Source organism: Macaca mulatta, chromosome 18, assembly GCF_049350105.2.
Source record: "Macaca mulatta isolate MMU2019108-1 chromosome 18, T2T-MMU8v2.0, whole genome shotgun sequence".
NCBI lineage: Eukaryota > Metazoa > Chordata > Mammalia > Primates > Cercopithecidae > Macaca > Macaca mulatta.
Genome location: NC_133423.1, coordinates 10175490 through 10463382, shown reverse-complemented (window position 1 = coordinate 10463382; position 287893 = coordinate 10175490). Strand labels below are relative to the sequence as shown.

General features: G+C 41.5%; 3 protein-coding genes, 2 long non-coding RNA genes and 1 pseudogene across 9 annotated transcripts; 5 read left to right on the top strand and 1 right to left on the bottom strand.

Annotated features, from left to right (window-relative positions):
* The first annotated feature begins 62186 nt into the window (after positions 1 to 62186).
* On the top strand, positions 62187 to 64519 carry LOC144336454 (uncharacterized). Its single transcript, XM_077975093.1, has 2 exons — positions 62187 to 63640; positions 64408 to 64519. Exon 1 carries the CDS (start codon positions 62187 to 62189, stop codon positions 63552 to 63554), a length of 1368 nt encoding a protein of 455 aa, XP_077831219.1. The 3' UTR covers positions 63555 to 63640; positions 64408 to 64519.
* On the top strand, positions 62808 to 103185 carry SOCS6 (suppressor of cytokine signaling 6). 3 transcript variants are annotated; one of them, XM_001095656.5, is made up of 2 exons: positions 62808 to 62853; positions 97573 to 103185. In XM_001095656.5, the coding sequence occupies exon 2, from the start codon at positions 97699 to 97701 to the stop codon at positions 99304 to 99306; it is 1608 nt and encodes a 535-aa protein (XP_001095656.3). In that variant the 5' UTR covers positions 62808 to 62853; positions 97573 to 97698; the 3' UTR covers positions 99307 to 103185. The 3 variants fall into 3 exon arrangements, with proteins under 3 accessions (XP_001095656.3, XP_014977675.2, XP_028693763.2); XM_015122189.3 differs by lacking the exon at positions 62808 to 62853 and adding an exon at positions 64411 to 64519; XM_028837930.2 differs by lacking the exon at positions 62808 to 62853 and adding an exon at positions 96901 to 97039.
* Positions 103186 to 106289: 3104 nt separating this feature from the next.
* Positions 106290 to 111458, bottom strand: LOC114673738 (uncharacterized). The gene is made up of 2 exons (XR_003724551.2): positions 110495 to 111458; positions 106290 to 109495 (listed from the first exon to the last, which is right to left on the bottom strand). It is a non-coding gene; the product is annotated as an uncharacterized LOC114673738 (long non-coding RNA).
* Positions 108552 to 184160, top strand: LOC106994566 (uncharacterized). 2 transcript variants are annotated; one of them, XR_013408157.1, is made up of 5 exons: positions 108552 to 108803; positions 109341 to 109423; positions 113070 to 113151; positions 182358 to 182447; positions 184025 to 184160. It is a non-coding gene; the product is annotated as an uncharacterized LOC106994566 (long non-coding RNA). The 2 variants fall into 2 exon arrangements; XR_001441175.3 differs by lacking the exons at positions 182358 to 182447; positions 184025 to 184160 and adding an exon at positions 168770 to 168839.
* A 13238-nt stretch (positions 184161 to 197398) lies between these two features.
* Positions 197399 to 198294, top strand: LOC106994567 (small ribosomal subunit protein uS5 pseudogene; annotated as a pseudogene).
* A 2933-nt stretch (positions 198295 to 201227) lies between these two features.
* On the top strand, positions 201228 to 222142 carry LOC114673724 (uncharacterized). Of its 2 annotated transcripts, none has more exons than XM_077974810.1 (6): positions 201228 to 201353; positions 201611 to 201732; positions 204942 to 205034; positions 214930 to 215084; positions 219671 to 219747; positions 220390 to 222142. In XM_077974810.1, exons 4-6 carry the CDS (start codon positions 215048 to 215050, stop codon positions 220846 to 220848), a joined length of 573 nt encoding a protein of 190 aa, XP_077830936.1. In that variant the 5' UTR covers positions 201228 to 201353; positions 201611 to 201732; positions 204942 to 205034; positions 214930 to 215047; the 3' UTR covers positions 220849 to 222142. The 2 variants fall into 2 exon arrangements, with proteins under 2 accessions (XP_077830936.1, XP_077830937.1); XM_077974811.1 differs by adding an exon at positions 202267 to 202330 and having other exon boundaries at positions 201229 to 201732.
* The last annotated feature ends 65751 nt before the right edge of the window (positions 222143 to 287893 follow it).

The window sequence follows — 287893 nt, the reverse complement described above, 5'->3', positions numbered from 1 at the left end:
TGAAGGCAGGTGTCTCAATCAATTGAGGTTTATTGAACCATCTTGAGGGTGTGCCCAGGAAAAGCATGAGTCACAGATGTCCTCTGTGGCTGTTTTTTCCAAAGAGCTTCTTAGAACGTTTAGTATATATGCATTTTCCTTAACGGGGAAATGAGACAAATGGTTACATACTAGTGAGACTTTAGTTAGTCCCCAATAAATCTGTATTTTATATAGATGAACATTTGAAGAAAAAGAGAATAGAAGAAGCAGGTGTCTCAGCTGAGGGTGAAGGAGCAATTAATCTCACCTTGTCTTTGTTCTGTGCCTGGGAAGATAAGCTGGTAATTGACGTTATCAATGTGAAATCTTTTGAAAAGTCTGACTTCTGTTTTGCCTTAGGGAAGAGATCCTAATGGCAATTTTTGAGGGAATGGGTATAACAAGGCGTGTCTGACCTCCATCCTGTCATGGCTGGAAATGCAGCTTCTAAGGCATTTCTGGGGTCCCTGTGGCCAAGACGGGGTCCCATCAGTCATTTAGGGGCTGTGAATTTTATTATTTCTCAAAAATCTAGAAACTGGATAAGCTTTAGATGTATCCTCAGTGTCAACCACTGGCACCTGAGACAAAGCAGAATGTGTTAATGAATAAATAAATGAATAAAAGAAAGTGTTACGATGACAGAGGAGATGTTGATATTTGTAAATTTACTCTAAGTTTGCCCTGGCAATCAAGACTAGAAAAATATTTAAAGTGTGTGTGTGTGTGTGTGTGTGTGTGTGTGTAAATATATATATGTTAAATGACAGGGAGGGATGGGCACAGTGGCTCACTCCTGTAATCACAACACTTTAGGATGTGAAGGTGGGAGGATTGCTTGAGCCCAGGAGTTTGAGACCAGCCATAAGGAGACCCCCATCTCTACCAAAAATAATAATAATAATAATAATAACCATGCTGCAGGCCTGTGGTCCCAGCTACTTGGGAGGCAAAGGTGAGAGGATCACTTGAGCCCAGGAGGTTGCTGCTGCAGGGACCCATGATCCCGCCCCTGCAGTCCAGCCTGGGCAACAGAGAAAGATCCTGTCTCAAAACAAACAAACAAGTCAGAGAGAAGGGAAACACCATTTCTATTGCATTGTTGTAACTGCCCAATGGGTTCACCTTACTTGCTGCCTAGACGGAGCTGAGTTCTCAAGACAGGAGAACTGCAATAGAGAAAGAGTAATTCACGCAGAACTGGCTGCGTGGGAGACTGGAGTTTTATTATTACTGAAATCAGTCTCCCTGAGCATTTGGGGATCAGAGTTTTTAAAGACAATCTGGTGGGAAGTGAGGGGCAGTGAGTCGGGGAGTGCCCATTGGTTGGGTCGGAGAAATCATGGGGCATCCCTGTCTTCTTGCGCTGTCAGTTCCTGGGTGCAGGTCACAAGTCAGATGTGCCAGTTTCTCCATCTGGATGGTGCCGGTTGATCCATCAAGTGCAGGGTCTGCAAAGCATCTCAAGCACTGATCTTAGGAGCAGTTTAGGGAGGGTCAGAATCTTGTAACCTCCAGCTTCGTGACTCCTAAACCATAATATCTAAACTTGTGGCCAATGTTAGTACTCTAGTCCCTAGGCAAGAAGGAGGTTTGTCTTGGGAAAAGGCTGTTATCATCTTTGTTTTAAACTATAAACTATAAAGTTAGCTCAGTCTATGCCCAGGAATGAACAAGGACAGCTTGGAGGTTAGAGGCAAGATGGAGTCGTTTAAGTTGGACCTCTTTCACTGTCTCAGTCATACTTTTGCAAAGGTGGTTTCACTATTACTATTCGCCTCCTTTTGGTCATCTGCTCAGTGTTCTGCTGGGGGCCCTAAGACAAAGAAATCATCTCCAACTCTCTCTTTTTTGCCCACCTATCCCCACAGACATATGCTTCTAGTATTTAGGGAGTGTCTTAGTTTGATCTGGCTGACATAACAAAATACCATAGGCTGGGTGGCCTAAACAACAGGAATTCATTTCTCAAATTCTGGAGGCTAGAAGTCCAAGATCAAAGTGCCAGCCAATTTGGCTTCTGATGGGAGCTGTTTAATGGATGGCCACCTTTTCACTGTGTCCTCACACAGCAGAGAGAGTGAGCTCTGTAGGGTCTCTTCCTACGAAGACACTGATCCAATCAAATCACTGCTCCAGCCTTGTAACCTCATTTAACTTTAATTACGTCCTTATCCCATATACAGCCACACTGGGGGGTTAGGGTTTCAACATAGGAATTTTGTGGAGGACACGACAAAGTCCATAGCAGGGAGTTAGTACAAAAACTCAGCAAATCACTTCTAACCAGTGATGGCTAGAAAATGCTTAACAACTGGCAGGGGATAGTAAGGGCATAGTGAGGGCTGGTGCAGACTGAGGAAGACTCCTGCAGGAATAGAAGAGCCTAAAATTTCAGAACTAAATACCTTTGGAAATTACTTATCCAGTACTTTCTGTGTCTTACAAGAAGACCCTGAGATCCAGCAAGAAGTGACTCCTTTAGGTCATAGAGTTAGTGGCAGAGCTAGGACTAGAAACTAGATCTCCTCATGCCTTCTCTTTATTGGTGGTTCCCAAAGGTTGGTCTGTGGGTATTTTACATAGGAGTTATCTTTCGACATTGATATGGTTTGGCTGTGTCCCCACTCAAATATCATCTTGAATTATAACTCCCACGATTTTCACAGGTTGTGGGAGGGACCCAGTTGGAAGTGATTGAATTACGGGGGTGAGTCTTTCCCGGACTTTTCTCATGATAGTGAATGAGTTTCATGAGATCTGATCATTTTAAAAATGGGAGTTTCTCTGCACAAGCTCTCTTTGCCTGCTGCCATCCATGTAAGACGTGACTTGTTACTCTTCGCCTTCCACCATGATTGTGAGGCTTCCCCAGCCATGTGGAACTGTAAATCCACTAAACCTTTCCCCTTGGAAATTGCCCAGTCTTGGGTCTGTCTTTATCAACAGCATGAAAACAGACTAACGCATACAGCATACTATAAAAGAAGTAAGTGTGTTTACTTATTTTAACTTATTTAGGACTTCTTCCCCTTGTGAATAACATAAAATTAAAATGTCCCATTCCTTTCACATTGGAGAACAGTCTAATCCACACCATCATGTACTATGCCTGTCATTATTCTTCTAATTAAAGCCAATACAATGGCTGAGAGGAAAATCAACTGCCAAGGTACAAAAAGAATAAAAATATTCTTTTCCTGATAACCATAACTTTCTTTGACTTTAACTCATCTAAAAGTAGGCCCACACCTGGTACTTTGTTGCCATTGTTGTTGTAGAGATAGTGACTCCCTGTGTTGCCCAGGCTGGTCTCAACCTCCTGGCCTCAGTAAATTTTTCCTTCCACCTTGGCCTCAAAGAGTGTTGGGATTAAAGGCATGAGTCACAGTCCCCAGCAGGTATGATAGTTTTTAAAACTCTAAGATAGTTTTTAGGCCTTCACCAGAGAAGATAAAGATCTGCAGGGGAGACAAAATTTTACCTCTACCATTGTAGGGCTTTTGGCTAAGTCTAAGAATTAAACTGACATAAAACTGATTAACAGAAGAAAAGCATACACATTTATTTAGTAAAAGGTTTGTGTGACACAGGGACAAAGGAAATGAAGACTCAACAAAGCAGTATTAAACAAAAATTTCATACTGAGTTGGACAAAGGGTAGTAGATTGTAAAAACATGACAAGGCAAAGGGGCTTTGGGCAAGGTAATTAACTGGGTGGTGAAGTCACTAGGAAGATAAGGGTTAGTTACTTGAACAAGGTTTGTTCGCGTGGATTTCTCTTGGCTTTGCCTTCCCATCCTTGATAATAAGAACCTTACTTTCCTCCTGGTGTAGGGATTTCCTCCTGGTATAGGGAAACATCTTCCATATGAGAATTTTGTCTCCTGCTCACAGGAAGAAAAAGGGGGGTCACAGTGACCCTCTTGCACCTGCTGCTTTTTCAAGTATCTTTAGCTCAAAATAATTCTTATGCCAAAGAGGCATATTTTTGGGTGGTATGTCCTGAACTCCTTTGGACCAGCAAAGGTAGGTATCTAAGTTCCAGAAGTTCTCTCATTGCCTTACCTGCCAATTATTTACAGATTAAGAAAGAAACCCATATACTCACTGTGGTTCTCTTTGTTGACATTCCTTCTTGTCAGAAGCACAGCTGCTTATTTAAAAAGACCAGAATCCAGGCTTGGTGGCTCATGCCTGTAATCCCAGCCCTGTGGGAGGCCAAGGAAGGTAGATCAGAAGGTCTGCAGTTCAAGACCAGCCTGGCCAACATGGTGCTACCTGTCTCTACTGAAAATACAAAAATTAGCCAGGCATGGCGATAGGCACCTGTAATCCCAGCTACTCGGGAGGCTGAGGCAGGAGAATCATTTGAATCCGGGAGGCAGAGGTTGCAGTGAGCCGAGATCACACCTCAGCACTCCAACTGCTGAAGCCAGGAGATCTGAATTCAAGATTCCACCTTTGAGCTGGGAAACAGCACATCTCTGCACCTCCATATCCATCTGTAGAGTGAAAATGATATGAAAACAAACTCCCCTTGCTTTCCAGTACTCAAAAGGGCTGATGTATGAGAATAGGCCTGGTAAACATAGTGCTTCAGTATTTATCAATATATCTTCCAGAGAGGAAGAGTAATATGTTTAAAATAGACCAGTAGAAAGAATAAGTCAAGACAGTTTTGTTGATAATCTGCTTGCGAAGTATACTAATTTCCAGTTTTGAGAATTCATCGTCACAGAAAAGATGAGCAAAATATGATCTATGTGTCTGAGTCTACGATCAACATTAGACCGATTCATTCTGATTTTGTCATATATAGGCAAATGGTTGTAACCTTCTTACATGCTTCTGGACTTCCCAAAGATCTTAAGAAAATAAGTTTATGAAAAATTGCATTGTTTTGACAATGTGATTAATTTACTGCTTTCTCCACAATATTATAGTTTTAGATTTTTTTTAAATCACAGAAAATATCTCAAGAAAGAAAAATTGACTTTAACATTTTTTAAACTCTGAGTAAATATGTACTGAATAATGCATAAATTTCTTCATGGCAACATCTATAGTTTGCTCAGCGTCATTTTACATTAAAGAACTGAAACCCATGCATTTTCTACTCACAGTCACTAAAATCCTGTGGCTATTTTCAGATAAGCATTTCCTGGCTTATTCACATTTCTGCACACAGAGTCATAAGGTAATGAACAAGTGTTATTCTTAATTGAAAAGTCTCTCAAAACAGTATTGAATTCAATTGCAATTAAGTATTTGTTGATGGGTAATGATCTTCTTTTTTAAGTTTCAGTGATTCTATTTGTTTCACTAAAGCAGATTTTCCACTTGGAAATATTTATCAGTTTGGGCGGGGAAACTTTTGTGGTAGTGTGTTTATTTTACTGCAGGAAAACACATTTTTCACTTGGAAATTGTTAACCTTTTTGCAGTAGTAAGCTAAATTTGGGAACACATGGTAAAAATAAAGTAAGTCCATTGTGTGGAGCTGATCGTAGACTCAGACACATATATCATATTTTGCTCATCTTTTCTGTGACGATTAATTCTCAAAACTGGAAATTAGTATACTTCGCAAGCAGATATGCATGCTGTATAAGACTTAATAACTGTATATTTTAATGACCTGGTATATTTTGTCTACTGTGGGACCTTAGCACTACAGTGTTTACCTAAAAGGACATATCCCATATACATTTGTTGAATGAATATCAACGCTGATTAGTCTCTGTTAAAAATGTTGATATATTCTTTTTACTGGATAGAAGAATTGCATAAACCACTGTGGCAAATGGTGTTCAGGCTGCCCCCTCCCCCATTCACATCTTGCTGCCCGTCCTGGGGTTATGTTTGGTTCTCAGTGAGATGAGTCCTCCACGGTCCTAGGTGAGTGGGGCTTGAACCTTGGTAGTCATTCTACTGGCCGGAGACTGGTGGGATGTGCATGCAGCTCCAGCCCATGAGACAGGAGGAGGAAGGAATCCATAGGGCACTGATTCTAAAACTGGGGCATGAGCAGGAATGTGCTCCTCACTGTCCATCCTGCCTCTGGATATTTTCGTGTGAGCACATGATGTCTGAAGCTGCCACAGTCAACTTGTGACCATAGGGAGGAGGAAGGAGGTGGCTCACATGCTCTGAGAGAGGTGGAGCAGAAAGAATGGGAAATCTTTTCCCCTGATAATGTCTTGAGCCTCTGACTTAATGACCCACAGAATCAACCTCCCTTCCGGACTGGTTGTTGTAGAAGAGTTTCCCCCGAACTTTCAAGCTGCGTGTTCTGTTATTTTCAAGCTAAAGTATCATCGCTGATAACTGACACAGACCACAATTAGTTGATGGATTTTTAGAGTTGACTGCCATGATTTTTGGAGTTGACTGCTAGAATGCTCAGAGTCAAATTTAATGATAAATCATTACCTTATGCCAGTCTGAGTTCTAACAACATCAAACTGACATTATGCATGTTATCTTCTTCTTTCCGGAACCTAGTCTAGACAGACAGACCAGGAACCTTTACCACGCAGTGGAAGTAGAAATGGATGTTTCTCTTCCGTAGCCTGCCAGGTATCCCCTCCAAACCACGTCAGTCCTTCATGCAGGTAATTGGGCAACTGATGTGCTACTGATAGCCCCAGTCCTAGAGAAGGGGAACTGCAGGCCTCTGTCCCCTGAGCGAGGCCTCCTGCTGGGTGTGGACTCCCCAGGCACACACCTCACAGCGCTAGTCCTGACGTTTTGATTCACCTTTGTCTGTTTCCAGTGGGAATCCTGGCTCGCCTAGCATCTGGTGGACACACAGTTTTCACTCTCCAGTTTCACCTCCTTTATCTGGATTGGCTTTCCGTTCTGACCCTGATAACTGGACCTACCGATGTAGGTGAAGGAGTTTGGGTTTAATCTTAATGGAGTGAAAAGCCACTGGTGGTTTTCAACAGGAGACCCAGCCCAGAGGAGCCGTTGATTTCCAGGGCTCTGCATTCCCCAGCCAGCTGCTTCCATCCTTTACCTGACCAGGGCCTCCGTGCCTTGGAGTTTCTGACTCCCCGTGGCAACAAGGCCTGGGCAATCACACCAGGGTCAAATCAAATGCTCACGCTAGAGCACACCAGCAGTAGTAACCTGGGCAAAATTACTGAATGCCTTTCACTCACAGTCCCCATTTAGGCCACATGGGGATGAAAAGGAAGTGTAGGCAGAGGAAGGAAACCAAATCACAGAATTCCCAATAAAAAGTGAGTGGGAAAATTAGTTGAAAGGAAAAAACATACCAGCAGTGATCAAAAAAGGCATGACTTCCTGATGAAGAGTACAGTTTAATTCAGAAGCAAATCCTAGAGAAACTCCTGATCCCAGCTGGGTCATCCAGTTAGTAGTTGTCTCATTAATTTTTCCCAATTGTGGAAACTGTCTTCGAGGGTAGCTTTGTCTTTCTTCTGCTGTGTGTTTGTGTGTAAGTGACAATGGCCTTTGGGTGGAATTCATAAAATGATGAAGGAGAACTAGGGGGTGGCTCTCTCTGCCTGAATCTTAGGTGAGTGGGTATTTTGCTGGTGCGAGGGAACCACCTGAATCCTGAGATGTCTCCCAATGGGCAACAGCATGTATCTTGCCTGCCCTCTCCAGGTTAAAGGAACGACAGTGTAGCACATTTCTCAAAATCTAAAAGAGGGTAAAACTTTGCAAGTTTAATTTTAAACCATTCAACTTGGCCATCTTAAATAACCCCAACTTGTTAGTTCATGAGAAACAAAATTGAATCTGAGATTTAAAAAATATATCTCAGGATTCCTGGGCAAGATGGCTGAATAGGAACAGCTCCAATCTGCAGCCCCCAGCGAGATCAATGCAGAAGACATGTGATTTCTGCATTTCCAACTGAGGTACCTGGCTCGTCTCGTTGGGACTGGTTAGACAGTGGGTGCAGTCCACAGGGCATGAGCAGAAGCAAGGCGGGCCGCCACCTCATCCTGGAAGTGCAGGGGACAGGGAACTCCCTCCCCTAGCCAAGGGAAGCCACAAGGGACTGAGCCATGAGAGACGGTGCGTTCCAGCCCAGATACTGTGCTTTTCCCATGGTCTTCGCAACTCGAAGACCAGGAGATTCCCTTGGGTGCCTACACCAACAGGGCCCTGGGTTTCAAGTACAAAGCTGGGCGGCCGTTTGGGTAGACACCCAGCTAGTTGCAGGAGTTTTTTTTCGTACCCCAGTGGCACCTGGAATGCCAGAGAGACAGAACCGTTGGCTCCCCTGAAAAGGGGGCTGAAGCCAGGGAGCCAAGTGGTCTTGCTCAGTGGATCCCACCCCTATGGAGCTCAACAAGCTAAGATCCACTGGCTCAAAATTCTCGCTGCCAGCACAGCAGTCTGAAGTTGTCCTGGGACACTCTAGCTCGGTGCGGGGAGGGGTGTCCACCATTACTGAGGCTTGAGTAGGCAGTTTTCCCCTCACAGTGTAAACAAAGCCTCCTGGAAGTTCAGATTGGGCAGAGCCCACTGCAGGGCCACAAAACCGCTGTAGCCAGACTGCTTCTCTAGATTCCTTCTCTCTGGGCAGGGCATCACTGAAATAAAGGCAGTAGCTCCAGTTAGGGGCTTATAGATAGAAGTCCCATCTCTCTAGGACAGAACACTTGGGGGAAGGGGCAGCTGTGGGCACAGCTTCAGCAGACTTAAACGTTTCCTCCTGCTGGCTCTGAAGACAGCAGCAGATCTCCCAGCACAGTGCCTGAGCTCTGCTAAGGGACAGACTGCCTCCTCAAGTGGGTCCCTGACCCCTGTGCCTCCTGATGGGGAGACACCTCCCAGCAGGGGTTGACAGACACACCCTACAGGAGCACTCCAGCTGGCATCTGGCAGGTGCCTCTCTGTGATGAAGCTTTCAGAGGAAGGAGCAGGCAGCAATCTTTGCTGTTATGCAGGCTCTGCTGGTGATACCCAGGCAAACAGGGTCTGGAGTGGACCACCTGCAAACTCCAGCAGACCTGAAGAAGAGGGGCCTGACTGTTAGAAGGCAAACTAACAAACAGGAAGCAATAGCATCGATATCAACAAAAAGGATTACCACTCAAAAACTCCATCTGAAAGTCACCAACATCAAAGACCAAAGGTAGACAAATCCATGAAGATGAGGAAAAACTAGCAGAAAAAGGCTGAAAATTCCAAAAAGCAGAACAACTCTTCTCCTCCAAAGGCTCACAGCTCCTTGCCAGCAAGGGAGCAAAACTGGATGGAGAATGAGTTTGATGAAGTGACAGAAATAGGCTTCAGAAGATGGGTAATAAACTCCTCCAAGCTAAAGAAGCATGTTCTAACCCAATGCAAGGAAGCTAAGAACCTTGATAAAAGGTTACAGGAAATGCTAACTACAATAATCAGTTTAAACAAGAACATAAATGACCTGATGGAGCTGAAAAACACAGCACAAGAACTTTGTGAAGCATAAACAAGTACCAATAGCCAAATTGATCAAGCAGAAGAAAGGATATCAGAGACTGAAAATCAACTTAATAAAATAAAGCATGAAGACAAGATTATAGAAAAAGGAATGAAAAGGAACAAACAAAGCCTCCAAGAAATATGGGACAATGTGAAGAGACCAAACCTATGTTTGATTGGTGTACCAGCAAGTCATGGGGAGAATGGAATCAAGCTGGAAAACACTCTTCAGGACATTATCCAGGAGAACTTCCCCAACCTAGGAAGACAGGCCAACATTCCAATTCAGGAAATGCAGAGACCACCACAAAGATGCTCCTCGACAAGAGCAACCCCAGGACACATAATCATCAAATTTACCAAGGTTAAAATGAAGGGAAAACTGTTAAGGGCAGCCAGAGAGAAAAGGTTGGGTTACCCACAAAGTGACGCCCATCAGACTAACAATGGATCTCTCTGCAGAAACCCTGCAAGCCAGAAGAGAGTGGGGACCAACATCCAACATTCTTAAAGGAAAGAATTTTCAGCCCAGAATTTCATATCCAGTCAAACTAAGCTTCATAAGTGAAGGAAAAATAAAATCTATTACAGACAAGCAAATACTGAGGGATTTTGTCAACACCAGGCCTGCCATACAAGAGCTCCTGAAGGAAGCACTAAACATGGAAAGGAAAAACTGGTACCAGCCACTGCAAAAACATACCAAAATGTAAAGACCATTGACACTATGAAGAAACTGCATCAACTAATGGGCAAAATAACCAGCTAGCATCATAATGACAGGCTCAAATTCATACATAACAATATTAGCCTTAAATGTAAATGGGTTAAATGCCCCCATTAAAAGACACAGACTGACAAATAAGATAAAGAGTCAAGACCTATTGGTGTGCTGTATTCAGGAGACACATCTCACGTGCAAAGACACACATAGGCTCAAAACAAATAGCTGGAGGAAGATTTACCAAGCAAATGGAAAGCAAAAAAAGGCAGGGGTTGCAATCTTAGTCTCTGATAAAACAGACTTTAAACCAACAAAGATCAAAAAAGACAAAGAAAAGCATTACATAATGGTAAAGGGATCAATTCAACAAGAAGAGCTAACAATCCTAAATATATATGCACCCAATACAGGAGCACCCAGATTCATAAAGCAAGTTCTTAGAGACCTACAAAGAGACTTAGACTTCCACACAGTAATAGTGGAAACTTTAGCGCCCCACTGTCAATATCAGACAGAACAATGAGACAGAAAATTGACAAGGATATTCAGGACTTGAACTCAGCTCTGGACCAAGCAGTCCTAATAGGCATCTACAGAACTCTCCACCCCAAATCAACAGCATATACATTCTTCTCAGCACCATATTGCACTTATTCTAAAATTGACCACATAATTGGAAGTAAAACACTCCTCAGCAAATGCAAAAGAATGGAAATCATAAAAACAGTCTCTCAGACCACAGTGCAATCAAATTAGAACTCAGGATTAAGAAACTCAGTTAAAACCACACAACTACATGGAAACTGAATAACCTGCTCCTGCATGACTACTGGGTAAATAATGAAATTAAGGCAGAAATAAATAAGTTCTTTGAAACCAATGAGAACAAAGACACATCATACCAGAATCTCTGGGACACAACTAAAGCAGCGTTTGGAGGGAAATTTATCTCACTAAATGCCCACAGGAGAAAGCAAGAAAGATCTAAAATTGACATCATAACATCACAATTAAAAGAACTGGAGAAGCAAGAGCAAACAAATTCAAAAACTAGCAGAAGACAAGAAATAACTAAGATCAGAGCAGAACTGAAGGAGATAGAGACACCAAAACTCCTTCAAAAAAATCATGAATCCAGGAGCTGGTTTCTTTGGAAATATTAACAAAATAGATAGATTGCTAGCCAGACTAATGAAGAAAACAGAGAAGAATCAAATAGACACAATAAAAAATGATAATCACTGAGATCATCACTGATCCCACAGAAATATAAACTACCATCAGAGAATACTATAAACACCTCTACAAAAATCTAGAAGAAACGGATACATTCCTGGACACATACACCCTCCCAAGACTAAACCAGGAAGACGTTGAATCCCTGAAGAATCTAATAACAAGTTCTGAAATTGAGGCAGTAATTAATAGCCTACCAACTAATAAAAGCCCAGGACCAGACGAGTTCACAGCTGAATTCTACCAGAGGTACAAAGGGGAGTTGGTATCACTCCTGCAGAAACTATTCCAAACACTGGAAAAAGAGGAACTCCTCCCTAACTCATTTTATGAGGCCAGCATCATCCTGATACCAAAACCTGGCCGAGACACAACAAAGAAAAGAAAATTTCAGGCCAGTATCCCCAATGAACGTCGATGCAAAAATCCTCAGTAAAATACTGGCAAGCCAAATCCAGCAGCACAGTAAAAAGCTTATCCACCATGATCAAGTTGGCTTCGTCCCTGAAATACAAGGCTGGTTCAACATACACAAATCAATAAATGTAATCCATCACATAAACAGAACCAATGACAAAAACCAGATGATTAGCTCAACAGATGCAGAAAAGGCCTTCAATAAAATTCAACACATCTTCATTCTACAAACTTTCAGTAAACCAGGTATTGATGGAACATATCTCAAAATTATAAGAGCTACTTATGACAAATCCACAGACAATATCATACCGAATGGGCAAAAGCTGGAAGCATTCCCTTTGAAAACCGGCCGAAGACAAAGCTGGCCCTCTGTCATCACTCCTGTTCATCATAGTGTTGGAAGTTCTGGCAGGGCAATCAGGCAAGATAAAAAAAAAAAGCACGTTCAAATAGGAAGAGAGGAAGTCAAATTATCTCTCTTCGCAGATGATATGATTGTGTATTTAGAAAACCCCATCGTCTCAGCCCCAAAACTCCTTAAGCTGATAAAGCACCCTTAGCAAAGTCTCAGGATACAAAATTAATGTGCAGAAATCACAAGCATTCCCATACACCAATAATAGACAAACAGAGAGACAAATCACGAGTGAACTCCCGTTCACAATTACTACGAAGAGAATAAAATACCTAGGAATACAACTTACAAGGGAAGTGAAGGACCTCTTCAAGGAGAACTACAAACCACCACTCAAGGAAATAAGAGAGGACACAAGCAAATGGAAAAACATTCCATGCTCATGGATAGGAAGAATCAATATCGCAAAAATGGCCATATTGCCCAAAGTAATTTTTAGATTCAATGCTATTCCCATAAAGCTACCACTGACTTTCTTCACAGAATTAGAAAAAACTACTTTAAATTTCCTATGGAAGCAAAAAAGAGCCCGTATAGCCAAGACAATCCTAAGCAAAAAGATTGAAGTTGGAGGCATCATGTTACCTGACTTCAAACTATACTACAAGGCTATAGTATCCAAAACAGCTTGGTACTGATACCAAAACAGTTATATACACCAATGGAACAGAACAGAGGCCTCACAAATGACACCACACATCTGCAACCATCTGATCTTTGAAAAACCTGACAAAAACAAGCAATGGGGAAATGATTCCCTATTTAATAAATGGTGTTGGGCCAGTTAGAATGGTGATCATTAAAAAGTCAGGAAACAACAGGTGCTGGAGAGGATGTGGAGAAATAGGAAAGCTTTTACACTGTTGGTGGGACTGTAAACTAGTTCAACCATTGTGGAAGACAGCGATTCCTCAAGGGTCTAGAACTAGAAATACCATTTGACCCAGCGATCCCATTACTGGGTATATACCCAAAGGATTATAAATCATGCTACTATAAAGACACATGCACACCTCTGTTTATTGCGGCAGTATTCACAATAGCAAAGACGTGGAACCAACCCAAATGTCCATCAATGATAGACTGGATTAAGAAAATGTGGCACATATACACCATGGAATACTATGCAGCCATAAAAAAGGATGAGTTCATGTACTTTGTAGCGACATGGATGAAGCTGGAAACCATCATTCTGAGAGAACTATCGCAAGGACAGAAAACCAAACACCACATGTTCTCACTCATAGGTGGGAACTGAACAGTGAGAACACTTGGAAACAGGGCAGGGTACGTAACACACCGGGGCCTGTCATGGGGTGGGGAGGAGGGGGGAGGGATAGCATTAGGAGAAATACCTAACGTAAATGACGAGTTAATGGGTGCAGCACACCAACATGGCACATGTATCCATATGTAACAAACCTGCACACTGTGCACATGTACCCTAGAGCTTAAAGTATAATCATAAAAAAAAGAAAAAGAAAATTTAAAAATTAAATAAATAAATAAATGGTGTTGGGAAAACTGACTGACCATATGCAGAAAATTAAAACTGGACACCTTCCTTACACCTTATACAAAAATTAAGTCAAGATGAATTTAAGATTTAAATGTAAGATCTAAAACCATCAAAACCCTAGAAGAAAACCTAGGCTATAATACCATTCAGGACATAGGCATGGGCAAAGACTTCATGACTGAAACACCAAAAGCAATGGCAACAAAAGCAAAAATTGACAAATGGGATCTAACTAAACTAAAGAGCTTCTGCACAGCAAAAGAAACTATCATCAGAGTGAACAGGCAACCTACAGAATGGGAGAAAATTTTTGCAATCTGTCCATCTGACAAAGGGCTAATATCCAGAATCTACAAGGAACTTAAACAAATTTGCAAGGAAAAAACAACCCCATCAAAAAGTGGGCAAAGGATATGAACAGACACTTTTCAAAGAAAGACTTTTATGTGGACAACAAACATATGAAAAAAAAGTTCATCATCACTGGTCACTAGAGAAATGCAAATCAAAACCACAATGAGATACCATCTCACCCCAGTTAGAATGGCGATCTTTAAAAAGTCAGAATACAGGCCGGGCGCTTGAGCCCAAGAGTTCAAGACAAGCCTGGGAAACATAGGGAGACCCTATCTCTATTAAAAGTCAGCTAAGTGCGGTGGTATGCATCTGTAGTCCAAGCTACTTGGAAGGCTGAGGCAAAATGATTGGTTGAGCTCAGGAGGTCGAGACTGCAGTGAGCTGTGATCATGCCATTGCATTCCAGCCTGGTGACAGAGTGAGATCCTGTCACAAAAAAGCAGCCAGGTACGATGGCTTATGTCCGTAATCCCAGTACTTTGGGAGGCCCAGGCGGGTGGATCACGAGGTCAGGAGTTTGAGACCAGCCTGGCCAACATGGTGAAACCCTGTCTCTACTAAAAATACAAAAATTAGCCAGATGTGGTGGCAGACACCTGTAATTCCAGCTACTTGGGAGGCTGAGGTAGGAGAATCACTTGAAACCAGAAGGCGGAGGTTGCAGTGAGCTGAGATCACGCCATTGCACTCCAGCAACGCTTTTACACTGTTGGTGGGAGTTCAACCATTGTGGAAGACAGTGTGGCGATTCCTCAAGGATCTAGAACTAAAATTACCATTTGACCCAGCCATCCCATTACTGAGTATATATCCAAAGGATTATAAATCATTCCACTATAAAGACACATGCACATGTATGTTTATTGCAGCACTATTCACAATAGCAAAGTCTTGGAACCAATGCAAATGCCTATCAAGGATAGACTGAATAAAGAAAATGTGGCACATGTAAACCGTGGAATACTATGCAGCCATAAAAAAGAATGAGTTCATGTCCTTTGCAGGGACATGGATGAAGCTGGAAACCATCATTCTCAGCAAACTAACACAGGAACAGAAAACCAAACACCGCATGTTCTCACTCATAAGTGGGAGCTGAACAGTGAGAACATATGGGCACAGGGAGGGGAACATCACACACTGGGGCCTGTCGGGGGGTGGGGGACAAAGGGAGGGAGAGCATCAGGAGAAATACCTAATGTAGATGATGGGCTAATGGGTGCAGCAAACCACCGTAGCACATGTATACCTATGTAAGAAACCTGCAGGTTCTGCACATGTATCCCAGAACTTAAGTATAATAAAAAGAAGAAGAAGAAAAAAATCTGTTTGAAGGGCATATTCGGTAAATAAATGAAGGTATTTGGCTACGTACAACTCCTATTTGAATATTCTAGCATTTTCAACACTACTCTTTCATTAGAATAAACAAGAAATTATTGTTTACTCACCATTGCTTTATATAATTGCTTAAACAACAAGTACATCATTTGCTCAACGATAAGATAATGGTAAGATTGTACAAGGAGGAAAAAGTGACAGAGCGTGCCGCATACTTTTCAGAGGCGTGCCTTTGTTGTTGAAATGTGGCTAGGGCATGGCAGGACCCACAGTTGGAGTGAAAGCAAAGGCTTAGAAAAACTCAAGCATCCGAGGGCACCTCATTCAAAGACAATGGAAAACTCACAAATCAGTGTGATGCTTACACTGATATTCAGAATGGAGCCAGGCACACACAACAAAAAATAGTCTTATTAAAAGTTTCGAGATAATTCTTTCTGAAAGGTCTTTTTTTCCTCTCTCTATTTAACAATGATACATTGCTTTACACAGATTTGCAGAGCACTACAATACAAGACAAAACATTGCGGGGGCTGAAAGGAGTATGGAATTCCAAATAATACAATTGCTTGAATTTGTAGAAAGACTGATAATTAGCAGTGAACAGCAACAAATGACATCGTTCGCTAATTTGGGCAAGCAGGAAAACGTAATGGAATCTGGCTCATGATTGTAAGAGGAACTGCCCTATTTACCTTTCCCATAGCCAGAAACAAAAGATCCACACACGATTTAAAACTGTGGTTACAAATAAAATATTTGGTGCTTTAGTTCTTTGTTTACTCAAAACTATTTTTTCTCAAAATTTAACTCTAAGGGTACATAAGGCCATGAGCTACAACATAAAATTACTTCCCCTTTGCCCTAGCAAAGAATTAAAAAATAAATAAATAAATAAAATAAAATAAAAAGAAAAGAAAACACTATCACATGAATTTCTGACAATGTTTTGCGGGGAAAAAGTGACATTTTTTTCAGTAGCAATGGAATGTTTTTTTAGTGGGTGGAAACAGTAACAGCAGACACTTCGAAACATAATACTACTTTTCTATTTAATGGAAAAAATACTTTCAAACACATTGCAGTTTATAGAAATATCTGTGTACAGAAAAATGAAATGTATTGCTCGTTTTCAGAATTATAAAAATCAGAAACTCAAGAAAATTTATTTACATGAACAATAGAAGATTTTTTTTGAAATCTAATGTAAAGAAATATTTTTAATAGTCATCGTGTTAAGGTGGTTAGGTAATTAGTGCTTTCCTTTTACAAACAAATTCTGTAATGTATGTGTGTGTATGAAAAGGAAACAATATAAATCAGTATTTTTAATATGGATATTTTAAGTATGGGAGTGCATTTAAGACAATATCATTCATTTAACTTAAAGCCATATTGCACCATATGTAGTCCTACTCGTTTAGAATCACAGGTAAAGTATTGATATAATTATCAATATCTATTAGATGTCCATAGTACTCTATAAAGCAAATACTCAAATTGGGCACAGTGGCTCATGCCTGTAATCCCAGTACTTTGGGAGGCTGAAGCAGAAGGATCACTTGAGCCCAAGAATTCAAGACCAGCCTGTGTCTACTGATAATTTAAAAAATAAACTGGGTGTGGTAGCATGCACTTGTACTCCCAGCTACTATGGAAGCTGAGGCTGGAGGATCGCTTGGGCCAAGGTGTTCAAGGGTGCAGTCAGCTGTGATCCTGCCACTGTCCTTGAACCTGGGTGACAGAGGGAGACCCTATGTCAAACAAACAAACAACAACAACAAAAGCTGAGACATTTTTATACCAAAAATGCATTAAATGAAAAAAAAAAAAATCCAAGCTGACCATTTTCTTTGTGTACCACCCACATTCCCACAAACCTCATACAGGAAGACCTCTGTAGAATTCCTATCATTTGGCCATTCAGTCTTTGCTATCATTTTAATTCCAATATTCTGCTGGGAGGGGAACACAGAAATAGATAGTAACCAGTGATTGCAAGTCTAGCTGAGCATCAGAATTACATCGGGAGCTGTTTGTGAAAAACATTATAAAGTTATATACGGTCATTCAGGGGAAGAGTAGAGAATTGTAAAAATTAAAAATGAGAAGTTCTTTGTTTCTTTCTTCTACCCCACAACCATTTCCTAGAGTTAAATCCTGTTAACAGTTGAATGTACAGTTACGCATTACATCACCACATTTCGGTGAGCAATGGATGTAGCACGGGGTGTCCCATAAGATTATAATGGGGCTGAAAAATTCCTGTAGCCTAATGATGTCATAGCTGTCCTAATGTCATAGTGCAATGCATTACTCATGTTTACGGTGATGCTGGTGTAAACCTACTGTGCTGCCGGTTGTACAAAAGTATAACATGTGCAATTATGAATGGTACATAATACTTGATAATGACAATAAATGACCGTTACTGGTTTATGTATTTACTATACTGTATTTTTTATTATTGTTTTAGAGTGTACTCCTTCAGATAGGGACAGGCAGCAGAGAAATTCTAGGCAGAAAAAGGTGAGTCCCTGGCAAAGCCCCACACTCAAGCCAAAAAGCCTAAGACCGCAGCCCAAAGTGAAAACTTGCATCCCTGTTTTCCTGCTCAAATGTTGCCTTTTCCTGAACTACGCATGGCCCACCCCACCTCCCACCCCACACTCAACCGACAGAGAGAGGAGAAGCAGCTGGACATCAGACTGGGCCCCTTTGGATTGGTTGCTGTTATTCTCCTGATTTTTCAGAAACGCCCATTTCTAAGTTTAGTTTGATTACATGGCACTTGGCACGAGTGACCCATTCTGGTTTGGTCTGGTCTGTTGGGGTCTAGTGCATAAGCTCAGTCCAAAACAATGACGTCCCATAAACTTTATTTCACAAAGCATACAGGAGGCGTGTGGAAGTGGAGTGCATGCACACTATTTTAAATTCCGTGAATCATATTATGCATATACTGTTCTGCAACTTTTTTTGGAACATTTGTTTTCTCATTTAATCTGTGGCAAAGACTTGGTGATTTACTCGTTGAATACACTGAACCAGAGGCGCTCTGGACAAGAGATTTCTGGCATAGCCAAAAGCTTATCAGGCAGGTTCTTGGCAGGAAACAGATGGCACACTTTCCTCAAACTGCAACGAGGGAGAAAACTGGAAGTCTTCATGATGACAAATGTGTCCCAGTTTCACTCCCGAGTACACAGACAGCCATGTATTCACTCCTTTCTGAGGAAACTGACCACCCAAAAAAGAAAAAGCAAATGTAAAGATAGACCCTGTCACAATATCCCCGCATGATACTCACAATACACCAAGCGCTGCCTGAACACACAGAGCTTCCAAATTAGTCTTTCAGAGCCTCATTTTAAAATAGGAACAGACCACGCGGGATCACTGAACATTTGAAGAAACCCAGACATGAAAGAACAAAACAAAGAAACTCACAGGGACAGAGAAAGCTCAGGAAGCAGAAGGAAATATACATATATAGATAGATATTCTCAACGTTATCAAAAAGAATTTCCTCCATGAAACAACTGATCTTAAAAAAAATAGGAGCATTCAGACAACTAAAACTACTCTGGGAAATTAATGTTATGATAGCAAAAATAAAACATGCAATAGAAGGATTGGAAGATAAAGTTGGGGACATCTCTCAAAGAATAAGGTTAAAAAGCAAAGAGATGCAAAATAGGAAAAAAAGGATACAAAAATAAAGTCAGAAAAGAGATAAGAATTTCCTGGTAGGAGTTCCAGAAACAAGGAACAGAGAAAACAGAGAGAAATATCAAAGACATAATGTAAGAATATCTCTCCAAACTGAAAGGTAAGAATTTTCAGAGCAAAAATTTCCTGTTGAGGGCACAGCACAATGAATAGGAAAAGGCAAATATCAAAGAATATCTTTATAACGTTTCAAAATAACAGGGATAAAAAAGAAGACTCTAAATGTTTCTACAAGGAAAAAATAGGTCATATGTTTCCAGAAGGAGAATTCAAATACCTTGAAGACAATGGGGCAAAGCTTTCATGCTTTTGAGGGCAAATTATTTCCAGTCTAGAAATATAAACCTAGTCTGAAATTCAATTAGGAATGAAAAGAAGCTGAATGCACTCTTCCCCTGGAGTTCTCTAGGCTTTCACTGCAACCTCACCTGGAATTGCAAAACCCTGTGTGATTTAGGCTCTGCTTGATGTGCTGAGAAGGATGGCAGAAATCTTATCTCAGAAGGCCCTGTGAGCTATCTAGAGATCAACACCAACTTTGCAAGTCTGAAGTTCATAGATGTTACCTTACATTTTTGAGATGAGAATATTTATACATGCCCAGCTTTCTATTTCTCTGTTCTCCTGATGCCTCAATAGTAACTCAACATTGCTGCTTAAATATAAACTCATTACAACTAGACCAAGCCCCAGAGGAGACGGGAAGATGTGGCAAGGGGAGAGTGCTCCACAGGAACCCAGGACGGAGTCTCACCCACTCAAAAAACGCCTTTTGGGCCAGGTGTGGTGGCTCACGCCTGTAATCTCAGCACTTTGGGAGACCGAGGCAGGTGGATCGCTTGAGGCCAGGAGGTGGAGACCAGGCTGGCCAACGTGGTGAAACGCTGTCTCTACTAAAAATACAAAAATTAGCCAGGCATGGTGGTGCATGCCTGTAATCCCAGCTACTTGGGAGGCTGAAGCACAAGAATCACTCGAACCTGGGAGGCAGAGGTTGCAGTGAGCCGAGATCGCGCCACTGCACTCCAGTCCGGGTGACAGAGCGAGATCCTGTCTCAAAAGGAAATAAGGAAAGAAAGAGAGAAAGAGAGAGAGAGAGAAAGAAAGAAAGAAAGAAAACAGGAAAAAAAAAAAGTCTATTGACCGGCCAAGTTAATAACATATTCAAAAGACTTCTACTCAGGAGGCTGAGGCAGGAGAATTGCTTGAACCCAGGAGGCGCAGGTTGCGGGGAGCTGAGATCGTGCCACTGCACTCCAGCCTGGCGACAGAGCGGGACTCCTTCTCAAAAAAGAAATTTAAAAAGACTTCAGCTTGGTAAGGGCTGTGAAGTGAGCACAAGCTAGATTCTCTAAATTTGCTCTAAAATTCTGATTTAATAAGGTATATTTGTCTCATCTTTTCTAGTCTGAGAATCATTCTAAATGATAGGGAAAACATACAAACTTCAGTGGATTTTTTTAAAGGAGGGTTTCCTGATATCTTGGCCTATGCTATTTAAAATCCTTCCTCCTTGTATCTCTCTCTTTTCTCTCTCTTTTTTTTTTTTTTTTTTTTTTTTGCGGGGAGTGGGCTTTTGTTTGTTTGCGACAGAGTCTCTCTCTGTCGCCCATGCTGGAATGCAGTGGCGTGATCTTGGCTCACTGTAACCTCCACGGGGGCCACCGGCATGTGCCAACGCGACGGCTAATTTTTGTATTCTTTTGTAGAGATGAGATTTTGCCATGTTGCCCAGGCTGGTCTCGAACTCCTGGGCTGAGGCGATACATCTGCTTCAGCCTCCCAAAGTGCTGGGATTACAGGCATGAGCCTCATGCCTGGCCTTGCTTCTCATCTCTCTAAAAATGTTTTTGTTTTTTTGTTCTGTTTTGTTTTCAGACTTACTGCAATTTAGCACATTCTGAATATTGGCCTTTCTAACAATATTTTTACAGGCCTGGGCTATCCTTCTAAATCTATTTTTGATTAGGTTTCCTTTTTTTTAATTTGTTTTATATTCATGCTTTTAAAATGTGAGCTCACTGAAAGCACATTCACAGTTTGGGGTACTTCTGGCTATTCTTTTATCAGAATCACTAATGATTACATTGATGTAATTCTGGCTTCTGAGAGGTTCCCATTCACTGTATTTGTCAGCAGAAGTAGGAACAAAGAAATGGTTAATAGCTCTCTGCAGGCTCTCTGTCACCTCATGCAGGCTGTAGGATGCAGCAAACCTCCTGAAGGCTGGTGACAAGGGCACGTAATTGACCTCCAGAACAAGTTTTTTTAAAAAATTATATTTATTTATTGAGACAGGGTCTCACTCTGTCACCCAGGGGAGAGTGCAGTGGCATGATCTCGGCTCACTGCAACCTTCGCCTCCCCAGGTCAAGCGATTCTCATGCCTCAGCCTCCTGAGTAGCTGGGATTACAGGCATGCACGACCACGCCTGGCTAATTTTTGTATTTTTAGTAGAGACAGGGTTTCAACCATGTTGGCTAGGCTGGTCTTGAACTCCTGAACTCACCTGATCCACTGCCTCAGCCTCCCAAAGTGCTGGGATTACAGGCATGAGCCACCGAGCCCAGCCCAAACAATTTATATTTTTTCTGGTTTTTTTCTATGCATCGTAGCCTGCTGCTTCCTGGAAGCTTAGGATCTACCCTTTGTGCAGTGGGTCACAATGCCGCCTGCACATTTTAATCACCCAGGCAGCTTTTAAAGCATACCAGTGCTTGGGCCTCACCTCAGACTAAGAGAATTGGTATCTCCGAGGGCTGTGGCTGCACTAGAATGCCAGACAGACCACCATCCTGATGGCTTTGTGATTGAAAGAACACCACCCTAGGAAATGGGCATTATTTGTTGTAACTTTAGTTCTGCTGTGTATGAGCCATGCAACGGTAGACAAGCTCAATAGAGTGGACTGGTTAATATGATTCCCAGAATCCAATCAACCCGGTGTGCATCCTGGCTCTGCCACTTACAAGCTGCGTGACCTTGGGCACGTTATTTAACCTCTTCCGAACTGTGAGCATTAATAACATTATCTACTCGTTGAAGTTTTGAAAGGATTTAATGGGAAAATGTACGTAAAGTACTACAGTGCCTGAGTAAACACTAAATGTTAAAAATGTCTTAATAATTGTTGCTCATTTACTTAATCTCTCTATCCTCCATTATTTTCACCTGGAAATGAGAATAATAATAAAACCTACCTCATAGGGTGGTTCCAAAAATTAAAGGAAATGAAAGATTCCCAGCATTATACCTATAGCCCATACTGCAGCATAGTAAACACTCAAAATGTTTCAGTTGTGATTACTAATTAGCATATGAAAAGCAGCAAAACAAGGCCGGCGCGGTGGCTCACGCCTGTAATCCCAGCACTTTGGGAGGCCGAGGCGGGCGGATCACGAGGTCAGGAGATCGAGACCATCCTAGCTAACATGGTGAAACCCCGTCTCTACTAAAAATACAAAAAAATTAACCAGGCGTGGTGGCGGGCGCCTGCAGTCCCAGCTACTCGGGAGGCTGAGGCAGGAGAATGGCGCGAACCCAGGAGGCGGAGGTTGCAGTGAGCCGAGATTCTGCCAGTGCACTCCAGCCTGGGCGAAAGACCAAAACTCCGTCTAAAAAAAAAAAAAATTTAGAAAGAAAAGCAGCAAAACAATACCCGTCTGGTCTACACCACCGTGGTGTTGTGATGTGACAGGCGGCGAATCCATACGGGTCTGCAGCAACCTCAGTCCTTGCCTCCTCGGAAGAAAGAATTCGACGGAGGCGCATAAGGCAGAGAGAGAGACCTCGGCAAGTTTCAGAGCAGGAGTGAAAGTTTATAAACACACTTTAGAGCAGGAACAAAAGGAAGTGAAGTACACTTGGAAGAGGGCCAAGCAGGCAGCTTGAGAAAATGCGTGCAGCTGGACCTTTGACCTGGGGTTGATAGGTTGGAGTACTTCCAGGGGGTTGCATCCCTTCTCCCCTGATTCTTCCTTTGGGGTAGGCTGTCCACATGCGCTGTGATCTGCCAACCCTTGGGAGGGGCCACAGGCGCAGTGTGTTTGCGCAGCTTTGCACATGCTCTCTTGAGGCGTTCTTCTCTTACCGAATGTTCCTAGAGGAAGATTATATACAAATTAAACTCTGCCATTTTTCTGGTACTATGTGTGCTTGAGCCCACTCGCCCAAGATCTGATCGAGAAGCTGCTGACCACCAGTTTCAGGTTTTTTTCTAGCTATTGGGAGATTGCCTTTCCCTGGCGCTGGCTGTGACCAATTATTATGCTAGAAAGACAGTTTAATAACCTGCTGACCATCTCCTGATGGTTGCCTGACACCCTTGGTGGTGAGGGGCTGTCTCCTGGCCTGTTCATGTCTGCCTTACCATCTACTCTAAGAGTAATACTCAAATTAGTTCTTGGAAGTGAAAAGCACTGCTGTTTAAAAAAACGTAAGGTATGTGTGTACGTATATAATTTATTTCTAATACAGATGTAGACATGTATTATGAGGTTCACTTTGCCAATCCCTTTCTATGGTAGGTTGAATGTTTCCCCAAAGGTTCACATCCTAATTCCCAGAACCTGAGTGTACGTCACTTTATATAGTAAAGGAAACTTTTCAGGTGTGGTAAAGGAGATGGTGAGATTACTCTGGATTATCTGGGTGAATCCAATATAATCACAGGGGTCACTGTAGGAAGGAGACAGTGTGATCAGAGTAAGTAGTAGTAGACGTGATGATGGAGCACAAAGTTGAATTGGAGGCTGGGCGCGGTGGCTCAAGCCTGTAATCCCAGCACTTTGGGAGGCCGAGACGGGCGGATCACGAGGTCAGGAGATCGAGACCATCCTGGCTAACACGGTGAAACCCCGTCTCTACTAAAAAATACAAAAAACTAGCCGGGTGAAGTGGCGGCGCCTGTAGTCCCAGCTACTCGGGAGGCTGAGGCAGGAGAATGGCGTGAACCCGGGAGGCGGAGCTTGCAGTGAGCTGAGATCCGGCCACTGCACTCTAGCCTGGGCGACAGAGCGAGACTCCGTCTCAAAAAAAAAAAAAAAAAAAAAAAAAAAAAAGTTGAATTGGAATGAGGAAGGGGCTTTGAGCCAAGGAATACAAATGGCCTCTACAAGGTGAAAAAGGCCAAGAAATGAATTCTCCCGGAAACCTCCAGAAAGAACCAGCCCTGCCAACACTTTGATTTTAGCGAATCGTTTAAGACTTCTGACATCTAGAACTATAAGAGAATAAATTTGTGTTCTTTTAAGCCACTAAGTTTGTGTACTTTGTTACAAACAGCAATAGGAAACGAATATATTTCCCTTGAAGTCAAGGAAAATGAGAAGTAAAAGTCAAGATGGTTGACCTGCTGACTGCTTTGGGGCACAATATGTTCATGACCTTTATTTACTAGTATTTATTTTTTTTCTGAAGTAGAGACATAAATTGATTGAATGGATTTTTAGTGTTTAATTCTTCCAAGAAAAGAGTTGCAAAATAAATTAAAAAGGAGTTTAAAATAAATTAAAAAGGAGTTTAATTTTAAGTAAATTAAAAATTTATTTAAAAATAAATTAAAAAAGAAAGAAAGGAGTTGCAAAATAAATATTTGTTGAAGACTTAGTCTATGCAAAATTTTGTGTAAAATACTATCTGGTAGAAATAAAATTGGACAGCAAATATTACACATTTTTATACAGTGGGAATTTGAATAGATATAACCTGATTATCTCAACACAAGGTCAAAAATACAAATCAATATTGTTTCCTGGTACCTAACAATATAGTTATTTAAGAGTATCAAAATCATCAAAAACATGTTTTTAAAAATTATTCATGGTAATAAAGGAGACCTATGTTGATAGTAGGGATTTATCCAGCTGTTTTGACTTTGTTACTATGTAGGTATGGTTGCCAGATTTAGTAAATAAAAACACAGAGCACACAGTTACATTTGAATTTCAAAAAAAACCATATAATTTTATATATAAGTATGCATATATTTGCAGAATATTTATACTAAGGAAAAATAGTAGTTTATCTGAAGTTCAAATTTAATGGGGCCTCTTATATTTTATCTGGCAACTCTAGCTGTATAGCTATTGGTAAAACCAGTTAATATACAAGCAATCTCTATTTATTTACTTTAGCACATTTATGAAAATCACATCAGAAGAGAGAACTGTAAAATAAAGATCACTTTAATCCCACTAAACATAAGCTTCTGCTTAACCAGAAATGACCATTTATATTATCAGATACCACTGTACATTTGGTCAATTAAAATGCAAATTGAGGCTATTTTTCCTGATGAACATACTTCAGAGATGGATAAAACTCATGAATAATGGATTAATGGTGAAAAATGATATATGGGTTTTAATGACACTGTTACATAAGTAAATCAGTGAAATCTGAAGCAGGAAAAGGAATTAATGGTTGTATAATTATAAGATGCTCCATGGATTATAAAACAGCAAGGCATCTCCTGAGGGGAATTTGGCACACAGCGTCATTTCTAGGAAGTATTGGGGCACACATAACCACATTATATGCTTCCTTCTCTTCCTAACCATCCATTTTATACAGCTGAAATCTAGTTAAATAAATTTCCAAGGCTCTCTGGGGAAAAAAGAAAGGTCACAAAAAGGCAAAGGAAGAATAGCCTCCTCATTTCCTTTAGAAATTTGGGGAAGAGAGTGTAGAGTGAGGGTATTGCTGTCCAGTGTAGCAATAACCAATAGGGAGAGGAAGAGAAAAAAAATCAAATAAACCTCTTTATTTTCTCTTGCATTTCTCCAACAACAAGCCCCTCTAAGACAAATGACTGATGCCATCTATGGTCTAGAGATGACCTCAAACATGAAATCAGGAAACTGTAAAGTATGACCAGCTGTAATCTTTTACAGATGTCAGGGTTCCGGTAGTTGTAGATTTTAGGGAGCAAGAGACCAGTCAGTTGGTAATTTGCAAATAATAGATGTATCTTGACCATCAACAATGTTCAAAAGAATTATTCCAAGATGTTTCCAAGCATCAGTTCACAAAATGCACTTGTTTTTGTGTGCTTTTTGATGTTCTTTCCTAACCTTCTCCCCCTTCACCCTCAGCACCCTGGACACAGCAAGCACATGTCAGGCCCCAGTCATAGCCCTTTCTCTGGAGAGTGCTTTTTTAAAATCCAACCATGCTTCCTACTACTTCCCAATTCACCATCACCAGTACTGAGAATCTAGAGGTAGTCCTCATTCACATTTTTAAAAATTATTCTTCTCCATAACAATATCATTTTGCTCAGGTCTGTGGCTCTATGAAACACAGGTCAAGTGAATTAAATGAAAGTTTTGCTCTTAATAAATACATTTCAATGTAACAAACTGTCTTATAATTTTGATATATTGATCATCAATTCTCAAGTTTGAGAGATAATCATACTTAAATTATCTCAGATTGATGAAAATAAAATGTGCTTTTCATTCACAGAGGAAACATAAAAGATTAGTGATTTAAAGGAAAGCCAAAGCAGAGAAAAAGCAAAACCCTACAGGTGGTTAAGAGTTTAACAAAACTATGAGCGGCCGCAGTGTGATTACAGTTTATCATACTTGGTTCTAAAGCTAAAACGAATGTAAAATCATAGAATAGATGCCACATTACTGATATTTTTCCTTAATGAGGCCATCTTTTTTACTGTCAAAAATAATGTTGAATTAAAAGCTTGAAATTGTTTTTACTTAAACTTCTATGAGAGTAGTTTCTTTGACATAATCATTTGAGAGGAGGGTGTCTAAGGAGCAAAGAAGTAAGGGTAAGGTTAATATACTATTACTTAAGAAAAGACCAGAAGCCATAAAGACTTCCCAATGCTTCTCTTAGAACTGATATTTTATACAAACATTTATAGATTTTGTGGTTGTTCTACTTTAACAAATTCTATCAAAAAGTATTTGCTCAGCCAAGTGTGGTGGCTCATGCCTGTAATCCTAGCACTTTGGGAGGCCAAGGCAGGTGGATCACGAGGTCAGGAGTTGAAGACCAGCCTGGCCAACATGGTGAAACCCTGTCTCTACCAAAAATACAAAAATTAGCCACGCGTGGTGGTGCACAACTGTAATCCCAAGCTGCTTGGGAGGCTGAGGCAGGAGAATTGCTTGAACCCAGGAGGTGAAGGTTGCAGTGAGCTGAGATCGCACCACTGCACTCAAGCCTGGGCAACAGAGCAAGACTTCATCTCAAAAAAATAATAACATTAAAAAATTTAAAAAGTATTTGCTCGCTTTTTCACAGCAATGCTGTGGTTCCCCAGAATACCCTTCTCACCATTATAAGTCATTTTATTATCTTAGGTTACACATAAATAAATCATTTCTTTGCTTCATTGTCTTCCATTACAATTCCCTGAAGTTCATTATCCAATGAAGCGGTGCTATATTTTTTAATACCAGGCATTTTAATGTTGAGTTGTCAGTAATTAGTCTATTGTTTTTCCAGTGAACAAATCTGGATATATATCTCATACAAAATTTACACAGATATTTCAAGTAGGAGTAGACCACAAAAATTGCATTTAACCTGAAAATGTCATTATTACTAATATCCCTTTCCCAACCCTCTCATTCACTTTTTAATGATATCTTAATTAATTTTTCAACTATTTATTGCTAAATCTTTAAAACTTAATTTTAAAAGAGAACAGTATTGTGAGCACCCCCATTGCACACACTAGGATATTTTACCTTGATTTTAGTAAGCATCTCCTAAGAAAAGGATATTCTTCTGTATAATGATGATACCATTATCATACCTAGGAAAATAAGCAATAATTCCCTATTATCATCTAATGCTCAACCTATTTTCAGATTTCCTTAATTTTCTGCCAAATTTTTTCATCGCCGGTTTTATTTTAGTTCTTTTAAAATTTAATGTTATATTCGTGCTAGGCCGGGCGCGGTGGCTCAAACCTGTAATCCCAGCACTTTGGGAGGCCGAGAAGGGCGGATCACAAGGTCAGGAGATCGAGACCATCCTGGCGAACACGGTGAAACCCCGTCTCTACTAAAAAATACAAAAAACTAGCCGGGCGAGGTGGCGGGCGCCTGTAGTCCCAGCTACCCGGGAGGCTGAGGCAGGAGAATGGCGTAAACCCGGGAGGCGGAGCTTGCAGTGAGCTGAGATCCGGCCACTGCACTCCAGCCCGGGCGACAGAGCCAGACTCCGTCTCAAAAAAAAAAAAAAAAAAAAGAAAAGGAAAAAAAAAAAAATTTAATGTTATATTCGTGCTAAGTGAAAATTCTGAGCCAATCTTTTATGTGAATATAAAAATATATATCCTATTTTGTTTATGTATAAAGGCTTGATTAGATCCAACTAAGACACTGCTGGCCATTTTATAGGTTATGTGTCTACATCATATTGCATCCCGTCAAGAGGCTGTAATGTTAGATTATTGACAATTATTTCATGTAAGACAGAGACTGCAAGATCATTCTATTGTGGGTACTTGTAACCTTTGTGATTAGCAAATATAGTGAGTCAGCTATAATTTAGCAGATGTGGTACTAAAAATCATCAGGTATGAAAAATTGCAAAATAAAAACCACAGGGTTTATGGGGAAAATTAGGTTAAAGATACAACACACAAAAGCTTCATCAATGACACATTTTTTAAAAAAGCAGGAGCCCAGTAAAAATGACAGTACAGTTTTACACATGTAAAATGGTAAAGAAATGCATGTAAACTATATGAATAGGGCACTTTGCCCTGAAAAGACCTGAAGTTTGCATGTAGAAGCAGGTGACAGGATGACTCTTCTGGATTAAATCAGGTATAAGCAAGTGCAAAATCTGCATTGTGTTCAAATTGTTCCCTAATATATTTATATAGAAGTAAACTGTGGTTTTAAAACAAGCTGTAGAAGAACATAATCTGTGGGTTAATACTTTGACACCCTAAGTATATCCTATTTCTCACCACCCTTTCTCTTACTGGTTTTAGCATCCATTGATTATCCCTGTCCGAGTCAATTACTGCAGTAGCAGTTGCAAAATGGTGACTTTCTAATTCCATCAATCCTTCTACATTTATAAGCTGACACTGGTCTGCAGACTGTCTTTCCTCTTCCGTATGGGGGATGATCTCAGTATTACCCTTTGTACCAGGCACAAGTCTAGTCCTTCTTTTGGGGGTTGTCCTTCGAATGTTTTAAAGTCATGATTTTGTACTCCCTCAGTCTTCTTGCCTCCCAATTTCTTTAACTGTTTCTCATAACACATGCTGTAAAATCATTTCACTGTCCTGATCACTTTATTTTGAGTAACCTCCGATAGCACCTAGACAATAAAATTTTTCAGATGGGATTTGATGGAAAGGATGGAGAAAACTGCCTTTCTCACCCTGGACATTACCCTTCTTGTCTTGCAGCTCAAGGGCAGCGTAGCTTTGCTAAGAGTCACGTCTTGCTGTTGACTCATATTTTCACTATGATTGCTGAGCTGCATTTCCTTCAATTTCACTTGTTCATTTTTTTTTAAGACCAAATATCATGAACTTACTGTGTTAAATCTCATCTTAGTAAATTCAACCCAATTGTGCAGATCTTTCTGTTAGTCAGTTTTCTACGCTGGCTATAAATCTACAGAGCTTCATATTGTCATCTAAGTCATTAATAAATTTGATCAGCAAAGGGCCAAGGACAGAGCTTGCCCTTGATTAGGGTCATTTTGATATGTCCTGATTACAATCATTCACCCAGGGCTCAGTCTATCACACTGTTCTTGCCTCCAGCTAACATTTCTTCCTTTAATCCTTAAAGATATCATATGAGAGACTTTGTCAAATGCTTTGCTGAAGTTCAAATACCCTGAGTCTATACTTTGCCTCTTAATTACCCCTTTAGTCACACTGGCTAGTGTGGCGTCACATGGTTTTGGTGAAGCCATCCCATAGCCTTGTGATCCTCGCTTCACTTTCAAGGAGCCCACAAACTGCTGAGTATCAACCAACTCATTCATCAAGGCAACAAAAGCAACTGTTTTCAAGAAGTGAAAATGAAATATGTTCGGGAAGAATTACCTTAAAATTTGAATAAACTATGAATTTATAATGCTTGCTTATTTAAAATTTTTTAAATTTCGACTGTGCTTTGACCATGGATGAATGTTACAGAATTATGAAAATATAATAAATGGCAGTATGCCTACTTGATTCCAAAAGAAGATCTTTCCTTTAAGTTTTTGATGCACTGTCTTAATTTTTTAATATATTTTGAACAAATTCCCATTATTGTAAAGGATTTACAGTTTTTTTCAAAGGATAAAGTGTTGAAGTCAGTTTTATTCTCCAAACCTGCTTTTAAAATTTTTACATCATTAGTTTGTAACACCATCTATGAAGCCTCATTAAATAACATTCCAACATTACTAACTTTATGTGATGTGTGATAGGCCTATAAATATACCTAAACAGAGAAAGGAGAAATCAGTTAACAGAGTTCAACCAAAGGGATCAATCAGTAATTTTATGGCAGACGATCCTGAAAATGGATTGATCTGTGTTAAAATTCTAGCATTGAGGTTATGAGAGAAATTCATGCAGTTGAATCTATGTAGCATTATTTCATAAAACTAAAATACGAGTGAGAAAAAGTGTGATGACTATTTTTGTATAAACGTAGAACTCTAAAGAAGTGTTTTTGGCAATACATTTTACTAGACCTACGACAAGACTATCTTTGCCTTTGAATTTATATAGGAAAATCAGTCTGTAGCACAATTCTCAGTTTTCTCTGGTGAGTTAATGCTGCTGAAAACCAACAGAAGTTTTGTGATTAAAATTTTAGAGACATGTGTATGTCCTCATTCTGATGCAGTTCAGTGTTTGTTCTGTTTATTTTAAGATGTTAAGACAGTTAAAGAGCTAACACCCATGCTTAAGGATCTTGAGACATAATGTGACTATGTAAATCACGTAGTAGTGTAATATATCATATATATAAAATACATAATCCTTTAATAGTAGAATGTCAGGCATCTAATCCAAGAAAAAGAATATGCTTAGTATTATCACAAAATGTAGAAGCATAATTTCAATGTTACAAAGTAGAAAACATTGAAATCAACTTACATCAATTCAAGAACTAATAGCCTCAACCCTATTTAAAAGAGGATAATTTAATTACTTTGTTTCCTCGAGAGGAAATGAGCACTTTACCTTTTATTTATTTCATGGAATTCCATGAGGGATTCAGAATCTAAATATTACTTGGTAATTTTCATCTTATGTTGAAATATCAATCTTTTTTCTAAAATGTCCAATACTGTAATTGTTACATTAATCAAGAAATAAAACTCAGAAGGCAAATGATTTCCTTCTCTTCACATTGAAAACAGAATATAAATTGTCTGCTTCTTTTCAGTGATTTTTAAAAACCTAGATAATCACTATATATTTTTAAATCAAGATAATTTAGTATTATTGTTTATCATGCTAACCTATATTTTAGAGAATTATGGGATATATATTATACAAATGAAACCAATTGGTTAATAGTAAACTACACAAAATCTATTTTATTATGGAGAGTTTAACATTAATTTCAGTTGACTTTCCTATGAATTTATTTATTTCTTCTCCCTTCTTTCACTCCGTCTAAATAAACTCTATGTTAATTACAAACTGAGCTCTGGCTCAGTAAATTACTGATCCTGCTTTTTATCTATTTGTAGTGAGTTACCCAGGACTATAAAATTAGTGGAATAGAACACTGTCCAGTTTCCATGCCAATTACTTTTAAAATAAACCTCTTTTAAAATGAACCTCTTTTAAAATGAACACTGTGCTAATATGTGCATTTGATTTAGAAAATGATTTGTAAAATTAGAAGAAAATCTTGGCTTAGCTTTTATAATGCCCTAACAATCCAAGTCCATTATCTTCCTCAGATTGATGAGTTCCACTGTGGATGGCATTTAATTAAATAAGGTAATGCATGTTCTTATTAATATGAATGTCCTTATTTATCTTATATGAGGGAGTTCACATTGTACAGAAAGTCAGATTGTAATGGTTACGTTAAAATATTTTTCGGGCTGGTGAATACAAAAGGCTTTTGAAATGTAATTGCTCTCTAAATAATTATTTTGTTCTAAATTAATTTCACAAATTAAGATTCTAGTTTTTTTCTAATCTGTTTTTAGATAAACAGAAGGTCTTTGATTCTTAGATGTGCTGGTCATGTTTATTTTACTTACCTTTACAAAAATAAACTTCCCCCCTTTTTAATATAAACATATTTGTGTATAATTCACAATTTTAAATGATCCATAAAAGTAAAGACATTTCTGGAAAAGAAAATCCTGACATAATTTGTTCTGAATGTTAACATCTAACATTATGTCACAATTTCTATCAGAAATAGATATCAAATAATGCATGTACTCCATGAATTACAGTCTCAGCTTTGACAAGTAAATTCCAAAGTAAGAAAGAAAATAGGAATGTAGCCATTTCTGGAATATAAAAACATTTAGATTAATTAGTATCCTTTCACATACACATACACACACACACACATACAATAAATGGCATAATAATGGATTTCAAATTATGGAAAAAATTTATATAAAGACAATACGGAAAAAATTTCTATTTGCAATAAATGTTACAATAAAAAATGGGGTCAGGTGGAGGGGATTTTTATTGGCCCAATGAAAGAAGGTCATTACTTTCCACTGATAAACAACGGAAAGAAAGGAAGTTGCTTACTAGGAGTAGTTTATCAGAAGAATAGATAAGAGAAGAAGTTTTCTGACCAATTTAGACATGCATTTAACTAGAAAGAAAAAAGAAGAAAGAGAAAGGGTAGTTAGAAAAAAAAGGAGAGAAAGAATGGAATTCATGTGGATCAGTGAAATGTACAGTTCATTTAAAATTATAAGTTAAACGATTTTTAAATATTTTCTAAATATTTTCACAGAAACCTAGTAATTATTATACAATAGTTTGAGAAATAACAGAAAAGCCAATTTGATTTTAGTTTAATTTACAAATCATAGCCTCTGTGGGATGCTAATGGCCTCAAAGCAGGCATCCAGATTGATGTTAATTAGTTAATTATGTTCTCAAAGGAATATAATTTCAGAGTGTTATTTCTAAGATATTGTAGAAGGTAATGAGGCTCTGAAATTATAGCTCAAATGGCATTAATAAAGAAGAAAAACCAATGGCAGAAAGTATTAAAACATATGGGAAGATAAAAGAATGATGGTATAAGTAAGTATGTCAGAGTTTGATGGGAGACACAGAACCACTCTACATATTCTTTATTATACAAATATTGTGTGTTACAAGAATTGACTTCATAACACATGGGAAAGGGTTGGGCAGTCGCTGTAGGACTGTAGTCTTTCTGTCTGGTGTTTGACCTTCAGTCTGCGGGGCCACAGGCAGGAAGGGAAAACAGATGGAAAGTGGAAAAGAATAAAGGAAACTGGAACCCATGGGCATAAGCTGGAGCCCACAAAGACAGACTGGAGCCTGGTGAGTCTTGTCTCTGCCAATGCCGATGACGTGGGTGTCCTGCAGGGGAAGCTGGCATTTTGGTTTTGGAGCCGAACACACACGTGGCCCAAGCATCAGAGAACCTATGGGAGGATCTGGGGTTGACACAACAGCTGCATGCCCAGGTACTGCCCACACCAGTGAGGGCAGCCAGCAGGCAAATGCCAATGGGCACGAGTTGCCACAATATCTGGTGCCTCTTCACAGATCCTCGAGCCTAAAAGTTACTCTACTTCCCCTTTTCAAATATCTCCGTGACCCACCCTAGCTAGAAACATACAGGGACAAGAATTTTGGAAAATGTCGTCCAGCCTAGCCAAGTTAGCATATTGCCAGGCCATCAGAGTATGCTTAGGGATTAAGCAGGAAATGAGATGACAGCATGGTTCTAAGATGTAAACTCCAATTAAATGACTCCAAGCTACAGACTTGCATTGCATCCACTTGCGTGCTGTAAGAAGAAAAGGTGCTGTGTCAATCAGAGCGCTGGCAGAAATGGAAGGCAGTCCCAAAGTGTTTAACCAAAGAAAGCTTGGGAAAGCAGCCGACCACAGAGGTGAGCCAAAATAAGGAAACTAACTAGGGATAACAAAACACCCGTGAACTGGCAACAGTGGGAAGCCGTTACCACCCACAGGCTCCAGGCAACAAGAGGAAAGAGCAGCTCCAGTGAGCCATGGAGGGTGACAGAGGGAGATCTCAACGAAGCCTAGAGCGGAGGAAGGCAGTCTCTATCCAACTACACCTAGCAAAGAGGGAGCAAAGGGAATCAAACACCCCAAATTCTTTCTGCTCTGGATCTTCCATCACGTACTGTTTACCATCATTGCTAAACCCACACGGACGCCAGCAGGCAAGGAAGCCCCAGACAATGTCATCCGTAGACAGCAGCCTCCTAGACCACGGAGTAGAGTGGAGATGAGTGAAGGGTGGATTTGAGTGAGAAACTGAGAGTAAGCAGCACAGGCAATCGGTCTCAAGTAAAACGACCTCCTTTCATAAGCACACACAGTTTTTAGTGACATTTGCTGCTTCTACTGAAAAACTTACTAGTCAATAATGCAATTTTGTAAACGTTATTTAGGGTGACAAATTTCTTTCTTTTTTTTTTTTTTTTTTGAGACGGAGTCTCGCGCTGTGTCACCCAGGCTGGAGTGCAGTGGCGCGATCTCGGCTCACTGCAAGCTCCGCCTCCCAGGTTCACGCCATTCTCCTGCCTCAGCCTCCGAGTAGCTGGGACTACAGGCGCCCGCCACCACGCCCGGCTAGGTTTTTTTTTTTTTGTATTTTTAGTAGAGACGGGGTTTCACCATGTTAGCCAGGATGGTCTCGATCTCCTGACCTCGTGATCCACCCGCCTCGGCCTCCCAAAGTGCTGGGATTACAGGCTTGAGCCACCGCGCCTGGCCAGGGTGACAAATTTCTAGGAAATACTAAATCACTCAAAATTAGTGTTGTTCCAAAGTGTCTGCACTCCACCAGTTTCATTGTTTTTTCTTTGCTGTTTAATGTCATTCTCTCTCAGGCACCAGGATAATACTTGTGAGCAAGTGCAGACTCTACAAGTGCACCCTCCCCACTGCTTGATAGGCTTGCAACTCACCAGCTGTAGGGTCCCAGCTCCCTTTCCCACTCTCTGGTCCTCCACCCACCAAACCAATGCCTCTGCCCTAGCTAATGATGTTAAGTTGAGGCAACATCTCCTCTTCCCACGGGCCTGGTGACACAATCCACAGTAGACCAGTGATCCCCGAGGCTATTGCAACTTCCATTCAGGAACAAGCGAGATACCTGGAAAGAGGGTGGGCAGATCTTCCCTCCCCTCCTGTCACCATGAATGAACCATGAGGCTGACAGTCCAACATAGGGGCACGATATGGTTTGGCTGTGTCCCCACCCAAATCTCATCTTGAATTGCAACTCCCATAATTCCCATGTGTCATGGGAGGGACCCAGTGGGAGGTAATTGCATCATAGGGCAGGTCTTTCTCATGCTATTCTCACGATAGTGAATAAATCTCATGACATCTGATGGTTTTATAAAGGGGAGCTCTCCTGTACATGTGCTCTTGCCTGCCACCATGTAGGATATGACTTTGCTCCTCATTTGCCTTTAGCCATGATTGTGAGGCCTCCCAGCCTTGTGGAATTGTGAGTCCATTAAACCTCTTTCATTTATAAATTACCCAGTGTCAGGTATATCTTTATCAGCAGCATGGGAACAGACTCATACAGTAAATTGGTACTAGGTAGTGGGGTATTGCTGTAAAGATACCTAAAAATGCACAAGCAACTTTGGAACTGTGTAACAGACAGAGGGTGGAACAGTTTGGAGTGCTCAGCAGAAGATGGAAAAATGTGAGAAAGTTCGGAACTTCCTAGAGATTTGGAAGGCTCAGGAAACAGGAAGATGTGGAAAAATTTGAAACTTTCTCGAAACTTATTGAATGACTTTGACTAAAATGCTGATAGTAATATGGACAACAAAGTCCCAGCTGAGGTGGTCTCAGGCTGAGGAACTTGTTGGGAACTGGAATAAAAGTCACTCTTGCTGTGCAAAAAGATTAGCAGCATTTTGACTCTGCCCAGAGATATGTGGAACTTTGAACTTGAGAGATTATTCAGGGTATCTGTTGGAAGAAATTTCTAAGCAGCAAAGCATTCAAGAGGTGAGAGAGCATAAAAGTTTGGAAAATTTGCAGCCTGACGATTCAGTAGAAAAGGAAAAACCATTTTCTCGGGAGAAATTCAAGCCAGCTGCAGAAATTTGCATAAGTAAATAGAAACCAAATGCAAATCACCAAGACAATGGGGAAAATGTCTCCAGGACATGTCAGAGACCTTCACAGCAGCCCCTCCCATCACAGGCCTGCAGGCCTAGGAGGGAAAAATGGTTTCATGCAATAGTCCGAGGGTCCCCTGCTCTGTGCAGCCTTGGGACATAGTGCCCTGCATCCCAGCTGTTTCAGCTCCATCCATGGTTAAAAGAGGCCAAAGTATAGCTCAGGCCATGGCTTCAGAGAGTGCAAGTCCCAAGCCTTGGCGGCTTACATGTGGTGTTGGGCCTATGGGCAACTGTGACAGCCCAGGGTAGGGCTTTAGAGTTGTTGTTGTTGTTTTTTTTCCTAAAAATTCTCTCAGGGATTTTAACCATAAGTAAAATGAGGTCAACTTCCTGAAGAGATGCTACCCCTTGTTATTGGAAATTTTTGTGAATATTCATGAAATGGAACATAGTTATTGAATGTCATAGGCCTTGAAATAAGGATTGTTTTTGGTTTGCTTTTATTTTTCTCTAATTTGGTGACAAGATTTTCTATTTGTTGATTAGGCATTAAATGATGTTTTCTTCTGACTATATTTCCAGTAACAAGATACGTCTAATACTGTCATAGGGTGACAAGGATTCTTGTGAACCAAACCTGGTTCTGATAAAAAGTTGGAAGATATTTTATAGAGTTAAAGTTTTAATTCCTGTTCTCTAAAAAAGCCACTATTTCACATGTTTCCAGATGTTAAGGTTTGGAATTTTATTGTGACACTGATAATGTGAATTGATCTTAGACAAATATTAACTCCCCTTGCCTTTTTTGGAGGGATGAGGTCTCGCTCTGTTATCCAGGCTGGAGTGCAGGGGTGCCATCGCAGCTCCCTGCAGCCTCAACTGTCCAGGCTCAAGCAATCCTCCCACTTGAGACTCCTGAGTAGCTGGGACCACAAGTGTGCACTACCATGCCCAGTTAATTTTTTTTATTATTATTTGTAAAGATGAGGTCTTGCCATGTTTCCCAGGCTAGTCTCAAACTACTGGGCTCAAGCCATCTTCTCACCTGTGTCTCCCAAAAAGTGCTGGTATTCTAGGTGTGAGCCACCGTGTGGAGCCAATCTTTAAAAAGAAGAAAAAAAATTGCGGCACTATTCACAATAGCAAAGACTTGGAACCAACCCCAATGTCCATCAATGACAGACTGGATTAAGAAAACGTGGCACATATACACCATGGGATACCATGCAGCCATAAAAAAGGATGAGTTCATGTCCTTTGTAGCGACATGGATGAAGCTGGAAACCATCATTCTCAGCAAACTATTGCAAGAATAGAAAACCAAACACCACATGTTCTCACTAATAGGTGGGAATTGAACAATGAGAACACTTGGACACAGGAAGGGGAACATCTCACACTGGGCCTGTTGTGGGATGGGGGAAGTGGGGAGGGATAGCATTAGGAGATATACCTAATGTAAATGATGAGTTGATGGGTGCAGCACACCAACATGGCACATGTATACATATGTAACAAACCTGTACTTTGTGCACATGTACCCTAGAACATAAAGTATAATAAAAAAAAGAAAAAAAATTAAAAGTAGAAGAACTCATATAAGCATTTTTACAACCTACCTATGTTTCTCATAGCTGAGCTATTGGTACCAATTAATTTAATTAGAACTGAATGTCAATTTGAATGTGTCTATTTCCATTGGTTTGACAAACTGAAAGTCAACAAAATTTTGCCTGGTAATAAAATTTTTAAAAATTTTTGGTTAGTTAAAAATTAACAAGAAAGCTCTGATCTTGGCTTAAAAGTATTAACTAACATAAAATAATTTGAAAATTGTCTTTCTTCCCTTGGAGCAGTTACTTAGGAAATACGTCATTCTTTTAATAGTCCTGATTTACAAGATGGATTTTTTTTTTAATCAGGTAATTGACTTAAAAGGAGAAACTGAAAGATACAAATACGATTTGGGAGGAAAATAATGTTGAGATTCTTCTATTCCCTGATTGGAAAAAAATAAAAACAAAAATTCAGCCAAAATATTTTGAGACAATGTGTCATTCTGATGTAAACCAAAAATAAAATTCTAAGCCTCTCAGTCATCCAAATGGACCCCTCCTTTCAGCCAACAGCATTCCAAAGTTAACCTGAAAAAACTAGGTCAGGTCATGATGGGACGGGAGGAGTTGGGCATGCCTCATCATACCTTTCTCCCTCTTAGAGCTCAGGCCCAGCTTACCAGCATTAACATCAACACAGAACTTAAGACTGATAGAACAGACTCTTTAAATCTGGTAAGAAACATTTATAATCTAGTCTCTCTGAAGCATGTTACCTGGAGGCTTCATATGCATGATGAAACCTTGGTCTCCACAAACCCTTATGGTAACCCAGACATTCCTTTTTATTGATTCTGTGTCTTTAGACAATAACTCAACCAATTGTCAACCAGAAAAATCTTTTTTTTCTTTTTTTTCTTTTTTGAGATGGAGTCTTGCTCTGTTGCCCAGGATGGAGTGCAGTGGTGCTATCTTGGCTCACTACAACCTCTGCCTCCTGAATTCAAATGATTCTCCTGCCTCAGCTACCCAAGCAGCTAGGATTACAGGTGTGCACCACCACACCTGGCTAATTTTTGTATTTTTATTAGAGATGGGGTTTCGCCATGTTGGCCAGGCTGGTCTTGAACTCCTGGCCTCATGTGATCTGTCTGCCTTGGTCTCCCAAAGTGCTGGGATTACAGGTATCAGTCATTGCACCCAGAAGAAAAATCTTTGAATGTGCTTATGACTTGGAAAATCTCCCAACTTTCAGTTGTCCCAGCTTTCTGGACTGAACCAATGTACATCTTACATATATTGATTGATGTGTTATGTCTCCCTAAAATGTATAAAACCAAGTTGTAGCTCAACTGCCTTGGGCACATGTTCTCAGGATCTCCTGAGGACTATGTTACAGGCCATTGGTCACTCGTATGTGGCTCAGAATAAATCTCTTCAAATATTTTACAGAGTTTGACTCTTTTTGTTGAGATTAAATCGGTAGTATTAACATTAAAATGTTTAATACTAGTATTTCTGAAGATTAACTGTAATTTAAACCTGCTTTCTATTTATTAATTTTACTGTATGAATCCTCATCTCTTCTTTCAAAATAACAATAACCAAAGTGTATACTAACTAAGAAGCATTAAGTTCTAGAAAACATAAAGGGAATTGATTTCATCTCACAGAAAACGTCCCTGTTTTATATTACGTCTGCTTTAAAATTTGGAGGGTAAACATTTTTGCACATTCAAGCATGGCTTTGAAATTTGAGACTCGTGTTACTTGTTGGTATGACAGAGCAGAAGTAAAATGTTTGAAGGTATCTTAGCCTTGCTCTCAGAAACACCCTGGGACAAGCTGAGAATCTTCTATTCAGATCTATCCTTGTCTGGTTCCTCAGCATCTACAAACTTGGTGGCCTATCCTTGGCCTGCCTAAAATTTAAACCTATTGCTCTGCATCAGCCAGCAATAAAGACTAAATATTTTATATTCCAGCTATTTGTCAGGAATCAAGGGATTTATCTGGCTGCCACTCAATACTTATCAGCAACTCAGTTGAGAGACAGTATCTTTACAGAGATAACCTGTCTGAAACCCAGTGAGGTAGTCTTCTGAAAAGTTAACTAATTGGACTACAGTTGTTTCCTCCAAGATCCCCCCTGCCCCAACCCTAAAATTGTTTTCACACAAAATTGAATCTGCAAATAGCTAATGACAGAAGGAAATCTGAATCACACTAATGTTTCCTAAATAGCTCCCCAGGTCTCTCTTTGTTGTTTTATCTTTTCGAGTTAAATCCTGGGGTTGCCAGATTTTTCCTGAGTTTATGCAGATGCAGCAATATTTTTAAAGAGGAATCTTCTAGAAGACTATTCCAGAAGGTACTGGTCAAAAATTGCTCATTGGCCATTTTTGATAGATGTTAATTTGCTATTATAATGAACTATATACTATATGCCAATAAAATATAATCTTCCAATAGGTATTTACTTATTCCCTTAGGAAATGAAGACTTGTCTTTTGCCAAGTACTTTTCTTAAGTTGGTGCACAGCCTATTCTGTGTCTGGGTCTTATCTGAAGTCAACTTTTTCATAATGACAATGCAGGGATAATGAAGAGAGAAGAAGGAGGTGCATAGGTGGCTGACTTAGCATTGATCGTTGTGACGATTATTAACAAAAAATTAAAAGTTAATTCTACTCTAAAACTCTCTTGCCTGCCACCATGTAAGACATGCCTCATTCCTCCTTCACCTTCCTCCATGATTGTGAGGCATAAAGTTTAGGGATGAGACAGCAGTAAAAACTGGTTTAGTTCCCCTTTCTCATGTAATTGGTGGGTCACTTCTTCCCTACAAAATATGGACATGGAAAGATGATTATTTTGATGTCAGAAGTAAAGAGAAAACCAAGGAGATAGATTAGAATGTAGGGGCAAAGAGAAAACATCCCCTTTGCTGTGAAGCTGAAACCCCGTCTCTACTAAAAATATAAAAATTAGCTGGGCGTGGTGGCAAGCACCTGTAATCCCAGCTACTTGGGAGGCTGGGGCAGGAGAATCACTTGAATCCAGGAGGCAGAGGTTGCAGTGAGCCGAGATCCCACCACTGCACTCCAGCCTGGGTGACAGAGCAAGACTCCAACTCAAAAAAAAAAAAATTATTATCAGCTTCTGTGTAAATTCAAATATATACAAAGACTTGATGACTAAAAATAATATGGAAATTCTGCCCAATTTTGCTAGGAGCCTAAAACTGCTCTAAAGAATAAACTCTATATAAAATTCTGGAAAACAAAATAATAAAATAAAATTCTGCAAATGAGCATACTTATGTACCTATTGGCCACTTAGAAATCCTCTTCATTCCTCATGCTGAACATCTTGCTCACTCTCTTTAAGCGTCAGAGGCATAGGGTGTGATGGTTCAGGAGGGGAGCCAAACCAGACAATGTGAGTTCAAATCCTGGTTTTGCCACTTTTAGCTGTATGATACTGGGCAAGTTAATTAACCTTTCTGTGACTTATTTTCTTTATCTATAAAATGAAATGTATTGTCTACTACTGCATAACAAATCACCCCAGAACAGTGGTCAAAAACAATATATATGTATTGTCCCACAGTTTCTTTGGGTCATGAATTCAGAAGAGTCTTATCTGGGTAGTTCTGATTTGGATTCTCTTCTGAGGTTGCAGTCAAAATGCGGGCTGGGCTTCAGGCATTTAAAGCCTTGTCTGGGGCCAGGGTTTCCATGATGGCTGCTATCAGCTTGAATTTCTTCCCAGAAAATGGGGTTTTCTTTTCTACTACATTGTCAGGCTGCAAATTTTTCAAACTTTTATGTGGTGAAAACTCATGTGGTGAATCTCTCACTCATGTGGTGAGTTTCTATCCACACGAGCTATTCCATGAGCTGCTTGAGTTTCCTCACAAAATGGTGACCGGCTTCTTCCAGAGCAAGTAATTCAAAAGAACAAGATGGAAACCACAATGTTTCTTATGATCTGGCCTCAGAAGTCAGGACACTCAATCACTTCTGCAGTATCCTATTGGTTACACAAGTCGGCTCTCCTCACTGTGAGAGAGGATGACACAAGAGCACAAATACCAGAAGATGGGGATCATTGAGGATCATCTATCTTAAAGTCAGGCTACCAAATGGGGATAATAGTATTTAGACCTCATAGTGTGATGTGTAACATATTCACTAATTTAGTATGTAAGGCATTTAGGGCTTACCTAATACCTAAAGCACTCAGCAACTATTATATATTATTATAATTTTAACCTTCCTTCATTCTTGCTTTTCCTTTTTCGTAACTAAGCCTGTTCAGTGAGAAAATCAACTATCTTTCCCATTAATTGGTGTTATTAGAACAAAAGAGCATGCTACACCCTTATATATTTTATTCGCATCTAATCAACTGCATATTTAACATTTTACCTAGAAATGGCAAAAGAACTTAAACTCAACCAAACGAAGATCATGATATTATCCCTGATAAGCCAGTTGTCTCCTTTCTCAGCAAAAGGGACCACCATCCATCTACCCAGTTACATGTGTAACCCATCTTCTTCCAAACCCGTAACTCCCTTTGTTCATGTAATAATCATCTCATTTGTACTAATGCAGTAACTTTTAACTTTCTGCTTCTGCTTTTGCCTCCTCTTAATCCATTTTTCAATCTGAAAGCAGCACAATATTTCTTTACTCTAGCTTTCCTTGACTAGGTTAAATCTGCTTATTATGTGCTCTCATAGTACCTACCACCCACATTTATTTGTGTGATTTTTCTACGATAGTGACATTTTATTAGTTAGGATTCTCCAGAGAAATAGAGCCAATAGGATATGTGTACATAGGTGCATATATTTGTGTATATTTGTAAAGAGTATTATAAAGAGTTTACTCACACAAATATGGAGGCTAGAAAATCCCAAGATGCACAATCAGTAGACCCAGGAGAGCTGATGGTGTAAGTTCCAGGATGGCAGGCTCAAGACCCAAAAGGAGTCACTGTTTCAGTTTGAGTCCAACTTTAAAGTCAGAAAGTAAAAAAATAAATAAATAAATAAAAAATAAAAGATATCCTAGCTCCTAGCTCAAGCATTCAGGCATCAATAGTGGTTGTCTTAACTTTTTTGTTTTATGCAGGTCTTCACTTGTGATGGTTATTACTGAGTGTCATCTTGATTGGATCAGGGGATACAAAGTATTAATCCTGGGTGTGTCTGTGAGGGTGTCGCCAAAAGAGGTTAACATTTGAGTCAGTGGGCTGGGGAAGGCAGATTCACCCTTAATCTGGTGGGTACAATCTAATTAGCTTCCAGCGAATATAAAGCAGGCAGAAAAACATGAAAAGGAGAGGTGGGCTTAGTCTCCCAGCCTACATCTTTCTCCCATGCTGGATACCTCCTGCCCTCCAACATCAGACTCCAGGTTCTTCAGTTTTGGGACTCGGACTGGCTGTCCTTACTCCTCAGCAGGCAGATGGCTTATTGTAGGACCTTGTGATCATGCAAGTTCATACCTAATAAACTCACCTTTATATATATATATATATATATATATATATATATATATATATGTTCTGTCCCTCTAAGAGAACCCTGACTAATACATCACTTGGTTGGATGATGCCTACACACATAGAGAGAGCAATCTGCTTTACTCAGCCAACCAAGTCAAAAGTACATCTCACTCAGGAACACCTTCACAGACATAGAATAATGTTTGCACCACTTGTTCCAGTACAAGTTGATACATACAATTAATCATCACAGTCATCTCCCATGAAGTCCAGGAAAACATGGCTGTGTATTCCCAGTGCCTAACACAAAATAGACCATCAATACATATCTGATCAATGGGGGAAAGCTTTATTTTCATCATCTGTAATATATTCATTGTATTAGTCTGTTCTCATGCTGCTAATAAAGACATACCCAAGGCTGGGTAACTTACAAAGGAAAGAGATTTAATGGAGTCCCAGTTCCACATGGCTGGGGAGGCCTTCACAATCATGGTGGAATATGAAGGAAGAGCAAAGTCACATATTACATGGTGACAGGCAAGACAGAGTGTGCAGGGGAACTCCCCTTTATAAAACCATCAGATCTTGTAATACTTATTCACTATCATGAGAACAGCACAGGAAAGACCTGCCCCCATGACTCAATTGCTTCCCATCAGGTCCCTCTCATGGCACGTGGGAATTATGGCAGCTACAATTCAAGATGAGATTTGGGTGGGGACACAGCCAAACCAGATCATTCACTTTTCTTTTTTTCTCATTTTAACCACAAAAAAACATAGTTGACAATGTGTGGTACTAAGGAATTCCTGTATGTAAACTTAGGCATTTGTTAAGAAAGAAGACATTATTCTTTTCCAATGCTGTCTCATCAAAACCATTCAGTGGACATAAATGTTCCCACTCCTGACTCCAGGCATTATCAGATAGTAAAAAATTATCGAATCACTTCTAGATTAAAAAAAAAAAAATCCAGTCCATGGTAATATCAAAACTCAGAACCATTATCCAATGTAAAATGTCTCTCTACTCCTCTAGCACTCAGAGCTTCAGGTTTGGAGGACAGGATTGTGGTCAGCTTCTGGGTCATTTCCTCCCTCCATGTGAACCCACATTTTCTAGCTACTGTCTTGAGACATACTAGTATAAGAAAAAATAACAATTATTATTATTATTGACAGAAAGGTCTTGCCAGAGATAAAGTTGTCACCTGCCATTAGTGAGCTCAATGTAGCAGATCCCCAGTGCTGATTTTTTTCTCATGAGGTACCTTTGTAAAACTGCCTTTGCAAAAATTATGACAATGAGAAAATTATGACCATGAAAGAGATCTGATCGAACTGCCTTCATCTTGCTTCTAACCTCCAAGCCGTCCTTGTTCATTCCTGGGCATAGGCCAAACTATCTTTGAGAGGAACTTAGTTTAAAGTTTAATTTTGAAGCAAAGATGATAATGGCCCTTTCCCTAAATAAATCCCCTACTTGTCTGGGGACCAGACTGCCTTTGTAGGAATAACAAACTAGCCACAAGATTAAACGTTATGGTTTAAAAGTCATGCAGCCAGAGGCCACAAGTTTCTAAATCTCCCCAGTTGCTCCTAGGGATAACATCACTATTGTAAAAATAAGATTGGTGCTTAAGATATTTTTGAGACCCTGCACCTGATGGATCAGCTGGCACCACCCAGATAGATAAACTAGCTCATCTGGTCTTACAGCCCTCACCCAGGAACCAACTCAACACAAGAGGACAGACTTAACTTCCTAAGATCATCTCTGACCTGACCAATCAGCACTCCCCACTCCTTGGTCCCCCTGCCCCCCCAAATTATCCTCAAAAAACTCCAGTCTCCAAATTTTCAACTTTGGGGGAGACTGAGTTGAGTAATAATAAAACTCCAGTCTCCCATTCACCTGGCTCTGCAAGAATTAAACTCTTTCTCTATTGCAATTACTCTGTCATGATAAATTGGCTCTATCTGGGCAGCAAGTTAAATGAACTCATTGGGTGGTTACATTTGTGGTTCTTTAGAGATATTTCTTCCTTCCTCTTCCCTCACTCAATTGGGTTCACTTGTCTACAGTTCTCTTGATTCACTCAGGGCGTGTCTCTACCAACTGACCTTCAGAATTGCAATCAGCTCCTGTCTTTCCAGACATGCACTGAACTGCTCCCCATCTTATACAGCTATTTCAAGTCCTGGCAAACAAAAAAGAGATCCAGACTTAGTGAAGAAAGACTTTATTCAAAAACATTATTGCAAATGTAGGGGTATTACTGGGAAGTGTGGGGATCTTTGATTCTTACCTTCTTGAAGGAAAGAATTCAGCCAAGAGACCAATTAGTAAAGTAAGCAAAAAGGTGTATTAAGGAAAAAAAAGTACACTCCAAGAGAGAAGTGGGCTAACCTTCCCAGGAACAACCCTGAGAGTTCTGTGTTGCAGTTTTCATGAGGTCAGACTTTTCCCTTAAGTTCCTGCCTCTGTCTTCTCTCTGTCTTAAGTCTTTGTCTAGTTTCCTGCTTCTGTGTTAAGTCTCCGCCTTTGACCCCCGCCTAATTCCCTGCTCAGGTTTGTGGGATTCTCTCTTACTGTCAGTTGATGCACATGTGTGGGACCACGCGATCAACACTAATCCTACCTACTGGTGGTATTGCTTATTACCACCACCCCAGGAAGGTCGTATAGTGGTCAGGTCTGTACTTACTGCGCCCACGTATCTCATTAATTTCTCTTTTGCCCTTTTACCCTTCTTATCAACATGTAGCTAGCTAGATTCTGACAATTTTATCTGCAGAATGAGCACTGACTGGACATCCTAAGGGGGTGTTTCAGGGTGTTTCTCTCTTTGTAGATATCTCCCCTCATCTCTGCTCATACTTAGTATGCAGGTTTCAGGTGGTCTCTGGGGCTTGAGATTTTCCAGAGCTTCCTCCCCCACGGGCTTCCTTTCCTGTTCATGTCTAACTATCTGCCTACTCTAATAGGGGAGTGACTACTGCACCATGGGAGACCAACTATTACAATGGATTTGTATGTCTGACATCAGTCTCTGCACCACTCAGACACTATGGGCATAGGTCAAGCTATCAAATTTGTTTCTCTCTAGCCTTCTTGTCACTTGCCTTAAAATGGGGAGGACACAGTTCCACCTCTCCCTCATTACAGAAAGAGACACACAACTTCGGTTTTCTATGGGAAGTTAGGTGGGTGGGCCAATTCAAGCAGAACAGCTTGTGGAGCAAGCCTTCTGCAAATCTGGCAAAGATAGCCAAGCACTTAATATAAAGGTACTTAGCACCTATTACGCCCAACCTCAGCCAAAACTCTGAGCCAACTCTGACAGTAAAATGGGTCCTGGCAGGGGAAAGTCTCACACACTGAAACCACTTGTGCAGTATTTAGTTCAAAGACAGTACCTTTTGATCTTAAGTCATTTGGTCAGCCACTAGTAAAATGTGACTCAGGATGGGAAATTTACACATACCAATTTCTAAGGTATGTTTATTATTGTACAAGACATTGAAATGACCAGCACTTTTGCCTGACCTAGCACAAATGTCATACTTCTTAGATATGTATGCTATTAATTGAAGAGAGTAAGGTTACTTCTACATAAATTATACTATTAATCTAAGTGCCTCAGTAATCATTGATTGGCCTGTGTATCACTACTTACATCTTATATGTTTATTCTGGGTTGCTCACAAAGTGAAATAACATCACATTGTTCCATTTTCAATATCTGCTCCTTTCAATAGTTCTTCTTTAATGAAATAAATCTGACTTTCATCGGATTTAAAGTATTTCATAATCTATGACTGACTAGTTTCATTCTCAAGAATGTGTCTGAGGCTGGGTGCAGTGGCTCATGCCTGTAATCCCAGCACTTTGGGAGGCCAAGGTGGGCAGATCACGAGGTCAGGAGATCGAGACCATCCTGGCTAACACGGTGAAACCCCGTCTTTACTAAAAATACCAAAAAAATTAGCCCGGCATGGTGGCACACACCTATAGTCCCAGCTACTCAGGAGGCTGAGGCAGGAGAATCACTTGAACCCAGGAAGCAGAGGTTGCAGCGAGCCGAGATCATGTCACTGCACTCCAGCCTGGGCAACAGAGAGAGATTCTATCTCAAAAAAAAAGAAAAAAAAAAAAAAAAAAAAAAAAGAATGTGCCTGAATAGCAAATTGTAGGACAACTACTTTAAAATAATTATTAGCAATGTGGGAGAGTGGAATATGACACCCCAAAATATGAAAGATTGTTGATCTAAAGGCCATTAAAAAGAAGCCCATGTAGCAAAGCTCCCTATGCTCCCCGTATTCACCTAAATGCAGGACATAGGCTTCCGAGGACAAAGGTATCCCGCCTTCCTTTCTACCAGGGAGAATGAAGATGAACCACTGAACTCAACCATCTGGAGATGGTATAAGAGGAATCTACATGAATAAGCTTTTCTAACTAGCGTTTATCTATCATTTATTTGCACTCAACCCCATTTGCCACCCCTACAGACTAACAGTGCTTTCCTTTGTCCTGTCACTTCTCTCAAAATTTACTGTGTTTTGGTGAAGATGCTGAAGGAGCTGGAATTCAAAGCCACCTCTTTGAGAAGTACTCACTCCCTGGGTTTCTCCCATGTAGATGTGAAATATGCACGTAAATAAACTTCTGCTTTTTTCTTCCTAACCTGTCTTTTGTTACAGGGGTCCATTCCAACTAAAAACCTATAAGGGTTGAAGAAAAAAGTATTTTTCTTTCCCTACACCATACCAGCAATTTCTAACTTTGGATTAATACCTTCTGAAAAATAACAGTGGAAAAATAAAAGGTTTGTTAGTGATGGAAACTCTCATCTTGACCAAACTTTAGTTGAGCTCCTCTAAATTCTCTTCTCGACAAGGCCCCATCCTTGCCAAACCTGCATATCCCAGTTTTAAAAATCCTGTTAAGTCAATTTAGAGAGAATCCCCACCCTTGATATCTGATCACTTCCCATATCTAATCCACTTCCTCATCCCCACCATCCCGCAAGTGATGTCAATCACCTTGGCCCGTTTTCAGCAAGAATTCTATCAAGTCTGTTTAGCCAGAATCTCCCCTTACCCCTTATGTTTCCTCTTAGCAATTTTCTATCCACTGACCCCACCCTGCTCTTTGCTATAAATCTCCGCTGATCCATGCTGTGCTTGGAATTGAACCTGGCTCTGTACTGAGGTCTCTTGTCCTCTATTGCAATAGCTCCTGAATACAATCTGTTTCATCACTTGCTATGGTCTGAATGTTTGTGTCTTCTCAAAATTCATATATTCAAATCCTAATCCCCAATGTGGGAATTACAAAATTCTTATGTTCAAATCCTCCCACAATGTTGGGAGGTGGAGCCTTTGGCAGGCGATTAGCTCAAGAAGGAGCCTTCATGAATGGGATTTGTGCACCTACAAAAGACACGCTTTTTCTGCCACGTGGGGACAAAGCAAAAAGATGATTGTTCACAAACCAGTAAGTGAGGACCCAACCAGACACTGAATTACACCGACACCACAATAACAACTTTCATCCTTCAGAACTCTAAGAAATACCTTTCCATTGTTTATAAACTATCCAGTTTGTGGTATTTTGTTATAGCAGCCTGAACAAAGACACTACTTGAACTACTGTCACTTTCTAGTTCTCTTTAACAAAAGAAATTAGGCTTTGTAAACATCATTAACCTTAGGCCATGTGTGGTGGCTCATGCCTGTAACGTCGGCACTTTGGAAGGCTGAGGTGGGAAGATCACTTGAGGCCAGGAGTTTGAGGCCAGCCTGGGCAACATTGCAAGACCATGTCTCCACAAAAAATATTGAGCCTGGTGTGGTGGCACAACCTATAGCCCCACTACTTGGGAGGCTGATGCAGGAGGATCACTTGAGCCCAGGAATATGAGACTACAGTGAGCTACGATTGTGCCACTGCATTCCAGCCTGCGTGACAGAGGAAGACCCTCTCTAAATAAATAATAAACAAAAGTAAGTCATTAACCTTGAACATATGATCTTGTTCTAATTAAAACCTTTTTTGTATCTAGAACCTAAAAATCTTTCTAAGTGGGACTTTACATACGGCTTGAGATAAATAAACAAAACTCTGATTTGAAAACATGTGTTATAAAGTTTGTCAAAGAGTGACTAAATTAAAAGCAACTGAAAAGTTTGGCAAACTTAGTGACTCTTATATAATTAGTTCCATGTATGATCTTCAAACAAATTATTCAGATTCTCATTCACAAACTGGCAATAATTTTACTAAGCACATCTGGAAATTTTGTGAACAGAAATAAAAACACTATGAAATTTATCGTCAGTCTTTTTTTCTATCATCCATTTGGTCCCATGTAAAATTAGTGTTTTCACATATATTTTTTAAAAACCAAATATGATGACATCATTAAATCCTTCATTTATTCAACAATGTTTCACTAAACACCTACTGAGTACCAGCACACTATCAGGTGCTGAAGATACAGTGGTGAATGAAGAAACCTCTGTCCTTTCAGATTTTGAAGTCTCCCATGAGAGAAAGACTTTCACAAACAGTCATGTGAAGAATTACATGATTACAGTCATAATAAGGCCCATGAAAGAAAAGTAATAACAGCTGCCATTTATTGAGGATTTACTCTCAGCCCACCTCTGTGCTAAGGGTATTATATAATCATTTAATCGCCTGAGAAACCCTTGGAGGTAAGATCTGTTATGACTGTTGACAAATACTCTCTCCACCTAACTCTAGTCAGACTTCTCTTAGCCCTCTAGCCCTCCACAATCAGTGGACACCCTTGGTTTCTGTCGGTCTGCATCAGTCAGTGGTAGCAAGAATCCTGTTAAGTCAGATTACAAAGGACGTTCATCCTGAATATCTGGTCGAATTCCTTATCCCCACCATCCCCCAGGTGATGTCTGATCACCCTGGCCCGCCTTCAGCAAGAATCCTGTCAAGTTGGTTTAGCCACAATCCCCCCTTACTTCTGACGTTTCCTCTCAGTACTTTTCCAACCACTGACCCTACCCTGCTTTGTGACTATAAATGGCCACTTGTCCATGCTGTATTTAGAATTGAGCCTGGTTCTATACTGAGGTCTCTTTCGCCTATTGCAATAGTTCCTGAATAAAATCTGCACTCACAGCGTTAACTCCTGCCCTGCTCTGGTTTTATTTAACTGTGACTGGCTTCTGGTTTTATTTAACTGTGACTGGCTTCTGGTTTTATTTAACTGTGACTGGCTTCCATTTTTTTTTTTTTTTTTTTGGCTTGCCCTGTGCCACTGCCATCTTTACCTTACGGGAAACCCATTCCCTAGAGTTTAAGTGGGCCGCTTCATGCCTAATTCCACAGATATGTGTAGACACAGGACCCAGCCTGGTCAGCCAGAGAACCGCATTTCCCTGACGACATTTATTATTCAAGTCAGCCAGTTAGAACCTTCCCTGTGGGAAAAGGTTCCCTCTCTCCTCTGGCATCACAAACAGAGACAATCAAATGCAGAAATGGCTTCTGGTCTCTGAATGCAGGTGTGGGTTTGAATCCCAGTTCTGACAGAAATGACTAAAGACAAGTGCAATGCTTCAAAAGGCAAGACAAGAGTGGGCTGGACCTCAAGCTCCCAACACAGCGAAGAATCCCCCCTCCAAGCCTGCTCTTTAGGGACCACTTAAATCTGATTAATAGGATGTCAGGGGAACCACGAGGAGAGGGAGAGGAGAGGGCCCTGGGTCTGCAGGAATCACATTAGCAGATTCACGTGTAAACCTAGAGAAGGAAAACAAACCCTGTTTCCTTTTTTTTTTTTTTTTTTTTTTTTTTTTGAGATGGAGTTTCGCTCTTGTTGCCCAGGCTGGAGTGTGATGGCGGGATCTCAGCTCACTGCAACCTCCGCCTCCCAGGTTCAAGCGATTCTCCTGCCTCAGCCTCCAGAAAGTAGCTGGGATTACAGGCGCCCACCACCACGCCTAGTTAATTTTTGTATTTTTAGTAGAGACGGGGTTTCACCATGTTGGCCAGGCTGCTCTCAAACTCCTGACCTCGTGATCCAACCGCTTCAGCCTCCCAAAGTGCTGGGATTATAGCCATGAGCCACCACGCCTGGCTCAAACCCCATTTTCAATAATGGTAAATGTTGAATGTTTCCGCCAAGCCAGTAAGATAAAAGCTCCGGGCTGTATTTCACCTGATTTAAGGCAAGTAAAGAAAAAGGGCTAGGCATGATGGCTCACGCCTATAATCCTAGCACTTTGGGAAGTCGAGGGGGGCAAATCATTTGAGGTCAGGAGTTTGAAACCAGCCTGGCCAACATGGTGAAACCCCGTCTCTACTAAAATACAAAAATTAGCCGGGCGTGGTGGCACATGCCTGTAATCCCAGCAACTTGGGAGTCAGAGGCAAAAAAAAAATCACTTGAACCTGGGAGGCGGAGGTTGCAATGAGCTGAGATTGCACCACTGCACTCCAGCCTGGGCGACAGAGCAATACTCTTTCTAAAAAAAAAAAAAGAAAGAAAGAAATAGGACTTTTCCCGCTCGCTCACATGTATGTGGTTGCCAATGCGTATCTTCTTTAGCAGTAGAATGGTATTTGAGTACTAGAAGCAGTAGAGAAGGGGTTTGAATTTGGGTTTGACTTCAGAATCCCCACATACATTTCTTTTAAAAAATTTCAAACATGCTGAAAAAACACAGACTAATAGAATGGACAGCCATGTACCCACCACTGAAATTTAACAAATGTTCGCATTTCGCTTTGTTTACTTTTGGGTTTTTCTTGAAGGAAGAATATGTCCTTCCCTTTTTAAGGAAAAATCCCCTTTGTATGTCTCACTGAGGATTCTCCTGTCTCTGTCCCCAAGGATAACACCTACCTTAAAGTGTGTATCTTTCCAATTCATGTTTATATACTTTTGCTTTTTTTAGACAGAGTCTTACTCTGTCACCCAGGCTAGAGTGCAGTGGCGCTATCTGGTTTCACTGCAACCTATGCCTCCCGGGTTCAACAGACTCTCCTGCCTCAGCCTTTCTAGTGACTGGAATTACAGGTACCCGCCACCACACCTAGCTAATTTTGTATTTTTAGTAGAGATGAAGGTTCACCATGTTAGCCAGCCTGGTCTCGAATTCCCCACCCCAGGTGATCCACCTGCCTCAGCCTCCCAAAGTGCTGGGATTACAGGCACGAACCACCACGCTCGGACTTGTGCTTTTTCTATATATGCATGTACCCATAAAAATGTATATTATTAGTTTGAATGCTTCAAACCTTACATATATGGTTTCATGCTGTATGTATTCTTCTAGAACGAGTTTTTTGTTTCACTAAATAATGTCTTTAATATATACACATGTTGATACATGTAATCGAGTTTACTCATGTTTTTGTTTAAATGGAACTCATTTGATTTATCCCATTACTCAGCTGTAGACATTTGCATTATCGCCACTGTGTTGTTTTGAGGTTTTCACTACCACAAACAGTGCTTCGATGAATAGTTCTTGTTTTCTTCATTATCTTTTTTAAAACAGGGTCTCTCTCTTTTGACCAGGCTGGAGTGCAATGGCATGGCCATAGCTTATCGCAGCCTCCAATTCCTCTAATTCCTGGGCTAAAGTAATACTCCTGCCTGAGCCTCCCAAGTAACTGGGACTACAGGTATGCACCACCATGCCTGGCTAATTTTTAAATGTTTTATAGAGATGGGATCTCACTATGTTGCTAAGGAAGGTCTTGGACTCCTGGGCTCAGATGATCCTCCTGCCTTGGAGTGGGATTACAGGTGGGATGACGGGTATGAATCACCATGCCTGACTCATTTCTTGTTTTCAGATCTTGATGGCATACATCTAAAAGTGTCAGTGCTTGGTGAAAGTGTATTTACACCTTCAAATTTACTAATATTTCAAGATTACTCTCTAAAGTGGTTAAATCATTTTGTAATTCCATCAGCATTTTTAAAGTTGTAATCCCACCACTAATTTTAAGATGAGGCCTCATCTTTTCCTTACATCCTCACAAACACTCGGTATTGTCTGACTCTGGGTTGTATAAATTTTATTCCCAGTTCCCTAGTTAGGTTAAGGATATTCTCTTTTTTTTTTTTTTTTTTGGAGACAGTCTTGCTCTGTCTCCCAGGCTGGAGTGCAGTGGTGTGATCTCAGCTCACTGCAAGCTCCGCCTCCCGGGTTCACGCCATTCTCCTGCCTCAGCTTCCAGAGTAGCTAGGACTACAGGCACCCGCCACCATGCCCAGCTAATTTTTTGTATTTTTAGTAGAGACGGGGTTTCACCGTGTTAGCCAGGATGGTCTTGATCTCCTGACCTCGTGATCCACCCACCTCGGCCTCCCAAAGTGCTGGGATTACAGGCGTGAGCCACTGCACCTGACCTCGAGGATAGTCTTATAAGATTTTTATCATGTTGAGTTTCTGTAAGTTGCCACTCAAGTGATTTTCCGGTTTCCTAAATAAGTCTTTTGTCTTTTGTATTTTGTGTATGTGTGTGTGTGTGTGCACATGCACATTTGTCTTTTGATGTACAGTTTGGGTGTCTATGGCAGCCTCAGGCCATGGCAGCCTCAGGCCACTTGGATGCATGGCTTACATGTCAGTTTAGGACTCCAGAAAGAGTGATCAAGCAAAATAGGTAGAGGTCACATCCCCTTTTATGACCTAACCTCACAAGTCATGGAGTATCACTTCTACAGCATTTTATTGGTTAAAAGTGAGTCACAACAGTAATCCTAGATTCAAGGGAAAGGCATATAGGGTGTCAAAGAACTTCTGGGCTGCTTAGCTTCGTCCACCTATTGTTACTTCTTGATGATCATATGTTAAACAAGGGGTGGATTATTCATGAGTTTTCCAGGAAATGGGTGAGCAATTCCTGGAACTAAGGGTTCCTCTCCCTTTTTAGACCATATAGGGTAACTTCCTGACTTTGCCATAGCATTTTTAAATTGTCATGGTGCCGGTGAGAGTGTCTCTTAGCATGCTAATACATTATAATTAGTGCATAATCAGCAGTGACAACGACCAGCAGTCACTTTTGTTGCCATCTTGGTTTTGGTGAGTTTTGGCCTGCTTCTTTACTGCAACCTATTTTATCAGCAAGGCCTTCATAACCTGTATCTAGTGCCAACCTCCTATCTCATCCTGTGACTAAGAACACCTTAACCTCCTGGAATGTAGCCCAGTAGGTCTCAGCCTTATTTCACCTAGCCCCTATTCAACATAGAGTCACACTGGTTTGAATGCCTCTGATAGTCTCACCAGGAGGGAAAGCAGTGGTGGTAGTTCAAGACCCTGAGCTGGTCATAGGAACCCTTGTGTCTGGTTATTGGAGAGAAGAATTCTAACACCTTCCTCCATTGCTGGGTTAATAGGGGGAATTGTAGATGATATTATTCTCTATCATAGGACATACCTCCTACATTTTCTAAAGTGGCAAATACATGCTGTTGACTCATAATAATAATGAGTATTTGCTAGATTTTTGCACTAAATCTATCGGGTTACTGTCTTGGTTTGGCTGTGTCCCCAACCAAATCTCATCTTGAATTGTAGTTCCCGTAATCCCCATGTGTTGAAGGAGGGACCTTGTGAGAGGTGATTAGATCATGGGAGCAGTTCCCCCATGCTGTTCTTGTAGTAGAGAGTCAGTTCTCATGAGACCTGATGGTTTTATAAGGGGCTTTTATCCTCTTCACTCTGTACTTCTCTCTCCTGCTGCCACATGAAGAAGGACATGTTTGCTTCCCCTTCTTCCATAATTGTAAGTTTCCTGAGGCCTCCCCAGCCCTGCGGAACTGTGAGTCAATCAAACCTGTTTCCTTTATAAATTACCCAATCTCCAGTATTTCTTCACAGCAGCATGAGAAGAGACTAATACAGTTACCTGATAGTGAAAGGTTGAGTAAGCAGTCAGAGGGGACCCTGAATCCTAGAAGCAAAGAGGGCAGGCAAGAGTAAAGTAAAGCACTTTGGGAGGCCAGGGTGGGTGGATTGCTTGAAGTCAGGAGTTCAAAACCAGCCTGGCCAACGTGGTAAAACCCTGTCTCTACTAAAAATACAAAAATCAGCTCATTGTGGTGGCAGGTGCCTATAATCCCACCTACTCAGGCAGCCAAGGCAGGGGAATCGCTGGAACCCAGAAGGTGGAGGGTACCGTGAGACGAGATCGTGCCACTGCACTCCAGCTTGGGCTAGAGAGAGAGACTCTGTCTCAAAAAATAATAATAAATAAATAAATTTATCTACAAGTGAGAGTCTTTGATCTGAAATAGAGAATAATGTTAAGCTCAGCTAAATGTACCAGGGACTAAGTGGGAAAAATATTTTGCTAAATATCTTTGTTTACCTTTCTGAGTACACAAACAGGTATCCACACAAACAGCACCACATATTTTCTGCCAGGTCTTAAAAATCCTCAGAGCTCACTGTTGAGGGTGGTAGACATTCGTTTGACTCTAGCTCGTTCCCACCTAGCAGAATCTAGCTAATTGAAACAACAAAGACACTTTCCCTCAATAATTATGCTCTGGAAAGCAGGTATTTGTCACTGCTCGAAGGACACACCAGCCACACCTATATCTTGAAGTGGAGTTTTAAAAGGATTTCAGAGTCCGTTTCTCAGAAGGATGCTCTTAAATAGATGTAGAGAGGAATGGTATACTCATATTTATTCACCAAATATTGCTTGAGTATCTATTGTGTGAAAAATTATCTTTCAAGGTACTAGTACAAATAATATAAAGAGAAATAAGACAAAACATCTGCATTCAAAGGAGGAGAGATGAGAAATATTGCAATTCAGGGTAGAGTGTGAAGTGGACTCTAGAAAGGACTGAACCCAAGTGAGGTTCACAAATGGGATTACATCATTTCTGGTGGGGCAAATCTGAACCTTGACTGATCGTGAGTAAGATTTTCTATTTATAAAAATAATTAGGTGGTAGGGAGTGAGAAGGAAGAAAATTCTAGGCAGACAGAAAAGTATAAATTAAGGTACATGGCTGGATCTGTTTAGAGATTGAGTTACCCATCTTGGCCCGGCAAAGTGAAGCAGAAAGAAGCAGTGAGTTGTGAGGCCGGAGAAGCAGGAGGGGGCCACTTCTCCAAGAGCTTTGGATGTCAGGTCAATGTGTCATGATCTTACCCTTAGGTGGAATTTGTGATATGAACTGGGATGATTTTGATGTTATATGAACTGGGTGGCATGATTAACAGTTGTGCCAGAACAACAGTGACGACCTGGTATTGTCCTGAACAAACTGGGATCTATGGTCACCCAATCATTGAGAAATTCTTCAAAGAAAAGTTTTGATTGGGAAGTGCCATGGCTTGAATATGGTCTCTCTGCACCAAAACTCATGTTGGGACAGCAAGTTCTCGCTCTGGGAGGACTGGACTAGTGATAAAGTGAGGCTTCCCATCGTGTTGGGTCTCTCTGATATGCACTGGCCTCCCCTTCTGCTTCTCCACCATGTTACAATGCAGCATGAAGTCCTTATTAGAAGCTGACCAAATGCAGCTGCGTGATTTTGGACCGTCAGCCTCCAGAATCATGGGCTAAATAGGCCTCTCATTTATGTTTTTATTTTATTTTACTTTTCCCAAGACAGAGTCTTGCTGTGACGCCCAGGCTGGAGTGCAGCAACGCGATCTCGGCTCACTGCACCCTCTTTCTCCCAGGTTCAAGCAATTCTCCTGCCTCAGCCTCCTGAGTAGCTGGGGTTACAGGCACGTGCCACCACACCCGGCTGATTTTTGTATTTTAGTAGAGACAGGGTTTCACCATCTTGGCCAGGCTGGTCTCAAACTCCTGACCTCAGGTGATCTGCCCATCTCAGCCTCCCAAAGTGCTGGGATTACAAGCATGAGCCACTACACCCAGCTGCCTCTCATTTAGGAATTACCCAGTCTCAGGTATTCTGTTATAGCAACAGAAAAGGGACTAAGACCGGAGCAGACTGCAGTGAGTTCATTACAGAGAACAGGCACTGAGGTTAGGCAGGCCTAGGAGCACTGTGGTCATTTCCTAGAGCTACCACAATAAAATACCTTCAGCTGGGAATGGTGGCTCACACTTGTAACCCCAGCACTTTGGGAGGTTCAGACGGGCAGATCGCTTGAGTTCAGGAGTTTGAGAGCAGCCTGGGCAACACAGTGAGACCCCATCTCTTAAAAAAAATTAAAAACAAAACTAGACAGGCATGGTGGTGTGCCTGTAGTCCCAGCTACTTGGGAGGCTGAGGTGCGAGGATCACTTGAGCCCAGGACGCGGAGGTTGCAGTGAGCTGAGATCCTGCCACTGGGCAACAGAGTGAGAGCCTGTCTCTAAAATAAAATAAAATAAAATAACAAAATAATAAAGTACCTCCAACTAGGTGGCTTAACACAGTAGAAATTTATGGTTTCACAGTTCTGGATGTAGGAACTACAAAATCCAGGTGACACTGGGGCCATGCTGCCTCTGAAGGCTCTGATGAAATCCTTCCTTTCCTCTTCCCAGTTTCTGGTGTTGACAGCAATTCTTGGTGTTCCTTGAGTTGCATATGCATCGGTCTAGTCTCTGCCTCCCCAGAGTTCTTTCTGTGTGCCTTTACCTCCTCTCCCCTCCTTGTGTGTCTGTCTCTGTGCCTCTTGTCCTCTTATAAAGACACCAATCACATTGGATTTAAGGGCCCACTCTATCACAGCAGGACCTCATTTCAACTTAACAGTGGCAGAGATCACACTTCCAACGAAGTCACATTCTAAGGTTCTCGAAAGGACATGACTCTTTGTGGGACATTACGTAACCCAGGACAAGTACAATGCAAGGGAAATTTGTGTGAGTGGAGTATGGCGCCTAAACCATCAAGACAGGAAGGCAGGAACAGCAGAAGGGCAATGGGAAGGAGGGAAGGAAGTGGAGGGTGGCAAATTTTGCTTGCTTTGCAGCTTTTCACAGGGCCCCAAGAGTGCTTTCAGCACTGAGAATGTACAGTCATGCACCGAATAGTGTTTTGGTCAACTGCATACATGATTGTGATCCCATGGTAAGATTATAATGCTGTATCTTTACTGAACCTTTTCTATGTTTAAATATGTTTAGATATACAAATACCTTTGGGTTACCATTGCCTTACATAATTCAGTACAGTAACATGCAGTACAGGTTTGAAGCCTAGAAGCAATAGGCTATGCCCTACTATTCTAGGTGTGTAGTAGGCTACCTCTAGGTTTGTGTAAGTACAGTCTATCACGTTAGCACAAGAAATCACCTAGCAACACTTTTCTCAGAACATAGTACTGTCGTTAAGTGAGGTATGACCGTACTTGAATCACCAGGACTAGGATGGAAGGCTGCACACTGTAACCCACCCTGCTTCCATCCAGTTCTCTCAAGTCTAGACTTCTCTTTTTCCCCTTTTAGATGAAGGAAAGAGGTTTAATATTAGAAATCAAACAAGATTCAAAATTGGGAAATGTCACAACTTTGTCACTTGGGGCAAATCATTTGATCTCTCAGTCTGTTTCCTCCTCCTTAAAATGAGGATGTTGGATTGTTTTCATGTCTGAAAAAAGAGGATGTTGAGGATGATCAGTACGGGTGCTTCTGGCTCTATAGGCTATTGCTCTAGGAGGAAGCAGTGGAACTGTGCTCCCCTGTCACTGTTAAGAGGATAGATTTTCAATATGACTGGTGGCTATCCTCATTTTTTAACAAGCATATCTATCGGACAGCATTTGTAATGGTAAACGACAGAAATTGGTTAATTTGAGCAAAACAGGGATTTATTAGAAGGCTTTGGGGACTGGCACCAGGATCAATTTGGTGCAGGTACCTTATTACAGTAGATGTGATCCCATTCTCTTCTAGGAGCTTTCCATGATTATATCACTTGCAGCACAGTAAGCATCTGGACAAGAGTTTTTTGGTTTCTTTTTCTTTTCTTTTCTTTTCTTTTTAGGTTGGTCTTTCTTTCTTTTTCTCTCTCTTTCTCTCATTCTCTTGCTTACTTATTGAGATAGAGTTTTGCGCTGTAGCTCAGAATGGAGTGCAGTGACATGATAGTGGCTCACTGCAACCTCTGCCTCCTGGGCTCAAGCAATCCTCCAGCCTCAGCTTCCTGAACAGCTGGAACTATAGGCATGTGCCATCACACCCAGCTAACTGTTGTATTTTAAGTAGAGACAGGGTTTTGCCATGTTGCCCAGGCTAGTCTCAAATTCCCCGGCTCAAGCTAGCTTTGGCCTCCCAAACTGCTGGGATTACAGGTGTGAGCCACCATGCCCAGCCTGGTTCTTTTTGTAGACAGAGTCTTGCTCTATTGCCCAGGCTGGAGTATAGTGGTACGTTCATAGCTCACTGCAACCTGGAACTCCTGGGCTTAAGCGATCCTCCCACCTCCATACCACCATGCTCTGCTAATATTTTAATTTTTTGTAGAGCTGACATCAGGCCATGTTGCCCAGGCTGGTCTTGAATCCCTGGCCTCAAGTGAACCTCCACACCTTGGCCTCCCAAAGTGCTGCGATTACAGGTGTAAGCCTCTCTGTCTGGCCTGGGCAAGAGTTTAAGTAGGTGAGCCATTGGCATGTATCTTAGCTGTGCTGGTGTTGGTAGGGCAAAGATAAGATTTCCTCCAAAGGGAGAGTGAGGGCTGATGGAAAAAAGGGTTCAGTGGCGGACAGCCAAGAAGATATCACATGTTTATGGCCAAGAAGTGTTTGGAATTCAGCCAAGCGGAGATTTTAATAGTATATCTAGACACTAATATCTCTACACTGAAGTTGTTGCTATATTATTGTTATCACTATTTAGTGGCAAAGGGCTCATATTCTGAAATCACAGAGGCCTAAGCCTGAATTCTAAGCTCTGCCCCATAGTAGCTGTGACTTTGGGAGAGTAAATTACTACTTTCATACTGCAAGTCTCAGTTTCCTCATCGGTAATGTGGGCATGATGTTAATACTGACCTTACAGGATTGATACGAAAATTAAAGGCCATAACATATTCAAAAGAGCTGAATGCAAGGCCTGACTCATAAAATTTTATTACCTAGATTAGGCACCTAGTGGTTTTTGTGCATTATTTCATGTAATCTTACAACTATTTGACATAATAAATATCAAGCTCCCTCACCTCCCTTTACAAAAATAGAAACTGAGGTTACAACTGAGAAACTTGTTTGAGGTCACACAGCTGTGTGACAAAACTGAGCTTCTGGTCCAGCTCTGCCAGACTCAGAACCCCAGGGTCTTAACCATACATTTAAGTGTCTCCTGGAAGAGTCAACTCTTCCCCATCCTGCACAGCCCCATTGCTGTGTGAAAGGCTCACTAATCCCCTGCTGCACAGCTCCTGCCAGTTGTCCTTTTTAGAAAAAATGAGGAGACACTGGCACCCCGAGGCAGTAGGATTTGCTTCCTTTCTTTCTTTCCTTCTTTTTTTTTTTTTTTTGAGATGGCATCTAGCTCTGTCACTCAGGCTGGAGTGCAGTGGTGCGATTTCAGCTCACTGCAACCTCCGCCTCCCGGGTTCAAACGATTCTCCTGCTTCAACCTCCCCAGTAGCTGGGATTACAGGCAGCTGCCACCACGTCCAGCTACTTTTTGTATTTTTAGTAGAGATGGGGTTTCACTGTGTTTGCCAGGCTGGTCTCGAACTCCTGATCTCGTGATCTGCCCGCCTCGGCCTCCCAAAGTGCTGGGATTACAAGCATGAGCCACTGTTAATTACTATTTGTTGTGTTTCCCACTAACCTCTCTGACAATTCTATTTCAACCTACATTCTCCAATCACTGTAATTAGATATTTGAGAATTGTGTTGCATTTCAATCACGGTAACAATAATGGTAGTATTTTACTAATAAATTCAAAGTAAAAACTGAAGATGACAGTGTATGATACATAACAAATGACATCAACTTCGCATCACCTAAAGATACAACTTCACTGTTATTCTTGCGGAAATCTAGATTGTATATTGGACATAGGAATTAAGATTACTGTACTTGAACTTTTTTGTAACTAACAACTTTATTGAGATATAATTTGGGTACAAACTCATACCTGAACAACTTTTTAGATTTTTTTTCTAGCCCTTTTTTCTCTGTACTTTCAGTTTTCTTTTAAAAAGGTCTATACTATTCAAGAAACACAACTTTTAAAGTCCACAATAATTCTTGTTAGATTTTAATAATACTTATCTCCCCCCAAGCTTTATTGAAATACTAATGATATTCATTTTTAAACCACTTTTCATCGTAAGAGAAATACAAATTTTCCTATTGATTCTTATGGACAAAAATCAAGTTTTTGTGGTACCGCTATACATTAGTAGTATGTCCAGCCAGTTTCAAAAGAAATTAGTCATGTTTCCAACATGCAACTTGTGTATCACAGTACCTTGGAATTGGGCGGCACAAACAACTATTACTTGTACAAAATCTCCCTGAAAACGACTAAATGGAAAAGCAGATGGCTTGAAAAAAGGAATAAGTTTGTCTTTTTAAAAAGCGTTTTTCACAATTCAGTCGAGATGTGGGGAGGGTTTCCCCACTTGTGGCTCTGCACAGCGTGCGCGCGCGTCTGTCCTGGGGTCCCCTCTCTGCGGGGACGAGGCCGGGGTCCCTGCGCGAGCCCAGCGGACCCGGGCAGTGCAGGGGTCCGGCCGCCGGCCGCAGGGGCACAGGGACAGCAGCCGCCAAATCCGCGGGGCCGGGGGGTCAAGGAGACTATCCTTTCCGCGTTAGCCGGGGCCACCCCCGCCAGAGGGAAGGCACCAAAGGAAAAACCAGGACAGGGACACTGGGGGCGGGAGGAGCGCCCGCCTGCAGGCACCAGTGGAGGGGCGCGGGGGGTAGGGATCCGGGATCTGCGCCCCGCCCGCCCCACGACCCCGGCCCGGCGCCCCACCCCTTGCAACCCCCACTTAGTGCCCGGCCCCCGCCCCACCCCGCGCGGCCCCCGGCCTCAGTCCCGCGCGCCCCGACACCCCGCCTGCGCCGCCGGCCGGAGTAGTGGGCGCGGGGCGGCCCGCTCGGCTCCTCCGCACCCGCTCCCCGCTCCGGCCGAGGCGCCGCGGCTGCGCGCCCCTCCTGAAGGAGGAGGAGGAGGAAGGAGGCGGGAGGAGGAGTTGCGGAGAGAAGGCGAGCGCGGCAGTCGCGCCGGCGCTGGGCGAGGAAGCGGAGCCGGGCCGCCTCCGGGTGAGCGTCCGGGTAGCCCGGGCGGGAGGCAGGGGCCGAGCTTCGCCGTCCGCCTTCGGCTCGTTCGCGGTGCGGGGCACCGGCCGCGGGGCTGGTTTTCGCCTCGGGGCGCAGGGGGCGGATCTGGCGCGGGCCGGGCCGGGGAGGCCGCCAGGCGCTGGGCTGCAGCGGCGGGTCTGGGGCAGCGCGAGGCCCTGCGCCGTCTCGGCGGGTGCGCGGGCGGGGGCCAGGGCCGGGGAACAGGGAACGGGGACCGGGCCCAGGCCCGGGAGCGGGGACGCGGGAACCGGGGAGCCGGGGCCGGGGCGCGGCGGCCCCTGAAGGGCCGAGGCCTGCGCGGCCGCGGGCGGCTCTTCCCGACCCCTCGGCCTCTTCGGCCGCGGCGCGCCGGCCCGGGCCGCCGCCTTTGTTGCCCGCAGCTCGCCGGGGAGAGGCCGGGGCTCCGCGAGGCCTGGGCGGCGGCGCGGGGCTTCCGCGGCTCTGCGCCCCGGCCGGGTCCCTTCTCGGACCTCCGCGGGCTGGGGCTCGGGGTCGGGGCGCGGCGAGGCCGCAGACGCGAGGGCGGGCCTGGGGCGCGGCGCTGGGACTCGGGGACGCCCCCGCCCCACCGCGAGGTCGCGCCGGCGCTGGTGGAGATGCAGGCCGGGGCTGCTCTGCCGCTGAAGGTGCCGCCGGCCGGCAGCGCACTCACCCGGGTATAGGGAGGAGACGATTGTGGAATTTAAACCGCTCCTGGGACCGACACGGGCCTGAATTTTCAGTTTGCTTCGGGAGTTGGCAACTTCAGGTACACCCCTGTGGCTCACAGAGCAGAATTATGGACGTTTCTCAGGGGCAGGTCCTGGCACAAAACTTGGGATGTATGCGGTAATGTGTGCGCCAACTTGTCGTTCAGTTGGAATGTGAAACTGGGGTTCCCGTCCCCACTGTTTGGAATGAAGGGCCAGGTGGGAATATGTGGCAGAACTCAGTCTTCCGGTAGCAAAAGAAATAATGTTGAATTCATTTCAACAAATGTTTCTACAACGTCTGCCCGGATAAGGCAACATGCACTGTGCTTGAGGACAGAGAACACAGTAATGACAGAAATAACGTGAATTACACACACTGAACGTCTCCCAGAGACGTTTTAAATTTACTGTGTTCCTTGGGATACATTTGGTTACATTTGATACATTTGGAATCAAACAAAAGTAAACGGTCTACTTCAAGATGAAATATCTGACATCTTCTCAGCCACAGAAGGTAGCAATTTATCTTGACTTTTTTTTAACCAACTGCCACAACGTTAAATCCATTTAGCTTACTTGAATGAATGAATTTTAAGTGGAATATTTAATGTTGTGGACAGTCAGCCTTACTTAAAAACACGAGTGGCATTGCTCACCAGGTTTCACAAAAACCGGAAAAAAGTCTGTAATACTTTCCTGTGGGCTTTCTAATTTCTCCTCCTAGTGGATTTTGTGCACGCGTGGATATGGTAAGGTCTAGGATCCTTTCAGCTCTAAACTAAATATGTGGCCTTAACCCTTTGGTTCCATCACCCTCCCTAAGCCTGCCTTGGTGCCTTGGAGGAAGCTGGTTGGTGGACAGTGGATTTGATAAGAATTCCTGGAAGAACTTCTATCTGGAGTTTGACCCGAGCTTGCTTTCCGCTTGTGCCTGGGTAAGGATGAGCCAGGTATTCACCTGAATGTATATTTTTAAAACTCCATTCAGCATCTCTTTTGAAACACTTTTTCTCTCTTACCTTTATCGTTATCTTTTAAATTACCCTCTAAATTGGTAGTCTTGCCCCTTTCTCTTCAGCAGGGCCTCCGACCCAAGGGCACACCCTCAGGTCATCCCATGACCTCCTCTCTTGGTGCCCCCCTACCCCCTGCCCACAGGGAGTGGCAGGGAAGGAATTTGAGAGCCATTGACTGGGCGTAGGGTGGAAAATGGTGCTGTACTGACTGCGTTTCTAGTCATTTTGCCTTCCAATGTTTTTCTTCATTCTTGCATTAGAACTGGAAAAGGTGCTCTTTTTAATGGCCCTTTTTTTTTTAGGAAACAGAAAGCAAGAATCTTGTTTTTTGTTTTATCTCTGTCACCCAGGGTAGAGTGCAGTGGTGCAATCATGGCTCACTGCAGCCTTGAACTCCTGGGCTCAAGTGATCCACCTCCCTCAGCCTCCTGAGTAACTTGGACTATAGACATGTGCCACCGAACTTGGCTGATTGTTTTTTGGAGAGGTGAGGTCTTGCTATGTTGCCAAGGCTGGTCTCAAACTCTAGGCCTCAAGATCCTCTCACCTCAGCCTCCCAAAGCTCTGGGATTACAGGCATGAACCACCACACCCAGCCTGCAAGTGTCCCCTTAAGCCTGTCTTGTGTAATTACACTCCTCAGAAAACTCCTTGCTAGTTTTCTCCATTGTGGCCAGTTTTCAGGAAACTTTTGGGTTATTGATCATATCTTTTATTTTGCTCATAGAGATGTGATCTCATTTAAAAGTCCAAACATATAGATGGTCCCCAATTTTGAACTTTTTGACTTTTTGATGGAGCAAAAACGATACACATTCAGTATGCATCTCGACTTAGATCCAGATAAATCCACTGTGAGTTTTGACTTTAAGATACTTTCAATTTATCGTGGGCTTATTGGGATGCAATTACTGTTATTCTCTTGAAAATATGCACTATGAGAAAGGATAATACACACATAAATGCATATGTATTTGGAAGCGTGAGGTCAAATACTTCATTTATAATCCAGTATAGCTAATGGATGTGTATACATTCTATTTTAATGCTTAATAAAGTTAGATAAACAAATAAACTAAAAAGATCTCCTTTTGCTGTTTTCTGTTTATTTCATCCTTTGTAGGAAGTGAGAATTGTCTATTATAGTTCTCTGGCCTCATCCCTGACCTCTTCCAATTCTGAAAATTATATTTTCATCTGTGGTGCCGAAGTACTTTTGTAAAATTATTCATTTTACAAGGGAGAAATTCCTAATACTAGTATATGTCATAAAAAGGAGAAACTTTCTTATATGGATAGATTGATAGTAATAATTCTTCAGCTGTTAAAAGAGGAATAACATAAGACGTGTTTGATATTGAAGTGAAATTGTCATTAATGTTTTTATGGGTAATTAAGTATGCTGTTTGGCGTGTTGGTTTAGCTAATAAGTCGTGATGGCTTTAGGACTGAGAACACAGTTTACTTAAACTGATTTCAGGTGTTTACCCACCCATACAAACATTAAATTTTACTTAGTTGGGGCAGTTACTTTTAGGTGGCCATTGGTCTTGATGTTTTGAGAACAAACATACTTAGATAAAGTCACGTAAGATTTCAGTTCCCACCTTGCACACTCTGGACATGTTGGGGGCATCCATTTACCAGCTCTGTGACCTTGAACACGTTGTATATGCCCTCTGAGTCTTATTCCTCAACTGGGGCTAAAGTGGGGATAATTTATCTCACAATGTTGTAATGAATATGTATTTATGGTAAAATCCAAACTCTTGTTTTGCTTTGTTTTGAGACGGGGGTCTCGCTCTGGATGCCCAGGCTGGAGTGCGGTGGCACCATCAGGACTCACTACAGCCTCAACCTCCCAGGTTCAAGCTATCTTCCCACCTCAGCACCCCCTCCGCCAGTAACTGGGACCACAAGTGCATGCCTCCCTGCCCAGCGGATTTTTTTATTTTTTGTAGAGAGGGGGTCTCCTTATGTTGCCCAGGTTGGTCCTGAAGTCATGGACTCAGGTGATCCTCCCACCTTTGCCTCCCAAATTGTTGGGATTGCAGACGTGAGCCACTGTGCCCAGCCAAAAATCCAAACTCTTTCTCATCGACTGTAGCATTTCTGCCGAGTTCTGAAATGTGTTTTCATTTCTCCCTAGTTCTCATCTTGAACAACCATCTCTGCCTTAACCAGGGTTCTGCCCTAGCCTTTCTGTTCCTCAGCAATCTGAGCTGCTTCCTGCTTCGCCACCTTTGACACAGGCGTTCTGTTTGCCTCCAGTGTCCTTCGGTGGCTCCTGTGGTGGGTTCATTGTCAGATCTTAATGCCAGTGTCACCGCCTCAGAGCATCACCACCTCAGAGAAGGCTTCTTCGACTACCTTACGGCTCCTTCAGTAATCCCAAGTAATTGATTGTATGGTTCCTTCCTGACCTCTGCTGTTACCTGTAATTACTTGGTTTACTTGTTTCTGCTGTTCCCCCGCCACCCCAAATAAGTTCTATGAGGCCAGAATGTCTACTGCGGTCCCCTTTTCTGTGTGCCTGACACATCCCAGGGGGCCTAGCCGCTGAGTAGGAGGGTTGTGGGTATACAGAAAGTACTTGCAGTTTTCATGTTGTGATCTACACCTTAAAGGCAGAGACACGCTGTGTGCGTGTTGGAAAGTTGTTGGTGTTTCATGTCGTTTGTCCTTTTCTGAGCCGCACTGCTTGCCTAGCTGAGGAAATCGTAGCACTGGTAAAATCAAAGTCCTTATTGTTACATGGCCCCAACAGCCCTGCAGAGAGAACTGTCACTGCCCTTAGAGGCATGATGTGTGTCTGAGTGACTCGAGTACCAGACTGACTCGCAGTGTAGACGCCCAGATCTCCTTCACTTCTGAAAGTATAGTCATGTAGAGTGTGTAGAAAGTCACCATCCCAAAACGCATTTCCCCTGCTTACATAGCTTAGTAAAGTGAAACCTCAGTTATCTGGAACCTCCTGGTATCCTCAGTTTTCTGGTGTAGAATTAAGCCAGAAGGAAAAACTCCTTTGGAATTAGAAAAGCCGGAGACTTAGAAGCCCTCCGTGCTAAGGAATGCAGTCTCTCATGGGGATGCAGATCTAGGTTTGAATTTCAGCACTTCAATTTTATAGGGTAGATTTTTTAAAAAAAAACAAACTTAAAAGTTTTTGTTCCTTTACATATATAATAATGATGATGTTTCTCTCAGAGCTGGTATAATAATGGAATGAGATAGCTGGGCGCGGTGGCTCATGCCTGTAATCCCAGCACTTTGGGGGGCCAAGGCGGGCAGATCAGGAGGTCAGGAGTTTGAGACCAGCCTGGCCAACATAGTGAAACCCCGTGTCTACTAAAAATACAAAAATTAGCCGGGCATGGTGGCACGCGCCTGTAGTCCCAGCTACTCAGGAGGCTGAGGCAGGAGCTTGAACCTGGGAGTTGGAGGTTGCGGTGAGCCGAGATCGCGCCACTGCACTCTAGCCTGGGCAACAGAGTGAGACTCTGTCTAAAAAAAAAAAAAGAAAGAAGAAGAAAATGGAATGAGATAATGCATGTTATTGTATTAATTAAGTGCCTGAAATATAACAAGTGCTAATACTTTAACACTAGTATTCTGCTCCTTAATCTGACTGCTTTTGACTAGTCAGATTATGTTTTAAAATAATAGTAATAATTCCTATTTAAAGTAATTATTACTATTAATATTATTACTATTAATTCTTTTCTGTGTCCCTGACATATCCCAGGGGGACTGGCCACTGAGTCTTTTTCTTGTCAGTTTTTTTTTGTTGTTGTTATTGTTGTTCTTTGGAGGGGAATTCCCTCAATTTTTCTTTTATCGGATATTTTTTTGGCTGTGGGAGTTTTGTTTTCTAACTGTTCTCTTCACCCCCTCTTTTATAATATATAATATTATGATAGTAATAATTCCTAAAGTAATTCTTACTATCAATTTAAAACATAATCTGACTAGTCAAAAGTAGTATTCTGATTAATCAGCCACACCTGTGTTAGACTTGAGTGTTTTTGTTAAGGAAGCCTAATGTGAGAAAAAGGTTTGAGACCAAAGGAGCAAGAGAAATGGAAATGAAAGCAGGGAGTGAATGGGCGTCTTCCGAAGGATTGCTAGTGCAGGCTGCTGGACTGGTAAGGATTACAGGTGGTCACAGTGTTAGCAGCAATTGCCTGGCTTGACTCTGGGGTCACTGCAGTTCATTGGTGGGAGACCGAGAACAAAAAGGATGCCACACTTTGCCTTCTCTGCAGAGCCTTCTGCTCTGATTATGTTTGTTCTGATACTGTTTTATCACTCTTAACAGCCAACACACTAAAATACTTTAAAATTATTAAAAGGGCATCACACTTGGAGACTGGGGAGTGATCATTATCTCACTTTCTATAGCATTGGACTCTTGAATATAGAGAAGAAAAGAAAGAAGACAGGATATATCTGAGGGCCTGGGAGGCAGGCAGTGACCTGAACATCAGTAAGTCCTAATGGTGTCATTATGCCATCCTGAAATTTTCCAGCAGATAAATTTGGTCATCTGGAGAGGCATCCATTTATATACAGCAGTTTGTGACAGTCTGGGATTGTACTTAATATACACACTTGTGCTTAAAATACCTTTTTGAAGTTAGAGGACTGTATGGCTCCTATTAGATAAGATTTCCATCAGAAACAATTTCAATAGTTCAGTGTTAATCTTTAGAATTATCTAGACAAGGTGTTTTTAACTCAGCGATCTGGGTAGCCAATTATTTGGTGCTGTTTACGGTGGCACTTAGTGATTTTTGTGGTACACGTTGTTCTGACTATATCAGTAATATGCTAGATGGTTGAAGCAGCTGGGTTAGCATGCTTTTAAAGTCAGATGAATTCTTACTGGTAGATTTTTACTGTGTCTGTATGTTACTTGTTTAAAGTTTGTTGTGATGTTTATAATGTGTTTGTTTTTAAAGCTTAATTTTGGTTTTAAGTAACATATTACCATCCCTCAGACAATAGTCATTTTTGTTTGTTGACACTGCTTTTGAAGTTAAAAAAAAGTGACATATTTAGGGAATAACATTATTGCCAAATATCACAGACTGGCAGAAAATGTAAGCAAATACCAAAGCAGAGAATTACAGTAGGGTTTTAGTGATTTTATACATTTGCAGCAGAATTACTGCATTTTAGAGCTAGAAGGAACTCCTCTGATTATAGATTATCTTTGTCCTTGCACTGATGAGGAAATTGGGTCTAAGCAGGGTGTCATCTGCCCAGAGTCACACACCACATTAGTAGTCGATTTCAGAATGGACTCTGGTGTGTGCAGCCCTTCTTCCTGTTGATGCTGAAGGTTTTAATTTAATCCTGGGAGCTGGGGAATTTGGATTTGTGTCTTCATGGAGGATATTACAGTTGAGCTGGCTCTTGCAGGGTGACGTGTGTGTGATTGGAGAAAGATACAGAAGGCAGGGACAGTATCTGAAACAGGGCGAATCGCAGGAGACTCTACCATCAACTTAGAAATTCTTCTCTCCTTCCCAAGTGGGGTTCCTTGTTTTCTGTTCCTTAGTTTACCTCCTTGATACGATGAAGCTCATCCTCCTAGTGACTTCTGTGAAAGGTGATGGGGAGGATGATACTGTTTTTCTGAGCCTTGTGTGTCAGAAAATGTCTGTGTTCTAAGTATCGGGTGTATGCCTGGCTGTATAAAATTCCAGGTTAATATTTTAGTTCAGATAGAATAAGTTATTTGGCAGTGACAAATTAACTCTGAAATCTCAGTGCATGAATAGAGGTCTGTGTCTTGCTTTCGCAAAGTCTGCGGTGGGCGCCACCCTGGGCCTCTTCCTTTGGGTCTAGTCTGCTTTCACCTACAGTTCCTGTCTGTTGCCCCCATGGCAGATGTGGGTGTATCTGCAGGTCGCACGCTGGTGACCATAGGCCAGAACCAGGCCTAGTCCCTGCAAGAATGCCAGACACGTGCAGGGGCACAATGAGAGTCATTGAACTGTCAGTGGGGGTCACAGTTGTAAGTGTGTTTCCTCTTGGAATTTTGCAGGCATTGCTCCGTTGTCTTCCGGTTTTCAGTGTTACTGTTAAGTCACGTGCCGCCAGTTTGCCGGGCATTTGTAAGCCATTTCTTTTCTCGCTGGAAGCTTTTGGGGGAGTTTCGTGTTATCGCCTAAATACTAACATTTTACCATGGTGGGTCTGGTGATTGTTCTTTTCTACTTTGGATGTGCCGAGCATTCCACAGAGCTTTTCAGTCTGTAAACTTGTGTTTTTCAGTTCTAGGAAAACTATTAAATGACTTTTATAATGTCTTCCCTTTCCTTTTCTCATTCCTTTTTTTTTTTTTTTTTTTCCCTGTCTTAAGCTCTTCTTCATTGGACATAGGAACTCCTAAATCCATCTATTTATTTTCTTAGCTTTTTTCTCCATTTTTCTTGTCAGTTTTTGTCGTTGTTGTTCTTTGGAGAGGAGTTCCCTCAGTTTTTCTTTTATTGGATATTTACTTTTTGGCTGTGGGAGTTTTGTTTTCTAACCGTTCTCCTCACCCCTTCTTTTTTAAACAAATAGCATCCGCCTCGGGGTTCATATTTGTGAAACCTTTTCTCAGGCTGGTTTTTCATTGTCTTCTTTTCCAGCAGTCTTAGATTTTGGTTTACCCCAGTTTGTTTTAGCCACTTAACACTGTTGTCATCTGCCATAATTCCCTTTGTGATTTTCTTCGTTCCTGTGTTTTTGGGGAATGATGGAGATAAAGAAGTGTATGTTTAATCAGGAGGGTTTTTTTTTTCCTTTTTTTAAACAGTTTTCGTTTGTTTTGCTAGCATCAATGAATAGTAAACTCTTCGTTTTTGTGGAAAAACCACATCTATTTTTTTCTTTAAATAAAGGTAGTGTTTTCATTTAGTGCCGTCATGAAGCCACATCTGTGTCACTGAGTTCAATTAACTTAGTTGATGAAATGCTTGCTGATCTGTAGTGGGTAACATAATTATTTTAATTTGGACTATTTTAAAAGCATCAAGAGATCACATCTTTGGGAACCCATAATAAATGGTTACTTGTGGCAATCAAATTATTGTTTTACAATGGAAGTAATCTTTTCATTTTGTAAGATTTTTATATTATTTGCTTAATAGAGATATATTATTAAATTGAATAATTATTGCTTTCCAAGATTCCCTTCAGCTCTAATGATCAGTGAATGAAGTTTACGTTGGCTCTTAATGTACATTTAATAGCAAATTTCATGTGGATTACTTTTTGTACCCCAAATCTGCTATTTAAAATTCCATTCTTCATTTGGATGTGCTTTAGAAATGAGGAAAAGAGTATTTTAACTGAAAACTCATGTTCTCTACTGCAAATTGAATGACAAAATCTTGTATGTTCTATGTGAAAGCATTTGAATAATGGACAAATTGCTCTTTAAATTAGAGCTTTTGTGTTGCTCTGAAGGCTCTGAGAGCAGTCATAACAGTTGTGTTACTTTTCAGTTATTTTTATATGCATGTTGCCTTTCAGAAGTTAGATATTTTTGCTTTAGTAGTTCATTACATTTAAGATATTGTAATATATAAATTACTTTTAATCTTGAAAAAATAAAAAAGCAATGAAGAAACTTCATTAAAACACTTTGCTACAGTACAGAATAAAAACAAAACATCTTTGTTCATAGTTTGTCAAATTCTGAAAGAATCTTACCTACTTGGTAGTTTATAATTCATGAGGTCATTCTTTTTCATAGGCAATGAATGTGGTGAGATTTTTAGGGAATTTGCTATATTTGTAGTTAAAATAATTTTGTTGACATTAAAATGTTAAATAATTGTTTTTTGATTTGTCATTGTCAGCTATGATCATATATAGGTGAATGGAATTAAAAGAACTATATATGAGATAGTATTTTACATTTATCATTCTGGAGGTCAGGATGTATTACATATATATTATATCAGAATGTATTACAATAGCTGTTTCTAAAACACCAACTGTAATTATACCTTAGCCAATAAGGTTGCAAATGTGGACATTATTAAGGATCTTACTATTAGTAAGTCGGGGTGCTGTATTTTCAGTGTGCAAATGATTTCCATTATCAATGTTGCCCAGGTCTCCACTGATTTTAGAGTTAAGATACCTATATTAATTTGTGGAAAAGTGTCATAGTTATTTTATAGGAGACCCAGGCCTGATACACACAGTGGTAAAGATAAAAGGCCGATTTATTTCTTGTGATGTGTTTCCAACACCAACAACGACTTCTTTCAACATGAAAACCGAGTGTCCTGGCCGGGTATGGTGGCTCATGCCTATAATCCCAACATTTTGGGAGGCCGAGGTGGGTGGATCACTTGAGGTCAGGAGTTCAAGACCAGCCTGACCAATGTGGCAAAACCCTGTCTCTCCTAAAAATACAAAAATTAGACGGGCATGGTGGCACACGCTGTAATCCCACCTACTTGAGAGGCTGAGGCAGGAGAATCGCTTGAACCTGGGAGGCAGAGGTTGCGGCGAGCCGAGATCATGCCATTGCACTCCAGCCTGGACAACAAGAGCAGAACTTGTCTTAAAAAAAAAAAAAAAAAGAAAGAAAGAAAACTGAGTGTCCAATGTTTCAGTTAATTCAGACACTACCCAGAGTAAGTACAGTCCTCACAGGCAACAGGCTGAGTCCCATAAGACTGCCCCGGCCTCAGATACCAGTCGCAAGTCCCAGGCCTCTCACATTTCTGACTGACTGGTTACAAATCAGCAGTTCCCACTACCTCATCAGATTAGATAATTTGCTGGGATAAAACTCAGGAAAACATTATTATAAAGGGCACAGCTCAGCAACAGCCCAGTAGAAGAGGTGCACGGAACAAGCACGGGGGGACGTGGAGCTTCTGTGCCCTCCTAGGGTGGCCTCCTGCCCAGCTCGCCCTTGTGTGCACAAGGTCCCCAAATCTCGTGGTTAGAGTTTCTGTAGAACTCAATCTCTAATCCTTTCCTTTTCTCTTCAGGATAGGGACTGAGGGTCAGGGCTAAAAGTTCCACACTCTAGGCCCTGGGTCTCTGGGTGACCAGCCCCATCCTGAGGCTGTCTAGGAGGGCTCCTTTTAATCACAGCATTAGCATTAACAGTTGTGATTGAAAGGGGCTTGTTTTGAACAACAAAAAACATTTCTATCTCAGGAAATCCCAAAGATTTAGGAACTGTGCCAGGAACTAGGGACAAAGATGCAATATTTCTTATATCACATTTCTTTGAATTGGTTAAGTGCAAATAAGACAATGAAAAATAATATAGTTTAACCATTTATATAACACTTGTGTTAGGTATTATAAATAACCTAGAGATGATTTAGAGGGAGGATGTGCATAGGTTATATGCAAATACTATGACATTTTACATAAAGGACTTGAGCATTCATAGCTTTTGTTATTGGTGGGGGTCCTGGAGCCAATCCCGCATGAATACCGAGGGGTGACTGTATATGTACAAAGACAGTGATGAATTGACGTATAGGTGTACTACTTTTTAAATGTAACCTGTTAAAATCTGAATTAAAAAATTAAGGAGACGGGCGCCTGTACTCCCAGCTACTCGGGAGGCTGAGGCAGGAGAATGGCTTAAACCCAGGAGGCGGAGCTTGCAGTGAGCTGAGATCCGGCCACTGCACTCCAGCCTGGGCGACAGAGCGAGACTGCGTCTCAAAAAAAAAAAAAAAAAAATTAAGGAGAGGTGTGCAGTCATTTAATCAATTCTTTATGTGTTTTTCCTTGAGACGAAGTCTCTCTGTCACCCAAGCTGCAGTGCGGTGGCACCATCTCAGCTCACTGCAACCTCTGCCTCCTGGGTTCAGGCGATTCTCCTGCCTCAGCCTCCCGAGTAGCTGGGATTACAGGCACCCACCACCACACCTGGCTAGTTTTTGTATTTTTTTTAGTAGAGACAAAGTTTCACCATGTTGGCCAGGCTAGTCTCGAACTCCTGACCTCAAGTGATCCACCCACCTCAGCCTCCCAAAGTGCTGGGATTACAGGCGTGAGCCACCATGCCCAGTCTCATTAATCAATTCTTATAAGCCAACACAATTAGCAGTTTTACATGATTGACGTTATGAATATTTGTTTCATACTCAGTTTAATAATTGAAGAAGAATGCACTGAATGCAATTACAATGAAGGATGCTTAGAAATGCTCTTGGGAAAGTTCATTGCTGGTTAGATATCTAAATCTGTACATATTTTTATTATTTTCATTGAGTCAGATGCTGTTAGAACTGGACATGATTTAGAGATTATCACCTATTTTATATGGAGATTCAGTCAGTATCCCCCTGCAAACTTAAGCTAGTGCTACCCCATATTTTTGTGTCAATAGCGTATAAAGTAGGAGTGAATCACTTGAGAATTTATTAGAACTTTTGCTGTAAATATAAGTTTATTCTTAAGTTTAAATTATTTGGCAACTTTAAGTTCATTTTTCTTAATTTGGCTAAATTTAAATTTTTTTAATCTACCTTTGTAGCCATGTAGTGTTCCTATTGCATTTAAATTAGAGCTTATTGTGTGGTAAGAGCTAAGGGCCCTGAAAGAAGTCAAAGCAATTGTATTACATTTATTATGTAAATATAATTGTGTTTTTATGTAGTTGTAAATATTTATTATGTTTGCATGTAGTTGCCAAGAAGTGTGAAATGTCTGAGATTTTTGCCTTCAACACAAGCTCAAAGGCAGGCTCGCCAGCCAGCCTGCTGCAGTTTCATGGATGCTGGCAGAAGACATAAGACTCTTGGGTCAGAGATGAAGGACCTTATTACAGTAGCAGCCAGAGTGTCAGCATCTGTCCCAGTTGGCTGAGACATGTTGAGAACAGAATGGGGCAGGAGAAGGAAAGCACGGAAACGAATTAGGAGGTATTGCCATAATGCAGGAGAAAGAGGATGGTAGCTTGGACTAGTATAGTGGCAAAATGTAGTTGGATTTTGCGTATGTTTTGGAGGTAGCTGAAATTGGGATTTCATGACATACTGGATGAGGTATGAGGGAAAGAAAGGAGCCAAGGGTGATTCTGAATGTTCTGATCTGATCATTGGAAGAATGTGGAGTAGCCGGAAATGGAAGTAGGATAGAGAAGATTTAAACCTGCAGGTGGGGAGGGTGTGGGGGTGGGGTGGGAAAGAGCCAGAGTTCAGTTTTGAACTTGTGAAGTTTCAGGTATCTTCAAGACTTCAAAGTGGCAGTGTCCCGAAGGGAGCTGAATATAACTAATCTGTAAATGAAGAGAGAGAATTTGGGAGTGTAGGGCACATCGATGCTATACAGTGTCACGAGCATGAATGAAATCATGGATGGAGAAGAGGGGACCAAAGTCTGAGTGTTGGGGCACTCCTATTAAGACTTCAGAGGGGAACTAGCAAAGGAGTCAGACTGAGGGACCTTGAGAGTGTGGTGTGCTTAGCAAAGAGGTAAAATTATATGAAAGGAAAAGGAGGGTCAGTGGTCACACAGTGCCTCTAAGATTAGGACTGAGAACTCACGCTAGACAAGAGCTGCTCCGTGCGCTGGTTGGTAGAGAAGCCTTTGGTGTGGGTGTCAGAGAAGGTTGGAGAGGAATAGTAGGCATCGGTAGACACAGTTCTCCTAAGGTGTTTTGCTGCAAAGGGAATGAGAGATGGGGCTGCAGCTGGTAAGGAAAGTGGGGTCCCCACAAGTTTGTTTATATATGAGAAGTAACATTTTCAGGAGTGATCCAGTGGAGTGGGGGAATTGTTGGGAGATTAAGTGTGCCAGCTGACCGTGGGGGCCCTTGAGCAAGGCAGCAGGATAGAGTAGATGGAAGCATGGTGCTGAGTGGGTAGATGGGGGCCGAGGCCAAGGTCTCCTGATGTCGTTCCTTTTCTAGGTGAAATAGGAAGTCGGGCCATCTGCTGAGATATTAAATGAGGGAGTGTTCCAGGGGTGGAGAAAGGAGAGGGCAGGTGTGAAATGGTAGGCAGGGAAGGAGAAGAATGGACCAGGGAAAAGTAGTTTGATTTCCAGACAGTGGTGAGGACCCACCTGAGGGTCCTGGCCTTGACTACAAAATGAGACCCATCAGACCAGCTCTCTTTTCCTCCAGCCTTATTGAGCTCTGTGGGTGCAGGCATGACATAAGCGGAGTTGAATTTGCTGATACGGTTTTACCGAGAGAGTTTTTCAGGAGAGTAGAAGAAGGGGATAGAAGTATACACGAGGAGGCCGGGCGCGGTGGCTCACGCCTGTAATCCCAGCACTTTGGGTGGCTGAGACGGGTGGATCACGAGGTCAGGAGATTGAGACCATCCTGGCTAACACGGTGAAACCCCGTCTCTACTAAAAAAAATACAAAAAATTAGCCGGGCGCGGTGGCGGCGCCTGTAGTCCCAGCTACTCGGGAGGCTGAGGCAGGAGAATGGCGGGAACTCGGGAGGCGGAGCTTGCAGTGAGCCGAGATCCGGCCACTGCACTCCAGCCCGGGCGACAGAGCGAGACTCCGTCTCAAAAAGAAAAAAAAAAAAAAGTGTACACGAGGAAATGATTGTGGAATATAAGCTGAGTAGGAAGGGAAGAGGGTCTTGAAAGCTGGTAGGCGTATCACTCTTGTCATTTAGACTTTGAATATTCAAGGCCAGTTCGTAACTATATATACACCAGTACAAAAAAAATTTAAGTCAGATTTGCAAAAAGTTATTTTGAGCAGGTAAAGAGGAGGAGGCTGTCTAAGTTCTACCAAAGCCAAAGAATAACAGTAAAAACAAAAAGCTACAAAAAAACCCAATAGTCTCATCTTTTGATTTATTTTTTGTTTGGCAGTCATGGTATAACTGAAAGCCAAGAAAAGCCCCTGCATTTTTAATGGATTTACTCAACCATTTCCTTTAAAAAAGTAAGAACAAACAAGCTCACAGGTTTTATTCTTATAAAAACACTGCATGTTCATTATAGGATGTTTTGAAAATAATGTTTACAAAAATTCTGCTATCCAGTTAACAGTTCTGCTGTACTTTGTGGTCCAGTTTTCCTCCCTATTCTTTCTGTGTAATTGAACCACATACATATAATTTTGTTTCCTGTGTTTTTGCACTTAACAAATGAACAATATGAATTTTCCCCTCATGTTATTTATAACTCTGTATAAATATCAATTTCAGTGGTTCTCTAAAGTTCCATTGTGTAAATGTGCCAGGATTTTGTTTACTCATACTGTTGGAAATTAGGATGTTTCCAATTTTTTAAATTTAAATTTACTTTTTGTCATAAATAATGATCCAGGGAATATTTTTATTTCTTATTTTTTTAAGATTGATAAAAACAGCATTATTGGGTCAAGGAGTATGATTGTTTTTCAGTTGCATATTGCCAAATTAATTTTTATGACTGTATTAAGATACTTTCAGCCGGGCACGGTGGCTCACGCTTGTAATCCCAGCCCTTTGGGAGGCTGAAGCAGGTGGATCATCTGAGGTCAGGAGTTTGACACCAGTGTGGCCAACGTGGTGAAACCCATGTCTACTAAAAATACAAAAATTAGCTGGGAGTGGTGGTATGTTCCTGTCCCAGCTACAGCAGGCTGAGGCAGGAGAATCGCTTGAACCTGGGAAGCAGAGGTTGCTGTGAGCTGAGATTGCACTACTGTACTCCAGCCTGGGTGACAGACCGAGACTCTCAAAATAAATAATAATAATAAATTTTAAAAAAAAGATACTTTCAGGCAATCAGTACAACCATTTAGAAAAAATCTTTGCTGATTTGACTTTTGGAAAATCATAGTGTTAATAGTTTAATTTGTATGTCTCTGATTCTTGTAAAGGTTAATATTTTTCCATAAATGTGTTGAGTGAATTGGTTATATGCGTGGAAAAATAAAAATCCCTACCTACCTCACACATAAATCAGTACTAGATTAATCAGGGACTTAAATATGAAAACCAAAACTTGTTTACAGCAAATTCACAAGAACATATGATCTCAGTGTTAGATGAATTTTTTAAAGACAATAGAAGAGGCAAAGGTAAACTGATAAATTTGACTAAAATAAAATGGAGAAACTTCTGATCATCAGGTACTAGAAAAAGACTAAAAAGTCAAGATACAAGATCAATGCAACAGTAAAGAAAAAAGAGAAAAGACACAGGATGATCTGTGTGAACTGATACAGAGTGATTTCTAGGGGTCTGAAGTTTACCTGCCCTGTGATACATTTTTTTGTTCTCTATATTTAGCCACACACTTTAATCATCACTTTGCCGAAATCGGGAGAAAAGAAAGACTTGATTTAAAAGCCAACCCGTCTTACATTTCCACCAGCCATGTGTGAGGTTTCTGGTTGCTCTGCACCCCTGCCTTTGTCATGATATTGTCTTGATAGTGTTTGTGCAGTGGTATCTTTTTGTGGCTTTAATTTACATTTTGAATGATTAATACTATGAAGCACCTTTTCGTGTGCTTATTAGCCATTTGCGTGTTGTCTTTGGTCAAAGGTCTGTTCACATCTTCTGCTCATTTAAAAAATTAGGTTTTATTTGTATCTTGGTATAATCTCTTGTCAGTTATGATACACAGATATTCTAACCTGTGGCTTAGAAGATATGATACAGGTATTGTATAAGCCTGTGGCTTATCTTTCTTTTAGTGGTTTGTTTTGAAACACAAACATTTTAAATTTTAGTTATTAGATTTTAATGATGTCTGACTTAGCAGAGTTTTTCTCTTATATATTGTGCTTTTGGTATTGTGTCCAAGAACTCTGTGTCCAAACTAGGGGCACAAAGCGTTTTTAAAGAAGTTTTATAGTTTCAGGGCTGAGCGCAGTGGCTCACGCCTGTAATCCCAGCACTTTGTGAGGCCGAGGCGGGCGGATCAGAAGGTCGGGAGTTCGAGACCAGTCTGGCCAACATGGTGAAACCCAGTCTGTACTTAAAAAACACAAAAATTCGCTGGGCATGGTGGCATGTGCCTGTAATCCTAGCTACTGGGGAGGCTGAGGCAGGAGAATTGCTTGAACCCGGGAGGCGGAGGTTGCAGTGAGCTGAGATCGCGCCACTGCACTCCAGCCTGGGTAACAGAGCTAGACTCCCGTCTCAAAAAAAAAAAAAAAAAAAAAAGAAGTTTTATAGTTTTGGTTCATACATTTAGGTATATGATCCATTTTAACTTAATTCTTACCTGTGGTGTGAGGGTTTACATTTCTGTTTTTAGTTATTCAGTTGTCCCAGCACCATTTGTCAAGAAGACTTTCCTCATTGACTTGTCTTGGGACTTTTCTTGAAAATCAATCGACTAGAAGTGTAAAGACTTATTTCCAGACTCCTTTATTCTCTGATGTGTATGCCAGTCTCTATGTCAGCAGCACACTGTCTTGATTCCTATAGTTTTATAAGCACTTTCGAAATCGGATAGTATAACTTTGTTCTTTTTCAAAATTGCATTTCAATACAAAGTTCAGGAATGTTGTATCAATTAATATAAAAGAGAGCTTACTAAGCTTTTGATAGGGATTGTTTGAATCTGTAGATCAATTTTAGAAGAATTGCCGTATTAATAATAATGAATCTTCCAGTTCAAAAACATGAAATCTCTAATTACTTAGAATCTCTACATTCTCTTAGCAGTGTTTTGTAGTTTTGACTGTATGAATCTTGTACTACATGTTAAATTTATTCCTCAGCAATTTTATATTTTGTGAACAGAATTGTTTTCTTAATTGACTTTTGGTGTGCCAGTAGTTTTATTGTTGTAGGCTTGTAGGGGGTGTGTGTGTGTGTGTGTGTGTGTGTGTGTGCGCGCGCGTGTGCGTGAGATTTCCTTGGGTTTTTCTACGTATAAGATTTTGTCAGCTAGCCAGACGTAGGGGCTTATGTCTATAATCTCAGCACTTGGGGAGGCCAAGGCTGGAGGATTGCTTGAGCCTAGGAGTTCAAGACCAGCCTGGGAAACATAGGGAGACCCTGTCTCTATTAAAAGTTAGCTAACTGTGGTGGTATGCATCTGTAGTCCAAGCTCCTTGGAAGGCTGAGGCAAGAGGATTGGTTGAGCTCAGGAGGTCGAGGCTGCAGTTAGCTGCGATCGTGCCACTGCACTCCAGCCTGATGACAGACTGAGATCCTGTCACAAAAAAGCAGCTGAGGTGGACGGATCACGAGGTCAGGAGATTGAGACCATCCTGGCCAACATGGTGAAACCCTGTCTCTACTAAAAATGCAAAAGATTAGCTGGGTGTGGTGGCGCGCGCGCTTGTAATCCCAGCTACTGGGGAGGCTGAGGCAGGAGAATCACTTGAACCCGGGAGGCAGAGATTGCAGTGAGCCGAGATCACACCATTGCACTCCAGCCTATTGACAGAGCGAGACGCCATCTCAAAAAAAAAAGGCAAAACTAAGATTGTATCAACTATGAATAAAGGTGGTTTTATTTCTTCCTTTCCAATTTGTATGCATTTTTTTTCTTGTTCCACTGGCTCAGACCTTCAGTACAGTATTGAGTAGAGGGGGTGAGCGTAAATGTCCTTGTCTTTCTCCCAGTCTTAGTGGCAAAGCATTCAGCCCTTCACCATTAAGTGTGATGTTAGCTGTAGGTTTTTCATAGTTGCCTGTAATTAGTTTGCGCAAATTTCCTTCTATTCTTAGCTTATAAAGTTTTTATCTTCAATAGGTGTTGTCAGTGCCTTCCTGCAGCTATTTTTTTTTCTTTTTTTTTTTTTGAGATGGAGTCTCGCACTGTCACCCAGGCTGCAGTGCAGTGGCACTATCTCGGCTCACTGCAGGCTCTGCCTTCCGGGTTCATGCCATTCTCCTGCTTCAGCCTCCCGAGTAGCTGGGACTACAGGTGCCCGCCACCACGCCCAGCTGATTTTTTTTGTATTTTTAGTAGAGACGGGGTTTCACCATGTTAGCCAGGATGGTCTTGATCTCCTGACCTTGTGAGCCACCGCGCCTGGCCACCTTTCTGCAACTATTAAGATGATCGATCATGTGTGTTTTTTTCTTTCTTTGTTAGTATGCTATAGTGCATTAATTGGTTATTGATGTTAAGCCCACCTAGATAAATCTCATTTGGTCGAAGTACATAATGCTTTTTATATGTTGCTGAATTCAGTTTGCTGGTAAGTTTTGGCCAAGCATGGTGGCTCACGCCTGTAATCCCAACACTTTGGGAGGTCTAGGCAGGAGGATTGTTTGAGGCCAGGAATTCTAGACCAGCTTGGGCAACTTAGGGAGACCCTGTCTTTACAAAAAATAAAAAAATTAGCCAGTCGTGCTGGTGCATGCCTATGGTCCCAGCTATTTGGGAGGCCAAGATGGGAGGGTCACTTGAGCCTGGAAATGGAGGCTGCAGCGAGCCATGATTGCACCACTGCACTCCAGCCTGGGCAACAGAGTGAGACCCTGTCTCTAAAAATAATAAAGAATTTTTGTATCAGTGTTCATAATATTGATTTTTAGTTTTCTTGTGATGTCTTTGGATTTGGTATCAGGGTAATACTGGCCTCACAGAATGGCTTGTGAAGTGTTCTTTTCTTCTCTATTAGCAGAAAGAGTTTGTGAAGATTTGTATTAATTGTTTTAATCTTCAGTGGAATTTACCAGTGAAGCCACCCGAGCCTGACCTTTCTTTATAGGAAGGTTTTTAATTATCAATTCATTCTTTACTCATTATGAGTCTATTTAGATTCTCTGTTTCTTTTTGAGTCAGATTTGGTAATTTGTGTCTTTCTAGGATTTTGTCCATTTTCTCTTAAGTTTTCTAATTTGTTGGTAAAAGGTGGTTTATAGTATTCCCATATAATCCTCTAAATTTCCGTAAGTTTGATAGTGATAGCCTCTCTTTCATTTCTGATTTAGCTAATTTATGTCTTCTCTCTTAATTTCTTTGTCAGTCTAGCCTAAAGCTTTGTGTGTTTTGTATCTTTTCAAATGACCCACTTTTGGTTTTGTTTATTCCTTCTTGTTTTTCTGTTTTCTATTTTATTTCTACTCTAACGTTTACTATTTTATTCTGCTTTCGTTGGGTTTAGTTCTTTTCTAATTTCTTAAGGGTGAAAGCTTAGGTTATTGATTCGAGACCTTTTCTGATATAGGCATTGAATGCTGTACATTTTTTTCTAAGCACTGCTTTAGCCACATCCCATAAATTTGTGTATGTTTTGTTTTCATCCTGTTCAAAATATTTTTTAACTTTCTCTTCTGATTTTTAGTCTTTGGCCCACTGGTTGTTTAGAAGTGTTTTGTTTCATTTAGAAATACTTGGTGTTTCTCCAGATTTATTTCTGTTGTAGATATATAATTAATTTGCTTCCATTGTGGTCAGAGAACATACCTGGTGTAATTATAGCGTCAGTCTTTTCACATTTATTGAGGCTTTTTGAGACAGTCTTGCTCTGTCCCCCGGACTGGAGTGCAGTGGCCTAATCCTGGACAAGGCGCAGCCCCAACACTCCTGGGCTCCAGTGATCCTCCTGCGCCAGCTTCCCATGTAGCTGGGGCTACAGGCGTGTGCCACCATACCTGGCTAATGTGTTTTTAAATTTTTTGCAGTAACTAGGTCTCACTGTGCTGCCCAGGCTGGTCTTGAATTCCTGGGCTCATGTGATCCTCCCACCTTTGCCTCCCAAAATTCTGGGATTACAGGTGTGAGCCACCACACCTGGCTATTGGGGCTTATTTTGGTCTATCCTGAAAAATGAAGCCTTGAAAAAATATTAGTTAGGTCAAGTTAGTTGATAATGTTGAAGTATTATATACCTTGCTATTTCATGTTTATTTGTTCCATCATTTATGAAATCGGCTTTTTGAAATCTTCAGGTATTATTGTTGAATTGTCCGTGTCTGCTTTCAATTCTCTCAGGCTTTGCTTGATGTATTTTGGGGTTTTATTAAGTGCATATGTGTTTACAGTTGCTGTGTCTTCATTATGTATTGACCCCTTTATCATTTTGAAATGTCCCTTTTTGCCCCTAGTAATACTTAAAGTCTATTTTGTCTGATATTAATGTAGCTATTCTAGCTCTCATGATTATTATTTACATGGAAACTTTTTCCTGTCCTTTTTAAGTGGTTTGCGTCTTTCTGTGTTAGGGGAGCCTGTTGTAGCCAGCACATAGTTGTTTCTTTTTTAAAAAAGATTTAGTCTGACAATTTCTACTTTTCGAGTAGAGTGACATCAGCAAACTTTTTCTGTAAGGATCAGATTGTAAATATTAGGCTTTGCATGCTTTATGACCCCTTAACAATGCAGCTTTATGACTGCAGTGAGAAAGCAGCCAGAAAAGATATGTAACAAAGTAGGAGTGGCTTTATTCCAAGCTTTTATTTATGAACATTGAAATTCAAATTTCATGCAATTTTTGTGTCACTTTTGTTTTTTTATCATTAAATAATAAAAAAAACCCCACATTTTTTAGCTTTGAAATACACAAAAAGGATGATGTGCTGAATTTTGCCTGTGAACTAAAGTTTACTGACTCCTGGAGTAAGGGTTTATTAGTCCATTCACACTTAATGTGATTATTGATTCCATTAGATTTATGTTCGTCATTTTGCTATTTTTTTAAATTTTGTTTTTGTTTATTTTTTCCTCTGTTACTGCATTATTTTGTGTTAAGTGCATATTTTTTGGTGTGCCAATTTAATTCCTTTGTTGACATTTTATTTTTTAAATCATATTGTCTACGTAATTTTATTCATGGTTTCTCCACAAATCACTCCATGTATCTTTACTTATCACAATGTACTTCAAAATAATGCTACCTTAATACTGATAAAATACAGACACTTGGCTTCATGTCTTCTTTTCCTCCCCTGACTTTATGCCATTATTTTTATTTTTGAGACAGAGTCTCGCTCTGTTGCCGAGGCTGGAGTGCAGTGGCGTGATCTCAGCTCAACGCAACTCCCACCTCCCAGGTTCAAGCGATTCTCCTACCTCAGCCTCCCAAGTAGCTGGGATTACAGGCATGCACTACCACGCCAGGCTAATTGTTTTGTATTTTTAGTAGAGACAGGATTTCACCATGTTGGCCAGGCTGGTCTCGAACTCCTGACCTCAAGTGATCTGCCTGCCTCACCCTCCCAGAATGTTGGGATTACAGGCGTGAGCCACCACGCCCAGCCTGTGCTATTATTTACATAAATTGCTATATGTTGTATGTTATAACCTCAACAGTACTGTTAATAGTTATTAACCTATACAATCTCATGCCCTTTGAACAAGAGAAGAAATGAAAAGAATATAGTTATAGTATTTTAAATTAACCTACACACTTATCATTTCCAGTCATCACCAAATGTGATGAATTCAAAGTACTGAAATGGTTGCTATTGACAGTTTAGTCCAGCTTCATACTTACTTTTAGGGAAGTAGATTTTTTTTTTTTTTTTTTTTTTTTGAGGCAGAGTCTCACTCTTGCCCAGGCTGGAGTGCAGTGGCCAGATCTCAGCTCACTGCAAGCTCCGCCTCCCGAGTTTACGCCATTCTCTTGCCTCAGCCTCCCGAGTAGCTGGGACTACAGGCGCCCGCCACCTCGCCCGGCTGGTTTTTTGTATTTTTTAGTAGAGACGGGGTTTCACCGTGTTAGCCAGGATGGTCTCGATCTCCTGACCTCGTGATCCGCCCGTCTCGGCCTCCCAAAGTGCTGGGATTACAGGCTTGAGCCACCGCGCCCGGCTGGAAAGGAGATTTATTGGCCTCCTCATTCCTTTTTTTAAAATATAGTTTTTATAAATGATTTTTTTTTTTTGAGACAGGGTCTCACTCTGTTGCCCAGGCTGGAGGGCAGTGGCATGATCTTGGCTCACTGCAACCTCTGCCTCCTGGGTTCAAGCAATTCTCCTACCTCAGCCTCCTGAGTAGCTGGGATTACAGGCAAGTGCCACGCACCACCATGCCTGGCTAATTTTTGTATTCTTAGTAGAGACAGGCTTTCACCATGTTGGCCAGACTGGTCTCGAACTCTTGACCTCGTGATCCGCCTGCCTTGGCCTCCCAAAGTGCTGGGATTACAGGCGTGAACCACTGTGCCCGGCCCATGGATTTTTTAATGATGAATGAATTGAGAATATTTTAGGGTATTGATTGGCCACTTGAATTTGTGTTCTCCCTCTTGCTTTCATGATTTCTTTCTTATTCTTGCCTTTCTTCTTCCTTTCCATCATTCTTTTTGTGTGGGTTGTTTCTGTGCTTTGCCTGCTTGCTTTTAGAATTGTTAGACTTTCTCTTACTGATTTCTAACAGCACAGTTTATGTTATAAAATTAATCCTTTGTCATATATGTTTGCAGTTTTTCTCTGTTTTTTGCTTTCTTTTTTATTTATTTATTTATTTATTTATTTATTTATTTATTTATTTGAGACGGAGTCTCGCTCTGTAGCCCAGGCTGGAGTGCAGTGGCCGGATCTCAGCTCACTGCAAGCTCCGCCTCCCGGGTTCACGCCATTCTCCGGCCTCAGCCTCCCGAGTAGTTGGGACTACAGGCGCTGCCACCTCGCCCGGCTATTTTTTGTATTTCTTAGTAGAGACGGGGTTTCACCGTGTTAGCCAGGATGGTCTCGATCTCCTGACCTCGTGATCCGCCCATCTCGGCCTCCCAAAGTGCTGGGATTACAGGCTTGAGCCACCGCGCCCGGCCTGTTTTTTGCTTTCTTTATGTCATTTTTTAGTTATCAAGAAATTTATACATTTTGCACTGTCAGCTTTATTCATCTTTTATGGATTCAAGGTTTTATGTTACGTATTAGAAGGACTTCTGCAGTGCAAGGCTTTTAAAAATATTTTTCTCCAACTTTTATATTTTAAAAATATAAATATTTACATATTCAATCTTACTGGAATTCATTTTGAGATAGGAAATTAAGAGCCCTGCTAGACCCACTAGTCCCAAAAGTTTCTCCCACCTGCTCATCATCATTCATTGATAGTTCACCTTTCCCTGGTGGTCTTCAGATGTCTTCTTAATGACTGACATACTCTTCCCATATGTCTCTTGGTCTATTTCTTGACTTTCTATTCTGTCTTTCCCCTTCTCCAGTGTTAAGCTGTTGTCACGTGTTTTTAATATGTCATATAGCTCATCCTCCTTCAATTATTCTTTTAGAAGTTTTCTCTTTTTGTTGTTTGCATAACAAAGTTAACTTCACTGTCATTTTGTTGACTTTCTTGAAAAAGCATTATTGGTGTTTTCTTGGGATCTTGAGTCAATATTTTGACAGGATTGAATTGTTTTACCTGAGAATAAGATGTGTCTGTGTGTATTTGATCTATTATGATTCTCTAAGGAGTTTTAAAGTGTTTCATGTAGTTTTACATTTCCTATTCACTTTTTTTGAAGCTGTTATAAATAGGATTTAGTGTTTTATTATGTTTTCTTATCTGCTTCTTAAAATTATAGAATCTACAAAAATTAGCCGGTTGTGGTGGCACTTGCCTGTAATCCCAGCTACTCAGGAGGCTGAGGCAGGAGAACCGCTTGGACCCGGGAGGCAGAGGTTGCAGTGGGCCGAGATGGTGCCACTGCACTCCAGCCTGGGCGACAGAGCGAGACCCCATCTCAAAACTAAAAATAAAAAAGTCATAGAATTACTAGTGATTTTTACATATGAATTTTGTAATTGGTCACTTGACTGAGTTCCTTTTTTTCCCCAATACAGTCATGCCCTGCAAAATGACAGTTTAGTCTATGATGAATTGTGTAATGTGGTCCTATAGGATTATAATACCATATTTTTACTCTACCTTTTCTTTCTTTAGATATGTTTAGATACACAAATACTTACCATTGTGTTACATTGCCTACAATATTTAGAACAGTAACGTGCTTTACAGGTTTGTGGCCTAGAAGCAATAGGCTATACCATAAAGCCTAGGTAAGCTATACAATCACGATTTGTGTAAATCCATGCTATGTGTGCACAATGACAAAATCACCTAACGACGTATTTCTCAGAACACACCCCGTTGTTCAGCTGCATCTATTGAATTTTCAGGTGTTTAATCATTTCATAAGGATAATTTTGTCTTCTCCTTTCCAATATTTATTTTTATTTCTTGTCTAATTCACTGGCTAATATGTTGGAAATAATGCTAATTAATAATATTGATAATTGATGTCCTCGTTGCTGGCTTTCAGCATTTCTTCATTACAGCTCTGATATGTTGTGTGTGTGTGTGTGTGTGTGTGTGTGTGTATGTGTGTATATATATATCATTAAATGTCCATCTGTTTCTGTTTTGCAGTGGGTTTCGGGTGTCAAGAATTGATGTTTAATATTTTTTCAGATCCTTTTTGTGACTCGTAGCTATGATCATATTACTTTACTCCTTTTATCTAAAGTAATATATATTAATAAACCTCCATATTAGAGCCACGGTAGCAATCCCTGGATATACCTTATCTAGTTGAATTGCTTTCCCCCCACCACTTCCAATGTTTGCTGGTATTTAAGGTTTGTACTTCAATGTTCCTAAGTGAGATCAGTTTGATTTTTTTTTTTTCCTGTCATCTTTGTCAAATTTTGGTATCAGTATGCTTTTGACCTCAAAAATAAATTTGGGAGCTTTGTGTTTTCTCTGTGCTCTGAAGTGGTGTTTTGAATTTTGGACCTGTCTTGATTGTCCTTCCCTTTCTTCTCCTGAAGGAAAAAGAGCCGTGGTAGCTCCTTGATCACTTTCTCAGTTTCTTTGACAATTGTTAGCTTCTTTTGGATTCCTGTGTCTTCTACTGCAAAGTCTGATGATATATATTTTGCTATAAAATTACCCTTTTCATCTGAGTTTCCAATTCATTTTCATAGAATTTTCAAAGTAGTTTTACACATTTTGGTTCCTCACGAATGTGTGGTTATTGCTCTGTTTCTAATGTATAAGCACATTTCCCTGTCTTGGTTATGCCAGCTAGTTGTTTACCAATTGAGTTTTCTCTTGTATAATCAAAGAATCAAGTCTTGTAATGTTTAATGCTGTTACTTTTTATTTTCTAATTCATTAATTTGTGCTTTTATCATTATTTTTTCTGATTTTTCTTTTGCTGGCTGGGGGTTTATAATTACTGACTTCTTGAATTGAATGCGTAATTTGTTTCTTTTAATTCCTTACCATGTAGTTTTGTAAATGCTTAAATCTTTGAATTTTCTGTGGACCCGGTTTTAGGGTCTTGCAGAATCACATAGATTTTGATATGTAGCTTTTTTTTTTTTTTTTGAGATGGAGTTTCGCTCTTGTTGCCCAGGCACTGCAACCTCCGTCTCCTGGGTTTAAGCTATTCTCTTGCCTCAGCCTCTTGAGTAGCTTGGATTACAGGCACCTGGCACCACGCCCAGCTAATTTTTGTATTTTTAGTAGAGACAGGGTTTCAGCATGTTGGCCAGGCTGCTCTTGAACTCCTAACCTCAAGTGATCCGCCTGCCTCAACCTCCCAAAGTGCTGGAATTACAGGCATGAGCCACCGCGTCGCCCGGCTGATATGTGGCGTTTTCATTATGTTCGTATACCATTTTTGTTCACTTTGAGATTTTGTCTCTGACTTATTTAAAGATGTTCGATTTTAATTTAATTTACTTAATTTTTTTTTTTTGCTTGTCCTATTTACTTTTATTATTGCCTTGTGGTTAATTAAGGAGATCTCTTGGACTTTTAAAATTTATGAAGGTTTTAATTGGGGCCTTTAGTAACTTGCATAAGTTCTTGAAAAGGAGATGTGTTCTCATTTTTTAGGGTATAGAATCCCATATGTCTAAAAGGAAAATTAATTTTGTAATTTAAATTTGCTATATTCTTCATTTTGTTTACTTCATTTTCCTCGGCTGAAAGAGACATTTTAATGCTGTTCCATTTTATGTTCAAAAATTTTTGGCAGATTTTTTCATCATTGTATTATGGCTTATACTTTTCATAATGTGCCCCTTTTCATTTTGTTTGACCAGTTTTTCTTGAAAGCAATGCCATCTTGTTACTCTAGCTTCCCCGTTGCTTGCCTATGCCTTTTTCCATTCTTTTCTGTAAGAGGACTATTTTTTTTCTTCAAAATTTTTCAGAATTGGTGTTTGTCAGTTAATTGAAAAACTTCACTAAACTAGGACTCGTGTACTTTAAACATTTTATTTTAAATTAAAACAAGTAAATGCACTCTTTCATTAATTTCTTTTTTTTTTTTTTTTTTTTTTTTTTGAGACGGAGTCTCAGGCTGTTGCCCAGGCTGGAGTGCAGTGGCGCGATCTCGGCTCACTGCAAGCTCCGCCTCCCGGGTTCCCGCCATTCTCCTGCCTCAGCCTCCTGAGTAGCTGGGACTACAGGCGCCCACCACCGCGCCCGGCTATTTTTTTTGTATTTTTAGTAGAGACGGGGTTTCACTGTGATCTCGATCTCCTGACCTTGTGATCCGCCCGCCTCGGCCTCCCAAAGTGCTGGGATTACAGGCTTGAGCCACCGCGCCCGGCCTTCATTAATTTCTAAATGTAGGACCAATGTGTTTTCTTTAAACATCTATTGACCGAACTCTGTATCAGCCTAAATGATACAATCTATATCCTCACGTAATGTGTCTAGGATTTCTAGTTTAGTACTTCTTTTAAGTATTAGAATTAGAAGTTTAATTGCCTTTGCAAAACAATTTTTGTACAAAGGCCCAGTTATTTTTTTCAAGGTAGCATAATGGAATGTATTTTTTATAATGTATTTTTGGTTGCAGTAAGTTTTGGGGGAACAGGTGGTTTTTAGTTACATGGATAAGTTCTTCAGTGGTGATTTCTGAGATTTGGGTATACCCATCACCTGAGCAGTGTACATTGTACCTAATGCGTAGTCTTTTATCCCTCACCCCCTCCCACCCTTTCCCCTGAGTCTGCAAAGTCCATTGTATCATTCTTATGCCTTTGCATCCTCATAACTTAGCTCGCACTTGTAAGTGAGAACCTACGATGTTTGATTTTCCATTCCGGAGTTAGTTACTTCACTTAGAATAATGGTCTCCAGTTCCATCCGGGTTGCTGTGAATGCCATTCTTTCATTCCTTTTTATAGCTGAGTAGTATTACACACACACACACACACACACACACACCCCCCACATTTTCTTTATCCACTCATTGGTTGATGGACGTTGGGTTGTTTCCATATTTTTGCAGTTGTGAGTTGTGCTGCTATGTGTGTGCAAGTATCTTTTTCATATAATTTTTTTTTCCCTCTGGGTAGATACCTAGCAGTGGGATTGCTGGATCAAATGGGAGATCTACTTTTAGTTCTTTACGGAATTTCCACACTGTTTTCCATAGTGGTTCTAGTTTACATTCCCACTAACAGTGGAGAAGTGTTCCCTTTTTACCACATTCTTTTTGTTTGTTTGTTTGTTTGTTTGTTTTTTGAGACAGGACCCTACTCTGTTGCCCAGGTTGGTGTGTGGGTGTGCATGGTGTGATCTTGGCTCACTGCAACCTCTGCCTCTGGGTTCAAGCAATCCTCCCACCTCAGCCTCCTGAGTAGCTGCGACTGCAAGCACACACCATCACGACCCGCTAAGTTTTGTAATTTTTGGTAGAGACGGAGTTTCACCATGTTGGCCGGACTGGCCCTCGAATGCCTGACCTCAAGTGATCCACCTGCCTCAGCATCCCAAAGTGCTGGGATAACAGGTATGAGCTACTGTACCTGGCCTATTATTTATTATAGATATAGTTTTGTTTTTTTTTTTAAAAAAGGAATGTTTCCCTAGTCTTTTTGCCTGTACCTGATTCTGCAGAAAACATTTTTAGCCACTTGCATTTATTATTTCTAAATCAATTAGCACTATTTTTATATAAATAATTTTCAAAAATGTACTTATTTGTTCATGTGTTTAAATTGCATAATGAATTTAAATACAAAAAAAGTTTGCATCTGAGTATCAGCCATGCCCAGGAACTATCTTTGGTATTGGAGATATAGCAGTGACCACTACTGAAAACATTCCTGATCTCAAGTAGAACACACTTAGTACAACTAGCTGGTAGCATAAGAAAATCACAGGCACAGCGAAGAAGAGAATAGTTGGAAAGAGTGGAAATACTGGAGAGATTTTATGATATTTTGAAACTTTCTGAGATAATTTGTTTTAGTGTGTCCTTTCCATATATAACATATGATTGTTGTTTTTTTTTTTTTCTTAGTCAGATCTTAAAATGTTTTTCTTCTAGGCCGGGCACGGTGGCTCACGCCTGTAATCCCAGCACTTCGGGAGGCCGAGGCGGGTGGATCATGAGGTCAGGAGTTTGAGACCAGCCTGGCCAACATGGTGAAACCCTGTCTCTACTAAAAATACAATAATTAGCCGGGTGTGGTGGTGGGCGCTTATCATCCCAACTACTCATGAGGCTGAGGCAGGAGAATCACTTGAAACCAAGAGACGGAGGTTGCAATGAGCCGAGATCGTGCTATTTCGTGCCATTGCCCTCCAGCCTGGGCGACAAGAGCAAGATTCCATCTCACAAAAAAAAAAAAAAGTCTAATACTTGAATTTACTCCATTTATATATATTGGTATAACAAACATTTTGGAGCCTACATCTTATATTTCATGTTATATTTGTATTGTAATTCTTTTTTATTATATGGTCTGTTCCGTTCTTCCTTTTTCTGTTCTCCCTTTCTGGGAAGACTTTGGTATCTCTTATTTTTCCTTTTTTTCCTAAGTGAATGGCAAGTAGTGTTCCCACAGGTTCAGGAGCAGTGGAGTAGAATCTAAGAAACTGAGATGAAAGTATATGAACCATGCAGGTTCAGAAATTGACAATGCAACTTAGGGTGTAGAGAGATATTTACAACGCTATTAACTTTTTATGTGGATTCTTTGCTTTATGTTAAAGTCTTTATTCTTTTAAATTGCCTTCACAGATAATTTAAGCCTGTGGCTCTGGTCTGTGGATCCTCTTTCATCATAATGCTGAAACATCATTTGCGTTTTTCACTGATGGTACTGAAAGCAATGATGGATAAAACTGATGATGCCTCACCATGAGTCAAGGCAGTGGCACCAAACTGTAATAGTAAATGTAATAATAGTCATATGTTTTTTACTTTAGTAAGAACCAAGCACTTTAGTTAAAAAAAAAAAAAAAGGTTATACTTATGGATGCCATTGATGAAGCTATAAAAACTATTAATTTTATGAAATCTTTACCCTGAGCATACATCTTTCTAAAATCCTTTTTATGAAATGTGAATATTTCAAAGATACTCTACAGTACATACTGAAGAAGGAAGAGTGTCTCCAGGGGAAGTGCTTGTTGTTTGAATTGCTGGCTACACTAGCTAACTAGCTCCTTTTTTTTGTGAAATAACCACTTTTACTAAAAACAACAATCGACAGACACACATGATTATTCCATGTGAGTTTTAATATTTTCCCATAAATGATCAACATGAGTCTGTCACTTCAATAAAAACAAATGACAGTATTGTTGCCAGTGATAAAATTCAAAGTTTCTTTCTTTTTTTTTTTTTTTGAGATGGAGTCACGCTCTGTTGCCCAGGCTGGAGTGCAATGTTGTGATCTCGGCTCACTGCAGCCTCTGCTTCCTGGGCTCAAGTGATTCTCCTTCAGCCTCCCGAGTAGCTGGGATTACAGGCGTGAGCCATAATGCCTGGCTAATTTTTGTATTTTTAGTAGAGACGGGGTTTCACCATGTTGGTCAGGCTGGTCTCGACCTCCTGACCTCAAGTGATCCACCCACCTTGGCCTCCCAGAGTGCTGGCATTATAGGCACGACCAATGGCTTTGAATGTTATAGAGTAAAAAAATTTCATGTTATGGTTTCAGATTTTACAGGGCAATTTAACATTAAGAAACTCATTCATTGAGCTTTGATATAGTATCAAAGAAAGATATCCATAGTTATATGAAAAGGTTATTAAATAAAATATATTTTTCCTTTTTCCAACTACGTATCTGGAGGAGGCTGAATTTTCTTCTTACAGGTAGTCCCCCATGCACAGTTTAATTACCCACGGTCAATAGTCATCTGAAGACAGCTGAGTGCACTACAGTAAGATATTTTGTGAGAGAGAGTCCACATTCTCATAGCTTTCATTACAGTATGTTGCTATAATTGTTCAATTTTATTATTACTTATAGTTGTTAATCTCTTACTGTACCTAACTTAAAAATTAAACTTTATCATAGGTATGTGTGTATAGGAAAAAAGCAAAGTCTACTTTATATAGGGTTCTGTACTATCTGTGGTTTCAGGAATCCACAGGGGATCTTGGGATGCATCCCCTGCAGATAAGAGAGGGCTACTGCTCTGTAACAGATCCAGTGCAGAAGCAGACGTGAGAGCCCAGCTGTCTTCCTTTAAGTCAGGCCGAAGAGATTTACAGTAATGTCATCTGGTGCCACTTTCACTGATTTTTATTATTCATGAAAATGATATTTATGTTAACAAGTAAAGAGTATATTGTCATTTTAAAATACATATAAAATTAGGCTGGGCACAGTGGCTTACACTGTAATCCCAGCACTTTGGGAAGCAGAGGTAGGAGGATTGCTTGAGGCCAGGAGTTCAAGACTAGCCCGGGCAACAGAGACCTCACCTCTACAAAAAGTAGACAAAATTAGACCTCATCTCTTCAAAAAATAGACAAGATTAGCCAGGCGTGGTGGTGCGTGCCTATAGCACCAACTACTCGGAAGGCTGAGGTGGGAGGATCCTCTTGAACCCAGGAGGTTGAGGCTGCAGTGAGCCGAGATCATACCACTGCACTCTAGCCTGGTCAACACAGCAAGACTCTGATTCTGTGTCTTCAGTAAATAAATAACAAATTTTCTCAAGGTTTTCTTTTCTTTTCTTTTTTTTTTTTTGAGACAATTTTCAGTCTTGTTGCCCAGGCTGGAGTGCAGTGGCGCGATATCGGCTCACTGCAACCTCCGCCTCCCAGTCTCAAGCAATTCTCCTGCCTCAGCCTTCTGAGTAGGTGGGATTACAGGCACACGCCACCATGCCTGGCTAATTTTTTTTTGTATTTTTAGTAGAGACGGAGTTCACCATGTTGGCCAGGCTGGTCTCAAACTCCTGACCTCAGGTGATCCGCCTTGGTCTCCCAGAATGGGATTACAGACATGAGCCACCATGCCTGGTCTCTCAGTTTTATTTTCTAGTAGAGTACATTTCAATAGACACAACCCACATAAACAATGCTGCTTCTTGTCTTCCAATAATTTTTAAGAGAATAAAGGGGTTCTGAGACCAGAATGTTTGAGAACCACTGATGTAAGCAGTAGAATGACAGGTAGGACAGTTTGATGTAGAGAAAGAATGTGAGCTTTGCAAATAAATAGCCAGGTTTAGATTCTGGATCTGCTGTTTCTAGTAGCAAATTTTAACTTTTTTGGGCAAATTCCAATCTCTCTAATAACCAGTTTCCTCATTTTATAAAATGGGGTTAATAAAGCTGTTTTATTTATTGAAGGTTAAGTAGTTGTTTGATCTTTTTAATTTTTTCATTATGTGTTATGATGACTGACAGACATGACTACCTCAAGTCATTTCTTTAAGAAGAGGTTGAAATTATTTGAAGAAGTTATCCTTTACCCATATGGATAAAGTATTTAAATGTGTAAAGCTTTTTCCCTTGAAACTTTATATACATTTTCACGTATATGTGTAAACTTAAAATTTTACAATTAGAAAAGCAGTAAAACTAATTCAGAACATTTACTTAGGCATGAGACAGATGGTAATCCTATAAAAAGATGGCATGTATTTTTGGATGTGCAAACAGAAAAACAGATACTCTTAAAAATTTTAGAGTAATCTTTGCCTAGAATATGAAGGGAAGAGAGAAAAGACCATATGGCCTAATAGAACTTTTACAGTTTGTAATGTCTAGGATTGCATTTTGTTTCTTTAATATTAGTATTGATTAATAGCTTACAAATATGGATTGGTAGTTGAAAAAGGAGTAATTTTCAAGTAGGTAATTGCCAGGTACTTTTACCGTGGTTGCTAGTCTCTCGTGTTTTGGGGTATGGGCGTGATCGTGGGAAGCAGGACTATTTGAATCTCACATTTAGTAGGGTTAATCAGTTACTGATTCTAGCAGTTATAATATTTCATTATACTTGGGTAGAAGACATGCTACTAAGACACTGAGTTCACCTAATATACAACTTCATTTACTATTCAAAAGTAACTGGTGCTTCAAATATTTTGGTTTTTATTTTTTACAACTTACTCCGAAACGTAGTACATGACAGTAGACTTTTAAAAATTGGTTCTTCCTTTTGGGGACATGGTATTACTGATCCCCTGATAGGTTCTCTGATCTGAATGGTTTTTAGTAAGAATGATTCCATCTGCAGACCACCCAAATCTTACCTGTAACTAAAAGGAGACAATCGTCAGGTTCTATCTGTCCTGTCAATTCCCACCTTGTATACCATTATATTACAGAAGGATTGATACTACAATTTATCTGTTCATACATCTGTCTCTCCTACTGGGTTGGGCGACCATCAGTTATTTATTAATCTGTGTATTGCCACACAGGGCTAAGCCAAGCTGACCCAGCGGAGGCCAAGTAGGGGCTTAGTAAATGCAGAGTGAATTCATGAATGGGATCAAAGCTAGAGCCCTAGTCTTGTGCCAAGAAACTGAGTGGTGCTAAACTGCTGGTTTGGGAGGCTAGAATCTTGTTCTGGGCTTTATTAGCATTTCGCTCAAGTCAAGCGAGTCATCTTGTCAAGGCATACTCTGATGGTTGCAGAGAAGGCAGAACATGGCCTTGGAGGAAAGAAAACATTCCACACGATTTAAACACAAGGCCTTTGCAAAGCAGTGTTAGGATCACTTAACGTGGTTTATGGAACCAAGAGTTTTTCCTGTGAAATGACTTTCAGAAAGCCTTTACAGAATTGAAATCCTGTCATTGCAGTGTAGAACAATGTACAAAAAAAGTTTAGAAAATATATTTCTGGATATAGAAGTAAAAATTTGCCATGGGAAATTGCAAAAAAAGAAGAGTAAGAAAGAATAATTCTGGAAATATGTTTCATAATCTTCCAAATAGATCAAAGCTAGACACATGGGCGTACTTAAGAGATGAAGCTTTGCAGCCCACATGCGTTGGGCTTCTTCCTCCTCTGTGCATTGGGAACTTGAAGGTGAATGATTCTTGTTCTGAAGGAACTCTCGAGTATAGAAGAACATCTCTAGATAATGAAATTCTTTTTGTTTATTTTGACACATGCTTAAATATTTAAAATATGCATAAGTTGTTGAGTTGACTAGGCTTGTTACTGCAGTTCTAGGGAACGCCTTTACTGTCGTCCTGGGACATGGGCGGGCAGCAGAGAAGCAACCGGGGTCAGTGCTGAAGGAGTGGACTCCGCTAGAGCCCAGCTGGGAAGGACGTGAACACTGGCCCACACGTTAGAGATTATACCAAAAAGCAAGGTGCCAAAAGAAATAAAGGTAGATACAGGCTTGTTCTTTATAAACATCATGAAATATTTGCCAAATGCTCATGTGTAGTAGGCAGTGATCTGCTCTGCTGGGTGCAATAGAAATCCCGGTCCTAACAGAGTTGGCATTAAGAAAAGATTGGGCCAGGCGCAGTGGCTCACACCTGTAATCCCAGCACTTTGGGAGGCCGAGGCGGGCGGATCACAAGGTCAGGAGATTGAGACCATCCTGGCTAACACGGTGAAACCCCGTCTCTACTAAAAATACAAAAATCTAGCCCGGCGAGGTGGCGGCGCCTGTAGTCCCAGCTACTCGGGAGACTGAGGCAGGAGAATGGCGTAAACCCGGCAGGCGGAGCTTGCAGTGAGCTGAGATCTGGCCACTGCACTCCAGCCTGGGTGACAGAGCGAGACTCCGTCTCAAAAAAAAAAAAAAAAAGAAAGACCGGGGTATTGTTGTTCAGAAGCTAAAGGATTAAAACTGACTAAAATAAAACTTTTGTGGAAATATTTTTTAATATGACTCTTCTTTTTATTTTTTAGAAAATGTCTCCAAAGGTTAAATGAAGCAGGAAAAATACATAGATGCAGCCTTGCAGCCTCTCCAGATGTTTGGGGATAATATTCCAGATAGAAATTTTGATCCCTTGGATTAGGTAACTAGTCATAATGAAGAAAATTAGTCTTAAAACCTTACGGAAATCTTTTAACTTGAATAAAAGTAAAGAAGAAACTGATTTCATGGTAGTACAACCACCATCGCTAGCCAGTGACTTTGGAAAAGATGATTCCTTGTTTGGTAGCTGCTATGGTAAAGATATGGCCAGCTGCGATATCAACGGTGAAGAGGAAAAAGGCGGAAAAAACAGATCGAAAAGCGAGAGCCTGATGGGTACGCTCAAAAGGCGGCTTTCTGCAAAACAGAAGCCAAAAGGCAAGGCGGGCACGCCCTCCGGGAACTCTGCCGACGAGGACACCTTCTCCTCCTCCTCAGCACCCATCGTCTTTAAAGACGTGAGAGCCCAGAGGCCGATAAGGTCCACCTCGCTCCGCAGCCATCACTACAGCCCCACGCCGTGGCCTCTGCGGCCCACGAACTCCGAGGAGACCTGCATCAAGATGGAGGTGAGAGTCAAGGCCTTGGTTCACTCTTCCAGCCCGAGTCCAGCCCTGAACGGCGTGCGGAAGGATTTCCACGACCTCCAGAACGAGACCGCGTGCCAAGAGCAAGCCAATTCACTGAAGAGCTCGGCTTCTCATAACGGAGACCTGCATCTCCACCTGGATGAACATGTGCCTGTCGTTATTGGACTTATGCCTCAGGACTACATTCAGTATACTGTGCCTTTAGATGAGGGGATGTATCCTTTGGAAGGATCGCGGAGCTATTGTCTGGACAGCTCTTCTCCCATGGAAGTCTCTGCGGTTCCTCCTCCAGGGGGAGGGCGCGCTTTCCCCGAAGATGAGAGTCAGGTAGACCAGGACCTGGTTGTCGCCCCAGAGATCTTCGTGGATCAGTCCGTGAATGGCTTGTTGATTGGCACCACGGGAGTCATGTTGCAGAGCCCGAGAGCGGGTCACGATGATGTCCCTCCACTCTCACCATTGCTACCTCCAATGCAGAATAATCAAATCCAAAGGAACTTCAGTGGACTCACTGGCACAGAAGCCCACGTGGCTGAAAGTATGCGCTGTCATTTGAATTTTGATCCGAACTCTGCTCCTGGGGTTGCAAGAGTGTACGACTCAGTGCAAAGTAGTGGTCCCATGGTCGTGACAAGCCTTACAGAGGAGCTGAAAAAACTTGCAAAACAAGGATGGTACTGGGGACCCATCACACGTTGGGAGGCAGAAGGGAAGCTAGCAAACGTGCCAGATGGTTCTTTTCTTGTTCGGGACAGTTCTGACGACCGTTATCTTTTAAGCTTGAGCTTTCGCTCTCATGGTAAAACACTTCACACTAGAATTGAGCACTCAAACGGTAGGTTTAGCTTTTATGAACAGCCCGATGTGGAAGGACATACGTCCATAGTTGATCTAATTGAGCATTCAATCAGGGACTCTGAAAATGGAGCTTTTTGTTATTCAAGGTCTCGGCTGCCTGGATCTGCAACTTACCCCGTCAGACTGACCAACCCAGTGTCCCGGTTCATGCAGGTGCGCTCGTTGCAGTACCTGTGTCGTTTTGTTATACGTCAGTACACCAGAATAGACTTAATTCAGAAACTGCCTTTGCCAAACAAAATGAAGGATTATTTACAGGAGAAGCACTACTGAAAGATGAGAACCCTGCATCTTGCACTTTGGGAATAAGAACAAAAGATTGAAATACAGTTTACAGACTTTCATTGCCATCAAAATATTTTGCTGCCATTACTATTTCAGTTTTATGTGTAAAAGAGTCATCAGTTTGTTTAGGGGTCGGGAAATGTCAGCAAGGTGTCTTGGGTTTATTTTGGTTCTTTAAAAAGGGAAGTCTTGAGGTTTTAGAGGTGTGAATTATCTTTCATCAATGTGCAGAATAATCACAATGTGAATTATCAAATTCTCCTAATGCCCCTCCCCCCAGTCCTTTGCTGCTATCCACTGTGATTTTTATGCATTAAAAGCACATTTCATGTGTATTCAACCCTAAGTAAAGCTGAATGAAACTTACAGAATGGAAATTGCTATGTCTTTTTAAATGGCCCATTTTCAAAAGATAGTGTTGAATAAACATACCTGTGTGATAAAACACAGAATTTACTATACACTGAAGATGAGTTTTTAATCTCTTTAAAAAGATTTATTTAGAATCGTGAATTGACATAATCTTGGGTAATGGAACGGAGATCTGCAACTTATCTTTTAACAACACTTTTTTCTAAATTATTTCTAAGGTTGTGCTAATTCTTTTGGTTGTGAAAAGTTGAATTTTTCTGTTGCCTTCATTTTCATCTTATAGTTTGTCTATTTTAATAAATGGCCTTACATTAAAAAATTGTAAAGAAATGTATACCACCGATTTAGAAATTGTTGCCTTTTCTGTAATTGAACTCGGGTACAAATTGGCGCATAACATGAAAACCTATGGAACTAGAATTATTATTAAAGAAATATTAGATGATCATAGCTTCCTGTGATAGCATTTTTTTGTGTGTTACCTATACTTTTGGTAAAATGTTTTATCTGTGATTTCTTTAGCTTAGTCAGCATTTTCTTGGGTGAACTTGATTGTCAACTAATTTTCATAAATGAACTGGATTCTCTTGCAACATTAATGTTTATAAAAAGTTTTAAATTGATTTGAATAGAAAGAAAACATTGTTTTAAAGTTGGACTTATATTTTTCTTCTATGTAGTTACTATAAAAGTGTGCTGGATTTGACCAATCCTTACCCCCACTATAAAGAGAACCCTTGATGACTTTAGTTTAAAAATCGTGGAAATTATTTAAACCATATTAGATAATGATGTGGAAGTCATATTGTCTTTCATGTATACTGCCATTTAAAAATAGGTTTTTAAAATTTAGCTAAGTCTTAAGTAATTTGCCATTGCTAATTTATCTCCTTGAGTCGGTTGTTGGGGAGGGATGTTATATTCAATAATTTTTAGCTATTTTGAAATGCAGAGTGTTTATTCATTTCACAGTTCTGCAATGGATGTAGTATTTTGGGATTACCCTGTCCAGAAAATTTTCAGCTACACACCTTTAAAGGAAAAGGTTTCTATTTCAGATGAAACTGGTAATTTGGGATGGTTCTTCCTTTGTCACTTAAAGGAAGAGATAGGAACAGTCTCTTACCCACTTTAAACATGAGGGTAAAGGTTTAGGTCAAACTTACTGGCTTTGTCATTCAAACATATCTGAATCCTCACTTTTTTCTCTTTATTTTTTAGGGTCAGAACTGAGATATTACCAAGAAAAGGCACAATACCATAATATTATGGTCTTATGGTATTTTGACTTAAAGGGGAAAAGGTACTTAATTTTGGTGGGATGTTGATTGTACCTTGTTACAAAGACTCATTTTCTCATATGTTTTCTCCTAATAAGATGGAATATGGAGTATACTGTAATAATATAATTTAAGTGTTCATTATAAGCTATTTGGATTAAGAACTATTACAGAGTTGTAAGCTTGTTATCAAATTAATGCAAGACATTTAAACTATTTTTTTGCAAAACTATTTATTTTTAAAACAACTTAAAGTATATCTAGGGTGAGTTAAAAGTCCCTGTGCATCTATATTAGATGGCAGGTTTTGTCACAGTGTCACTGTGTATTAATAATAAATGTTGAAATGGCTTCTCCGTGTCTCCAGAAGCATTTACATGTCCTCCTTGTGAGATCATGGTGCACAGAGGTCTTTGGACTGCCCTGAACCCGTCTTATGTGGACATAATCTATTCCCTGCGTTTTCTTATCATGTCATGTGTTTAAGATCTACCCGCTTAGTGTCAAGATTATTCAGATTTTCATCTAAATGTTTTTAAAATTGTATTTTGTGTTTTAGTGGAGGACAGTCTTGATACTGTTCTAATTCAGAAAGCCAAATTTTGATGCGCTTTTATATGTTCATAATACATACTTTAGTATGCCGTATTCTAATCTAGTTTGAAATTGTCAGATTCTGATAGTATAATGATAAAGTCAAACTATTTGCCAAAAAGTTAAATTTACAAGCAGAAAGATGTTTTGCGGTATTTTCTACTTTTGTGTAGAAAAATAACCATTTGGGGTAGGCAGCACAACAATGTGAAAGATTGGCTTTATATGATAGTAACACAGTCCGGTTAAAAGTGGAAACAGGGAAAAGAGAGAGAGAAAACTCATCATTTAGTTTGGTCTAGACACAATTCGGTTAAATTTTAGGATTCTATTGGCAGTTAACATATATGACATGGACACCGCCTATGAGTGCTTTTTAAATATGTGCTTCTAAAAATCTGAGCTCAAGGCAAGAAAAAACAGGAAAGCTGTATCCATTTGCCATAATAGATGAATCAGAGTTGTTTTCTATTAAATATTTCATCACAAAATATGATGGAGGCCAGAAGCTATTTTTAGGCTTACTATAACACTATTATGCATTTTTATAAATAATAAGAAGGCTATAGAAAGTACTTGAAAAATATCTAATTCTTTCTCTTTCTGTCTGAGGAAAACTGTTTCTACTTGGTGCAATAATCTGAAAATTTAGAAGGTCAAAATATGTCACAGGAAATGATCATAGAACTAAAAATAGTTTTTAAGGAAACCAGCTACACGGGGCAACCATCTTGCTGTTGAAGAAAATAAAATTCCAAAAGGCTAAATCATTGGCATAAAGGAAACAAAACCCAAAGTATACGTTGTAATTTTTGAGCCAGTATTATTGAAACAGGATACAAGTTACTAAAATCTAACATAGGTTAATGCAATGTCTCTGCTAGTGCTACAGGTCTAAAATAATCCTTGTAACAGTGCTTTCAGAAATGCCAATTTTAACTACTGTACATTTCACATTGTATATGGGAGATATTGCTTTACGAATGAATCAGAATAATACATTTTCATTTAAATCCTAATTGCTTTTCATCCAATATGAAGTCTTAATTTCAAAATGAACTCACTACCAGCAATAGGCAGTTCTCTTGAATAATAAGGAACAATAGCCAGTTCCGTGAATAACTTTAAAATTCTAAAAGTGTTAGTACACTAGCAATCACAAATTTGGTTTCTTTGAATACTTTTTTAATCCTGTAAAGAAGGTTTTTTATAAACATTCTTTTTATTAATCAGTCATAACATGGCAAAGTGTGTAGTTGCTGTTTCTGAAAAGTGATCCAAACTCTACATCCAGAGATTATGAAAAATTCTTATAGAATTTTGTAATAAGTATATACATGTTGGGTTAAAGAAATTTCATAGTTGTTGGAGTGCCATGAAATTAATACTTGCAATTCAGATTGCGGTAGTTTACACTTTTTCTGTATGTTTCAAATCAGGTGTGTACCATTTGTACTGAGAACACCACAGAATGAATTATCCAAAGTCCATTGATTTTAATACGTGTTTTGGTTTGTAAACAAATTATAGTAATTTCTTGCACATTTTTGGAAATTAATTGTATAAGAATTTATGTATCTGCTTCTAGATACAGTGTGTAAATAAAAAATTTCGTTCACAAGACCTGCCTTGTAGTCTACTTAATACCCTGAGAGGTGCCTGATTTTAATTAGTATGGGGTTAACTGGATAACTTCTGGGTGTCCCAGGAACTGCACAGGGGCTGGAGGGTGAGAACCAGCAAATTTTAGTAAAAATGGGAAAGCAGAATCATGTCCCTAATGGAAGATGTCAGCTAGTGGTGCTAATCTCCGAAAGCCTTCCACGTGAAGGCTGGAGCTAGTGAAGAACTTGTACTAAGCAAGAAGACTAAATTAAAACTGACACAGTAATGAAATCTCACTGAGAGAAGCCTAGGCTAAATGATACAATGTTTGGGTTGTGGCATATTAAAAAGCATGTCACTATTAATATTTCATTGAAATAGAACCAGGTCATTAAAGTTCATATAGGGGTCATTTAGAAATTTTTTCATAGATAAGAGTTCTCCTTATATCCACTGTATTGTATTGTATCAGAGTTCTTAACCATGGGATTAAACACCCACTTTATTTTGTTTGAATACTTCGTAGACAGATTCTTTTTTTAAAAAACCATGGCTAATTCAAAGATGAATTTTCGACTGATCTTGTTTGGAATGTATCACAAATTTTCACTTGAGTGAAACCCAATTTGGATTCAGTGGAATACAAATAGCGCGGTCTCTAACCCCATTTTCCAGAGCTGGTGTCGGTTGACAGCATTGATGTTAACGTTATACTTTGCTGATGATGGTGCTAACGAAAGACTATCGTGGGATCAAGAATTGTGCAAAAGAACAGACTTCACAAATGTACACCGTCACCAGGTAAACAAACTTTGAACTGTTTTAGAAAATGAGTGTTTCATGTTCATCTGCCTCTTCTCTAGGGTTATTCATTTAATAAGATAGAGGAACAGGGAAGTTTGTTGAGGCCAAGCTGCATTCCTTGTAGGTGCTTGTCCTGAAAGGCCACCTGTGAGGAGGGCGAGGGTGAGAGCAGGCGGACGCTCTCAGGAGATGAAAGACCTGCTGCTAGGCTGCCAGACAACACAGAAAATACTGTGTCTGCGTCAGAACTTCCATAATAACATTTTGTTTGTTATAGCCAATTTTTTTTACTACCACCTCTAAATTTTTCCTTTTTTTTTTTTTTTAAGCCTCACAGATTTTACTTATGCTTTTCCTAGGCTTTCAACTTTCTGGATCAAAAATAGTTTAATCTTATTTCTGTTGAATTTAGCTTTCATGTCTGCTGTTTTGGCCTAGTGGCTTTTCTTCTTTCAGATCTTCAGCTTCGTTTACAATTCATTGGTTTTTTTTTTTTTTAAATGGTTGTTTAATTCTTTTAACTTTTGTTGTATTTCAGTTTCTAGTTTTGGGGTTACCTAACCTTTTGAATCCTCTTTTTAGCAAAACGTGACTCTTGTCTTCCTTCATGTATGGCTTGTTTTGTTGATGGATTTACAGCTGCTTTGACCCTTGCGGCTCTAGCCAGGCTCCCCCTCATGTTGGAATTTTCCAGAACAGTTTTCCTAGACCTTCCCCTGTCAGACTTTACAGTTCCATAGGGTCTTTGTGTTCCTTTATGGAAACGGCAGATTGGATGGAGTAGAAGTATCAGTTTATGACATAATTCAGTCCTAGTAGGAAGATCAGTCATAAACCCCAGGAAACAACCAATGGATCTGAGAGTGAAAAGTACCTTTTGCTTGTTAAGATTTGATTACAGGCCGGGCGCGGTGGCTCACGCCTGTCATCCCAGCACTTTGGGAGGCTGAGACGGGCGGATCACGAGGTCAGGAGATCGAGACCATCCTGGCTAACACGGTGAAACCCCGTCTCTACTAAAAATACAAAAACTAGCCGGGCTTGGTGGCGGCGCCTGTAGTCCCAGCCACTCGGGAGGCTGAGGCTGGAACCCGGGAGGCGGAGCTTGCAGTGAGCTGAGATCCGGCCACTGCACTCCAGCCTGGGCGACAGAGCGAGACTCCGTCTCCAAAAAAAAAAAAAAGGTTTGATTACAGAAGTCAAATCCAGAGACCCCAGGAGTGTCCCAGGCCTGACGCTGGCAAAGAACCAATAATAGTGAATATCTGGGCGGGCATTCATCTCGGGGCACAGCTGAGTTTTGTAGCCAGATTCCTAGAACGCTTTCGTACCAGCCTATATTCTTCCCTCCTCAATACCAGGCAGGCAGTCTCACCACCACTTTTGGAGGAGTCATAGGAGGGAAAGGCTCCCTTACATAGAGCCAAGCAGAGCTGGCTAGATCAAGGTTTATAAATAGGGCCAACTGTCTTGCCTAGAGAGAATTGTGGGCTGTCAAATCTTGTCCTTGGTTAACTTTGGCTTACAAACAGGGTAAATATTAAATTGAGCAGGGCATGGTGGCTCACGCCTGTAATCCCAGCACTTTGGGAGGCTGAGGTGGGCAAATCACAAGGTCAGGAGTTCGAGACCAGCCTGAGCAACATGATGAAACCCCATCTCTACTAAAAATACAAAAACTAGCCAGGCATGATGGCATGCACCTGTAATCCCAGCTACTCAGGAGGCTGAGGCAGGAGAATCACTTGAACCCAGGAGGCAGACGTTGCAGTGAGCTGAGACTGCACCACTGCACTCCAACCTGGGCAAAAGAGCAAGACTCCATCTCAAAAAATATATATATATACACATTGAAAAGGAAGAATTCCCTTTGTAATCATAAGCAATGGATTTCCCCACACCAAGAAAGCCCTAGGAGGCACAGATATGGATATAAGGGTTTTTCCGGATCTCTCACTTGGTTTCATGGGTCTAAAATGGTGGCATCCAGGGACAGTAGGATTTAATTACACTAGGTCACAAGGTGAATATACAGGTGTCACTGGGTATCTGCATGGGATTGGTTCTAGGACCACCCTCTACCCTCCCCGCTCTCCTCCACCACCTGTGGATACCAAAATCTACCAATGTTCAAGCCCCTGAAAAGGCCTCTAGCTCTGTGGATTCAAACCAGCAGATACAGAGGGTCAAGAGTAACAAATGCTTTGCCTTCCCCAAAGTAAGAGATAAGTATGAACAGTAATGGCTGCCTGTGGGCATAATAGTGGCTTGAGTAATCCAATGACTTAGCCACCCAAGCAGAGTCAATAAAAATTATTGCATTTATTCATCTGTCTTTATTTCAATCTTTCCCATCCCACCCAACCAGACAATCAATACTCATTCTCCAAAGGTAATTCAAGCCTTATCTCACAATGTCTTCTCTCATTATCCCAAATCAAATTGATTAACCTCTTCTCCTTGAAACTCTCCTAAGCCTTAGAAAGAAAAAAGGAAGGGAGAAGATACAACCTGTTTCACTGTTGAAAATGAAGACGAATATGTTCAATGATCCTTATAAGGGTGTATGTCCTTACATGACATTTTAATTTTAAAGATGACAGAATGGCACATGACACTGTTCAGTTTTTTCTTTTTCACACCCCATCAAAACCTTCAGCTTTTACACAGAATTGTTGCTATGCTTCATTCATACTTCTCCAAATTTTCTAATGGAGACTCTTAAGCTATCACGTAATTCTGAATCAACAAAGCTTATGCAAAAGGGATGAGCTAGCAATGTAACAGCCACTCAGTGCATCAGCTTTTTGGTCATTTTGTTAAATAAGATTTTAGAGTTTCCCTGTGGGTATGAGATTATGAAATCTTCCAGTTGAAGCTATCAGTGTAGTAATAAGAAATACCTTTCTTACATGTTACTCAAAACTGGCAGATTTGTGAGATAATGATTGTCTCAGCTTTAGGTGTCTGCATTTGAAAAACTTGGATGTGGTGCTCTAGGATTCCTGCAGGTAGGGAGCTGGATAAGGTGACTTTTTAAAGTCTTTCCAACTTGAAATTTCTAATAAGGTTTCTAAGACAAAACCTAAATAGAGAAAAAGAATAAAAGATTTGGAGAAAAAAAAAAGCTAAAAGGAAAAAAAAAAAACTTGTAACATAGTTGCAATAGGCTGAGTCCACAATGAGCCCATCAGTTTGGTATGCCCATTTCATTTAAGTTCCTGGGATAAGATCCTTGGAGTCAAGATGTAACCAGGCAGTGCATGGAGCACTTCTCTGTTTAAATGCACCATTGACTTGTTGCCCATGACACCATCAAGAGTGTTCCTACAGACCCAGTCAGACAGCTTGGTCAGGCACAGCCCAAAATGGGCCACCCATTGACTCAGAAGCTGTTTTTCAGCCTTGAGTTCAAATTGTTTCCAGGTTTAGTCAGGGTTGAGGGGCCCTGGTTTTAAAGGGTAAAGCCAAGGTGCTCAAACAGTGTAGCAGGGAAACAGCAGTCCCAAGATGAATCCCAGACCCCTTTGACAATCCAGTGAATTTTGTCCCTTTCAAGCTCACTTTACTATTCAAATGAACTGAATGTTTAGGTCCTTCCAAAATTCAGAAGATGAAATCCTAATCCCCAAAGTGATGGTATTCGGAAATGGGGCCTTTGAGAAGTAATCAGTTCATGAGGGCTTTGCTTTCATGAATGGGATTAGCACCCTTATGAAAGAGGCCCCTGAGAGCTCATTGGCCCCTGGAGAAGGTGCTATCTATGAAGCAAGAAGTGGATCCTCAATGGACACCAGATTTGCTGATGCCTTGATCTTGGACTTCCCAGCCTCCAGAACCATTAGAAAGAAATTTCTGTTGTTTATAAGCTACCCAATGTATGGCATTGGGTTACAGCAGCCCAAACAAGATACAAATCTTTACTTACTCCCACACCCCAAAATAGAAATACATGTAAAATTGTGCCTATAAAATAAACTACACTTCTCAAAGGTGAGTAAGGCTACTATTACTTATTGGAAAAACAAAATAATATGGTAGATCAGTTTTTGATACCATTTTGGCTTATGTTTACTATTTCAATAGATGTTGAAAGTGATAACTAACAAATGAAATCATAGACACTACACTTTGCCTGGCGATGATGGGTGTGGTGTACACTGCTAGTTGCTGAGGCAACATCATGTCTCTATTTCATCCTCATTAAGAAAATTTTAATTTTTACAGGAATGGCAGTGTGCCCAGTGAAAAAACTACAGTTACCAGACTCTCTTGCAGCTAAAGGTGGTTGTGAGACGTAGTTTAGGCAAGATATACATTTATTGGGGTTCTGGAAATGTTCCACTTCCTGCTATAGCCACTTATCCTCCCTTCTTCATCTTTCTTCTTCTTCTCCTGGCTTGCTAATGTAACTCTCAGATGCTCAGCAGTTACACATGCAGGATGGAAAAGCTGAAAGGTCAAATGAGCTGGCCCTGGAGCAGTTGCACTGGGCCCTGAAATGAATACTTTCCTACTGTTTGCAAGACAAATAAACCTCTTATTTGTTTAAGCAGTGTCAAAGTTTCTGTTACTCTCAGTTAAATCAATCCCAACTAGAGAGTGCAGATTGAGAAACATCAAAATTTTCCAAAATTCTATGGGTTTTATTCATATCAAGTTGTCTTCTTTATTTTCAGATGAAGGAGAGCTTTAGAAAGATGTGTTTGTTGTTTGCATGCTTCATTGCAACAGCCCTGCCACACTAGGAGGAAGACAGGTTTGGGTCCTGTCTTGGTGATAAAGGTAAAACTAAAGGACAATCAGACCTCATCAAACTTCTCTTCTGAGGTAAGCTGTTGAATACAATATTTTGTTGAACATAATAAAAACAGAGAAATGTCAACGATAATGATACCAGAATGCATCCTGTATTTCTATTAATGAGGAAACTATTCTGGAATTAATACATAGAATTGATTGTATGGCATATTGCCTATTTGCAATGTCATCCCATGCCATTCTCTATTTACAGAAAAAAAAACTTCTATGTAAAAGCAAGGAAAATGAGAGAAACAATAATTTAAAAGGGGGATCTAATTTCAGATGATGAATGCCAACTATCAATGAACCTATACCGACTGTGTTTTTGACAAAACTAATAGTCCAAGCACCTAGAACTGTTACCCCTTTAATTGTTGATCCCTCATTTTTTAAATCACAAATATGAGTGGCTACGTGCCTTCTTCACAGGGTCATGGTGAGAAGCAAATTGAAGCCAGTGCCATTTTTTCCACCTCATTTCCTTGGGTTGCACAATTTTGTGGGAATTTTCTGGGAAAACTTCAAAGCAGTTTAAATAGATCTGTCCCAACCATGCAATTACAGGAGCTGATGACCTTTCAGAAACAGTGACAAAGTTCAGAATCCCATTCTTCCATCCTAGATGGGTAACATCAACTTTCCTGATGGTGAGTTTGTCAGAGTCCATTCCCAAGAGTGGGGTGGCGGGGTCAGGGGGGACTGTTGACAGGCAATGATTTCTGTGGAGTAGAAGAGAGCAAAAGAGAAAAAGAATGTGTTAGTTGTGACAGACACTTTGGTTAATTGTTCTTCATCCACTTTTCCTTGCCAGCCTCTCAATGTAGATGCTGAAAAAGCAAGATACTCATTTTTCCAGCCACCCGTGCAGAGCCAGAGAGTCCATGACATTCAATAGATGTAAGGTTGAGAAAGACTTTCATTCCTGAATGAAAGGAGACAGGCCTGGGAGAAGAGTTTTCTCTTGCCATCTTTGTGATCTCTCCACTTCTGACGTGAACAGGGTCAAGTAAAGACTTGCTGTCTGGAAGTGTGGCAATGACTGGGTGGCCGTGAGTCATCACACTTAAAGACAAAAACTAAACATGCTGCAGTTGTTGGAGTGGAAGGAAAGAAAGAGCATGGGACCCCATGACCAGTCTGGGAAAATCTATCTCTGAACATCTTATTAAGTACACATTGAATGTCCTTTCTTAGCAAGTAGGTTGTTCCTCCCAGCTCTAGTATCCCTCAGTCTTGAAGAACATACACTGACACAGACGAGTGGGATGCACAAAATCATAGGGGTTCAAGAAAGGTAACCCCAAAGAAACTCAAGAACAATACAACTCTAAAAGTTAAATCATGAATAACCAGTCTCAGACTTAGCATGTTAGTTCTTGGAAATATTTACCTGGCAGAGATAAGAACCCGCTGGGACAATTTCAGGGTTCTTCAGCCACTGAATCGATTTTAAATCAATGCCAGATGCCTCTGGGAGAAATTTGGCATATCTTCTTCATTGAGAAGGGGTACAATAAGCACAGCTATAAAAATCAAGGAAACCATGAGAATGGTTTCTTATATTAATACAGCAAACATATTCCTGAAGGGATTGATAATTTCATTTTGTTTTTAATAATAATCTTTGCAATATCCTGGTGGGGAGATGGAGAGATAAAGGATGATTACTACCACGTTAGAGGGGAAAAGATAGAAAGAACATGACATGAAATGATTACCTGTAAGCCATAGTTAAAATGTAGCCCCATGTAGACAGCCAGTAAGACAGCAGAGGGAAGATTCCAGATAGCTTAAGTTGTACTCTGGCCTCTGTCCCTCAGGCACTCTCTCTAATGACTCAGCAGGTCCCAATGAGTCACTCAGTGCCTTGCACCTCCCAGAAACTAGGCTAGGATATAAAGAGAACGCAGATTAAAAAGGAAAACCAAACTAACTCATTCAAACCATTGTATTTAAGGCCACCTAGTCACTTTTTGACTCTTAAACCTTTAGAATAAAAAGCAGCCAAGGAGAAAAAAAAAATAAGGAAATCACCAGTATAAAGAAATATACAAGAATACTTAAATGTCAGCAATATTGTCAAACAACTTCTACAAAGTAAGCAAAAATGGAGTAACTAGAAGTAACAGAGGTGAGAGAAATATAAATATGTTAAGTGTTGAGAGTTAACTAGGGTTGTCAGCAAATAAAACTTTTTGCTTATTAATAAGGCATGCTATAACTCTTTCAAAATAACATAAGTGGCTTGAAATAAAGTCTATATAAGCCACATGGCCTTTAAAATATAAATAACACAGCCTGAGTGGAAACCCTTGCCTAGCCACATACTAGCAGTGCCATTTAGCTTCTCCCTGCCTTAACTTTACTGATTAAGTTTATTGCGGTAGTAATAACAGCTCCAACCTCAGAGGGCTCTCACTTAAGAGTTACTTTATCTAAAATTTCTGAAACAGCACCTGGCCCAGAGTGAATACTATGCAAGCGTTTATTATTACAAGAATTGAATAATGTAATTAACAGGTATTTTAAAACATATTCATATATATATTTAATATAAACATTTGGAAGATGTAAAGAACTGATCATATCTTAGGACTTTAAGAATATCTCAGGCCGAGTGTGGTGGCTCACGCCTGTAATCCCAGCACTTTGGGAGGCCAAGGCGGGCAGATCACCTGAGGTCGGGAGTTCAAGACCAGCCTGTCTAACATGGAGAAACCCAGTATCTACTAAAAATACAAAAAAATTAGCCGGGCATGGTGGCGCATGCCTGTAATCCCAGCTACTCGGGAGACTGAGGCAGGAGAATTGCTTGAACCTGGGAGGCAGAGGTTGCAGTGAGCCGAGATTGCACCATTGTACTCCAGCCTGGGCAACGAGAGAAATTCTGTCTCAAAAAGAAAGAATATCTCAGCAGATTCTAAAAATTACAAAATATGAAACCCACATTGTCTGACTACATTACAATAAGTAACCAATAATTATTTTGTTAACGGTAACATTTAAACACTCCCTCTTTGCCTCAACCCACCACCACTGAATAAGGCATGTTGTTTTATAGGGGTGAGAAGTTGGTTGTAGGTGGTGGCATTTTTCCTACCATGGAACCATGAGAAATTTCCCCTTTTTCTTTGTTAAACGAGATAGCTGGTCTTGAAGTCCTTGAGTTCTGGATATCCCTGACCTAGAGGAAAGCTCATTTTGTTTTATGAGGCACATTAGGGGAAAAAAGTTTTGTTCTGGGGGTGCGAAAACAAAGTGGCCCTTCCTGGGGAGATAGTTGGATTTTATGAGACCAAGAGTTGGGAGTGTCTTCAGGTACAGGACCTTGGTTGGGGACTGGCTCCTGTCATCCAACACAGAACCAAACACCATGGCTTTTGGAGCTCAGCCAAGATCCCCAAGGCCATATTTGATGTTAAGGGTGTGAAAGCCATGATCAGAACCTGTCTTCTAATAAAATTATATTGTAGGCATCTATTGTTACAAAGTAAACTATCCCAAAACTTTAAATTGTTGACTTAGAACAATTTATTACAGCTCCTGATTTCGTGGGTTTGGAATTTGGGTAGGGATCAGCTGGGTGGTTCTTCTATCCTAAGAAGGGTTGGCAGCACTCAGTGTTTTTCAGCTGACAGATGGGCTGGGCTGGAGGGCTCTAAGATAGTTTCCTACACAGGAAGGCTTTGTGCATGTGTCTGTTCAAAGATGGCTGAAGAATCCGCTTAGCAGGGTTGGTTGATCAGGGCACCTACGTGTGGCTTGTGCAGCATGACGATCTCAGTGCAACCAGACATTGTAGATGGTGGCTCAGGACTCCAAGAGTGAATGAGACAGAGCACCATGGTCTTTTATAACCCACACCAGAAGTCCTCTACTGTCACAGGTACTATTTACTGGTCAACTCAGTCACAGGCCAGCCCAGATAAAAGGGAAGGGTTCATAACCCCCTTAGTAGTAGGGAGGCCAAAAACTTTGCAGCCACAACTTTAAACCACCACAGCTATGTCAGTATAAGCTTAGGGGAACATCAAAATGAACTGGGAATCAGGGTCCTTTCTCCCATTTCGTGGACTTCATAAGCCACCAGAATTCATGTGTAAATGTACCTAATGGAAGAGAAGCCAGAAGGAGGCTGATGGTTTTAATTAAATATTTTTAATCACATCAAGAAAACATCCATAAATTCTTAGTTTACTAAAGTTTTAAAATTGTTACATATTGAAAACAAATGTATTCATGTAAAAAGTACCACAGAATTTAAAATATCTCTTCTTTACTGTACCTCAACAGATTTTTGTTGGCTGCTGTGGCAAATATCACACACTTAGTGGCTTCAAATAACACAGATGTATCATCTGACAGGCTGGAGATGGTAAGTCCAGCATAGGTCTCATTGAGCTTAAATCTACGTGTTCAAGGGGCTGGGTTCCTTCCTAGAGACTCTTGCGGAGAATCTGTTTACTTGCTCATTTAGGTTGCTGGCAGAATTTAGTTACTTGAGGTTGTAGAACTGAGATCCTCATTTCCCCATTCCTAAGTTCCAAAGGCCATCCACATTCTTTGGCTCAGGGCCTCTCCTTCATCTTCAAAGCCAGCAATGGCAGGTCCAACTCTTGTCAGGCTTTGCATCTTTCTCCCTCTTCCTGACTTCAGCCAGAAAAGATAACCTGCTGTGAAAGATTCAGGTGATTAGATTGTCTGCATTTAGATAAATTCAGGATAATCTCCCCATCTCAAGATCCTTAACTTAATCACATCTGCAAAGTTCCTTTTGTTACAAAAGGCAATATACTCACAGTTTCTGGGGATTAAGATGTGGATATCTTTGGGGGCCATTATTCTGTCTATCACACTCAAAGTTCCCCATCTGATTTCTAAAATCTTTTTGCTCTATTACTAGTGTATACTACTGTTTCTGGATTTTCTTGTTTAGGTTAGACCTTAGCATTAGGGCATTAACTGTTGACTTACTTTCATAAATATAATGCTGTAATTCTTTTATATACCCACACACTCACACACATACATATTGTTTCTTTCCTCATTCTCCCAAACGTGTTATATCCCAATTTTTGGAGGTATTCAAATTATTATAAGCCAGTAAATATTTTTATAACTAAAACATATATTGTGCTATGATTATTTTTTCCTGTATAACTTTTCTTGTACAACTGCAGTCTCATTATTCGTCACATTTTTTTCATTCACTTAATTTTCTATGTGTTGGTCATCTTTGAAGTTTTCCTCAGAATTGGAAATTATTTCTCAATACACTGGAACACAACAGATAATCTATCCACTTTTCTTTCTTCTTGAAACATCCCTACTTGCCCTCATGCTTTTTCCCTTGAACTTGGATGGATTGCTCTCTAGTCTACTATAGCTGCTAACCTTAAGATATCCTTAAGCTACGTTTAATGTCACTCCCAGTGATACTACTGAGTTATCTTATTATCACTCCCAGGATTCCCTTCATATTTCTTCTCTGTTGGGGATCACCTGTCTCTGGGTTTACTCCCTCTTTTTGTTGGAGGACATCCTCCAATAGCTCCCTGAGAAAAAGTACATGATTGTTTTTTCTTTTTTAGTTTGAATGCCTTAAAATCTCTTTATTCCACTCATTTGTATGTCTATTTGTTTACTGGTTAGGTTCTGTGTAGTATTCTGGGTTGGAAATCTGTCTCCCTCTGTCTCCAAAACAAAGCTGAGATTTGTGGGGGTATGGTGTGGCCAGTGGCCTACATGGCATCTTATAGCAATGGAATGACAGAGAAGGATACTTGTGAAGAGAGAATTAACCAGAATGATGTCTCCCCAAGCACATTCTCAGGAAGATCACTTTTAGAAGAGAACAGACATGGTACTTGAGGATCTGGGAACTAATTCTTTTAAACTATCCATACCTGCTTACTGAAGAGAAGTTTACATGTACTTAACCTCTAGACTTTCATGTACTTACCCCAGTTTGCATACTGCTATTCTAAAATATCAGATCTTCCTGGAAATGTGGGAACCAACAGGTAGAGAGACATAAATACCAGGCTGCCTCTCTTCTTTACTTATCTCCCAAAACCAGAGACAAAGAGCTTTAGCTATTTCTTTCTTCTGTTTCACATCCTTTTTCCACCCTATAGAACACCAGTAAAAGTGGTTTGGTGGCCTCTTTGTGATTTTAATGTTCAGTAACCTAAATTTCTCTAGATTATAGAATCCGGAATACTCAAATATGGCCATCAGTGATGACAATTGTCCTTTATTATTTTTCATTTTAAAATTTATATTAGAGGTCGGGTGCAGTAGCTCATGCCTATAATCCCAGTACTTTGGGAGGCCGAGGCAGAAGGTTCACTTGAGCCCAGGAGTTCGAGACCAGCCTGGGCAATATGGCCAGACCCCAACTTCATAAAAAAATATAAAAAATAGCCAGGTTTGGTGGTACATGCCTGTAGTCCCAGCTGCTTGGGAGGCTGAGATGGGAGGATTGCTTGAGCCTGGGAGGTTGAGGCTACAGTGAGCCAGATCACACCATTGCATTCCAGCCTGGGTGACAAAGCGAGACCTTGTCTCAAAAAAAAAAAAAAAAAAATTATATTAGAAACTTGCATGGTTCCCTTTGGAAGATATGAATTTAAGATATATATGCATTTTAGATTTTTAAAAAGACATCTTTTTTTTTTTTTTTTTTTTTTGAGACAGTTTTGCTCTTGTCACCCAACCTGGAGTACAATGGCACAATCTCAGTTCACTGCAACCTCTGCCTCCCGGGTTCAAGCAATTCGGCCTCAGCCTCCCAAGTAGCTGGGATTACAGGCATGTGCCACCATGCCTGGCTACTTTTTGTATTTTTAGTAGAGACAGAGTTTCGCCATGTTGGTCAGGCTGGTCTTGAACTCCTGACCTCAGGTGATCCATCCGCCTCGGCCTCCCAAAGTGCTGGGATTACAGGCGTGAACGACCACACCCAGCCAAAAGACATCATTTTTAAGGATTCAAGTTAAGAAGGAAAAGAAAGACTTCAAGAATTTTCTAATCACCTGTATATTGTGAGCAATTTTGGCATATGTGCCTGCTAACATCATACTAAAAATTATGATTAATTTTAGAAACATTTTAAAGGAAGTCATCAAGTCCTAGAGACTAGGTGTTATGGCAGTCTTATAACCTTATGCTCTAAATTTTTATAATCTTCTTGGGAAGGCAAGACAGTTATATAGTGAACAGTTAAGCAGTCTATGATTAATTGCCAAAATGAGTGCTAGAAAGATATAATCTCCGATTCACTATCAGGAAAGACCAGGGCTGTTAGGGAATTTGCCCCAGAACTTTATTTTATAATCTATTTAGATTAAAAAGAAAATCATAAACTATCAGGTAGTAAGAAATGCAATAGAAAATTTCATACTAAAATTCAGAATTACCTTAGTTATATTCTCAACTTCTGGGTCCAGACATATTCATTTCTACCACAAGTTCTGAATAGAAGTAAACATTAAGATATTAAAATTGAATTTTCACCCTAAGGCTAATATGGAAATGAAATTAAAAAAAAAAATACATCTATTGCTTTTACACAGAGCTTCCTAAGAGATTTTAGTTATGTGAACATTTATATGTCTTGCATTTTAACTTCCGCAGGGAACAATAGAAATATATTCCCACCCTGCTAAGGGCTTACCACCCAGTTCCTATAGAGAGGGAAATCCTTTCAACTCAAATAGTTTAACAACAGTGTTACAGTTTACGGCTCTATCAATTAATGATGAAGGATAACAATTTAGTAGTTGATAAATATTACATATTTGATGTCTGTAGATTAACTCTTTCATGCCCTTGAGCTAATAACACATATTAATTAAATGCAGATTTCACACTTAATCTTCCCATTACATGGCAAATGTAGATAGCTTGAAAAGTCACAAATGACTTGAAACAATATAAATGTGTAGGTATTTCAGTATATGTCACAAAGGAAAAAAATATTTGGTTCAAATTGTTCTAAAGCTCAAGTTCAAATTTCCCTTTCTAGTTGACATTTGCTGAATTTCTGGAATCCACCAATTGTCTTTAAATTCTAAACAGGGAAAAACTACTTCCTTAGGAGTAAGGAAAAAAAACTGATGAAAATTAAATCACTTTTTAAGGCAATCACAAACCAACCATCAACTATCATTACTAGGGAAATATGTTTAGGATTGGGAAATAAGAGCTCTTTGAGTGGGATGCTGAAGGCATAAATATAAACTACACACCACACCTTAGCTGTACTTGCCAACTGAGGCTTCAGAAATTAATGGTTTCTAATAAGTAAATTACATTCATATTTTTCCCATAATCAAAAGATATAGATCAAAGTTTGGCTTCACAATCTTGTTGCCTTCTGAAGAGGCATTCTCATGTGAAAAAGAGGCCATTGCCTAGGTCAATTAAGAGACCAGCTTAGACAGTGATCAAAGCCATGAAAAACCCATTTTGTAAATTATTCAGGGACATGCAGACACACTTATTGAGAGCTCCAAGGTCACAGCAAAGCAAAGTATTGGTGTGCATTTCTGCCTTGTGCCCTGGCATATTTTTTTCATTAAAATGGCTTCATTTGGAAACCCATAAGAAAAAGCACTGCTGAACCAGAGGAAGAAAAAGAGCTTGTAGGTTTTAAACTTTAATAGAATTGTTTCAGCAACTTATATGTATTTTTTACTTTTAATCTATTTGAATGTGATGGCTGTAGGCAATACGTTGGAATTGAATCTTTAACAACTGCAAGAGTCTTGTTTATGAAAGAAAATTTTGTTAGATACTGGAACAACCTGAACAAATGCAACACAGAATTGTTAAAAATGCTATTTCTGGAGATAGAAAAATGCTGTGCTAGGTTAAGGTGGCAAGAGCAGAGCAAAAACAAGGTAACTGCAGGAATGTTTTCCATTCCAGAGTAAATCTGCCTGCTCAGATAATAAAAGACAACCAAAACCCTCTTGGTTATGGTTGGGTTTGTGCACATTTTGTTGTTGTTGTTGTTGTTGAGATGGAGTCTCACTCTGTCGCCCAGACTGGAGCACAGTGGTGCGATCTAACTTCCTTTTTTTTTTTTTCCTTTTTTTTTTTTTTTTTATGAGACAGAGTCTTTCTCTGTCCCCCAGGCTGGAGTGCAGTGACACAATCTCAGCTCACTGCAACCTCGGTCTCCCGGGTTCAAGCAATTCTCCTGCCTCAGTCTCCTGAGTAGCTGGGATTACAGGTGCGTGCCAAGGCACCTGACTAATTTTTTGTATTTTTAGTAGAGATAGGATTTCACCATGTTGGTCAGGCTAATCTTGAACTCCTGACCTTAGGTAATCCGCCCACCTTGGCCTCTGAAAGTGTGCACAATTTTTAAACCACTAAAACATCATATACACCATGCAGAAATATTACAACTAAACATATAACTGAATGGGAAGAAAGAGAGGAATCTGGGGCTACACAAATAGGACAAGAGACCTCAGGTTAAAAAGCTGAGGTGGCCCACCCAACCACCAGCTGGGATCTGAGCCACCCTCACTGTTATGAACTGAATGTTTGTGTCCCTCTAAAATTCATGTATTGAAGCTCTAACACATCCATGTGTCTGGTATTTGGGGCTGGGGCCTTTCGGGGGTAATTAGGGTTTGATGAGGTCATGAGGGTAGGGCCCCCCTAATAGGATTAGTGCCCTTACAAGAAGAGGCACGGGCCGGGTGCGGTGGCTCACACTTGTAATCCCAGCCCTTTGGGATCCCAGGCCAAGACAGGAGTATCACTTGAGGCCAGGAGTTCAAGACCAGCCTGGGCAACATAGTGAGACCCCATCTCTATTAAAAATAATAGTAAAAAAAAAAAATAGCCGGGCATAGTAGTGTGTGCCTGTAGTCCCAGCTACTTGGGAGGCTGAGGTGAGAGGATTGCTTGAGCCCAGGAGGTCAAGGCTGCAGTGAGCGATGGTCATGTCACTGTGTTCCAGCCTGGGTTTTAGAGCAAGACCCTATCTTTAAAAATAATAATAATAATTATAATAGTAATAAGAAAAGACACCAGAGTGCACTCATGTTTGTGCATGGGTGTTCTCTCTGTCGCGTGCTTTCTCTCTCTCTCTCTATCTGCATACACTAAGGAAAGGCCATGTGAAGACATGGCGAGAAGACGGTCATCTGGAACCCAGGAGAGAGACTTCACCAGACACCAACCCTGCTGGCAACTGTGAGAAATAAATTCCTGTTATGTAAGGTGCCCGGTCCGTGGTATTTTACTGTAATTGTTGGATGCTTAAAATGTTCATGCAAAGAGTAAAACTTCAAGAACCTTAGAAGGAAAAAAAGCCTAAAAAAAGAATCCTGGAAGAAAACAACAGCAGGGAGGCTGAAGAGCCAAACAAAGATGTTAGCAGCTATGAAATGCTGGGGAGACAGTTGCTGGAGTTCAAGTAGAGTGGGTTTGGTAAGCACTCAAGCTTTAAATCAAGACCTCAGGGTGGCTGTGCCAGAAGAGTAAGGAAAACTTAAATAGGCCAGACTTAACAATGCCTACGACCAAGTTTCAAAGGAATCCGTTACCTAGCCTTTCTTCAACAAGAAAACTTAACCCTCTTTGAAGGAAGGCAATAATAGTTCAGAGCTTCTAAAATTTTTCATCCACAATGTTCAGCATCCAGTCAAAAATTATCAGTCATGCTAAAAAGCTGGAACAAGAGACCCCAGGCCAGACAGTAGGAAAAAAAAAAACCAAAAAAAAAAAAAAAAAAAAACTAGAAATGTGCCCAGATGGGAAATCTCAGCTGAGAAATGGAAACTCCCAAAAAGAATCAAGTGGAAACTCTACAACCAAAAAATACTATATCTGAAATTAAAAAATTGATTGCATAACAGCAAATTGGAGACTTGAAACTGTCAGAGTTGGTCAACTTGAAGCTAGATCAATAGAAATTATATTCTGAAGACCTAGAGAAGAAATGGATGGAAAAAATTAGTAGCCTCAGTAATACTTAGGAAGGTATCAGTCTAACATAACTGAAATTGGAGTCCTACAGGAGGAGGAGAGCAAGAAAAGGATAAAATATTTGAAGAAATGATTTAAAAAATTACCTACAATTGGTGAAATCATAATTTACAAATCCCAGACACCAAACAAACCCCAAGCAGGAGAACTATACCTAGGGACATCGTAATCAGACTATTTAAAATAAGGAGAAAAACCTTATAAGCTTCTGGGAATGAAAGGATGACACATAATTTCCGGAGGAACAACACCACAATGACAGCTAACTTCTCATCAGAAACAATAGAGTCCAAAAGACGATGGACTATTTTTTTTTTTTTTTTTTTTTTTTGGGATGGAGTCTCACTCTTGTCGCCCAGGCTGGAATGCAATGGCATGACATCGGCTCACTGCAACCTGCACCTCCCTGGTTTAAGAGCTTCTCCTGCCTCAGCCTCCCGAGTAGCTGGAATTATAGGTGGGCACCACCAGGCCTGGCTAATTTTTGTATTTTTAGTAGAGATGGGGTTTCGCCATGTTAGCCAGGCTGGTCTCAAACTCCTGACCTCAGGTGATCCTCCTGCCTCGGCCTCCCAAAGTGCTGGGATTACAGGCGTGAGCCACCGTGCCCAGCTGACAATGGACTATCTTTAGTGAGCTTAAAGAGAAAAAGAAAGTCAACCCAGAATTCTATATCCATTAAAAATAACTTTCAAAAAGAGGGTAAAACAGCTAAACAAAAGGCGAGAAAATTTATTTATCCTCAGACTTGCATTATAAGAAACATTAAAAGGTATTTTAAGTAGTAGTTAGATACCTTCAGTTTTCCTTAATTGCCCTAATTCCCTAAAGCTGTCCAGGCCTATCACATGTGCTAGTAAGGGCTTAAGACATCTATTTCAAGGTTCCTAATAAAATGATTTCTTCTGTTTTAATGATGTTGAGCTAGGTATAAAATAAACAGCCATTTTCCAGAATAGAAATGGGGAGGGAAATTTCCTTTAGATTCATTATAACAACTAGCCATATGAATACAGGTGAGCTTTTCTACCCCTTTAGGTGTAGGTAGAGAAGCCAGAACATCCAGTGTATCTAGTGCAGCTAGGCCTGCTTCTAGAAGGACGTTCCTGCTCAGCGTGTGCTTACCACTAAATGAGAGCAAGTGGAAAATAATTGGCTGAGCAGGAAAGTGAGAGGAAAAGGGTAGAGTCTTTCATCTGCTATAAAACATAAAACCTTTGCTCCTCGTGAAACAGAGCACAATGACTGTCCGAGGAATTGACCAAATACATTAGCAAAAAAGCAGAATTGGCACTTTTCCTTCTGTGCCAATCGTGGAGAAGTCGGTCTCCCAAGAGTTATGATTGAACTTTACCAAATCTCATTCCCATATTAGTATATGAAGCAGTTTTCTTTTTAAGTAAATCTTTATAAGGCCATACAAAGGGAAACAGTGTTCGCCTTCCATATCAATAAAAGATGAAGCCCCACAGCCAGGCTACCAGTCAGGCATTCATAAATGGTTACCTTGTCATTGCTTATGTAGGGTATCTTTTTTTTTTTTTTTTTTTTTTAAGCTATAGAATAGTCCCATTGAGGAGAGAGTAGCTGGTAATTTTTTATGCTAATGTTTTTCCCCTGACATTCATAGAAATAAATGCCCTAAATAATATAAAACCCTAAATAGAGGAAATGTAGCATATTGGATAAGAGCATAGATTTTGGAAGCAGACTGTTTGAGTTTGTAACCTGGTTCTGTCACTTGTCTTTGTGACCTTGGGGGAAGTTCACCTTTGTGCCTCTGTTTTCCTATCTATAAAATGAGGAAAATGGTGCCCGCTTTGCATGGGGCTGTTCTGAATGTGTGAGTTATTTTTGTTAGGTGTCAGTGGCATATATTAAGCACAGTTCATGTATTTGCTGTCATTGTTAACCGACAAATGGTGTAAAATCCAGCTCTCTCGTTTCATCTGTTGATCTCACTAACTAGATTCCAGGAGAAACTCAGTTTATTGCAGAACAATTGATTTTATTTTGCTCACAAATATAGGCCCCAACCCATAGATGCGTCAAGTTGAATACTTAGTGGCCCTCAACATTTTTCACCCAGAAAATCACAGTATAGATGACCTTCTTGAACAAGGAGGCACAGTGGGTTATACGCCATTCTAGGCAAGCTACCTGGAACTTGATCCCCTTCTCTCTTAGAAGCAGACTGCAGTACAAAGGAGTGTGGAATTATAGAGAAAACAAATGTAAGCACTGTATTTGTTTTTGAAGAGTTGTCACAACTGATTTCAGTTCAACATGTAGATGACTATAGTTGAGGAATATCAAAAGGACGAAGATGCCTGTTGAGTTCATCAATGGCTACTTAATTCAGAGCTTACTATAGCAAAGAAGTGAGTTACTATTTCAAGGAAGGAATCTGGTAGAGACTCAAAGGGATTTGAAAGGACAGTGGGTTTTGCAGAATAAAAGGAGGAAGTCTTAGGACAATATTGGGTTGGTCAGTGTTCTATTGGGTGGCATGCGGAAGTGATGTGGAGGATATGGGGGTGGGTAGTGGAGCTTTCTGATTGGCTTTCCAATCAGTTGTTCAAAGTCTTTGATTGGAAACAATCTCCACATGACTGGAGACCCTCACCCCCCTAACCCCTAAGCTGGGTAGGCTAAGAGGGGTTTTCCTGTTTCAGCTAAAACAATATGTGGGCTGGGTGCAGTGGCTCACGCCTGTAATCCCAGCACTTTGGAAGGCCGAGGTGGGCGGATCACCTGAGGTTGGGAGTGTGAGACCAGCATGACCAACTTGGAGAAACTCCATCTCTACTAAAAATACAAAATTAGCTAGGTGCGGGGTTGCATGCCTGTAATCCCAGCTACTTGGGAAGCGGAGGCAGGAGAATTGCTTGAACCCGGGAAGCAGAGATTGCAGTGAGCCAAGATCATGCCATTGCACTCCAGCCTGGGCAACAAGAGCAAAACTCCATCTTAAAGAAAAAAAAAAAAAAGAATATCTGGTCCTCAGCTTTGGGTTCCAAGTCCAACATAAGCCAATTCTGCAAGCTTGTTGCCTTAGACTGTAAGCTCCTTTCCCATCATATACCAGTGCCTGGTATATATATAGCAGGAGTTAATAAATATCTGTAGAATATATGATAAATATTTTACAAAGGAGACTTTAAACATTTTACTTTAAAAACGTTCATATTAAAAAAGTTGAAAGAACTGTACAGTGAATATTCATATGCCCATCACTTAGATCTACAATTAAAATATTACTATATGTGCTTTATCAAATATCTGTTCATCCCACAGGAATAATTTTCATATGGCACATTTGATTAAGCTAATAAAAAAAATTAAACTATTTATAGCCTTGCTACCTACATGAGGACAGATTTAGTCCAAAGGAAAAATGAAAATAGTTCCGGAGATTTCTCAATTACCCTATAAACCAGGATTGTTTGGCAAACATAGGTGGGACTCAGATTCTGTCTGAGGCTGTTAGCATCCAAGGACTGTAGGCAGCTGAAGTATGGATATACTAAAGGTTCATTTGTAGATATTGTTATAGAGACTGGATTTACCCATACCTTTAAAAAATACATTATTAAACTTTTAAGGAGAACTGTAGGAAGTTTAAGCTTAACAGAGCTACAATAATCAGTGTTTATAATATGATTTTTTGAAAGATTCAGTGGAAGTCATCTTCATTCACAGATGAAAGTCAATCCTGTAGGTGAAATGAGGCAAGTTAAAGTTGAATGAATATGCCTGCTGCATCAGAAACTATTTAAGAGATTAGTCATCAGAATATCTTTGCTTGGCCGGGTGTGGTGGCACATGCTTGTAATATCAGCACTTTGGGAGGCCGAGGTGGGCGGATCACTTGAGGTCAGGAGTTTGAGACCAGCCTGGCCAACATGGTGAAACCCCATCTCTGTTAAAAATACAAAAATTAGCTGGGTGTGGTGGTGCATGCCTGTAATCCCAGCTACTCGGGAGACTGAGGCAGGAGAATTGCTTGAACCTGGGAGGCAGAGGTTGCAGTGAACTGAGATTGTGCCACTGCACTCCAGCCTAGGGGACAGAGAAAGACTCTGTCTCAAAAAAAAAAAGAAAAAAGAAAAAAAAAGTTGAATGACTATGCCTGCTGCATCAGAAACTATTTACGAGATTAGTCATCAGAATATTTTTGCTTGGCCGGGCGTGGTGGCTCAGGCTTGTAATCCTAGCACTTTGGGAGGCCGAGGTGGGCGGATCACTTAAGGTCAGGAGTTGGAGACCAGCCCAGCCAACATGCTGAAACCCCATCTCTACTAAAAATACAAAAATTAGCTGGGTGTGGTGGAGCACACCTGTAATCCCACCTACTTGGGAGGCTAAGGTCAGAGAATCACTTGAACCTGGCAGGCGGAGGTTGCTGTGAGCAGAGATCGTGCCACTGCACTCCAGCCTGGGTGACAGAGCAAGACTCCTCAAAAAAATAAATAAATGAAAAATCTTGCTTGTTTTTTTCGTTTTTTTCTTGAGTGTTAATATATTTTCACATTATTACTGTTGAGTGTCTTATAATCCTATTCAGCTGAGGTGTTCTAAGATTGAATGAGATGATAAGAATAAAACATAGTACATAATGCTGCAGCATGTAAGTTCCCCATTCCCATTATGGTAGCTACTCTTAATAAGATAGGAAAAGGAGGTGGAGAAGGAGACAGGAAAGGAATTTTAAAGGAAGAATACTTTCCCTAATTTTCATAATAGATCATGAAAAGCTTGAATCCTGAAAAGATCATGGTACTACGTTCAGGTCTAAAATGATGATGAAGTTAGAAAAAAAGAAGAAACAAAATAGAAGAATGGAAGATGGAAAGAAGAGGAGTAGAAAGATAAAATGCTGATGGAAAGAAACTGATGGTCATCAAGATTTCCGTTTACTTCTGGGGTTTATTGGCTTTGGCTAGGTGTAGAAGACCACAAACATGGTGCGACTGGACTCCATGTTGCTCCTCTTGACTGCTCATTGCATGGTGCCATCCTCTGTAACAGCTGTCATCAATACCATGAGTCAATATATGGAGTCTGTAGATGGAAATTCATATATCGAGCCAATATGTGGAATAAGTAAATACACGGAAAAGAGAATCACTATATGGAAAGTACTTAGAGCAGTGCCTGGAAAATATATATAACTTTTAATGGCAAAAATTGCAATCACTTTTAAGTAGCAAAACCCACAATTACTTGTGCACTAACCTAACGTGTGTGTATATATGTATATACACACATATACACAAACACATATATATATAATGTACATGTTGTCAACTGAAGAATCATGAGAGTTATAAATTTGGAAAGGAGACCTTTTTTTCTTTTTTTCTTTTTTTGAGACGGAGTCTCACTCTGTCACCCAGGCTGGGGTGCAGTGGTGTGATCTCAGCTTACAGCAACCTCCGCCTCCTGGGTTCAAGCGATTCTCCTGCCTCAGCCTCTGAGTAGCTGGGATTACAGGCATGTGCCACCATACCTGGCTAATTTTTGTATTTTAGTAGAGACGAGGTTTCACCATGTTTGCCAGGCTGGTCTCAAACTCCTGACCTCAGGTGATCCACCTGCCTTGGCCTCCCAAAGTGCTGGGATTACAGGCATGAGCCACTGCACCCAGCTGAGAGCTTTATTCTTATAAGGTGTTGTAACTTGCAGGCTGACCATCCCACAGTCTGGGAAGTGAAGTCTCCCACAGAAGCCAAAAGCGAGCACTTTAAAGAAGGGAAAAATGAGACAGGACTTTATGCTGAATGGGCTGGCCAAGTGTACATATTCAACGGGTTACTGGGGAAGCTATGAATATTCATGAAGGGGGTATACACATGTGTAGTAAGCAAATATGCATGTTACATGCATCCCATGTTCACTTTGGGGTGGAGACTTAACACTTAAATGTATTATGATTAGGCCCTATGTGTCCAAAGGTGAAGCAGGTACATGAAGGCACTTAGTGCATTCACTGGTCTGTGATCAGGAAAGAATGCTGGTCACTTGCTGTGCCAGAGTTCAGGAAGTCTTTAGAAAGGGCTGGTTTCTGTTTAACCCTTAGGAAAGAAAGGATAATGGCAGTTAGTGAGGGACTGGATATAGCGGCATGTCCTACCTCCTACCCAGTCATAGCTGGGAACTCAGTTTTTTTTGTTTGTTTTGTTTTTGTTTTTTTTTGAGATGGAATCTCGCTCTGTTGCCCAGGCTGGAGTGCAGTGGCGCGATCTCAGCTCACTGCAAGCTCCACCTCCCAGGTTCACGCCATTCTCCTGCCTCAGCCTCCCGAGTAGCTGGGACTACAGGCTCCTGCCACCACGCCCGGCTAATTTTTGTATTTTTAGTAGAGACGGGGTTTCACCTTGTTAGCCAGGATGGTCTTGATCTCCTGACCTTGTGATCCACCCACCTCGGCCTCCCAAAATGGTGGGATTACAGGCATGAGAACTCAGTTTTTAAATTTTTTCTGGAGTCCCATTGTCCAAGACGGGTCTGTTCAGTCATTCGGGGGATTTAGGATTATATTTTTGTTTCTCAATGTATATACATGCTTGCTATTATTATTGCTTTTATGAAGAGTAGCTGGGATTACAGGAGCCCACCACCATGCCCGTCTAATTTTTTAAATATTTTTAATAGAGACAGGGTTTCATCATGTTGACCAGGCTAGTCTCGAACTCCTGACCTCAGGTGATTCACCCGCCTCAGCCTCCCTAAGTGCTGGGATTATAGGCGTGAGCCACCGCGCCTGGCGGGAATTTGGATTTTCTTCTGCCATAGTGTTATCTCTCTTGGTATGTTGTCCTTGGTCCTCAGTTTTTGCATTTGCTGAAGGAGGAAGGTTCTACCTCAGTTCTCAGCTATGTACATTTAGAGTCATGCGGGGGTATTCAATAGCTAATGGCTGCATTTAAAATATTTGGAACACATTTTCTATCAATTGTTATAACAATAGCAACATTTTTTTTTTTTTTGAGATGGAGTCTTACTCTGTCACCCAGGCTGAAGTACAGTGGTGCGATCTCAGCTCACTGCAGCCTTCACCTCCTGGGTTTAAGCAATTCTCCTGCCTCAGCCTCCTGAGTAGCTGAGATTACAGGCATGTGCCACCATGCCTGGCTAATTTTTGTATTTTTAGTAGAGACGGGGTTTCACTATGTTGGCCAAGCTGGAACAAATATTTATTGAATGATTTTTCCAGACACTGGACTAAGTGTGTTACCAGTATTGCTATTTCAGTTGATCTTCATGGGAACCCTTTTAGGAAGATATTGTCACCAGAATTTTTTTTTTTTTTTTTTGAGACAGAGTCTTGCTCTGTTGCCCAGGCTGGAGTGCAGTGGCGCGATCTCGGCTCACTGCAAGCTCCGCATCCCGGGTTCACGCCATTCTCCTGCCTCAGCCTCCTGAGTAGGTGGGATTACAGGCACCTGCCACCACGCCTGGCTAATTTTTTTTTATTTTTAATAGAGACGGGGTTTCACCATGTTAGCCAGGATGGTCTCGATCTCCTGACCTCGTGATCCGCCCGCCTCGGCCTCCCAAAGTGCTGGGATTACACGCATGAGCCACGGTGCCTGGCCCTGTCACCAGCATTTTAAGGGAACAGGACAGAGTTAGGCAGTTAGCTCCAGCCTTATAGCCAATGAGCAGCAAAGACAGGATTGGTTATCTGATTCTGAAGCTTGATGAATGGCCTTCTCTCACAGTATGAGAACATACTTGTTAACTCTCAGCATGTCTGCCACATGCTACAAAAATTTAATAATTGAGAAATCAGTTTTAAACTTGGAACAATTTGGAAACAGGAGGCAAGATAGCTGTTGTAGAATCTGGAGATAGAAAATTTGGGTTGTTAATACTCTCTTTGGTGGTGAAACTCTATTCATTTGGAATTTGCTCTGGACAATTTTCCCTGAGAAAGTCTCTTGCTTTAGGATGTCTTATGCTGTTGCCAACACAAAGAATTTTTCCTGAGAAAATGAACTCCTGATTATCCTGATTTAACAAATAAAGAATTTCTTCTTGACTTGACAGCATTTCAATATATATATTTTTTAAGTTGCTGATCTGTTCATGTAAAAAGTAAAGTGCTTGTGGTGGGGGGGGGGCGGTGAATATATTACTGAATAAATTATTTCAGATAAAACTGGCACATTTTAGCTGGGCACAGTGGCTCACGCCTGTAATCCCAGCATTTTGGGAGGCCGAGTCAGGCAGATCACTTGAGATCAGGAGTTCGAGGCCAGCCTGACCAACATGGTGGAACCCCATCTCTACTAAAAATACAAAAATTAGCTAGGCATGGTGGCGGGTGCCTGTAATCCCAGCTACTCAGGAGGCTGAGGCAGGAGAATGGCTTGAACCCGGGAGGCAGAGGTTGCAGTGAGCAGAGATCATACCACTGCACTCCAGCCTGGGCAACAAAGCTAAACTGTCTCGAAAAAGAGAAGAAGTAGTTTTAAAAAAAAAAAAAAACCTGGCACATTTTATGGTTTTCTTTTGCCAAGAAAACCCTCTGCAAGAGATCTGGGGGTTTTCACAAACTTCTAGTATCTTTAGTACTTGTCTTCCTTTGAACCTGTTGTCAAGATGGTCCTTATTGTCTTACTGTCTTTCTGACCAAATGCTGCAAAGCCCTCACGGAGAGTGCGGTGCACGTGACCACCTCTCCAACAATCACCTCTTCATTCTTTTTTCTCACAGAGAGCCATGATGGTGGGATTGGCCCCACCCAGTACCCAGGGATGGACCCTCACTGGTTTAGAACAATATGTGTTTATCATTGTTAAAAAAGAAAACTGCTAAGCCCTAAGCTTGCACATGAAAAAGTGCCACATGAGCCAAACAGAGCCGGAAATGTCTCACCTGAGATCTCTGAAAACCAGTCTCTTTGATGTGGCACTTTGTCACATCAGTTTTAAAAATGGATCACATCAAAAAGAGGAGTTTTCAATTTTCTCCTCTACCCTTCCGAAAAATGATTGGTACGTAAAGCCCAGAATCCTTTTTTTTTTTTTTTTTTTTTTTGAGACGGAGTCTCGCTCTGCCGCCCAGGCTGGAGTGCAGTGGCCGGATCTCAGCTCACTGCAAGCTCTGTCTCCCGGGTTCCCGCCATTCTCCTGCCTCAGCCTCCTGTGTAGCTGGGACTACAGGCGCCCGCCACCGCGCCCGGCTAGTTTTTTGTATTTTTTTTTAGTAGAGACGGGGTTTCACCGTGTTAGCCAGGATGGTCTCGATCTCCTGACCTCGTGATCCGCCCGTCTCGGCCTCCCAAAGTGCTGGGATTACAGGCTTGAGCCACCGCACCCGGCCCCAGAATCCTTTCTAATGTAGAGTAAATACCCCCTTGCCTGGTTCTGTAGATCCATTCTTTTTTCTTTTAGCCATGCTTGAATGAGGGACTCTCTTTCTCCTGGCAAGAAAATAAATTCAGCTTTGCTCTTTTACTTTTTTTTGTTTGTTTGTTTGTTTTACATTCTCCTCCTGGATTCAGTGATTCATCTTATTATGGTGAAAGACCAAAGTCAGCACAGTAAAGGTCATCAATTATCACTTCCTGGACTTTGAGTAGGCTACCAGGGACTTAAATAAGGAAGTTTGTAGCTCTAGAAATTACTGGAAATCATCTTAGGAACAAGAAGAAATCAAGCCATGGGTCAGTTTTATAAGGACAGAATTGAGGCATGAAAAGAAATTGGGTCCTTGCAGACCAATCTTTACCTGAAGTAAAATCTGCACTTTTTCAGTCAAATGGACCAAATAATTCCTTTATTAGTTAGGTGAGTCTGAGTCTCCTTTTTCTTAATTGATAATATGAAGCTTCCTTACAGAAGCAGTATATGGGCTAGGAAGCATAATAATTACTGTTCTTACAAAGACAAATAACACATAATCCATGCCCTCAAAATCTAGGAGTTCATAATTTAAGAACTTTCTTTTCCCCATTCAATGCTTCCTCAATAGCATGGGCAGGCAGGATTATTTTTATCATGCCATTAAAAATTTTTAATACATGTGTTTAATTGAGATGTTGTTCACATGCCATAATATTTACCCTTTCAAGGTGTACAATTTAGTGGTTTTAGTATATCATAAGATTGTACAAACATATGCACTAATTTTAAAACCTTTTTATCACCCCAAAAAGAAACCTCATAGCTATGAGCAGTCATTACCCATTCTGTCTTCCCCACAACCCCTAGTAACCACTAATCTCCATTTTTTCTAATGGATTTGCCCCTTCTGGACACTCCATATAAGTGGAATCATTAATATGTGGGTTTTTGTGACTTTCTTCTTTTATTTAACGTAGTATTTCAAGGTTCATCCATGTTATAGCATCTATCGGTACCTTCTTATGGTGGAATAATATTCCATTGCGTGGATATCCAATACTTTCTTGACTGATTCAACAGTTGAGGAACACTTGAGTTCTTTCCTCTTTTTGGTTATGAATGATGCTGATATGAACATTTATAACCAAAGTTTTGTGTGGACATGTGTTTTTATTCTTCTTAGGTGTATGCTGTGAGTGGAATTGCTAGGTCATATGAAAACTCCGTATTTAACTTATTGAGGAACTGCTAGAATGTTTTCCAAAGTAGCTACACTATTTTGCATCCCTACTACCAATGTTTGAGGTATCCAATTTCTCCACATCTTTGCCAATACCCATTATTATCCATCATGTTAGTTAGGCCATCCTGTGGGTATGAAACATTATCTTGCTGTGGTTAATGGGCAGGATTTTGAGAAGACCTAGCCTGAACTCAGCCAATCCTCAGATAATGTGCTGGAATCACAGCTCCAGGAAACTGGTCATGGCATTCTTCCTGTTCCGTTTCCCCCATCTGGCCTGTTTTCATTCCTCAACCTACTCTTGCTTGGTGAAAAACCAAAAGATATGGGGATGGAAAGGAGATTCCTGGTAGAGTATGTCTGTGTGGATTCTTTGGAGTCTTTTTGTAAAGCTCTGTGACAATTCTGATGAGAAGCCAAGTTCTGGAACTATTGCTCTGGACTTAAGCTCCCTTGGGGCAAGCAGTGTTTTCTGCTCATTACTCATATCTAGAACAATTTCCAGTCCATAGTGGATGCTAAATGTGTACTTATTAAATAAATGAATGAAACATTAGGATATTGAGGATTATGATAGAAAGATCTAAAACTCCGGAGAAGTCCTTCTATTTTGTTCACTAACAAACTGGATATAAAATGAGCGGAAAGCATTTGTTCAGCGTTGCAAAGAACTTGAAAACATTCCACAAAATCACAAAAACCTCCCTCTTAAATATTTATGCCTCATCATATGCATGAGAAATACTGGCCTTTTATTTCTAAAATCAGGGCTCTGAGGGTTGGCACTTGGACATCCTCAGCAACCAGGCATTTGAGGGGGAAGCTAAAGAATTGGAACCCAGATGGCATTTGAGGTCACTCTGCCTTCCAGATGTTGATAAAATAAGCTGAGATTCCATATCCCAATTTATTAAAAGGGCCAAGTTTTCTGCCAAATCCTGGATGTTTACATTATCGAGACCACTCTGCCTCACAGGTCCTGCTCACCTGATTGCGGATTATTTTACATTCACGACTCATTTTTCAATGCCTTGGCTGTTCTCTTTTTCTACCACCCCACCTATAGAACTAAGCCCCTGTCTGTATTCTTTGATTTATTTTTTAACTCCATCATCCTGCATTTGGTAGTTCATTTCCTTGAGGGTATATGACCCAAGGCAGGCAAATTTCTTTGCAGCCGACCACTGAAGGTTTGGGGATGCAGTGGGGGAGGCTTATGCCACAGCAAAACATGGGGATTAAAGCTGAATAGTAGACATTCTTTCCAAGGGCTTTCAGCCTTCCTGCTGTTTGGAATTTCTCACAGGAAGCTCCCTCCAGCCTCCCGCATGTTGGCTAGACTTTCCTCTCTCTTCCTTTCTCTGTCCTCATTCTCTTCTATTTATCCACATGCCTCTTTCTTTCTTGAGCAGAACAAGTTGGCTACCCATTTGTTTCTCTTTCTTTGTTTTAACCCAGCTATCTGGGCCCACCTTTCACACCCTAAATTTGTTTATATTCAGCAAAGATAGTACTCTGTGACTAGTGATTTATCTCTGTCTGTCTGTCTCTCTCTCTCTCTCTCACACACACACACACACACGCACACATGCACAGACACATGCACACACACATACACATGCACATATATACACACACACACAGAGTTTGCTTTATTGTATAGCTAATTGGTAAGTGCTTAGAATCCAGCTTCCTTGATTTACATGTAATATTCTGCTTTCAAAGCTCACACAAAGATATAGGTACATTCCAGCTGCCATGGTCAAGCCAATTTGTAATTGGTTGCCTGTAAAATGCAAGTAGCTGGACTTGAGATAATCACAGTCTCCACTCACACGCTGCCTCCTTGTCTTGTCCCTCTCTTCTCTGGCTCTTACCCACCAATGCCTAACAGTGAGCCAACCAGTGTTCATCGCATACCTACTATGACCAGGCCCTATGTTCAGCACTGAATAAGATAAAACACTAAACAAGAAAATTATGACTTCTGTTTTCATGAAGTTTATAGGTGAGGACTAAACTCTGATTTTTTTATTTTGCCCAAATTTCTATTTAAGGGGTCTGGAGACTCATGCCCTCCAAACCATAAATTCTCATCAGATGGGTTTTATTTAACCCGATATATCATGACTTAACTTTTCAATCTGTCTCTGGCATAACATTATGTGACAAAGAAGAAAACAAAATTATTTTACCTCAAAACCTGTTGCTTTGCCATATTTTGAAATGGTACTGCAAAGCCATCCTTTGTGAGGGAAAATTTGCACCTGTAAAGAATCTCTGTTAACATAGCTAGATCTTTTTCTTCCAGGCCCTTCCAATCCTGAAGAGATTAACTGAGATTCTAACACCTTTTAAAGGTCTGATTAGGAAATCTTTGTCATCTGTTCTCTAAGGGCAGCCACTATGAGACTTCAAAAGAACCTTGATCTCCACAATCTTTTTTTTTTTGTTTTGTTTTGAGGTGGAGTCTTACTGTGTTGCTCAGGCTGGAGTGCAATGTCATATTGCACTATTGGCTATAGCCAATAGCTACGGTGTGTTAGCTTATCTGTGGTACTTCATACATAGTGATTATCACAAGGGAGTCATTAAAAACACAACAAACAAAACACAGCTTATCTTCACAGCTTCATTTTATGATAGCTATGCCTTTCCTAAAAGATAGTTGAAATGATCTCAGCCTCCTGGGTTCAAGGGATTCTCCTGCCTCAGCCTCCTGAGTAGCTGGGATTACAGGCGCCTGCCACCACGCCCGGCTAGTTTTTGTATTTTTTTTAGTAGAGATGGGGTTTCACCATGTTGGCCAAGCTGGTCTCGAACTCCTGACCTCATGATCTGCCTGCCTCAGCCTCCCAAAGTGCTGGGATTACAGGCGTGAGCCAACGTGCCCAACCTGTCTCCCCATGTTAACCTGAACTTTTCCTTTCCATTAATCCCAGGTCTTTAGACAAACTCAACCAATTGTCAACCAGAAAATATTTATTAAATTTACCTATAGCCTGGGAGCCCCCACTTCCCTCAAATTGTTCTGCCTTTCTGGACCAAACCAGAGTATTTCCCAAATGTATTTGATTGATGTCTCGTGCCTCCCTCAAATGTATAAAACCAAGCTGCACCCCAACCACCTTGGGCACATGTTCTCAGGACCTCCTGAGGGCTATGTCAGGGGCCATGGCCACTTATATTTGGCTCAGAATAAATCTCTTCTGGCATTTTACAGAGTTTGACTCTTTTCATCGACATAGGTAATAATGTATAATAGATTGCAAGTATCACCTTTGTGTAAAACTAGAATAGAAACATGTACAGCATTTTGTGCACAGTAGCCTTTAATACAATAAAAACTTCCTCCAGAATTCTTCCTATAAAATAGAGATTTGGTCCCCTAGTAGCCCCTGGGAAAATAGTGATGTGGAGTGTGTTTTTCCCATTATGACACTAAAAGCCTTTAAAATGGGTGTTTTTTATTCTATCACAGCTAAAAAGTTAGACATGTATAAATCCTGCTAAGCCCCTAAATGAGGGTTTATTATTACAGTGGAACACTGCAGAGTTATTAGGTCAATAAAAACCTTAAAATTATTTTACAGTTTTCATAGAATCAGAAATGAAAAATATTAGCAGCATTCTTTGGATTATAGGAACCAGAAAGTGTAATTAGTGGAAATAAAATATGTAAAATGACTAATACTGCTCAAGGAGAATATAAAATAAAAGCTCCAGAAAGCATATGTGACCCAATGCACATTTACTGTTTATTAAAAAAATTTTATTGCAATAGCTACGGTGTGTTAGCTTATCTGTGGTACTTCATACATAGTGATTATCACAAGGGAGACATTAAAAACACAACAAACAAAACACAACTTATCTTCACAGCTTCATTTTATGATAGCTATGCCTTTCCTAAAAGATAGCTGAAGTCATTTTATGATAATTCAATTGTGACAGTTAGAAAAAGACTTGAGGAAATGCTAAGGAAATTTTTGTACATGCTATAGACTCCTTCATCCATTCATTGTCTTACTATAGTTAGGATTGCAAGAGGTATGGAAGAATTACCCTCATCTTACAGAAGCTAATAGCTTCATTAGACACACAGCACATGATTTCATAACAAGTTAAATCAAAGGCAGTAATTACGCCAATAAGCGATGCTTTGATTAGGCAAGACGGGTTACATCACTGGGCTGTAATGAACTGGATGGCTTTGTGGAGGAAGTAGTAGGATTTGAACCAGGTCCAGGAAAATGAATGAGTTTGAGCCAGGCATAGAGGGATGAAGGGTCAGCTGAGGTGAAGGCACAACATGAACAAAATTAGGAAGTAATGGCACCATAATGAACATTGGGTTAATTTTCTTTCCTGTGGCAGAAGATTTGGGTTGGAATGATACAGAAATAAAGGATTGCAAATCGGATAGGAATGTATGGTGGAGAAATCTGACAACTGGGGAAGGAGATTGGGTTTTATCTTGTAGATGGAGAATTCTCACCCTAGTAGTATTTCTGAGGATCCTGAAGGGAGCTCCATAGGAATGCAGACTTCTGGGCTTTTCAATGACTGCATCAGAAACTCGATGAGGTTTGAAGCCCTAGAACCTGCCATATTTTAAAGTTCTTCAGCTGGTCCAGCCTGTGGACCAAAGTGTGGGAGCCACTATTGCAGATGATAAAGAAATGCAGGAAGTTTTTGAGGGAGAAGTTTTAATGTGAATTCCAAGAAGCTTAGTTTTGCAGAAGGGAGTGTCTAAGATGACTTACTGGGGAAAAATACACCTGAGTTCAGGAGGCTAGCTGAAAAGCTGTTTCCCGGGCCCATTCATTAATATTTCCCAACCATTATTTATTAATTCTTTTTTAAATACATTATTATTTATGAATTACCTTCTATATGTGAGACATTGCTTTATAATATAGTCTCGAGGCTTCCATCCTTGGTGCCCATCAGAATCATCTGAGGTTTCTTAAGAGCCCAGTACCCCAGGCTGCACTCAAGGCCAATTCTCTAGGGGTGGACCCAGACATCATGATTTGTAAAAGCTGCCAAGTGATTCCAGTGCAGAGAGACCCTCTGCTGAGAAGAAACAGATGAATAAGAATTAGTGCTTCTTCCCTTTAAAACCTGCAGTCTTGTAGGGAAAATTAATCATGTGCAGAAAAGTGAACATATTACCTGCAACAAAATTTAATAATTAGAGGAAGATTGAGATTCTGAGTACCACTTTGAAATCTGATAGACTTCATCTCTGGGTCAAGGTACTTGTCGGGGTCTAGGGGGAAAAAGAGGAATCAAAATAGAAGTGGGAAGAACTATTGCCCTAACAGCCCACACTGGGGTCCAAAAAATATTCTCTGAGTGCTCTGCAGGATCTTAACACCCTCAAACTCCTTACTCCTCTCCCTTCTTTGTTCCATCTTAGCAAATCCAAACCTCCACTTACTTCTACCTACACTTTTACAGCTGGCCATGGCTGAAGAAAAACCTGCAACCAGTTAATGGGTCTTATTTAACATTCTTGAGCACACACTGAAAGTGGTATTGCACTCCTGCCTGGAAAGTCATCCTTTTATTTATTTATTTATTTAGGAGACAGTGTCTCACTCTGTCACCCAGGCTGGAGTGCAGTGGCGCCATCTCAGCTCAGTGAAACCTCCGCCTCCCAGGTTCAAGTGATTCTTGTGCCTCAGCCTCCTGAATAGATGGGATTACAGGCACCCGCCATCACACGTAGCTACTTTTTGTATTTTTAGTAGAAACAGGGTTTCACCATGTTGGCTGGGCTGGTCTCGAACTCCTGACCTCAACTGATCCACCCTCCTCAGCCTCCCAAAGTGCTGGGATTCCTTTTAAAACTTAGGTCCTGTTACTCCTGTCCTTGAAACCCTACAATGACTACCTAGTTAACTTGGAGCGGCAGTTCTTACAGGGCGTGCATGGCCATACTTGCTCTCTACTCTCCCTATGTCCCTGGCCTCCACCACACCCAGGGGCTCCCTTGCAGGGCTTGGCATCAGCTCTTCTCTTTCCATGGAGCATATCCACTTGGTCAGCTCTCTCACTTCCTGCCACTCTTGCTTAAATATCTCAGAGAGGTTCACCCTGACCACTCACTTAAAATTGCAACTCCCCCTACCCCCAAAGGCATTTCCATCCTCTTACCCTAGTTTACTACTCTTCACAGCACTTACATCTTTTAACATACTGTGTATTTTCTTTATTCTTATATTTATTACCTGACTCTTTACTAAATGAAAACCTTCAGGAAGGAATTTTCTTCTGGTTGTGATCACAAATATCCCCAGGGCCAGAGTAGCAAGTGGTACAGGGTTGGCCCCTGGATGCATGGATCAAAGGGGAAGTGCTACTTCTGGCCACTTCGATGCAGCTGCCTGCGGACAAAGCAGGGAACCCCTGAGCCAAGCAGAGTCCTGCTTTAGGTGGGGAGGGGGTGCCTTGCTTGAGGGAGCTGCTGACAGTAGGCTCCATTGTAAGTACAAGTGGTTCCTTTTTTGGCAACACCTAGAAATAACTGGAGGTACCTCCAGGGCTGGAGGATAGGAGGTTACACCAGACTGAAAGTAAGAAGCACTCGAAGAGATAAATTGCTACAGGAGTTCAGATGATCAAAGAGAGAGTGAGTCATCACTTCTGAATGATGTCTGGATGTGGAGGCAGGTGAACAAGGAAGCCCAGAAGTAGGGGAGATGGAGGATGTTAAAAAAATAAAAGCTTCAGCCGGGCGCAGTGGCTCACGCCCGTAATCCCAGCATTTTGGGAGGCTGAGGCAGGTGGATCCCCTGAGGTCAGGAGTTCGAGACCAGCCTGACCAACATGGAGAAACCCCTTCTTTACTAAAAATACAAAAAATTAGCTGAGCATGGTGGCACATGCCTGTAATCCCAACTACTCAGGAGGCTGAGGCAGGAGAATTGCTTGAATCTGGGAGGCGGAGGTTGCAGTGAGCTGAGATTGTGCCATTGCACTGCAGCCTGGGCAACAAGAGTGAAACTCTTGTCTCAAAAAAAAAAGAAAAGAAAAGAAAAGAAAAGAAAACCTTCAGCCAAATTAAATTTAACAGAGTTTAATTGAGCAAAAAACAATTTGTAAATCAGGCAGCCTCCTGAGCCAGAGTAGGCTCAGGGTCTCCAGCACAACCACATGGCAGAAGACTTAGGGACAGAAAAAGGAAAGTGACATACAGAAAATGGAAGTGAGGAACAGAAACAGTGGGATTGGTTACAGCTTGATGTTTGCCTTATTTGAAGATGGTTTTCAACAGTTGGCCACATTTGATTAGCCAAAACTCGGAGATTGGCACAAGAGTAGGCTACTGTCTGTCTATTTTTTTATTTTTTGAGACGGAGTCTCGCTTTGTCGCCCAGGCTGGAGTGCAGTGGCCGGATCTCAGCTCGCTGCAAGCTCCGCCTCCCGGGTTCACGCCATTCTCCTGCCTCAGCCTCCCGAGTAGCTGGGACCACAGGCGCTCGCCACCTCGCCCGGCTAGTTTTTTTGTATTTTTTTTAGTAGAGACGGGGTTTCACCGTGTTAGCCAGAATGGTCTCCATCTCCTGACCTCGTGATCCACCCGTCTCGGCCTCACAAAGTGCTGGGATTACAGGCTTGAGCCACCGCGCCCAGCTGTCTGTCTGTTTACACCTCCACTTGTTACAGTTTGCGATGTACAGAAAAACCTTTAGGCCAAATTTAAAATATGTAAGGAAGCAGCTTTAGGCTAAACTTGATTTAACAAGGAATAGAAGGGGCTGGAGGAGAGTCATGTAAATTTCAGGAACTAGTGCAACAATAGAATGATACTTGGGTGCTGGGCTCAGGAGTTGAACTGCAGGTTTCTGGCTCAAATTCTGGTTTTATTTTTATCAGCTGTGTGATCACAGGTGCCCTTTTAAGCTTCTTGCTCCTTGGTTTCCTCATCTGTGAAATAAGAATAGTAACAGTGCCTTCCTTATAGGGGCTTTTTGAGGATTAATGAGCTAATATATAACAAATTTAGAACAATGCCAAACACATTGTAAACACTAAAAAAAAATTGCTTAAAAAAAGACACTCAATTTATGTTGCGCAAAAGCACGATGGAGACAAACTATCCTGCTTCAGACAGAAAGTTCCAGGATCAATTTGGTCCCAGTCAATTTACAAGGGAGTTTTTCTCATTTTCCCCCTCTCATTTTCCTTCCCTCTTCTCCCCTTGTCTTCTCATGGAGCCAGTTAAAATAAGTATCAGGCAAAATGCAGACTCAGATGAGCAAAAGAGGAGGCTGTGCAAAGGAGAGGGCCAGGTTGTGAGCTGTGTCTATTTTGGAGTTCTCTGCAATAATTGCCTCTTTCTGACTTCCAGAGTCATTATATAGAAGCAGCCACCCCTTCAAATTTGTTTAAAACTTAGAGAAGTTTTGGTAACAGTAGGAGTTGAAATAAAGAACCTTATTATGAAAGAACAGACAGCCAGGCTTTGACGAGAGACTGAAAGAAGATGAAGCAAGGAAGAGCCGAGAGCCAAGAGTGATTTTGAGGTTTTGAGCCTTTGTGACTAAGAACATGATACATGTGGCCACTGATGCAGATTAGGAAGTCCAAGGGACAAATGATTCCCTGAGGATAATGACAAGCTTGCTTCTAGATATGTTAAGTATGAAATTCAGGTGGGTAGTACAAATGGCCTGGGGTCGTTGTGCAATAAGAAACTAGATTGGAAGGGAGAGAATAGAGGAGATAGCAGTCTCTTAACAGTTCCTTCTCCTTTCTAGTTTATTCTCTATGTTGCCTCCAGCCTCATCTTTGTAAATCACCAATCTGGTCAGGTGACACCTGTGTTTATCTAGAACATGTACTAATCTATCTGGCTTCGTTTCTTTGGTGGATTACTGGCTGTTCCCTGCAAGTCGCAGTATGGATGAGCCTGAGCTTGTTTTCCTTTTCCCCCTAATCCAGATAGGCTGCAGGTTTATCAGAGAAGATGAATTTAGTTCATTGTCAACATGATGAGTGTAGATGGATGTCACAAAAAACAGGTTAACAAACTCCTTGTTAGGGTAATTGCGAGGATTAAATAAATTGAAGTGACATGATAACATAATGGGATTCTATAAATTATATCTTTTATTATTTATAGCTTCTCTAGAATAAGACAGTTGGTCAGTAGAACAAACACAGCCTGGTTTTTGCCTCCTGGTAGATTCAAACCCAGTGCTGTTTGGGTCACACAGAAAAGTAGAATCTCGCCCTAATGACGTCCAGAGGAACTTTTGTATATGTACTCATCCACCTTGAAGCTTTAGTACCCTAAGTTCCATCCGATACTGAGGCTTTTCTTTTCCTTCTTTCTTCCTGATTCACTGGAGATAAACAATCAAGATGGCCTTTTCAAAATGTCCTATTTTGCCCAGAGATAGTGCAGGTCAATATTGGACCTATGAAGCTTAGACATCAACTTAATTCATCATCTATGATGTTTTGTCTTAAATGCCTAGTAGAGGTGTCTTTTTTTTTTTTTTTTTTTTTCTGTCTTTTTTGATAGTGAGAGCAGCTTGTGCTCTGATTTTGTCTTCATGATCCTGAAATCCTTGCTATCCCTGATTTTGAACAATTCTATTGTAAATATCCCTGGCTTGAACATCAGTTGTCTGACTGGTACCTAAGTGAGATCACTTGAGGTTTTTCTGATGATGCAGGGAATCATGGAATTTAAGGATGGAAGGGATATTAAAGTTTTTTTCAGAGTAACATCACACACACACACACACACACACGCAATTACTGGAGTGACAGCTTTGTGAAAAGGTTAATCTCTAGTTAAACATTTCTGTTCTGGCCAGGCGAGGTGGCTCATGCCTGTAATTCCAGCACTTTAGTGGGAGGCTGAGGCAGGAGTTCGAGGCCAGCCTGGCCAACATGGTGAAACCCTGTTTCTACTAAAAATACAAAAATGAGCTGGGTGTGGTGGCACGTGCCTGTAATCCCAGCTATTATGGAGGCTGAGGCAGGAGAATCGCTTGAACCTGGGAGGCAGAGGTTGCAGTGAGCCAAGATCAGGCCACTGCACTCCAGCCTGGGTGCCAGCAAGACAAGACTCCATCTCGAAAAAACAACATCAAGCCTGTAATCCCAGCACTTTGGGAGGCCGAGGCGGGCGGATCACAAGGTCAGGAGATCGAGACCACAGTGAAACTCCATCTCTACTAAAAATACAAAAAATTAGCCGGGCGCGGTGGCGGGCGCCTGTAGTCCCAGCTACTCAGGAGGCTGAGGCAGGAGAATGGCGGGAACCCGGGAGGCGGAGCTTGCAGTGAGCCGAGATCGCGCCACTGCACTCCAGCCTGGGCAACAGCGTGAGACTCCGTCTCAAAAAAAAAAAAAAAAGAAAAAAAGAAAAAACAACAGCAAATGCAACAAAATATTTCTGTTCTGTAAGCATGAAGAGATTATAATAATTACAGCCCCATGTGCGATACCAAAACCTCAGGAGTAACCAAAATATCTAGTAGAGAAATAAGTCATCATTATACAAGAGGTAAAAATTATATCTGTGGATATTTGTGAAAATATTTGTTATGATTTCAAATGAAAAAAAGCAGAATACAAACTTGCATTTATATGACTCTTGAAACTAACCATGGACAAGAAGATGGGAAAACATGGAAAATAAAAATACTGTTATGCTTGGGCTAAGAGGGTAATTTTTATTCTCTTTTAAACATTTATAAATAATCAATAATTGTACACATTCAGGGTTCATACATCAAACCAATGAAAACAATAAGTTCGTTTTACATTTTCTTTTTTTTTTCTGCTTGAAAACAGAAAAAGTAAAAAGGAGATACTAATTTACAGTGGAATTCTCCAGGGGTCAGAGGCAATGATTAAAAAAAAAAAAAAGTTTTAATTTTTTTTTTTTTTTTTTTTGCGACGGAGTCTCGCTCTGTCGCCCAGGCTGGAGTGCAGTGGCGCCATCTCGGCTCACTGCAAGCTCCGCCTCCCGGGTTCACGCCATTCTCCTGCCTCAGCCTCCAGAGTAGCTGGGACCACAGACGCCCGCTACCACGCCCGGCCAATTTTTTTTTTGTATTTTTATTAGAAACGGGGTTTCACCGTGGTCTAGATTTCCTGACCTCGTGATCCGCCTGCCCGGCCGACCAAAGTGCTGGGATTACAGGCGTGAGCCACCGCGCCCAGCTAAAGGTTTTAAGTTTATTAGAGAAGCTAGTATTCCATATCCTCCCCAACCCATTTTATCTTATTTTACCTTTCCTTTTGTGTGTGATGGAGTTTCGCTCTGTCTCCCAGGCTGGAGTGCAATGGTGTGATCTTGGCTCACTGCAACCTCTGCCTCCCAGGTTCAAGGAATTCTTCTGCCTCAGCCTCCCCAGTAGCTGAGATTACAAGCACGCGCCACCATGCCTGGCTAATATTTGTATTTTTAGTAGAGACGGGGTTTCGCCATGTTGGTCAGGCTGGTCTCAAACTCCTGACCTCCAGTGATCTGCCCACGTTGGTCTCCTAAAGTGCTGGAATTACAGGTGTGAGCCCCCACATCTGACCTCTGGTATTTCTTAAGTAGCAAATGTACATCCTATTTAGGTGCTGAATCAAGTAAAGGGCAAGTAAAAAAAAAATTAGTTTTAGTCTAAATTGGTTGTAAACCTAGGCATCTAGGAAAAGTTGTACTGGAGAGTACAACTCTGTACCCTTCAGAATAATTCAATGTAATTTTATGAAAACCCTCTTGGCACTTGGTTAATTGGATAAATGAAAAGAACTTGTAATCTCCACTGTAAAGTAAAGTTGTAACCAATGATTTGGCTTTTCCATTTGGTTAAACTTTGCTCTCAGTGCAAATTGTCACTCTGCTGCGTATTTCTGTTTCCTCTTTGCTGACATTTTCCTTGCTAATGATACAGGGGTTAAGAAGAAATCACTTAGGCAGGTAACAAAGGTATGGCAGTCCTCAGTAAGGCTTTGTTTTCTTTTCATGAAAAGCAGCCCCAGCTCATTTTCTAACAAAGAGCAGCCTATAGAGTCGAGCTGCAGACATAGACAAGTGAATGCCTGCAGGAACTAGGACTAGACATGTTCAAGATGGCGGCGCCATCCTCCCTGCCCTTTGTCAGTCACAGGCGCAGTAAAGAGCAGATAAGATGGCAGCCATCAACTGGAAAAACCATTTGCATAATAAAATTAGGGTGGGGTGACCAGCCTTCCACGCACGCTATCTAAACGTCATACCTGATCCAACCAATCTGTGAGCTCTATGTAAATCAGACATGGCTTCCTCAAACCTGACTGGTCCTTTCCACTGGGAGACTGCCTTCGCTATGGAGAGATCTGGTTTTCTTTCTCTTCTGCCTATTTAAACATCTGCTTCTAAACTCCTTGTGTGTGTCCATGTCCTAAATTTTCCTGTTGTGCAACGACGAACCTCAGGGTATAGACCCCAGACAACGTAGCTGCTTCACTAGGGAGGTGACCAGTTCATGGGACTGGTGACTTTAGCATTTGGCCCAGAGGGACAGTAACTGAAAGGGCTCTTTTATCCAGTGTCAGCTGGTGGATACATCTGCCTACAAAAAATGTGAAATCAAATTGAGTCTCTTTGAGGTGACTGGAGCAGAGCTGGGAACAGAGACGTAGAGCATGAAACTGGTTTTTTTGTTTTTGTTTTTGTTTTGTTTTGTTTTGTTTTGAGACAGTTTCGCTCTTTTTGCCCAGGCTGGAGTGCAATGGCGCGATCTCGGCTCACCGCAACCTCCGCCTCCCGGGTTCAAGCGATTCTCCCGCCTCAGCCTCCCGAGTAGCTGGGATTACAGGCATGTGCCACCACCCCGGCTAATTTTGTATTTTTAGTAGAGACGGGGTTTCTCCATGTTGGTCAGGCTGGTCTTGAACTCCCGACCTCAGGTGATCCACCTGCCTCGGCCTCCCAAAGTGCTGGGATTACAAGCGTGAGCCACCGCGCCCGGCGAAACGTTTTGAAATAATTTGAAATTTTGCCACTATGTTTTTTAATAAAACTATTCTAATGAAGACTATTTTTAAGTAAAAATCCAACAATCAAATAGACTTAAATATATAAATTCATTCTCTAAAGGCAAATGAATTCGGTATTTAAGGAAATGCAAAGGAAACAGCACTTCAGACTACACAGATATCCAAGCATATTAGGTGGCTGCATGTTATATTATAGCTTAATGGCCTGGTTTAAACAGTCTTGGATAATGATTAACCAAAAAAATGGACTTTGGGCCTGAACCTAACTCTCCTAAGGTTGTGGGCATTTGTACTGATGTAACAGTGTTGCTAGATCAACGGGAAAAACATTTCCAATGGGACAGAAAAACACACTTACTGCTGTCTCCACCCTCTCACTCCCGGGTCCATCTGTGTGTTTGGAGAATGGAAACACTTAGAATGGTTGCTACGGTCTTGAACATGTCATTTAGATCTCCTTGATAAAAGAAAACTCATTCCTCTTTTATTTTCTCTTCCCAAAGTGCATGATCCATGTGCTTGCTCTTCCCCACTCCCCACCACACCTACTCCTTTTGATTTGTTCCTTTTTATTTATTTATTTATTTATTTATTTATTTATTTATTTAACTTTCATACTTGGTATGAGAGACAGCTCATGTAACTACACTGCAACATAGCTGCACGGTGCGGCTGACTCATCTTCCCACTGAAGCCCCTTCTGCTTCAGTCCTGATCTTTTCAGTGTTTGGTAAATGAGGCAGCCTGGAATAAGGTCCTAATGTCAAAAGAGTTCAAAAGGAAAGTTATTCCTGCAAACATCCTCCCTCTCGCAGAGGATTCTCCATAGCCAGCCAGAGCCCTAGCGTGTAGGGATGATCAATGTTCAACAGGCCTCAGGGCCGGAAGAACCCCCGTGCCACTTTGTGGACTGTGGATCACCTTTTGCTTGTCTCCTGCCAAATTCCCTGCCTGGTCCTCTGAGACTCTAGAGCATGTTTGGGAAGCAATTTTTGTACACAGACCCAGATAAATGTGTCTGTCTGATAAAAGCATAAGGCTTAAGGTGACTGTAGCATTTTTCTTCCACAAGGTTAGCAGTTTTGTTAGTGGAAATACATCTATACCTATCAATTAAGTTATAGCCTGAAAGATGCATGATGAAATGCTTCTGAGTGAGAATAGCCTCGAGTTTGGAGAAAATCAGAGATCCCATTCATGATTAGAAAGCACCAAGCCAGGTCAACTTGGAGGTGAATTGATTTCACCACATGTGTTAGTTTACTAGGCTGCTGTAACAAAGTACCACAAACTGGAAGGCTTACAACAACAAAAGCTTTTTTTTCACAATGCTGGAAGCTGGGAAGTCCAAGATCAAGGCAGATCTGGCTCCTGGTGAGGGCCTGCTTCCTGGTTCATAGACTGCGCCTTTTCATTATAACCTCACGTGGTGCTAGCAAGGAGCTCTCTGGGGGCTCTGTTATAATAAGGGTGCTAAGCCCATTCACAAAGGCTTCACCCCCATGACCTAATTACCTCCCAAAGGCCTACCTCCTAATACCATCACTTTGGGGGTTAGGATTTCAGTATGGGAAGACCAAACATTCAGACATTCAGGCCATAGCAATAAGACGTCCATAGCAATCCACGCCTTCATGCTCCAACCCCCAGTGCTCCCTGAGTGCATGTACGTCTGGGCATCGGTGCTCTTTGGAAGTGTTTAGCTGAATGTAAAGGTTAGTAGCACCTTATCCAGGGAACAGCTGTTGTAGCCCCTGTCAGCCCGATTCTGGAGAGAACAGATAACAGACAGTGTTTAAGAAGTAGGATGGTCTCCAAGTTAAATGACTGTCCCAATCCCACAGCAGCTGTGACCAGGGCTCACACCCTTTTTTTTTTTTTTTTTTTGAAATGGAGTTTCACTCTTGTTGTCTGGGCTGGAGTACAATGGCACAGTCTTGACTCACTGCAACCTCCGCCTCTCGGGTTCAAGCTATTATCCTGCCTCAGCCTCCAAAGTAGCTGGGATTACAGGCGCCTGCCACCACGCCTGGCTAAGCTCACACCCTTTGACATTTCCCCCTTTCCCTCTGCTGCTATGAGAACTTGGCTAACTCCTGACAGATTCCATCATCCCTGCACTAGTTCTTAACTTCTGACAGATTCCACAATGCCAGGTCTTGAGAAATGGGAACCTATATCTCATTAGGTTTCCTCCTTTAAAAGTTCAGATGGGCATTTCATCTTACTTAAAATGATCAAGTTTGATATTGTTCAAGAAATAAAAAACTTTTAGCCAATTTATGCTGATCAGTATAAAGTTGTGTTTGATTTACAATAAATTTTAAGTGAAAACATGCTATCAAGCTTAAATATTATCATAAAAGTTTTAAATATAAGAGAGAATACATATCTTTCGTAGAATAGAAAGTTATCTTTGTATACCAAGTCCAGCTTCATATATATTTGAATATATATTTATGTGTGCATGTGTATAGATGTTTATATACATTTACATATTATAATGATATTTTGGGCAGGGTGAAAGTTATCTTTGTATACTAAGTCCAGCTTCATATATATATACACACACACACAAATATATATTCAAACATATATATAGATGTATACACACACACACACAGACAAATATATACAGAGAGTCTACTTAGTCTACTTGACCTGTCAGTTTGAGAGAAGTATATAATACAATACTGTAGACCAGGGCTTCTCAGTCTTGGCACTGTTGGCATTTTGCCCCATGTATCTCTCTGTTGCGGGTGCTGTCCTGGCATTGCAAGTGTTTAGCAGCATCCCTGGCTTCTATTCACCAGATGCCAGTAGCACCTTCCTCCACCTTGTCCAATTTGTGATGACCAAAAATGTCTCCAGTTTTCACCAATGTCTCATGGGAGGACAAAATTGCTCAAAGTAAGAACTACCAGTCTGCAGTGATCACAGTACTGCAGTTACTAAATTATCTGTGTATTCTTAGAGTTTTTTTTTCTTTTTTTTTGAGACATGGTTTCACTCTATTGCCCAGGCTGGAGTGCAGTGGCATGGTCTCAGCTTACTGCAACCTCTGCCTCCCAGATTCAAGCGATTTTCCCACCTCAACCTCCCAAGTAGCTGGGATTACAGGTATGTGCCACCACCCCTGGCTGATTTTTAGTAGAGATGGGGTTTCACTATATTGGCCAGGCTGTTCTCAAACTCCTGTCCTCAAGTGATCCACCTGCCTCGGCCTCCCAAAGTGCTAGGATTACAGGCGTGAGCCACCAGGCCAGACCAAAGTTTTTGTCATATATATTTACCACTATGCTATTTAGTACCTAAAGGTTCATCACTGTAATATTTTTTTCATGGCTTTTTTTTTTTATCATTACCAAGTCACTCTGATGTTTTAAATTAAATGCCATATTATCTTTTCATGAAGATTGCTATTTCTACTACTTTTATTTGCATTTTCCTGAATAAATTATGGCTCATCCCTTTATTTTCAACCCCTTAATACAGTTCCTAGTTCAACATTTCTACCACTACTGCCGCACATCACTTGGCCTTCTGCAGATGTTGTGAAGCTGAATCCATTTCAACCACAGTTCTTTGTAAGCACAGGCAGAGTTGTGCTGTGAATAGGGAAAGCACCTTTTTTGACCTCACATCTTAGTCAGTTTCGGCTGCTATAACAAAGTACCACAGATTGCATAGTTTATAAACAATAGAAATTTATTTCTCCGATTTTGGAGACTGGAATTCTGAGATCAGGAGGCAGCAATGTTAGGTTCTGATGAGGGTCCTCTTCGGGCTTTCCAGCTAATTGTGTACTCACAAGAGGAAGGAGGGCACCAGAGCTCTTTAGGATCCCTTTGGCAAGGTCACTACTCCCATTGACAAGGGCTTCTCTCTCATGACCTAATCATCTTCCAGGGGCTTCTCCTCCTCCTGCCATCACAGTGGGGGTTAGGGCTTCAACGTACGAATTTTGGGTGGACACAAATATTCAGTCCATAAGGCCTCACCTTGTGTACTGATACTGAGCTGTATTACTGAAAATTTGAGAACCTTATATCCCACAATTTTCTGCTTTTAATGTATTTGTTGGACTTTAAGTAGAACACATTAGGTCTAATATTCTTTTCAGTGGAGTTATTTGTGAGGTTTGATGCTGCCAAAGGAAAAAAATAGATTCTTTCTAACCGCAGTGAGTAAGACCCTTGATTTTTGAGTCTGTTTGGGAAGCAGGATGGGTACAGTCATGCTTGCTCAGGTGCAGCCCCACTCTTCCTACTTGCCTCTGATTTTTGTGCTTAGGGAGAAAAGCTTCTGAGAATGCAGCCTCTAGAAATGAGCATGGCTTCCGTGCACTGAAAATCTTGCTGAAAAGCTCCTTTTGTTTCTGGGATATACCAGATGGAGTGTTCTCTGTACAAACAAACATTCAAAATCCTTGAGAAAAGATATGTAGGTTACAGTTTAACTTTCACTATCTCTACTAGGAGGGGGACAAATTCCTGAGGCAAAGGAGTTGCAATAGAAAATCTTGAAATTTAGGCTGGGCATGGTGGTTCACGCCTGTAATCCCAGCACTTTGGGAGGCTGAGATGGGCGGATAACCTGGGTTCAGGAGTTTGAGACCAGCCTAACCAACATGGAGAAACCTCGTCTCTACTAAAAATACAGAATTAGCCGGGCATGGTGGCTCATGCCCGGGAGACTGAGGCAGAAGAATAGCTTGAACCCGGGAGGCGGAGGTTGCGGTGAGCCGAGATGGTGCCATTGCACTCCAGCCTGGGCAATAAGAGCGAAACTCCATCTTAAAAAGAAAGAAAGAAAAGAAATTCTTGAAATTTAAAGAGTACAGCGAATGTTCCATTCATTTAACGTTGGGTAATGAATTGGAGCTGTCCTTCCTGGTCCCGCCCCAAGGGTCCACCCCTTCTGCCAGGACTGGTTTCCGCCCACTCATCTGTCATCTTGCTCAGTTGTCACCTACACAAAGCCTTCCTTTCTTCTCCGCAGGCAGTGCTGACGGCTTCCTCTTCACTGTCCCCAGCTCTTTGTGTGTGCTACATTTAGAATGAAACAAATTGTTCTGTAATGATTTGTTTACATATCTGTCTCTCCCAGTAGGTAATGAGCTCTTTGGAGTCAGGGACCACATCTTCATCATTTTCAGACACCCATCTCCTTTTGTTGAATTAATCTTTGAGTCTATTTTTAGATTTTTCTGAACTCCTTTTAGAGATTCCCATTGTCAGTAGCATAAACTCCAAACTTCACTTCTGTTGAGTGCTTTGACACCCCAGTGAGACTGAATATTTACAGCTCTCCGAAGACTCTGGGCTTTCTCTCCCCCTTCTTCTTTTACCAATAATGTTCCCTTTGCTTGGAATGTGTCTGCCCAAACACTAAACATCAACTACCCTTTCTTTGTTCTGGGTTAACTCTTCCTCATTCTCAAGATGGGTAAGAGCACACCCTGGGTGTTGCTACAGTATTCTGTGATTTTCCCAATATATCATTTAGCACACGCTGTTACGCTGTTACGGTCACCCCTTACGTGTCTGTCTCGCCCTCGAGGCTGGATGGTGCTGGAGTTGCTGTATGCAGTTTCCCTGCCTCCTAGCAGAGGGCCTGGTACTCAGTCAATGTTAGTAGGATTATGTTTCTTACAAAAGCCACATAAAATATCCTGAAACTTCATAGTAATGTAGAAAAAGTGAGTAATCTGAAATAGAAATGTTGAGTTCTTGTCCAGATTCTGCTATTTACAACTGGGGAGGAAAATAAAATATAAAAGTTTGTCTACGTTTAGAAGAGCAGACATAAGTAAAGAAAAATCGGCTCTTGCCAGGAAGTAGGACTCAAAGTGCCAAGATAGTGAAGAAACAGACAAGCTAGCTTAGCAGCAACTGGGGTTAACAAGGTACAACAGGAGAGGCCAGGCGCGGTGGCTCACGCTTGTAATCCCAGCACTTTGAGAGGCCGAGGCGGCGGGTGGATGGTTTGAGGTCAGGAGTTCCGGACCAGCCTGGCCCACATGGTGAAACCCCATCTCTATTAAGAATACAAAATTAGCCAGGCGTGATGGTGCATGCATGTAATCCCAGATACTCAAGACGCTGAGACAGGAGAATCCCTTGAGCCTGGGAGGTGGAGGTTTCAGTGAGCCAAGATTGTGCCACTGCACTGCAGCCTGGGCAACAGAACGAGACTCTGTCTCAAAAAAAAAAAAAAAAAAAAAAAGATACAACAGGCGGAAAGGGGGCATCAGCTCCTCGTGTTACCAAATGGCCTGGCAATGCAGGAACCTCAAGTACGGGCCTCTGGCCCAGGCAGATGGGCGACACTGAGATGGCCCTAGGGAAGAAATGAAAGAAAAGAATTGGTTTTTGATTTGGATAAAGAGAGGATCTCAAGCCTGAGGTTTATTTATTTGTGCCTATGCCTGCTGTTGATTCCCTGGTGAAGCTGCTGGAACAAATCCACATCTGCCTCGTGTGGCCTCGCTGCACGGAAGGGAGACAGCAGAGCTCATGCTTTGGCAAGGCTTTCCACATGTTGGAAATGTGACAGCTGCCTGGACTGCTCGTCCTGGGCTTTGGCAACACTGACCACCTGTGCATGAAGCAGTAGGTCATTCAATGTCTTTGAGCCTCAGGATTTCTCTGTAAAATGAGGATATATATTTACAATATGAATCTCAGACAACATTAGCTTTGAACTTTTTAGATATAAAATTGTTTATGCCATCTGTGCCTGGCCACTCATAGAATTCAACGACGATCTAGGAGGGCAGGCGTGTGTCTGGGGCCCTCTGTGTCCCCATGGAACTGTCCAACCTTGCTGTCACACACAGTCAGTGTTTTAAAATGGAATTTACTCTTTGACAGATGTGCTGCTATTTCTCTTTCAGTCTCTCTCATGGCTTAGATACCTCGAGCCTGGATGGCCAGGGCAGTGCATTGCATGCAGTGCAGATGGATGAGCATTCAAAAGGTGGCACCGTGGGGGCTCCTGGACATTGCATGGGCTCTGGAGTCAGAATGAATTCTATCCTTGCTCTGTGTGACCTTGAGCAAGTCTTGTATTACTTCTCCAAACCTCGGATTACTATCTGCAGTATGAAAATAACAAAGCACCAGGCCGGGCACGGTGGCTCACACCTGTAATCCCAGCACTTTGGGAGGCCGAGGCAGGTGGATCTCGAGGTCAGGAGATCAAGACCATCCTGGCCAACATGGTGAAACCCCATCTCTACTAAAAATAAAAAAAAATTAGCTGGGCGTGGTGGTGCCTGCCTGTAATCCCAGCTACTTGGGAGGCTGAGACAGGAGAATCGCTTGAACACGGGGGGCAGAGGTTGCAGTGAGCCGAGATTGTGCCACTGCACTCCAGCCTGGCAACAGAGTGAGACTCCGTCTCAAAAAAAAAAAAAAACAGAACAGAACAAAGCGCCTACCTCCTTCCTGCGTGACGTGGGGAGCCTCTGGGCCGATGCATGTAAAGTACTTCCCTGCAGGCAACACCCCAGCATAATCAGCAGGCAGTGGATGCCAGTTACTCTGGCTCCTTAGTGAGTCCTGAGGTGCACATGTGAAGTGGTTATTGTTATCCCTACTTTGCATGTGAGGAGAATGAGCCTTTTCATTAAGTGGCTGATTTGGAATTTTTTTTTTTTTCTTTCCCAAGACAAGGTCTCACTCTGTTGCCCAGGCTGGAATGCAGTGGTGTGATCATGGTTCACTGCAATTGTAATCACCCAAGGGGCTTACCTTGCCCGCTGCCTAGACAGAGCTGATTCATCAAGACAGGGGAATTGCAATAGAGAAAGAGTAATTCATGCAGAGCTGGCTGTGCAGGAGACTAGAGTTTTATTATGACTCAGATCAGTCTCCCTGGGCATTCGGGGAGCAGAGTTTTGAAGGATAACTTGGTGGGTGGGGGGAAGCCAGTGAGCCAGGAGCGCTGATTGGTCAGAGATGAAATCCTAGGGAGGCAGAGCTGTCTTCTTGCGCTGAGTCAGTTTCTGGGCGGGGCAGGAGGGGCACAAGATCAGATGAGCCAGTTTATTGATCTGGCTGGTGCCAGCTGATCCATCAAGTGCAGGGGCTGCAAAATATCTCAAGCACTGATGTTAGGAGCAGTTCAGGGAGGGTCAGAATCTTGTAACCTCCAGCTGCGTGGCTTCTAAACCATTTCTGATCTTGTGGCTAATGTTAGTCTTACAAAGGCAATCTAGTCCCCATGCAAGAAGGAGGTCTGCTTTGGGAAAGGGCTGTTACTGTCTTTGTTTAAACTATAAGTTTCTCCCAAAGTTAGTTCAGCCTATGCCCATGAATGAACAAGGACAGCTTGGAGGTTAGAAGCAAGATGGAGTAAGTTAAGTTACATCTCTTTCAGTGTCTCAGTCATAATTTTGCAAAGGCAGTTTGAATACCTCAGCTTCCCAGACTCAAATGATCCTCCTGCCTCAGCCTCCCACATAGCTGGAACTAGAGATATGTACTACCACACCTGGCAATTCTTTATTTTTTGCGGACATGGGGTTTCACTATATTGCCCAGGCTGGTCTCAAACTTCTGGGCTCAAAGGATCTTCCTGCCTCAGTCTCCCGAAGTGGTGGGATTATAGGCATAAACCACTGCACCCAGCCTGATTTGGGTTTTGAACACAGTTCTGTCGGACCCCTTGAGAGGAGCACTTTTCACAGTGCTGTGCTGAATGAGAAGTAATCCTTAAACTTAACGGACTTCCTTTCGACTGTAGAGAAGCTATTGCCCTTCTTTTCTTCTTCCTTGTCTTCAAGGAAGTTCTTCTTTTGTACTAGAACCCCAATGTGAGCAGGGCCTTTTTTCCTACCCCCGGCCAGGCTCTCAGGGACCGGGATCCCATTTCCCCCAAGCATAAGTCCTGGTGAGCTTAAGTCAGCTGGAATGATAATGATCACATTCTCCCTGGTGAACAGGCTCATGGCAGTTCTGGGGGAGTTGGGAGAGAGGAGTAGTCTTTGGGCCAAAAAATAAACACAGCTGGTAATGACCCAACAGAATGGTAGAGAGAATCTGAGTCCTTGAAGTTGCTGTGGATTTGTTTAATAAAACCATTCGGCAACCCACTACCCCACCTATTTTTATGTCACATAATAGGACTTTGTTAGGTGAGATAATACAATTCACTTAAAGTTACTTTTAATTAGGATTTATTTTATATTTATTTGTCTGTCAGTATCCATGGGGGATTGGTTTCAGGACCTCTCTCAGATTCCAAAATCCACAGATGCACAAGTCCCTGCTATAAAACGGTGCAGGATTTGCATATAACCTACGCACATCCTCCCGTATACTTTAAATCATCTTTAGGTTACTTACAATGCCTAATACAATATAAATACCGTGTAAATAGTTGTTATACTGTATTGTTATGGAATAATGGTAAGGAAAAAAGTCTGTACATGTTCAGTACCATCACAACTATGCATTTTCTTTCCCAAATATTTTTGATCTGTGGTTGGTTGAATCTGTGGATGCAGAACTCATGAATATGGAGGGCTAACTGTATTTACAGCCAAAAGCATCTCAATGGATTTATCATCAGAGGAATCAATGAAGAGGGCTGATTAATGCAGTCAAACCTTTGAGGGATTTGTGAACACTAGAACCACCATTTCAAATCTGCAATAGGCGATCTGTGAGTGAATTATGGCATTTTGGGCTTGGAAGAATGAGAAGTCATCATGCCTAGTGTTTACTAAATCTTTTTCTTTTTTTTTTTAATTTTTTTTGTGAGACAGAGTCTCATTGTGTTACCCAGGCTGGTATTAAACTCCTGGGCTCAAGTGATCCTCTCACCTCTGCCTCCAAAGGAAATCTATGCTGATCATTCCAGTTACCTATTTCTGCAGAACAAATCACCCCCAAAAGTTAATGACTTAGAACAACAAAAAATCATTTTATTATTTTGAAGGTCAGCTTTATGTATGAGTGTGGTTTGGTTATAGTAAAGAGTAATTCAAATACTCATTTAGCTTGTTGCTGTGGAGGAATTTTGTAGATGTAATTAGCATCGACAATCAATTGACTTTAAGTCGCTTGTCGTTGGCAATGTGGTTGGGTCTGACTCAATCAGTGGAGAGGCCTGAAGAGCAGAACTGAGGCTTCCCTTAGGAAGAAGAAATTCTGCCTGTGGATTGCAGTGTCACCTTGAGCTACCCATCCAGCCTGCCCTTCCTGACATCCTGCCCTACAGACTTCAGATCTACCTGACCAGCTCCCAAAACCACAAAGCTAACTCTCGCAATAAATCTATATCCTTCCATTCTGGATTTTTTCTGTGGAATCCTGACTGCTACTATCATTATTTCTCACAATTCTGGAGGTCGACTGGGCTCTGCTAGGTTTTTGCTTGGGGTCCCTTGAGCAATGACAGTTAGACAATGGCTGGGGCTGAAGTCCCCTAGGAGTTATCACTCACATGTATGACACTTGACTGGGACTTCAGCTGGGCATTGGCTGGAAAACATAGACGTGGCCTTTTCATGTTGTCTGAGCTTTCTCACAGCATGGCAGCTGGGGTCCAAGAGGGAGCGCCCCAAGAAAAGGAAGTGGAAGAGCATAGCTTTTTTTTTTTTTTTTTAATGACCTAGACTCAGAAGTCATAGAGCCTCCATTGAGCCATCCCTTATTGGTAAAGGCAGTCATAAAGGTCTATTCAGGCTGAAAGCAAAGAACACAGACCCTGCTCCTCTATGGGAGGAGAGTTAATGTCACATTGTAGAAGAGTATCTGCCACAATGAACAAATTTTTACCAATTCATGGTTGAATGACAACAATCAAACCAAATTATTTCTATTTGGAGGACAATTTAGAGGACAGTCCATTATTCTGAGCTGAAGTTTTGGTGCTAAAATATCCTATATTTAGTTAAATGGTGATAATTGTATATCATATTGGGATTCATTTTGTAAATGTACTTACTGTGCAAAAATAAAATACTGGTGTCTTAAGGTCAGTCCCCAAGGTTTTGTGAAATTCAGAATCTGGCAATTTGATTGCATCCACTTTTCTGCTGAGTGTTGTGAGGACATTTGCAGCATTCCCCATAGTGATCGTTTATTCTCTGGACACTCCTGGTGACCTCAGTCTCCCCTCATTGAAAGATTTATCATTCTCATTGCCAACAGTTCTTCCCAGTGTAAAGTTCTTACTGTCTGCCCTGCTGATGTGGAATCTTTCCTCTCTATTCATTTAACAGCTTTTCTACTTTCAGCACCACACCATTAAGTCTTCCTTTTTTAGGTTGAACAATCTTAATTCCTATACATATTCTTTATGTGACCCAGTCAGAATATTGGGCTCCGGGTAAGCTTGTGTATAATGGTGGTGATACAGCTTGAATGTTCGTCCCCTCAAAAGCTCATGTTAAAATGTCATCCCCAGTGTTGGAGGTGGGGCCTGGTGGGAGGTGTTCGCCTAGAGGGGTGGGTCCCTTACAAATGGCTTGGTGTCTTCCCCCTGGTAGTAAGTGAGTTCTCACTCTGTTAGTTCACAGGATAGCTGGTGGTTGACAAGACCCTGGCATCTCTCTTTGGCTCCTTTCTCACCATGTGACATACCTGCTCCCTCTTTGCCTTCTGCCATGTTTGGAAGCTTCCTGAGGCCTCACCAGAAGCAAATGCCAGCACCACGTTTCTTGTACAGTGTGAAGAACCATGAGCCAAATAGACCCCTTTTTTAATAAATTACCCAGTCCCATGTTATTCCTTTTTAGCAACAAACCCCAATAAATACAGGTAGTATTATTTCAGTCTTACAGGATCTCAATAGTCTCAATTTGTTTATCCTGGAATTATGATCTTCAAGGTACCTGTTGGCTGTAAATCTGTATTTCTCAATGCTGTTGATGCACTTCTAAAAGCACTACAGTTTGGTAGTGTTCTTCCTTAACAGGTAATTACAACAGAAAACGTGTTCTGAGCAATACTGAATATAATGAGTCTATACTACCTTTAATAAATATACTATACTATACTTCTTTTTTTTTTTTTTTGAGATGGAGTCTCAATCTGTCACCCAGGCTGGAGTGCAATGGTGCGATCTTGGCTCACTGCAAACTCCACCTCCTGGGTTCAAGCGATTCTCCTGCCTCAGCCTTATGAGTAGCTGGGATTACAGGTGCCCACCACCACGCCCAGCTTATTTTTGTATTTTTAGGAGACACGGGGTTTCGCCATGTTGGTCAGGCTGGTCTCGAACTCCTGACCTCATGATCTGCCCACCTCGGCCTCCCAAAGTGCTGGGATTACAGGCATGAGCCACCGTGCCCGGCCAATAAATATACTATACTTCTATGAATATATACTAAAACTCTTACTTCGAAAAAAACTATGTATGACATGGAAATGGTACATATTAAATATGTAGTTAATTTTTTTAAACAGCAAAATGAATAGCACTTATTTTTATTTATCTAATATAAAAATTAGAGCTTCCCATTGTTCTGTTGTTTTCTGAGGAGTCTTCACATTAGGCTAAAGGTAGATTTTTTTTCCATAAATTATTGGGGTACAGGTGGTATTTGGTGACACAAGTAAGTTCTTTAGTGGTGGTTTGTGAGATCCTGGTGCACCCATCACCCGAGCAGTATATACTGCATCATATTTGTTGTCTTTTATCCCTTGCCTCCCAAGTCCCCAAAGTCCATTGTATCATTATTATTATTATTTTTTTTTTGACACAGAATTTCACTCTTGTTGCCCAGGCTGGAGTGCAATGGCGCGATCTTGGCTCACTGCAACCTCCGCCTCCCAAGTTCAAGCGAATCTCTTGCCTTAGCCTCCCTAGTAGCTGGGATTACAGGCATGTGCCACCACGCCCAGCTAATTTTGTATTTTTGGTAGAGACAGGGGTTCTCCATGTTGGTCAGGCTGGTCTCGAACTCCCGACCTCAGGTAATCTGCCCACCTTGGCCTCCCAAAGTTCGGGATTACTGGCGTGAGCCACCGTGCCCAGCCCATTGTATCTTTCTTATGCCTTTGTGTCCTCGTAGCTTAGCTCCCACATATCAGTGAGAATATACGATAGGGTTTTCCATTCCTGAGTAATATGTAGTTAATTTTAAACCTACATTTGAAAAGAAATGTAAGTTTCTAGTTTTCTTCAAGATTTGTCTTTATGCAATTGAATATTTTTACCTTAAATTTTCTACTTTACCTTTATTCCTATTTTAATTACTAATATTTACTATTCTTATCACTCCTATTGCTACTAAATATAGATAATAATGCATTTCTATTGCTAGTTTTTGTCCCTCAGTTTCTTGTCTCCAGCTACAGTTGGTTCTGGTGCCTTCCTTTATACTTCTCCCCTTTTTTTTTTTTTTTTTTGAGAGGAGTCTTGCTGTGTCACCCAGGCTGGAGTGCGATGGTATGATCTCAGCTCACTGCAACCCCCACCTCCCAGGTTCAAGCAATTCTTCCACCTCAGCCTCCTGAGTAGCAGGAATTACAGGCACCCACCATCATGCCCGGCTAATTTTTGTATGTTTAGTAGAGACGGGGTTTCACTATGTTGGCCAGGCTGGTCTTGAACTCCTGACCTCATGGGATCTGCCTGTCTCAGCCTCCCAAAGTGCTGGGATTACAGGCGTGAGCCACTGCGCCTGGCCTTTTTTTTTTTTGAGATGGAGTTTCACTCATGTTGCCCAGGCTGGACTGCAATGGTGCGATCTCAGCTCACTTCAGCCTTGCAACCTCTGCCTCTTAGGTTCAAGCGATTCTCCTGCCTCAGCCTCCCAAGTAGCTGGAATTACAGGTACGTGCTACCACACCCAGCTAAATTTGTGTTTTTAGTAGAGATGGGGTTTCACTATGTTGGTCAGGCTGGCCTCGAACTCCTGACTTCAGGTAATCCACCCTCCTTGGTCCCAAAGTGCTAGGATTACAGGCATGAACCACTGCGCCAGGCCTTAATTTCTGCTTCCTTTGCAAATTTGACATAATCATCCTGTAAACCATCATCTAAGTCATTAACTGAAATTCTGAGCAGGATGGGCTTGAGTACAGAATTCTGGATCACTTTTCCAGCTAATTAACACTAACTGGGTGGATTTGTCCATGTGGCTTTAAGTGTACCTTAATGCATTACCATGTTAAATACCTTTTTGAAATTAAGACGTCCTAGGCCGGACATCCTCCAGATTCCACCTGTCTATCTTTTCATTGCCCAGAAGCCATCATATGTGAAATGGCTGACTTGTTTTCAGTGGTAATTTAAGGTGCCAAACAGGAGTTTCAGAGCCAAATGTTGCGCATTTAATTCTAGAGTTTGGACAGCTAAAAATAATCAGCAAATGTTTAACGGCAAATTTAACCACCAAACATGAAATGAAGTCATAGATGTTTGGGTGTACAAGTGAATCAACTCACTGAACAGCTTGGAAAAAGAAAGAACCTAGTAATCCTAGTCATGTCAAGGGCAGGAGACAGAGGTGGGGACAGCTGAATTTTATTATTCCTGTGCCTCCATGAACGTTCATGCTGATGTGGTCTAAGGAGACATAAATAAAGGCTTAAGTAGCTCTAGTTTAAACTATGATATTCTGATGTGACATTTTCACATTCATCTTAGTATTCCATCATGTTCATAGTCCCAACTAGTTCTGAGTCACTCATAATTCCAGACTGATGATGGCTTTACTATGTTTTCAAACATTTAATTGATGAATTATCTTCACGGTATTTCTTGAGGCATGTCAAGAATTTATCAGAGGTTTTGCTTTTAGAAAAAAACGAATCTAATGGTTAAATTTTTTTTCCACGAATTGTATCTTGGCACTTTATATACTTTTTTTTTTTTTTTTTTTTTTTTTTTTTTGTGGAGAAATGATCTCACTATGTTGCCCAGGCCGGTCTCAAACTCCTGGCCTCAAGCAGTCCTCCTGCCTTGGCCTCCCAAAATGCTGGGATTATTGGCGTGAGTCACTGCAGCTGGCCCAGCCATTTTTGTGATTTATTGGAAAAACATTGTTATGTATTTATAATAATAAGGTAAGAGATCTGTCAGACACTGCTACAGTGTCACTTCTCTGTCTCTCTTTAGCACTAGTCCAATATTCTGCGTTGTTTTTGCACTTACCGCGGCATGTTAGAGTATTGCTCTCTCTGTACTTTAGCACATAGTATTACTTTAAAATTCTTTCTTCCTTTTTAAAAAATTAAGTATATACTCCTCCATTTCTATATTCGAGACAGAAGTAGCAGATACTCAGTAAATTCCTATTGACCAGTCTCTGTTCAGTAAAACTATAGTTTCATTATGAAGTTTTATTATATAGCTTTATATAATTTTAATAAGACTGCATTAGTTTTAATGTAGTTTGCTATAGTTGCTAATTTTTTTTTTCTGACTTAATGTGTACCTGAGTTTAGGCGAGGAAGAGCTCTTTTTTGGTGCCACCCTGTTTTTTTTTGTTTATTGTTTAATTTTTTGTGGTTTTTTTTTGCACAATTTGTTTTTCCTACTTTGGATAAATTCACATCTACATGAATTTCTCACTTTTTTGTGTGTGATTTTCACGTTTTTTTCCTGCCATATTTGGATAGTTCTAAGAGTTGAGTCATGTCCCTCAGCTTTTAACAATTTATTTTTGAGGTTAAGTGCTTTCTTTCAAAAACACTTTATTTAATTTTAATCAATCTCATGTGGGTTATCTGTACGAGCCATTCTCAGACCCAATGCCGTAACAAAGTTCCATCAGCTTGGTGGCTTAATATAACAGAAATGTATTGTCTCACCATTATGGAGTCCAGAAATTTGAAATGAAGGTGTTGGTGGGGGCATGCTCCCTCTAAAGGCTCCAGGGAAGAAGCTTCCTTTGCCTTGTGGTGAATACTGGTGATTCCTGGTATTCCTGGCCTGTAGCTGCATCACATTGATCTCTGCCTCCATCTTCACAGGGCCATGTTCTTCATGCCTCCTCCATGTCTCTACATTCAAATCTCCCTTTCTTTTCTCTTCTGAAGATGTCAGTCATTGGATTTAAGGCCCACTCTAACCAGTATAACCTCATCTTGATTACATCTGAAAAGACCCTATTTCTAGATAAGGTCACATTCACTGGCATGGGGGTTAGGACTTCAACATCTTATTAGGGGACACAGGTCAAGTCACTACACTAAGTTACTTCATGCTAACTTAGTCACTACACCAAGTTACTTCATTCTATATATATATATAATATATAGAATATATAATATATGTAACATATAATATATAATTATATATTATATATAATATATAATAAAATATATATATTATATAAATATATATATATTATATTTATATATATATTTGCTTGTTTGTTTTTTGAGACGGAGTTTTGCTCTTGTCGCCCAGGCTGGAGGGCAATGGTGTGATCTCGGCTCACTGCAACCTCCTTCTCTTGGGTTCAAGTGATACTCCTGCCTCAGCCTCCCGAGTAGCTGGGATTACAGGCATGTGCCACCACGCCCGGCTAATTTTTATATTTTTAGTAGAGACGGAGTTTCTCCATGTTGGTCAGGCTGGTCTTGAACTCCCGACCTCAGGTAATCCACCCACCTTGGCCTCCCAAAGTGCTGGGATTACAGGCTTGAGCCACTGTGCCCAGCCTGAAAGTATTTTTACATAGGCTTTTAATGAGTTTAATGAACTAAGTTTGATGATGAGACTATACTAAAAACAAAACAAAATAAGAAACAAAGCAAAATGAACACACACTGTGTGGATGTAATCGATCCTATCTCTCTGTGTAGTTGCTGCCAGTTAGGTCCCTGGGTATGTCATATGTCATATGACTTTTCATGTTAGTTTTACCTCTTATGTGGATGTTTTGAGGGTAGAGGCCCCATCTTCCATTTCTTTTGTGACCTTTTAAGGATTCTTGCCCATGCTTAGCACAGAGTAGATTCTGAGAAAAAACACCCACATTTTGATCTGTGAGTTGATATTTAAAAAAATGGGTGACCATTTTCTTTGTGCTGCAGGGCAAGGGATTTATGTTTCCTGATATTGAAAATAGTCCAGGGCTTAGCTGAGGGATGCATTCTATGCTAACTCACTGACCCTGAGAAGTCTCCATTGTAAAACACACTGTAATTATACATATCACTAAGAAGGAAAAAATGATGTTCATTTATACTTGTAAGGCTTTATGAGCATAAGATGCATGGTAATTCAATTAAAAGTAAAAACAAAGCCAGGCACAGTGGTGCATACCTGTAATCACAGCACTTTGTGGCACTGAGCTGAGGCAGGTGGATTGCTTTGCCCAGGAGTTTGAGACCAGCCTGGGCAACATGGTGAAATACTCACTTTACAGAAAGTACAAAAAGTAGCCAGACGTGGTGATGCACACCTGTTGTCCTAGCTACTCGGGAGGCTGAGGTGGGAGAATCGCTTGAGCCCAGGAGGCAGAGGTTGCAGTGAGCTGAGATTGCACCACTTGCACTCCAGCCTGGGTGACAGTGTGAGGCCCTCCCTGAAAAGAAAAAAAAAAAAAAAAAAAAGGAGACAGAAAAAAGGGTTGTATTAGGCTGTTCTTGCATTGCTATGAAGAAATACCCGAGGCTGGGTGCGGTGGCTCACGCCTGTAATCCCAGCACTTTGGGAGGCCGAGGCAGGCAGATCACAAGGTCAAGAGATCGAGACGATCCTGGCCAACATGGTGAAACCCTGTCTCTACTAAAAATACAAAAATTAGCTGGGCATGGTGGTGTGCACCTGTAGTCTCAGCTACTCAGGAGGCTGAGGCAGGAGAATCGCTTGAACCCAGGAGGCAGAGGTTGCAGTGAGCCTAGATCGTGCCACTGCACTCCAGCCTGGCGACAGAGTGAGACTCCATCTCAAAAAAAAAAAAAAAGAAAGAAAGAAAGAAAGAGAAAAACCTGAGACTGGGTAATTTATAAAGAAAAGAGATTTAATTGGCTCACAGTCCTGCAGGCTGTACAGGAAGTGAAGCATAGTACCCGTATCTACTTCTGGTGAGAGTCTCAGGAAGCTTCCAATCATAGTAGAAGGCAAAGGGGGAGCAGGAACATCACATGGGGGAGCAGGCACCTCACATGGCAAGAGCAGGAGTGAGAGTGGGGGAGAGGTGCTGCACATTTAAACAACCCGATCTCATGAGAACTTACTCACTATGGTGAGGACAGCACCAATAGGATGGCGCTAACCCATTCATGGGAAGTCCATCCACCCCCATGATCCAATCATCTCCCACCAGGCCCCACCTCCAACAGTGGGGATGACATTTCAACATGAGATCTGGGGAGACAAGTATCCAAACTGTATTACTCCATTCTCACACTGCTATGAAGAATCGCCCAAGACTGGGTAATTTATAAAGAAAAGAGGTTTAATTGACTCACAGTTCAGCATGGTTGAGGAGGCCTCAGGAAACTTACAATCATGGCAGAAGGCAAAGGGGAAGCAAGGCACCTTGTGATTCACAAGTCGGGAGGAAGAAGTGACAAGTGAAAAGGGAAGCGCTTCTTATAAAACCATCAGATCTCGTGAGAACTCACTATCATGAGAACAGCATGGGAGAAACTACCCTCATGCTGCAGTTACCCCGACCTGGTCTCTCCTTTGACATGTGAGGATTACGGAGATTACCATTCAAGACGAGATTTGGGTAGGGACACAAAGTTTAACCATATCACAAACTATGTCAAAGGTGAATCCTAGTATTGATGAGATATGATATTTAAATAGAAAATAGTCTCTTTTTGTCTATGCTACCAAAAGACTGAGGAGGCCTTTGGGCAGGATGGTGGTCTTTCCTAGGCCCCTGAACCCACGATGTGTTGGAGCCTAGGGTTTTATTTGCAATAGCCTGGCATGTTGATTGAGCAAGGGCTTTGCAGTCTGAGAGGAGTGTATCAGCATTGTATCTTTTTTTTTTCTGAGACAGAGTCTCCCTCCGCTGCCCAGGCTGGAGTGCAGTGGCTCGATCTCAGCTCACTGCAAGCTCCGCCTCCCGGGTTCCCGCCATTCTCCTGCCTCAGCCTCCCGAGTAGCTGGGACTACAGGCGCCCGCCACCACGCCCGGCTAATTTTTTGTATTTTTAGTAGAGACGGGGTTTCACCGTGTTAGCCAGAATGGTCTCGATCTCCTGACAAAGTGATCCGCCCTCCTCGGCCTCCCAAAGTGCTGGAATTACAGGCGTGAGCCACCGCGCCCGGCTGCATTATATCTTTAATTCTCAGAATCTCCATTTCTTTGTGAAGATGGGACAATAAAATCATCCTTCCAGGACTTTATGTGAGGATCCAGTGAGATAATCTAGGGGAAGATTCCTGTCTCACCACTCAGTACTTAGGACACAGGTACGAGTTTCTCCTTCCCTTCCCCATGTCTCCTTGCCTCCTTCAAAAGCTCACCATGAAAAGGTGAAAAAGAACTGAGAGTAGATCATGACCTCAGAAATTTTAAATTCAGAAAACTTCTTAGGATGCTAAATAGAATCCTGTAGGTCTCATCACTCTTGGGTATTGTGTTGGTTTCCTGCTGCTGCTGTCATAAATTACTGTATTAGTGTTTAAAAACAACACATATCTGGCCAGACATGGTGGCTCACACCTGTTATCCCAGCATTTTGGGAGGCCGAGGTGGGCAGATCACTTGAGCCAGGAGTTTGAGGCTAGCCTGGCCAACTTGGTGAAACCGTCTCTACTAAAATATACAAAAATTAGCCAGGCATGGTGGTGTACACCTGTGATCCCAGCTACTCGGGAGCCTGAGACGGGAGAATCACCTGAACCTGGGAGGCGGAGGTTACAGTGAGCCAAGATCGTGTCACTGCCCTCCAGCCTTGGTGACAGAATGAGACACTATCTCCAAAGCAAAACAAAACAAAAAGAACCCCACACATTTATTATCAAACAGGTCTTGGGGACAGAAGTCCAGGCCATGTTCATTTCTGGAGGCTCTAGGGGAGACGCTCTCCACTGTGTTTCCAACTTCTCCACGCAGCCTGCATTCCTTGGCTTGTGGCCCTTTTCTCCATTTCGAAGGCCAGCAGTGCTGCCTCTCTTTGTGCCTTTCTTTCATAGTCATAACCCTCTGGCTGATTCTGACTCCTTCTGTCTTTCTGTTTTCATGTTTAAAGATTTTAAGGATGTTTACATTGGGCCTAGCTGGATAATTCAAGATAGTCTTCCTAATTTAAGTCATCTGAGTGGCATCCTTAATTCATCTGCAGCCTTAACTCCCCTCTACCGTGTACCCTAACATAGTCACAGCTTCCAGAGATTAGGACGTGGACATTTTGGAAGCCATTGTTCAGTCTATTACAAGTATTAAAAAAAAAACCCTATATATCTCCCTTGCTTCTTGTTTGATTGAAAATGTATTGTGTATGGATTTTTAAAATTCCCTTATTTGAATACTTATAATTTCAACCGATGCCTCTGTCGTAGCACTTGTGCATTACGTAGAAATGTTCTATTTATTTTACGTGTCTGTTTACCCCCTAATACATATGCTTCTAGAGGGAATGTACTGTATTCGTCTTAGAATTCTCTGAACACAGCACAACGCCTAGAGCAAAACAGACACTTGAGAAGTGATTATGGGCTGAAACTGAATGAACTTGGTTGATTTTGTAGCAATTTCTTATTTTATCCTCTTTTAAACTTTCACAAATAATTTCCAAAACCTGAGTGCCTTTGATATCAAAAACGTATAGTCTTTCATTTTATATAACAATTTATATAACAATTGTCTCACATATACTGAGAAGTAAATGATTTGTTTCATTCAGCTTAGTGGAAATTCACACAAGAAATGCAGAAAAATGAAAATAATAAAGTTATTTTTAGGTTATTCAAAAGAGAATGAAGGTCTGAGAAGTTTCTTAATATATGTAAGTAGGATTTTATTGCAAAGGGAATTAGACGTTATTTTCCTGGGAAGCTTTGGTTCTACTAACAATGAAGCATTTATACAATGCATAATCCATGAATGTGAGTCGGTTATCTCTTATTACACAACTTTCTATTGTATTTAGTGTATATCAGTATCTATATCAGTACAAGTGATCCAGTTTTTGGTGAAAGTCAAACGAATATTTTGTTGCATGATTCTGTAAATTTGACAATATGCAGATTTCTGGGTGAACGTCTGCTGCTTCTGTTACTTTCGTTTCTTTATTCTTATTTCTCTGAGTAGAGTCATCTGAGTATAGATGAGTGAATTAAAGCAGTCCTTTGACTCATTTTCGGATCATCCGTTAAAACTGATTTTTGGGGCCAGGCATGGTGTCTCATGCCTGTAACCCCAGCACTTTGGGAGGCCAGTATGGGATGATCACTTGAGGCCAGGAATTTGAGACCAGCCTGGACAACATTGTGAGACTGTCTCTACAAAAAATTTTTTTAAAACTAGCTGACTGTGGTGGCACATGCTTGTAGTCCTAGCTACCTGGGAGTCTGAGATGGGAGTATCATATGAGACCAGGAGATCAAGGCTGAGCTATGATCACACCACTGTACTCGAGCCTGAATAACAGAGTGAGACCCTGTTCCCCCTCCCCAAAAATCAAAAACACAAAAATCTGATTTTTTTTTTTTTTGGCCAATCTAAGAGATGATCCACTAATTGGTCCACTTACCACATACTTTTAGATTTGATACCTTTCATTAATAGCCTTTTCTTTACTTTCCACTCCTAACTTTTCTTCCATTGTTTTTTGTTTGTTTTCATTGATTTTTCTGCTCCTAACAATCAACATTCTTCGTTTCCACAATCCTTGCCAAAGTAGCATTCCCTTCCCCTTGGGAAAAGTAGGCATAGATCTGCCTCTAAATCAAAGGCTTCAAGGACCAAAGGTAACCTCTTCATAAGAAGAGGGAAATTTGGACACAGATGACACAGAGAGGAGAATGCCACAGGGTAAAGGAGGCAGAGACTGGACTGATGCGTCTACAAGCCAGGGCTACTGGCAACCATGAGAAGCTAGGAGAGAAGCAGGTAACAGATTCTCCCCCAGTCTCCAGGAGGAACCAACCCTGCCAACGCTCTGTCGCCCAGGCTGGAGTGCAGTGGCCGGATCTCAGCTCACTGCAAGCTCCGCCTCCCGGGTTCCCGCCATTCTCCTGTCTCAGCCTCCCGAGTAGCTGGGACTACAGGCGCCGCCACCTCGCCCGGCTAGTTTTTTTTTGTATATTTTTAGTAGAGACGGGGTTTCACCGGGTTAGCCAGGATGGTCTCGATTTCCTGACTTCGTGATCTGCCCGTCTCAGCCTCCCAAAGTGCTGGGATTACAGGTGTGAGCCACCGCGCCCGGCCAACTTTTGACTTCTTGACTTCAGACCATAAGAGAAGAAGTTTCTGCTGTTTGAAGCCACCCAGGTTTGGTCATTCCCTATGGCAGTGCTGGGAAACTAAATGCAGCTCACTTCACACACTGTTTTAAAAATATTTGACATAGTTGCCAACAGCTAAAATTTGGAAGACTTCATATAAAAATAGAGATTTCTCTTCAAAGCATCCCAAATTATGAGCCCTCATATTATTGTGGCCCCTGCCTAGACCTCCTGTTTATTTTCTCTGTATGGAGCAGAATTGCCATGTTCCCCTAGGCCTGCAGGAAGGTGGGGGACAGCTACCTTTTAATTTTTTTTCTTTTTGTATCTTAATGGTAAACCTATCCCAACACCATTTATTAAGCAACCCGACAAATCTGCACAGATATGCTTTTTATCTTCTACTATATGCTCATACAACACTTGAGTCTATTTTGGGCCTTTCTATTCTGATGCTCTAATCTGTCTAAAGAGTCTCTCATCACACTGCACAGTTGGACTTACGACAGTTTAAAAATATGATGTTAAATCTCATCGAACTAGTAGGTGACCAGAGTTCCTTTAACACTCAAATTCTATCAATTAGGATGAGTGAGCTTAACAGCAGTGAATACAGATTCTGTTTAATAGACTTAAAAAGGTGACTCCAGCCGCTTAAATCGGGCTCCCCACGGAAAATGTCAGCCATTGGTTTTCTGACCACGAGTTGGTTTTCCACTTCCGATTTCTTTTGTCTGATAAAAATAATTTGAGTAAGAGCCATATGATTATTTTTGCAATGGTGAATATCACTTATCTGAAAAAAATGAGGCATTAAAATATGGAAGACTTTTCTCGGTCTTGTACACTTCATTAAAATGCATATGAATGTCCTTTTTCTTGAAGAACAGTGTCACCTTCTTGAATTTTGTGTGTGTAAAATGTGAATTAGTAGAAAAAGGAATAACTAAGAGAATGATGTCTGTAGAATCCATAAAGGTGTGCTTAAACTGATTAGCTTATAATACTTTGAAAATCCTTTTATTAAATTTTTCATAGTTAAAAAAATGATTATAGATTCACAGGAGGTTTTCCAAAGAAATGAATAGGAAGGTCTTCTGAACCCTTCCCCCAGCCTCTCCCCGTGTTTACATTGAATGTAAGTACACCAGTGCCATTCATAGAATTTATTTGGATTTCTCCTATATATATATATTTATTTGTATGTTCGTGATGGTTAATTTTAGGTGTCAGCTTGACTGGGTTAAGGGTTATCCAGATAGCTGGTAAAGTATTATTTCTGGGTAGGTTTGAGAGGATGTTTCTGGAAGAGACCGGCCTTTGAATCAAAGGACTGAGTAAGGAAGAACTGCACTCACCAATGTGGGTGGGCACCATCCAATCTGCTGAGGACTCAGGTAGAACAAAAAGGCAGAGAGAAGCTGAATTCATCTCTCTTTCCCGGCGCTCGGACGCCTACTTCTCCTGCCCTCGGACAGCAGACTTCTAGTTCTGCCACCTTTGGGACTTGCACCAGTGGCCCCCTGGATTCTCAGGCCGTCTGCCTCAAACTAAGAATTATACCATCAGTCTCCCTGCTTCTCAGGCCTTCAGATTTGAACTGAGCCATGCTACCTGCTTCCCTGGTTCTGCAGCTTGTACAAAACCTATTGTGGGACTTCTTAGTCTCCATAATCATATGGATCAATTCCTCTCATAAATTTCCTCTCTTTCTCTCTCTTTCTCTCTCTCTCTGTCTGTCTGCAAACCAGGAAGCAGTCCCTCACCAGACACCAGATCTTCAGGGGCCTTGATCTTGGACCTTCCACCCTCCAGAACTTTGAGAAACAAATGTGTGTTACTTAAAGGGCCAGCCTATGTTAATTATTATTATTATTATTATTATTTTCTGAAACGCATATTTGCTCTGTCGCCAGGCTGGAGTGCAGTGATATGATCTCAGCTCACTGCAACCTCTGCCTCCCAGGTTCAAGTGATTCTCCTGCCTCAGTCTCCTGAGTAGCTGGTACTACAGGTGTGCGCCAACACGCCCGGCTAATATTTGTATTTTTAGTAGAGACAGGGTTTCACTATGGATGATCTTAATCTCTTGACCTTGTGATCCGCCCGCCTCGGACTCCCAAAGTGCTGGGATTATGTTAACTTTTTTATAGCATCCTGAAGTAAGATACATTTAGCATGAATGCTTGTTTATTGTCCTGTGTCACTTTCTGTTTTTTTGCACTTCAATTTCTCCCTTCTTTTGTCTTTCCACATTTTTTTCCTTTATGTATCCATAACTTGTACCCATTCTTTGCACTCAATTTTGCTTTCTTTTAACATTTACATATACATGTACCTCTTTTTTCTCTCTCTCTTTCTTTCTCTCTTTCTCTCTCTCTTTCTCTCTCTCTCTCTCTTTCTTTCTTTTTGTCTCTGTTGCCCAGGCTGGAGTGCAGTGGCGTGATCTTGGCTCACTGCAACCTCCGCCTTCTGGGTTCAAGGGCTGGGATTACAGGTGTGAGCCACTGCACCCGGCAGGAGTAATTTTATTTGTGAAAATTACTTCTGTAAAATGCAGATTCCTCTTTTGAAACATGCTGTAATTAGCTATATGTTAACTGTCAAAATATTCCTTCACATTTTTGAGGTTCCTTTCTTCCAAATAGACCCAGCATTAATTTTGAACACTCCTCTGGTGACTCTTCCAGGAGGCAATTTTGCTTTTTCTTACATTATTTCTAACTAGGTAATTTATTTTATTTATTTATTTATTTTTATTATACTTTAAGTTCTAGGGTACATGTGCACAATGTGCAGGTTTGTTACATATGTATACATGTGCCATGTTGGTGTGCTGCACCCATTAACTCGTCATTTACATTAGGTATATCTCCTAATGCTATCCCTGCCCCCTCCCCTAACTAGGTAATTTATTTCAAAAAGTGTGGGCCTTGCAAATAGCAGGCAAGAGGCACTGATTCTGAGTCTGTAGGGAATCCCAAGGGTAATCTCATGTCTTAAAAAGTATTCCAACATCATGGTTGCAAACTCTTTTTGGATAGGTTCTCCACACTTGCTACCCCCAGAGACTGTTCGGCTTTTGAGTTTCTCAGACCTCAAATGGCCTGGAGGTGAGTACTGATGGAGAGCTGCAGCAAGGAGCTTAAAACTTTCTGTGTCTTTGGAAGAATGTCTGCAGAGAAGCTGGGTTAAACTCGAGCCAAAGGTCCAGTCAGCCCAGGCCTGGAACAAAAAAGTCCTCACAGGGATTTTAGCCTTGAAGGCAATCTTTTCAGGCAGTCATAGACAGTTTAGTAAAAATGAAGAGGCTGTTAAACTCACTGGCGTGTTTCCTAAGGGTTCCTTGGCCATGCAATGATTCTGTTTTGGATGAAAGGCAAGTGTTCTCCAGTATTTAAATTAGGCTGACCTCCCAGAGTAAGCTGCAGATGAAGGCATTTTAGGAAATTTCATTAAAGTAGGAATTAACTTGAGGTTCATGATAGGGTTGAGGCATTTATGAAACCACGTTCATATACATGCTACAAAATTTGCAGTTTTCTGGGATAAGGAGCATATGACTTCTAAGAAAAATAATAATTAACTCGCTTTTCAAATTGAAATCCACAGTTATGTTTTTAAGGGATATGCAATATAAATGAGAATATTTTAACATTGTGTTTATTTGTATAATAATTGGATGTTGAGTTAATATTCAAATACTTGAATAATTTATTTGGATAATGTTTAAAAGCCCACAGTCTTGTTCATGATTATCTGGGTGACCTTTTTATGTCCCAGTACTACTATTCAGTTTTAGCCTCTGTGTTTTTTATTTTTATTTTTTTGAGACAGTCTTGCACTGTCACCCAGGTTAGAGCTCAGATACCATCACCACTCACTGAATCTCCCAGGTGCAAGTTGTCCTCCCACCTCAGCCTCCCGAGTAGCTGGGACCACAGGCACATGCCACCACTCCTGGCTAATTTTTAAATTTTTTTTTGTAGAGATGGGGTCTCGCTATGTTGCTCAGGCTGACCTCAAACTCCTGGTCTCAAGTGATTCTCCCAACTCATCCTCCCAAAGTGCTAGGACTGCAGGTGTCAGCCACCACCCTAGGCCCTGTGTTTGTATTTTTTTTTTTGGTGTGGCGGGGGCGGATAAGGAATCTCGCTCTGTCACCCAGGCTGGAGTGCAGTGGTGTGATCTGGGCTCACCGCAACCTCTGCCTCCCGGGTTCAAGCGATTCTCCTGCCTTAGTTTCCCCAGGACCTGGGATTACAGGCATGCGCCACCACGCCCGGCTAATTTTTTGTAGTTTTAGTAGAGACGGGGTTTCACCATGTTGGTCAGACTGGTCTTGAACTCCTGACCTCGTGATCCGCCCGCCTCGGCCTCCCAAATTGCAGGGATTACAGGCATGAATGACCATGCCCAGGCTTTTTGTGTTTGTATTTTTAAACAATGGAACTGATGCTCACTGATCATTTAAAGTGATACTATGTAACTTGAAGGTAGTATTTCCCACACTGGGTATAGAGAACAGCAGTACTCTACATTGGCCTGTGAATTCTCAAGTATGAAAAAAACTGCTCTAGAGATTGATTGATTAGCTCAATAGTTGTTTTAAAAGTTGACTGTGTCACCCAAATTGTTTCTATTATCGAAACACAAACATGAACAAAGTCCAGTCTTTGTTCTCAGGGAATTTATGTTCTAATGAGGCAGAGGGATGAAAACCCAATGTCTGCGATATAGCAGTTCCCCTCTATTCTCGAGGGAGACGTTCCAAGACCCCCAGTGAATGCCTGCAACTGTGGATAGTAGCCAACCACATATATGCTATGTTTTCTCCTATAATACATTACATACTTATGGAAAAGTTTAAGTTATAAATTAGGCACAGTAAAGGATGAACAATAACTAAAAGTAAAATGGAACAATTCTAACAGTATGCTGTAATAAAAGTTATGTTAATGTGTTTCCAAAATATCTCACTGTACTACATCACCTGTTTTTGGACCAGGGTTGACTGCAAGTAACTGAAACTGAGGGAAGCAGCGCCATGGATAAGGGGAGACTACTATATTTGGGAATTATGGCAGGGGATTGAGGAAATCCAGAAATGAACTATGAAGGAGGGTCATCTGCTCAGTTTAGGGTGGGCAGAGAGAGACGTGGGAGGGCTTCTCCTAGATTCTCCTACAAGTGTTACTAGCATGAGCTGAGAGTGATGCATAGGTGAGCGGGTCAGAGCGGAGCGGGCGTAGGGGAGAGAAAAACTGCATGCAAAGCCACAGAGGCAGGAAGAGCCCGGTGCACTGGGAAAATTGCAAGGGATTCTCTTTGTTTTTTTGACAGAGTCTTGCGTCGTCACCTAGGCTGGAGTACAGTGGCTCAATCTCAGCTCATTGCAACTTCCACCTCTTGGGTTCAAGCAATTCTGATGACTCAGTCTCCCAACATAGCTAGGATTACAGGTGTGAACCACCATGCCTAATTTTTTTTTTTTTTTTTTAAGTAAAGACAGGGTTTCGCCATGTTGCCCAGGCCGATCTCGAACTCCTGGCCTTAAGTAATCTGACTGCCTTTGGCTCCCAAAGAACTGGGATTACAAGTGTGAGCCACTGCGCCCGGCCATCAGGGATTCTATTTGGGTGAAATCTAGGGAAGGTTGTGTAGGGAAATTGGGAGGGAAAGTGGAAGACAAAGCCAAGGGCCGGATGATGAAGGATTGAAGTTTGTAAATGGTGGAGCACTGATGAATAATCTCAGGCACAAGACTGGCAGGGTCAAAGTTTTTATTTTATTTATTTTTTTTTTGTGATGGAGTCTCACTCTGTTGCCCAGGCAACAGAGTGCAGTGGCGTGATCTCAGCTCACTGCAACCTCCGCCTCCCGGGTTCAAGTGATTCTTTTGCTTCAGTAGCTCGGACTCCAGGCACGTTCCACCACACCCAGCTAATTTTCTTCGTATTTTTTGTAGAGACGAGGTTTCACTGTGTTAACCAGGATGGTCTCGATCTCCTGACCTCGTGATCTGCCCACTTTGGCCTCCCAAAGTGTTGGGATTACAGGCGTGAGCCACCGCACCCGGCCTTAGGGTCAAATTTTTAATCTAGGAAGATAATTTAGAGCAATATGGAAGATGGATTCTTGAGTCATGAAGATGAGTTAAGAAATTGTTATTTGTTTTTAAATGTTTTCACGGATAATACAATAAAATAGAAATAAATATTCTTGTGAGAAATGGGGAGATGGAGGGATGGGAGTTGATAATTGGTGTGAAATCAGCGAACACAAAAAAGGAGTGCTTTTAGGACACAGCTGAGTCAGCTTGTCTTGATTTCAAGTCTTTTATTGGGGTTCCGGATCAAAATTAAGTTCAGCTGTGACTGATTGACGCACCAAGTAACAAATCCTAAACAAGAGCCACTTTCCCATGAATGTAGGTTTGTCTAGGGCTCCATGGTTGCCCCATACCATCCTTGGAGACCCAGATTTTTCTATTTTGTTACTTCAGCATCCTCAGCACAGCCTCTACGTTACAGGCAGGATGGCTGTTCCAGCTCCACCTTCATATGCTCAGCCTGGAGGACGAGAGTGGAGGGGGCCTACCTCCTGTCTTGAAGGCCCTCTCCCAGCCTTAGTACATCCCACTTCCACTTAAACCCTGTGCTCTAGCATTTAGCCTAAAGGTCATACTTACCTACAAGCAAGGTTGCAAAGCACGGTTTTAATTCTGGGTGTCTATACACCCAGCTAAAATATAGGAGCTGCATTACATTTTTCTAACTGACAAATCATTATTATATGCATTTCTGGGGTACAATGTGTTGTTCTGATATATGTATATGATTTGGCACGATTAAATCAAACCAATTCACATATCCATCACCTTGATTACTGATTTTTTTTTTTTTTTACAGTGAGACATTTGAAATGTACTCTCTTAGGTATTTTGAAATAGATAATACATTATTATTGACTATAATCAGCCTGTTGTCCAATAGATCTCAAAACTTATTCCTCCTTTCTATCTGAAACTTTGTACCCTTTGATGGGACATGAGGAACAAATGGCAGTTTTTATCACAGGCCCTCAGTAGCATTTAAATTTGTTTTATTTTTATTTTATTTTATTTTATTTTGTTTTATTTTATTTTATTTTTATTTTATTTGAGACTGAGTTTTGCTCCTGTTGCCCAGGCGGGAGTACAATGGCGTGATCTCGGCTCACTGCAACCTGCAGCTCCCTGGTTCAAGTGATTCTCCTGCCTCAGCCTCCTGAGTAGCTGGGATTATAGGCATGCGCCACCACACTTGGCTAATTTTGTGCTTTTAGTAGAGACAGGGTTTCACCGTGTTGGCCAGGCTGCTCTCGAATTCCTGACCTCAGGTGATCCACCTACCTCAGCCTCCCAAAGTGCTGGGATTACAGGTGTGAGCCACCTCAACTGGCACATTTAAATTTTAAAAAAGAATAGGCCTTGTGTATATCTTGGCTATGTTTATCACTAGATCTTTCATCATTTTTGCTGCTGTTGCAGAAGTGAGTCTCTTCTTCCATCATCTTTTTTTTTTTTTTTTTTTTTTGAGACAGAGTCTCACTCTGTTGCCTGGACTGGAGTGCAGTGGCACGATCTCAACTCACTGCAACCTCCGCCTCCCAGGTTCAAGTGATTCTCCTGCCTTAGCCTCCCGAGTAACTGGGATTACAGTCATGTGTCACCATGTCTGGCTAATTTTTGTGTTTTTAGTAGAGATGGGGTTTCAGCATGTTGGTCAGGCTGGTCTCCAACTCCTGACCTCAAGTGATCTGCCCGCCTTGGCCTCCCAAAGTGCTGGGATTACAGGTGTGAGCCACCTCTTCGGCCCATCATCTTTTTTAACTTGGTGGTGTTTACTTGTGGGTAAGTGAGTTTTAAAAAAATTAATTCTATGTCTTTTCTTATTGTTTGTGATAATTTTTAGTCAATTCTCTAGGTTTTCTTTGTATACAAGCCCATCATCAGAAGATAATTTTGAATGTAATTTATTTTAAATGTTTATATTTTGTATCTCATTCACTTGCCTACTTTCATTGGTTAATAACTCCAGGACAATTTTAATAATATTTATACTACTGATATCCTTGCTTCTTTTTTTATGCTTTATTTTTTAATTGGCAAATTAAAATTATATATATTTATAGTATACACGTTTTGAAATATGTACACATTGTGGAATGATTAAATTGAGCTAATTAATATATAATTTACTTATATACTTTTTTTTTTTTTTTTTTTTGAGACGGAGTCTCGCTCTGTCGCCCAGGCTGGAGTGCGGTGGCCGGATCTCGGCTCACTGCAAGCTCCGCCTCCCAGGTTTACGCCATTCTCCTGCCTCAGCCTCCCAAGTAGCTGGGACTACAGGTGCCCACCACCTCGCCCGGCTAGTTTTTTGTATTTTTTAGTAGAGAGGGGGTTTCACTGTGTTAGCCAGGATGGTCTCAATCTCCTGACCTCGTGATCCGCCCGTCTCGGCCTCCCAAAGTGCTGGGATTACAGGCTTGAGCCACCGCGCCCGGCCCTACATACTTATTTTTTATGGTGAAAACATTAAAATCTATTCTCAGCCGGGTGCAGTGGCTCACGACTGTAATCCCAGCACTTTGGGAGACTGAGATCACCTGAGGTCAGGGGTTCAAGACCAGCCTGGCCAACATGGTGAAACCCTGTCTCTACTAAAAATACAAAAATTAGCCAGGCTTGGTGGTGTGCACCTGTAATCCCAGCTACTCAGGAGGCTGAGGAAGGAGAATCGCTGGAACCTGTGGGGCAGAGGCTGTAGTGAGCCGATATTGTACCACTGCACTCCAGCCTGGGCAACAGAGCAAGACTCCGTCTCAAAAAAGAAAAAAATCTATTCTTTTAGCAATTTTCAAGTATACAGTATCTTGTTAATAACTATAGTCATCGTGTTGAACAATAGATATCTTGAACTTATCCCTTCCAACTGAAATTTTATATCCTTTGACTAATATCTCCCCAACTCCCTACTCTCCCCAGCCCCTGGTAACCACCATTCTTCCTCTGCTTCTATGAGTTCCACTCTTTTAGATTCCACATATAACTGAGATCATGTGATATTTTTCTTTCTTTGCCTGACTTATTTCCCTCAGCATAATGTCTCCAGGTTCATCCACGTTGTCACAAATGACAGAATTTCCTTCTCCTTAAAGGTTGAATAGTATTCCATTGTGTGTATATGCTACATTTAAAAAAATCCAACTGGGTGTGGTGGCTCATGCCTGTAGTCACAGCACTTTGGGAGGCTGAGGTGGGTGGATTATATGAGGTCAGGGGTTCGAGACCAGCCTGGCCAACGTGAGGAAACCCTGTCTCTACTAAAAATACAAAAATCAGCTGGGCCTGGTAGTGCACACCTGTAATCCCAGCTACTTGGGAGGCTGAGGCAGGAGAATTGCTTGAACTCGGGAGGCAGAGGTTGCAGTGAGATGTGATCGTGTCATTGCACTCCAGCCTGGGTGACAAGAGTGAAACTCTGTCTCTAAATAAATAAATCAGTAATCCATTCCTCTGTTTTTGGACACTTAGATTGATTCCACATCTTAACTATTGTGAATACTGCTGCAGTGAACTTGGGGGTGCAGACATCTCTATGACAGATTGATATGGATGTAAACCCAGTAGTGGGATTGCTGGATCACATGGTAGCTCTAATTTTAATTTTAATTTTTTAAAGAGCTTCCATACTGTTTTCCATAATGGCTATGCTAATTTACATTCCCATTAACAGTGTTCAAGAGTTCCCCTTTCTCTGCATCCTTGCCAACGTTTATCTTTTGATTTTCAAGTAATAGCCCTTCTTACAGGTGTGAGATGGTATCTCATTGTGGTTCTAACTTGGAGTTCTCTGATGATTAGTGAGATTGGGCATTTTTCATACACCTGTTGGCCATTTCTATGTCTTCCTTTGAAAAATGTCTATTCAGGACCTCTGCCCATTTTCTAAGGAGCTGGTGTTATTGCTCTGAGTTGCTTGAGTTCCTACCTTGTTCTTCATTCCCACCTTGTTAGTGGGTCTTAAGGTCAGAGAAATAATGTGCTAGATGACCAGACGCAAAAGTGCATGAAGTCAAGGGGATATGTTGACTCCTTTAATCCTTACAGGACTGTCGAGGAAACAGGCACAGAGAGGTTCAGAACTCCTTCAGGGTCACATAGCTAGTGAGGGAGAGCTAGGATTTGAACACACATTCCTAACTCCGTTATTGCTAACACCCCTTGTCTTGAAGTGCAAAGTATGTGGTCTTAACTACCATTATCACCTTGATCTGAAGAGAATGTAAACAGCTTAATTTTCTCTTCTTGATTGTAAGAATAATCTTTCCACAGGAACTGATTCTAACTCCCAAATATCTCCCCCTTGCATTTGCTTATTTCTCTGTCAGTCATCGGGCAACACTGCAGTCCAGGCTACCATTATTTCTGACCAGGATTGCTACAGAACCCTCTCACCCATCCTACCCCCAATCCTGCCTCTTCCCATCCTTTCTCCAGGGTGCAGACAGTCATCTTGCTAGCCTGATTTAATTTGCCTAATTAATCAAGCACCAACAGACAATCAATAAATAATTATGAAATGAATGAATGAATGAATGAAATGTAAGGCTTCATTGGCCATATTCCCTCCATGTAAGCAGTGCATGAATGAACCCTACCACATTCCACGCTCTCATTTTTCCCCCAGCTGCCTTTATTCACAGATCCCTCTTTTAAGCAGTAAATTCTTTCAATATTTTTTTCAATCCATCAAGTGATGCAGTGTGACTTAAAAAGTACAATAAAAAGTAATATTAATAGTGTGGCTTAACTGGGTGAGGCTACTTCATACTCTTCCTTTTCAAATTGCACTACAATTTTAAGTAAATGACTATTCTTAATACTGGTTTTAATTTCACATGGTGAGATCAAAGCTGTAATTTTTTCCTCTCCATTTTGTTGCTTAGCTAATGTCTGTGAACTTTCACCACGACCGTCATCACCATTGCCCTCAGCATCCTCCTCGCTGTAGTCATTGCGTGTGACAGCGAAAGGTTCAAGAATCTGACTCCTGAACCCTTGGCACCGTGCCCAGAACCTCTCCAGTTCACTCACTGTTAGGGGTTGAATATTTCTCTTCCCCTGAATTCACATACTCAATCTCTAACTCTTAACGTGACTGTATTTGGAGATAGGATTTTTAGGGAGGAAATTAAGGTCAAATTAAGTCGTAAGGGTGGGACTCTAATCTGATAGGATGACTCTCCTTAAGAGAAGAAAAAAAGGCCAGGTGAGGTGGCTCACACCTGTAATCCTAGCACTTTGGGAGGCTGAGGCTGGCAGATCACCTGAGGTCAGGAGTTCGAGACCAGTCCAGCCAACATGGCAAAAGCCCGTCTCTACTAAAAATACAAAAAATAGCCAGGCGTGGTGGTGCACACCTGTAATCCTAGCTACTCAGGAGGCTGAAGCAGGAGAATCGCTTGAACCCTGGAGGTGAGCTGAGATCGTGCCACTGCACTCCAGCCTGGGCAACAGAGTGAGACTCTGTCTCAAAAAAAAAAAAAAAAAAGAAAAGAAAAAGAGAAGAAAAGATTACCAGAGTCTGCTTGCACCCTCTGGTGTACTCTCATGCTCTCCCCACCTCTCTCTTTCTCTCCGTCCCGCTTCCACCCTCCCTCTGTGCAAGCTCAGAGGAAAGGCCATATGAGGACACAGTAAGAAGGCAGCTGTCTGCAAACCACAAAAAGAGGCCTCACCAGAAACCAACCCCGGCACTTTGATCTGGGACTTCCAGCTTCCAGATCTGTGTGAAAATGAATGTCCAGCCACCAGTCTGTGGTTTTTTGTTATAGCAGCCAGAATAGACTAAGGCACTCATGGTGCTGGGAGGATCAGTAATCCAGCATCTTTCCCTTTCTTTCCGTCTTCCTAGGACCCAGGGCTGTTCCCTGTAGCCTGGCATTGTAATTGCTGGGCTTGAAGGGGAGGAAAGGGACAAGAAGACAAAAGTGATGCCTGGATATCCAGCACCTGGAGACTTTGGGCTTTCCAATATTGAAGAGGGGAGAAGGTTAAGTTAATGGAGGAATGTGAAGGAAAAAAGCAGATAGTTTAGTCTGGAGACAGGAGGAAGGGCCGCCCATCCTCAGACATGCCGCCCGGCGTGCAGGCTTCCCAAGACCATGGGCTACGGTATCCCTCCCTGGGAGGGTCTCCTGAGCAAAAGACTGACTGCAACTCTTCTTTCAGATATTTCTTCTGATTGCCTTAAAACACGCACACAGAGAAACTGAGAGCTCTTGAACTGTTTAGGAACTTAAGCTTCATGTAGGTTTGATGAAACGTTTTCATGAATTATAAAAAGTTGAACGATTTTTACACAAATTTTAAGTCAGGAGTGATTTTGCACAGAATACTTGGCAGTGATCCCGGAAGTTGTTTATATTGATTTCTAGAAGGAGATACAGAATACCAGGCTAGGTTTAAAACTCCTGAGAATGTTCAAGCAGTAATACATGCATATGCAGAAATTAAACAGAAACACTGCTGGAAACTCAAGGTCCTTCCTGATGGTCAGGACAGGCATCGCCGGGAGATTTCAGTTGACAGACAGGTCCGACTTGATCAGCCTCAGGAAAAGCTTGCAAAGAAGCACTGAAAGTTAATCACCAAAGCCAAAAAGATTAGACTGGCAAATACTCAACAAGCAAGTAAACACATTAGATTTTCTGAATATGACTGAAAGCAATTACAGTTCATTTGTTAATATTTCACTGGATACTCGAGTTGTTCTTAGGAATGTCACTTTTGTTGTGGCAGGACTCCATAAGAAATGTTTCTCTCTTTTTTTGTTTTTTGAGACGGAGTTTCGCTCTTGTCACCCAGGCTAGAGTGCAATGACTTGATCTTGGCTCACTGCAACCTCCACCTCAAGGGTTCAAGCAATTCTCCTGTCTCAGCCTCCCGAGTAGCTGGGAGGCCCCCACCACCATGCCCGGCTAATTTTTGTGTTTTTTACTAGCAACGGGGTTTCACCATGTTGACCAGGCTGGTCTCGAACTCCTGACCTCAGGTAATCCACCTGCCTCAGCCTCCCAAAGTGCTTGGATTATAGGCGTGAGCCACCGCACCTGGCCAAGAAATGTTTTTCTAAAACCTACATTAAACTAAAAGGAATACTTTTGTTCCTCAATTGATAAATAAGACTTTTTTTTTTTTCTAGAGACAGGTCCATTGTATACAATAATTTTTCAGTATACATTTTATTTGTTGAAATTGTCTTATATAAGTCAATTGCAAGTGATTTAGTAAATCAATGTGTTTTGAACATTAAAATTAAACAAACAAAAAAACACACAGAGATATACCTTTAGAGCCAGTTTTAAGCCTATGATAATATCAGTAACAAGCCCAGCTTACCAGTAAGCTTGGTTTATAATTCTAAACAAGAGGCAAAGGGAGAATTTTGCAAACAAACAAGTTTCATTCAAAGGGCATAAAATGTGTCTGTTTTTACAAAGTGCAGGGTTTAGTAAACAGGAGTGACTGGTCAAGATGAAGGAGTTGATGCCAGTAAAATGGTAAAAGGAGGCCTGGCATGGTGGTTCATGCATGTAATCCCAGCACTTTGGGAGGCCGAAGTGGGTGGATCGCTTGAGGTCAGGAGTTCGAGACCAGCCTGGCCAGTATGGTGAACTCCCCATCTCTACTGAAAATATGAAAATTAGCTTGACATGGTAATGCATGCCTGTAATCCCAGCTATTCGGGAGGCTAAGGCAGGAGAATCGCTTGAACCCGGGAGGTGGGCTAAGTGAGCTGAGATCATGCCACTGCACTCCAGCCTGGGTGACAGAGCAAGACTCCATCTCAAAAAAAAAAAAAAGAAAGAAAGAAAAAGAAAAAGTAAAAGGAGCAGGAAGTGGAGGCTTTGCCAAGCTCCCACACTTACACTCACTGGGACATGAACAAATACAGGTGGGGTAACAATGAATTCCTATCCTTCTTGGTCAAGCAGAACTGCAATCATTAGTTGGGAGAAGAAAAAAGAAGTGGACATATTTTCTTCATTTTCATGTTCTCCCTGGATTTGACAAAGGGTTTCCCCAGACTTGCATACCTAGGGCCCTGGTCACACAGGACATCCCGGCTTTTCAGGCCAGCCATTGACCAGGGCCACCTTTTGGATGGACAGCCACTTGGGCTCCAACTCAGTGTTTCAGGATCATCCTCCTAACCTTCAACTCACAACCCTTTAACCCACCTTTTAGCTTTAGGCTCCAATTCTAAAAAACTTTAAGCCACCACCGAAAGACGGACATGTGGACTAGGTCTTCAACATGTTTTCATGTAAAGTCGAGAAAACGGGAGCTTGTCCCTGAAAGGTGAGGTTGGGGTCTGTGGAGCCTATAAAATTCTGTTGGTAAAGCATTAACTATCATCCCTCTTTCTCAAGAGCTCTAGGAACTCAGGGTTGTCTCTGGTGTTTTCTACCCAAACTCCATCAGGGTCTTGAGTTATTCACCACGGTCCCTGGTTGTTCTAGATTTGGCAGCAGATTGCCTTAGATATGTGGGAACCAAGGAACTTTCCAGAACCTATGGATGCTGATGTAAGTCTCTCCCCATCCTCTGCTTGCATCTCTTCCATCCATCTAGACTGGGCCCCCGCCATCAGGGCAGCATGGATTGCACTCGTGTTGGTGTCAGGGGTGCCTCGCGTTGGTGTTAGGGGTGCCAAGGCCACTGCTGCCCAGCCTGCAGGGGTTGATTTCTCCCATGGAAATCTTCAGCAGGTGTCACTGATCGAGCCTCTCAGTGATGCTCTCCTAGACAACTGAAGGGCTGCAGAACTTTTTTCCTTGGAGTTACCAGAGAGCAAATCCTGCACTTCTTTTATCTCTTGACATCATTTCCTAATCAGGTTTAGCTTCGTTTTGTGCCCAGGCTTTGAGTAAAAATAGCATGCTTGCTAGTGCTCTGCAGGCTCTTTGTGTGTGTGTGGGAAAAAAGTTTATTAGAAAAAACGAGTTGTTTCCAAATTCAATTAAGATGATATAAGTTAGCTGCCAAGTATGTATCTTAGATTAACTGAAAAATGGCATTTGTTTCAGTCAAGATATTGAAACATTCACAAATCCCTCATTTAAAGACACCAAACTACTTAAAACTTTAACTTGTTCATTAACACATTGCTTCTCATAAATATGTGAACTAAAGTATATGAATGAAAGTGGCTTTTCAAATATGCAAAGAATATTATATTGGTTTTCAGCAGATGTGAGCTATACAAGTTGTTCTAACTAGAAAAAAAGAGAAGTTTAGGGGGCAGGATGGTTTTGTACCTATCATAGTATACACAAGTTTTTTTTTTTTTTTTTTTTGAGATGGAGTCTCGCTCTGTCTCCCAGGCTGGAGTGCAGTGGCGCAATATCGGTTCACTGTAACCTCCACCTCCCGGGCTCAAGTGATTCTCCTGCCTCAGCCTCCCAAGTAGCTGGCATTACAGGCACGCGCCACTGTGCCCAGTCAATTTTTGTATTTTTAGTAGAGACAGGGTTTCACCATATTGCCCAGGCTGGTCTTGAACTCCTGACCTCAGGTTATCCACCTGCCTCGGCCTCCCAAAGTGCTGGGATTACAGATGTGAGCCACCGTGCCCGGCCTAAACAGGATTTTCTTCAAAACATCGAAACATTAGTAGACATGTCTTATGAGCTCTCATAATGCTAATTAAAATCTAGCCAATAAGGAATTGAAATAGAAAAATATTATCTTCTGAAAATACCATTTAAAAGTTTTTAGTTCATATGTCTTGTTTTGTGTGTTTATGTACATATTTTTATTTGCAAAACGGTCAGAGATCAATCCAGTATTCAGCATTTCAAAGTATGTGAGTGAAATTAATGGAAAGATTAATGAAAGCTATTGCTATAAAGTTTACATATATGAAAACAAGTCATGTTTCTATGTCACATGTAAAGACAATCATGATAAATATATTTAAAAATCAGCAAGCAATTCTAAATTAGCTAATTTCAAGGTTAAGAAGTGACATAGCAAAACTTAGAGCATCCCAAAATAAAATTATTTTTACTAGGCCAGGCGCGGTGGCTCAAGCCTGTAATCCCAGCACTTTGGGAGGCCGAGACGGGCGGATCACGAAGTCAGGAGATCGAGACCATCCTGGCTAACACGGTGAAACCCCGTCTCTACTAAAAAATACAAAAAACTAGCTGGGTGAGGTGGCCGCGCCTGTAGTCCCAGCTACTCGGGAGGCTGAGGCAGGAGAATGGCGTGAACCTGGGAGGCGGAGCTTGCAGTGAGCTGAGATCCGGCCACTGCACTCCAGCCTGGGCGACATAGCAAGACTCCGTCTCAAAAATAAAAATAAAATAAAATAAAATTATTTTTACTTTACTTTCAAATTTTAATACATTTAATGAGTTCCCTAATCAAGTCAAGCAGAATAATAAACATTGAGCAGAAAAAGTACACCTGTTACTAGAATACTTATTAGTCTGTATTCAGAGTCTTTATAAAATAGAAAGCTGAAAGCATCAGGGTAACAACTCTGCTTCATTTCGTTATTTTTCTCTACTTAGGTGTTCAGCAAACTCTTCAACAAAGTAGTCAGGCAGAGGAGGTGAGCCTCTCCCTAGGGGGTGACTCAGGCTGGCGAAGCTCCAGCCCAGGTAACCACACTCCACAGGAGGTGGGTCTCATCCTGGGTGATGGGGAGCAGGAGGTGGTGGTGGTGGTGTCATTTGAAGTCGTGCTTCATTCCACTCCAGGTGTGACAGTGACAGTGATGGTGACAGTGAAGCAAGGGTGGAAGCCTGTTTTACAATCAGGGCTGCCAGGCGATCAGGGAACAGGGAGCAAGCCAGGGCTGTACAGGGTGGTACTTTGGGAGGTTGATGCAGGGATTGCTTGAGGCCAGGAGTTCAGCCCAGGCAACGTAGTAAGACCTATCTCTACCAAAAATAAAAATTAAACAAACAAACAAAAAAATTGGCAGGTGTGATGGTGTGGCCTGTAGTCCCAGCTGCTTGGGAGGCTGAGGCAGGAGGATTACTTGAGCCCAGGAGGTCAAGGCTGCAGTGAGCTATGATCACACTACTGTACTCCAGCCTGGGCAACAGAGCAAGAGCCTGTCTAAAAAAATAAGATAAAATAAAAGAAACAAACAAACACCCGAAGGCACTCTCAGGCATAGCCTTCCAGTGTGACCTAGTTAGTGCTGGCCTGTGGGATGTGAGGGGCAGAGGCTCGGCACAGCCCTCAGAGACTCCAGTTCTGTAGTTTCTCCTCTCTTCGCTTCCATTCGTTTTAGCTGCATTCAGCTATGCAGCGATGACCAGACAGTGACGGCCAGACCTGCCCTACACACGATGCTCCTGGTGACAGGAAGATGCTGATTCCTTCTTGAGTATTTGATTCAACTAATATTTATGGAGCATTTATCGGAGCATGGCATCATAGTGTAGGCAAAAATATATGTGATGCACATTCACTGAGAGTTTGCTTTACATAGAACAGGAATTAGGAAGTTTGCAACCTGCGAAAATTACTTTTTCTAGTTGCAAAAAATGTATGTGTACTCTGAGAAAGTATATTATCTCTAAAAGAAATTCAAACATACAAAATATAGAAAATAAAAAAGTAGAGCTAATCCCATAATCTCTCCCTCCAGATGTAGCCGCAGTTAGAATTTATCTTCAAAACCTTTTTAATATCCTTAAATCTCTGGGAGTGTTTTATTTTTGAAAATTAGGAGAACAGGGCCAGGCGCGGTGGCTTTGGGCTGGGCACAGTGGCTTATGCCTGTAATCCCAGCACTTCAAGAGGCCGAGGCGGGTGGAACACCTGAGGTCAGAAGTTCGAGACCAGCCTGGCCAACATGGTGAAACCCCATCTCTACTAAAAATACAAAAATTAGCTGGGCGTGGTGGCACACGCCTGTAATCCCAGCTACTTGGGAGGCTGAGGCAGGAGAATCGCTTGAACCCGGGAGGCGGAGGTTGCAGTGAGCCGAGATCATGCCACTGCACTCTAGCCTGGGTGACAGAGCGAGACTCTGTCTCAAAAACAACAACAACAACAACAACAAAACCCAAAATACTACTACTACTACTAAAAAAAGACAATTAAGACAACATTAAAATTATAGAGTATATGAAAGTATTGGAATTCTGGTTAAAGAAAATAATCTCAAAAACCTTCCCCAATTTTATTTTATTATTTCATTAAAATGATTTTATTTTACTAGAAAAAACGTTATTGGTCAATTCATCGATGAGAGTCCCATGGAGAGGAGGCTCAGGAGATGTAAGAGGTGCCACCTGCTGTCCTGCCGCCATGGAGCTGTTGCCTGAGCCAAGTTCTGGAGGCTCGGCTGGCCCCACCCTCTGAGATTACGGATTCAGGTTCAATGCAACACAGAGCAATATATCTTTCTAGAACACAACCCTGCCTGGGAGCCTTCAGCTTGAAATTGAAGAGCTAATTTTCCCCAGACCAATAAAGCAAATGCTTGACGTGATAGCATCTAGTTTCCTGCAGGCCTGAGAGATGGATCGTGATGCTGGGATCTAAGGGCAACACATTTATCGGAGGAGGCAACGTGTTTGCTCATCCATTGAGCTGGCTACAAAGGATGCTTAGGATACAAGGGATGTGTTCACTCAAGATGCTATCTAAGTAATTGTCTATTGGTAATAAAAAAAAATAGCTAGAAATAAATTAAAATTCACTCCTCCAGGAATACCTTTGGTCTGAGAGCAATAAATGTGTCAAATTACCATCTGTAATACAAATGTCAGGGATCTGTATGTACTGTTATTGGTGGATACTATAATTCCCAGGCCCAAGTAGAAATAGAAAATTTGCAGCTGGCTAGGTGCAGTGTATTTAAATGTGTTTTGGGGGGTAATATGGAGAATAGGTGTATTGTTTTTTGTAAAGCAATTTAATGGTAATAGGCAAAATGGCAGTGATAAAGTAGGGAACACAAGAGGACACAGATAAAAATAGGGAGACCTCGATCAGGCATCTTTGCTGGGATGACTCCACATTACAAGTTAGAGTTATACACACACACACTCACACTCTCTCTCACACACACACACACACACACACAGTTGCCTGATGTAGCAAAGAAAAATCAGAACGTCCTTCCCTCTCTGAATTATTTGTTCCTCCTATGTGCTCCCTGGGCTCCCATCACTCTGACCCTGTTCAGTTCTCTTCATCCGCCAATGGACTGTAAGTTCATTCCACCACTTTATCCCCAGTGTGTTTCACTGTGCCTGGCTTAAGTCAGATATTCAGTTAACATCTGTTGACTGAATGGATGAAAGAGTGAGTGGCACAGAAAACACACTCACACTTGAAGATCGCACAGCCATGTGAAGTTGACTGTGGATTGCACTGAAGAATGAGGCTGGGACAGTAGAGAGGCCCAAAGGAGGGGGCCGTGAAGGCAAGCCTGATTCCGCCCTGCAGCCACTAGATACTGGGGCTGGTCCTGGGCACAGGAGAGACCGGTGAGCATTGATGTTTCAGAAAGAATATTCTTCCAGCAGCATGAAGGGCAGCTTATGGATAGGTGAGGTGGGAGGCAGGTGGGAGATGAGACAGAAGGATTTGTGCTTTATAATCTGAGTTGGAAATGTGAGTGTTTCATCTCTGTGGTCTGTGGGTTTCAATATTAGTTATATTCTGCAGGTGAATATGACAGTGATTTAGAGCAGGATTGACCCTAAGTCTCCCCTGCCACCTCCCAACAGCCGCACTGTTACTGTTATGACCACCATCATAGGAGGGGCAGGAAGACGTCGCAGCGTCTCAGCTGAAGGAGTTTTTGGGTGGAAGCGGCCAGAAGGCACCTGTGCTAGAGTAGTTAATCATTAAAAACACACACTAAAGCTCCCTTACAATATAAATGGTGTATGTTAGTGTGAACAACCAGGAGGGCAGAGAGAGAGTTACCTGAATATGCGGAGGACACACAGGAAAGAGCTATGACGCAGCGGCTGAGAAGGTGCCAAGATAACTGTGGCTGGCAGAGCCTGCGAGTTCCAAGTTTCCTCTCCGCTCAGTTCCTAACTCCTGTCCCACTGCCCACCTCCCACAACAAGAAAACATTATTCAAGAGTAGCTGGTGCCTGTGATTTCTTTCATAAGAAGCAGTCTTTAATTCTGCATTGGAGATGAGAGGTTTAGTCTAAAAGATGAGGAGACTCTTGAAAACAGCTCCAATCTAGATGCAACCAGTTAATAAATTCCTGTCCTATGGAGATAAGTTATCACAGCAAATCCAACCACAGGCAGTACAGCTCCTGAATCATCAGCGAGAATTATAAGGAGATGATCAAATGGGTAAGTTTTAGATTAATACAACGGTGTAAAACCCAGGGAAGGAGGAAATCCTGAGACTTTTTCTGTATCTGAAATGACAAATGTTCCTTAATTCTTTAAACACCCATTAAAGAAACGAAAATTACTTTCTCATTCTCTAAAAACAATTTACGAACTTGCAGAGGGGAGAGAGTCTGGGGGAATGGGAATCAAAGATGAAGGGATGGGGGAAACGTCCGCTGGAGAAAAGCGAGAGACGCACGTGTTTTGCCAGAAATTGAGCACTTAGGATTTTTGGCATTGCTGTTATGAAGACAGGAAGTTCTGATGGACATATATTAGGGTTGCCAGATAGAACACAGGACGCTCAGTTAAATTTGAATTTCAATTAAACAACCAATAGTACATGAGACAGTTGCATTGCATAGGGTGGGCATATATATTTCATGGGACTAAGCACATCATTCCCTTCCAGGAGAGAGTGATGCTGCACTATAGCAGAGGTTAGCAAACTACGACCTGTGGGCCAAATCCAATCCTCTTCTTGTTTTCGTAAATGAAGTTGTATTGCAACAGGGCCTGCTCATTCATTTAAATATCGTTCATGGTTATTTTCACACCATAACAGCAGAACTGAATAGTTGAGTCAGACAGCATAGACTTCAAAGCCTGAAATAATTACTTTCTGTTCTAGTGGAAATCAGGAGTTTTCTAGGTATAGAAGTTTAGGGGAAAAAAAACTGTTTCTGGTCCTGAGGTTTCAGAAAACATGACAAATAGGAGGATGCAAGAAGTTCGGTGAGTGGGGAGAATTATAAGCAGAAAATTTAAGTGGAGATCAGCTTTTTTTTTTTTTTTTTTTTTTTTTTTTTTTTATTTTAATCTGAGACAGATTCTTATTCTGTCACTCTGGCTGAAGTACAGTGGTGAGATTATGGCTCACTGTAGCCTCGACCTCCCAGGCTCAAGCAGTCCTCCCACCTTAGCCTCCCAAAGTGCTGGGATTACAGACAGTGAGGCACTGTGAGTGGTGAGGTCAACTTTGGAAGGGTTTTGTAAACCATTTTAAGGAATACCTTTGCTCTTTCTGTTTAATCTTCCTATAATAGTTTTCCTCTCAACATGCCTGTTAAAATCTTACCTGTTCTCGGTGGCTCAAGCCTGTAATCCCAGCACTTTGGGAGGCCGAGGCGGGCGGATCACGAGGTCAGGAGATCGAGACCATCCTGGCTAACACAATGAAACCCCGTCTCCACTAAAAAAATACAAAAAAATTAGCCGGGCGTGGTGGCGGCGCCTGTAGTCCCAGCTACTCGGGAGGCTGAGGCAGGAGAATGGCGTGAACCCGGGAGGCGGAGCTTGCAGTGAGCCGAGATCGCGCCACTGCACTCCAGCCTGGGTGACAGAGCGAGACTCCGCCTCAAAAAAAAAAAAAAAAAAAAAAAAAAAAAAATCTTACCTGTTCTTTGAAGCAAGCTTTAATCTCACCTTGAGCATAAGATTTTTGGTAACAATATTTTTGCTCATTGTTCTTTTTACTTATAAGCGCAATAGTACTTATAGTGGGTTGTCATTAGCTGTTTCCCTTACTTGACAGAAAGGTTCTTTTTTTCTTTTGAGACAGAGTCTCACTCTTTCACCCACCCAGGCTGGAGTGCAGTGGCATGACTTTGGCTCACTGCAACCTCTGCCTCCCATGTTCAAGCAATTCTCCTGCCTTAGCCTCCCGAGTAGCTGGGATTACAGGTGCCCGCCACTATGCCCAGTTAATTTTTGTATTTTTCGTAGAGATGGGGTTTCTCCATGTTGGCCAGGTTGGTCTCGAACTCCTGACCTCAGGTGATCTACCTGCCTTAGCCCGTCAAAGTGCTGAGATTACAGGCATGAGCCACCGTGCCCAGTCAGAAAAGTTCTTAAATGCAGAAATTATTTGTCTCTATAGGCACTAAAGTGATTAAGGTAGTTATGTATAAGTAGATGTTCAATAAATAAATATTGAATAGATATAGTGATGGCCCTACAAGAGTGTAAGAATAATTACAACATTGTTTAGCTACAACAGTTGAATGCTTCTGCAGGGACAATCTCTCTGGCATGGTCCACATCTTCCAATGTTCAGTGCTGTCATTTACACCTGCTTCTTTACACTGCTGACTAATGGGGCAAATCTTTTCTACTTTATTATTGCTTTTGCCTTTCTTTCTCATGACTAATAACCCACTGGCCAAGCTAAATGTCAGTCGTCATCTTCTTTGCTCATATCCTTCTCCTTCAAATTGTGCTGTCAAGCATTTCAATGTTGACTGGCTTAGGTGGGAATAATGCTCCTGACCGTAAGGCTATTTTTCCCGCTTTGCACAAATCTTTGAGCAATGAGCATACTTCTTTGGTAGCTTTGTTACAGTCCAGCAATACCTGGGCATCTATTCTCTGTATTGAAAAAAGAGCATGGTCAAAGGATTCAGTATCGAGCTCCGTATTTAACGACTAACGAAGACATTTAATTTGAAATACCACTTGTCTCCAAACTGACATTTTATGTATGAGAAACCTGAGATCCACACACAGATCAAATGACAGGCAGCTGGTTTTCATGGAAGTCCAGGGAAGCACCTACTATCAGGTTGCAAACTTCTCCCTTTAGAAGATAACAGTTAAAATCTTTCTGTCTCCCACTCTTGGCTCTAATTTGTTTATCAGACAATCAGCAGTTTTGTCATTGTTTCTTCATTTGGAGACAGAACTAGTAAGTCTTGGTCAAGCCCAGTGATTCATTTCCTTGTTTTTTTTTCACTGCAGTCCCCATTCAGGGCTCTGCCAAGTGCTCTTTTGCATGGGGGAGGGGTGCAGCCTGTGCCCTCTTGACCTAAAAGAGCTCTGGTTGGGCGGTGAGTCATTAATTCCCTAATGTCTTTTCCAACTGTAGATAAAAATCACAGTTGATTAAATGATGCGGTAAGGTGTGGAATGAAGGTTGGCATGGGTCTAGGGAAAAAAGTACATTTCCTTTTCCAAAGTACAGTATTTATTTTAATTGGCTCACAATAAATAGTAGGGGTAATTGTAACTCACAAAAGAGAAGTGCCCTTTGGAGAACTGGCATCATATAGAAAAGAACAAAAGGACATAGAAAAGTTTTACAGCAATCCTGATATTTGTGACTTAGAGTGATTTTTATAGGATTATAAAATTTGCTGGAATTAGTAGCTCTGTAGAGAGAATAGGAATCATAGAATTTCAGAGCCAGAAGGTATTTCACAAAGTATGTCAACCTCCTTATATTGCTGATAAGAAAAATGAGGCAATGAAGTGCTCAGAGGTAGGATTTCTTTCGCAAGTCCTTGGGGTACCTCCATTTGCAAAGTTGCAGATGAATCACAAGTTCTGATGACCTCTGACCTCTAGAATCACCTAAACACAGTGGAGAAGCTGCAACTGGCTACCGGGTATCCCAGGTGGGTCAAGGGGACAGCCCTCTTTCAGACGTGCTGTACTCCCAAAGTCTCATCACATTTAGTAGGACTTCTCCCAAATATGTGGGGGTTCAGGCTCCCCAGACCCCTCTGTGTCTCTCCATTAACATTTCAGTTTGGTATTGGGCTTCCTGGGGCTCTAATAATGCTCTGGGAATTCAAAATGAGGTGTAGAGAGGATGTGTGAGATGAATATTTCTGCAACATAATGATGTTACTCTTCTGCTTACATGTCTTTGAAAGCCCTTTCTTGCCAACACCAGTATTTCAAATTGTAGTTTTATTGTTACTGAGCTATGGTAAGGCCAACAGGTTGGGAGATGATTGGTATGGAAAAGACAGTTTGTTACTAACAGTTCCCAAGAGGAGGGGGCAAGCGTCCTGCTGGGCCCCACGAGGAAACACCAGGGTGGGTCCGGAGGCAGGAGAGAGGGGGAGCAGAGTGTGGGCAAGAAGCTTTATTGTGGCTTCCACAGGAAAGGCAAGGCTAGGTAGGCTTAGGATTGGTAAGCCTGAATAATTTCAGTGGGTTCTGGGCTACAGAGGTTGTCCCTAGTTGTCTGGTACCTAGCTCTTGGATGATTAGTGCAGAGGAGCATTGTCTCCAGGGTATGTGTGCCAGGTGGAAGATGCGGTGGGTGTTGGCTCTGGATTGTTAGTTTCCATATGAAGGATGAGCTCCCAGGTGAGTTGTTTGCTATCCCTAAGAATTGGCAAGCCCCGAGAGGGGCAGTCTCTCCCCTGTCAGCAAGGCCCAGACACCAGAGCATCAAGAATGCAGAAAATATAGATAATATAAACCTCATTTGCAGGAGTGTGCACCTTGGAACAGTTTTCCTGGGAGATGCTCGAAGCGAGAGGATTCTGTCCTCTATTTTGGGAACTGCTGCCTGTGGACCCCCTCTGGCAGTGTGTTAGCAGATTAAGGTCACTGGGGGAAATCCTGCTTGAAAGAAACCTGTTAGCCTTTTTTTAACCCTGTTTTCCAAGCTTGTTTAACCACAAAATCCTTTTTTTTTTTTTTTTTTTTTTTTTTTGAGACGGAGTCTCGCTCTGTCGCCCAGGCTGGAGTGCAGTGGCGCGATCTCGGCTCACTGCAAGCTCCGCCTCCCGGGTTCACGCCATTCTCCTGCCTCAGCCTCCCGAGTAGCTGGGACTACAGGCGCCCACAACCGCGCCCGGCTAATTTTTTGTATTTTTAGTAGAGACGGGGTTTCACCGTGGTCTCGATCTCCTGACCTTGTGATCCGCCCGCCTCGGCCTCCCAAAGTGCTGGGATTACAGGCGTGAGCCACCGCGCCCGGCAACCACAAAATCCTTTTGAAAAACACGAACTGTCATTTTTAAGATATCTTGATTATGTGGTTTAGAGGTAGAATCCAGGCTTTGCTTTGTTCAAAATCTGGCCCTCACCTTCTCTCCTGGGGATTCTAGTAAGAACCATCCACGGCAGGCAGGCTGGTTTAATTAGGGTTACTATCGCAAGCTTCCTTCCTGCCTCCAAGCTTCACTCAACCGGTTTGCCCATGATTCAGGATAGTACCTCGTGCTCCTTCCCTAATCCAAGTCTTTCTAGCACCACCTCCTCTGTGAAGTCCTTGCCAGCTTCCCCAGCCCACAAAATAGATGTTGCACACCACGTGTCAGACTATTCTAAGCACTTTGGAAACCTTAACTAACTTAATCATCACTGTGGTCCCACAAGGCTGGTACAATTTGTATCCCTATTTCACAGATGAGGAACCTGAGATGTAGAGATGTTGAATGACATGCACAGTCATTGATTTGGTTTGGATCTGTGTCCCCACCCTGACCTCATATTGACTTGTAATCCCCAATGTTGGAGGTGGGGCCTAATGGGGTGTGATTGAATTATGGGGGTGAATTTCCCCTTTGGTGCTGTTCTCTTGATAGTGAGTGCGTTCTGGTGAGATCTGGTCATTTAAAAGTGTGTGGCATCTCCCCTCCCCGCTCTCTCCCTCCTGCTCTGCCATGCAAAGTGCTCGCTCCCCCTTTGCCTTCCGCCATGATTGTAAGTTTTCTGAGGCTTCCCCAGAGGCAGAAGACACTGTGCTTCCTGTAGAGCCTGCAGAACTGGGAGCCAATTAAACCTCTTTTCTTTATAAATCACCCAGTCTCAGCTATTTCTTTATAGCAGTGCAAGAAAGGACTAATAGAGTCATAAAGCTGAAAGGTGTTCAGGATGTCACTGGCATTCAGTGAATGCTGTTAGAATAAATGAAAATATCCATGGGAAGCAGATCTCTTCTAAAATGTGTGTGTGTGTTTGTGTGTGTGTGTGTGTGTGAATACGTGCTTTAAATCAAAGGGAAGGTGCATCTTTCACTCTCTCTCATTTGACATTCTGCAACTTTATTACGACTCCACTCATTCATAATTTGTTCAGATGGAATTTACATTTAGAGTTTACTTTGGCTTAGCAGATGATTTTCTGAGTCCCTCCTCTGAGAGAGTGTAAGTTCATAGGTAAACAGGAACGCAGGGAAAAATTTAAAACCACTTAAATGTACTAGCTTTTATTAGCAGCACAATATACTACTAATTCATTCTTATACATTAATTACAATAACATTTTAACAACTGTATCAGTCAGGGTTCAACCAGAGAAGCAGAACCAGCAGGACATAGTTATTAAGAGGCATATTGCAGGGAATTGGATATGTAACCACGGGGCTGGATAGTCAAGTCTGAAATCTGTAGGGTAGTCTCCAGAAGGGGCTGGAGTTGCTATGCACCGGCAGAATTTCTTCAGAGAAGTCTCAGTTCTGCTTTTAAGATCCTTCAACTGACAGAATCAGGCTGCCTCAGATTATCTCAGATAATCTCCCTTAACAAATAAAGTCAACTGACTATGGACTTGACTCACATCTACAAAATACCTTCCCAGCAACCCCTAGAGTAGGGTTTGACTGAATCACTGGGGACTGTAGCCTCACCAAATTCACACATCCAAAGGCAGTTACAAGAACCTTTACTAATTACGTTTTTAGTCTATTTTATGTTTCTATTTGTATTTTAAAATAAAAAATAATTTAGAAATAAGCTATTGAATACCTAAGATGTTTTAATCATCTGAATGGACTTTCCTTCAGTTGGTAGGGAGGTAACATGACACTAGTTACTGGTATTTCCTTGCTTTTCTGTTATCTTCAGATCTCTTTCTGTTTATGTCTGTTTCTCTCTCCCTTCATGTTCCAGGTGTAAGTATCTCCAGTTGACATTAACCTTGAGCCTCAGTCACCTTACCGGAAAATGAGGATGATTATAAAGTGCTGACATAATAGGGTGGACTGGAGGATGACATGAATTAATGAAAGCACTTGGATGAGGGTCTGGTAGGCAATGAGTGGTGCCCTCTTTGTAGCAGTAGGAATTGCTAAATGCCCTCTGATTAAATTCCTCTGGCCATGACCATGCTTGTGAGTGACAGAGGTCTTTCCAGAAGATATTAGGAGGCTGTGGCATCACGTGTTGAAGAATTAAAACATTAGTATATACCAATGCCTTTCTAACATAAAATGTATCATTTTCAAAGACCTGTTTTCTATTACCTTTCTGGGGTACTAGAGACTCACACACTCCTCCTGGCTGCCAGTTGGACTGGCTTTTGTTTTTGTTTTTGTTTTTTTTTGAGACGGAGTCTGATTCTGTCACCCAGGCTAGAGTGCAGCAGCGCCATCTTGGCTCACTGCAAGCTCCGCCTCCCAGGTTGACGCCGTTCTGCTGCCTCAGTCTCCCGAGTACCTGGTACTACAGGCGCCCACCACCACGCCCGGCTAATTTTTCTGTTTTTAGTAGAGACGGGGTTTCACCGTGTTAACCAGGATGGTCTTGATTTCCTGACCTCGTGATCCGCCCGCCTGGGCCTCCAAAAGTGCTGGGATTACAGGCGTGAGCCACCGCGCCCGGCCTGGACTGGCTTTTGAAAAGTCATGGCAGCTTTGCTGTCAGGCCAGGTATGATGGTCTTTCACAGGGAGGGACTTTCTTGCCACAAAATTGGTCACACTGCTCCTCAACACTGAATGTGTTCAAAGACCCTGATAGGCAGCAAGACAGTTTTACCAGGTAGCTTCCTTTTGAGGTGGAACTCACTATCAGGAGAACAGCACCAAGGTAGGAATTCACCCCCATGATCCAATCACCTCCCATTAGGCCCCACCTCCAACACTGGGGATTACAGTTCAACATGAGATTTGGGCAGATCCAAACAATGTAAATAAGTAAGTGTGTTTTATTGTCATATTGGGTTGGAGGAATATACTAAGATGCAGAGAAAGGGCCTTCTCTAGCCTCAGCTCTAGAATTAGACAAAGCAGGCCAGACATCTAGGCCTTTGCCCACCAGCTCTGGGTCAAACTGACTGTTACTGAGCACTAAACTCACTCTTCTTTCTAGGTGGGTACCAACACCCAAGCTTAGGTGAGGCTGTGGGGAAAAAACCCTGATTTTCTTCCCCAGTTCTTTTTCCCTGGCACTGCTGGCAATGGCAGGAAGACACATTCCATTTGCCAGCAGGAATGCTTTCCTAATTTGCTTTTTGAAGAGTACAGCAAAATTTCTTCTGGGGAAAAGAGTGACAGTCGCTGCCATGTAAACAGGAGGCAAGGGCTTGCGGCACTACCAGAGCCTCCTCTTTGCAGAACGCTCTGAGCTGCTTTGAGGCTTGTGAGGGGAGGGGTGTGAGTGGTGAGGAGGATGTTTGCTTTACACATCCACCTCCATAAACTGTCCGTGCCATCTGGTAGAGACTGTATATGCTGTTGTCCTAGACGCAGGAAGAATCATCTCTTCTGCGATGATGTTTTGATGGAGAGCTCCCGTGTCAGAGCTGCTGACTGTGTACCTGCAGCCAGCAGAGCAGGTCCCCTTCCTTTATCTGCTTCTTCCTGTCCCTAGCCCCTTGCATTTCCACCTCACCCCGAGATGGTGAAGCCCTCACTCACGTGGGAGAACGCAGACTTGCCCCTGCATGCATTGCCATGCTTCCTAGAGGAGAGCTCAAAGCACAGCAGGGGCTCAGCAAATGTTGGCTGAATAAATGAATTAATGGATCTACTAAGGTGCTTCCAGGTTCACCCTAAGGAATAGCTTACAGAGTTTCTAAGGGCCAGGTGTAGTGGCTCACGCCTGTAATTCCAGCACTTTGGGAGGCCAAGGTAGGAGGATAACTTGAGCCAAGGAGTTCTAGGTTAGATTGAGCTGTGATTCAGCCACTGCATTCCAGCCTGGGTCACAGAACGAGACCCTGTCTCCAAAGAAACAAACAAACAAACAGACGTTTCTTAGGACAAAAGCCACTAGGAACAAGAATTCAGCCAGGTGCGGTGGCTCACACCTGCAATCCCAGCCCTCTGGGAGGGTTGGGGAGGTGGATTTTTTGAGCCCAGAAGTTCAAGACCAGCCTGGGTAACATGATGAAACCTCATGTCTACAAAAAAAAAAAAAAAAAAAAAATACAAAAATTAGCCTGGCATGGTAGTGCACACCTGTTGTCCCAGCTACTCAGGAAGCTGAAGTGGGTGGACTGCTTGAACCCAGGAGGTCGAGGCTGCAGTGAGCTGAGATCATACCATTGCACTCCAGCCTGGGTGACAGAGCAAGACCTTGTCTCCAACAAACAAACAAAACCTGAATTCAGAAATGGTTGTCACAGATGTATGTAATAATGGAAGAGCATTTCTGACTTAGAAGAATAAGTACTTAGAAACAATGTTCATATTATAAGGGAAAGGCGCTGCTACTGTGGTGATGGATTTTGGTGGCATTACAACCAAATGATTTATGTATTGGGATAATGAGACTGTATCATCCTGCTTTTCATTTAAAGGTTGTTATTTAGTTTAATGATAACTTCAAGCTAGAAGGTAGGACTAGGATTAAGTATTGAGCAATGGTTAAGAAAAGAGTTGATGGTAGGTGCCATGAAGAGTAATCATGAGATGAAATTTTCAAAGGTCACTCTGTTTAATTCTAATCTGAACAATCAATGTGTTAAATTATCTCAATAATTTATTTAAATCAACATTCATATAAATAGGGGTGAGTACATCAATTTTGACCATTTCCTGAGTTCCAATTCACATAAGTGCTTGTGGCCAGAGGTAGGTAGGTAGAGAAAATATGTTACCCTCTTCAAGAGCTTTAGCCTGAATACTAGCACAGGTGTTTCAGTGGTGTCTGAAAGTCAAAGTGAAACTGTTGCTTGTGGCTATCTAGTTCCCGAATTATAAAATAAACTGCTGATCTTCATTGCTGTTTTTTAAATATTTTGTTACTGATAGATCAAATATTCACTAGGCTTTATCAAGTATGCCTGTGTGTGTTCACATCATTAAACTAACATTTACTGCTCCCTCCTCTAAGCACTATATGTGTGTTGACTTATTTAACTCTCTCAACAGTCTGTGAGGAAGTCATTATCATTCTTTATGTTAAGGACCAGCCTGGCCAACATGGCAAAACCCTGTCTCTACTAAAGATACAAAAAATTAGGCTGGGTGTGGTGGCTCACGCCTGTAATCCCAGCACTTTGGGAGTCCAAGGTGGGCAGATCACCTGAGGGCAGGAGTTTGAGACCAGCCTGGCCAACGTCGTGAAACCCTGTCTCTACTAAAAATACAAAACAAAATTAGCTGGGTATGGTGGCAGGTGGCTGTAATCCCAGCTACTCAGGAGGCTGGGCAGGAGAATGGCTTGAACCCAGGAGGTGGAAGTTGCAGTGAGCCGAGATCACACCACTGCACTCCAGTCTGGGCTACAGAGCAAGACTGTCTCAAAAAAGAAAAAAAAAAACAAAAGAAGATAAGGAAAGGGAAATACAGGGAAGTGATCACACAGTCCTAGTTCCACACTCAACACTGAGTGCCACAGCCACTGCCATACAGACAGGGCCACTGGCTGGCCTGTCTACACATGTTCTTTCAGGGAAATGATGCAAATGTCAGACGACAGTCAGACTCTGATAGGGTATCATCCACAAACACAACCTGGAGGCACGGTGTACCCGCTTCAGCTTTTGAACTCCACCTACAGTATTATTGGAGTGGTCAAAATGGGGGTGGCTTCTGCAAGGAAACATCTAAAACTAAAGGAACAGGACTCGTCACAACTCTGGTGTCCTCAGGGAGGAATGCACCTTGGTGATGCTGAGGGCTGGGACCCACACTGTGCCCATTCCCCTGCTGCAGTCTCACTTTGTCTCGTCCCTGACTTGGAATGAAATACTTGCCTCCAGCTGGGATGTAAACATTTTGGAGTCTTTCGATATTTGTTCCAATTTAGCCAGTCATCATTGACATTTTCCTGGAAATTTGCACAATATTCTTTCATTTGTTTTAACACTGGGATGAATTCCAAATGAAGAAGGCTCACTATTCTTCAGCGTGTTTTTAAAAAAATTTTGAACCTCTCCCTCCATTTTTAGATGAATAAATGTGGAGGAAGAGATGAAAAAACATAGAATTCAGAAAAATGATGTGGATGTATTAACTATGCCTAAGTTACCAAACCGAGCCTCCTGAAGACTCTTATGTTGGTCACACCCGTCTATGTCATATTCAGGCAGGGCGGCCGAAAGTGGATGCCCGTGTGCTTCTGACTTCGGGTTTTCTCTGGAAGCCCTTAAGAACAGGAAACGAAGGATGTTACGTAACGATGATGAATATAGAGCAGCTTCTAAAACAAACAAGTTACGTAGTGATGAGGAACACAGAAGGGCTTCTAAAACAAAGGATGTTACCTAGTGATGACGAACAAGAACAGCTTCTACGTCTTCCCCGCGAAAACACCAAATGGCGGATGACACCGGTGCAGCGGAGGCCGGAAGCCCCGGGGGACCCTGGGATGCGGAACTGGCGGTGGTTTGCGCCGAGGTTTCCGCGGAGGTTTCCGCAGTGGCATCCGGGGCGGGGGTAGTGGCTGTCAGTGGACCAGGCCCGGGCAGAGGCCGCGGAGCTTATGGAGGCAAGGGCGAGGATAGGGGGTGGGCGCCCATCACCAAGCTAGGCCGCCCGGTCAAGGACATGAAGATCAAGTCCCCGGAGGAGATGTATCTCTTCTCCCTGCCCATCAAGGAATCTGAGATCATTGACTTTTTCCTGGGGGCCTCTCTCAAGGACGAGGTTTTGAAGATTATGCCGGTGCAGAAGCAGACCCGCACCGGCCAGCGCACCAGGTTCAAGGCATTTGTTGCCATCAGAGACTACAATAGCCACGTTGGTCTGGGTGTTAACTGTTCCAAGGAGGTGGCCACTGCCATTCGCGGACCATTATCCTGGCCAAGCTCTCCATTGTCCCCGTGCGCAGAGGCTACGGGGGGAACAAGATAGGCAAGCCCCACACCGTCGCTTGCAAGGTGACCGGCCGCTGGGGCTCTGTGCTGGCGTGCTTCATCCCCGCGCCCGGAGGCACTGGTATCCTCTTGGCGGCTGTGCCCAAGAAGCTGCTCATGTTAGCTGGTGTCGATTACTGCTACACCTCAGCCAGGGGCTGCACTGCCACCCTGGGCAACTTCACCAAGGCCACCTTTGATGCCATCTCTAAGATCTACAGCTACCTGACCCTTGACCTTTGGAACGAGACCCTACTCACTAAGTCTCCCTATTAGGAATTCACTGACCACCTGGTCAAGACCCACACCAGTCTCCGTGCAGAGGACCCAGGCTCCAGCTGTGGCTACAACATAGAGTTTTATACACAAAAAGTAAAGTGAATTAAGCCTGTGGGGGAACAAAAGAAAAAAGAACAGCTTCTAAAATAAAGATTGATTATAATTGGCTGTGTGAGACTTCTGACAAATCCAGACACCAGGCAACAGGAATTCTCCATGAGTTGAGAAATACAGTCCTAACTGTTTATTCAGTCAAGGAGGGTTACACAGCAACACACTAGAAGAAGATTTAAGGATGCAAAATCCACATGATGAAAGAGGAAGTGTCATCTTGGAGGGTTTGGCACTCAACACTGGATGAAACTGAAGCCCAGGAATTGCCATAAAACATCCCCCCACCTAGTACTAAGTAATCTTCACTATCTGCCTGACAATGGAATGTAGGAATTGTGTCACATCCAGAGGGTGCAGGTGGAGTTTTCTCAGGATGCTGCAGTGCAGGGTCAGTATGGGATTTAATAATATTTTGAGTGTAAGATAGAAGAATCAAGTTGGGAGGTTTTAGGAATAGTGAAGTTACCTCCCATAAAGTCCCTTTTCCAAGATTGCAGATACCATCATGTACTTAATAAAACTCTACTAATCAGAGATATGTGTTGTACAAATGAAACCTTGGATGGACAACAAGAAGTGTGAAAAAAGTTGAACTCAGGCCAGGCGCAGTGGTCCACGCCTGTAATCCCAGCACTCTGGGAGGCCAAGGCGGGCAGATCACGAGGTCAAGAGATCAAGACCTTCCTAGCCAACATGGTGAAACCCTGTTTCTACTAAAAATACAAAAATTAGCCAGGCGTGGTGGTGAGTGCCTGTAATCCCGGCTACTTGGGAGGCTGAGGCAGAAGAATTGCTTGAACCTGGGAGGTGGAGGTTGCAGTGAGCTGAGATCACGCCACTGCACTGCAGCCTGGCAACAGAGTGAGACTCCAACTAAAAGAAGAAAAAGAAAGTTGAACTCAATAGAAACCAAAGAAAGGCAAATAAAAATGTTAAGTAATTTTCCACTTGCCAATTTGGCAGAGAGTAGAAAGGAACAATAATGATCAGTATTTGTAAGGGTATCAGGAAATGTCAGCTCACACTGCTGTGATAAAAGTATAAACTGATGTGAGCTGTCATTCATTGCCTTCTCAAAGAGTATAATATATAAATATATATGGCAGTGTTTAAAACTGTAACTTATTATTTTTATTGCCCAGGAACTTCAAATAAAAACAATTTAAACATCTTCATAGCAATAAAATGGTACAATGGGCCAGGTGCAGTGGCTCACACCTGTAATCCCAGCACTTTGGGAGGCCGAAGCAGGCAGATCACCTGAGATAGGAGTTCAAGATTAGCCTGGCCAACATGGTGAAACCTTGTTTCTACTAAAAATACAAAAATTAGGCAGGAGTGGTAGCAGGTGCCTGTAATCCCAGCTACTCAGAGGCTGAGGCGGAAACTTGAACAAACATCTTTCATTAAAAGATATTCTTAGGTAAGCACTTTAGTATATTACAGGGACATAGTTTTTACTATTTCAACTGTAAAACATTAAGACATGACAATGGTGATTGTAAGTGTTTTGTAGGGGCATTGAAATAATGATTATGCTTTGTTTCATGAGAAAGCAGAGTGAAAAATTCCACATAACCTCTAATTACATAACTTAATAAAAAACATGAGAAGATTCTCTTTATTTTGGTTACACCTATCAATATAATTTTCATACAGTGCAAGTTATGGTATAGGGATTATGGTTGTCAACTGAAGAATGACAAGGTTCATAAATCTGGAAAGGGTTGCAGCCTGCAGGGTGGCCATCTGACAGGCTGGGAACACAGAAACAGACATTTTGAGGGAGGGGCAACAGGAACAGGAATATATGCTGAACGAGGTGCCTCAATATACATGTTTAATAAGCTACAGGAGAAGTCATGAATCTTTATGAATGAGGAAACATATGCATAAGCAATAAAGCTTCCTGCTTCTCCAAGGGATCCATGTTCAGAAAATGGCCATGTTAGCATGATCAGAGGACGGAGTGTTCGGCCTTCTGACTTCAAAAGGTGAACCAGAGGACACAGAAATCCTAACTGCACATTCCTTGTAGAGTCCATGGTCCGTGGTGTCTTATCAGGCAAAAAGGAGGGGCAGTGTCAGGTTGGTCAATAGTAGTGGAGTCATTTGAAAGACTGGTTTCTGTTTCGCTCTTAGGGAAGAAAGCCTAATGCTGGCCAGCAAGGGAGGGGCCCATTGAGGTGTGTCTACCCCATCCCGTCATGGCCAAGAACTCAGTTTTCAAGGTTACTCTGGGGTCTCCTGGGCCAAGAGGGGGTCCATTCAGTGAGTTGAAGGGTTTAGTATTTCATTTTTTATTTCTCGTGGGTTTTTCTAGCAGGCCAATAAAAAACAACAAACATGCATCGAAGAAGTACTGTGGCTGCCTTTTTTTTTTTTTTTTTTGAGACAGAGTTTCATTCTTGTTGCCCAGGCTGGAGTGCAATGGCTCGATCTTGGCTCACCACAACCTCCGCCTCTGGGTTCAAGTGATTCTCCTGCCTCAACCTCCCTAGTAGCTGGGATTACAGGCATGCACCACCACGCCTGGCTAATTTTGTATTTTTAGTAGAGACGGGATTTCTCCATGTTGGTCAGGCTGGTCTTGAACTCCCTACCTCAGGTGATCCGCCTGCCTTGGTCTCCCAAAGTGCTGGGATTACAGCCACCGCACCCAGTCCTGTGGCTGCCTAATATCTAATACTAATATTACCTAGGTATTACGAACTGAACTGTGTCTCCCCCAGATTGATATGTTGAAGCCTTAGCCCCCAACTGTGACTATAATTGAAGACAGGACCTATAAGGAGGTAATTAAGGTTAAATGAGGTCAGAAAGGTGGGGCTCTGGATAGATATCGTGTCCTTTCACGAAGAGATACCAGAGAGCCCTCTCTCTTTCCCCTGGACAGGCGCAGAAGGAAGAGGTCACGTGAGCCCACAGCAAGAAGGCTGCTATCTGCTGGCCAAGAGAAGTGTTCTCAGAATGACACCACCTTGTGGCCACCTTGATCTTGGACTTCCAGCTTACGGAACTGTGAGAAATACATTTTTGTTGTGGAAGTCACCCTGTTTATGATATTTTGTTATGGCAGCCTGAGCTATGATATATGGAATGCCTATTTATTATTTTTTAATGTCTATGTCAATCGTATCAGGTAGCTACTGTCATTAGCCCAATGTTGCAAACTGAGGTTTATGGAACTAACTTGTCCAATGTCACGCAGCTGGTCACTGGAAGAACCAGGAATTAAAGTCTTCTGATTCCAAATTTTTTTTTTTTCTTTTTTCGAGACGGAGTCTTGCTGTGTCATCCAGGCTGGAGAGCCATCGTGCGATCTCGGCTCACTGCAACCACTGCCTCCCAGGTTCAAACGATTCTCCTGCCTCAGCCTCCTGAGTAGCTGAGATTACAGGTGAGTGCCACCACGCCCAGCTGATTTTTATATTTTTAGTAGAGATACGATTTCGCCATGTTGGCCAGGCTGGTCTCAAACACCTGACCTCAAGTGATCCACTCACCTTGGCCTCCCAAAGTGCTGGGATAACAAGCCTGAGCCACCTCACCCTGCCTCTGATTTTAAATTCCATACTATTATGATTGCTCAGATTATTTTAATTTTTTCAGTAATGTGTTACTTTCATCATTGAACCTCGTAAATAGTTGTGTAACTTTTGGTTTTCCCATCACCTAAAATAAAACAGTACATTACTAAAACTGCTGTAGCTTTACTTTAACTGTTTATTTTTCAAAACATCAGTAATTATATTTCAGTGAGTTGTCTTGATTTTATATGGCTGGGTATAGAAAGAAGAGTAACTCCACTTTACAGATGGCATGGCCAGGAATAATCATGGTTCCCGTCGTTTTTGGCCGGAGAATTTTAAAAGAATATTGAAAAAAATTAGTGCTTTAGAGGAGATTATGCTAATGATTCTGCTATCGGCAGGTCACCCCAAGAGAAATAAGTCTCAGCCCATCAACTTGCTGATGCTACAGCTTCTCTGAGAGAGGTGAGGATGTTCTCAAAGTAGGCAAGAATACTCATTATTGAAAAGGTAAAACATGATTTAAAAGACTGGTGAGAAAAGTTGTTTTCTAGAAGCACAACAAACATCACGAGGAAGCCATGTTGCTTATCTGCAGGCTTTGATATTTCTGTGTTGGATTAGTCTTTGATATTTGGAAATCAGATCATCATTATTGGAGCAGTGGTGTTCTTAATGAGGGAAAAAAAAAACATCTAAAGCGAACTAAATGGTGGAGAGGAAAGTCTGTAAATGTTAAGAGGTGAGTTGGGAATGCATGGAGGAGCTCTGACTTGGAGCCAATTCGAATAGGACTGAGAGAAGTAGTGGATCATACGATAGGCGTTTAATAACAGCTTGCAGACAAGGTTCAACAAGGACCTGTCAAAAGTAACTCTTCCAAATACCGTGATAGAGTTAAGGCAGAGGACATCTTTGCATTGTTTAATTATGAATTACTTCTTAATTATAAATAGCTACAGAGAAAATCAGCCGGGTGCGGTGGCTCACACCTGTAATCCCAGCACTTTGTGAGGCTGAGGTGGGCGGATCACCTGAGGTCAGGAGTTCGAGACTAGCCTGGCCAACATGGTGAAACCCTGTCTCTACTAAAAATACAAAAGTCAGCTGGGCACGGTGTCAGGCACCTGTAATCCCAGCTACTCGGGAGGCTGAGGAAGGAGAATCACTTGAAGCTGGGAGACGGAGGCTGCAGTGAGCCGAGATCATACCACTGCACTTCAGCCTGGGCAATAATAGAGTGAGACTCTGTCTCAAAAAAAAAAAAAAAAAAAAGAGAGAAAATCATGGCCAACAGGTGTGTGTCTGCTCCTCAGCCCTATCAAAGCTCAACATGTTGCCATATTAGCTTTAGATTTGAAATGAGGATACTTTAAAATGCCATGTTTGCTCCAGGTTTAAAATGAGAACAAATTACAGAGACACTTACCCCCTCTGTAATACCTTCCTCTCCTGTTACCCTCTCCCTCCCTTCTTTCCCAGAGGAGGGTTTAGTGTTTATTATTTCCATGAGATTTTTTTTTTTTAATGGCATTTCATTACTTAGGTAAATACCTGTAAGTTACAGATAATATTCGCAGAGGGTTGAATGCTGGCCCTCCCACAGGCTATGTCCATATCCTGATCCTCTGCAACCTGTGAGTGTGCCCTTACTTGGAAAGTGTCTTGGCAGATACAGAAAAGATATGATCCTGCACCATCTGGTGGACCCTAAATCCAATAACAAGTGTCCTTAGAAGAGAGAAAAGAGAAGGGCGTGTGAATATGGAGGCAGAGACTGGGGTGATATGGCCACAAGCCAAGGAAGTCCTGGAGCCACCAGAAGCTGGAAAGGGCCAGGCAGGAACCCGTAGGGCCTTTGAAGGAGTGCTGCCTGCTGGTGCCTTGGATTCCAACTTCTGGCCTCCAAAAGTGTGAGGGGATACATTTCTGTTGTCAGCTACCCAGTTCGTGCTAATTTGTTATGGCAGCCCTAGGCAACTGATGCGGTATTGATTTGCATCTTTTAGACTAATGTAATGGTATGTGACTGTATCAGTCTACAACCTCCTTTTTCTCAGGATTTGATATTTATCCATAATGCTACATACAATTTTATTTCATTCCTTTCCTTTGTTCTGTAGTGTTCTACTGTATGACTTTATTTCTAACCAGCTGTGTGACCTTAGGCTTATTTCTGTTTGTCTTAATATCCTAATCTGTAAAATGGGGAAAATAGTCACTAAAAATAGTGGAAGTATTAAAATTCATAAAAACCTATCTACCTCATAGAGTTCTTTCGAAAGTTAAATAAGTTAATATTTTTAACATTCTTACAGTAGAACATTCCTGATAGTAATTGCCCTATGTTAATTAAAAATCTATTTATCTATTTGATTGCTGATGGATTTGTAGGGTGGTTATGCTTTGCCATCATCATAACCAACAGAGCTATGAGCTGTGTGTATCTCCTGGTCCACATGTGCAAGAATTTCTCGATTGTCTATGCCTAGAGGTGGAATTTCTGAGTGTTTTGGGATTTCTGAGTATACCTTTAACTTTATGAGATTTTACCCAGTTGTTCTCCAGAGTGGCTGTAACCATGGTCTTTCCTCTTGAAATAAATGAAGTTTGTCCATGTCTTTGTCAATGCTTATTATTATTAGAGTATGGATTTTTTGCTTCTCTGATGGATGTGAAGTGGTTTAATTTCAGTATTCCATTTAACTATTATTTTTCATATTACTAGTGAAATGAAGCATCTTGTCAAATGTTTCTTGACTCTGTTTCCTATTCTGTGAACGGTGGGTTTGTAACCCCCATCTCTCTTTATATTGGATAGTTTATCTTTTTCTTATTTATCACCCTTTGTGGATTCTAGACACTTGCCTTTCTTTAAGTATTGTATTTCTTGAGATAGAGTCTCCCTTTGTTGCCCAGGCTGGAGTGCAGTCTCAGCTCACTGCAACCTCCACCTTCCTGGTTCAAGTGATTCTCCTGCCTCAGCCTCCCAAGTAGCTGGGATTACAGGCACCTGCCACCAGGCCTGGCCTTGTAGTATTTATTTATTTATTTATTTATTTATTTATTTTTGCAGAGATGGAGTTTCGCCATGTTGGCCAGGCTGGTCTCAAACTCCTGACCTCAGATTAGCCACCTGCCTCAGCCTCCCAAAGTGCTGAGATTACAGGTATGAGCCACCGCGTCTGGCCGACACTTGCCTTTCTTTAAGTATTGCATCTTTTGTATCAGTTTGTGCTTGTCTTTTCACTTTGTTTATGGTTCTTTTGTTTCATGAAAGTTTAAAAAAAATTTATGTTGTCAAATATACCTTTTTTTTTTATCGTTTGTTCTTTTAAAGAGATCTTGTTTGAAAAATCATTTTCTACCATAAAGTCATAAAATCTTGCTCTTATAATTCTTTTAAATGTTTTAATGGATTTGATTTTCATGCCTGGGGTTTTAGTAGGCTTTGAATTATTTCTGTATATGATGTAAGTGAGGGATACAATATTTTCCATATGGATGACCAGTTTTCTCAGATTTATTGAAAAGACTGGTATGTGTCCAGCCTCTCTGAAACACTGATCTACTTAGTACTGCCTAGTACTGCAACAAACTCACTCTCCTAATTAAGTATGGTTTTGTAATCATCCCTATTATCTAATAGGCAAGATCTTATCCTTCCCTGCCATGTTTTGTCTTTAGAAATGTCTTTGCTCTTCTATATTAAGAATATACATGTTCAGTTATAAGAAAAAACTTATTTACAATTTTAAACATTGGAGTTTCACTGATATTTTTAGTAAAATTCTAATGTATCTATGTGTCTTACCATTGACTAACATGGATCACATCTCTACTATTCACAATCTTTTACTGTATGTCCTTCGAGGATATTTTTAGTTTTCTCTATAAAGGTCTTGTCCACTTTTAAAGAGATTTATTCATTTGAATCTTATGGTTTATGTTATTTCTTTTTCCTCCATTTGTTCTATTATAGTTCATGCTTAGTTATAAAATAACTTAATTATAAGCTTAAAAATAAGCTTAAAATAAGCTTAATTATATCATTTATTTTATTATTTATTGATTTTTTGTTTTTGCTTTTTTGAGACAGGGTCTTCCTTGTTGCCCAGGCTAAAATGCAGTGGTGCAATCATGGCTAACTGCAACTTCGATCTCCCAGGCTCCAGTGATCCTCCCATCTCAGCTTCCTGAGTAGTCAGGACTATAGGCATGTACCACCATACCCAGCTAATTTTTGTATTTTTTGTAAAGATGGGGGTCTCGCTGTGTTACCCAGGTTGGTCTTGAACTCCTGGGCTCCAGTGATCCAGCTGCCTCGCCTCCCAAAGTGCTAGGATTACAGGTTGAGCCACCGCGCTTGGCCTATTTGTTTAAAGTAGTTGCTGAACTCTTTGAACAGTTTTGCTTGCATTTTTAATGGTGACACATTTTCTACAAATTAGGAATTTTATAGAAATGTTATCTCCAGTCTTCTACTTTTTGTACCACTTATTTCTTTTTCTCAATTTAATTGTATTAGTTAGGTTAAGTAGAAATGTTATTAGGTATCCTTCATATGGGGCATTCTTGCCCCTGAATTAAATGGGAATGTGAGTTAATCTCTTTCGTAGTGACGAGTGAATGGGAAGGATCTTCGTATTCTTCCCATCCTTGCACTGTGGTGGTTAGACATGTAAGAAGACATTGGAGAGACAAATAGAAAACATACCGTGAACAGGGCTTCTGGCAAAATTCCTCTCGGCTCCACCCGAGCTGGTGATCTCAGTCTCCTGTATAGGAAAATACATGTCTTTTCATCATCACTAGTTGTTCATTCATTCATGATTTTATTTTTATTTTTATTTTTTTTGAGACGGAGTCTTGCTCTGTGCCCCAGGCTGGAGTGCAGTGGCGCGATCTCGGCTCACTGCAAGCTCCGCCCCCCCGGGTTCACGCCATTCTCCTGCCTCAGCCTCCCGAGTAGCTGGGACTACAGGCGCCGCCACCTCGCCCGGCTAATTTTCTTGTATTTTTAGTAGAGACGGGGTTTCACCGTGTTAGCCAGGATGGTCTCGATCTCCTGACCTCGTGATCCGCCCGTCTCGGCCTCCCAAAGTGCTGGGATTACAGGCTTGAGCCACCGCGCCCGGCCTCATTCATGATTTTATAAGATGAATAAATTAGTAGTTTACCTCCAAAAAATGGCAGGCAGTGTTCAGGAACTTGGAGGGAGGGGAATGACTACAGTCTAACCTATGTCTCACAGCTGAAGGGAGCTTGGGATGTAACGAGGCATACTTGCTTCTCTCTCCTGGCTTAGTGGCCAGAGGTAGCAGCGTGTAAGTGGTTAAGCCCATGGCAGTTTAGGGTACCCAAAGCTTCTCCTTTATATTTGAAGCTGAGTTAAAGTCAGATAAACTGCACTCTATTGCCTAGGCCAGAGTGCAGTGTTGTGATCATAGCTCACTGCAGCCTCAGACTCCCGGGCTCAAGGAATCCTTTTGCCTCAGCCTCCTGAGTAGCTGGGATTACAGGTGCGTGACACTACACCTGGCTAATGTTTTATTTTTTGTAGAGACAGGTTCTCACCATGTTGCTTAGGCTGGCCTCAAGTGATCCTCCCGTCTGGCCTCCCAAAGTGCTGAGATTACAGGAGTAAGCCACTGTAAGGAGTAAGCCTTGGATTTTTTTTTTTTTGAGACGGAAGTCTTGCTCTGTTGCCTGGGCTGGAGTGCAGTGGCCAAATCTCAGCTCACTGCAAGCTCCGCCTCCAGGGTTTATGCCATTCTCCTGCCTCAGCCTCCCTAGTAGCTGGGACTACAGGTGCCCGCCACCTCGCCCGGCTAGTTTTTTGGTATTTTTTAGTAGAGACGGAGTTTCACCGTGTTAGCCAGAATGGTCTCGATCTCCTGACCTCGTGATCCGCCCGTCTCGGCCTCCCAAAGTGCTGGGATTACAGGCTTGAGCCACCGCGCCCGGCCCAAGCCTTGGATCTTAAATGTAATTTTAAAAAGCTGAACTTCGTGTACCTTTCCAAACTTCACAAGGAGCATCTTTCAAAAAATGCTAATCTAAGTCATTCATATAATTTGAATATTTATAATAGAAAATTATTCAATTAGGCTACTATAGTCATTTTTCAGGAGAAATTAGTGATAGTATAAATTTTTTGTCCAGGATGCAATGTCCTGCTGAATCTATCATGCATTACTGTCTTTCCCTAGAATATTTACTTTTTGCATATTCCTTAGAATATGCAAAAAGTAAACAAATAGCATCTCTTTATGCCAGAAATTTAGATGTCAACAAAACTGCGTGGCTTCCTGGGGAACTCTGCAATTTTTGCTTCACGAATGGGCAGGAGCCCAGCAAGTCCTGCCTCTTTGTCCACACTTAACAGGCTGGCACCCTGAGGAGTTATTTAATTTAGAAAAGTGCTCCCAGTACTGCCTTCTACTCTTTATCTTAAATAGGCAAGTCTTCTTCCTAAGAAAAGAAATCAGAAGAAGCTCCCTGCTGAAAAGAAAGCTTATCAACCACCGAGTCCCCAGGAGAAGCTGTTTCCTGCCTAATGGTAGGAATTATCTGTCTGGGCTTTTTGCTGTTAACTGCAAAGACCCTTGGGCACACTCAAGCTTTCAAGAAGCTGTGTATCCTCTGCCCTGTCATGGGAACCTGATCTGGCTGTTTTGCTGAGTCAAAGCATTGGATACTGCAGTCAGCTACTTCAAGCCGCTGGCTTCCCCCTTTGGATTGTTTCTTTCATCTTTACTCTCAAAATCTCATCCATTCTTCAGTCTGTGCTCAAATATACCTTTGTCCTTGAGACCTGGGAAGGCTTCCTGTGTCCACTTCTCTCTTCTCACATTTGCTCTGTGTTATCTGTTTATACCTCTTGTTTTCGTGGAACAAAGCTTGGGCTTTGGAGGTCGACCTTGGTTCAAATCCTGGCTCTGTATCTCACTGTGTGAAGACGCTGGACAGATTTCTTGATTTTTATGATCCTCTATTTCCTCATTTATAAAATAGAGATAATAATGCCAAATGTCACCATATTTGTGTAAAAAATAAATATGTATATAAATCATTTGACATGTTGTCTGTCAAACACTCGACCATATATTGTATTCTTCCTTCTTCCTGTTACAGGTAGTTACATATGAGCAGGGCAGGAGAGGGCTCTCCCTCACCCCTACCCACTGGGAATGTCGGGTGATGGTTTGGCAATTATCATATTGCCTCTCAAAAAATGATAATTCGGCAGCCAGGGAGAGGCCATTTCCTGATGGTCCACACCTGTTAACATCAAAATGTTAACTGAATGCAGACCACAGGAAGAAGCTACTGAGCATGCCTGTTAAAAGACAATAATGGCGAAGTACCATGTTCCGAGTGGGATACACACCACTGGAAAAGGGGAAAAGGGAAGAAATGCTCAGATGGGCATGTGTATAAATTACTAAACACACGGTGCTCAAGTCCAAAGGGTAAGGAAAGCACTGTGCATGCAGGAAGCCCACCCTAAGGGGAGAATCATGGGAAAGAGGCGAGCCTATAAAGTCCCAGGACCATGGTTAAAGTGCTGTTTGTTGTTCTTTTTTCTTTCTTTCTTTCTTTTTTTTTTTTTTTCCTGAGACTGAGTCTTGCTGTGTTGCCCAGGCTGGAGTGCAGTGGTGCGATCTCGGCTCACTGCAACCTCTGGCTCCTGGGTTCAAGCGATTCTCGTGCCTCAGCCTCCTGAGTAGCTGGGATTACAGGTCTGTGCCACCATGCCCAGCTAATTTTTGTATTTTTAGTAGAGATAGGGTTTCACCATGTTGGACGGGCTTGTCTCGAACTTCTGACCTCAGGTGATCTTCCCGCCTGGGCCTCCCAAAGTGCTGGGATTACAGGGATGAGCCACCATGCCCAGCCTTTTGTTTTTTCTCTCTTGGACTTTCAGGAGCTTACTTGGGTCTCTTCCAAGTGAATTTTCCTTTCTTTCCTATTCTAAAGCCTTTTTATATTTAAAATTTATTTATTTACTCATTTTATTTTTTATTTTTTTCTATTTTCAACAGTGTTGCATTTTTATTGGTGACAATTTGGAATATTATATAATTACACAGTCTTGAACTATATAATAAACCACTCTAATAATATAGTGGAGTCATTCAGTCAGAACTTTCCAGAAAACCTGAAATTCATTTCTCATAGATTTCTTTTCAGCATAGTTATTATTCTTTGTCTTCTTGCTTTTCCTTTTTTTTTTTTTTTTTTTTTTTAACATTTTTATATCTATAGGTTTTTGGGGAACAGGTGGGATTTGGTTACATGAGTAAGTTTTATAGTGGTTATTTGTGAGATTTTGGTACACCCATCACCCAAGCAGTGTACACTACACCTAGGTTGTAGTCTTTTATCCCTTGCTCCCTTTCCACCCTTCCCCCTGCCCTGGTCCCCAAAGTCCACTGTATCATTCGTAAAGCCTTTTAAAATAAATGTCCACTCCTGCTCTGAAAATTGCCTCAGTCTTTTTTTCTGCCTTATGCCTCTCAGCCAATTTCCTTCTTCTGAGGAGGCAAGGGCTGAAGTTGCTGAGGACCTGTAGGGATTCACTGCTGGCAATTTGGTGTAACTCGGTTCTCTGCCACCGTTAACATTACTACTGTTAGAAACAAGTGCTCAGTGCCACAAGGAAAAACCAGCACTTAGAGAATTTCTCAGCAAGGCACATTTATTTCTGCAGAAGGGTGCTGCTCACATCTGTCCTGACCACAAGAGCATACTGAACAAAGGAAGGGATTTTTAACCCTAACACAGTTCCTGTCCCTGTGTCATTCCCTTATAGGCTAGGGTTGGAGTGCACAATCTAAACTGATCCCAGTAGGCTAAGACTTAAACTTTTCTAAATAGGGTAAGCATGTGATTTGTAAGAAAGGAGGGGGTAGGAGTAGTCTGTCCATTATAGTAAAAGGCATGTCTGGACATGTCTGGGCATGTCAGGGTGCAACAAGAGTGGGTTTGCAGGCTAGAAACAAGAGAGTACAAGGAGGTTGGGCTTTTGAACAAAGAACAAGAACATTACACAATTAAACCTTTTGAAGAGGAATTTATCATTCCTAACATTACTATTTCATTTCTGTTTAGTTACTGATTATTTAATAACATTTTGATTCACAGGAGTATTGGGACCACATCTTATATAACTCTCTATCCCCCAGAACTAAAGATAGTGCCTTGGGTATATCAGGCAGTCTGTGAGGAGTTGCTGTGTTAAAATATGTTGGTCAAAAGAGAAACAGAGAAAAAAATAAAAGGCATATAACCAACATTCTGTGTCCTCAATTTCTCTCTTTAGTTTAGAAAAGGTCAGCAGATGTCCACATCCTTAAGACCAAAGGGTATTTTAGATCAGGACTGTGGCAGACTGGGTCCTAGCAGTTCTCGTGGTCCCTGTTACTGGACAAGGTCTCAGAGCCATTGTGATCCCACTCAAAAGCCTTAAAACACTGTATTTTCTTCCTTTTGCTACACAGGACATTTGTGGGACAATTGGCATAAGATCTACAGGCTAGGTAATAGTAGTATATCAATGCTAACTTCTGATTTTGATGATTGTACTGTGGTTAGTAAGACAGAAATATTTAGGAATAGGAAAGCATTATGTCTGCAACTTACTCCTTGACTGTTCAGGAAAAAACCCATTAAGACACAGAGAGAATGATGGAGCAAACATGATAAAATGTCAATATTTAGGAATCCACTTGAAGTCTGTATGGGTATTCATGGTACTTTTTTTTGCAACTTTTCTGTAAGTCTGAAATTATCTCAAAATATGTTTTTTTGTAAACTGAGATCACGCTTGCATCTTCTCTGACTTGTAGCCAGATGGGGGAGTTACCAGACCAATTTATAGTTCTCTTTCCCTTCTCCCTAAATTAAGATGTATGCTTGCATACATGTCAGAGCCTGGGAAATGACACCAGTTACCTAATGGGGTAAGCCCAATGGAGAGCTTTTGGGACAGTCAGATCTGCATCATGGTCAGAGGCATTTCTGATGCTTAGCTGCAACTGGGAGCCCTACACTCCCCAACTCTGCATTCATTCATGAGATGTTAGCCCAGAGTTTGCCTGTCCCACAGAGATCAGGAATAAGTGCAGATGGTGCTTGACCAATAATGTCTGATATGGGTGCCTACTATACTACAGAGCCAGGAGACATGGCACCTCGGGAAAGATCAACTTTGACAAAGAAGGCTTTATTGACTTCTTTTCTTTTCTTTTCTCTTTTATTTTCTCTTTTCTTTTCTTTTCTTTCCTTTCATTCCCTCCCTCCCCTCCTTTCCTTCTTTTTTTTTTTTTTTTCTGACAGAGTCTCACTCTGTCACCCAGGCTGGAGGGCTGGAGTGCAGCGGTGCAATCTTGGCTCACTGCAATCTCCACCTCCCAGGTTCACGCCATTCTCCTGCCTCAGCCTCCTAAGTAGCAGAGACCACAGGCACGTGCCATCATATCTGGCTAAGTTTTTGTATTTTTATTAGAGACGGTTTCACTGTTTTAGCCAGGATGGTCTTGATCTCCTGACCTCATGATCTGCCCGCCTCAGTCTCCCAAAGTACTGGGATTACAGGCATAAGCCCGGCCTGACACACTTTTGTCTTTTTTTTTTGAGATAGAGTTTTGTTCTTGTTGCCCAGGCTGGAGTGCAGTGGTGTGATATTGGCTCACCACAACCTCCGCCTCCCGGGTTCAAGTGATTCTTCTGCCTCAGCCTCCCAGTAGCTGGGATTACAGGCATGCGCCACCATGGCTGGCTAATTTTGTTTTTCAGTAGAGTTGGAGTTTCTCCATGTTGATCAAGCTGGTCTCGAACTCCTAACCTCAGGTGATTCACCTGCCTCAGCCTCCCAAAGTGCTAGGATTATAGGTGTGAGCCACCATGCCTGGCCCATACTTTGTTAATAGACCTACATAGTGGTCAGAATTTTTTGAGTCCGTAACAAAGTTGTCGTTGGGTAGAAGAAGGGGAAAAGAATGCCAGTATAGATTTATCACGTTTATGAAAACTGAAAGATAAATATTGGAACATTTCTTTGTATATAAGGGCTAAATTATATGCTTAATTGTAAATAAAACAGGTTTTCCCATACTTTTTCTTATGATATTACTGGCCTGTCAGATTTCTCTCCCACGGCAAATCAGGGACGCTGAACATGACATCTGCAAGGGTAGGTTTGTCAGAGGTGTGTGAACCAGAGCAACTCCATCTTGAATAGGAGCTGGGTAAAATTAAGCTGAGACCTACTGGGCTGCATTCCCAGATGATGAAGGCATTCTAAGTCACAGGATGAGATAGAGGGTTGGCACAAGACACAGATCATAAAGACCTTGCTGATTAAACAGGTTGCAGTGAAGAAGCCGGACAAAACCCACCAAAACCAAAACGGCCACGAGCGTGACCTCTGGTCGTCCTCACTGCTACACTCCCACCAGCGCCATGAGAGTTTACAAATGCCACGGCAATGTCAGGAAGTTACCCTACATGGTCTAAAAAGGGGAGGCATGAATAATCCATCCCTCGTTTAGCATATCATCAAAAATAACCATAAAAATGGGGCAACCAGCAGCCTTTAGGGCTGCTCTGTCTATGGAGTAGCCATTTTTTATTCCTCTACTTTCTTAATAAACTTGCTTTCACTTCACTCTATGGACTCATCCTGAATTCTTTCTTGTGAGAGATCCAAGCACCCTCTCTTGGGGTCTGGATTGAGACCCCTTTCCTAACAGGGTCACAGCCTAAACTCATGTTGTGGTCACATTAGAACTCAAGCATTTCTGCCAGACCCAGGGAGCAGCCCTTTCTAAGGAGCAGCTCCTGACAAAAGGGAGGAGCAGACTGAGCCAAACAAGGCAGGACAGAAACGCTCCAGATGTCAGCTGTCCCTCAGCCCTCTGTCTCAGCTCTTCTCACCCTCTTAGCCTCAGATCTTCTCCCTCTGTCTACACACCCATCCTTCACATGAGGTTTTCAAGTCTGGGGACTAAAAACAGATACAGCTAATTTTATAAAAATCTTGGAGAGGCACTGGGAGTGTAAAGAAGCACTTTTGGGAAACCAACACAGAAGTGAAGCCTAGACGGGGGGGCGCGTGTGTGTGGCAGTGGCGGGGGGAGGGATTCTCTCCACGTCACTGCATAACACAGGATATCGCAGCGCTGTGTGCACTCAGGGGACAGCACACAGATCTCAGTGACCTTGGGGCCAGTGCAGTGCAGCGGCTTTGGCTCCAAGCGAGGACTCAGTGCCCTGCAGCACTGGCATTGGGATCTTAATTGGCATGGATGGGTGACGGTGCTAGTGGCAGCCAGGAGTACTCACACACAGCAGAGGCATTGGAAAGGGGCAGAAATACAGAAGTTGCCACACTGGTAGATGGGAATGTGCTTTGATTACCTGTGAGATGCCTTCTGGAGAGTTCCCCTTTTAGGGGGGAAACAGAGATACAGAGATACTATAGTTGTGAGTGACAGGAGAAGCAGAGAAGCACAATCTATATGGCACAGCTTTTTTTTTTTTTTTAATCCATAGAGAGGTATAGATTAATTGATATCATGTGCATTTCTTAGCTTGCTAATTTAGAAAGAGTATCTTTTTAGAATATCAATTTATATGTGCACATTAAAATAAGTCATATCCATTTAACCACTACCTTTGTACTCTTACCTAATATTCACCAAAGTAATGCGGTGATTTTTTAAAGCTAAGGTGAACATCGGAATTACCTAGGGAGTTGTAAAAACACATATGCCTCTATCCCACCCTTAGAAAGTCAGATTTAAGGATTTGGGATAAAGCCAAAATAGCTATAGTTAAGAAAAAATCTCTTAAGGAGATTTTAGTATTCATTTCTTTGTTGAGGACTAAGAATAAACAATCTGTACTGTTACATAATATAAAATTATAATTATATACCTACTCTTTACTTAGATAATAAGGTTGATAACCATGATAAAATGTAACAGATAAATCATAAAAAACTTATAATTAATTATAACGTCTTGCATTTCTGTTGCACTTTTCATCTTTTCAAGCACTTTACAACCATTATCCCAGTTTGCTCCTGTAACAATCATGAACGAGAAGAGTGAAGAACTATTGGGCTGTTCCTTAGAATAGAGACAGTGATGTGGACAAGGCAGTGTACAACGTATGGGCATAAGAGGGAGTCTTATGGGACCAGATCCAGGTAAGTGTTATGCGAACCAAGCTTAAAGGTAGTGTGGTTCTTTTTTTTTTTTTTTTTTTTTTTTTTGAGACGGAGTCTCGCTCTGTCGCCCAGGCTGGAGTGCAGTGGCGCGATCTCGGCTCACTGCAAGCTCCGCCTCCCGGGTTCACGCCATTCTCCTGCCTCAGCCTCCCGAGTAGCTGGGACTACAGGCGCCCACAACCGCGCCCGGCTAATTTTTTGTATTTTTAGTAGAGACGGGGTTTCACCGTGGTCTCGATCTCCTGACCTTGTGATCCGCCCGCCTTGGCCTCCCAAAGTGCTGGGATTACAGGCGTGAGCCACCGCGCCCGGCGGTAGTGTGGTTCTAAATGCATCCCTGGCATTCAACAGAGACTGCTCAGTGCCTTGTTTGCTTTCTGTGCTCAACTCTTCTACAGGAAAATTACAGTCATTATAGTTAATTGCCTTATTATCATTATGTTCTATAGTTTAAAAGTGCCCCAAACCCCCACACATTGAAGTCTCCACCTGGCACCTGCCAGGAACACTTTTGGAACTCTGTTCACTTGGGCCGGACGTGGTGGCTCATGCCTGTAATCCCAGCACTTTGGGAGGCCGAGGCAGGTGGATCATGAGGTCAGGAGATCGAGACCATCCTGGCTAACACGGTAAAACCTCGTCTCTACTAAAAAAATACAAAAACATTAGCCGGGTGTAGTGACACGCACCTGTAGTCCCAGCTACTCGGGAGACTGAGGCAGGAGGATCGCTTGAACCTGGGAGGCGGAGGTTGTAGTGAGCCGAGATTGCCACTGCACTCCAGCCTGGGTGACAGCGAGACTCTGTCTCAAAAAAAAAAAAAAAAAAAAAAAATTCTATTCACTTGGCTGAGCATGGTGGCTCACACCTGTATTCACAGCACTTTGGGAGGCTGAGGTGGGCAGATCACCTGAGGTCAGGAGTTTGAGACCAGCCTGGCCAACATGGTGAAACCCTGTCTGTATTAAAAATACAAAAACTGGCTGGGTAGGAGTGACTCACGCCTGTAATCTCAGCACTTTGGGAGGCTGAGGCAGGTGGATTGCTTGAGGCCAGGAGTTCAAAACCAGCCTGGTCAACATGGTGAAACCCCATCTCTACTAAAAATACAAAAATTAGCTGGGCGTCATGGCCCATGCCTGTGGTCCCAGCTACTTGGGAGGCTGATGCAAGAGAATCGCCTGAACCCAGGAGATGGAGGTTGCAGCGAGCCGAGATTGTGCCACTGCACTGGGCAACACAGGGACACTCCGTCTCAAAAAAAAAAAAAAAGAAAAATAAAAAAAGGAAAGAAATCTATTCAAATAAGATTCCAGGCGTAAGAGTTGACAATCTTGTTCTGCTTAGTGAAACCCAGCTTGCCCAGGTAACCTCCATTTTCACTAGAAAGTCCAGAACTAATTTAGGAGACTAGCTTTGCCCACGTGAAGCATCTTAGTTCTTGTACTTTAGATAAGATTTAGAAGCATCCACAGACACATCATCTCCCCTGGTAGTCAGCTGGCTGAGGTGGATACTCTTATCACAGTGCCTGCATGTTGTTGAAAATGCTCTTGTAGGATGGAAATGAAATTTGACTTTAATTTATAGATTTCAAGGTGAATATTTTTGAACTCAATATATTCATTTTCTGTGAATATTTCTAAGAGAAAAAAATCAACAGAGACTTTGAACAGTGGATATAAAATCAGAATATCAAAGGAATACTCACTTTTAATCTTTTCTTTATTAAACTTTAATTCTAAAAGCATTTGGCTGAATATAATTTTGTTTCCATTATCATTAAAAAGTCATAGCATTTAATTGATATTATTTTATGTACATAAATCAATACAATCACTGATTTATTATTTGATACTTCTTTGTATAAACTGATCATTTAATAATTTTACTTCTAAGAGGAAAGGTTAATATTTCTATAGGTTTCAGCAGTGGAAGCAGAAATGCATACACTTATATGGGGTGAACAAAAATATGACTCCTCTCATCTGTCCTACCAATAAGACTTTCTGGTTCTGCTTCTAAATGCCAGGAATCTGTTTGCTTTCTTCTTCCCAGGCATCATCTTCCTGGACAACCACACTACTAAGCACATGTACGTTTCTCCATTTCCATTCTTGCTGAATCCCCTTCCCATTCACTTACACAGCAGCCAAAATACTTTTAAATTTAATTAATTAATTTATTTGAGTTGGAGTCTTGCTCTGTCACCCAGGCTAGAGTGCAGTGGTGAGATCTTGGCTCACTACAACCTCCGCCTCCCTGGTTCAAGTGACTCTCCTGCCTCAGCCTCCCGAGTAGCTGGGACTACAGGTACCCGCCACCACGCCCAACTAATTTTGTATTTTTAGTGGAGATAGGGTTTTACCATGTTGGCCAGACTGGTCTTGAACTCCTGACCTCATGTGGTCTGCCCACCTTGGCCTCCCAAAGTGCTGGGATTACAGGCATGAGTCACTGTGCCTGGCCCAAAATACTTTTTAAAAAGTGTGAAAATTGGATCACATAATTCCAATTTCATCCAGTGGTTTCCCATTGCATTTAGGATAATATCAAAACTCCTTGAGACCCAGAATTCTCTCTCCCTCTAATTCACTGTGCATCAGTCACGCTGGCCTTGGGATTTCAGGACCTGCAGTCTGATCCCCATCTCTTGGCCTGAACGTCCTCAGGTCTCAGGTGAAATGGCATTTCTTTGAAGAAGCCTTCTCTCATCACTTAGCCCTGTTCTTTCAGAGCCTTTATCACAAGGTAGAGAATTGCATATCCAGGAATTTGTTTGCTCACTTAACACAGCTCCATGATGGCTGCGCTTTGTTTTTGTCCATTACTTTGTCTAGAGCAATGAATGAATGAATATCAGAATGTTTCAAATAAAACTGGAACTTGGGCAATGTGTGTGATTCTGTCTTACACAACATGCCCAAATGTTGGTCCAATCATCCCCACAAGATCTTCTCAACAGGCTACTTATAATTTTTCACCCGTATGTTCACGGTGTTCTCTCCTTCCCTCTGCCACGTCTTTACCCCTCATTTCTCTCAATCTTATAATGAGGACGTTGTAACGATTCAGTCAATAATATTCTCTACCATCACTGTCTACAGTACAGCATTTATTTTTCATTTTTGTATTTTTACCAAAAGATGTCATGAGTGTGTATCTGACCTCTTCAGTTACAAAGTGAGAAATTGAAGACATGGTTCTCATTTTTCCTTGGCACTGAGTTCTGTGTTGAATTGAACACATGCATCCTCTCTGACATATATATAATTTTCTCCCTTCTCTTAATTTCTAGGATTGCTTTTAAATGAGGAGGCTCCAAGTTCAATTTTGCATGAAATACACATTTTTAACAAGTTGATTTTTTAACAAGTTGATATTTTTTCACATGCTATAACCATCTGTCACTCAGTAAAGCCTAGAAATCAGATATATCAAAAACTAACCTTTTTTTTTTTAAAAGAAGAAAATATAATCATGTTTTAAAAGACCATTATGCCCCCAGAGATTTGGGGTAATTTTGTTTTGAAGCAATACTGACCCCCTGTGGCCAGGAGACTTCCTCACTTTTTTTTTTTTTTTTAAGCAAGAGAGTTTTTTTTTTTTTTTTTTTGTATCCATAGAGAGGTATGGATTGACTTATTTGCATTTCTTAGTTTGCTAATTTACAAAGATTGTTATCTTTTTGGAATATCGATTTACATATGTACATTAAAATAAGTTATATCCGTTTGACCACTACCTTTTTACTCTTACCTAATATTCATCAAAGTAATGCAGTGACTTTTTAAGCTGAGGTGCACGTCGGAATTACCTAGGAAGTTGTAAAACACATATGCCAAGAGTTTTTCTTGTAATACTTTCTCTATCATGACAGTATTTATTTTCAGCCCACAAAATTTACTGTAATTTAGTAGTGTTGATATTTTCAGTCTATAATTCTAGTCACAAAGGCAATATTTAGCAAAGTAATTTCTTGTTCTCTGTCAATTGTGGGGCGGGGGTGGAAATGCAACCCGACGTTGTAAGACCCCGGAGTCCAGAAGATACAGTATTTGAGGTGTGTTCACTCTAAGTATGCGGTTATTTCTCCCATTTGGGGCACCTTTCTCCTGTTCTTCCCATTTCTATAAACAACGCCATTTTATTAACATCACATTTTATTGGGGATCAGCTGCTCCTTATTTAGCTATAGCCCACTGTCCTCACCATCAATTTACATTTCAAAATACCTTACGTGTGGCTCTCTCCGCCATCTGCATTTCACCACCTTTGTCTTCTGCTTCCCTGATGATGGCGGTGGCCTCCTGGGCGCCTTCTCTGCTCCTCTCCTCCTCTTCCCTCCCTGCTAGGCTCACCCTCTCCTCTTCAGAAGCACCCCGCCATGGATTGTCTTCTGACCAGTGGCTCCTTGTGGCCCTGTGAGGATCAGGCAGAAATTGGGATAAGAGTTCAAAAATGTTTATGACAATTAGAGCAACGTTATGTATGTTTGGATCTAAGAGTAAAAAATTTGGCTTGTATTTTTGTAGTTGATATCTTGTTTCCATTTCATGTTCTAGCAATTTATTTCTACCGTCTGTTCCAGCAGCACTGGTCAGTGATGGATTGGAAGAAAACTCGCCCTTCAGCACAGAAGGTTTGAGCAGCACAGCTTTACTCAGTCCTCCTGGGTTAATCCTTCCTAAACATCCTTGTCTTGTGAATTATTCCCTTACGCAACGATTTTAATGTTTTCTCGTCTTCCATTGTATCATGTTGTATTAGTCCGTTCTCACGCTGCTAGGAAGAAATACCTGAGACTGGGTAATTTATAAAGAAAAGAGGTTTAATTGACTCAGTGCCGCAAGGCTGGGGAGGCCTCAGGAAACTTACAATCATGGCAGAAGGCACCTCTTCACAGGGCCGCAGGAGAGGATGAGTGCCAGCAGGGGAAATGCCAGGTGCTTATAAAACCATCAGACCTCACTCACTACCATGAAAACAGCACCCCCATGATTCAATTACCTCCCAACAGCACCCCCATGATTCAATTACCTCCCACAGGGGCCCTCTTTGACACCCGGGGATTATGGGGATTACAATTCAAGGTGAGATTTTGGTGGGGACACAGCCAAACCATATCCCATGTTCTAAACTCGCTGTGGGGTTTCTAGCGAATTTAATTTCAGTCCAGCTGTCCAGCCTTCTTCTTAATTCAGCTCACCAGGCTCTCCGGGCCTCTGCTTACGTGGAGAGGTCCGCGCATGCACGCACACAGTGTGTCCCACTCCTTTCTTAGGTTCCTGAGCCAACCCCGCCCCAGATGCCGATCCCTCTCTGTGACCCATCCAAATGGAACCATTGCTTCAAGGTCCACTTCAGGTTTTTCCTCCTACGGAAGCTTCCTGCTCATCCCAAACCTTACTGGTCTTCCGGTCAGCTCAGTTCCCATGGCGGTCACCATGACAACAGGTCAGCACAGGCAGCTTGCATGGGCCGAGGGCCTCATGTGCCCCGCCTCTGTGGTCTCTGGGCAGCATCTCCTGTACTTCTCATGCCAGTCTACGAGGTAGCTGCTATTTTCATCTCCATTTTATGGATGTGGAAACTGAGACACAAGGTGTTAAGTTTCATGCCCTTGGTCAAAGAAGCTGTAAGGGGTGAAGAGGGGATCACGGCAGTCTTGACTGTTTTTCGATTTATCTGCGAGGTATCTACTAGGAACTCTAGTTTACAGAGGAGGACATTCAAAGTTTGATGCCCTGGGCCACAGGCTGGGGATGCATTGATTTGAACCCAGGTCACTTGTGTTAGTGTCCTTAGGCTGTGGTAACAAATCACTACAGTCCAGGTGGCTTCACACAGCAGATTTATCATCTCACGGTGCTGGAGGCCAGAAGTCTGAAATCAAGGTGTTGGCAGGGCTGGTTCCATCTGGTGGCTCAGTGAGAGAATCTGTTCCACGCTTCTCCCTCTTGGAACAGCTTCTGGTGGCTGCCAGCAAGCCTCAGCATTCCTGGCCTTGTAGCTGATTCACACCCATCTCTGCGTCTGTGTTCACAGAGGTCTCCCTCTGTGACGATCTATGCTTAATCTCCTTCTCCTTTCGTTTATAAGGAATGAATTTAGGGCCCACTCTAAACCCAGAGTGATCTCATCCTCGAGATCCTTAATTACATCTGCAAAGACCCTATTTCCAAGTAATGTCACACTCACGAGCCATGGAAGTTAGGACTTGAACATACCTTTCTGGGGGGTGCTACTCAATTTACAACATCAGTCTCACTATCAAGCCTGCATCCTTTCCAGGCTGTGCTACCGTGCAATCACTTTGTGCCACTAAATTTCCTATTTGATCACATACTCTTTATGCATAGGTTCAGTGTTTCACCGGCTCAGGATTTATTTACGCTGTTGTAGTTAAGGACCGTGCTTTATCCGCCATTGGCAGCCCCTCAGTGCCTCACACAGTGCAACACATAAAAGGAACTGTCCAAGAGAGAATGGCAGGCATCAGTGCGATAAGACATCCTTGGATGGGAGAACCTTCCAGAATTCTCCATCACAGCAAGTAGACAGTTAGGTAACATCATCTATGGATAAAGTTCTTATGTGTAGGCGAAAGAAAAGGTATTCCTCCACACAAAAAAGGATGCCTATTGGGAGTACCGGGAAGAACTAATAATCATTTTGCTTCTAGTACATGCTAGGCCCTGTCATGCATTTTACTTTATTCTTATTTAATTAACATTTTGTCCATTAAAGTTTAGAGCAGCAAGAAAAGAAATGAAGTACCCAAAATAGCTAAATTGTAGTTGGTTTGGGCATAGCAGGTTAGGCTAGCAAGATGGAAGAAAACAACTTTTGTGACTCACTATGAAAAACAATTATTGAAAAATAATTGACTCTCAAGGTATTGTGGGTCTTACTAATTGAATATGTTTTCATTGAAAAGACAAAAACCCAGGGCTGTGAGAGAACCTTTGTTTTTGTATTGCCATTCACCGGAAAAGCTTCTTAAGCTCAATAATAAAACCGTGAATAACTTTTAGTACTACAGTTTCAGTCGTTCTTTCTTTGGTGACTTCACTTCAGGGAAGTTAAAAAAAAGTGGCAGTAATTCTGAGCACAACAAAGACTTAGACTTTCAAAACTCGATTTGCATTTTAAACATTCAGGAGTAAGGACTTTTGTTTGTTTGCTTTTGGTTTTTTTTACGTAGCCCTTGAGGATGCAATGTGAAAAGACAGCGCTTTTAGCTGAAATGATGGGTCGTGTAATTGGAGGCTGGCTGGGTTGGTGGTGGGGGGTCCGCAGGAAGGACTCCCCCAGGATATTCCGCTTTGGAGTTGTTTTTAAGTGGATTGCTCCCCAAAGAGAATGAAGAGCAAGTATATTTCAAGTTTAATGCTCTCTTGAAAAGCAGCAAAGATTGCTTTTTAAAATAACTAAATCTGTGATGAGGGATAAGGGAAAATAAAGGCCTGGTATTCTCTTCTGTTTGCCCTTTGATAACTTGTTTTTGTTTGAAGCTCTGTTTTCTGGATATATGTTCTCGAACATATTTCTGTTTTAAAATCTCTCCTCTCCTGCTGTGAACTGTCTGAGTTGGTCTTGACAGTGCACTGGGCTGGAGGCTGGAGGACTATTTAGTCATCAGAGTGGCCAAGGAAGGGCCGTTGTTGGTTTATCAGTAGCACCCCCTTGTGGCGATTCTATGCATTTCCTCATTCTAAGTAGCTGAAACGTTTCAAGGACAAAGTTAATTTGATTTATAAACGATATTTTATTCTATTTTTCATGTTGTTAATTTAATTACTTTTATCTCTTGCTCTAATGTTTAGTCCAGCCTAAGACCCATTCTTTCCACTTTAAATTTAGGGATGAAGCCTGTCGCTTGGAACAGACTGAGGTTCATACGAGGACTGAAGGCATTTTAATAACACTGAACATCAAATCACTGCCAAAAGTCTGTGCCAAATCTTCGCACTTGCTTGATTTTAAACACTTGAATATTTAATTCTAAAATGCACTTTTCTCAAGACAAAAGTATTTTAAATTGCTGTTATTGTTACTTAATAGTATAGTATTCCTTTTATCTTTATTTGTACTCAGAAAATAAATTCTGAAGGCTTTCTTATTAACCACTAAAACGTATAGTCTGTGCAACACCTTATAAGCTCATACTCAAATGCTGGATGAAATTATTTGGAAATTAAGTTGCTTGAGTGAAAATTTCATACGGGAGAGCTATAGATACCTTAGAGCAAATTGGAGCTACATAGGCTTTACATTTCTTTAAAACATCCATATTTCAATCAGAGAATGAAATCTGAACATTAATGCATTTCACGTGGACTGAATATCTGGTTTTTGAGCTTTGCTATAACTCTGGATTTTTTGGTATGGTAATTAAACTAATGTTAAAAGTGCTTCTTGACAACTTCTTACTTTTTTGCCATTATAGTTCCCTATTTCTATAACACTTTTCCACATGCCCCTCAAGGTTTTGCCTTGTTTGAATAATTTAGATTAGGAGGTCATTCAGAGATCATTTAAAATACAATTTTGCCCAGACTATATTATTACATACTACTTTTGGAGGACACTAAATGAATGCTTACTTGTAGAAATAATCAGGGCGGTTGGTTTAGAGGCTCAGGGCCTTATTCTTTATGAACCTCAAATACTGCGAGTACCAGGTTTGGGGGAGTAGGGCAGTGACTTACAGCACAGCTTCTGGGAGGAAAGAAGGAAGTCAGGTGGTGCTCACAAAAGTAATTTGCATTATACTGAACCTATTGCACTCAACTATTCTCCATGCAGAGCACATTGATCCTATGTCACTGATTGATACAGCTTCACGATTTTTATGAATGCCCCTTCCCTTATTTTCCTACAGGACTGATTTTGTTGACTTTTTAAAAATTCAATTTCATATATTGGGGAAGTCCATAGTGCAATTTGTACTAGTCGGCTTTGATTATTTTCAAAACTTAAATCCTATATTTAGAAGAACTTTCTATGAGTGTTTTTGAAAAAAAAAATATATATATATATACACACACACACACACGTATATACACACATACATATATATACACACACACATATGTATTAAATCCTGGGGCCTGATAAAATAAATTTAGGTATTTTTAACTAATTAGAAGAGGAAGGTATCTGAGGCAGGAAAATAGGGTCTGGAGGCAGGGAACATAGGGCGATTCACACTTCAGCTATGACAGGAAATATCCTCTCCAGTTACACAGGGCATATGCTGAGTAAATGACTTTGTAACTTTACTTCATCCTCTTCATTTACATAGGGCTAACACCAAGTAACGAATGGAAACCTCTAAAGGGCATTTAAACCCCCCAAAATTTTGTAACAGGGCCCTTGAGCCTCTGTGCTTGGGCCCACTCCCACACTGTGGAGTGTACTTTCATGTTCAATAAATCTCTGCTTTTGTTGCTTCATTCTTTCCTTGCTTTGTTTGTGCATTTTGTCCAATTCTTTGTTAAAGACGCCAAGAACCTGGACATCCTCCACTGATAACAGTATCAGGGACAGGGGCTGTGCTTATTCATACCATTTGTGAATGGTTGGAGGCTACTGCCCACCTGTGATCACTCTGGAGAAGAGAATCTTGAAGATAATTGTAATTTGGATTCCCTTCACTCCAAAGTACTGTCTTGTCTTGAATTGGGACTTTAAAGAGGCAACGGAGAGGACGCATTGAGAATGACCAAACTCTGTAATCACATAAGGAGCCTAACAGCACTCTGCTCTATACCTGTCTCTCTTTTTAGGCAGGTTCTGGCACCAAAATGTCTGGATTTTAATTCAGCCTGCCATTTACTACCTCGATCAGTTATGTTGCTATGTAACAAATTACCACAAAACTTAAAAGCTAAAAACAACATACCGTTATTATCACACTGTCTCTGTGGCTCAGGAATCCAGGCATAGTTTACTTGGGTCTTCTTCTGGCTCAGGGTGTCTCATAAGGCTGCAGTCAAAGTGTCAGCTTGGGCTCTGGCTTCATCTGAAGGCTCAGCAGGGGAGAACCCGCTGATAAGCTCACACATGTAGCTGTTGGCAGGCCTCAGGTCAGGTTGGCCAGAGACATCAGTGTCTTGTCACATGGGATGCTCCACTGAGCGGCTCTCAGCATGGTAGCTGGCTTCTCCCAGAGTGCATGAGAAAGAGAGTGAGAGTGAACAGAGACAGTTAGAAAGGTAGAAGTTAGAGCCTTTGTGTAACCTAATCTTAAAAGTGATATCCCATTACTTTTACCACACTTCGTATGTTACATGTGCGGCACTAGGTCCAGCTCACATTCAACAGAAGGCAATAGTGGGATGCTGGGGTTCCTGAGGACATCTCAGAGGCTGCCAGGGTCATTGTCTCTGTCACTGATGTCTCTGGTATTGGGTTCTTTTGTGTCAAATGACTAAAATAATGATTCTTACTTTAGTGAGCATTGAATAAAATAATAAGACACTTAGAGCTATACCTTGCCTATAGTTGGAGGCCAATTAAATTGAGGCGTTAACAACACCCTGTTTTATAAAGGAAGAAGTAAAAGTACACTGAATTTACAGGACTTATCAAGAGTCCTACAATTCAAAAGGAAGGGGGCTGCTGGGATGTGAACCCAGGGCTGCCTAACTCCAAAGCCCATTCTTTCTCTCTTTTTTTTTAATCTTAAAAAAGACATATTTTTTTTATTATACTTTAAGTTCTAGGGTACATGTGCACAATGTGCAGGTTCATTACATATGTATACATGTGCCATATTGGTGTGCTGCACCCATTAACTTGTCATTTACTTTAGGTGTATCTCCTAATGCTATCCCTCCCCCTACCCCCACCCCATGACAGGCCCCAGTGTGTGATATTCCCCTTCCTGTGTCCAAGTGATCTCATTGTTCAATTCCCACCTATGAGTGAGAACATGCAGTGTTTGGTTTTCTGTCCTTGCAATAGTTTGCTGAGAATGATGGTTTCCAGCTTCATCCATGTCCCTACAGAGGATATGAACTCATCCTTTTTTATGGCTGCAGTGTATTCCATGGTGTATATGTGCCACATTTTCTTAATCCAGTCTGTCACTGATGGACATTTGGGTTGGTTCCAAGTCTTTGCTATTGTGAATAGTGCTGCAATAAACATACGTGTGCATGTGTCTTTATAGCAGTATGATTTATAATCCTTTGGGTATATACCCAGTAATGGGATGGCTGGGTCAAATGGTATTTCTAGTTCTAGATCCTTGAGGAATTGCCACACTGTCTTCCACAATGGTTGAATTAGTTTACAGTCCCACCAACAGTGTAAAAGTGTTCCTATTTCTCCATATCCTCTCCAACACCTGTTGTTTCCTGAGTTTTAAATGATCGCCATTCTAACTGGTGTGAGATGGTGTCTCATTGTGGTTTTGATTTGCATTTCTCTGATGGCCAGTGATAATGAGCATTTTTTCATGTGTCTGTTGGCTGCATAAATGTCTTCTTTTGAGAAGTGTCTGTTCATATCCTTCACCCACTTTTTGATGGGGTTGTTTTTTTCTTGTAAATTTGTTTGAGTTCTTTGTAGGTTCTAGATATTAGCCCTTTGTCAGATGAGTAGATTGCAAAACTTTTCTCCCATTCTGTAGGTTGCCTGTTCACTCTGATGGTAGTTTCTTTTGCTGTGCAGAAGCTCTTTAGTTTAATTAGATCCCATTTATCAATTTTGGCTTTTGTTGCCATTGCTTTTGGTGTTTTAGTCATGAAGTCCTTGCCCATGCCTATGTTCTGAATGGTATTGCCTAAATCATGAGTGAACTCCCATTCACAATTGCTTCAAAGAGAATAAAATACCTAGGAATCCAACTTACAGGGGATGTGAAGGATCTCTTCAAGGAGAACACAAACCACTGCTCAATGAAATAAAAGAGGACACAAACAAATGGAAGAACATTCCATGCTCATGGATAGGAAGAATCCAGATCATCAAAATGGCCATACTGCCCAAGGTAATTTATAGATTCAATGCCATCCCCATCAAGCTACCAATGACTTTCTTCACAGAATTGGAAAAAACTACTTTAAAGTTCATATGGAACCCAAAAAGAACCTGTATTGCCAAGACAATCCTAAGCCAAAAGAACAAAGCTAGAGGCATCACGCTACCTGACTTCAAGTTATACTATAAGGCTGCAGTAACCAAAACAGCATGATACTGGTACCAAAACAGAGATGGAGACCAATGGAACAGAACAGAGCCCTCGGAAATAACACCACACATCTACAACCATCCGATCTTTGACAAACCTGACAAAAACAAGAAATGGGGAAAGGATTCCCTATTTAATAAATGGTGCTGGGAAAACTGGCTAGATATATGTAGAAAGCTGAAACTGGATCCCTTCCTTACACCTTGTACAGAAATTAATTCAAGACTTAAATGTTAGACCTAAAACTATAAAAACCCTAGAAGAAAACCTAGGCAATACCAAGGCCCATTCTCTTAACCACTGTTTTGTCCTAATCACCCTGGAGGCCTGGATGTGATTCCATCCCCAGATGTGTAACAGGTACTCAGAGTTGCATTCCTGCTTCAATATTGTTCTCATCAATGACTTCCATGTAAATTAGGCCACCAGCCAACTTCCTTTCTTTATCAAATTTGAGAGGCTGGGCACGGTGGCTCACGCCTATAATCCCAGCACTTTGGGAGACTGAGATGGGTGGATCACCTGAGGTCAGGAGTTCAAGACTAGCCTGGCCAACATGCCCAAACTCCGTCTCTCCTAAAAAATACAAAAATTAGCCAGTCGTGATGGTGGACGCCTGTAATCCCAGCTACTCAGGAGGCAGAAGCAGGGTGAATTGCTTGAACCCGGGAGGCAAGGTGGAGGTTGCAGTGAGCCGAGATTAAGCCACTGCACTCCAGCCTGGGCAATAGAGCTCCCGTCTCAAAAAAAAAATTTATTTATTTATTTATTTTTTTTGAGACGGAGTCTCGCTGTGTCTCCCAGGCTGGAGTGCAGTGGCATGATCTCGGCTCACTGCAAGCTCCGCCTCCCGGGTTCACGCCATTCTCCCGCCTCAGCCTCCCAAGTAGCTGAGACTACAGGCGCCCGCCACCACGCCCGGCTAGTTTTTTGTATTTTTAGTAAAGACGGGGTTTCACCATGTTAGCCAGGATAGTCTCGATCTCCTGACCTCGTGATCCACCCGCCTTGGCCTCCCAAAGTGCTGGGATTACAGGCTTGAGCCACCGCGCCCGGCCAAAAAAATTTTTTTTTAAATTTGTTTTGTCAGTGTCAATTAGTGCAGCTGACTACCTGCTGCCTTGGGAAACATTTTGGTTTTTCTAGTACTGTTTTTTTCTTCATCTCTCTGGCCTCTAAATGTTGAAGTACTTTCGGCTCAATCCTTGGGCTTCCCCTTTTTAAAATCTGTGCTCCTTCTTGCTGCTGCGATACAGTCTCACGGATTTAAATATAATCTTTCTGGAAATGACTCCCAAGTTTATATTTTAAGTCCATATCTATCTCTTGATTTTCATACTTGCTTATCCAGCTGCCTACTAGGATCTCTGCTTGGGTGATCTCGGCTCGTCTGACATGAATCTGAATTGTGTCATGTTCAAAATGAATTCCTGGTCTTCCTTCTGAAAGCTTTCAGTTTATTGTTTCTATGCTTTTAATTTTTTTCTTCATTGCTTTTAGCACCTTCTCATATATTACATATTTTACATTTAAACAAATTTTGAACTTACTTTTATTAATGTATTTCACTTATGTTTACTATTGCTAGTCTCTACCGCTGGAATACAAGCCTCATGAGGGCCAGGAGCTTGTTTGTTTGTTTGTTTGTTTTCCTGTTTTGAGCAATATTATGTCTTATTTAAGTACCTCGATATGGCTGACCATATAGCAACAGTCAAAAAATGTTTGTGAAATGATTAAATGCAGAAACAAAAAGGATGAGTTATGTAACATCAGTGAAATGTGCTTTGGAGAAATAAATCATAGCCCTGTTCTTGTTTTTTGGTGCATAATCGGAAGCTGGAACTCCATGTCTCCTCTCTCATCCCATTTTAAAACAATAACTCTAAACAATATATCTGAATGTGCCACTGAAGAAATGACACTAGGTGGAGTAACTCTAAGAATTGGGGGCCTCTCGGTGGGTGGCTGAGAACCATCAACAGCTGGGAAGATAAGTCCTGCTTCCCATGCACCAGGCTGGCTCTAGTAAGTTCCACAAACAGAGGACGTGGGAAGGCGAGGTGGGCAGGAAATTGGGAGCAGAGCAAGAGATGACAGGAAAGTGAGAAAAAGATTGGTTTTTATTGATTTAAGAACTAGAATTAGTGAATAAATGTACAGAGCAATGTGAGAATCAGGCTTCTTGGTGGTGCTCATTTAAAAATAAGAGTAAATTACTCCATTCAACAAAAATGCTTCACATATAGAAAAAAAGTCCAGCAAATTGAACAGAGCTTTATTCATTCTTCTTGTGAAAGGTCAGGGCAGTTCTAATTCCAATGTCCAATTACCAGGCACAATCAGCACAGCAAAGTAGAATCAACTCAATTTCAATCTCAGGCATTTGTCTCACCTTTAGCTGGCTTTGGTATGACTCACTGCAATTTTCTCATCAAAAAGCTAATTTTAGGAGCAAAATGTCAAGAAAAGATGAAAAAGGAGAGCCTGGTTTTACAGAGCCTGGGATTAAAAAAAAAAAAAAAATCAGGGCTGCACTCATAAGCTACTTGTCAAATCAGTCACCCACCGAGGCCTCTATGATGTGATGGCCAGGATCCAAGGGAATAGAAAGTAAGAAGTAAGACAGAAAGACAAGCATCTTTGTCCCATTCTCTAATCTCAAATGTAGGAGGACGTACTGTTCCAGGTGGTCCTAAACTTTAGCCTTACTTGATGATTTTTGAACAATTTCCAGTTGCGTTAGCAGACTTGACAGAATGAACACGGAATAGGTGGCCCCTTAGGCAGCTGCCGTTGTCTCCTTAAAAACAACAACAACAACAACCAAAACCAAAAAACAAAGCCATTATTCTAAGTGAAGTAACTCAGGAACGGAAAACCAAATATGGTATGTTCTCACTTATTAAGTGCGGGCTAGCTAAGCTATAAGGATGCAAAGGAATAGGAATGTTAGAATGGACTTTGGGGACTTGTGGGGAAAGGATGGGATGGGGTGAGGGACAAAATACATTTTGGGTACAACGTACACTGCTTGGATGATGGGTGCACCAAAGTCTCAGAAATCACCACTGAAAAACTTACTCACATAACCAAAAACCACCTATACCCCCCAAAAGTATTGAAATTAAAATAAAATTAGGCTGAGCGTGGTGGCACATGCTTGTAATCCCAGCACTTTGGGGGGCCGAGGCAGGCAGATCACTCGCGGTCAGAAGTTCGAGACCAGCCTGGCCGACATGGTGAAACCCCATGTCTACTAAAAATACAGACACCAGGTGTGGTGGCACATGCCTGTAATCCCAGCTACTCAGGAGGTTGAGGCAGGAGAATCTCTTGAACCCAGGAGGCAGAGGTTGCAGTGAGCCGAGATCGCGCCACTGCACTCCAGCCTGAGTGATAGAGCGACACTCTGTCTGAAGAAAAAAAAAAAAAGGAAATTAAAATAAAAATTAAAACCCCAAATTCTTTGTGAGGGAAACCTATGAAAGGAGGGAAAAAATAGATTTTCTAGACTATTTCCACTTTTTTTTTTTTTTTTTAGAGATAGTGTCTCACTTTGTCATCCAGGCTGGAGTGAAATGCAGTAGCACCGTCAGAACTCACTGCAGACTCGACCTCCCAGGCTGAACCAGGCTCTCACTTGAGCCTTCTGAGTAGCTAGGATTACAGCCATGTGCCACCATGCACAGTTAATTAATTTTTTTTTTTTTTTTTGTAGAGACGGAGTCTCACCATGTTGCCCAGGCTGATCTCAAACTCCTAATCTTCCTGCCCTGGACTTGCAAAAGTGCTGGGATTACAGGCATGAGCCACCACACCCAAGCATTTATCTACTTTTTACTATAAGAAAAGGAGTGCCTGTTTAGTTCCCTGAGTGCTTATAATGAAACCATCAGCAAGTTCTGTGTCTATTCAACATTGCCGGGTCTCCAGTGTGGGGCGGCCTCCCCAAGGCTCTTGGCCTGTGCTGTGACATCAGCAGCATTCTTTCCTGTAACATATTCTCAGGGTCCACTCCAATCCCTTCCGCTGCAATTCTGAAAAAGCCTATTTTATGGAATCCATATGAAAATTACAGAACAGTTATCCCATCACCTTTCATAGTCTTGAAAAATCAGATTTCTAATCTAGGAGCCACAGGGCCTGTCCTTTGAGTGCTTGTTCACAGCATGTGTCTTTTGGGTCTTTCACTATATTTGCTTTCCTGCCTGACTGTGTTACATCTGCCCTTGACTGTGAGCGAGGATAGGAGCTGCCCTCGACTGTTATGTATTTTTGCCACATTATTTCACGGAATGATTTTTACTTACCACTAATCTATTCTGTGTAGATGCCAGAGAATGGTATTTTTAAAAAATCCGAACATTTAATTTTAAAAGCATTTGAGACATTTAAAATTCATGTTATTTCTTGGGCAAAGTCTTTCCCTTTGCAAAGGTGATCCCAAACCCAGGATGTGGTCAGCAGAGCTGTTATTGATCCCTTTTCCTGGAAAAGACTCTTCTCCTTTAAGGAAGACGTGTTCATGTGTGCCTATGTGGGTGGCTGTGTGGATTTTGGGGTCGGGTGGCGTGTGGGGAGGAGACTGTCTGTGTCCTTTGCTTTTCTGAGTTTCTCCAGAGTGTGTGAGACAATAATCAGACAAGGGGATTCGCCATAGCTTTCGGTCTTTTAAAAATGATCTATATAACAGTATACATTTATAGTCTATGAATTCATTGTTCCTTTGAGGAAAAGGGAAGCAGCCAGTCTCATGGCTTATTATTTTAGAGAATGTTTTACTGCCACGCAACAAAGCTAAAAGGAAAAGAAATTAGTCTTTTGTGAAGAGATGAAACTTATACCTTAAACACAAACACCCAACTTTGCCAGCTTTATATTCTTATTGCTCAGACATTTTCTCATAGGGTTGGGGATGTTTCACTTTGAAATGGAAACTTATATAATCCCCCCTCCCAAGAATTGTTTCCCTGAACCTTACACCATGATGCATTATTTACGATATGGGGTAAGAAATGATTGCCTTTCATCCTGCTTCAAGGAGTTCAACACGTTTTAGGATAAACTGTCAGAGACAGAGATACTTTTGGTGGGAGAAAATCTGAAAGCATACTAAGCTATTTTGCCAATTATTTCCCCAAACCCATTTGTTTTCCATGAATTCAAGGATATTTTGAGTTAGAAATAAAATAAAACAACATAGGAGTAATATACCAAATGGATTAAACAAACAAACAAAAAGCGAGAAAGTATTTGATACCAATTTAATAGACCAAGTGTGGGTTGCCTCAATGTGGAAAAACTCATATAAATTGACTAAAACTTTGCCTTAGTCTTATTGCTCTTTCTACAATGATAAATTGCATAACTGGATCAAGTTGTGGATTCTCCCACCCCCAAGTATTAAAAGTTTTTGCAGATGAGCAAACTAAGACCTGGATGCCTGTTCTCACCATCACCAGATTAGTTCGTGGCTGTTTAGGGGGACCTCAGACATGTGGCTACACAGTGTTGTTATCACTGGAGAGTTGCAACTCTCCCTGCACCCTAATGGTCCTCTCCTGCTCATGACTGAAATGCTACTGTCCTCATTGTTCATGCCAAGCAGGACTTTTTCCGGCCCCTTCTTTTCCCATGCAACTCTTGGGATGCCCAACAGCGTTTTAAGAGGATTTGTGTGAATCAGTGGGTGAGACCAAGAAGGCTAGAAAACATTAGAGTGCCAGCTGTGGGTAGTGGCTAGATGTAAGAAGAAGGGGAACAATTTTTAACACTTGAGAATACAAAAATGAATTGCTGCCATTCATAACTTTGACTATAGATGGGCCTTGCACTATTGATTTCAATGACGAGTCGTGTTTAAAGTGTCAAAATCTCTCATGAAGGAAAAAGTGAGAGGTAATTTTTTTTTTGTTCTCAGAAAGGTTTAAAAATGTGACCATTTGAAGCAGATTGATTTCAATTGCTTTTCAATCTACTCTTAATGTAAAATCTACTCTTAATTTAAAACTCCTTCCAATGGCTGTGTGAGAAATCCACTAAATAAATTGTAGGATCAGAGCAGCTTTCTTTTAGTGTATTGTTCCTAGTGAACAAATTAGGAGATCTTGGCCACATTAACACTCAAACATTATTCTAATGAAAATGTTCAGATAGTTCTTAGACAGTACTAGGAACTTACAAATAAATAAAGGATTCTCAGCTTGTTGCCTTGGAAAATTTTATTTTAATGAACAGACACAGCTCAGAATGTCTACTATTAGCATAAAAACACTCCTAAGTTCTTTTCTTTTGAAATATGCCTTCATTTACTAAAGGTTAATGTTTTAATATGAAAATCCTACATTAAATCTTCATCAGCACTAATAAATCAATAGATCTTTTAATACCAGGCAAGGCACTGAAGAAATGCAGCATAGAAGAATTACAAGAGTTTCTTCTTTTTGTGTGCTTTGGAAAAATTCCTCTGAAAAGTATATTCAAAATAAAATGTTATACATCTGTATGATGCTTTTTAGTAACCCAATTGTTCGCGTTATATTACATCACTTGGTCCTTATAACACCACCATATGTCTTGGAAGGAAAGAGGTTATATTGCTTTACAGGTGAGGACTTGGTCAAGGGAACATGAGTAGCAAGTGGAAATTCAAGGTTTTGCATGAAGGTTTTTATAGAGCCTCCTTCTGTATTCTTCCCACAACATTATGGTGATGCTTTTACACTTTTATCCATAAACTCTCTTTATTTGTTTGCAAAGTCTTCATGGTGTTGGAGTGCTTGTCCCTCTTGGGGATATATGTTGTGGCTTCCCCTTGGGTCACAGGCCGTGTAAGTACAAACAATACCATGTGGGCTGTTCTCTTGTCCCCATCCCTGTGTTCAAGGTAGCCGTCAATCACTGTGAATTAGTAGTAATGCTGATTTTTATCTGGGACACTTACAGTACTGTGAGCCTATGAAAAAACTAAAATAGTAAAAATATATATATATATATATATTAGAGACTGGTAAAGTTTTATTTTATCTGCAAGGCTCTCACAAAAAGTGTTCTTTGGCTTCTGGTACTCTCTTCTCCCAGGAATGAGCAATGTATGTGCATCGAGTTTTTGTGGGGGTGACCGTTTCCCTTTGAAAACGGCCCAGACTCTTTATTTTAGCACTTGGTTTGGGGACGGGTGTTAAATTCTGTTGCTGGCATCGCGCCAAAACAGTAGGACAGCAGAGGCCGCCGGGCCGAAGCCTGCAGGGGTGCCTCCTTTGCCGGATCTGGCCAAGCCTCCCGCCAGTCGAGGCCGTTTACCTTCCAGTCACACCAAGAACTAAAACAGGATCAGCCAAAGGTACAATGTTTTCCCAAAGCGTTAAAAATCGGTGCTTGGCTTGAAATACAGTCTGGTCTTTGATATTCTGCCGTGGTGATCAGTGTTGGAGCTCAGGAAGCTGAAGTTGTGCGCAGCCTGTCCGTGCAGCGCTAAGGCTGTGACGAGAAAAGATGCCAGCAGCGAACGGGACTTCAGGACCGTCGGAGCAGCAGGGCGGGGGTCGGGGGAGCCGTGCTTGCCCGGCGTTTGCAGTGTCAGCTTCTGATTGGCCTTGCAGGGCAGAGCGCACACTCTTTGCACTGTCTGACCTCCCTGGAGGCCATGGGGAAAGCCACTGGTTCTAGGGCTGGTAAAGGAAGGCACCAGGCCCTGCGGGAGGGCGAGGGGGAGGTGGAGGCTGCGGGAGTAATGAGCGGCCAGAGCTCGTGAAGCGGGGTTGCAGGGCGGGTGTAGCGGGGGTGGAGCGCGGATGCAGGGTGGGTGCAGCGCGGAAGCAGGGTGGGTGCAGCGGGGGTGCAGCGCGGAAGCAGGGTGGGTGCAGCGGGGGTGCAGCGCGGAAGCAGGGTGGGTGCAGCGGGGGTGCAGCGCGGAAGCAGGGTGGGTGCAGCGGGGGTGCAGCGCGGAAGCAGGGTGGGTGCAGCGGGGGTGCAGCGCGGATACAGGGTGGGTGCAGCGGGGGTGCAGCGCGGAAGCAGGGTGGGTGCAGCGGGGGTGCAGCGCGGAAGCAGGGTGGGTGCAGCGGGGGTGCAGCGCGGAAGCAGGGTGGGTGCAGCGGGGGTGCAGCGCGGAAGCAGGGTGGGTGCAGCGGGGGTGCAGCGCGGAAGCAGGGTGGGTGCAGCGGGGGTGCAGCGCGGAAGCAGGGTGGGTGCAGCGGGGGTGCAGCGCGGAAGCAGGGTGGGTGCAGCGGGGGTGCAGCGCGGATACAGGGTGGGTGCAGCGCGGAAGCAGGGTGGGTGCAGCGGGGATGCAGCGCGGGTGCAGGATGGGTGCAGCGTGGGTGCAGCGCGGATAGAGGGTGGGTGCAGCGCGGATACAGGGTGGGTGCAGCGCGGAAGCAGGGTGGGTGCAGCGCGGGTGCAGGGCTGATGCAGGGTTGGTGTAGCGGCCTGGCCACCTCCCTGGTCCCAGGGCATCAGAGGCATTGCCCAAGTCCCTCTGGCAGCAACCAGGTGTGCTCTTGTTCAACAGAGGCTGCAATCGTCCCAACCTGTCCCTTTTGCCCCCACTCTTCCTGGAGCCCTGACCAGGGAGATCAGCAAAGTCTCCTTTTGATTTACTGCCTCTTCCCTCCGTCCTGGCATCCAGGAGGGGCGGAGTGAGCAGTGGGTGAGCTCTCAAGAGTGGAGCCTGGAGATGCAAGGAGGGCAGATGGGCTGGCGGAGGCAGATTTCACACGAATAAATTTTACTTTGCAGCGGAGGGAGTGGCACGAATGGCACACTGATTCTTAAAATATTTTGGGGAACTGGTATTATACCAACATGTAGGACTGACCACAAACATTGGGTTAGCTACCAGATACTAGACATGTTTAGAGGAAGTTGTAACATACCTACTTCCTGATATTACTTTTACTAGGGATGTCTTCCATAAAAAAAAAAAAAAACAAATATGCTTTGATTTTTCTGATTACAAAAGCAATACATGCTTATTACTGAGTACTTGAAAAACACAGATGAATATAACCAAGCAAACAAAAGTCACTCAATAGTCCATGAAAGAGAAGTAACCATTGTTAATATGTTAGAACTATTCTCTTCTATTATTTTTGGAACACATATTTATATTTAATATAATATTTGAGATATAGTACATATTGAGATTTTAGACCTTGATTTTTATTAAACAATTTTATTAAAATATGATTTACAGGCTGGGAGCAGTGGCTCATGCCTGTAATCCAAGCACTTTAGGAGGACGAGGCAGGCAGATCACCTGAGGTTAGGAGTTTGAGGCCAGTCTGGCCAAAATGGCAAAACCCCGTCTCTACTAAAAATACAAAAATTAGCCGGGCATGGTGGCAGACACCTGTAATCCCAGCTACTTGGGAGGCTGAGGCAAGAGAATCACTTGAACCCAGGAGGCAGAGGTTGCAGTGAGCCGAGATTGTGCCACTGCACTCCAGCCTGGGCAACAGAGCAAGATTCTGTCTCAAAAAAAAACCATATAATTTACACACCATAATTCCACAATCATAAATATACAGTTCAATTATTTTTAGTAAGTGTTTGTTTAAACTTGTGCAACCATCGCAACAATCCAGTTTGGGAACAATTCCATCCTCTAAGTGTAACCTCCTGCCCATTGCAACTACACTCAGCCCTAGATAACCACTGACATGATTTTAGTATCTACAAATTTGTCTTTTTTGGACATTTTAGATAAGTGTAGCCTTTTGTGTCTGGCTTCATTTACTTAGCTTACGTTTTTGACGATCATCCACGTTGTGGCGTGGATCAGCAGTTTTATTTTATTTGATTTCATATTATTTTTTGAGACAGGGTCTTACTCTGTCGCCCAGGCTGGAGTGCAGTAGTATGACCAGGACTCACTGCAGTCTCTACCTCCTGGGCTCAAGTGATCCTCCCACCTCAGCCTCTCAAGTAGTTGCAATTACAGGCATGCCACCACACCTGGCTAATTTTTAAACTTTTTGTAGAGATGAGTTCTCTCTTGAATTCATTTCTCTTGGTCTTGAAATCCTGGGCACAAGCAATCCTCCCTTCTTGGCCTCTCAAACTGTTGGGATTACAGACATGAGTCACCGTGCTTGGCCTCATTTTTATTGCAGAGTAGTATTGTGCTGTATGAATACGACACATTTTGCTTACTCATTCACCTGTTTTTGGTTATTATGAATACTGTTGTTATGAACATTCATGCACATGTGTTTGTATGGACACATATTTTCATGTCTATTGGGAAAATCCTAGGAGTTGAATTGATGGGTTGTATAGTAAATTTGTTCAACTTTTTAAGAAATTGCCAGACTGTTTTCCAAAGTGGCTGCCCCATTTTACATTCCCACCAGCAATGTACGAGGTTCAAGTTTCTCTATATCCTTGCCAACACTTGTTTTTGTCTATTTTTTGATAGTGGCCATTCCAGCGTGTGTAGTGGTTCTCAGTGGGGTTTGAATTTGCATTTCTTTAAAGAGTAAGAATATGAACTATCTTTGTATGTGCTCATTAACCATTCAGATGTCTAGTGAAACGTCTGTTTAAATCTTTTGTCCAGATAAAAATTGACTTGTTTTCTTATTATTGAATTATAATTCTTTATTCTGGATGCAATTCTAGTATGAGAACTATAATTTGCAATTATTTTTTTTCTTAGTTTGTGGCTTGTTTTTTCATTTTCCTAGTGCTATCTTTTGAATTGTAAAAGTTTCACATTTCGATGAAGCACAATTATTTTTTTCTGTGATGGCTTATGCTGTTGGTGTTATAGCAGAAATTTTTGTGCATGTTAGGGTCACTATAATTTTTTCTTACGTTTTATTGCAGATGTTTTATAGAGTTAGATTTTATAGTAAGATGTATAAATGATTTTGATTTTTTTTTTCTGCATATGGCATGTTTTAGGGTCTCTGTTCATTTTTTCTTGCGTATTGCTATATAATTATCCCAGTACCATTTGTTGAAATGCCTTGGTACCTCTGTCAAAACTCAGTTGGGGGACTGGGTGTGGTGACTCACGCCTGCAATTCCAGCATTTTGGGAGGCTGTGGTGGGCAGATCACTTGAGGTCAGGGGTTTGAGACCAGCCTGGCCAATGTGGTGAAACCCCGTCTCTACCAAAAATATAAAAATTAGCTGGGCGTGGTGGTGCATGCCTGTAGTCTCAGCTACTCGGGAGGCTGAGGCAGGAGAATTGCTTGAACCTGGGAAGCAGAGGTTGCAGTGAGCCGAGATGGGGCCATTGCACTCTAGCCTGAACACTGCAGCATGACTCCATTGAAAATAAAAAAAGGAAAAAGAAAATGAATACATCAATCAGTTGGGCGTTAATGTAAAGACTCATTTCTAGACTCTATTGATCTATGTTCCTATCCTTATGCCAGTACCACCCTCTGTTGTTTCTGTGAATTTATAGTCATTGTGAGATGGGGTAGTACAAATCTTACAACTTTGTTCTAACCTTTCAAAATTGTTCCAGCTGTTTTAAGTCCTTTGCATTAAGAAAATATGCAGGATCGGTCTGTCAATTTCTACAATATAACCTGCTGTAGTTTTGATAGGGATTTCACTGAATTTACTTATTTTATTGGTACATTTTCTCACGTTTTAATAATTCTGATACTTTTAACTGGGATAGTTTTGGGACATTTATGTTGGGAAGAAGGGAGTTGGGATAAACTTTCAATTTCCCTTTTCATCTCAGCATTCACTCCATATTTGCTCTATGATACACATGCAGAGAAGATGGGTCTTTGCAATTGAGAAACTTGTGGCTAGAAATTTGTTAGTTGTTAAAATTTTACCGAGTTCTCCCTAGGAAATCCACAGGGTAACCCAGACAAGAACGAGAGGCCAAGGAAATCCTGGAGGGTGGCGATTATGCTGATGGGACAGTTCATACCAGGAGTGATGACTGCTTATGCCACCAGCAGTGCAGGTTGCCAGGATGACCCTCAGCATGACATAGACACACGCTGCATTACTCAGTGGGCTGGGCAGGCAGTAGTTGCCATCAAGAAGGCATCTCTCAGACCTGGGGAGGAAGAGCGTTCCTGCCATGTCCTGACAACCAGAAACGTGGGAGGCTGCGCATAGCCAAGTGCCCATGGGGTGCTGCACCCAGAGCCCAGGAATCAACTCTCTGGCTTCTTCCAGATCACATGGTTCACGGTGGGGTTTACAGCCCTCATTTCTGATGTTATAAGGTTAGAGGCAGTGACCTTGGGAGAGTTTACATTCAATTTAATTTTTATGGTTTCATGAAATGGGAACTGTTTTCTGCCAGTCAATAAAACAGCAGGCCTTCTGCTGTATAATGGATGTGGATAGAGGATTGCTGTTTGTTATCACCGTTTAACTGCAGGGTAGTCTTATTAGTGGGGATTTTGGAACTCCAGGACTTTACCAGCCTCAGGGCTACTTCTTTATCCATGTCAGCATCAATGTTGTTACATATAACAGGTTACGGTCACTTCAAAAGGAAGGGAAAGTTCAAAGTCTCTGAAGTTTAAAATGCACTAAAAAGCAAATGAGCTCAGAGAACTAGAGAGCTGAACTAGGGGTCTGAGCCATCAGGAGTTTCAGTGGAAACATGTCTGAAATGTAAGCTGAGCAATCAGATGTTCTGGGAAATAATGGCAACCCTAACCTACCAGGTAAAAGAAACGTCATCTTAGAGCTCAGCTGCATCACGATGGAGAAGCACAATGCTTATGGCAATAATCACTGGTAGATTAGAGATGGAAAAACGATCAAACATATTCCCTGCATGTTATGAAACAAAAATCCTAAATATTCCCAATTCCCGTTTACCTGTTCAAATTGAGCGGAAGTCCTGTTGAAGTTGACGTGAAAGAACGGGATATAAAAGGAATCGTAGCTTGGTTTTCAAAGGCCATAAACACTTCCTCGCTATACTAGTGTTATATAACAGGAAAGTGGTTTTGCATTCTTGATCAAACGCCAACTAAATGCAGAGATGTTGGCCTCAGAAGGGATGAGGATGAGGGTCAAAGGTTTTTAAATAGAAGCAGCAGAAAATGCACAAAATTGCTTCCTCAAAGGTGACATGTAGCTTTGAAAAAATACTTTGGGTAAAGAAGTCTGGTGTGGCCCAATGTGGTGGCTCATACCTATAATCCCAGCACTTTGGGATGCTGAGGTGGGAGAATTGCTTGAGGCCAGGAGTTCGAGACCAGTCTGAATAACACAGAAATACCCCATCTCTACAACAACAACAACAAAATTAGCTGGGCGTGGTGGTGCACATCTGTAGTCCCACCTACTCAAGAGGCTGAGGTGGGAGTATTGCTTTGAACCCAGGAGTTGGAGGCTACAGTGAGCTATGGTCACATTACTGCACTCCTGCTTGGGTGACAGGGTAAGACCCAGTCTCAACAATAACAAAAGAAGTCCGTGTGTGTGTGTGTGTGTGTGTATTCGTGTCTGTAGTGTGTGTGTGGTGTGTATGTGTGTATGTGGTGTGTGTCTATGTGTGGTGTGTGTGTACGTGGTGTGTGTGTGTTTATGTGTGTGTATGTGTGGTGTGTGTGTGTATGTGTGTATGTGGTGTGTTTGTGTTTGTGCGTGCATGGTGTGTGTGTGGTGTGTGTATGTGGTGTGTGTGTATGTATGTGTGTGTGTGCTGTGTGTGTGTATGTGGTGGGTGGTATGTGTGTATGTGGTGTGTGTGTGGTGTGTATGTGTGTGTATGTGTGTATGTGGTGTGTGTATGTGTGGTGTGTGTGTTTGTGTGTGTATGTGTGGGGTGTGTGTGTGTATGTGTATATGTGGTGTGTGTGTGTGGTGTATGTGTGTATGTGGTGTGTGTGTATGTGGTGTGTGTATGTGTGGTGTGTGTGTGTGTGTGGTGTGTGTGTTTATGTGTGTGTATATGTGGTGTGTGTGTGTGTATGTGTGTATGTGGTGTGTGTGTATGTGGTGTGTGTATGTGTGGTGTGTGTGTGGTGTGTGTGTTTATGTGTGTGTATGTGTGGTGTGTGTGTGTATGTGTGTATGTGGTGTGTGTGTGTGGTGTATGTGTGTATGTAGTGTGTGGTGTGTGTATGTATGTGGTGTGTGTGTGGTGTATGTGTGTGCTGTGTGTGTGTATGTGGTGTGTGTGGTGTATGTGTGTATGTAGTGTGTGGTGTGTGTATGTATGTGTGTGTGTGGTGTATGTGTGGTGTGTGTGTGTATGTGGTGTGTGTGTGGTGTATGTGTGTGCTGTGTGTGTGTATGTGGTGTGTGTGGTGTGTGGGTGTGTATGTATGTGTGTGAGAGCGAGTGAAAGTAAATGAGGAAGAGTCTCCACTTATTCTTTATGCCTTTATTCATAAGCTGAAGTTAGTCTCGGACTAACGATGATGATAATAGATCCCGCTATTTTAATACTGCTTTATGGTTTAAAACACATATGGGTTGAGCGTCCATAATTCAAAACTCTGAAATCTGAAATGCTTCAAAATTGGAAACGTTTTGGGCCCCGACATGATGCCAGAGGTGGAAAATTCCATGCTCGCTTCCTTTACTTTCCAGTGATTTAAAGGACACAAACTTTGTTTTATGAACAAAAGTATTTAAAAATATTGTATAAAATTATCTTCGGCCTATGTATATAAAATGTATGTGTATTTTATTTTTAGATTTGGGTCCCATCCCCAAGATGTCTCATGGTATATAGGCAGATATTCCAAAATCCCAAACATTTCTGATCCCAAGCATTTCAGATAAGGGATATTCGACCTACAGTAACGTGTAAGATCTGTGTAACTAGTTTGGGTGGCCAGGTTGGTCACTTAATTATGGGACTGACTGCAGACCTGGAACAAGGTCCTCTATATCAGGGTTCCCCAACTCCCGGGCCACAGACCAGTACCAGTCCGTGGGCTGTTAGGAACAGGCTGCACAGCAGGAGGTGAGCGACGCGTGAGCAAGCATTAGCACCTGAGCTCCATCTCCCGTCAGATCGGCGATGGGTCGAGACTCTCCCAGCAGTGCGAACCCTATTGTGAACTGCACATGTGAGGGATCTAGGTTGTGTGCGCCTTATGAGAGTCTAATTAATGCCTGATGATCCGAGGTGGAACAGTTTCATTCCTAAATCATCCCCCTCAACCCCTGTCTAAGGAAAAATCGTCTTCCATAAAACTGGTCCCTGGTGCCAGAAAGGTTGGGGATCACTGCCCTATATGAAATCACATTCCTTTCTGGCCCCAACCAAATCCCTCCTGCATTCCCAGTCTAACCTTGTTAAACATTTTGTTTCTTCCCTGGCACTTACCACCTTCTAGTATGCTATATAATTTATTGATGTATTATATAGGTTGTCTCTCTCTCCCTCACTAGGATGTAAGATGCACAAGAGCAGGAGTCTGGCTTTGTTTTATTCACTGATGTATCTCAAGCACTCTGACCAGTGCCTGGCACAGGATACTCAATAGGCAATTGACTGAATGAGTAAAGACCCAACAGAAAGGAAAAGAAGGATTCTTAGCCAAGTATGGAAGTAAAGGTTTATAGCTTCTTAGGATGGATGCAAGGCAGAGAAGGCAGGCGGGAGTTGTCCCAGCAGTCCACAGACCTCTGGAAAAACTGGATCTTTCCTGCATGGATCAAGAGAGAAGCAGCTCTTTGAACAGTGGGTCTTAATAGTTCAACTGCTACAACATAGACTGGGACAATGCATGTGCAACTCCATAATCTGGTGAGCAGGCCTGAGCTGGGTTTTTTTTTTTTTTTTTGGTATGTTTTTGTTTTAAAAGAATATACAGGCATTGGCTGGGCACAGTAGCTCATGCCTGTAATCCCAGCACTTTGGGAGGCCGAGGCAGGCAGGTCACGAGGTCAGGAGATCGAGACCATCCTGGCTAACGTGGTAAAACCCCGTCTCTCCTAAAAATACAAAAAAATAGCCAGGCTTGGTGGCGGGTGCCTGCAGTTCCAGCTACTCGGGAGGCTGAGGCAGGAGAATGATGTGAACCCAGGAGGCGGAGCTTGCAGTGAGCCAAGATCACGCCACTGCACTCCAGTCTGGGCGACAGAGCAAGACTCTGTCTCAAAAAAAAAAAAAAAAAAAAAAAAAAAAGAATATACAGACATTAAGGGACTGGAGGGGGGAATCCAATAAGGAGTAATCCATCTATCCTTTTACAATATATTGCTAAAACTGAATCACAATGTAGCTTTAAGCATAGCATTTATTCTTATTTCCAAACTAATAAATTATAACAAAGTTCATTTTGCCAGGTCTGTATTTAAAATCTATAGGTTTTAAATAATTTAAGAAAAGGTAAAAAAAAAAAGTGGTAAATGTAAAGTAGATCTATATGTCAAAAGGGCATGTTTCTGGAAAGCCCTAATGCTATAAGTGGGCTTGTTAATAACAGATATGTGTTCTGGTTGGAAACTAAGGATCAGAGGAGGCTGGCAATTTCTTCAAAGTCTTAGAGCTACTAGTTGTTAAGACATTGAACTTCTAGTTCAAAGGTTTTTCCAAAGAAGTTGTTTGAATCAGAGGTGCAGTCATTATTCAAACGTCATTGACTATACAAATAAAAGGGATCTTGAAGATTAATTGATGTTATTTCCTCATTTTACAAATTAGAACACACGATCACTGATATGGTTTGGCTATGTCCCCACCCAAATCTCACCTTGAATTCTTTTTTTTTTTCCCACCTTTTTTTCTTTTTTGTTGGTTCCCATAATCCTCGTGTGTTGTGGGAGGGCACCAGCGGGAGGTGATTGAATCATGAGGGTAGTTACCCCTTTGCTGTTCTCATGATAGTGAGTGAGTTCTCACGAGATCTGATGGTTTTATAAGGGGCTTTTCCCCGCTTTGCTCGGCACTTCTCTCTCCTGCTGCCATGTGAATAAGGATATATCTACTTTCCATTCCGCCACGATTGTAAGTTTCCTGAGGCCTTCCCAGCCATGTGGAACTGTGAGTCGATTAAACCTCTTTCCTTTATAAATTACCCAGTCTTGAGTATTTCTTCATAGCAGCATGAGAACCAAGTAATACAGTCGCTGTGTTAGTCTGGGTTCTCCAGAGAAAAAAAAAGAATGCTTACGTTGTACTTCATTTTGATGGAAATAGTCATCCTTAACTTTTATATATCTAATTCCTCCAGCAGAGTATACTTAATATAATTTTTATATGAAGAAAATATACGGCAGCATATGTAAAATTCCTGAAATCAAGACAGTTAAAGCCAGTTAAGGAAGGGCCTTCTCATCTAGTGGGCCTTAACCATGGATACACGTTGCAATCACCTGGGAGCTGTGAAAACTACTGATGCCTGCGTCTCACCTTCAGAAGGTCTGATTTAATTGGTCTGGCCTGTGGCCAGGGCATGGTGCCTTTTAAATGCTCCCCAGGTGATTGTAATGTACAGCCAAGCTTGAAAACCGCTGTTCTAAATAGAAGACCCGAAACAAAGATTAAGGATCGTCAATGTTAAAATGCAAAATAGAATGAGGAGCGGCCCCTTGGAGAATGACTCCTTTTCTTAATTCAAGACTTTTGTTGTACAATTGACTTCCATTAGTATGAGCTTTCTTAGAAATCAACCAACCAACCCAACCACAATGAAACACCCCTATATGCAGGGAGATTGTCTTTCTGAAGGTGTAGCTGTCGGGTTTTGACAGAGTGAGAATTTCACCGAGGTCTGAAACTACACCTGTGTGTTTTTTCTGCTTCTCTGGGCTGTGTCAGATACAGGCTTGAAAGATGTGTGACCATACCCCCTTTTCACTGCATGAACTGAGGGGAAAATGTACTGGGCCTAGATGGAGAAGGAGGGAGAAGGCAGGGGGTGGCTCTTCTGCTAAGGCCAAATATTAACTGGGTATAGATAAGAAAGTAGTAGATGATGAAAGAAGAATTGGAATAGGGATGGGAGAGGGTGGCTCTTGGATCAATCCAGTGGTAAAAGACATCAATGATGCCAATCTCAGATTGCAAACCAAGCTCTTGTGGAGGCCTATGTTTGAGTGGACTATGTGAGCCTCCAGCTCTGCTACCTTCTCCTTGGAAGTGGCTTGAGTTAGTTACCAGACAGGCAGGCTCCATATTAACTGGGATCCTTAGGCATGACTTGTATCCAGTTCTGACAATGGGGGTAAATAGGACAAAGGAAACTTTCCAGGTGCTTTAGATGGGGCAACCCTCTGAGAGGCTCAGGCCTGTTTTCCTTCGGTGAAGGACAAATGCAACTGATTATACATCCAGTCACAAAACTTTTAGAGAGACTGAGTTATACCCTCAGAGTGTTAAAGGTAGTAGTTTTTGCAAGTAATCAAGCATGTAGTTTTACATTTATGACCATTTACGTGAGGATGTGGAGGTGGGGAGGGTGAACGTGCTCTTCCTAATACCATGTGCATGAAAGGGCCAGTGATAACTGGCGTCTGCTCCCATACACATTGTTCAAGGGACTGCCTCCCTGCAAGCTCTCAAACTGGGCAGAGGCATTTCATCATTCCCTGGTGATCTTAAGAAGAATGGCTCTTTGTTCTTTAATAGAGTCAGAATAAAGTAAAATGATGGAGATTCAAAACTAAGATTTTGTAAGGGTACACTAGCGTGCATACTAATGATAAAGATAAGTTATCTTTATTTAAAATCCATTTTGTAGGCTGAGATGGTTTTCTCCAATTTCCCATAAGAATTTTTCTTGAAATTTGGTCTGAATGATAAAGCAGGAAAGCTTTTCTCTCCAGCTGATTCTGATGGAGGTAAAACAAAATGCCTATGTGTTTATACCTGACATGAACTGAGAAGTCCCCTGAGAGTCATAGATGATTTGCTAAACTTTGGTCCTCGGGAAATCCTAGAATGCTACCTTGCTCCGAAATAGTTTGCTATTGATGACCACTATAATATCATAAGAGTTGGTGCTCGTGAAGGTCTGGTCAGTTTTTCAAGAGGTCCTGCCAGTGGAAGGGAAGCTGCTTCCCTTAAGTCCCCACTGTAAGATACAGATGGAGTCTGGCATGGCTCCAGGTGAAATTACAAGACTTGATTCAATTATGGACCTGAGTGGAGGAGAAGGTCAAGCATGCCTGTGGTCCGAAGTCAAAGTAGTGAATTCCCAGAAAGCTCAGATTCAATTATGTGGAGGAGGCCTCTGCCAGTTCCAGTTCTCTTATTGCACTTTTAAGACTCCTGTCCACAGCAGAATGCCTGCTGGCAGTTACAGTTGATACACTAAGTAGGAGTTTCCTGCTCCAGAGGGAGTGAGTGAAGGCACTGGCAGCCACCACTGGCAGCTGGAACTCCCACGCTACTCCACACTGTGTCAGGTTGCCTCGCAGTCACTTCTGATGACCAGGCCTAGGAGCTACTCTCAAACCCAATTCTCTCTACTTTTGAATCGATTCAGAAGACTTGGAGACCTTGGTAAGTTTGATCTTACAATGGCAGGAGTCCTTGGGAAAATATCTTTGGCATGTAAATCACTGGCAAATAGAACAGGGAATGGTCCTTTAAATGCTGGTCACATTGCACTGATATGGATTTGAAAATAAAAAGAGGATTACAGCTCTCAGAATTAGTATAGGATTAATCTAGTTCTTTCTTCAATACCAAAGACACAAATGTCCTGAAGGAAAAATTGATGCTCACTTAGAAAAATAAAGCTAATAATTCTATAGAATTATAATTCTCATAAGGAGATAATCTTTTGTGTCCCAGATGATTTAGAAGAAATGCATTCCCTGATCAGCTTATGTTCATGATTAATGTAAACGTTTTTTAAATTGGCACTAATGGCAACAAGGCAACACTAATTTAAGGAGCACTGAATTCTGGTTGATGAGTAATATCAGAGTTAGGGAAGTAAGTTTCATGTTTACAACTCAGAGTTACCAATGAAATACTAGCTTGGAAGTGTTCCTGGTTATTAACCTTTGAAGAAAGGAAGCTCATCAACATTTTATTAAACCTATTTTCTGTAATGTGGCCATCTTATTTACTAATCATCATTCAGCTTATGCATTTTACTGCAGGCAAATGTTTAGGAGCATTTTGTGTCTATTCTCTTCTCCATCTTAACAAGCAATCATCACTGATACTTGAGATGTTAAAGTCTACAGAGAGAAAAAAATGTTGTAGTCTAAAATCTCTATTATTTTTGGAACTAGCCTCTAGATTAAAAAAAAAGATGGTATCAATTTAGAGGCCTTTCTTTTTTTTTTTTTTTTTTTTAGATGGAGTCTCACTCTGTCACCCAGGTTGGAGTGCAGTGGCATGGTCTCAGCTTACTGCAACCTTGGCCTCCTAGGCTCAAGCAATCCTCCCGCCTCAGCCTCCCACGTAGCTAGGACCACAGGTGTGTGCAACCACACCTGGCTAATTTTTCATATTTTTGGTAGAGATAGGGTTTCACCATGTTACCTGGGCTGGTCTCGAACTCCTAAGCTCAGGCGATCCACCTGCCTTGGCCTCCCAAAGTGCTGGGATTACAGGCATGAGCCACCACACCCAGCCTAGGCACTATTCTTGATTAAGATTCTAACCTTAGAAGTTCAGGAACCTGAATCTTGAAACTCGTGGTTAGTAATTATGGGGGTAATAAGGAGAGGGAACACACATGTTGGGGCAAACTGAAGAAAGCCCCCCTGAGCAGAATCATATGGTACCACTGGTATCATAAACCAATGTGTAACATTTTGAACTTTGGAACCAGACAGACTTGGGTTCAAATTTTGCTGCCACTGTATGCGTACTGGCCGTGTAATCCTTAGTTAACCACTCAACCTCACTAATCCTCAGTTTCCCCATCCATAAAATGGGGACAATGAAAGTGCCAACATTTTAGGATTACTTTGAAGATTAAAGGATAATGTTCCTGGCAAGCAGTACATTCTCAATAAATGTGTGTACATTCTCAATAAATGTGTGCAATTCTTGGGGGCTATTATTGGATGTCAAAATGATGGGTCAGAGGAAGTAGGCATCAGGCAGAAGGAGAATATCTATTTTTGACAAGGACTGGTTCTTACAGCCTTTGGTATTTCCAAGACCTTTTTTTTTTTTTTTTTTAAATTCTGAGATGGAGTTTTGCTCTTGTTGCCCAGGCTGGAGTGCAATAGTGCGATCTTGGATCACTGCTACCTCTGCCTCCCAGGTTCAAGTGAGTCTCCTGCTTTAGCCTTCCGAGTAGTGGGATTACAGGTTTGTGCCACCAAACCCGGCTAATTTTTGTATTCTTAGTAGAGATGGGGTTTTCCATGTTGGCCAGGCTGGTCTCAAACTCCTGACCTCTGGTGATCTGCCAACCTCGGCCTCTCAAGGTGCTGGGATTACAGGTGTGAGCCACTGTGCCCTGTTGGTGTTTCCAAGACATTTTAAGAGAGGATTCAGAAGGAATTTGCCCTACACACATGTGGTCCTAAGTAGAAAATGAGTTTTATTGATTCAAGGATAGTAGGGTGTAATTTATGGATTGAGTCAAGTTTGATCGCTGGTACATTCAACAGTATATCATAAAAGGAAGTCTTGCATTGGCATGACACTCTTCCACCATTTTTTTTCTCTCCTGCATTGTTGGTGCTGACTCTCCCTTGGGTTCCAGCTATTGTAATTTAGGTTTTCTCTAGGCAGATTAAGGGTTGTGCTGAGAGTTGGTCGGGGGAATGGGATGAGCATTCCTAGCAGAGAGAACAGTATGAGCAAAAACACAGAGACATGATTTATGGAAGGTGAAGACCACTAAGTGGTAGAATGAGATAGATAATGTGTGTCTCAGGTGATGAAGGGTGACTGAAGAAATGAATTGTATATGTTGTATACAATGCTTTCTTTCTCCCCAGAATCCTCCCCAGGTCCTTATTTTCAATTTTCTCAACATCAAGAATAATTTCTTTGTGATGCTCAATTAATTTGCAATTGAAACCAATCAATTAATTGATTCAATTAATATTTATTGAGGTTTTACTAGGTAGATTGTATTATAAATACTTATGTATTGCAAAAATGAGTAAGATGATAATGTTATTTAATAAAGATGATAAGCCATATACATAAATGTTAGTGGTAGACCCAATCATATTTTTACCTTCAAACAGGAATTTTAACTAGTGGGTATAAGTTGGATGGTTGCATCGCATTCAAAGAAGCAAGATTCACCAGGCAGTGATGAGTATTTACAAAAATATTCAACATTATGACATGAATTTATACTCAGAAGCTAAACATTGTTATTGTGTTTATCAAAAGGGAACATGGGTTAAAAATTGAGAAACTAATGGAGATAGTTACAGTGTGTGAAAGTTTGAAAACGTTTTTGTTTTCAGTTTCCTTGAATTTCCACAACACACATGGTACTTCCATTTCATAAACGAATAAGTCAAAACCCAAATATGTTAAGCAAGTTTTTCAAAACACAGATAATAAATGATAGGGATAGCACTTACCCCAGGGCTTCTGATGCCAAAGTGTGTGTTCCTTTTACAAAACCCATCACACAACTTCCTAAGTGGTACACATTCATATTCATGTTTGAATTGAGAGGATGTCACAAAGATCAGGGCATCTGACAGGATTCTTTACACAGTGCATAAGTATGGTCTGAGGTAGTGGAAACTGAAGAGGTGATGGGAGAACTACAAGCGGAGAGCAGGACATGAAGAAATGTACAATCAGAAAAATCCGGGGAGTGACAAGAGAATGTTTTAACTTGGCTGGTGTTTGTAGAGACGTAGCAAGAGGTAAGAGCAGATGGGAGCTTGAAGCTGAAGTTAATCTAGGGAAGCATGGACAATTTTTGAAAAGAGAATCGACAATCACGACATTTTAAGAAGGCAAATACAGCAGTGTTGCATGGGATAGCTTCCATGAGGGGGGCATTGTTAGATGACAAAATATCCCTGGAAGGTTTTAGCTAATGGTAATAGAAAAGGAGAAGCATTGTAAGTATTATCCAGATGCCGACCTGGCCTTGCCCTTGGATTGCTGAGAGGCCTCTCAAACAGGATGTTTCCACCAGTCTCTCTCTTTCTCCTTGTCTTTCACAGTTTTGTTCCTCTACCTGTCTTCTCAATCTTAATGAGTTGTATCATCATCTAAGTCACTCAAGCCAGGACACTGTTATCTTTAATTTCTGTTTTCCTGACAGTGAGTCAACAAACCCTGTTGTTTTCGTGTCTTACGTCTCACATCTATCCACCAATCTCCATCTACTTTTTGACCACATGAGTCCAAACCTCCATCTTGCCTAAATTTTCCTACTGCTTCTGTTCCCCATCCAGCTATAACAGATATATCTGTATTATATATGTAATATATATTATGATAGACATACATATGACAGACATATTTATTATATGTAATATATTCTTTTATATATATATATATATATATAAATAAAATAACATCCTGCTCACTTACCTAAAACAGTTTCATTATTTCCCATTTTCTTGGAAGTAAACTTCAGACTCCCCACTGTGGCCTTCAGGACCAGGAGGATGCAACCCCGACCATCTCTTCAGCTTCCTTTCCTTTGCCCTCCTCTCTCCCAGCATTCCAGCCACTGCCTGCATTCTGGGATGCACATGGTGGGCATTTCTCACTCAGAACCCTCAGAGCTCTTCCTTCTCTTCGGAAACTGACAGCCTCATCCTCTTGCCCTCTTCGGAGGAGCCTTCCCTGATGTGTGAGTCAGGTCTGTTTCCTTTCTATTACTGCATCATCACTCCCAGTTCTGTTTCTTTATAGCACTTGTTTTATATTATAATTTTTTTTGTTAACTAATTTACAGTTTTGTCTCAACTACCAGATTATACATCTATGAGAGCAGAACACATCTGTTTTGTTCACTCCCTTGCAATTAGACCCAGGGCTTTGAACAATGCATCTTCTACAGTATATTCAAGTATATGTTGAATGACTGGATGAATGATTTGGCAACTGATTGAATGTGGGAAGAAGGGATTCTATGGTTAGAGCAGGGCTCCTAAGAATGCAGCCTTCCCAGTATTGTGCTGGTAAATTGGGTATCACCACAGCACTCCCTCACCCCCAAAAGTCTTAATTCATAGTGATTGGGCATATTCAAGGTATAAAAGACTCCACCATGGCCAATTTCAAGCTGTCAATGAGATTGATGTTGCAGAACTTGACGTTGGGAAGGGATGTCCACATCCAGATCTCAACACAACGTTTAGTTTTCTGGACGTTCATGGTCTCTTGTGGACTAACAGCTGTGCCACTGGTGATTTTAGAGGAAAAAGTTTAAAAACATCCTATGAACATTTCACATATTTGTAACATACGTTTCATTACGATTTTCATAGAAATGCCATTGCATTCTTAATAATACTTTAAAAAGCTGTGCATGAACTCTATGAATTCCATTGGTCTGCCTTATCTAACTTCCAATTTACAGGAAGTTATCTCAACCAGCATATTTTTGTATTATTTGCATGGTATTATTCAGATTTGTTAAATTTGCATGTTAAGTTATTAGTATTGTGGTGTATCATACTCACAAATGGATCAAAGGCTTTAAAGTGTTTCATTGAATAATAAACGTAGTGAGGAAAATAGCAGTGCATATATTAAAGTCAAAATAGTTTCATAAATGCAAATAGTAAGTGGGTTTCTAGGTAAATATAAAATGTGAATCTATGTATGTTCATAAATGTCGACTTTTTGAGTGTGAAGATTTTGAACAAGCAGTCAAAAGGTCATGTGTGAGTGCCCTCACAGTGGATTTTTTAAGATATATAATCCATTTATCCCTGTTTATTATGGCATGATGTCTGGGCTAGAATTCTTTCAAAGTGTGGCACCAATCCATACAAACTTCGAGGCCTTTTAAAAACAAAACCCCATCACCTTTTTTGGTAAGCCAATTGCAGATATTTAGAATAACAAAAAATTAAATATTTTCAATTTTTAAAATGGACGTTTTCTTCCCCCTCAATAGTGGTAGATAAATGACCAATGCTACAGAGAGATTATGGAAAAGCGAATTCCTTAAAGAAAAATGGTTACAATTTACAAATTTGATTGACAAGATGCTTGTAAAACCAGCTATAAAAATTGACTGGTTTTCATCCAGGGAACATGGCAATCTAGCCATTGACAAAATTCCATGATCGAACATTCGAATCAGCATTGGAGGTTGCATAGTACCAGTGGCTGACACTGGAAAATCAATCTTGGAAGGGTGTATGTGTCCAGGAATTTATCCATCTCTTTTAGGTTTTCTAGTTTGCATGCATAGAGGTGTCCATAGTAGATTCTTCTGGTTATTTTTATTTCTGTGGGGTCAGTGGTAACACCCCCTTTGTCATTTCTCATTGTGTTTATTTGGATCTTATCTCTTTTCTTCTTTATTAGTCTAGCTAGTGGCCTGTCTATCTTATTACTTTTTTCCAAAACACAAACTCCTGGATTTGTTGATCTTTTGAATGATTTGTTGCGTCTCAATTTTCTTCAGTTCAGCTCTGATTTTGGTTATTTCTTGTCTTCTGCTAGCTTTGCAGTTGGTTTGCTCTTGCTTTTCTAGTTGTTTCAGTTGTGATATTAGGTTGTTAATATGAGTTCTTTCTAACTTTTTGATGTGGATGTTTTGTGCCATGAGTTTCCATCTTAACACTGCCTTAGCTGTGTCCCAGAGATTCTCATATGTTATATCTTTGCTCTCATTAGTTTCCAAGAACTCTTGATTTCTCCCCTAATTTCATTATTTATTCAAAAGTCGTTTAGGAGGATGTTGCTTAATTTCCATGTAATTGATAGTTTTGAGCAATTTTTAAGTCCTGACTTCTATTTTTATTTTGCTGTGGTCTGAGAATGTGTTTGGTATGATTTTGGTTCTTTTACATTTGCTGAGGATTGTTTTACATTTGATTATGTGGTCAATGTGCTGTGTGGTGATGAGAAGAATGTATATTCTGTTGTTTTTGGGTGGAAAGTTCTGCAGAGCTCTAGCATTGGTCCAATGTTGAGTTCAGGCTCTAAATACCTTTGTTAACTTTCTGTCTTGATGTTCTGTCTGATACTGTCAATGGAGTTTTGAGGTTTTCCACTATTATTATGTGTGAGTCTATGTCTCTTGAAAGGTCTCTAAGAACTTGTTTTAGGAATCTGGGTGCTCCTATGCTGGGTGCATGTATTTGTGATATTTGGGATCTACTTTTTTATGATTTCCATTTGCTTCGTAGATTTTTTTCTCCATCTCTTTATTTTGAGCCTGTGGGTGTCATTATATGTGAGATGGGTTTCTTGAAGACCGCGTATCCTTGGGTCTTGCTTTTTTATTCAGCTTACCACTCTGTGCCTTTTAAGTGGGGGGCGGGGGGGCATTCAGCCTATTTACATTTAAGGTTTGTATTGATATGAGTGGCTTTGATCCTGTCATTGTGTTTTTAACTGGTTATTATGTTGCTTTATAGTGTGACTGCTCTGTGTATTTAAGTGTGTTCTTGTATTTGCTGGTAATGGTCTTTCCTTTCGATGTTTAGTTTTCCTTTAAAGGTCTTTTGTAAGGCAGATCTGGTAGTAACAAACTCCCTCAAAATTTGCTTATCTGAAAAGGATTTCTTCTCCACTTAGGAAGCTTAGTTTGGCTGGCTATTCTTGGTTAATTTTTTTTTCTTTAAGAATGTTGAATACAGGCCTCCAGTTTATTCTGGCTTGTAGGGTTTTAGCTGAGGGGCGGACTGTTAGCCTGATGGTGTTCCCTTTGCAGGTAATCTTCCCTTTCTCTCTGGCTGCCTCTACCATTCTTTCATTTCAACCTTGGTAAATCTGACGATTATGTGTTTTAAGGATGATTTTCTGGTGTAGAATCTTGCAGGGGTTCTCTGTATTTCCTGAATTTGACTATTGGCCTCTCCAGCAAGAGTGGGGAATTTTTCATAGATGATATCCTGAAATTTATTTTCCAAGTTGTTTGCTTTCTCCCCTTCCTTTTCAGGGACACCAGTGGTTAGTAGATTTGCCTTGTTTATATAATTTCATATTTTTTGAGATTTGTTCATTCCTTTTCATTCTAATTTCCTTATTTTCATTTGACTGTCTTATTTCAGAGAGGCAGTCTTTAATTTCTGAGATTCCCTTCTCAGCTTGGTCTATTCTACCGTTGAGATTTGCAATTGCATTGTGGAATTCTTGTAGTGTGTGTTTCAGCTCTGTTAGATCCATTAGGATCTGGCTATGCCATCTTTCAGCTTCTGTATCATGTTATCGTGATACTTAGTTTCCTTGGATTGGGTTTTGCTATTCTCCTGAATCTTGATGATCTTTGTTCCTATCCATATTGTGAATTATATTTCTGTCTTTTCAGCCAACTGAGCCTGGTTAAGAACTCTTGTTGGGGCCGGGCACAGTGGCTCTCGCCTGTAATCCCAGCACTTTGGGAGGCCGAGGTGGGCGGATCACAAGGTCAAAAGATTGAGACCATCCTGGCCAACATGGTGAAACTCCATCTCTACTAAAAATACAAAAATTAGCTGTGTGTAGTGGCGCACACCTGTAGTCCCAGCTACTCGGGAGGCTGAGGCAGGTGAATGGCTTGAACCTGGGAGGCGGAGGTTGCAGTGAGCCAAGATCATGCCACTGCACTCCAGCCTGGTGACAGAGCAAGACTCTGTCTTATAAAAAGAATAGAAGAGAAGAGAAGAGAAGAGAAGAGAAGAGAAGAGAAGAGAAGAGAACCCTTGCTGGAGAACTAGTGCATTACCTGAGTTCTTGCATTGGTTCTTTCTCATCTCTGCATGTGGGTGTTCCTTTAACTGCAGTGTATATTGAGTACAGTCAATTGACTTCTTTTCTGGATGTTTTCACAGGTTTAAGGCTTTGTGCAGCATCTTTATTTGTAGCTGACTGCTTGTCTTTGGTTTCACAGCAGGATATGTTAGTGAGGTATTTTGAGGGTTGAAGCTTTGGAGTGTGATTCAGTAGGTGGTGCTCAGGCATATTAGTCTGTTGGTAAGCTCTGGCTCAGTTGTGTGGCTTCTCTATATTTCCTTACTCTTGCAGCCATGCTCCCTCTCAATGCTCTGAAAGTTTGGGCTCTGCTCCCACTTGAGTGCTGGCTGTAGATTGCAGCTTGGCACTCCTGAGCTACCCACCACAGCTTGGGGGTGATCTCAGGGTTTATGTTCCCTCCCCAACTTGGATGCAGCAGAGCAAGGGACATTAGTAGTGGTTGTGTCCAAGGGTCTTTTGCTTGTCTCCTGGGGACTCCACCTCAGAGAAATGCAGGTTGTTAATCACTCAGTGTAGTCAGTCCAGGATGGAGGGTCTGTGCTGTGGGCCCAAGCCAGGGGTTCCCTGCATGGGGACTAGTATTTTTAAGATGGCTGAAATATGTTCAATGAACAAGGGCTTTTATATAAAAATCAAATGATTCCACCAATAGTCAGTCTTTATTCAAAGAGAAAGGTTCACAGTCAACAACATGACTCTGGTTGTTAAAGGAAATAGTGAAAATTGTGGAGAAGATGAAATCTTAGACATAAGGTGTTTTTTATTTACAATATTTTCAGTGAGGAAGTGGGCTATGAAACTGCATTTTAAAAAACACCAAAATACATTGCTAATAGAAAAGCTGTTTGCAAAAATTTACACATAGGTAAAATCACTTCTTCATGTTGTTGATAAAACCAGTAAAGATGATTTTGTGATATGTGGTGGTTTGGGAATATATTACTATTTGGCCTAGCCTGAACCTGTCACCTACAACTGAATGATTACAGTTTTTACTGTTGAGGTTGTAATATTAGGAATTATTAGAGACCAAACTCGGGCACACTGGGAGCTTAACTCTTTCCCATACTTCATGATTTTCTTCACTACCCAGAAAATGAAATCAATGAGGTGTTATTGGGAATATTTATAAACCACATCCTAATGCTGCCACTGATAATGAAAGAATACTTTGCAGAGTCAGATCAATCCAAGAGAGGACGAGGAATTTATTTTCCATGATTTCCTAAATTTACATAATTCAAACTTCCAGTTTTTGAATCTGACAGGCCTTCCATTTAGCATGTCTCCATTCCTATGAGTGATTTTTCATAGGAATTTCTGTACAATTTCTTTATCCATGATCATGATTAAGGTGAATGTATAGAACTAGCTGAGAGTCACCAAACAGTCACTGACTCCCAAGAGGACCATGAATTTGCATCAGAAGGTTCTATTTACCAGAAGTAGAGTAACCAGCTGTCCTGTGAATTGGGCATTCTACTGGACTGGATTTCAGGCTTCTCAATGGCAGGAAAGAGAGATTATTTCACATTTAATGTTAGTCTTAAACACTGTTATAACTTTTCTTAAGATTTTACTAAACATGGCAGTCCCCATATGCACCCCAAACCCATTAACAGTGTGCAGATGTCTGAAGTGTGAGAAGCACCGTTCACAGCTGTTATTTCCAAATGGTGAGTATGAGGGCAGGAAAACTGTGGTTTATGTTACGCTCGAAGCATTTCTGTTTTGTATTTGATTGTAATGTGCACAGTATTGAGTACAGTGATAAGTCTATATGCTTCTGTGAATATACACAGAATGTAAGTACATGCTCAAAAATTTTTTATGGTAGGACCCATAATCAAAAAGTTTGAACACTTATAGGGTTTGGAGGCGTGTCCCCACCCAAATTTCATATTGAAATGTGATCCTCAAGGTTGGAGGTGGGGCCTGGTGGGAAATGATTGGATCATGGGGGTGGATTTCACATAAATGGTTTAGCACCATCCCCTTTGTGCTGTCCTCGTGACAGTGAATTCTCGTGAGATCTGGTTGTTTACAAGTGTGTGGCACCTCACACTCTCTGCTGCTCTTGCTCCTGCTCCCGCCACATGAGAGGTCTGCTCCCCTTTCGCCTTCTGCCATGACTATAAGCACCCTGGGGCTTCCCCAGAATCTGAACAGACGTCGACACCATGTTCAATCATGTCCTCTACAGTCTGCAGAACTGTCAGCCAATTAAACCTCTTTTCTTTGTAAATGACCAGTCTTGGGTATTTCTTTATAGCAATGCAACAATGGCCTAATACAAAGACTGCTGATAAACTCATCTGAAATAACTTGTGTACACTCCTATGTTGTCAGCACAGTTTGCTTCTTTTAAATCATTGAAAAGTGGTGCTCAAACCTCATCAGTTTTTCAGCCCATCTAACTTTGTGTTTTACCTGGATAGAGACACCTTTAGAAAAAACTCATGCACTGCTGGCCACAGGCATCCACCTGTGTGACCAGTGCAGTTGTTCCACACCCCAGCAGTGGCCTCATGGGCCTTTCAGGGGCTTCTCTGTAAGCCGTGCTGGAGAAACACCCTCCTCATTCTCAGGAAGATACTGGGTGTTTGCTGAGTGTAGTGATCTGCCTAGGAGCAATCGAGGATGTCTGACCCAGAGTCATTGTCTGTCCTGCCTTTCAAGACCCCTGCATCCTGTTGAATGACCTGAGTTCAGGTTGGCGCCTCTGCTGAGAAGGCTCCACTCCCAAGTGAGTACGGACAGGGAGCGGGGGGCAGCCTTGCCTAGAGTCTATGATCCAGTCCTCATTCTCCAGTCACTGTGAGCCCCTGCCTGGGGAGCCAAGTGCTCGTCTTCTCAGTCTGAACATCCTTGCACCCTGTTTGCTGTGTCTGACAAATCAGAAGCTAGACAGAAGGACTTTATTGTTACTGCACATATGCAATTCACATTGTAGATGAAACTGCTGGAAATGTTTATTTTTTCATATAGTTTTGTTTTTAAATAGAGACAGGGTCTCAGCATGTTGCCCAGGGTTTTTGCCAACTCCTAGCCTCAAGCCATCCTCCCACCTCAGCCTCCCAAAACACAGTTTTTAAAATTTATTTTTGAAAGCGTAATATAATGATATGGTCAAACATGAACAAGAAGTGCCAGAGGATATTCTATGTAGTGCAACTCAGTCTTCTCCCAGCCGTATTTCCCAGAGGTCATTGCACACTTTTCCAGAGCGAAGCTGTTGATAAATAAACACATATATGTTCTTTATAAGCACAAGATGAGAGTGTATGATCATCTTCATTCTGCACATTTTCCCAATAAACAATGTCTCAGCAATCTCTCTGAATTACTATATGTAATCCTACTCTCACTGTAAATGTTGATACGCTGTAAATGTTGGTGTACTATTATTTCTTTCTTTTTTTTGAGAGAGAGTCTCGCTGTGTCACCCAGGCTAGAGTGCAGTGGCACAATCTTGGCTCACTGCAATCTCACTGGGGCCTCCCAGGTTCAAGCAATTCTCCTGCCTGAGCCTCCCAAGTAGCTGCGACTACAGGCTCATACCACCATGCCTGGCTAATTTTTGTATTTTTTAGTAGAGGCAGGGTTTTGCCATGTTGGCCAGGCTGGTCTTGAACTCCTGACCTCAAGTGATCCACCTGACTTGGCCTCCCAAAGTGCTGGGATTACAGCTGTAAGCCACCACGTCTAGCCCACGATTTCTTTATTCAGCCTCCACTCATGGACATTTAGGTTGTTCCCAGATTTTTTTTTTGCTATTAAAAAATGATAATACTATGAATATCCTTCTACCAATGGGAATAGATGTCTGGGGAAAAGGCCTAGACATGGCTGGGCATGTGTGTAAAGTGCATTGTGATAGATAGTGCCAAACTGTTCTGTGTGAAAGTTGTAGAATTAAACTTTCTTGCCAACAGTATATTAGAGGGGTCATTTGCTTTAATACAGAAAGTTTATAAAATATTTTTAGTTTTTCCTATTTGATAGTTGTTAGATTAAGTAGGTAATCTAACAAGTAGGTAAAATAGTTGCATTTTATTATTAGTGAGGTTGACCATATTGACAAGTGCTTAGACACAATCTCCTACCTCTCTTGAAAATTGCTCACGTGTGTTGTATTAGGTTGTTGGCATTCACTTTCTTACTGGTTTGTATAAATGCATTTTACATAGTAAGGACTGTAGACTTTCCACATGTGTCGCAGATACTTTTCCCAGTTTGTTACTTGTATTTTGACATTTAGGTAACGCTGTTTTGTACAGTAAAGGGTTGTTATTTAATGTAGTAAAATTGCACAATTTTATCTTTATAATTACTAGGTTTTGTTTCTAATTTGAAGGGCCTCCTGGTATATTGCTTAAATATTCATTGACAAAGATTTAGTTAATCTTTCTGTCTTCCCAGTGCTCTTACAGCACCTGGAAAGATGTGAATTTCAAGGATTTATTAAAATGACTGCTTTTGCTTTACTCCAGATAAAACCGAGTCAGTTTGAGCCCTACAGAGGAGCCCAGAATGATTTCTCTTTGTCTCAGAGGACTGTCTTCCTCTCTCTGTCTCAGAGGTTTGCCTCCACATCCCCAAACCTTGGCCCAGAAGTTTGCCTTCTCTCCCTTCCTTCCCCCTTCTTAGTGGCCTCTGAACCCAAGAATCTGGCCTGGAACCCAAATGGAAATGGTAGTAGTAGTAGTGTTGTACTCGTTTTCCCTCTTTAAAATTAATGAATACACAGCCAGAGGTTTATTATGCCACACACATTGTGTTCACCACTCTTCATGATTAAAAATTTCGCTTCTGGGGTCCAGGACAACTTTCTAAATTCATCACCGGGAACTGCATTGCAACATTGCTGATTCTGGCCCAATGATTAATTCTACAGCTTTTGAAAACACCCAAACTGGACAGACAGTTACTGAATTTTTGTAATGTCTGAGGCTTCCAGGAGGAGTGACACACATCCCTGCTGGATGAGCTCCCAGTTCCAATGAGAAGATACAGGCTGAAAGATTGCAGCAGAAATGGTAAGTGAAAGCACGGAGAGGCTGTGGGACACGGAGGAGGGGCAGTAAGATTGAGAAAGAGGTAACAGATGGGGTGACTTTGGACCTGAGACCTGGGCAGGCATAAACAGTCTCATTCTCTAAATGTCTTCCGTTCTTTGTAGGGGATGTTTCTTTGTACTAGGTAGCTTTGCGCTTGTTTTGTTCCATAAAAGTAAATCTCTATTCACTAAGGCACTATAATAGTGAATGGTAACTCTCCGGAATTATAGGGCTAATTCCAAAAGAATCTTAGTTTTTTTCCCCCACATTGTAACATTAACACTCGGGAATTTTGTTTATCGCAATGTTTAATAAATTGGCCAGCAGAGGGCGCTGCATACTGACAATTTCTCCACACCAGTCGCTCAAATCCTCAAGGGTTCCAGAAGGGTTACAGATTAACGCAGGGGTGTTTGCAAGTGCTTTGCTCCTCTGTTTCAGACGTAAACATATGTCAGAAATTAAAAGAGGGTTGTGGAGCAGGAAATTAGATTAACAGTATCATATAATTTCCCTCTATTTGTTAATAAAGAGAAAAATATTGGTATGTACACCCACGTCTACCGGGTTTTAAATGTAGCTGTATTAATTAATGTATTAATAATATGATAACACTACTTCTTGCATAAATCAACATAACTTCTAAATTCTCTTTGAAAATATTGTTGGTTTTATATTGTGGCTTAATTCTCAATCATAAACTAAAAATTAAAAAAACCTGATGCCTAATGTTGTACTTTCTTTCAAACATTAAGATAGATATTATTGTTTGAATAGTATCAAAATGTTGTGCTTCAAAACAAATTCTTTTTATAACTTCTTATAATCATATTTTAATTTATATTTCCACATATGCATGTGAGGATTCAAAAACATTTTTGACGCACAATTTTTTTCTCTTTATCTCCCCATTATAAAAATGTAAAGGTGTGTTTTAAAACCCGTTTCCTCTTGCTTAACCTTGACCATGTGGAGACCTCTTTGTTAGCATGGCTGGTCCCGTGAGTTAATGCACAGCCTTTGTGTTTTTCATTTAAGGAACAAACGAAACTGGCCCCATCCAATGCTACTGACTTGATTTGCCATAGCCCATCTCTATGATGTAAATATGGATTTCCTGGCATTTGCAGAGTTAAGACAGTCTCCTGGGATCAAAGCCTGAATCATATAAATACAGGCGAAAAGTTACTAAAAATTTCTTACAGTAGGAAAACACTCAAGAAAATTTTTATATTAAAAATCCCTTATCCCCAAAACTGTAGGATGTGTCCTGATGATGATTCTGATTATTAATTTATCAGATATATTTAATGACAGTTTGTAACATGTTCCTCCGAAGTGAAGGAACGGTGCTCTGACAAGCGTTGGGCAGAATTGAAGAGGTATGACATTCTCTGATAACTTAATCCATGCTCAGCTTGACTAGCAATTTTATTTAGGTTTATTTCTTGGTATATAATACACTTAACTGTGTAAGTAAGACACAGTTTAATAGTATTTAAATATTTGGAAGTTTTTATGGGAAATAATTCTAATTCTGAACAATACCAAATAGCTCTGCAGCATGTTGGGATTTAAATATAGATTAAGTCACTACTGTAGATTAAGTCATGATTCGTCTTTTAAAATTGGAAAGCGAATTCACTTTTGCCCGTTGGTTCTCTTTGCAGTGAGTGACCGCCTGGGTACCTGTGGGCATCTGCATTCCACATTGTGTCTGCAGTGCCCTCTTGTGGCCATGCATCTTTATGCGGATAGAGTCTGCTCTACTACTGTATTTTGGGGCTTCTTCCATTTTGCATTGCATCGGTGAGGCTACTGGAATAGGACTTACTTGAGCCCGGTTCATTATCTACAAGTAGGATATTGGTACCAGACAGCACTAGGAAGAGTAATACAGTCTTGGAGGGGATACATCATAGCTTGATGTTCTAAAGATCAGCTTTAAGTCATTAAATTTTTACTCATTTATTTAAAGTGATTATCGCTCATAAAATACTGTTATTATCAAAGATCCTTTCTCCATTTGTCCCAGATCAACAATGACTGGTAAGAGGTTCAGTATAGAAGAGTCATCATATATAGTCCTAACCACCTCTGGCCTGATCTATTTTACACGGGGGCATGACTGGCATTCACTCCAATCTTCTATGGTCTAAATAACATTAGTACTCTGAACACAGTAAGAACATCACGATTCCACCTCAGTTCCACGCAAGGCAAGGGGAATAGTTCCCCCATTTCACAAGCGTTTATATGGTGTCTTTTAGGGAAGAGGCAAAACGCAGATTGTTACGGTTAAGACCTGAGTTCTGTAGTCAAACCTAGGCCAGCCACTAGCAAACTTTGTGAATCCAGGCAAAGAATTCAACTTTACTGCCTTCATTTTATCATCTGCCTACTGGGGAGAGTAACAGGTTGCTGTGAAGATTAAGTGCCAACAGGCCTATGAAACATTCAACAGTCATTATTAGTTATTGGTGCTAAAATGGGCCGTTCCTATACATTTTTTTTGATTTTAAATTAATAGACTTTAGTATTCAGAACCATTTTAGGTTTACAGAAACATTGAACAAATACTACAGAGACTTGTCACCTATGCTTCCTTGTACACAGTTTCTTCTGTTATTAACATTATTAACATCTTCCACTAACGTGAGACATTTGTTATAATTCATGAACAAATATGAATACATGGTTATTAACTAAAGTCCATAGTTTACATTATGGTTCACTCTGGGTGTTGTATGCTCTATGGGTTTTGATATGAATAAAGACATGTCTCCACTACTGTAATATTACACAGAATATTTTCATTGCCCTAAAAATCCCCTGTGTTCTGCCTGTTCATCCTCCCTGCCTCTCTGCTGCTCCTGGCACTCCCTGGTCCTTTAACTCTCTGGATCATTTTACCTTTTCCCGAATGTTGCACAGTTGGAGTCATGCAGGAGAAAGGCTTTTCTGGCTCCCTTCCTTCATTTAGAAATTTGCATTTACGGTTCCTCTATGTCTTTTCATGGCTTGATAGCTCATTTCTTATTTTTGAATAATATTTCATTGTCTGGCTGTACCACAGTTTGTCCACTCACCTTTTCTTCCTATAGTATTTTAACCGCTTCCTTTCCTGTGTCGCCCGCTACTGTGAGCCAATGGAGGAAGAATGCTGCAATATATCCAGCACTGTAGCCTTAGAATCTGGGACAACACTTGCTAAATAATAGCTCTTCAATAAGTGTTTGTCTAAGTAAGAGAAGTTGAAAGGAAGAACTTTTGAATTGACTACAATAGCATTTATTTTGGTAGTGGTGCTAAGGGACAGGGTTTCCACAGGGCTGTCGTAAGTGATTCCAGTCATTGGCCTGCTTTCTTCTTGGAACCTGAAGGGTCTGGTGTTCCTGGGAGCTCATTCCCTGCTGCGGAGCCTACGGTGCAGCAACAACATGCTTCCCAGGGAGCTGCACTGGGCCACGGATATGCGTCGGTGGTGATGCCAGCGGGATGCGTATTTCCAGCCGTTCTAGCAACTTCTGCTGTCAGGAGGGGACCCCTGTGCTCCCAGGAAGATGGCTCAGTGGTGACTGTCACATCTCTGCCTAGAGAAGAGTTAGTGTGGTCAGGGGATGTGGAGAAGAACTGCCATAGGATGTGATCAGTCGTAGTTCCCTGGGGATCCTTATAAATCCATCTGTAAACCATCGAGTGTTTATGGATAAAATCATGGCAGTAAAGTATTTATTATTTAATGACTGCTGCAGGGGAAGTTTTAGAATTTTCATTGGCGGGGTAAGGGAGTATAATTTGTGTTGTAGGTGGTGGTGAAGGTTACTCCTAAAATCAACATTATAAGCTTAAAAAAAAAAAGAAGAATAGTGTTTGGTATAAAAGCGACCTGAAAGAAAACTGTCTGAAAGATTTTTGTTAACGGAGGAAAAATGTTTCTTCCATGAACTCATGTGTTCAGAGAAATTGTTTGTTCAATTCAAGGAGAGAAAAAGATTTAATATATAATTATTCTTACTTATTTTTTTTTTAGAGACATGGTTTCACTTTGTTGCCCACGCTGGAGTGCAGTGTCATGACATAGCTGACTGTGGCCTTGAACTCCTGGGCTCGACTGATCCTCCTGCCTCAGCCTCCTGAGTAGCCAGGACCAAGGCATGTGCTACCATGCATGGCTAATTTTTTGAATTTTTTTTTATTTTTAGAGATGGGGTCTTGCTTTGTTGCCCAACCTGCTCTTGAATTCCTGGGCTCAAGACATCCTCCCACTTTGGCCTCCCAATGTGCTGGGATTACAGGCATGAGCCACCTCACCAGGCCAATTTGTTGTAAATTGAAAAACAGAGGATCAGAGATTCATTCTGTGGCATCAGAAGGAAAGGCCTGCCCTTGAAAGACCTGTCCCAGCAGCTCAGAGTGCACGTGGGGAGGGCTCAAGGTAATTTTCAATCAATCAATTATGAACTGAGTTGTTTTACGTACCTCCTCCTCTTCACCCTGTTGGTGAAAGAGAGTTTCCCACCCTAGGGTTATAGAGATGACCAATCCCCTGGCACCTGACACCGGACAGGTGTCCAGCAGGGAATGGGGGAGGCAGGCTTTGTAGTAACAAGAGGAGGAGGATGTGATTGGCTTGTTTGGATACCTCCCTGGGCTGGCAGGAAACTGAAGCCTGCTACTCAGGGATATGTGTGGTCCCATGATAAGGAGTGTCCTTTAGCTAGGGGATCTTTCCCACAGGAGCAGAGTTGGGAGGGGAACTTGAGATAAGGCCATTGAAGGCCCTCCTGGTTTCCCAGATGTCAAGACAGCATACAAAACTGCGTCTTAATTTTAGGCCTTATACCCATGTGTGCAGGTTAGGGATGTCAAAGGGAGAGTAGCATATGGAGGCTAATTAATTAAAAATAATTAAATGGGCCGGGCGCGGTGGCTCACGCCTGTAATCCCAGCACTTTGGGAGGCCGAGGCGGGCAGATTATGAGGGCAGGAGATTGAGACCATCCTGGCTAACACGGTGAAACCCCATCTCTACTAAAAGTACAAAAAATTAGCCGGGCGTGGTGGCAGGCGCCTGTAGTCCCAGCTACTCGGGAGGCTGAGGCAGGAGAATGGCTGGAACCCGGGAGGTGGAGCTTGCAGTGAGCAGAGATCCCGCCACTGCACTCCAGCCTGGGCGACAGAGCAAGACTCTGTCTCAAAAAATAATAATAATAAAATAAAATAATAATAATAATAATAATAAAAATGGCTAGCCAAAGTAACCTGCTTTTTTTCCTCCTTATAAGAGGCAGCCCACATTTAAGGAACAGTTCCACTGTGCTCTCTGAGTCACTTTCTTTGAGCTTCATCACGGAGTATTCATAAGGGGCACACAGCTTACTCACCAGGGCAGATGAAGGGAAAAGTTCCAGAGGTGCTTCATGCTCCACAGCAGGTAATTCCTGAGCAGTGAATGTTTAGTGTCCCAGACATGAAATTTAAGTTTGGTTTTATACAAGGTCCCAGGTACCTTCAGACACCCACATATTTTTTAGCAAGTTTGTGCATGTGAGCCACAAAGCACAGAATTTCGTTCTTTCTGCAGACAAGATATGGAACTTTCGTTTATTTTTAATAATTTATTTTATCCTCTGGTGGGATTTTGTATATACTAGTGGACATTCTCCAAAGGCACATACACACAGAGGGCATATTTACATGATATTGTTCAGGTAGACACGTGTGATGCTTGCACTCATTGAATATGGTGTGACTAATTGATTCCATCATGTCAAAGATCGACGTTGATAAGTTCTATTTATTGTCTTTGAGTGTGTTTTATACTATCATGGGATATCTAATTTTTATTTTTATTCCTGGGCATTGCTGTATTTTCTTCCAAGGGCTCACCAAATGAGATAGAGGGGAGATGTCTGGGTCTGAGTTCTCAGATTTTGCTACAGAAAATTATGTATTTTCTAGATTTTCTTTCCAGAGACCCTTAAAATCAAAACTCTGGCTTCTAATTGCACCACTTGCTCTTAATGTTTGGCCACTTATTTACTCCCCTGAAGGTTTCCCTGTTCACTGAGAATAAACAGCCAAGTCCTTGATTTGTCTCTCTCTTGTGAAGGTGGGTTAGTGAGTGGAGAGGTCCAGTGCAGGGCGCTCGGAGTGAAGCAGCTGGCCTCATGCTTAAAATTGCAAATGCTTTTTCCTATTTCTAGTCAGTGGCTATCAGATCTGCAGCTCTCAGCCCCTGCCTGCCTGGCACCACCGTGACTGCCGAGCGTTCCCATCCAGTGTGGGCAAGGCAAGATTTAGGCCAGTTGTCAAAATCCTGATGAGAGTCAATGCATGCCGAACAGGGATTTACATTCTAGCCTGAGAGTCATTAAAAATGAATGCTATGCTGAGCTATTTTATCTTGGCTTTTGGATTTGGAAAAGCCTCTAATAAAAGCCTCTAAGAAAGACTATGAATAACTTGAAAGTCCCTTCATATTCATAATAGATATTTTGCAGCAAAGAATTTCCAATGTCCAGTTATAATCAGTGACCAATAGTCAGCCACCAGGGTGGGAATTATTACTCTCTGTGACTTCTCAGGCATCTGCTTAACCTGGGTAGGCAGAAAATGAGAATGCTTTATGTCAGTAAATTAAATCTGTTGCAGGCAGATCAGCCCTTTATGGTAGATGACAAGCCTTAGTCATCGCTTACTGTCAATAATAATATTGTAAGTATGTAGTGGGGACGGTGGGGGCTGTGATGTGTGTCGGTATCTCTATAATAGACTTCTCTCCAAGATGCAAGTATCCAGAGAGATGTTTGGTAGATAATAGGTTCAGTTTTATGAGCTTTATTGTCATCTTGGTGATGTGCTGATACCTAAAATCTCAGCATAGGCATAGCTGTAGCAACTGGAATTGCCTGGGGTTATAGATTGCTAAATGTAATTATTCAAGCACAGTTGTGTCGACAGGTGACTTCAGAAATACAGAGATTCTAATCATGGCTCTGCAAAGTTTGGGGGAGACTGCTCCTTGAATAAATATAAAATTTATACTGATATCATGTAAATGAGCTTCTAAGAAAGAGCCCTATTAATGAGAAGAAAGCACGTTGCATTAGAGGTCAGATGTACTACTTTTAAAATATCTGAGACAGAAGAAGAAGAGTTTAGCAAGCATTCATGGAGAGCCTTTTTTGGATGTCACTTTAGGTTACTGGTGAGCACTGAAATAATTGAAATCCATTTCTGACTTCACAGATTTAATGAAATTACTGAAACAACACACATGTAGACAAAAAAAGCCTCTGAATATAAGCCCTATGCAAACAAAGAATGTTAGTTTAGGAGACTAGAAATTCACGTAAAAATATTCTTTTTAATCCTTGGGCTCATTAAAGGGAGCTAAATTGTAGCAAATTAACTGAATCCGGTATTTGGGGTATCCAGGCCACCTAAATCTCTCCCTCTACTCAACTGGGGCTTCCGCCTGCTGAGGAGGGGGAGTAGGGACTCAAAATATATCCAATATATTAAATAAAATATTCATTATAATTTATATAACTTGAAATTTAGTGCTCTTCCAACAGGGTTGCTAGATTTAGCAAGTAAAATTACAGGATGCCCATTAAAATTGAATTTCAGATCAACAAAGAATAATTCTTTTCACTTTTAATTGAGTTTTTTTTTTTTTTTTTTTTTTTTTTTTTAGAGCAGTTTTGGGTTCCCTGCAAAACTGAGCAGAAAATACAGAAGAGTTCCTGTATAACTCCTCACCACCCTCCTCCCTCATATCTGCATCCCCCACCAACAGAGTGGTACATGTGTTATAATTCATGAAACTATATTGTAACATCATTATCACCCAAAGTCCACAGGTTACATTAGGATTCACTCTTGGTGTTGTACTTTTGGTGTTGTATAGGTTTTAAGAAATGTATAATGATATGTATCCACCATTATAGTATCATACGGAGTATTTTCACAGTCATAATGATCCTTGAATCTCTGCTTATTCATTCCCCTCTCCCCAGAACTCCTGGCAACCACCCATCTTCTTACTGCCTCCATAGTTTTTCCTTTTTCAGAATGTTGTAAAGTTGGAATTGTACAGTATGCAGTCTTTTTGGATTGGTTACTTTCACTTAGTAATGTGCATTTAAGTTTCCTTCATATCTATGTCTTCATAGCCCATTTCTTTTTAGCCCTGAATCCTATTAATATTCCATTGTCTACATGTACCACAGTTGACTTACTCATTCACCTGGTGAACGACATCTTGCTTGCTTTCAAGTTTTGGAATTAGGAATAGAGCTACTATGAACACCTGTGTGCCGATTTTGGTGTGGACGTAAGCTTTAAATTCATTGGGCAAATGCCTAGGCGTTTGAAAGCTGGATTGTATGGTAAGAGTGCGTTCAGCTTTGTAGGAATAATTTTTTCCAGTTTAAGTATGTCCCCAGTATTGTATGACATCCCTCCCTGCCAAAGATGGAGTGGCTTCCTGCAGTGCAATGAGGTCACAACATTTCTAGTCACGGTTGTGACTAATAAGGTAAACTTTTAAATTTCTATCTGCCCCTCCCCTTGGGGCAACTCACCCCAACCCACTGGCTGGATACCTTGGCAGCCAATGGAGCTAGAAGGAGCCAGAGACCCCAAGTCAAGGATGGCTGGGCCAAGGCACATTCTTGATCCTGGCTGTGCCAGCCACCCTTAAAGTCCCTACTGGACTTGGTGCTGTGGGCTTAGAGGTGCCCTAAGTTCCAGAACTGCCTCTGGGCTCCTTGCCTTCCCTCTCATTCTCCTTCTGTACCATGCTGCTTTCTGGTGCCCAGGCCTTGTTCCTGCTGCTCCTGACTTTGTTCCCCTGGGCTGCTGGGTCCCGATGATACCAAAGATTCCTTCAGGATTGAGGCCCACGGTCTGGAAAGCATGAGCCCTTCTCCGTGGAGCTGTTTGAGGTTAGAAGGAAAAACAGCCGCTCCTACGTCAGGGTAATGGCAGTGTCGGGTGTTGCACAGGATGGGTTCGGCATGACCACTTCCGCTTCCCTGCCGAGATCGCTGTAGCCCAGCCACTTCTTGAGGCGAGGCTCCAAAGCGGTGGCCTCAAGCTGGCTGCTCAGTGGAGTCCCCTAGGGAGCTGTGAACGCCCCCGTGGTCAGGCCTCACCAGGCTCAGTAAGTCAGGATGTTCAAGGTCGCCGCAGGCGGGGGTATTCTGAGTCTCTGAGGGCGGAACCCCTGGTCTCCGGGGAGCTGCCGCTGGGCCCTGGCTGGGGGCACCGTGGAAGGCATTTCCGCCCCGGGCACTTTGCCCAGCCAGCTGTCCCCCAAGCCGCAGCCTTCTCACTTCCGGGAGTCGAGGCCCTAGGCTGACCTCAGGTGCTAGGGTGCGTCGCTGGCCGCCGTGGGGCCCGTCACCTGACACCGGGCAGCCGTGGGCGCCGTGCGAGCCGGTTCCCTGCGTGTCTGGCCCCAGAATGGACGAGGCTAGAGCGCGACGGTGATTTGAGGCGGTCACTGATTATTTCCATACCTCCGTGGACTCTTCCTTTGGAAAATGTAAGTTCCCTGAAACTCTAACAGTTAATCTGATAAAATGGGACATAAAATACATATTTTTCCTTCCATGTGACGTGAGGAAGTTGAGCTTCAAACAAACGGTCACAGAAACAAAGAGGGCCCCTGGCGGCCTGGACTGCAGATCCTGTGACATAAACCCGGCCGGAGCTGCTCTTGTCCGAGGACAGGAGTCCTTGAATCACCTTATTCCTGCGAATAAAGGTGTCCCATTGGTCAAGCTCTTGAACTGGGTGAATAAACCCAATTTTTGTAAAATCATAACATTAATTGACTAAGGGTGGAAACAAAAATTTAATCGTAAGGTTTGTGAATAGACATGGATTCCAAGCAAAGAGACTGAGATGCTTTAAAATAAATGTTTTTCACCGGCCTGTCCGCAAAAGAGGCTGTTTTGCCGGAGATCCTGGCACTCATTGTTGCCTGAGATTTTTCTGGGACTGTGGGTAGGAGCGGTCACATGTAAGCTGTGACTCTCATTGTTCTGTGCTTCCAGGGAAGACCGGCTACCTTTTGAATTAAAAGGTAAATAAGCCATTAGGTTAATGTTTATTCTTGCAATTTATGAGTTTTTTTTTTTTTTTCAATTCGCGTATTTGTGCTTCAATTACCTTAATTTTGTACCTCAATTTCAGATGCAGTTCTTCTACTCTTAATATATTCAGGTCTCTTTTCAACCAAGGCTTTTTAAAACTAGAGAAATATGTGAGTGATTATGTTTGCTGATGACTAAACACCCCAGGATCACGTATAATCAAGTAAACTTCATTTATTGAGACATAAATAGATAAAATACAGAAAAACCAAGAAAACAGTTTCATGGATCTGGTTTCAGTTCTGTACAACCACCATTTTGGGAGTCCTACTATGTGTCAGGAGCAGGAGCTTGTTACTGGATCAGCAAGAGAAATATAATGTCCTATCTATAAGGTGATGACAGAGGAAATGGATATGTTATAGATAATTTTTATTAAATAGTCAAAGGCAATTTTAGATAATGTTTGGCTATAATTTTGTTATAAAATGTGCACTTAAACTTTAAGGCTTTTAAATGGTAATGATATAAATGTTGCATTGAAATTTCAATACTAATAATGATCACGTGATGTACTGATATATGAGACAGGGGAAGAAATAGCCATATAACAGAAGAAGCCTCTGATGGTTCTAATCCCTGAATATAGGTTAATGTTTCATGACTTACTAATGTTATTAGTAAAACAGAAAGAATATTGTATAGTGACTTGTACTTCTATGAACACAGATATATTCCAAATATTATGTAGTATTTCTTCATGGTCTAAAAAGGGAGTCATCTAAAAAAGACATTTAATATGACCATGACTTGGCCTTGGAGAGTTAAAGTAGGTTTACTCTGATTTGCTTTAATAAATGCTTTATTTTTACATTTTTATTATTAAAAAAAAAACTCAGAACTTTCTGATCTTCCAAACAAGGGGAGAAATAATTTTTCAGAATTTCGAGCTAGAGAATATTTACACTCATATTTCACCTTTGCTATAGAATTTTAACCAGTATTTGCTGTTGCAAATAAATCTTCTAAAAAAAGAATGGCTAAAAAAATTGCTACTAGATGTGCACCAAATGTTTTTCTAACAGGCAGTTAAACTGGATTATATAAATCAAATGTAATGATGGTTTTTAAGTCACCGTTTTCTCCAGGTCCATTTCATTTTATGATTTTGTCGTCAGGTTTCTTTGGTGACAGGCAGGCTTCTTCTGTCTTTTTTCTGCATTCTTGTCCTTTTATATCTGCTTTATTCTTTAATTTGAACTTGAATCACATCATCTAGTCTTTCTTTTTTCTCCTTTAGTTTTGCTTTAGTTATTTCAATTCTATACCTTATATGTTCTTCCTAAGTATTTCATACACAAATAGCTTTTATCTCAAGTACTGAGAACTCTTCTAACCTATATAGATTTTCTTTAGGATATGATCCAAAAATATTGAGTTGAATGGACTTACTGGATTAAAAAGGCTGTGATTAAGTATGTTAATTTACAGTTTGATTTGTGAAAACAAAAGATGATTAGCAGTATAATGAACATATTTGAAATAATTTGGGCTCTTTTTGCCAGAATTAGAATAAGATTTGTGAGAAAGAAATTGAATCTGCTTTGATTATTTAACACTTTTCTTGCCAGTGTATTTTATGTAGATACAGCACTTAGGAATATCAGAAACATACAATATTATGCTGGAGAGAGATTGTGGGAAATGCTTCTTTTGCTATATATGTACTCATTTAGAATTTTGATCCAAGTTCTGGAATGTTTGTTGTATCTGTACATATGTTCAACTCTGTCTTGGATTTCTTACAGTGTCCAGAGAGCATATCTAAGACTTTTCCTCTATTTTTCTGGGGAAGTAAAACATACTTTGATGATTCTGTAAACTGTATCCATATTTTGCTACACATAAGTAATACACATATTTGCACAATGTAAACTATATTATGAAAATAACACTTGCTCATTAAAAATCAAGAATACAGAAGTCTTGCTTCTCTGGGCTTTCTTTCTTAATAATTGGGTGTCTATTCTTCCCATTATTTTTCTATGTCTGTAACAGTGGTTCTTAAACTTTAGTAAGCATCAGACTCTACTGGAGGGAGTATTAAAACAGATTGCTGGGTCCCACCCTACAGATTCGGATTTAGTGTGTCAAGGGATGACTGTATTACTAGTTTTAGTTCCTTGATTGATTACCTTGAACTCTAAGTAATATTTTACCTTTTAATCTCTTGTTTCATTATATATAGACAGTATCTCTTGATTACCTACAGTGTGATATGATGTGATATGAGTATAATAACATTATTCTTTCAACTCTTCCTGCTTACTTTCCAAATCTTGTTTACTTGTTTGTCAACATAATCTTTGATTCCATTCTTTAACCGTAATTGTCTTCTTTGTCAAGAGTTTGATAATAACTTGGAAATGAAATAGTTTTCTTGATTTGACTAGATACTTACTGTTCTCTAGAGCACCATGTAATGCACAATGATTTTCTTTGTTTTTTTAACTCTTTGTCTTACATGGAGTTTCTATTGCCTTTATTTTTTACTTTACCCTATACTTTTACCATAGCCTCATTTTGAAATAACTCAATATAGTACCATCTATTCTGTTGATATCCCCTTTGCCCAACACTTACCTCTATATCTTTTTACTTTATTTTGTTATTTTATTTTATTTATCTTTCTCTGCTTTTAACTGATTGCTCTCTAGGATAGCTACACAGCTGTTATTCTGGGACTCTCCTTCATAGCTTTTCTCAGTTGGATCATCTCTTTACTACATTCCCTAATTTCTTCTTTCTTAGTGCTTCATCTTGCTGAATTACACCCTTCATTAACTTCCTAAGAGGGAAATCAATATGCTGAGTCATGCATATTTGAAAATGTCTTCAATCAGCCCTTATAAATGATTAAGTGGTTGGCTTATGTAGAATTTTCCATTGAGATTGATTTTCCCGTGAGAAATTTGAAGACATTACTACATTGTCATCTACCTTCCAATGTTAGTGATTCTCTTTCCTTAGCAGATGATTTTCCTCCCATCTTCTCTGGAAGCCTTAATATCTTTTCTTTATTCTCAGTGTTCTAAAAGTTATCTAATTATTCTCTTTTTTTTTCTTCTGTGTTGTCTCTGTTGGTAATCTGTTAGTTTGATGCAAAACAAACTTGATTTCATCCAATTTTATTTGATGACTATCATCTCTTCTTTATATTCTGCTTTTCTGTAAGATATTCTTCATTGAATGTCTTATCTTCCAAGCGATTAGCAATCATATTTTAATTCCTAAGAGTCTTTTCTGATTCTCTAATTTTTTCATTTTGATAACAAATATTATTATTTGTGGATGGACTGTCTCCTTAGAGGTCTTTGAATATATCACTTAAAATTTTTTCTTGATGGGTGCAGCACAGCAACATGGCACAAGTATACATATGTAACAAACCTGCACATTATGCACATGTACCCTAGAACTTAAAGTATAATAATAATAAAAAAATTTTTTTTCTTTTCCTTTATTGTTTCTTATTCCTCCTCACTTCACCCTTGGGGTTAATTTATTTACTTTCTTAAATCTTGGGTTTTATATTGTCTTTTTAATCTTGGTCCTTATGTTGCAGGATTTCCCGAAATATCTGGTGACACTTGATTGCACATTCATACTTAAGAATGAGGCACTAAAAACTTCTGACTGACAGCCCAGACTTCATGGGTTACTTTTTTGTTTTTGTTTTTGTTTTTAATTTAACAAGGATGTATTCACAGCAATACATGTAAGTAAACAAAAATAGCCGAAAAACTAAACAAATGAAATGAAGCGTATTCAAACCAACTTCCATTCTGTGACTTTTAACTTGTACTCTCTGCTTATATATGCAGGGTACGGGAGGCCCCTAACGTGGGCCAGTGTGTTGAAAGAATCCCACATTCCATCCTTCATGGCTTAGTTCTTGATACTTTCTAAAACACCAAATTACAGATGGCTTTGCTTAGTGCTATGTCTCTTGTAATGACTGTTCTGTTTCTTCCCAATATTGTGGCCAGTTTCATTAAAAAGATCATCTTCCTTTTTTGGAGGTGGTGACCTGGGGGTGACTTGTATTGCTAAAACAGGTTGCCAGGTGGTTTGCACATAAAAGTTAGAGGTGGGATGAAAAAAATCAACATTTATAGGCTTTGTTTTTTTGTTTGTTTGTTTTTGTGGAATTTTTCCTTGTCACCCAGGCTGGAGTGCAGTAGTGTGATCTCGGCTCACTGCAACCTCCGCCTCCTAGGTTTGAGTGATTCTCCTGTCTCAGCTTGCTGAATAGCTGGGATTACAGGCATGTGCCACCAAGCTGGGCTAATTTTTGTATTTTAGTAGAGACGGAGTTTCACCATGTTGGCCAGGCTGGTCTTGAACTCCTGACCTCAGGTGATCTACTCGCCTCAGCCTCCCAAAGTGCTGGGATTACAGGCAGGAACCACTGCGTCTGGCCTACAGGCTGTTTTTATTCCCATGTCTCAGCAATACTCTCTCCTTGTTTGCTGGTACTTTTGAGCCTTTAATTTCTCCAAATCAGCCACCAGCTTGACTGAGACCTCTGTTCCATATCTTTTAAGTTGTAATTTTCCTGCTGCACTTTGTCTTGCATATACAATCTTACAATCACTTTCAAAATCTGCATTCCATTAAAAATAAAATTTTCGTGGAACTTTATTCCTTTAGTATTATGTTAATGAGGTCTGAGAAATGGGGGCAATAAAAACACGTTCTCAGTCTTGTGTCCGAAGTATAAAATGTCACATATGAAGTTTATATCCAAGGTATATTACATCTTAATTTGTTGAAATCACAATTTAGAAAGGATTATGATTTGGGCTGAATTTTAAAGGTAATGGGAGACTTTTGTTCATGAATTAGTGTACAGAATCAGCTGTCAATGGATCCCTGACAAAATCCTTATTTAGTTTTTTGTCAGTTATGGGAGACTTTTTTTTTCTTCCCATAGGAGCTGTTCTAGAACAGCACTGTCCAACAGCACCTTCAGTACTTGGAAATGTTCTATTATTTGCACTATCCACTATGGTATCCACTAGCCACATGTGGTTTCTGAGCAGTTGAAATGTGGCTAGTGCAACTGAGGGAACGGATTTTATATTTTGTTCAATTTTAACTAATTTAATGTGAATAACCTTATGTGACTGGTGGCACCTTGCTGGACAGGCAGGTCTAGATCAATGGATTGTCATTTATCATCAGGGTTTATCTATATGGATTCTTTTCCATAGCATGAGACCTCTCTCTTTTTTTTTTTAAGTATTTATTTATTTTTAATCCCACCAAATATTAGTTCTTTACAGGCAGGAACAGGGTAGTTCATGCTCATTGTTGCATTTTCAGTGCCTAAAACAGTGCCTGGCACAGAGTAGGTGATCAAAAGCATTTGTTGGCCAAGTGAATAGAGAATAGAGAAAGCAAACAAGATTTTGTGTGTGTAGATATGAGCTTTATCAGGCCATTTCTAGGTAGAGATTTCAGACAAGGATTGAGCTGTAAAGAATAGATGCTTCACTTTCCACTTCAAAATGTCATGTAACAAGCGCTTTTATGTTATCATAGAAACACTTCTTATGTTGCATGTGAACCATTTATTCTACTTGGATGCACATTTGCCATTTTATTTGTGCTGCTTTTTACTCAACTAAACCCGCTGTGCTCTTTATGATTCAGCTTAGGTGACACCAATGTCCAGGAAGAATTCTTCAGCTCTTCACCCCCACTTCACCCCATCCAGCCCATGCTTCTCTGGACCTCATTTAGAAGCATCTTCTCTGTCGTGTTAGCTACTCTCACCTTGCATGGCGGTTTCATGTTCACATCTTCTCCATGATACTGTGAACTTTTTTGAGGCAACACCATATCTTAATTAGCTCTGGTACTTAGCATAATACCAGAGACATGTGGGCATGTGACCAGCTCTTTTCCTCATATTAATTGCTAGGCTGGACTGTTGGCTATGGTATAATACTAATGGCCTAGAAGGTAAATACATTTAATAGTCAAAGTGTTTGTGTTTGCTCTTCTCTTATTTTAAATGTAGTTATCAAAGACTGAGAAAAAGGACTTATCTTTCTTGGTATTTAATGCATATTTGATATTATTTAGAAATATAGATAAATACCAGTAATTCATAACTAATAAATTGCATTTATCTTCATCTATGTATTTACCAAACATGATAGAGTTTTTCTCAAGATAGCCTTATTTTGTCTTTGCATTTTCTCTTTTTTGGAGGTAAGAGCAGAAGCGAAGTTGCACTTTCCGTCTTGGTAGAAGGCTGTGCTTGATAATTGTGGCGCTGACATGAAAGGCAGCTGCAGTTCTGAAGGGACTGCTGTGTTTTAGAGAGGGTTAGGATAGGTGCCATCTTCTCAAGTGAGGTTTGCATATCTGTGAAGCACATTTCAGCAAAGCAAGCAAATGCTGATAAACGGTCCTCTTAGAGCAGGAAACAGGCAAACAACTCAGTGTTTTTTTTTTTTTTTTTTTAAATGAGACATGCAGAGAGACACAGTCCTGATAACAAAACGGCCCAGGATGTTTCATGTCTTTCTGGGAGAGAGGAGGGGAAGAAAGACACCGAAGCCCGGGATCTCGTCCTAACAGCTGTAAGAGGATTAAATATCACGGCCTGAGGAACTGTTTGAGCGCACAGTATCCTGGAGCTGCTGAGGCCGCAGGAAGGGAAACAGCTTAGAACCATTTAGGCAGAGCTTTAGCGGGCAGAAGCACAGGACTGATGGAAGGATGGTGTGCAGACCCGAGTTGTCTCTACCTCAGCCCAGAACTCTGTAGATGTCAGTCCTTCTTCCGGTCTGCTGGGTGATCTGGATGCCACCCATGGTGGCGGTAGGTAGCCAACCCTGACAGCACATTATGATCCTCCCTGAAAGGCAGTAACCCTCAGGCTCCTTCTCCATGGGACTTGGAAGGAGATGAAAGGGTAATGCCCTGTCTGGTCCCCTTGTTGACACCCTGGATTATAGCAGAAATACATAAAACTTTATACCAAGGCTCAGGTGAATTTTAGGAGGATATTATAGCATGGGACAGGGGTGGGCGGACATTTTCTGTAAAGGTACACGTGTTAGCTTGTTAGGGTCGCCATAACAAAATGCCACAGGCTGCATGACTTAAACAACAGAAATGTATTTTCTCACAGTTCTGCAGACTAGAAGTCCAAGATCAAGGTGCCGGCAGCGTTGCGTTCCTCCACAGCCTCTCTCCTTGGTTCGCAGACCGATGCCTTCTCGCTGTGTCCTCACGTGGTCTTTTCTCTGTGTGCCCACACGTGTGTACTAATCTCCTCCTCTTATAGAGATAACAGTCATATTGGATGAGGCTACTCATGGCCTCATTTAACCTAATTACCTCTTTAAAGGCCTATCTCTAAAAGTCACAGTCTGAGGTACTAGGGGTTAGGAGTTCAACATATGAATTTTGGAGGGACACAATTCAGTCCATATTAAGATATATCCTAAATATTTTAAGCTTTTACAGCTTCTCATCTCTGTCATTTAGTGTGAAAGCTGCCCAGGCAGTACATAAATGAATGAATGTGGCTGTGTTCCAATAAAACTTTATGGACACATTTAAATTTCATACAAATTTCACACATCATGAAATCTTTTGTTTTCCAGTCATTTAAAAATGTGAAAACCTTTCTTAGCTCATAGGCTGCCTAAAATCAGTCTGCAGGGTGGATTTATCAACCCCTAGAATAGAAATGCTGCTGTAACCCTGTCCAGTGCAATGTTGTGTGTGGCAGCCAATCCTCACAGTCTCTCTCGACCTGAGTGGATTTATGTGGGTTTATGTGTTCTGACAAGTATTTCGTAGTGAACTCAGCCTGCGATGGAGACGTTTTGCTCTTTGCTGGGATACCCTTGGACATAGTGAGTAAAGCCATCCATCATCATGAGAGTATTGACGACGTCCTCCCTGCCTGTTGCCAAGGATGGAAAATATATCACACACATTCTACAGGATGCTGGGTTGAATGGCCCCTAATAGGTTGCGTATTCAAATAGCTCTTTGGGATGAGGAGTCACAGGATTGCCTTTCGTTTTAACATCCTCTGCCATTTCAGATTTGCATTAATTCCAATGACATAGGGCAAGCCTAGGGGAAGAAATCAATAGTTCCTATAATCTTTTTACAGGCATTTCATTAACCAGCACCAGTTGTGGCCTGTGCTAGAGCAGGGACCTCAGGCCTTTCAAAAAGCCCTGCCGTGCCACCCAGGGAGGGCCTGCATTTTCCCTCTCCCTAGTTTGGGGTCTTTCAATTGAGCTTATGGCTGGTTCTCCATCCCTGACTGAAGAAGTGATCCATCTCAGGTGAATCCTTAATTTTGGCCATGCCCCTTATTGAAGAGTGGGTATGCTTTGTAGACATTGCCTTCTTTCTGGCCTGATAACATAAGCTGGAATTGGGTAGGGAGTGCATTCAGAGAGCCTTGGCATTGTGGCTGGGTCTGGGTTGGTGTAGAGTACCAATGTTTGTCAGCATGGCCATTTGGTCCTGCTTGGTGGCACCCAATCTGCACTGGTGAGCCCATCCGTAACCAGGTGATCTTCAGTCTAAACCTGAGAAGGTACCTTGTCCATATACATGCTCTGAACTTCATATGAATAGCATTCTGAACCAGTTCTGAAACTGATTCTAACTGAAGGGTTTAATCAGTTTCCTTATCTCCCTTTGAATCCATTTATGACGCCCACACCATCAGAGAAGATTAAGATGACCCCAAAGCATCTTAAGGTGCATTATCTGGTACAGGGTAGCAAAAACCAGAATAAGATGCCTGCTGAGGGCACACAGTTATCACTCCACCAGTTCCTGTAGCACGTGGGAAGCCAGGTCTCCATTCTTGTCCCAGAAATGTCTACATCAGAGGGCATTCTGGCATAGATAGAGTAGCTTGAGGTCCAATTCTTGAGGGATTTGGCAGGGCTAAACTTGAGTGGTTTGGTCTTACAACACTGAGTGAAACTGCAAAGTGGTTTAGCTCTCTGAGATTGGTAGTAACAGTCAGAAACAGTTTTAGAGCTATTTCCCTTTGCTGGGGGACCTAGAAGCCGTGGATCTGGAAGGGAGAAGCAATGCAATATGGCCCGAGGACGAGGCACTGCCTGGCTGCCCCTGCACAAAGCTAGGTGCAGACTGTGGGAGGCAGGTTCTGCAACAGGAGCTGGAGGCAGAGGTGGCAGTGAGAGGATTCACAGTGGAGCAGAAGAATCACCCAATACAATTCCCCTGCCCTGTGAACCATTGAGATCCACTCATGTAAGCATGACAAGAGTTCTCAAAGTAATGGCCAGCTACACTCTCTGAAATTGACTCATACCATAGGTTAGCAGTAGAAGAAACAGTAGTACTCCCTACTTTAGATGTTCTTGAGACCATAATTGGGAATACCACCCATTCTGCTTTCTCTAATTATTGGTTAACATTTTAGCTGGTCAGCCCTACAGAGTTGAGGGGATTCAAGCTTTGTCCCAGGGGCTGGGGTTGGGGATGTGTTTTCTTCTTTTCTCTTGCTAGAGTTGGTGGCTGCAAAGTCCTATTCACTGTTAAAAGCAGCAAGGTGTGCTGCACCCATCAACTCGTCATTTACATCAGGTATAACTCCCAATGCAATCCCTCCCCCCTCCCCCCTCCTCGTGATAGGCCCCAGTATGTGATGTTCCCCTTCCCGAGTCCAAGTGATCTCATTGTTCAGTTCCCACCTATGAGTGAGAACATGTGGTGTTTGGCTTTCTGTTCTTGTGATAGTTTGCTGAGAATGATGGTTTCCAGCTGCATCCATGTCCCTACAAAGGACACGAACTCATCCTTTTTTATGGCTGCATAGTATTCCATGGTGTATATGTGCCACATTTTCTTAATCCAGTCTGTCACTGATGGACATTTGGGTTGATTCCAAGTCTTTGCTATTGTGAATAGTGCTGCAATAAACATACGTGTGCATGTGTCTTTATAGCAGCATGATTTATAATCCTTTGGGTATATACCCAGTAATGGGATGGCTGGGTCATATGGTACTTCTAGTTCTAGATCCTTGAGGAATCGCCATACTGTTTTCCATAATGGGTGAACTAGTTTACATCCCCACCAACAGTGTAAAAGTGTTCCTATTTCTCCACATCCTCTCCAGCACCTGTTGTTTCCTGACTTTTTAATGATCACCATTCTAACTGGTGTGAGATGGTATCTCATTGTGGTTTTGATTTGCATTTCTCTGATGGCCAGTGATGATGAGCATTTTTTCATGTGTCTGTTGGCTGTATGAATGGCACAAGTATACATATGTAACAAACCTGCATGTTATGCCCATGTACCCTAGAACTTAAAGTATAATAATAATAATAAAAAAGGTTAGTACTGAGATGAGGCATTCCCATTCCACTCCTTGTTTAAGGACCTATGTATCACGAGGAAAAAAAATGGCATCTGATATCGGTTACGTGCTTGGAGTATATTTTGCATATTGTAGTAATGAACTCCAGATAATGTTGTACTTCATTTGGTGTCATAACTGAGTGTTCAATAATATATTCCACCATTTTATTAAGCCAGTTGCTTCTAGGTATTTGAATCCATGATAAACGGGTCAATCCTATAGATATAAACCCATTACACTTTTTTTCCTATAAAAATAAGTTTCTTGATTAGGAGGCAATGTTGTGTGGGATGTTATGTCAATGAATAAAATTGTACGTGTGTCTGTAAAAAAAAAAAAAAAAAAAGCAGCAAGGGCAGCCCTGCCTTCTTTTTTGTCTCTTAATTCACCAACATAAGGAGATAAGGTGGCCAGGCAGGAGCTGTAGGTTTTGATTCTATGGAAGGTTACTGTGCCCTCTTCTGTAAGTGATCATCATGCTGGGAACCAAGACCTTCAATCAAGCAAACCTTAAGGTTGCAGAGCTGGGAAGCATAAATTACCCGAGTGGATCTGCAAGATGGGTGGATAGAAGGATCAAACTTGCTCCACCACTTGGTTTCCAGGGGTTTAACCACTGGGGTCACAGCATCATACATCAGCATATTAGGGTTCTCCAGAAAACAGAACTGATAAGATCTATAGATATACATATATAATGTGCAAGAGGTGATTTATTATGGGATTTGGCTCACGCAAATATAGAGACCAAGAAGTCCTAAGATATGCTGTCTACAAGCTGGAGAACCAGGAAAGCCAGTGGTACAATTCAGTCTGAGTCTAAAGACCTGAGAATTGGGGGAGCTGCTGGAGTAAGTCCTGCAGTTCATAGTCCTGAGAACTGGGAATTCTAATGTCCAAGGGCAGGAGAAGACAGATGTTTCAAGAAGACAGAGCAAATTCATCCTTCCTTCATTATTTTGTTTTATCTGGCCCTCAATGTATTGGATGGTACCCACACATTGTGAATGGTACCCACTCACAATGTGGGATGGTGAGGGCAGATTTTCTTTACTCAGTTTACTGATTTGCATGCTAATCTCTTCTGGAAACACCCTCACAGGCATACCCAGAAATAGTTTTGTCAGCTGTCAGGTATCCCTTAGCCCAGGCAAGTTGTCACATAAAATTAACCATCACAATCAGCCTTAGGTTTAGTGCAGATACTGCACCCTCAAGGACAATGCCTGTGTAGTGAACTCCCACTGGCAGACTTGATGGATCAGAATATCCTGAGAGAACTGTGATACTCCTTATTCTGAAAATTCCAAATTCCCCCAAGGAGCAATAAGCTGATGCATTCAACCCACCAATACCTAACCCTGACAGTTGTTAGGGTCATGGGAAAATTGCTGCTTATAGGAAGATGGTAGCCATTTGTCCCCTTCATCCAGTACTACATTAGATTCTTCTGTTCTTACCTGTGCCTGTGGCCTTGCCTGTCTGAGGAGGGGGATTGTTTGAGCTGTCTAGCAGGGTGGAGCCTAATTTTGTAAAGGGTTGTGTTGGCTCACACACGACCCCACACACATTTGCCTGTGGGGCCCATGCTGCCTCTATATGGCATCCTGCCCACTGCAGCAGCAGAAACCCACATGTGTTTGCTGAGCTGTGTCCTTGTCCTCGCTGTTGAAGTTGGTGGTTTGCAATCCTCCATGCCTATAGATTCATTGGCCATACCTCAGTCTTTTATTGCCATGACTCACCTTGGCATCTGTGAACAAAACTTGATCCTGAACTTGAGACAAGGGCTCTTTGGGCTTACCCTAGCCCTTAAGTGTGTATTACCTTTATCACTGTCTTTCATGTGTCAGCTGCATTTTCACTGTAAACTAGAAGGTTCTTCAGGCCATCATGAAACATGAGCTTGCTAAGCAGGAATGTCTATAACCTATCCCTCAGCCTGGCCTGGGTCTCCAGGATACATTGTTTGGTTCCTTTTTCTTCCACTTCATAAACAATTTCTACAACCTCATATTTTTAGGAATTTTCTAAGCTCCACTGACCTTCCTCTACCCTGTCCTTTTGAGAAAGTAGTGGGAAACTTGGCACGCACTTCCTTGGCACTTTGTGCCTCACTGAAGAGCTACTCCACGGCAGTCATGTAGAGGCCAGTGCATTTGAGAGGATACACAGATGCTACCACTAGTCCTTTTGAACACAGTGGGTTCTCTGTACTTCTGTCCTTGGACCTTGACTTTCCTACTGCATCTCCTTGGTATAGTACAGACAAAGTTTAGTTTCTTCATCCCTCGATGCTGATAATCTATGCCAGGTATACAGTCTAAGTTTGTGATAGTTAATAGAAGACATTATTTTTTGCTGGCCACTGTCTCATGTCATCACCTCTGTAACCCAGCACAGCTACTGGACCAGCTACACCATATCCTCACAACACTGACCATGGGTCTGTCTCCTCATTTGAGAACTGGCCTGACTTCTATAGACTATTGTCATCAGAGAATTAGGACTTAAAGTACTTATTGCCTTCTTTCCTCTCTCTGCCCATGTGCCACCTCCTTTACAAGACTCCAAATCATTAACCCTTCCTTAGAAAAACTCTATTTTTCCACATAGGAAAGTGTCACCCTATGTTAGACTGTCACCTGGCAAATTATTTAAAACTGAAGCCAGAATAAAGAACACTGTGAGAATAACCTCTAGGTGCTTAAATGTTTTATCTCTAGCTGAGTTGCCTGGACTACATATTCTTAGGTTGGATCTGGCTTATTCATTAATTAAACCCTGATCATGTTAATGAGTGCCAGGTGTTTGGGCAGGAGAAAGACAATTCTGTTTTGTCCTTGTCACATCTGATACCTGGGAGATAACTGATCCATGATTTGGAAATCACAAAGGGGACACATAATATTTAGATCTGGGAACTGTCAATGTGTATGTGGTAATCAATGCCATAAGAATGGATGATAGCACTCAAAACAGAACACAGAGTATTGGACTGAAAGCAGAACCCTGGAATGCCAACATGAAGGCATGTGCAAGAAGGAACTGTCAGAAAGTAGAAGGAAATACTCTTAGAGTTCAGAAACCTGAGAAAGCACAACATTTCAAGGGATGAAAAATAATAAGTAAAGCCAGGCATGATGGCATGTGCCTGTTATCCCAGCTACTTGGGAGGCTGAGGCAGGAGGATCACTTGAGCCCAGGAGGTCTGGGCTGTAGTGTGCTATGCTGGGTGCCCATGCTAAATTTGGCATCAATATGGTGATTTCCTGGAAGTGGGGGACCACCTGGTTGCCTTAGGAGGGGTGAACTGGCCCAGGCCAGAAACGGAGCAGGTCAAAACTCCCATGCTGAAGTGTGATTGCATCTGTGAATAGCCTGTGCACTCCAGCCTGGGCAACATAGCAAGACCTCATCTCTAAAAAAATAAGTCAAGTGTAGCAGGAAAGTGGCATGAGATTACAACTCAAAAGTGTTCATATGGAGGTGACTGATGTCTGAGAGCAATTTCATGGGAATGGTAGAAATTGAAGCTAGATTTGAGACAGCGAAGCAGTGGATGGGAGATGGGGAATGTGGGCTGATTTTAAAAATATGTTTCATTGAGAAATAACCCAGTCCAAGAGAAAAAGAAATGAATGGGATTAAGAGGACTCGCAGGTGAACTGGCTTGGACAGGAAGAGGGATGCTTATTTTCTGAATGGTGAAAGTAAGTATGCAGGTGTCAGGTTCATGACTATGTCAAATGTCCTGCTTGGGATCAGGTTCCAGCCCATGCTGAGGTCTGAAGGGAATGGGTGGATGAGCAGATAGCTGAAAGAACACTCAGGGGGTTGTAAGCAGGTGAAATGTAGTTTTATTCAGCAGCTCTCTCAGCAGCAGCTTACTCACACTAGCTCTTTCACACTGCCCGCCTTGTCTTGGCTGGCTGTCTGGCTTAGCACCGGCTCCCACACACACCGCTGTATGGCCGACTCTCCCCTGCCCTCAGGGTCAGCAGTTTTCTTTCTCTGGGCATAAGCCAAGCTGGGCTGTGCCCTGGCTCCCCCTGTCCGTCTGCAAAATGGACAGCTTTGGCTCTCCCTGTTTCTCTGGGTGCCAACGCAAGCACATGTACAGTGTCAGCAGGGCAGTTATACCTTTAACAGACAATAGTGGTTTACAGCCAAGTGGTGGGCTTCCCATGTTATGGCTACATGCCTGTGATAACAAGTGGAGTTTTACACCTGTGCTCTAAACTCGCTGAGTCACACAAAGTGTAAACATCTTACCTCAGCCTGTCCTTGACCACAGCACAGAGCATTAGACCGAAAGCAGAACCTTACAGTAGTGTTCCTTACATTAGGCAAATTCATCCAGGTGTAGGGACAGCAGGAAATGGAGGTAGTTCATGTTCAAGGACCTCAGTTTCCTTACTGAAGTAGGAGCAAGGTCAAGGGGAATGATAAGGTGGGCATTGATAGGAAGCATAATCAGAGGGCTTTGGGGCTGAACCTCACCAAGAACACATATAAGGGTCATCAAATTATGACGTGATCTTTAGGAGCAACATTGTTTACACTGTAGCATTGTCATGCACCAGCATCCAGGAGCCCAGGGTGTGAGAGCAGTGGAGGCAGATTGTAGGGGTGAACTAGAGTTGGGGCATTAAGGGCAACCATGACAGAAAAAAGGGTTGTGAGAGATTTGTGGGAATTGTTGAGGAAGTGGCTCAGGTGCCTCATGGTCTGCACTAAATAAGGAAGTACGCGGGCCAGAAAAGGGCCAATCATGGGAAAAAATGAAAAGGCAGAAAATGAATGAATTAGTCATAGCAGGCTTAGTGGGAGGAAAGGCAGGACAACTTCTTGCATCTCCTCTTAAACTTGCCCCAATCTGGCTTCCATTTCAGCTCCTCTCTTGAAGCTGCTCTGGTCAAAATCATCCACCTCTCCTGTTGTTAAATCCTAAAACACTTGCCTATGCTGAACTTACTCAACCTAGCAGCAGCATTCAGTGCAGCTGTCACACCCTCCTTGTAAACACGTCCATGTTACCTCTGTAAAATCAGGGTCCACTCTTTCTTCTCTGTGACTACCTGCCTGCCCCATCTTCGTCATCTTTTTGATTCTTCTTTGATACCTCTATGATCACTAGATATTGGGATGCACCAAGGCTTAATTCTGGACTTTCCATTCCTTGACAACTGCCTTTCTCTACACTATCATTTAGAGCAAGGTGTTAGGGATTCTTTGCATGCTCATACCCTTACATTTTAATGCAGCACAAATTATTAATACTTCCCTGGGCTATAAATTCATGTATCCAATTGCCTACCTGACATCTCTACTTCAGTGTAGAGAAGGATCTGTCCAGAACAGAACTCCATTTCCAGCCTCCGTGTGTTCCTAACAGTAGTTGGAAAAAATCTTTTAAATTCTTTATTAGAGTTAACAGTATAATTAGAGTTAACAATATGTTTGTTTTACTCTAAATCCTCCAGGTTTAGCTTATGTAGGATAAATGGCTTTTTAAAAATTGGTTCTAATTAGGTCTTAAGCGCAGCTTGTGTGGGTCTCTTTAACAGCAGTTCCAGGCTCTTCTGCATCTTTCTTCACTCACTCACTCACTCACTCACTCACTCACTCACTCACTCACCCACCTACCTCTTTCTGGAATGAAGGAGGCTAGCTGGAGAGATGAAGGAATGCCTACCCCTGATAACCTGAATGTTTCCACTCCAACTATCACGAAATTATAGTGTATTATACTATGAGCTCTCTGCTTCTTTTGGCGTGTGTGTGTGTGTGTTTGTGTGTGTGTGTTGTATTACTTCTGATATAAAGCACACCTGTTGCTTTTTTTCTAATCTGGTATTTTGCATTATTATTACCTAAAATTTAGTCTCTGAATTTGGTGGGGTTATAGTCAGAGACAAGAGAGTACAAAGACAATGGGATTATTTCCTGATCAGGTATCTTTTTTAAAAAATTATTATACTTTAAGTTCTAGGGTACATGTGCACAACGTGCAGGTTTGTTACATATGTATACATGTGCCATGTTGGTGTGCTGCACCCATTAACTTGTCATTTACATTAGATATATCTCCTAATGCTATCCCTCCCCGCTACCCCAACCCCATGACAGGCCCCAGTGTGTGATGTTCCCCATCCTGTGTCCAAGTGTTCTCATTGTTCAATTCTCACCTATGAGTGAGAACATGTGGTGTTTGGTTTTCTATCCTTGTGACAGTTTGCTCAGAATGATGGTTTCCAGCTTTATCCATGTCCCTACAAAGAACATGAACTCATCCTTTTTTATGGCTGCAGTGTATTCCATGGTGGATATGTGCCACATTTTCTTAGTCCAGTCTCTGATCAGGTATCCTTAACTGACATTAAATAATTCTATGCCTTCTGATTTCAGAAACACAAAATGTCTATTAGATTCATACATTCACCAAATTTGCTAAGTGCCTACTAGATACCAGGTACTAGACATGCTTGATTTTATCAAGAAATAGTTAAACATACAGACTTAGATACCAAGAAAATCTAAAGTATATTTAAAAACAGTTTGCTTTTTATTTTTTGAGGAAATATATTAAAAGCAACTGTGACTTCCCAAGTAAATGCCTGTGGAGAAACTAGAAATGATTTATCAGCAAGTAAGCTGGAAAACCCACAGAAAAGAGCAACTCAAAGCTATTCATGTATTTTTTAATGTTTAGCAATTTAGAAAATATTCAAAGTTAGGGTATACTTTTTATTAACTGATTATTTTGTATTGTTTAGTCATTCTTGTTTCATATGTTTTCATATATTTTCTTGTATTTTTTGGTCGTTATTTTCAGATGGTTAAAAAATACATTTTTTCCTTTTCTCTCAGCCAGCCCTGGTTAATTTTTTAATAGAATTTAAAAAGTTATATAAAGAGGAAGTATTGGCTGGGCACAGTGGCTCACGGCTGTAATCTCAGCACTTTGGGAGGTGGAGGCAGGTGGATCACCTGAGGTCAGGAGTTCAAAACCAGCCTGGCCAACATGGTGAAACCCCATTTCTACTAAAAATACAAAAAAAAAAAAAAAAAAAAAAAAAAAGCCGGCCATGGTGGCAGGCACGTTAATCTCAGCTACTTGGGAGGCTGAAGCAGGAGATTCGCTTGAACCCGAGAGGCAGAGCTTGCAGTGAGCCAAGATTGCACCATTGCACACTAGCCTGAGCAACAAGAGCGAAAC

Excerpts from the sequence above, each read along its gene's own strand:
- LOC144336454 (XM_077975093.1), top strand. The coding sequence starts at position 62,187 with ATGTGGGGAGGGTTTCCCCACTTGTGGCTCTGCACAGCGTGCGCGCGC.
- SOCS6 (XM_001095656.5), top strand. The coding sequence starts at position 97,699 with ATGAAGAAAATTAGTCTTAAAACCTTACGGAAATCTTTTAACTTGAAT.
- LOC114673724 (XM_077974810.1), top strand. The coding sequence starts at position 215,048 with ATGGGCATAAGAGGGAGTCTTATGGGACCAGATCCAG. Across the intron at positions 215,085-219,670 it reads TCTTATGGGACCAGATCCAG|CAATTTATTTCTACCGTCTG; the intron begins GTAAGTGTTATG and ends TTCATGTTCTAG. Across the intron at positions 219,748-220,389 it reads CTCGCCCTTCAGCACAGAAG|GTTCCTGAGCCAACCCCGCC; the intron begins GTTTGAGCAGCA and ends CTCCTTTCTTAG.